The sequence below is a fragment of the Tenrec ecaudatus genome, chromosome 10 (genome assembly GCF_050624435.1).
Source record: "Tenrec ecaudatus isolate mTenEca1 chromosome 10, mTenEca1.hap1, whole genome shotgun sequence".
In the NCBI taxonomy this organism is placed as follows: domain Eukaryota; kingdom Metazoa; phylum Chordata; class Mammalia; order Afrosoricida; family Tenrecidae; genus Tenrec; species Tenrec ecaudatus.
In genome coordinates, this window is record NC_134539.1 from 56,591,240 (window position 1) to 56,879,597 (window position 288,358).

The 288,358-nt window shown below is 42.8% G+C and overlaps 1 protein-coding gene across 1 annotated transcript; it reads right to left on the minus strand.

Moving 5' to 3' along the window:
* Positions 1-17,337: 17,337 nt before the first annotated feature.
* Positions 17,338-234,077, minus strand: BRINP1 (BMP/retinoic acid inducible neural specific 1). The gene is made up of 8 exons (XM_075559034.1): positions 233,707-234,077; positions 178,683-178,950; positions 103,431-103,621; positions 96,894-97,063; positions 92,940-93,045; positions 53,396-53,632; positions 47,273-47,495; positions 17,338-18,849 (listed from the first exon to the last, which is right to left on the minus strand). The coding sequence occupies exons 2-8, from the start codon at positions 178,898-178,900 to the stop codon at positions 17,709-17,711; spliced, it is 2,286 nt and encodes a 761-aa protein (XP_075415149.1). The 5' UTR covers positions 178,901-178,950; positions 233,707-234,077; the 3' UTR covers positions 17,338-17,708.
* Between the last annotated feature and the right edge of the window lie 54,281 nt (positions 234,078-288,358).

Consider the following 288,358-nt stretch of genomic DNA (forward strand, 5'->3'; position numbering starts at 1 on the left):
TTCTACCAAGATCCGAGATACATTTGTTTGTTATTTTTAGCCGTCCATGGTAGTTTCAATGTTCTTCATCAGAACCATTGTTAAAATGCACCTTTTTCTTTATCTTCCTCATTCAATCTCCTGCGTTCACATGCACATTAGGCAATGGGAAATGCCACAGCTTGGGTCAGGTGCCCATCAGTCCTCAAAGTAACCTTCATGCTTTTCGACACTCTGAATAGGTCTTCCGCAACAGGGTCACCCAACAACGTGACTCATTGCTGATCTCTTCCACTTGGGTGGCTGACTTCAGGTGGGACCCACTAGTTGTAGATCAAGCAAGATGAAATCCTTGACAACTTCAATTTCGATCTCCCTTTATCACGATGTTGCCTATGGGTTCAGTTATGAGGAGGTTGGTCTTTACATTGAGTTGTAATTCATCCTGAAGGCCCTGATTCATACAAGCCATGATTTTCATCAACTTCAAGTGCTCTTCACTTTCAGTGAGCAAAACACTGTCATCTGCATATTGAGGATTGTTAATAAGACTTCCTCCAATTCTGATGCTATGGTCTTCTTCATATAATCCAGATTGTCTATTATGTGCTCACCATATTGAATATGTATGGTAGGAGGATAGTACCCTGCTGTATGTTTCCTGAGTTTAAACCCTGCATTATTCTCTGGTTCTATTCCTAAAACTGCACATTGATCCAAATCCAAGTTCCACTGAGAACAACGAAGGGTTCCCACAATGAAAAGCCCCACTCTTTTCAATGTTATCCATAAGTTTGCTATGGTCCACACAGTCCTGAGGAGCTGCCTCAATTGTCAAAATTCTTTTCTGTTCCTCTTTTGCTTAGTCAAGAATGACAGAGCTGGTTCTAAGTCCTTCATAAAAGGAGATGTAGTTGTATGAGTCCCTAATAAAATGTAAAAAAGAGAAGAGGAGAAAAAAAAAGAAAATGATTAGGGCAAAGAATGTACAGATGTGCTTTATACAATTGATGTATGTATATGTATGGACTGTGATTAGAGTTGTATGAGCCCCTAATAAATTGTTAAAAAAAGAGGGGGGGGACGTAGTTGTTTGTAAGTTAGATATTTGTAACCTGGGAACTACCTTACTATCCCCTTCTTAACATATTTCACATTTAAATATCAGTGTCTAGCTTCCCCTCTAAACTACAAAATTTGAAAAAATACCCATGGATTAAATGAATCATGACTTAAACTTCAATACTTTCAATCTCTACTGACTAAGCATTCTATTTTCTCTGGATGTTTCTTGGAGATTGAATTGGCAGGAGGTGATCAAATGGCTGCAGCAGTTGGGAAAGACAGCCCCCATGAGAGGAGAACTCGACGGGTCCTGCTGGCTTCAACGGCTACAGCAATAATCAATAAAGCAGACTCACCAAGTCCCTGGCTTGGCCAATCTTTCTTGGCACATCAAGTTTCTCCAGTGTTTGGAATAAAAATGTGTGTGTGTGTGTGTGTGTGTGTGTGTGTGTACAGACATACACATATACATATCTTTTTTTCCCAATAATTTAGACCAAGATTTTTCCCTTTGCCTGCCTTCTGCTCAACCTACCCCCTCAAGGGGCTCTCCAAGACACAAAGGTCCCTTGTGCTGGAGGTGAGGTTTTGAGCGAAAGTTTGGTCCATTCCAGGACTGCAGTAGCAGTTGTTAATGCACCAGCATGGAGCTCAGGCTGCTGTTCCTGGCTGGGTTGCTAAGCAACATCCTGCTTGCCTGGAAATGGGGTGAAGCTGTGCTAGGTTTTGTCAGAGGAGAGAGAAATGGAACAGTCACTCGGAGCTCCTTCTTGTTATCGCTTCCCTCACAATGTCTGTCTTTCATTCTCATTTTGTTCTGTTTCCGGTTCATCACTGACAGTCCAGCGCTCCTCCAATTGTACCCTACCCTTTGTTTCTGATTTTACACAAATGTGCTGCCTTTAGTTACTTGTGAAGCTTCAGGCTGGAGATAATTCCAAGAGCCCCACATATCACTGCAGAAGCCAAGGCACAGTATGGGACCCCACTCTAAGCTCTGGCCTGGTGTCATGCCTGGATAAGGGGAATAATGAAAGGGCACTTTTTAAATTGAGGTCTTAAATATGTACTAGAGATTGTTCTAAGTATGTTCCTACTAGGTATGTTCTTACTATGTACTAGAGATTGTTCTAAGTATGTTCCTACTAGGTATGTACTTACTATGTACTAGAGATTGTTCTAAGTATTTTCTTACATCAATTTATATGATTCAGACTTGAGACATTAAGGGACCCTGGGTGTGAAGCGGGTAATAACGTAGACTGCTAACCCCAAAGTCAACCATTCAAATACACTATCTCTCTGTGGGAGAAAAATGAGACTTTCTGTTGCCTTGAAAAATTCATGCCGTCAACCTCCCAATAGGGCAGGTCGACACTGTTCAAGAGGGTCTTTGTGATTTGGAAGCGGCCCCATGGCAGTAGGTTTGAGTTTTTCTGTCAAAAATGTTCTGTGGCAACTGGAAAATGAGGGAGTTATTATTCTCCCCAGTTGGCAGGTGAAGAAACTGGAATCCGGTGGCTCCTGTGATCCTTGTGGATCCAAGTAAAACGAATCCTCGACAATGTCCAAATCCCCTCCGTTTTATCATGATGTTGCTCATTGCTGCGCTTGTTAGCATGTTTGCTTTATTGATATTAGAATGTAATCCCTACTGAAGGCTTTATCTTATCTTCACCAGTCAGGGTTTTATGCCCTGTTCCCTTAAGTCCAGCAAGGTAGCGATGCTGCCTCCTTCTCCTTATAGTCCAGCTGCTTGGGTTCTTTGCTCAGCATACAGGTTGAATCAGCGTGGTGAAGGAATACAACACTGCTCCACTTCTTTTCTGATGCTCAGCCCCTGGTGGCCCCTAGTCATGTTTTTGAATGGTGCAAGGAAATGTTCTGGAATTCCTGTTTTTCATATACATTATTTCGCTCCCACTTTTCATGTTCATGTCTTCATCTCCCACACACATATGTACACTCAGATACTAACCAAAAGGTTAGAAGTCTGAACCCACCAGCTGCTCCATGGGAGACAGATGTGTTTGTTTTCTTCTATAAATATTTATAGCCTTGGAAACCCATGGGGAAAGTTCTACTCTGTCCTGTGGGGCCACCATGAATTAGACGCAACTGGATGGCAATGAGTAAATCTCAGTACGTAACAAGGGCAAACGATGGATTAGACATGTGTACTCCACTTTCAGAGCTGTTCCTTCAGAAAGTGGACTTGGGAGTCATGCTGAATTATAAACATTCAATCCCATGATAACATTGAAGCTTCCTGGATGGCACACAGTTTGAACTTGACTACTGACTAACCTAAAGATGATGGATTTAAATTCATCCAACAGCACCACAGAGGAAAAATCTGGTGATCAACTCCCACTAGATTACAGCCAAGAAATCCTATGGAGATTTCTCTACTCTCTAGCATGTGGGGGGCCTACATCGCGTGCGTATAGCATGAGAGCAGGTTCAATCATGACAGAGTGTCTTCATCTTCCTTTCTAACCATTAAATATTAATAACACAGTGAAAGAAAAATAAAATTGGTTTGGATAGTATAACCAATTCTGAGATTTCTGAAAGTGGGAAAATTTCTGAACAAGTAGGGTGGCAGTAGAAAGCAGAACAAGATATTGGAAGGGCATCATAGAGGGTATTCTATTGTCTGTGAAGGTCACTGTTATCTCTTCTAAAAATCCAACCCCTAGTTAGGTGTGTCTACACCTGATGGGTGTGGAATAGGTCTTCAAAAACCTTGGATCCAAATGGATCTAGCTCTACAATCAATGTTGAGATGTGGGAATCAGTCCAGCTGCAGATCAAAAGCCTCTGGTGTGTGTGTGTGTGTGTGTGTGTGTGTGTGTGTGTGTGTGATAGCTGTGGGCTACTCACATGTTTTTTATCCCATGACCCCAATTACTCATGCCGCTGCTCACTGTCTGCCACTTCATCCCTGGGCTCTGCTCTCTCCCAGAGAAAGCAATGTTCAAGCTAATAGTCTGATGCCAGAAGAGGTGGTGGCCCTGCCCGGGGCCAGAAGGTTCCCCAAAGGAGTAGAGAAGCAGTAAAAGATAGATCTGGGCTCTGAGCCAGCATCCCACTCATCCTGATGGAAAATCCATTCTAGGCAGCTCATTCCTCTGGGATCCTTTCTGAGGCTCTGTTTTTCCAGGAGTCCGTCCTTTTGATACAAACCAGATGCCCTGGATTGTGGCTTGTATAGGAATTTAGTGGTTCTGCATCAGAAAAGGAGGTTAATTCAGTTCCACCCAGCAGTGGCAAAGAACACGGACTTAGCCATCTATTTCTGCACCATCACAGCCATTGAAAAGCCTCTGGGTGCAGTTCTGCACGGCCACACATGGGTTCCCTCTTAGTTGGAACTGCAATAACAATGGACTCTGGTACCCCAGGCGGCACCAAATGTCTTTTAAAACAAAACAAAAAAATCTCACTACCATCAAGCTGATGCCGACCCAGTGACCCTACAGACCAGATAGAACTGCCCCTGTGAGGTTTTGAGCATGCAACTCTTTGTGGCAGTGGGAAGTCCATCTTTCTCTCCAAGACTGGTTGGTGGGTTCAAACTGTGGACCTTGAGGATCGCAGACCTAAAGCAATATACCATCAGAACTCCTCTGGTTTAGGATGCGGTCATGGATGACTTTTAGAGCACTTATTTCCATTTATTGGGGAAAAACAGGTGGCATCGTAGTTGGAAGACCTCTTTGGGGAGACAGGTAAGTGATAATTTCATCAGTATCTGCGTGGCCACAGACAAATTAGTTCACCTTACTAATACTCCATTCCTCTTATGTACGCTGAAGCAATAGGTAATTAGGCCCATATCATGGTACTCAAAACATACTAGAGTGCTTGGCTTGTAGAATGAGCTCAACTGACTTTAGCTCACATTATTAAAGGTATTAAAATATTTATTATATATAATGTCCTCACTGTCCTCAAGTTGATTATGACTCATAGAGACCCTATAGAGAGTTCCTTGGACTATAAATCACTTTTGTTTGTTTGTTTGTTGGGAATGTCACAAAAGAATCCAAATCACTTTTACTTTTCTTCCTACTATTATAATCAATTCAATGACATTATCCCATTAAGACCCTATGTAGGCATCTCTTTATTTCCTCCCCACCCTCTCTCCAACCTTGCCTCCCTAGCCCTTCCCTGTCTCCAGAGACTGTAAATCTTTATGGAAGCAGACAGCCTTATCTTTCTCCGATGGAGTGGTTCGTGGTTTTGAACAGGCAACTTTGAGATTGCAAGCCCAATGCTAACCCACAGAACCCTACAACATTTGCATGTGATTTATAGGCACAATAAATAAATATGCTTCCTACTAGGCACTACTCTATGGCAAAGTCCATCTTCCCTCTAAGCTCTTTAAAAATAAGTTGCTGTTGACTATTGGCAACTAAGAGCAATGCCATGGGCATCAGAGTAGAACTTGGCACAGGGATTTTTAAAGACTGATTTTTTTACAAGTACATCACCAGGCCCTTCTTCTGCGGTACCTCTGGGTGGACTCAAACCTCCAATGTTTTGGTGAGCGGCTGAGTGGATTAACTTTTTGCATCACTCACTGTATTTGGGAAGGCTGATTAAGAGTTCCTTCTTCCTCTCTGAATCCAGAGAGGACACGCATGCAGTCAAGCCACGCAGCAGAGTGTGCAGAGTTCTAAATCCTGTCTCTAAGTTTGTACTCTCAACAAGATCGCCATTCTGACTGCCAGCAACGATGTTGAATGCAATCATAAATCTTTGGCCAAGGAATTGAGAGATTTGAGTGCTACTCTTGGTTCTGTAGGGGCCTGATCATTCATGAAACCCAAATGCCTAGATCTAGGGTTTAAACTCAGAATCCTTTTATATATGAATAAACTGTTAGGCGGCATTCTGATTAATTTATAATTATGTGTTATACAATTAACACTATATAATTAATGATCCCTTGGCTGTGTTTATAAACATCCCTTAATTTATAAGAACATTACAATTTCCTCACTCATTCAGGTCTATGGCAAACCAGACCAATCTCGGGGACCTGGTTAAAGCTCGTGAGGATCATTTGATAGGAATTTCACTGTCCTGAGGGGCATCAACTTTTCAAATGCAACCTGCAGCTTGGATTTGAAAAGTTCTTTCTCCTTCTCATCACCTAGGAAACATTTGTTTAACATGTTTACCAAAGCCATTTCCTTTTAGGGAGGCGGTTGTTAGGTGTGGTGATGTCCATTCAGCCTCAGGGTGGTCCCATGTGGCAGCCCACCACCCCTTAGGCTGTCGTAAGCTGCAGTTATCGCAGGAGCAGACCACCTCCAAATCTTTCCCCAGGGAGCTTCTGGGTTGACTGAAAACCCCAAGAGAACCACAGGCCTCTTCATTGCTGGCCCATGAAGGTAAACAGCTGTATTTAGAAGGCCCATCAGGCTGTGAAACCCACGCTATGGCACAGGCTCCTTGCCTGCCTCTTAGGGGCAAACTAGGTTCTTGACTGGAGCCAGTCCGGCTTTGGAGAACATCTACGAACAAGGGATTTAGGAGGTGGAGGCCAGGTACTCAACTGTGATTACTGAAGTTAATTTGTTCAGTTCAGTGGAGGTTTGACTTTGATTGAGGTTTGACTTTTGCTTACATTCTCTCCAAGTTTCATGTGCACCGCTGTCACATTCAAAGTGTAGTGGAATGCCAGCCGGGCCACTCAGTTCCAACCCAGCAGTTGCTGCATGGCAGAAAGATGGTGCTGTCTGCCCTGAAAGATATACCTCCTACGAAATCCAAAGGGGCGGCTCTACCCTGTGCCAGAGGGTCATTAGGAGGATCCCCAATATGGTGGTGAATTTGGTTTTAGTTCATTGCCAGGTCTGGGGAACTGATCTATCTATTAGTGGCTCTTTAGCATATTACCGGTATTTACCAATTTACAGACTACTTTGTAGTCATCTGTATAAAGAGCCTATCCACCTAATACATTTGGATTTTAGTATGCCTCAGATTTTATTAAAGTGACCACAATTTCTATTTCCAAGAGACTTGTGTCTTTATGGTAAATGCCACCTTGCCTCAGGGCAGAATTCTGCTAAATGTACGACATTAACTTGATATGTGATCCTAGGCCAAAATGTGCTTGATAGAGCAAAAGAGAACTAAACTCATGGTCAGCATTCAAAACTTATAGTTTGTGGGTGTAACTCTCCAATTCTGTTGGCTGAAGATTTACAATTTATAAAGCAAAGAGCTTAGATTGGAGGTACTTAACCAAGGTCTGTACATTCCTGAATGTTCATGAAGGGTCATTAAAAGATCTGTGAAATATTATTAAAAGTATGTGTGAAGGTACATTTTTATTGGGGAAAACGCCTGGGGCTTTCACATTTCTCAAGGAGATTTGTAATTCCTCTGATATGAACTATGTGAGTTTTGACATGATTTCCTACTAGCTAATTCGAAACTATTCCATATCGTTTTCTTGATTTATCTACTTGTTGATAAATGAAAAGATCTGAGGCAAAATTAATCAGAGTGTACCACATGCCTTCAGTGTTGACAATTAAGCCCAATACTGAAATGTGGGGAATGCAACTGCAGAGAGAAGAAATGTTGAGACAAGCAACCACTCCCTTCTAGGTTCTGAGCGTTGGTTGGGCTCTGCTCACTGGCATTGCTCGGTTAAAAGTTTGTGGTAAGATCCTATTTATATTTTCATTCCACTTAATTGCACAAGAGTGTATCTATAAACACCAAACTAAAACCGCTGTCATGGAGTCAATTTCTACTTCACAGCAAGCCATGGAACAGACTCGAACAGGCCCTAAAGGGTTGAGAGACTGTAAACCTCTCCTGGAGCAGACGGCTTCGTCTTTCTTCCTCTGCTAACCTTGAGGTTAGCAGACCAATGTTTAACCCATAGAGCCACCAGGGAGCGCATTCTCTTGATAAAGATATAAGTACACACATATATGCCTACATGTATACGTATATGTAAAACTAAATAAAAATATTACTACGAGATCATGGAAAATTTTATTCAACAAAAATATCAAACTATAAAGTTACTTGACAAATCTTCCACCTAGATCTACACAGTTTTGAAGGTAGGATTTCCATGTCCCTAATTCTTCCCTGAAATGTCTGTACCCCTTGACATGCACTGTGTGAAAATGGAAACATTGACATCCTACAGGGGTCCGGTCATGTCCTTTTACGATATTCTTTGCACTTGAGGAGCAAATGCAAGTTTGAAGGGTCACGATCAGGGCCAAGGGATGAGGTAAGGTTTCTCAATGAAATTATAGGACATCTTTTGCTTCCCTTAAAGAATAAATGGGTGCACTGTTGTGATGGGGAAAAAAACCATCTGTAGAGCAACTTTGCTGGCCTTTATATCAATAATGGAATTTTCATTTTCATAAAAAATTCTTTAAAAATAATCCCCTCTGATCCTCTTATGTCCATGGAGAAAATCTATCAAGATTAACGCTTTGGGAGCCCAAGGGTCAGATGCCATGGTCTTTGAGCTAATGGTGGCTGCGATCCTTTCGGAAGCCACCCTTTTCCAGGACCTCTTTGTGAAGGCACCTTTAACAAGTGAATTCATTTTCAGCCATCCACTGATTGCATAGGCATGTTTCAGCCAATTTTTGTTTCAAATTTGCCCAAATGCCAGTGATGCCAAAGGGGATGATTGAATAATGTTCTCTAACATAAAATGACAATGTCTCTAAGGTGAGTCAGAGACATATGCAAACCACAGATGCAAGAATGGATTTTTAGGCTTGCACTTAATTTCACTCGCAATCCAAGAACCATTACCGTATTTACTTGGGTATAAGCCGACCCGAATATCAGCCAGGGCACCTAATTTTACCACAAAAACTGCATTAAAATGTGCTGAAAACCTCGACGTTTACACGAGTTTATACGGTACTTCTTATGACATGGCCCTGCTTGATGCTCTGGCCTCATGAATAGATCACCGAAGGTACAGGTGCTTTAACAAAATGTGGTGAAGAAACTAGATGGTGCCCCGCTATCAGAAAGAACAGTATCTTGGGTCTTCAGGGCTTATTTTTAGATAAGCAGCCATCTAACTGAGGCATAAACTAAGTCCACATCGAAGAAGCTCAGTAGCCTGTGTGATCCAAAGACTGTAAACAATATAACCCACATCTAAAGGGGAGAATGACATCAGAGTTCCAATGTTACACCTGGTTGACAGGAGGATATGGATGATAGTAGACGCGCCAAATCCATTTGCAGGGTCCTCACGTGGATTAAACCTCTGGTGAATCCCCTCTCAGGGTAGCTGAGGGAAGTGAGTGGTCCTGAGAGCATTGTAGTCGATTATGGCAGATATAGTTAGGTCAAAATGGAATATACCATTTAGCCTCCCCTTTGGCCCATTTTGTGGCTATTTCAGTTTTGTTTTGTTTTTATAAGTGAAGGGGAAATATATGTAGCTGAATCCCCTGGTGATCCCCTCTGACCATGGACTAGGGATATATGAATACCATTGCTAACATGCAGAAGTAAATGGAAAGTGGATTGTTGAATATACAGTTAGGTTAAAATTTAGTGCCTGATCATTTATTCCCTCTTATAATCCATTTAAATGTGTTCTACTTTTTAATATGCTGTCTTATTTTTTATTGGTTTTATCTGTTTTGCTTTGTTATTCTTTTTAGTTTTTTGGTTTGTTTGTGTGTTTACTTGATTTTTAGTGCTATTCTCTATATGAAATCTAGGATAGGTAAATCTATAGAGTTTATAACTGGACAAATGGTTTCTTGGGCCAGGGAGGTGGTGTGTGGGGTGGGGTGGGGGGTGTGGGGGACCTAATAATGATGAGTACAAGAATAAAGGGAATGCTCTAAAACAGATTTTAGTGATGCTTGTACAATTCTTTTAATCTTCTCTATTTTTTCTTTTCTTTTCTTTTTGAAAAGGATTATTTTATTGGGAGCTCATACAAATCTTATCACAATCCATACATACATCTTTGTGCCAAGCACATTTGTATATTTGTTGCTCTCATCGTTAGCAAAAAATTTGCTTTCTACTTGAGCCCTTGGTATCAGCTCATTTTCCCCACCCCCCCAACCCCTTCTCCCGCATGAACCCTTGAAAATTTATAAATTATTATTATTTTGTCATGTCTTACACTGGTGTATCCCTTCACTGACTTTTCCATTGACCATCCCCCAGGGAGGGAGTTATATGTAGTTCCTTGGAATCGGTTCACCCTACCTCCCCCACCTTCCCTTCATCTCTAGGTATCGCCACTCTCACCACTGCTCCTGAAGGGATCATCTGTCCTGGGTTCCCTGTGTTTTGTTTCCAGTTCCTATCTGATTGTACAGTTCTTAATGTGACTGAACTATTGGGTTGTATGCTATATGAATTAAATGCTACTAAAACTGTTTAAAAAATTGTTCAAGTCCTAGCTATTGGTTTTAATCTTTACAAAAACCAAATGACTCCCTTCTTTCTCCTGTGGATTCACTAAGTAGTTTGAACCACCAACTTTCCCATTCATACCCAAGGGCTTAACTGGATGTGCCACCAGTATGGGAAAATGGGCTCAAACTCCCTATCATGAGGAAGGTGCAGACCAAGTAAGGTTTCACTGTGTTACACAAAGTGTCACCATGAGTTGGTGATGATTTGATGGCACCTAAAAATTATATGCCATATATACTCGAGTATAAGGCGAGTTTTTCAGCACATTTTAATGCAGTTTTTGTGGTAAAATTAGGTGCCTTGGTGGGTATTTAGGTTAGCTTATACTCGGGTTTATATGATACACACACACATATATACATATACGTGTATATATACTATATATCTATAATATTCCTTTACACACATATTGAGAGAGGAAAAACAATGTGCATCTGAGTTCATGGGATCGATGACTGGTAGGTAGCTAATGATTGCCATCGACTCAATACTGACTCATAGCAACCCCAAAGAAGAGGGTAGAACTGCCCTTGCGAGTTTTCGAGACTCTTTACTGTTTATGGGAGTAGAAAGCCTAGTCTAAATAGAAAACAAAGTAAGCCATATGCATCATATGTAAATTTCTATAGACCATTTGTGAAAATATGGAGATAATTCTTGTTTGTTGGAGTGGATTAGATTGCCCTGAATGCCTCCTTTAGTCCTTACCTACAGCCATGAGTCAATTCCAACTCAAAGCAACCCTATACAGGGTTATGAGATTGTAAATCTTTATGGGAGCAGAGAACCTAATTTTTATTTTTCCAAGGAGAGGTTGGGGGATTTGAACTATCTTCCTTGTAGTTAGCAACCACAGCACCAGCACAAGATCTGTCTTTAAAACAAACAAACGCCCTTAGAATCTGTGGTAGTTACATAATCGGTTGTCAATTTGAGAGGATTAAGAGTGGAGGGGTGGAGCCTAGCCTGTCAGTCAGGTCATAGCTGGATGACCTCATTTGGAGGTGCTAAGGAGATAAATAGCTCGCTGTAGGTAGGACACAGGTTTTTCTCCCTGGGAGACATTTCTGATGAGAAGTCATGTGAAGCTACCCTGATGCAGCCAGAGCCCTGGGAGCTGGAGGAGCCACATGGAGACCCCTGCCAGTGCTGAGATGCTTCCGCTGCCACTGGATCCACAAGACTCTCTACCCATTGGCCTGTGATCTTCCATCATTCTGTATCATTGCATGTGTTTCATGAGTCTGAAGAGGACTTTATAGATTGGTATTGAACATATGGGCTAATATTGGATTTATGGACTTGCTCTGGACTCGGTTGGGATATTTTCTTAATGTACAATTACTCTTTCTTAGACACATATGAGTGTCTATGAATTCGTTTCTGTAGTCTACCCAGACTATCACAGAGTCTGCAATTTTATTTGTCCAATCTAGTTCACTCTCACTGATAAATTAATCCTCTGTAATTTAAATAATCCATTTTTCCTTAAAGTCTATTTTGACTGCTGTTAGAGTCTTACAAAGGAGTACTGATGTTGCTGTGGGCTAGACGTTGCCAGGTTGGCAGCTCAAACCCACCAGTCACTCTGGAAGGGAACGATAAATGTGCCTGCTCCTGTAAAGATTTACAGTCTCAGAAGCCTTATATTGGGTTGCTAAGAGTTGGAAGTGACTCAATAGCAGTATGTTTGGGACCAGTCTTACAAGGAATCCTGATGGCACAGTAGATTATCCCTGTGCTGCTAATTGAAAGGTCAGTAGTTGGAATCCATCAGCAACTTTATAGGAGAAAACAATCTGCTTCAAAGCTAGGACAGTCAGCTTCTGTAAAAGATTTATGACCTTGAACGTCTTGTGGAACACTTTCACTCTTCCCCTTTGGGATTGCTAGAAATCATGGTTATCTAATGGGTTATGTGCTAGGCTGCTAACTGTAAGGTCAACAGTTCAAAACCACCTGCTGTTCTGCAGAAGGAAGATAAAGCTTTCTGTCCCTGTAAAGATTTAGAGCCTCAGAAACCCAAAGGGGCAGTTTCCTAAAGTCACCATAAGTCAGAACTGTCGCGATGGCAGTGAACGTGGTTTTGGCATAGATAATATATACACTATAAGGCAAATCACGTTGGTGACAGTGAGTGGGTAAAAGTATCAGATTTATTTCCTTTCATGTATTGGTTATCCTTATATGTTCAAGCTTTCTCTGTTTTTATTTTTTAAACATATAATGTCACCAGGCAGCCTCTGTCTTTTTACCAACCAGTTTTGTTCCTTTATATTTACAGTGATTATCTGTGTAGTAAGTTTTGCCATTGCATCTATATGTTCTGCTACTTCAGTGTTTCTTTTGTTCCCTCCTTCCCTGTATTCATTTTAATTATAGATATTTTAAGACTCCTTTCTGAACTCCATTTCTTTCTCTCTTTTTCTGAACTCCCTTTCACTCCGTGGTCCCTTCCCCCATCTGAGCTCCATATTACTCCTCTCACCTGCGTTTTACAGACCAGAGAACAGAGAAACATGTCTGTGACTGAGGTAACTCTTTCAACATCGATAACTCAACCAGCTACTCCAGATTCCAAATGACATTCTTGGACTTGGAAAATCCTAAGCCTCTTTCCTTCAATGTTTCCCATTTATTTCCTACTCTTTGCTTCCATTTTATGATATGTAGTTTCTGCATGATTACGGTTTAAATCACCAAAGAGGGTCTTACTGTTAGTGTGATCTTCATCTTACGCTCCTTTTTGAAGGGTCAGATATGCCAAGGTCCAGAATGTTCCAGTGATTTTATTTGATAGTTAATTAATGGCCCTCTCTGGTTTCCATAGCAATGCCACGCTTTGCTGCCAGGCCTTATCCAAATGGGCATTCTGCTCACTCTTGTGCCTTAGCATCCGCATATTAATCAGACACCATAGGTCCTTGGTTACGACGTCAAACCAGTAAGACAGTAATTGAATTAAAATCTCACTCAGAGGCTTCAGGCTTCTCTCCCTCACAGCTGGAAGGGAACCTTGTTAGTTCAAAGGCCCCAAGGAGGAGGCATATGAAAATCTGAAGATCTGTATGTCCGTACTAGCCAACTGTTTTCCCCTCGCCTTAGAATAAACATTTTGATATCTGAATCTTTCTCTCCCCGTGAAAATTTCTCTATTCCTTGACCTTTCCAATCACTAAACATTGCTGTATGCTCTTTGCAGGATGAGTTAATATTTCCAAGGTGAGTGGAAGAAGCCTTTCCCTCACACCTACTGTTGGCAAAGTCTGGCAAAAAGCTCAGGTGGAAGCCTTAATTTAATTACGATAAGGATTAGAGGTAGTAAAGTGCATAGGAGATGGCCTTGCCATCCATAAAGTGCTGTTCAATTATGAGGTGTTTAAATTATACTATGGGTTTCTGAACGTGCTTAGAAGGTAGAGATCAAAGGCGAAAGGAAGAGAGGCAACCAGAAAATAATCAAACTTACAAACTATACTTCCTGTCCCAAAGATCATGCATGAGTATTTCCACTTCCTATAGAAAGCCAAAATCTTTACTCCTTTGGTGGAGTTACCATCTAAAATATTGTCTTTGGACAGCAGTGGGCTAGCTTGGTGATGGGTTGTTAACTTGGGGAAAGTGTAAACTACTAGTGTGTGTGTGGTACGGGAACTGGAGGGTGGGGCAGGCTGGTGGCTGATTAGTAGTTTAAACTATTGAATACTAAGTGGATAACCTGAAATATAATCCTCAATTTACTTTAAAATTAAAAATTGAAATAAAATATTATCTTTTTCATTGTGATCGGTGCCCCCTTTCTCCTCCCACCGTCCGCTTACCCTCCTTGTATTACTACTCTCATTGTTAGTCCCCAGGAATTTATCTGTCCTGGATTCCTTGTGTTTCCAGCTGTGCCAGTGTGCATGCTCTGTTCTAGTCGGATTTGTAAGGCAGACTTGGGATCATGATAGTGAGCGGGGAGGAAGCATCAAGGAACTAGAGGAAAGTTGAATGTTTCATAGGTGTTATATTGCACCCTGACTGGCTTTGTATATTTCTGGTGACCCATCTGTAAGGGGATGTCCAATTGTCTACACACAGGCTTTAGGGCTCCACTCTGCACTCCCCTTCATTCACATTGATATAATTTTTTTTTTGTTCTGGGTCTTTGATGCCTGATAGAACCCTCTCCCTGGGGGATGGACAGCAGAAAAATGGGTGAAAGGAGACATCGGTCAGTGTAAGATGTGAAAAAATGATAATGGTTTATAAATTATCAAGGGTCCATGACAGAGGGAGAGGAAAGTGAGGAGCTGATACGAAGGGCTCAGGTGGAGAGAAAATGTTTTGAAAATGATGATGGCAACGAATGTCCAAGTGTGCTTGACACATGGATGGATGTGTGTATTGTGATAGGGGCTGTGTGACCCCAATAAAATGATTTAAAATAATAAAATATTATCTTTTTCTTCTACTTATAACTGACCTTCGCACGCTTCATACAGATTCACCAAATTGTGATTTTGTAGACATTGTGTTTTGTGATCATCTGCTCCTTGCCTGATTCTATTTATTTTTTAAGGCTCGACACGAACCTTCCCCTTCCAGAAATTCTCTTCCAAATCCATGAACAGAATTAATATTTTCTTCAGGGCTTCTCTGTGCATTCCTGAGTTCATGACAGACCTCACTGTGCGTGGTGCACTGTATTTGGTTTTCTTGTCTGTTTAATTCATGTGTGAGTGGATCAAAAGCATAGATAATTTCCTTGCAAATGTTTGTATTTCTGACATATTTCCTTCGTGTGGTGGGTGTTTCAAAAATTTGATGATCTAACGGCTCTTTGCAAAATCTTAGCTTTGTAGTTAAGCTATTATGTGATCTGTGGTCTGAACAATTTCCAGTCCAGATGAACACGGAATCCTCTCCAAATCTGAGGCCTACAAACTTATGTACTGTTAAGTGCATAGCACATGTTAAAGCTAGTATCAAAATATGTGTTAATTCATACTAAAATTTCAAATTTGGTATTTAACATTCTGAGGTTGGGGTGGGGGTGGGGGGGTCACCATTACAGAAATTGGATCATTCTTCACCTCATAGATAGAGGAGACCTGTTGGTGTGGCAATGACACATTGCGTTGTTAGCCATAAGAATAGCAACCGGAAATGCCAATCACTCCAAAGAAGAAAGATGAGACTTTCTATTAGAGTGACAGTATCACAATCCATAGGGACCATTGTGCCGTGTCCTGTGTGGTTGCCATGAGTCAGAAGGGACTCGATGGCAGTGACGAAGGAGCCCTGATGGCATAAAGGGTTACACACTGGGCTGCTCTTCACAAGGTCAGCCTTTGGAAATCACCAGTCGCTCCTCAGGAGAAAGATGAGGTTGTCTATTTCTATTACAAGTGACAGTCTTGGAAAGCACAGGGGCAGTTCTATGTTGCCCTTTAGAGCTGCCACGACAGCAGGGACTGGACAGCAGTGAGTGTGGTTTCTCTAGGTTATGTTGTGACGGCCTCTCTTTCACCTTAAGATGATTGGCATCGATGACGATATCCTCTTTATGGCATACCATCAGGGATGCTGGTGACCTCTGAGATAAGTCTCCGTATTATACCGAAGATAGCATTACTGTGAAGGATGCACAAACGGAACCAGTGAGTTCGTGGCACACAAAAAGTGGTCAAGTTAGGCCAGCGCTTCCTACTAATGAGATTGATTTAACCACACCCAGTGGAAAGAGAGCAGTTGCTCTACTTTTGTGAAAGAAGAATCAAAGGAATGTGGGAGAGTGCTAATTAACCTCTTCTCCCCAGGCCTGGGCACTTAGGGAACAGCCTTGACTACCTTCTGTTGGTCAAAAGGAGACTTGCATTTGGCAGAAATTCACTAGATCATATTTTATATTCAAGAAGTACTTCTAGAAAATACTACCTTAGTGAAGCGATAAAGTTCTCAGAGACCAAGGGATAATATCTGCCCAAATCCTGTGCAGCTGGGCTTTTAATAACTTTCCTTTCTTGAGCGTCTCCTTCAAATTGAACCCGCAAGTTCCACACACCGACTTCCTGCCTTTCATAGATGCCAAGCAAGTGACCGTGTCCGTGTAGTCGTGCGGCTGTGCGTGCACACACATGTATTCTGTGTTAGTCAGGGAATCCTTTTTTAAATGTTGAGGGAGTCCATCTGATAGACCAAGACAATATTTGGGCCTATCCTATTTCTATTTTATTTTGGCCATTGATTTTATTCAAAGTAGAATTTTATATTTAATGTGAAATGCATTTCTTCAAAACCCTATACTATCTCTTTTGATGAAAAATTGAATGGAAGGGTTTCTTGCTTTACGGGAGCAAAAAGAAAGAAGGTGGGGGAGGGGGGACGCTATCAAAACAACCTGAGACTGAAAATTACTTCATATATTGACAGGCTGGTTGGAGGGCAAAGCACCAGCATGATTTGGAAAGAATCAGGAGTACAATGTCACATCTTCGCTCAAGCAGTAACTCTGAGTGCCACCATAGGCGTGGCCTTCCTCTCAGGGGCCTGTCCCGAATGAAATGGAGGAGTTTGCTGAGCTGACATCTAAGATTCCTTACCGTGTTAATGCTCTAGGATTGTGTGTTTGTCACCCTTCCGTCCAATTCTACCCACCGTCTGGTTTTACATTGCTCAAGCTTATTCACACGGGTGAGAGGGCACTGGATTCTGTGGGAAAGGCAATCGAAAAGAACGACCAGAAAGGAAGCATAGAAAGGGAAGAAATCTTAACCGAAGAAATATCTTCTTTATCTACGTCCATTTCCTCCCACAAGGAAAAATGGCAGTGTCAGTTGTACATTACATATCTCTCTCTTTCTTTTAGGTTTTAATCTTAGCACCTGCACAGCAGAGATCTTTACAATTCATTGCATATGCTCTCCCCCTTCTCCCCCCTCCAGACAGCACCTGAGGCCTAAGAAGCAATACCCTCCAAGCTCCACAAGAGGCTGAGACCCTTCTTCATGACAGAGTATAGAAATAACGAACATGCCCAACGGTTTTATACAGTTGCTAGAACGTTGTCGTTTCCAACACGTGAAGGTTTTCTTTCTTCTCTTTGAATATTAATTACACTTTAGAAATTTCTGTGGTTTTCGTTTGTTTGTTTCGCTTTGTTCTGGTCTGTTGTGTTTGCACACCCAAAGGGAAAGTCAATGGCAAGGTTAACAGAGTTTGGCTGTCATCTGGTCCGACTGCTTGAGGATCTCGGTGTTGTAGAGGTCCAACGCGTGGTTCACCCGGATGATCTCGCTGTTGGTCAGTTTCAGGCGGTGTTTCAGCATACAAGAGAACAAGTCCAGCTGGGGCTTCCCTGGGGCCACAGGGGGGGCCAGGCGATTGATTCGGTCCCGAATGTCCAACAAGAGGAGCATCACCGAAGAAGAAGAGTAGAACTGGCCGCCTTGTGTGTAGGACTGGTTGACCTGCTGCACCGCGCTGCGCAGGAGATCAGCGTTGAACCTCAGGCTGTACCCGAACACCTGCACGTCTGAGATCTTGATGTAGAACTGCCGCTTCGAGGGATCAGACAGGTCCACTGGGCCCTGGCCAGTCTCGTTACGCAGGAGGGTTGGTAGGCGAGTCCGACTACGCAGGTAGATATGGACCGTCTCGAAGAAGGTTTTCCACCGATTGCCCAGCAAGAGAGTCCAGTTGTAGCACTGGCTGTTCTGGAGACGAATCTTCTCCCAGCGCGGATAGCCAAATTCCCCAAAGGGCATGTTCCAGCCCTCGGAATGGCTCCCACTGAAGGGGTTGACATAGACAAAGAACATGGGGTCCAGGCTGCTGTTGCGCATCTGGCAGATGCGCATGGACATGCCGATCACCATGTGGATGAAGTCCATGCGGTTCTTGTTGCTCTTGAGAGTGAGAGACATGCGCTTGCGCCACCGCGGGTCAAAGAAGGTATCGAGGCGGATTTCGTTGCTGATGAACGTGGTGTGGACGTAAAGGCGCGAGTCCATCTTCTGCAACAGGTACTTGAGCTCCAAGTCCTGGAAGTCCAGGTCGGTCTCGAAGCTGATGAACTGCTCGCTCCGCTCCGAGTCCACATTCTGCGGTTCGCAGCGGCCGCGGTACAGCTTGTAGCCCTTGTTGCAGGAGCCACAGAGGGAGATGTTGGCCAGGCTGCACATGGCGCAGCTGTTGTTCCCTCCGATGATGCAGGGGATGGGACGCTGGCACAAGGTAGTGCTGCCGTGGCACACGCAGCTCCTCTGGCTCTCCAGGAAGGTTCCCCAAAACCCATTCTCATTGCAGTAGAGAAGGGACTGCACCCTTGCAAGCCACTGCTGGATTGTCCTGGAGGAGAGAGGGAAACAGAGAATGTTAGGCACCGGCGGCTGTGGGCAAGGGTTATCCAACTGACAATGCAAACCCGTCTTGGAAACAGAGGGGGAGCGTTATAAAGGGAAAGGCGCTGGATTTGAATTTGAAGAACTACTGGTTTCTAATGTCTGCAGCCAGATGTAACACATGGACTTGACCCTCCTCGTATTCTAGCATTTCTTCATTTATAAAGTTAGGAGGCAGGGATAAATGTTCTTTGAGGTCCTTCCAACTCTATTACACATTAGCCTCAAAGGAATTTGCACCAGGAAATCCCGGTGCTTGTACTCAAGTACCCCTGCCCGATCACCACAAAGTACAGAAAGTCCGCAATGGACATCTACCTGCTTCTGATGTTTCAACTTCCTGCACAGATCCTTCCAATGAGGTTAGGTAATATTGAAGCACTTCAATGGAAACAGGTTACATTGTACAATAAATACTATAGAGTTTAGATAATGCTTCCATACTGATTATCTTATAGGACCTTCATGATGGCTTGTCAAAATATGTCCGGCAGCTGGTATTTCTCCCATTTCCCAGATCTCCAGACTCTCCATTCAAAGGAATTCCGGTTACAACATGTGTTTTTAGGCCCCTCTCCCCTCCACTCTCAAGGCTATAAAAGATACCCACACCTGGGCCCAGATTCCAGTCATTGAAGCATGCCAATGAAGACAGATCCCCAGCCAGATGAGAAGCAACAGCAGATGACATACAACTATGTAAGACAGTCAGCACACAAGCCTCTCATCTTTCCTCGTGTCGGTACGAGTCACCTGTTGGCCATCTTCTGAGCTGCGAATAATATCTGACATGTGCCCAACACGCCTCTCCCTGCAGAGGGCACATGCATGTCCATTTCCTCACCCGAGCCTTACAACAACCCTGTGAAAGTAGCTCAGGGCTGAGGTCAGGCTGACATTGCCTGTGTCCTTCCTCCTTCACGGAAGGGCAAAGGGGATGCTGGCAGGTCCATCCACGATCCTAATCTTCTCTACCATGCAGGCCTGTTGTGAGGATGACATGTCATTTTATATGTAAGGGCTCAGCTGCAAACTTGGTAGGCATTACGGGTTTGATAAATGTTAGCCGTTCTCATTACTGTAAGAGGACTATCGGCTCCATTTTATAGATGTGGCAATTGAAGCGCAGAAGTAAGATGATGAACTCAACGCCAGACAGCTCGTCAGTAGAGAAGACTCCTGCTCATTGTCATGCATATGTCAGGCATGCTTCAAGAATATATGCCTGTGTGTGTGTATATTTATATTTAAGACTTCATTGCGCTAGGGTGCTGTTAATGGTAATGCTGATGATGATGACTCATGGAACATGATCCCAATTTTACTCAGTTGGTAATGGAAGTCCTTTTGCATTGTTCAGCCCGTGGTATGATGGATTAGCCACTCATCTAGTCCATCTTTTCCATTGCTGAGCCCCAGCTGCCGAGCCCGAGAGCTTAGGGGTAGGTGGTAGAGCCTAGTGTGAAATGCATAGACATTAGTGCAAGCTGAAACAGAATTCAAAGCTTAGTTCTGTTACCAGAAAGAAGACATTCCATCTCTCTCAGCCTTGGTATTCATATCTAAAGTGAGGATAATAAAGCCCATCCAATGCTGCTGGGGAGAGGATTCAATGAGATCATATATTTAAAGAGCTTAGCACAGAGCCTGGTGTTGAGCAATTATTAAGTATGTAATAATAAGTATTCTTTTCACAGAGAATAAGCCAGTCCTTTGAAGGTACAGAGACACTCTCAGGGATTTTGCAATCTCTCAGAGTTTAGGGGAAACCATTTTGCTATACGGGACATTTGAAAATGGATACTGTTGAAATGGGGGCCCAGAATGCTTTGCTGTAAATGAATTGCTTATAAGCTGAGAGAAAATGGAGGAATAATTAACGCACTTGCTCCCAGAAACTGCTCTGCTTTCAAAGTCCCCAGGCGATAGAAGCTCCCTCGTAACACGCAAAGAACTGTATTAAAGCCCAGAACTTCCAGCCCACTTTCCCTCCACCTGGCCCAGAGTGCTGACTTTTTAAATGTTTGCTAAATGAGTGAATGTTTGCTGAATGAATACACAAGTTCATATTTTAATATTTTTCTTCCTATTTTCCATTAAGGGAAAACACCACTCTCCCCTTTCCCCTAAGACTGCAGTAGGAGTTTTATAGATCATCCCCCCACACAAGTCCAGGTCTCCCGGTCTGCGTTGTGAGCCCAATCCTCTTACAGCCTGGAGAACAGCAGCAAGCCCAGCCTTCAGGAGATGGAGCTGGAATCATAATGAGCTCTGCGGCTCCCACCTCCCCGACCAGAACATTGACTGAATATTGGGTGTGAGTCATCTGATATTTTCGTGAGCAGCCGGGGCTCTGATAGCACAGCTCCATCTGATGAGAGCGTCATTTCAAAATGCCTCTTTTAAATGGCCCACACTTGCCCCTGTCACTCCCTCTCCAAGTGACAGGACAATACCCCATTTAGAGTTTCTCTGTTCCCATCTGCAAGGCACTCTCTAACCCCAGAGAGCACCCCCTTTCTCGTGTCTCATCATTGGGGCCCTTTGTGAGGCCTGCAGCCCCCTCTCCTCAGATCAATGGGTCATTGTGGCTGAACTCTCAGAATCGTCAGTGGGGGAAAGAAAACGATGACAGTGCCTGGTGGTGCAGCCACCAGCAACGGGGCTGGGGACGCATTAGGATTCCGGTCCTGTCGAGTAGGCGGGACTGGGGACAGAGGCCCTCTGAGCCACATTCTTGAGAGGCATGGCACCTGCATCTCCTGACCTCAGAATAATCATGAGGTTGTGGGCTGCATCAATGAAGGCATTAATGGGGCAGCAAGAGGACTCAGAAAGGGGGTGGTGTGCAGGCTTCGGGGAGCAGGGAGTGAGTGCAGGGCCAGGAAAAAGGATGGAGAAAAAAAGAGAGAAAGGGTGGGGCCCGGAGAAGAGTGATAAGAAAGGAGAAAAGGAGTTGGTGGAGGAGATGATGAGGGAGGAGATGGAGCCTGGCCCAGAGGAGCAATGTAAGAGGGGGCACCTGCGAGCTGGAATGCAGTAGGATGGAACTAGAGTGAGCACGATGCAAATGGAGCAATCCAGGCAAGCCTGCATGTGTCAACACTCACATACACAGGACGTAGGTGCTTGCCGCTCCACTTAGGGGCAAGATGCCCTAAAGGGGCAGAGGCTGAATCTGAGCAGGGGTGGGGTGGGGAGATGGGGATGTGACCAGGTGTCCTGATCACCAAGGTTAGTGAACTTTGCTTTGTTTTTCCAAAGTTCACCAGGAGGAGAGATGTGAAAGCCCAACAAACAAAATCAAGCACATTCGTATTTAAAAAAAAAAAGCAAACAAAACAAAACTATACCAAACCCACTCCCATAGTCAAACTCAACTGAGAGTCACCTTATAGGATGGGGTAGAACTGCTTCTTAAGGTTTCCAGGCCTGGAAATCTTCAAGGTAGCAGACTGCCTCATCTTCTTGCTGTGGTGAAGCAGCTGGTGGGTCTGAACTGCAGACCTCAAAGGTCCTGCAGCCCAACCACTAACCCACTCTGCCACTACGGCTCCATCACTGATCATAATGAGCATCAGCCTCCAGCAGATCCATCTCTTCCACCTTCTCCATCTCCAGCCCTGACTAGTCCTCACAGACAATCAGGCTGAGCTGCAGGCAGCGCAGTGCTTCCAACTGGTTCTTCCTGTTCACTTACAGCCAAGTAACAACACCAAAATGGCCCAGAATCAGTAAAATGTTGGTAAATGGAAATGAAAAGCAGAACGGGAAAACTTAGGAGCCAACACCCTGCTAGATATTTAATCTTTTAGACAACAAGGGCAGCCTGGGGACTGTGGAGCAATGAAATCCCTTGAGCAGCAGCGTTCGAAACAGCAGAGCCTCTTCAAAGATGGCAGCCGACCATCCATGCCAGGTTGAATGTGTGCTGCGCTCCCTAGTCCTGGCACTGATCCAATCTCTCATGGCAGAATGAATGCCATTGCATTATGGTGCTGGAGAAGAATTTTGAAAGTACCAGGAACTGCCAAAAGAATGAATATATCTGTCTTGGAAGATTCACAACCCCAATGATCCTTCAAGGCAAGGAGGGGAAGAATTCACCTCATGGGCTTTGGACATGTTATCAGGAGAGACTGTTGTGAGGAGAGGACATTACTCTTCAGAAATCAGAGGGGCATCGAAGAAAGAGGAAGACCCTCCACAAGTTGGGAGGACAGCATGGCCGTAACAATCGACTCCGTTTTAAAAGCAGGTGTGAGGATAGTGCAAAATGGGGCGGCATTTCTTTCTGCTACACATCACTATGAGTCAGGACCAGCATGATGGTGTCTGACAGCAATGACACTCCTGACTTAACTAGTCCAGGCCTGCAACCCATCTTTTTTATTCCCCCCCCATGCCTGTTATTATTCCACTGCACCTAAATTTTGAAGATTTGGGTCAGTTCCAATTTCACTTCATTAGCCATGACAGAACCCATTCAAAAGCCCTGCCCTAAACCAGCCAAGGGAATCGTCAGCTTACAACGATTGACCACCCACTGTACAGATGGCCGGCATCCATTGTGAGCACGGAGGCTCCCCACGCCGCCTCCTGGAGCAGGCTGTACAAGCAGCCCAGCGCTAAGATGACGGCGAGGAGGCCTTGGGAAGGGAGTTCTCTTGTCAGAGATCCACACTCCGCTACCAGCCTCCCCGGCCCTGGCTTCGGTGCACTCTTCTGCTGTGTACCATAATGGAGAATTAGAACGTTAAGGCAAGCAAAAAGAAGGATGCACGCCCCAAGAGCAGAAAAACATGGGAAAACTGGAAAAATACGGAAAGCTTGAGTGTGTGAAGGGCCTATTATCACATTCTGTGCTTCCTCCGGACCTGCCAGGTTCCTTTTTCCTCCATTCACAGATAATTGGGGCTCGCGGACAAGTGCACCAGGAGAGGCTGGGGACCAGGGGCAGGAGGGACTGCAATCTATAAATACCACTTCCAGGCTAGCTGGTGACAGCCTGCCTCAACCCTGGCAACAGAAGAGCTGGCTTAATAGGCTGGCTCTCGAGGGGAGGGGCTCACAAAGGGCTGACACAGCCCCACTGCCAGGCAGTGAGGCCCGTGTTCTAAAAGGCCCTTCTTGGTCCCCAAGGACTGATGCATCTACTGTTTGCAGCCAAAGCTGAACTCCATTACACCCAAGTCAGCATCTTTCTGTTGTATGGGATTTCCAACTCCTTCTGATGGGGGCTGGGGGTGGGGAGGGGTGATAGGGGAGAAAAGAATGAGGAAAGAGGAGAGGAGGCAGGGGACAGCACTTGTAATTCCAGCTGGAAAAGCCAGAAGTGGGGTTAGCAGACCCACATGGAGGCTCCAGATGAAACCGTTGGAGTGGCAGAAGCAGGACGCTTCAAGCAGAAGCCTTGGAAACGTTAAGCGTTCTTCCTCAGATCTGGACCTGGGATCTTGAACTGATGTTAGGGATCAATGCTTTTTGACTGCTAACCATATCACTGCCAACCCAACCCAACAACTCCTTCCATTAGGCCATTTCAAGTCATAGGGACCCTATATTGAATCACCAAGGCTGTAAAACTGTATGGGTTGCTTTCAACCACTGATCATGGGGTTACCAGTCTAGTGCTTCCCTTACAGCCCCACAGGGCCCCTCCATACCATAGCAATTTTCCTGGACCAATCCATGAGCTAGGACTATCCTGTGACTTCCATTCTTTCAAGAAAGCCTTTGAAGGTCAGAGAGGGACTGTGACTCTTCCAAGGTCACACAGCATGGAACTAGTAGATCAGGGTCAAGCTTTCTAGATGGCGAACCAGTGCTTCTTCGATTACTGTGCCATACCTTGCCTAGCGTCTAAAACCCCGGCTGCCAGAGAAGCCAGGCTTGGGGCCATAGAGACAACGTCATGGTTCCCTGCTGGCTCTGATTTTGCTCAGCCAGGATGTTCTGGAGACCTGACAGCTCTCCCAGTGACACAGCATGGAGTCGCTAGTCATTTGGAGGACACAGGCTCCACCACCCAGAGCTACCTATCAATGCTTTCAAAGGCACACATCTCCCTTTCACAGCTACCCAGGGTGGGGAGCCCAGGCTGGGATTCCTAATTCAAGGGAACTCCCTGCTGATTTTAATTGGAGGCTTTGCCTAAGACAGGCAGGCAGTGCCAGGCCAGTGGCATTTTAGGGAAGATCATACAAACGGAGTGCCAAGGAGGAGTGGGCTGGGGGGGCAGATGTAGGCTAAAATAGAAAACTATCATCTATAACTCCCATTTGCCTACCAGGAGTGTTTATTTAAACGTGGAGAGGAAATGAAAATAAAAAAGTGAAATTGGAGTTCTGAATTACACTTTTATTTATGGCACTTGCTTCTTCCTTGTCGTTTCTTTGACATTGTAATGGGTGCCTGAGTAATTCAGTGAGACTCCACAAAATGTATATGCCACAGACCATAGGCTAGACTGGGATGACAAACAGTTGTTTTGAGGTTTCCCATGATGCACTGTTGTTTCTTCTCTTTTGGGATATGGTGTGTGTGTGTGTGTGTGTGTGTGTGTGTGTGTGTTTTCCAGGAATGGTGATAAAAGACGACAACATGCTGATAAAACATGAAAATGTCCATGTTGCCTGAATGCTTGGGACCCCACTGAAAGGCACCTCAGTTGTTGGATGTGCTAGTCCAAATTACATGCGGCTATCAGACCCATTCATTCTCTGTTCACCATGTTGGCCAGATAACTGGTCAGCTGTTAATCAACCTCCTCTTTGGAATCCCATTATTTAAACATAACAAGCTGTCCCTTCTCCTCTGACGTCTTCATGTGATTGCAGGGCCTGGTTGGGTGGCTCATAGCCACGAAGAAGGAATGGTTCAAATAAGAATTTGTGATCCCTTGCCATGCTGAAGAGCCCTGTCCACATAGGAAGTTGTTGAGTGAAAGCCAAAGGTCTTATTACTAGGGGCCAGCACTGAGGGGGTAGAAGACAGAAGGAGGAGAGCAGCAATGCAGAACTCTAATGGGGTCTGTAAAATTCGGTTGTCAAGAGCTTCATTGGGGAGGATTATGAAACAATTTTGGCAATTACACAGTCCATGTGCAGAAGAAGGTGACAGGCAGCATCAGCTGCATATTCAAACTCAGCATTTTGCTGTAGGGGCTGGATACGCGGGAGGTAAGTGAAGGAAGAAGCCAGCAGGCTCTGAGGAGCTGGCCCAGAATCAAAAGCAGCAAAGCCCTCCAAGGTGGTGGGCTGAAAGAGTGGCTCCTTCTTCCTGGGAGGTCACCAGGCTGTAGAATGGGGACTCACAGTACAAAAGGCTATGAAGCCACGGGGGGTCACCATCTGTAAGTGGAGGCGAGCCTGCTGCTATGTTGCAGAACAGATAAGAGTGGAGGTTCCTAACAAGATGGGGTAATGAGTTACTCAGTGAGCTGCTAACTGTGAGGTCACCAGTTCAAAAGCACTAGCTGCTCCTGTCTGCTTCCTCAAAGAGTTACAGTCTCAGAAAACCCACAGGGGCATCTGACTTAGAACGTCACCATGAGTTAGCATTGACTTGATCGCGATGAGTTTTGGTTTGGTGCAAACAAGATGAACTACGAAGAAAGGCTGGTGATCTGTTGCCAAAATCAACCAAGAAAGTCCTTGGGACCACAAGGGTTCAATCAGCAACCGATGACGGGGATAGTGCAAGACCTGGCGATATTTTGTTCCTTTGGGCTTGGGGTCTCCATGACTCATGGGACTAATTCAAAGGCAGCCAATAACGGCCATCAAATCTAATATGCCTTAACCTAATAGAATCAGTATTTCCCAAAGTGGGTCACAGCGTCCCCTGGTGGTGATGAAATGATCCAGAGGGTGTGACCAAAAGATACCTACACCACGTGTGGCTTATGAGCTGAAGTATATTTTTCATTGCCATGGAAATACTGAATAACTTCTCTTTTTCAGATAAGGGGTTATTAAGTCAAATAAGTTTGGGTAACAACTATCTGGATCCATGATCTGTACAGTGAGTTGGGGATGACCATAGGCTTGGTGGCCAGCTAACACTGTTCTTGTTCTACCACCTGCTTGTTAATTTAACATTGGATAAATCACTTGACTTTTCTGACCCTCAGTTTTCTTATCTGTCAAATGGGGAGATAATGCTGACTTTGCACTTTCTCCTCAGAAGCAGAAATGAATATGCAAGGTTCTGAGAGGTTTTCAGTGAAAGGGGTTATGTCTGACCACTAAGCATTATTGTTATCGAGAGAGAAATAGAGAGAGAGAGAGCAAGATAACCATGTTTTACAAATGTTGCAGTAAAAATAACCCTCTTGCTTACTAGAACAGCCCGTTGATTATAGCCTAAGATCCTACTCTCCCTTGTTACTCACCCTCCTCAATTATGAGTGCTGTCATCACCATGATGCTTGCTGAAGAACGAGCCAGGTGTGGGCTTTGCAGTTAGAAAAGATAGGGCATTGAATCACAGATCTGCTATTCACAGTCTAACCTTGAGCTAATAATTGTATGTCCTTTCTAAGCTTCTGTTTGCTCATCCACAGACGAGGAGACTATCACAGCCCTTGTGCAGTTGTTTCCAGGTTCAGATATGATCATGTATGTGAAGCATCTCACATGTAGTAGGTGCATTCTGGCTGTCATGCAAACACACTATTGTGTTCCTCTCAGACGCACGCAGCAAAGGGTGCCTTTGAAATCTGTAATTATAGACTTTAACACCCAAAGAAAGAATGAAGTACATGCTGCCAAGTCAGTTGAATATTGGTTTCTGTTGTTGTTGGCTTTTTAAGAATCTTGACACTTCACTTCTTCTGGAAACCCCACCCTCCTCCAATCAGGTAACAGTTGGGTTGATAATCTAAATATGGAGAGTTGTCATTGAACTTGCGTGCTATTAACTCGTGCTCATCTCTAGGGTGGGAACTCACACATGTATGTGCTGGTTGGCCCTGTTGGGAGGGTGGGATGAGAAGGAGAGTTGAGAGGTAGCTCTGAAAGAGGATAAAAAAGAACTACCACAGATATTGGAAGAAGTGAGTTCTATTTCTGAATCAATCCCCTGAGCTTCCAGAATCTATTCTGAACAGGAAACTACTTACTAGCCCTAGGGGGGAGAAAAGAAGAAAAACAAACCTAAAAACTGAGAACAACACAAAGGGACTGGAGATGCTTATTTTTTGCCTTACGTCAGCTAAAGTGAGTCAACTGCCCTACTTGCTACAAATGCGGAAAGACAAACCTGGATGGGGACGGAGCTGTGTCGAACAGCGATGGCTCAGCAAACTGACATGTCCTTGTTCACGGAGGAGCTTGGCTGCCCATGAACATCTCCCTGCCTCTCGCCCAGGCTGGGCACCCTTGGGCAGCCTTAGCACAGTGTTCGGCCTCATTTCTTTCTTTCTTTTCCCATAAATAAAAAAAGAGTTGCTCGGGGGTGGGTTGTAGGTCATTAAAAAACAAACCAACCCAGAGTGGTTCAGCAACTTGATTGAGATCACTCAGTAGAGTCTGGAAGCGCAGAACCAGAAACGGGTGCTCTTCTCTGTGTAAGAGTGTACAACTGACCCTTCCTTCTCATTCTGATTACACACATGAACCAAACCCATCTCACTCCAACTGCCCGTGACCCTCTAGGACAGAGAAGAATGGCAGTTTCTAAGGCTGTAAATCATTATGAAAGCCGACTGCCATATCTTTCTCCTGGCGAAGAGCTGATGGGTCTAAACTGCTGACTTACAGGTTAGTAGCAGTGCGCTTTAACTGCTGCATCACCAGGACCCCCCCCCCCACTGCATACATACCTGCTAAGTAATAGCATAAGAGTAGTCTATGGGTCATCCCCCTCCTCCCACCCCTAACCAATTCCTCTGACTCTACTGCTCCAAAAAATACATACACCAAGCAAGAAGCTAGCAGTAAAGGAGCTAAATATTCAGATAATCCGCTGACAAAGATCCTGATTTACAAGGTTCTAAAAGTTACTTCCGCATTATAAAATATTTTCCTCACAAGGACTCCCAAGAATCTACTGTTGCGCAAAAATGGGATACGATGGGAAAACAAAAAAACCAAACCCAACCAGGTATGCCCGGTGGCCACAGCTTTTTTGAGCTAAGAACTCAATGTGCCCTCCTCTTAAAGATAGTTGGGGTCTATGGCTGCTTTGACCAAGGTAACAAGAACTCACTTACTGCCATGGAGTCGACGCTGGCTCATAGTGACTCCCTGTGGGTTTCCAAGACTGTTCATCTTTACCGGAGTGGAAAGTTTAAACTTTCTTCCATGGAAATGCTGGTGCTTTTGAACAGCTGACCACTCAAATCACAGCCCAACACATAACCACTATGCCACTGGGCTCTATCCAATATAACAAGGTAGGAGGGATTTATGTCATTTATGGACCTACCTGCTTATCCTTTCTGTGTTGTTGGAAAATTGCCCCTTGGGGATCTGAGACCCCATTATAAGAAATCTGATCGATGATAAGAGAGGACATGGAGAATCCAGTCATCTGGCCACCTCCATGCAGCTACCTTGAAGCCTTCTTGGACTCTACAGCCCAGCTGGGTCCAGCCTGCCTCCTGCTCCCTCCACATGGAGCAGAAGAATTGCCCCACCAGAGCCTGTGCAAATTCCTTATCAAGAACATAACACTTAGTGTTTGTGGCCAAAAGCGTGATTCAGTTTGGTACATACCCTTAGATTCGGAACAAGATAGTTTATGGACCCCCAAAGATAATTTAGGATATTTCCTCCTCATTTTTTTCACCACCAAGTTATGTAACCAAACTATGTTTCTGCACTAGTCAGAATTCCCCAAATATTCCCCTACAAAGTATGGTCTTCACCTCTACGGCCTGAAACTATGGCTTCATGACTATTCTTTGATATGGCACCACAAAAAATATGGCACACTGCCATGAAGTCGATTTCAATTCACAATGGCGCCATGGGGCAGGCCAGAAGAGCTCGCAAGGGTTTCAACAACTGTGAATCTTTAAGAGAGTAGATAGTGTCATCTTTTTTCCTGAGGAGCAGCTGGTGAGTTTGAACTACCAACCTTTGGTTAGCAGTCCAATGACTAACCCACATTACCATCAGGGCTTCTTTTACATGGCACAGGTGACTGAAAAATAAAGATACTATCTGCACGGAGTCAGTCAAACCACAGGGGCCCTTCTACAAGCAGACAGCCCTTTCTGTTGGCAGAATTAGTCATCGAGATCCCAGGTGTGAGAAGATAGATGGGGTGCCGGGAACCAGGGCCTGGGAAGGGCCTCTCTGAGCTAAGACTGACTCCCTTCCAGCATTTAGCAAGGAAATTGGAACCTCAATCCTTCAACCAGAGGAAGTGAGTTTTCCAACAACCCCAGTGAGCTTGGGAGTAGATTCTTCTCCAGAGTTCCCACCTGAGAGTCCAATCTGGCCAATACCTTATTTTAGCCTGGGAGATGGGAGCAGAAGCTCTCTCTATGCCGTGCCATGCCAAGACAGATCGCTGGTGACTGTGAACTAAGAAATGTGTGTTGTTTTATGCCTCGACTTTTGTGGCTGCGTGTTACATACTCCACAACAGAAACCTCATTCAGGTACTTTGGCCAAGACACTTCCCTACCCTACCTCATTGCAGTCTTTAATAACATGAGAGAGAGTCCGTAGATGGCTTCTCAGTTCCCTTCCAGCAACAGATAGCTCCATAGTTTTATTTTTGGGCATTTAACTTCTTTGAACCTCAAATGCCCCAGGCCCGAAAGCACTGGGCAAGATTAGCCTCTTCCCACTTCCCTTTTATGGGCTCCATTCCATGCTCTCTGTGTACAGGGCCTCTCTGTGTACAGGGCCACTCCTTGTTTGGGTCACTGGTCAAACCCATTGTCATTGCTAGCTGCCATGAAGTCAGTTCCATCCAAGGCTTGATGACCTCTTGTGTTGCCGAGCAGAGCAGAACTGCTCCTTAAGGGTTTCCTGGCTGGAATCTTAAAGGAAGCACATCACTGAGCCTTTTCTTCAGCAGTACTTCTGGGAGTGTCTGCACTGCCCACCTTTACATTGGCTGTTGCATGCAAATCACTTGAACCATGCAGGGCCCTCACTGCCCCTTCACATACACACACACACACACACACACACACACACACACACACACACACACACACCCCACCATCCTACATAATGCCTGTTACACCTGTGGTGCTCAATATCTGTTGGATGCATTAATGGATAAAGGGCTGAAGATTCAATATAAATGTCAATGTAAAGGCTGCTTTTCAAAAAGGCTGATTGTGAATGGACAGCTTAGGGAGACGATTTCATAAGCTTAGGCAATTCAGTTGCCTTTTCTGAGCCTTAGTCTTCTCATCTGTATAGGGGAGTTTAATCACAAACTGCCCCATAGGTTATTCCAATGATCAGATAAGATCATCCCTGGGAAAGCCCTTTCAAATAATTTTTTTTAAAAAAAACCCTGTCTATAAGGTGCTTCCCTTGGTAACAGGGTATCAGAGCTTAAATTCTGAACACTAGAGTTTCAGGAGGTTGGGGTTTATGGGGAAAGCTCTAAATCCATTTTCAACTCTCCTTGGTTGAGCCGTCATTGATTTCTTTCAGACCATAAATCTTGCAATGTGAAGAAACTTTGCCTTCAGGCAGTGTGTGTTCAAAAGTAGATTGCTACCACCCCTCCCCTAGCTAGCGTGGGGAGGTGCAGTCTCGCCCCTAGGATCTGGTCAACATGTAATTTGACGGATTTTGGCTTACTAGAATCCAAAGAAAGAGTCTTAGTGCTGTAGTGAGTTTGGCTGCTAACCTCAGGCTCAACAGTTCAAAACCACCAGCCACGCTTCGGGAGAAAGATGAAGTTTTCCAGTCTTGTATGTGCTTGACACCACGGATAGGTAGATGTATGGATTGTGATAAGAGTTGTATGAGCCCCCAATAAAATTACTTTTTAAAAAAGTCGCAGAAACTCATAGGCGCATCCTGGCCTATCGGGTTGCTCTGAGTCAGGATCCACCTACTAGAAATGAGGGCCTCAGAGTCCAGAGCCATACTCTGACTGCCTTGACTGGAGGGCTCTGAACCTGTCCCAATCATGGTCTCTGTTACCCCACCTGCCACTGTGATGTACTACTGGTTTGCAACCAATCAGGATTTTGTGACTGTGTCCTTTGTTCTCTAGAGCCTACGTAAGTGGCCATGTTTCTGTGACTCTTTGGACACCGTGAAGGCTTTGTGCCAATCCAGATGATTTGTCCTCATCTTTGAGGGCAAAGGCTTAATGAATGTGTCTCTACCAATCATCTTTGAACTTGAGGGTCTCTTTTCTCCCTTCAAATAACTGTTTATATTTTAAGGTTAGGATTGTCCCTAAGCCAAATGGGGTAAATTTATCCCTTAATTATACCAAAAGCCTAGCACCTTCCTGCTGTTACTTTGGCAGCTGCTGGTTAGCAGGCAAGACACCTCTCAGTGGGGGCGGTACCTGCAGGAATACAAAACCATTCCCATGTGCTTAAGCAGCAAGAGTCAAAACTCAACTCAAGGACTGGTGGGAGGAGGAGCATGTCTAGTTAAGAGAAGCAAAATCACAATGAGTCTTTGACTAAATCATCTGGGTCAATTCTATTTGGGGGGGGGCGTTTAAATCACTTTATTTAGGGGTAAATCATTTTATTGGGGCCTTTTACAGCTCTTATCACAATCCATACATCCACCCATTGTGTCAAGCACGTTTGTATATATGTTGCCATCCTCATTTTCAAAACATTTTCCCCCTCTCCTACCCTCCCTCAGGAAACCTTGATAATTTATAAATTGTTTTTTTTAAAAATGTTTTACACCTACTGCTGTCTCCCTTCACCCACTTTTCTATTGTTCATCTCCCTGGGAGAGGGCTATATGTTGATCATTGTGATCAGTTCCTGCTTTCTCTCCCCCCCCCCCCACCTTCCCCCTTCCTTCCTGGTATTGCTACTCTCATTATTGGTCTTGAGGGATTTATCTGTCCTAGATTCCCTGTGTTTTGAGCTCTTATTTGTACCAGTGTACATGCTCTGGTCTAGCTGTATTTGTAAGGTAGAATTGGGGTCATGATGGGGGGAGGGGAGAGAGAGGAAGCAGTAAAGAACTAGAGGAAAGTTGTATGTTTTTTCACTGCTGTACTACACCCTGACTGACTCATCTTTTCCTTCTGACCCTTTTGTGAGGCAATGTCCAATTGTCTACAGATATGCTTTGGGTCCTCCACTCCACCCTCTCCCTCATTCACATCAATATGATTTTTTGTTCTGGGTCTTTGATACCTGATCCCATCAATACCTCATGATCACACAGGCTGGTGTACTTCTTCCATGTGTGCTTTGTTGCTTCTCAGCTAGATGGCTGCTTGCTTAGCTTCAAGCTTCTTAAGACCCCAGACACTGTATCTTTTGATAGCCGGGCACCATTGGCTTTCTTCACCACATTTGCTTATACACCTATATTGTCTTCAGTGATCCAGCCAGTAAGGTGAGCATAACATAATGCCAGGTTATTAGAACAAAGTGTTCCTGCATTAGGGGAGTACTTGAATAGAGGCTCAATGTCTGCTTACACAGGGATACATTCCTCTTCCAAGGTCATATTCAGAGTAAGCCAATCCCTTTATTTCATTCAATTGTGTATGCTTGTTTGTTAAATACACTTCCTCATTCTTTTCAATCACAGATCTGCTTACCTTTTTCTCCTCTACGATATTCTGAAGGATTCATTTGATGGTACTCATTTTATCTCAGTTCCTACCCCAAATATACAAAAGGAAGATGATATTTCTCAATGAGAAAGGGTTCCTCAATCCCAGGGTTCATGAGTTCCCCTGACCAGCAACACCAGTGCCACCTAGGAACTAAAAGCCAAACACATTCTATCTGAATCAGAAACTCTGGGGTTGGGGATGGCGTAGCTAGCAATCTGGGCAATTGTGATGCCTGCTCCTGTTTGAGAACCAGCGCTGTAATCCATGGATCTGTGGTAATGCTTGTGTCAACACCAGAAAGTAACACTGAATCCTCTGACACCCAGGAGCGGGAATCCATCGATTCTCTAGGTCATTGTACAAATGGTTTCCAGAGAATGTTTACTGAAGCATGGTTTCCCATCACCTCCATGAGACAATATGTACTCTACCACAATCTCACCCAACACACTGATCTAACCTTATTTAATGGCAAAAGGACAGTGATTATTAGGTAAAATGAGAATTAATACTCATTTACCATTTACTAAATGCTAATAGACCTCTGGAGTCCCTGGGTAGAGCAGATAGTCAGTGGGCGTGGCTGATAACTGAAAGGTTTGAAGTTTGAATGTGCCTAATAGTGTTCTAGGAGTCCTGGTGGGGTTGTGGAGTATGCATTGGACTGGTCACCACTTGCTTGGCAGTTCAAGCCCTTCTGCCACACAGAGGGAGAAAGATGAGACTTCTGCTCCCAGAAAGATGTACAGGCTCAGAAACCTGAAAGGGCACATCTATTCTGTCCTATGGAGTTACCATGAATTGGCATAGACTGTAGGCCAAGTGAGTTTTACCAAACCAACTGAACTTGGCTTGGTTTAGTTTAACACTGGTGGTCTAGAAAAAAAGGTTTGGAGATCTATTTCTAAAAACCAGCCACTGAAAATCCTATGGAGTATATACTCAGATGTTATACTTTGATGTACATGTGTCATTATGAGTCTGATTTGATGGCAGCTAATTTTTACTGGTTAATAACCCAACATACACCTTTTAGTAATTCTCACAGTAACCCTGTCAGGGAGTGATTGCTATTATCTCCATATTAAACATGAAGGCCCTTGGACCCAGTATATTAAGTACAGAGTTTACCAGGATCTCAACCATGGTGCCTGCTTCCAAAATCTATGGTTTTAATTCTGGTTTATATGATCTCTGATTTTTTTATTTCACATGAATTTATATTTCTAGCTCAAATTAGACTCAGGATCAGTTCTTACTACCTACACACTACCACTCAGTTGAAGGACTTATTATTTTCCTGACTGGAAGACCATCATCTATAGCCCAAGTTCAAAGCTTCAACATTCCTCAAACACTTTCTGACTTTAGTTCAATGAGACTATGTCACTGTGTACTAGGCACTTTCCCTGCCACTGGGGGGAAACCAGCCAACAAACAGGGTCCCTCCTTTCATGGCTTAAACGCAAAATCTCAAAAGTGCCCCATGCTATGTGAAATGCTACACTGGATGAAGCAGCCTGAATGAAGCACTGGATGAAGTAAAGAGTCAAAGCAGCAGCTCGAGAAAGTGGGATTTCACCTGGAATTTAAAAGAAAATTGGGGTATTTTTCTTACTTCTCTGTCCTTACAGCATTTACCTTTACAACTCTCAATTCCTTGTCTAGGAAGTGGGAAATAATAGAAACTACATTGTAGGGTTAGACGAGTTAAGATCTGTAAAGCACTTAAAATTGTATCTGGTACATAAAAGTCAGTCAGTCTATATTAAATATTATTGTATTCTATTATAATTTTTATTTTCAGATTTCACGACCTTGACCTAGTAGCTTCACTAACAATGGCAAGTTAGTAGGATGAAGAGCTGTGTCTCAGAACAAGTTTTCGCAATTAAGGTCCACTGGCTGGCCCCCAAACCCGATACCTTTCCTTCCCTCGGATAATTACTGTGTGTGCTGCGGACAACAACACAGAGAGCAAGCAACAACACAGAGAGCAAGCAACAACACAGAGAGCAAGCAACAACACAGAGAGCAAGCACTCAGGCTGGTTGGCTGTGCTGCTAGAAAACATGCAAGGCACTATCCCCGCCGCTTCATCAGCACACTCCCCAAGAGTCAGCTCTCTGCAAACCAAACCTGTTTTTGTCAGTTCTATTCACTATTATTTGGAAGGAACCCTGGTGGCACAGTGGTTAAGCACTGATATGCTAACCCGAACATCAGTGGTTCAAAACCCTCTGCTACTCCTTGATAGAAAGATGTGGCAGTGTCCTGTCATGAGTATTTCAGCCTTGAAAATCCTAAGAGCAAGTTTACTCTGTCCCTTAAGGTTATGATGAATTTGAATTGCCTTCATGGCAAGAGCTTTGCTTGATAGTTATTGGCTGATATTATATCATGGAATTAAATGTAAACTTAATCAATAAAATAAAAGTGTGAAAAAAAAGTGAGCCGCCTTTCTCCGTGTAAGCTAATTTGAATACTTTGGGAGTATTCCATAATGATAAGGTGAAAAATATTGCCACCAATTAAATAAAGCTAGGTTAACAGAAAAATATTTAAGAGAGATTATAAAAACCGAGACACACTTTGATTGTGTAAGATATTCTTTACTAAAGGCAGAAATATTATATGACTATAATTCTTCTTTCATTCAAGAAAGTCATTGAATCTCAAAAACACAGAATATAACAACACCCCTACACTGCAATGCATTACTTAGTCTGGCTGTTCTAGCCTCGCTCTATAATTCCCACCACCACGCTTGATGGGAGCATGCAGACTACGTATATTTCCTTTTTGTCTGATGGCTCTAGGTAAGAGAAGGTGGGGGAAAATACTGATAGTACGGGTAGATTGTATGATTCAGTTGTGATTATTAACAGGGTTAATTATGATTGTAAAAACTTGGAAGGCTAACCTAGAGCTTGTCCAATTTGACCATCTTGCTGGGTTTCAAACGAACCATCGTGTAAACGGGACGAGGGAACCCTCACTACCATCAAGGAAGCAGAGTCAAATGGAGTCCAAACTTTGGGGACTACAGTCCTGCATGTGAAGCTTCCTCGATCCAGGGCGCAGAAAGCTGAAACACCAGAGGAGAGCAGAGGAACGGCAGCAGCAGAGCCGGAGCACAGAGAGAGGTGAAGCGACTCTGGGCTCAGGGAGCTTCCTAGCAGGAAGCTTGCTTGGAGAAGGGGGCACCTCTGGGCACTTAATTATGGAACCAAAGTTTGCTGACCCACAGGGTTAGAGATGCATATGTTCAGGATGTACCCTTTGGTCGTTTATTGGAAGAATTAAAATGATTTGGGAACATTGTCTGAGCAGGGTCAAGCCAAGGGATTGAGGGCCAGAGAGAGGGTCGCCTGTGAGTACAGCAGAGAAGCGGTTGTTCTGACCAAAGAACTGTATCTTAAACATTTCTGATTCTGACTCGTAAGCTGTTCTCTTCCCTAATGAAGTCCTCCATGTGAGGATTGTCTATGCAGGAAAAGCATAGAAAGTGCTGTGGGAGGGTGGCTGGTGTCAGAACTGGTAAGAAAATTGGCGGGTTGCGCCATGTCTGACCCCCGCCATTTGGGACTTTTCTTTCTCCTGTGCAGTCAGAGGAGGTAGACTGTGGCAACCATGTCATTTTTCAGCTCCACAAAAGATTTTGGCCTTACTGCAATAGGTTGGCCAACGCATGCCTTTATTTATATGTTTCAGCTAAAATGAAATGTGTTTATAAATCGGCAGCATGTACACACTTTAGGGTCCTCTGCATCGGCTACAGTGTCTAACTTGTCGCTTGGAGGACATCTTGGTACACCTGAGGCCGGCATGAACCAGATGCCTTTCAGTCATCTCATATGCACACAAACACTGAGTATGGACGAGGAAGACTGGAGAAAAATGGTGTCGGTGAGGAATACTGAAGCCACTGGAGGGGCAGCACAGGATGCTGGTTTGGCCTATTGCGCATAGAGTCACCGAGGACTGGACCTGACTCCAGAGTGCCTAAGTACAAGAGGGACAGCCAAAAAGAGAGGAAGGATCTAGACAAACTGGGCTGACACAGTGGCCACAACACTGGGTTCAAGCTTAAGAGCGGCAGTTGTGAGGCTGGCACAGGTCTAGGCAGGTTTCTTTCCATTGTCCATAGGGATACTTTGAGTCAGAATGACTCAATGGTGCCTGACAACAACAACAACAACCAAAGGGGCTGGAAGAAAGACAAACAAGTCTGTCTTGGAAGAAGTACAGGCAGAATGTTCCTTAAGCTGGGGGAACTGTGTCTCCTCTACTTTGGACCTATTGTCAGGAGGGGCCAGTTCTTGGAGAAGAACATCATGCTTGGTAAAATAGAGGGCAACGTGAACGAGGAAACCCTTTAATGAGATGACGGTTTGACACAATGGCTGTAGCAAAAGAATCAAACATCGGGATGATTGGGAGGATGGCAAAGGCTTGGATGGCATTAGGTTCTGCTATTTGCTGGGTATCTCCGAATCTAAACTCAGTCAAGAGCACCTAGAACAAACAACTTTAACTTAATTTAAATCAGGGGTCCTCATCCTGTGAGTTGCAAGCCCCTTGGGGGTGGAACGACCCTTTCACGGGGATCGTGCGATTCATAGCAGTAGCAAAATTACAGTGATGATGTAGCAATGAAAATAATTTTATGGTTGGGGGCTCACCACCACATGAGGAATTGTATTAGGAAGGTTGAGAACCACTGATTTACATGATCTGACAAACTCATCTCTTAACCAGTTGCCCTCAAGTGGATTAGCATGCCAGAGCAGAACTCCGCTCCATAGGGTTTTAATGGCTGGTTTGGGGGGGAAGTAGATCACCGGGCCTTTCTTTTAAGGTACCTCTGGTTACACCGACCTCCAGTCTCTCAGTACGCCACTGAATTGTGTTAACTGTTTGCTTCAGTCAGGGACTCAAATGGTCTCCAGTTCTGCCTTGTAAAGAGTCTTGTATTTCGACTCGTTACTGCATGCTAACACTGTTCTTCTATTGACTTTTTCTGTCGTAGGTACTATTTTTATCTCCATCAGACCAATTAGGGAACTGAGACTTAGCTGAACACCTTTTCAAAGGCGCATCGTTAGTAAATGGTCACACCTGTGCCTGTCAGATTTCTGAGCCTGAGGTCTGAAGTAGCTTAAATTCCATTGTCTCTCATTTGCCTTATTACAATTTGCCAAGTTCATGCTTTACCTCCTGCAACCCTTGGAAAGAGAAATGGCATCTTCATCATACAAAGGGATTTCCAAAAAAAAAGAAATGAAAAGATAATGGGATTTTTCCATGAACCTTCGGAAGCTCCTTCATCTCTTTGACGTCTACTACCTCTGGGTTCTTGAAAATCTTAAAATAAGAGTGGTGCGTCTCTTTACAGGTTATTAGGAGCTGTCACATAGATCTTACAAATGTCCTGGGACAGCCACTCTGTGGGGGAGTTATTCTGATCATTTGGATCACACGGATGAGGGGACAGAGCGCTCAAGTTGGGTGAGAGACTTCTGGAGGTGACACATCTAATCAGTGGCATCACAGGGCTGTCCATCTACTAAACTGAAACTGACTTCAGTACAACAAAATCCTAGAAATCAGAGGCCTCTTCCCCACGACAGCAGTCGATGGAGATTAAACCCAGGGCAGAGGGAGCAGAGGGCTCAGAGAAAAGACTCAAAATCAGTGAGGAGACTGAGGGTCATCCGAACAGAGATGGTGACTGTCTTGGCGGCCAGCATCTTTCCGCAGACACTAATTAAACACTGTATGGAGCAGGGCCTTTCTTTAAAACTGACACAGGTTCAGAAGCAATGGGCCTGGGGTGGGAGCCCGAGGCTGAGTCCCCCAAGGGATTTTCAGCTCAGCAATGCATAATTATATCTCCCTTGCCCAACCTGGGCTTCTGGGTCAAGGCCATGTGAATTTGAGAAGTAAAAATAAACCACAGTCAAAAAGTCACTTGACAATGCAAATAATTATACAATCTTCCCACAAGATAAACTCCCATGGATCTGCTTTGCTTTGCAATACTATAACCTTTTAAAAAATAATCAGGATATAGAAGGAAATCGGGCAGGAAACATCAAATCAAACTGGCATTAAGCACCTACTCTGTGCTAGAAATGTCTCTTCATCTCCTTGAATTTCACGAATCCCGAGAAGGATCTCATCTTGCCCCCTTTGTCAGGAGCCTTGGTGGCATGCACCGGTAAAAGTGTTCACCTGCTACATGCAAGGACAGCAGTTCTAACCCAGCGTCTGCTCGGTGGGAGAGCGATGAAGCGGTCTGCTTCCGTAAAGATTCACAGTCTTGGAAACCTGCAGGGACTCTTTTACCCGACGCTACAGGGGATCTGCTTGATGACAACAGATTTTAACTGTCATCAGGTAACAGTTTCCAAACTAACAGATTCAGCAAGAGATCGTACCAGGATTTGGATCTAGAACAGTTGAACACAAATTCTATTGAAGCAACTATTTTGGTTTTCATTTCACAAAATTGCCTGGGTCTGAATTTTCACCATAGACTTTCATACAGCACCTGGGTGGCCTTGAACAAGTCCCATGCAGGCCTGACTGTCATCATCTTTGAAGGAGGAGGGCGATCTACCTGCAGAAAACTCATCGATTCTTTATACGACCAGGGGGGCTGCACTTCTAGAGCTTTTGTCCGCATGCCCATTCTATGTCAAAAATCACCAGTATGTCCCCTCACTGCGCTCGGTTTTTTTGTGTGTGAGTAGCTATTGTGTGCTAGTACTTGGTCAGGAAGTTGTGCATGTAAAGTGGTGAAGAACCTGGGAACCAGTACTTTTGCAGAGTTTTTGATGCCATTGATCAAATCGACAAGGAATGGGGTGTTGGTAGACATTGATTTGACCTTCAATTGAGAAGTCAGAGAGCAAGGGAAGATGAGAAAAGGGGTTCTCATGCAACTTTTGGACACAGGAGACATGTTCCCATGAAGGAACATTTGTCCGAGACTGAACGATGAGAAGATGCTGCCACAGTGAATGGAGCCCTTAAGGAACACAAGTCGTTAAATGCTACCAACTGAAAGATGAAAGGTTTGCGTCCACATCCGCCACACTCAAGCTGTGGCTCACTGTTGTGCTCTGACTCGCACAGGGCGATCGTGAGGCAGAACTGATTCTGGTAAACTACAGTGACTGGGGAAAAGGGCAGCATATTCCAGACAGAGGAACCGCCAGTGCAGATCATGTGCAGTGCAAGGGAACAATGCATGTTTACTGAACTGAGAACAGGTTAGTGGGGCTTTAACTGAGAGCATCAATGGCCTAATAGGTAGACAGGGGTGAGATTATGGCTGAGTCAGTTTATTGTGCCAACCTGGCCTATAAACACATGTGGGGTTAAATGAAGGTGGGAGGGATAAATGACTTAGTGAACATCACCTTTTTAGTTCTTGGGTCTCTTGCTTTGTGATGGTCACACCAGGGTGCAGCTGCCTTAGCAGTTCCCTGCTTCAGCTGGCAAGGCTGACTTCCTACAAGACATCCCCAAGGAGAAGCCACATGGACCTACCTCGATGCAGCCCTGGGTGCTGGAGCAGCCATGTGGAGACCCCTGCCAGTGCTGAGACACTTACAGGTTCACTGATTCGGCTTTCCTCCTGCAGTCGGCCTCATTGTGTGTGTTTTGTGAGATGGAGGAGGACTTTGTGGATTGGTGTTGGACATATGGATTAATGTTGGACTTGTGGTCTTGGGCAGCACTGGGTTGGGATGTTTTCTTGGTGTGCACTTATCCTTTATATAAAACTCTCTTATACAGGAGTTTCTGTGGATTTGTTTCCCTGAAGTACCCAGACTAATACAATGGCAGACAGAATAGCTTTAGGATTTTGCTTTCTTTCCGAAGAGCAGTGAGTAATAACCAAAATGTATTAAACAGAGATGTGACATGATCAAATTTGCTTCTGAAGTCATAATTCTGTCTGCCTGAAGGAGCACAGATTGGAGAGTGATTACAGTAGATTTGGAGAGACTTCGTTAATAGGCCACTGTAATTTCAGGAAAAAGAAGATCAGAGTTTGAACTACAGGCTACACATTAAAATTGAGTAATTAGCATCATCTGAAAGTGATGCGGCTCAAAGATTCAATTACTGACCTTCTACCAATATTTTGAGTTGAACTGTTTCTCTCTGTGAGTACCATTTCTCCAAGAATCGGGAGAGACCTCAAGGATAATTGAGCTCAGTTCTTTTCAAATTGTTCTTTTCAAATGCTCCCAAAACGTTCATGGAGTTGCACAAAAGCCCAGTGAAGTCAGCAGAACTCAAACCTATTTCTTTTCCTTTTCTTCTTCCTTCCCTTTTTCTTATTGTCTTCCATGCCCTTTCGCATTTATCTCTTGCCTTTTGTTGTTGTTTTGTTTGATTAATCATTTTATTGGTGGGCTCTTCTAGTATCTCTTGCCCTTTTTCCCTTCCTCTCCTCCCTTCACTCCTCCTCCCTCTCGCTTTGCACTGAAGGTGATTTCTAACACAATGACGTTGTTTAGCCTCTCTTGTTGCTACTGTGAGTTACTGTTACTGTTACAATTGGTACAGACTCATCACAGACTCATCATGACTCTATGCACTGCAGAAAGAAATGCGAAACTCGGCCCGTCCAGTGCCATCCTCATCTTTGCTTTTGATTGGTCTAGGTAGGTCAGCGAAATAGTTTAGGTAATCTTGCCTCAGGGATAGGTAGAGTAGCACCGCAGTATAAGAATAGCCTGCTCATATTTCAATCCTGCTTCCTGCTGGTTGTATAATCCTCAGCGAGTCATTTAACATTTCTGCGCCTAAATTTCCCAAATGTGAAACAGGAGTGAATTAGTGCTACCAGATTGGCTGTGGTTCATTGAGGTAAACATGCACAGGAGAGTACCTGGTCCCTGGTAAGTGTTTTATGTTGCTACAGTTCAGCGGTTCTCAACCCCTTTGAGGGCTGAACACCCTTTCACAGGGGTCGCAGAAGAGCATATTTCTGATGGTCTTAGGAACCGAGACACTGCTCCTCTATCTGTCTCCAGGCGGGTCCGCCCACATGCAGATAGGCCCACCTATGGGGGGTGGGTACCACCACAATATAAGGAACTGTATTAAAGTGTTATGGCATTAGGAAGGTTGAGAACCACTGCGATAGTTGTTCGGGGCTATCGAGTCAGTTCTAATTCACAGTGACCCTGGGTGCAACACTACTCAATGGGTCCTGGCCCAACCTGGCAATCATTGCAGCTGCCCTGTATCCCAGCTCATTGAGAGTCTCCCTCTTTCATTGACCTTCTACTTTACCAGGCTTGATTTCCTTTCTAGGGACAGGGCCCTCCTGTGCAAAGTAGGTGGGACCAAGTCAGTTATTCCGTGTAGCCTTGGACCTCCACCTGTTGCCATGGTCTTCCCCAGCCACGTGGCTTCTGGTTTACTCTGCATCCACAGGCCTCTTTTGTAGAATGCTTAGAGATTACAACTTGCTTCCAGGCAAGCCATCTCAGGCAAATCCCACAGCAGACGTCTGGGGTAGGCTGGCCAAAAATGTTATACTCATTGCACCGATGACGAAACCAAGTGTCGGAGACTCTCGGTGGTTAGAGAAAGCTGTGATCAAGCTTGGAGGCCCCAGCCCCAGTCTTTCTCAGTCAGCACAGCGCGAGACTGGAGTGGGGCGGGATGGGGGGGTGAAATAGGAGGACTATGCCTGCATGCTCTCACTTCGCCTTTATCAGCCCAACTCCAGTCTCAGGGTGGACATGGGGCCCAGAGTTTACACAGGATCCGAGAGGTTTGTCATTGGTCCCTCAAACAGAATGTGATACATGGTGGGTACCTACTAAGTATCCGGAGGGCTATTGAATGCCCCCAGCAGCAGCTATGGCTGGAAATCTGCCTTTCGATCCTTATTCCAATAAATACTTGACATTGGGGCAGGGATTGGTGCCTCCAGCACCCAGAGCATAGCTCTCAGGAAACGCCTCCTGAGTTGACCTGTACTGAAATGTGCCTCTTCTCTTTGACCACAGGGATGAGCTCAAAGTGTCTGTGTCTCCATTTGGACTGCAGCCTTGTGTCAGGGATCTACCACTGGACATGAGCCTATACACAAACCGGGGTCTGTCTCCATCTTCTGCCACCTTGAGGAACTAACCCTGCCCCCGATCCCCTGGAAGCCAGGTGCTCTGAACCAGCACAGCAGTACCCCCTTACAGTGCAGCACCACCGTGGAGCACAAACCCCCGACAGCTCTGCAGCCCCCGCTGGAGCCTCCAGCTACCCAGGTCCCTGGTTCATTGTGCTTCTGTCCAGGGAGTCAGGAAGACAACTCCAATCCTGCCACTCACCTGCTGTGTGACCTCTGGCCTGTTCATTGCATGTCTGCTCCACTAGTTCCTCCATCTATAAACCGGATGCACTAGCACCCACTTCACGGCAGTAATGGGCAGATTAGAGGGGAAATGTGTTTTCATCACGTACACTCACATTCACTGGATGGCTACTGTGCGCAGCCATCTCTATGACAAAATACCCGTGTCTGGTGAAAATAACGACGAGAAGAAAAGAGCTGACATGTATGACTGCTTTCCATGTGTCAGCACTTACCTAAGCACTCTCTGCGGTGCACGTGTTCATCCTTCCCGCGCCCCTCAAAATTCTACGGAGTAGACGCTGTTGTTCCCCTCAAAGATGTCAGTAACTTCCCCAGAGTTACAAGGCTAATGGATGGCAGGGCTGGGACTTCAGCAGAGGCAGTATGACTCCAGAATCCTTCCTCTTAATCAGCGCCCTCTCCTCTGATAACAATAGCTACTCAGCAGGAGACGGTGGCCATGAATCTCCCTGACTTCTGAGGCTGAGTCAGAAGAAGCAGAGCAGCTTCGGTGAGGACAGTCTCCCTCAGAACCCAGTGGCCATGCTGCCAGAGAGCTGAGCCACACACAGACAGAGAGCCCCATGGGAGCTCCCAGCTGGCAGCCAGCACCGATGGCCGATTTGGGCATGAACCACCTTGGATTTCCAGGCCAGTGCCACCTTCCACCAACTTGAGAGACTCCAGGAGAAAACAGCCCCACTGTGCGCATCAACCCACAGAATTGTGAGAGCAGACAACAAAGTGCTGCTTTGAGCCTCTCCATTTCAGGGTGCATTGTTTCGTCTCAGTAGCTAAGCAGAATGAACCCCCTCGGTCCTCTAGCTCAATCATCAGTGGGCCTTCAAGCCAAGCTCCAGTCGTCTATATTGGATCCCTCACAGGATCTCACCAGAAAACACCTCTCTGAAGGCACCCTAAATCAATTCTCGTGTACTGATCTGCAGACGCGATTGCACCCCGTGAGCCTCAGTTGCTTTCTCTGTAAAATATGGAGCACCTCATTTATAAGATAGTGGTGATGCGGAGGAAATATGTTGATTCAGAGAAGATGCTAAGACCAGGGAATAACTTCTGAAGCGCATACCCTAGATCTCTCTCCATGGGTTCTCTCGAAGTCAGCACGGCCCTGGGCACTTTCAATAGTGCCAGGCTACGTGTTATCACTCTCCCCTTGGCAAATGAGATTTGGGGACTTACATGCAGCCCTGGGACTGCACGTGGTAGAGCCTGGATTGGGACCCAGTCTGGGTGAGACTCAAGCCCAGGTTGCCTACTCTGTCCCTACTGCGCCACCCTTTTAAAGGCAGAGGAACCTCCATGTGACCCGTGGGTGGGAATAACTGCCCCTGTTAGTGGACTGATGTCCCACAGTGTCCAGCGTGCAGGGCGACTGAAGCCGAGAAAGCAGTTCATTTGCAAATTCTAGCTCGCTGAGCTGGAGGTGGCCCCAGTTCCCAGTGTTAGCACCTCTGGCTGACACTGCTCCGTGGCAGAGAGGTGCCCTACCGTGAGAGAAATGCTCATTAAAGCCTCCTACTCAGATGTCAGAGAGCAGCCCACAGCCAGGCCAGGAAGTTCAGCTCTCCTGAGAGAGCTCCAGAAGAACATGCGACAGAGTCTGTGGTCCCCCTTCACCCCCGCAGCCAGGAGTTAATACTCATTAAGCATACAGTTGAGTGACTCGCTAATGCTGGAATTGCAGGCAAACTCTCAGGGTAAGTGGAGAAAAACGGTCAGATCGGGGCCAGTTTTCTCATCTCAGGAGAAGAGGCAGCATGGTGAGTTTTCTTTCAAGGGCCCAGGGGCAGCAGGGTATTTCTAGATGTCTACACCTAACAGCTGGGGTGGGGAGGGTAGAGGTTGATCCCAAATGGCCACACCTGTATTCAAAATAGGGAAATGACTCGTCCCGGGCCACACAGCTCGTTCTGAGAGAGCATGAATCAAACGCAGGCCTCCTGAATCTCAAGTCCGCGTTTTCCCATGCCCAGTCTTTCCCGCAAATGCTTTTCTAACGGCTTTTGTTCCTGCCCTGTTACCCCACAAACCCTACCCAAGACTCCCCTAGATCTGGTGTACCTGGACAGTGTCTGTGCTCTGGACAGTCTGCTCACCTGAAAAATGTGGCTGCTCACTGTCCCACTCCTTTACATGTCCCCCCCGTTCTCAGAGCTGACAGCCTGCAAAGTTGGAGAACATCTGCCTGCACTTTGGCAAGGATTGAATAGGGCCCTTCTCAAGCAGGGGAATTCTGGGATACCAGATGCCTTTACCTGTGGCCCCCTTTTGTGGGGAGTGTTTTCAGATCTTGTCAACAGACTCCTCCCCATTCTCACACTGGATGTTGTCTTTTACAGAATGGGACTATTTACGGGATGGATCCCCACCACCACAGGAGCTTGCAGAGGGCAGGGCCCATGTGATGCTTAGTTGTGACTTTTCTTGGTACAAAGTGCAAGTCATGTGGAAGGAAGGTACTGGATGGATATACATGGAGTGTCCCGAAAACACGAGCTCGAGGGGAGAGTTTCTGATAACGAAGTCTGGAAAACCTAGGTTTGAGCCCTGACCCCTTCCCTGTGGGTCCTTGAGCGGGTGCATACACCACACATCATGTGAAGACACGGGCTCTGTCTGGCTTATCCGTCTCTGGGTGTTTTACCACCTCCCATGAAACCTGGTACAGCAACGGCAGGGCTGCAAGGCGCCAAGGTAGCAAAACTCAGGAGGCGCTCACCCTCACGTCAGGACCCTGCACTCGTTGACCTGAAGGAAGAGTGGTCCTCCTTCTCTCTTGCACCCTGGCTGGCTTGTTTGCCTCTCTCTACTCCTGGCCACGATCAAAATACTCAACGGATAAGTTGATGGTTTCCATAGTCAATCCAACTACTTTATCTTTAAGATGAGGATGTGAAAATGTGCCCTGCTGAGATGTTTTAACATTAAACAGATACCACATTTTAAGCAACCAGGGGAACGCCACCTTGCAGTTAGGGCTAATAATACTTTCTTTCCTTGGTTAACTAGAGCCAACAGGACACACAAACTGAACTTCTGCAGATTCCATAAACAAGAAGACATTCTATGTAGCCAAAATCAGTAGGAATGAAGCCAGAGCCATGCCAGGCATTGTGTTTATCTGTGCAACCACCAAGCCTAAGCTGGCGCCAGGTCAGTGCCTGCAAAGTGGCAGGTGGTGGTTGGGATTGAGAGTACTCACCTCTCTCTAGGCAGCTGGTGGTTGGGATTGTGGCGGCAGCGGACGCTGAGGCCAAAGAGCTTCCGGGCAGTGCGCTGGATCTTCTGCCTCTGGGCCTCCATGGCACTCTGCAGGAGCTTGTAGCGGTTCTGCAGGTCCCAGTCGTTGCCCCAGTGCTGATGAATACTCCCGATGGTCAGGAAGTGGTTGCTGGGGAGGCGCTTCATAAAGGACTTAAACTCATCTAGCAAGAGATGGAAGGCCAAGAGAGAAGGCTGAGCTTGACCACCAACATCTGGGGACACTGCAAATGTTCAGCTGCACCTAACAACCTGACGGACACAAACTGACTTGTTTGAGGCTCATAGAATTACTACATTGAGGCCCATGGAACCCTGCATTGGGCTCTGCTCTGACATGGCATTGAAAAGGCCATTTCACTTTTCATATATTTTAAGCTACGTACAAGAATTTTTGCTACCGCTGGAGTGAAGGGCATCCTATGTCAGTGCTTGTGTCTTGGAATGATAGATGGAATTGTGTCTCCCCAAAATAAGGCCCGAAATCCCAAACTCTGACCCTATAAACATGACCCACTTTGGAAATCGGAGTTGGTGATTTTTCCTATTACATTAATGGAGTCATATTGAATACGATGGGGTCCTAAACCCAATGGTTTCTCATTTTTAATGAGAGCAAAATTGATATGAATGCATGAATGGCAGGGGAAAGAGTAGAAAGATGTAAAGTATCAGAAATCAGGAGAAAGGCTCGCACAGGCATCCAAATTGACATACTTCGAGCCTGATTTGAACTTTTAGTCTCAAGAACTGTGAGAAAATAAGTTTTCACTCTTTACAGCCATAGTGGTATGTGTGTGACAGTAGCACTAGATAAGAAGCTTTGGGAGCAGTGTGCGTTACATATAGGCTGCCACAAGGATATCAGTTCAAACCTACCAGCCACTTGTGAGGACCAAGATGAGGCTGTCTGTGCCTGTCATGATTTACAGACTCAAAAACCCTAGATACAGGTGTTGGAATCAACCCAGTGGAGAAAGACTTGGGTTTTAGAGCACTAGGCAATTAAAATGCAGGGCTTCCAAATTTCTGTAATTTGAATATCATAATTAAAATGATATTTATGTATCATTCACATTTATATTTGCTTAATATTTTCTTGGAATTGATTCACAATGGTATTTTTTGTTGTTTAATTCAATGCCGTGTGGAAAACCCCAGTTGCATGCCATTTGTAGAATGGTAGCTACAAAAATAAAGCTGAAAAAAATAAATCGGAAAGCCCACTGCTGTGCAGCCAAGTTTGATTCACAGGAATCCAATAGGGCAGAGGAGAACTGCCTCATGGGGTTTCCGAGGCTGTAAACCTTTGCAGAAACAGACGTCACACCTTCATCCCACTGAGGAACTAGTGGGCTTGAACTGCCCATCTCTGGGTGAGTAGCTGAGTGCTTTAACTCCTGTGCCTTTGGGCATTTGTGATCGAAAGCAATGTAAATACACTGATCAGTTATTGTTGTGCCTGATCAATGGTCAAACTTCAAAGCCTGCTTTCACTTTGGAGTATAGAAAATAAGCAAGCAGACAATAAACCAAAACTCTCTACCATAGAGTTGATTATAGGGACTCACAGGATGGGTAGAACTGCCCCTGTGGGTTTTCAAGAGTGTGACTCTTTGTGAGAGCAGAAAGCCCCATCTTTCTCCCAAAGAGTAGTTTGGGGTTTTGAAATGCTGACCTTGTGGTTAGCAGCCCAACACATAACCGCTACATTATCAGGGCCCCTTAGCACCAACATGCAACTTTCTCTTTGATGCAGGTTTGACAGAGATCAGAAAATGGACCAACCTCTCCGTGCAATTCAGTCTTTTCTGAAGTCAATCATGAATATCATGAAACACCATTTCATATTTTGGGAAACTCCACCTTAAGGTTGGGGAGAAGCTCCAGGTCCCCCTGGGCAGGATGTTCTGCCTTAGTTTGTGATGTTGAGAGTTAGAGAGTCGGCGTGTGCTAAAATCTTGATACAGCCTCAGACATGATCGAGTTTAACTTTTGTGTTGAAACTGAGGGACAGCGTGAGAACCTGACTTTCTGAAGGTGGAAGAGCCACTGAAGGAGAGGCAAGACTGGAACCTCACCACTGTTTCCCACCCAAGCTGAGGTAGTAAGTTTATTGTGCCAACCTGGCCAATACACACATGTGGGGTTAAATGAAGGGCAGAGGGATAAATGGCTTGGTGAGCCTCGCCTTTCTAGTGTTCAGTTATCTTGCTTTGTGATGGTTGGCCCAGGGTGCAGCTGCCTTGGCCAATTCCCTGCTTTAACTTGCAAGGCTCACTTCCTGCAAGACATCCCTGAGGAGAAGCCACAAGGACCTACCCCGATGCAGCCCTGAGTGCTGGAGCAGCCGTGTGGAGACCCCTGCCAGCGCTGAGATGCTTACACGCTCAGTGATTTGACTTTCCTCCTGCAGTTGGAATCATAGTGTGTGTTTTGTGAGGTGGAGGAGGACTTGTTGGCTTGGGCAGCACTGGGTTGGGGTTTTTTCTTGATGTGCACTTACCCTTTATATAAAATTCTTTCTTATGCATGAATTTCTGTGGCTTTGTTTCTCTAAAGGAACCAGACTGATTAATGTACCAGCCCTTGAACCACCTTCTCTGCCACCAATGGGGGAAGCAAAGAATTGGTAGTTGACGTATGTTGCAGGGGGAAAATGGCAAAGTAATTGGGAAAAAAAAAACAACCAAATTAAACCAAACCATGTGAGGCCTAATACTTCCCCTTTATTCCATGGGACCTCCAGTTCAGGAGCTATAGAAGGCCTTTGCTGTACTTAAGCAGTACTTAAACAAGACTCAGTACACACTAGGGGCTAACCACTTTAGGCACATTACAAATTTTGAGATCTGGCCTGTGGAGTAAGTGCCTTCATTGTCCATTCTATAGAAAGTAGGGCACATAGCATTAAGCAATTTGGCCATGATCATAGAGGCAGTAAGTGGTAGAGTAAGACCTCAGGCCTAGAGCCAAAGCGTGGCTCTTCCTGGCACCTTAGACAGTGAAGTCTGTGAGCGCTGGAACTCAATGGGATGGCCTTCTTTCCAGGGCTCACAAGTTTTCTGCTTTTGACATGGGATAGTCTGAGTGCCTTTCTCGATATATGTTGTGTTTTCTTCTCTGACAGGTATTCCACTTACACAGGTTCTAGCTGTCTCTGATTTTCCTGAATTTCCTATGAACACATACAGGGAAGCACACTGAAGATCAACATGTTGGAAGGACATGAATAAGTGAGTGGTTCTCAAAACACAAGACCTGCACTCCCAGAGGCTCTCTGGTACCTACCTCATGCTTGGTGATCAGATTTGCCTACGTTCACATCACGTCTTGACCAATGAAAAGCTCAGTGACCCAGGGAAAAGGGCTTATCCTCCAAACACCCCCTTTCCTGAGGTGACAAGGGACACAAGCCACACTCAGAGAATCAGAGTATCAGATTGAAAGGAGAACACAGATGCTGCACTGACTGTTTTACTCCGTGACCTAGTTGGTGACAGGGGACTGGTCCCATGAGGTTGTGCTGCCCAACTCCCCTCCAGGGGAAGCTCATAGTATACTGGACTCTGTTGAACCTTAAAAGGGTTCTTTCTAGTCTTTTCAGTGAGCCTACCTAGGGTCAAATGAGAAACTATAACTTAACATTTGAATGATGTAACCTTCTTTATGTGTCTAGAAGTAGAAGGATTCCTCCTGAGGAAGGAAGGATATATCGAATATATATGTGCAAACCAAGTTCTATTTGGCCACCAACACCCTGGAGTTGTTACCAAGTCCATGGGCTGTACCTTTGGACTGGTCATTAATCCTTCCAAATACCTGGTACTGAGTCGTCCATGTTAGGAGGCTGAAAACACATGTAAACATAAGGCACAGATGCATGTATGTCCACATGGTTTGCTTAAAGTGAAGCCATTCCAATTGGAGAGGTACAGGAACATCTAGGACAAACGTGTACCCTTGTGGACAGAAAGTGCAACACACAGATGATTGATTCGGCAGCCTCTGAGCTTTTTGTGTTTCTGAACCCACCCATTCAGTGTGGCTCCCCTTCCTTCCTAAGGACTGAATACTAAGGATCCCAACTGTCTATGCACAGAGCCGACACGACCTCTCTGCTTTTTGGCAATTAGGAGAATCTCTTTGCAAAAGTATTTTATCATAAAGTTCCTTTTTTGTTTGAGGCCAAATAATGGTCAGAATGCATTTCCTGCATAAAGCACTCTCTTTTAGCAATTTCCCTAGGACTTCACATGGACTAATGGGTGCAGGCTAGTAAGCATCCATCGCTCCATTAGGGACGTGTGGCCAGAGTGGATTGAGGGGTTACAGCCTAGCGAAGCCAGTCATTTTCAAATATTGCTCAACGGGGCTCTGCTTTTATCTCTGCTACACAGTGGCTTCAAGGTAAGAATGTGTTTGATCAAAGAGTTTCCTGGATAAAAATGTAGATAAATTCAAGTATTAAAAACACAAACAAGTCCCTTCATTTATCAGACGAGGGAAACTGGGCCTGGGGGATGAAGTGAAATTTGAAAGTTCAAAACGCTGCTGTGATCCCTTGATTTGGAATCAGGCTCTACTGGATTCCATCCGGATGCCGCCATTCACCAACTGCGAAGCTTCAGCGAGACAATAACCCTTGACACAGTTTTCTATCATACGTGAGCACAGCTACTGATCCTAATGAAGCAGTAGTAATAGATTGGAGGGATACAAGTTGCTTTAAAAACAGAGATTCTGTATGTATATATCCACTCACTGGACAAATACTCATTGAGCCTATACAATATTCTAACTGCTAATGTACCATTTCCTTTTGGTAATCTCAAGGACTATCAAATTTGTCATTTCTAAAACTGAGTACATGATCTTCTTCCCAAACCTTTCAATGTGTTCTTGCTCAAAGGATATTACTAACATTGATCCAGGTAGACAAACAGGGAAGTTGGATGCCAGTTCAACTTTTAGAATCAATATAATATCAAATTGTGTCAATTCTTCCATCAACATCTCTTCATATTTCCTGTCTTCCCATCTGTGCCATCACCTCAATCCAATCCATAGTCATCTCTCTCCTCGGCCCCTTGTGATGGCCTTCCATTGGTGTGACCACCTTCATGTTTTGAACTCTGCACTACAATTAGTTACTTTTTAAATTTCTACTCAGTGAACTCAGGCTCATGGGGTCCTTTCTGACCACGTGAACTCCCAATTCCAAACCAGCGGTTCTCAAGGCATCTCATCCTTCTTGAAATGCATACTGATCAGCATAGGCACTTGTATAAGCCCTTGTATGGCTATGTGATTAATGCCTGGCTTTCCCATAGAACTTAAAGTCCCAAGCAGCAAGAGCTCCACCTTTACTCCTTAGCGACTGTGTGGTTTGGGGGGACTGATTTTTCTCTCCGGAACTGCGTTTTGCTTCGCCACAAGAGGAAGGAAAGGACTGAGTCCCCTGAAAATAAATTCCCATCGTTGGGAGGTTGTGAATTCTTTTCAGCAGTGGTTCTCAACCTTCCTAATGCCACACACAATCCTTTAATACAGTTCCTCATGTTATGGAGGCCCTCCCAATCATAAAATTATTTTCGTTGCTACTTCATAATTTCTATTTTTGCTATTGTTATGAATCAGGTGACCCCTGTGAAAGGGTCGTTTGACCCCCAAAGGGGTTGCGACCCACATGTTGAGCACCACTGCTTTAAAGAGATGAATAATAGGTAGATAGCTAGATAGAAAGATACCCATGGACATAGAGACTTGGGAATCAATACAACTATCTTTAACTTCCTGCAGTTAACATGTAGAAATGTTAACTGTAGAAAGTGACATGATCGGTAGTTTACCTTTTCTATCTCCTGGATACAACAGATACAATGCATCATACAATCCAATTATTTTCATTATTTGAGTCCCTCTTCCATGGCAGGAAAGGTTCTGGACTTGCCAAAGGACAGAGTGGAAACGTTTTCCCGTGAGCAGTCCTAGTTCCAATTATACATGAGCTCTATTCTCTAGACTGGACATTCATGCAGTGTCACTAAACTGAGCTCTCTACCTGAATTCTCCAGGTCTTTATATGCTTCAGCCCAGGACTTGGCCATGTTGGCCAGCGTGTACTCCATGATCTGGATGTCAGTGATGGGGCAGTTGCATTGGGGGAACTCCTCCGCACACTGGCACCTGCACTGGCTGTTCTGGCACACGTACTCCCCCTCGCCGTTGCACATGATGTAGCTCAAGGCTGACTGGACAAACTTCTCTTGCAGATACTGAGGGAAGATTATCTGAAGACCTGTTCAAGAACATGGAAAAAAAGGGGGGAGGTAGGGGATAGAGAAAGGTTAAAAAAGGTGTTTCATTAACAGTTTGAAAAGGTGGTGCGTAAGAATTCGAAGCTGCTACATTTCTTTGGTGTAACAAAACCAAAATCTATCTGGGCCTGCCAAGACCAGGCAGAAAAAAAAAAATCCTGTGACGCCTCCACTTGCGTGGTTGAGAGTTATTTCAACTTCTCTGATCGGAACTTTGGCCAGCTCTGAAACGTCTATTCTGCTCCATTCCATTAGCCCAGTACAAGAGGACTGTCCTTATACAAGGGCCTCGGGGTCTCAGCTGCCCCTTTGAAACTGCAAAGCATGTTAGAATCACATAATCCAACGAGTCAAATATGAAAACTAAAAAGGATAAATTACAAAATATAATTATTGAAGCCTTCTTTATCAGATAAGGTTTTTCATAAAATCCAGGGATAGGTTTTATATCAGAATGGAATCTACCACACCCACACAAGCATGTAAGGTCATTTATTTATTAGTTTTTCCTGAGAACATCCTACTTTGATTACAACTGCTATTACTACAAATGTTCAGAAATGAATACTATGTTGAGTCTGTATATCCACAGTCTAAAATTCTGGAATATAAGTCCTAATAGATTTTTCAGTTTTCAAAAATATCAGCAATATACTTGCTGGAACTTTATGACCAAGTTAGGTGCTTTCTAAACAAACACAAAATCAGAGTCTAAATGTAAAATGTTCTTATTTTGATTTTTATCATGTTCTTGATACTATAATAGCTACGTAAACAGAATAAATGATGAGGTAAAAATAATCAGAAGAAGATTTCAAAAGGTAGATCAATAAACAAAGTGAAGTATCATAATGGGATGTGCAAATAACCAGAAACAGGAAACAAAACAACAAACAATTTAAAGACCAACACCCCGCACTTCTCAGGGTGAAATAACTGCAGGGGGAAAAAAGCAAGCATTGTGTTATAATACTGAAGCAGTATTTAGGCAAAATATTAAATGCTGTAGGGAACATCTAAAAATAAAAGGAATATTTAAAATACATAATCTGTCAAAGGGGTGGAGTATAGCCTGCCAATCAGGTCACAGCTTAATGACCTCATTTGGAGGCATGATGGAGATAAATAGCGGCCTGGAGGCCAGATACACACAGACGAGCTGCTTGGTATTCCTGATGACAAGACACACGGAGCCACAGGAGAGCCCTGGAGCTGGAGAAGCCACATGGCGACCTGCACTAGTGCTGAGAGGCTTCTACCTCCACTGGATCCACAAGACCTTCTACCCACTAGTCTATGATCTTCCTGCATTCGGCGTCATTGCAAATGTTTCATGAGTCTGAAGAGGAATTTATAGATTGTTATCAGACACATAGGCTAATATCAGACTTATGGACCCGATCTGGACTGGGATGGGGTGTTTTCTCAAAATTCAGTGCTCTTGTATAGAAAACACTTTCTTATACACATAAGTGTCTATGGATTTGTTTCTCCAGTCCACCTGGACAAGCACAGTCACTCTACCAAAAAGAACTGGAGATGTTAATCATTTTGGGAGGTGTCATATGATCAAAAACTAATGTGTGTTTTTTTTGGAAAAATCAACAGGATCATATCCAGATTTGGCCAATCAACAGGGTAATATAAATATTTGGGCCCAGCCCAAAGAAAGACTATTCAATAGAATGTAACATTTCAAGCACTATCATTAATATTACATACAAATAAAGTGTTCATATTTCAAAAATTCTTTCAGCAATATATCAACAGGGATCTTCTATAAATTCAAGTAGGATTCAGAAGGCAACAAGGGATACAACATTGCTGATGGCAGACGGAAGCTGACTCAAAGGAGAGATTTCCCAAAAGATGTTTACTTGTGTTTAATTGATGATGTGAAGGCATTGGATAGCCTAGTTAAGAATGGGATTCCCAGTGGAGAGGTCTGGTAGGCTGACCCCAGCACCATAAATTAAGTGGATTCCTGCCCCTCCCCCGAAAAGAATTTGTTCCAAAGAACGACATTGACTCTGCAGCTCCGGGAGATGAACATATCTGATCAGAGCACACGGGAGCAGATGAAGGGGCAGGAGGAGAAAGTGGAGCACAGTCTGGCCCACCAGGCCGTGATGATGATGTTCCTGAGTAGAGCAGCCAGTCCACAGAGAGAACAACATGGCTGGCCCCACTATGAGAAATGATGCCAATCAGTGACTAAGGGGGATACAGGGGACTGCACCGGAGACACAGTGTGTGAATTGCACCTGACCTGATCCCACCACACCGAGGCAAATCACTGGGGGAGTGCAGCGGAAGAGCAAGGGAATGGAGTGGCAAGGTCCCCAGGGAATGCTGAAAGTGGACTTTGGGGCCAGGGTGTGGTGCCCCAACAGACTGGACTAGAAAATGCTCCTAAGGGCCAGCAAACGATCCCTGAACTAACTACAAGCTTTTCTCTTGTGAACTGTTTTGTTCTGTTCTTTGTCGGTGGTTTGTTTTTGTTGTTTAGTTGTCTGGTTGTATACTGTTGCTTTGTTTTCCTCTGTCTTGTTTTCGAGCATGTTAGTGTCTCCACAGGTCTGTCTGAATAGGACAGGCTGGATGAACTATCTGGAGGAAAAACAACGGGACTGACAGTTCCGGGGGGATTTGGGGTGGGTGGGTAGGGGGGGTAAGGAAGTGGTGTTAACAAACACAGGGACAAGGGAAAAACATGGGACCCCAAATGGTAGAGAGGGGGGAGTGGCAGGCCTGGTGGGAAATGATCAAGGGTAAGGTTGCTTAGAGAAGAGGTATACTCTAGCCCAGGTGGCGACGAAGCATGGTAGTAGGGAAGGAGGAAAGTCAAGGGAGATGGAGGAAAGAGCTAGGAGTCAAAGGGCATTTACGGAGGTCTAGACAAAGACATGTACATGCAAATATATATAGGAGGATGGGGAAATAGATCTATGTGTCTATATTTATAGGTTAAGTATTAAGGTGGCGGAAGGACCTTGGGCCTCTACTCAAACACTCCCTCAATGCATGAATACCTTCTTTTATTAAATTGGAACTCTATGATGCTCACTCTCCCCACACAAGTGCTGGAGCCAAAGTGGGTGAACAAGTAAATGTGGTGAAGAAAGCTGATGGTGCCCGGCTATCAAAAGAGATAGTGACTGGGGTCTTAAAGGCTTGAAGATAAACAAGCGGCCATCTAGCTCAGAAGCAACAAAGTCCACATGGAAGAACACACCAGCCTGTGTGATCGAGTGGTCCCGAAGGGATCAGTTACCAGGCATCAAAGAACAAAAAATCATATCATTGGCTGCACACCTCCATGATAGGATAGCTGAAGACAAATGAGTGCATAAGCAAATGTGGTGAAGAACGCTGATGGTGCCCGGCTATCAAAAGAGATAGTGGCTGGGGTCTTAAAGGCTTGAAGGTGAACAAGCGGCCATCTAGCTCAGAAGCAAAAAAGCCCACATGGAAGAAGCACACCGGCCAGTGCGATCACGAGGTGCCAAGGGACCAGGTATAAGGCATCATGCAAAAAATAAAAAGATATAAGTGTGTGTATGTATGTGTATATGTGTGTATATGTATATATGTATACATATATATATACCATATTAAATGAAGGGGGAAGTGCAGAGAGGAGACCCAAGGCCCAAGTGTCGGCCAATTGAGATCCCCTCATAGAGGGGTTTAGGAGAGGAGATGGGTTAATTAGGGTGCGAGGTAGTACCGATGAAGAACACAGCTTTCCCCCAGATCCTGGATGCTTTCTCACCCCAACTACCATGATCTGAATTCTACCTTGCAGGGCTGGATAGGGCAGAGGCTGTACACTGGTACATATGAGGGCTGGAGGTACAGGGAATCCAGGGTGGATGATACCTTCAGGACCAAGGGTGTGAGGGACGATGCTGGGAGAGTGGAGGGTGAGTGGGTTGGAAAGGGGGAACTGATTATAAGGATCCACATGTGACCTCTTCCCTGGGAGAGGGACAGCAGAGAAGGGGGGAAGGGAGACTCCGGATAGGGCAAGATATGACAAAATAACGATGTATAAATTACCAAGGACACATGAGGGAGGGGGGAAAGGGGAGGGAGGGGGAAAAAATAGAGGACCTGATGCAAGGGGCTTAAGTGGAGAGCAAATGCTTTGAGAATGATTGGGGCCGGGAATGTATGGATGTGCTTTATACAATTGATGTATGTATATGTATGGATTGTGATAAGAGCTGTATGAGTCCCTAATAAAATGTAAAAAAAGAAAGAGGAGAAAAAATGATTAGGGCAAAGACTGTACAGATGTGCTTTATACAATTGATGTATGTATATGTATGAACTGTGATAAGAATTGTATGAGCCCCAATAAATTGTTAAAAAAAAAAAGAATGGGATTCCCAAAACACTTCGCTGTGCTCATGTGTCACCCATACATGTACTAAGAGATAGCTATTTAAACACAACAAAGGGATATCATGTGGCTTCATAACAGCAGACACATCACGGCTGTATCTTTTCACCATAATTATCCAATCTGTATGCTGAGAAAATAATCCAACAAGTGGAACTATATAGCATCCTTCACAATTGTGATGCCACAGCCCTGCTTGCTGAACATGAAGAGGACTGAAAGCAGGTGGAGATCCAAGACTGCAGCCTCCAGTGGAGATTGCACTGCAAACTAAAGAAGACAGAATCCTCACCCCAGGGCCAGCAAGCAATATTTTGATAAATGGAGGGGGCAAAAATGAGGTTGGCAACGATTTCACTCTACTTGAACCCAAAGCCCATGCATACGGAAGCAGCAATCAGCAACCCAAAAGGCTTCTGTAAGGGAACAAAGATGCCACAAAAGACTTCTGCGTCAGAAAGCAAAGACGTCGCTTAGAGGACCAAGAGATGTCTCTCCCAACTCATGGCATTTCCAATGGACTCCTAGGCATGTGAAAGCTGGACGATGAATAAAGAAGACAGATGCCAAATGTCTGCCTTTGAATTGCGGTGCTGGCTATGAATATTGACTACCTCACCAGGGACTGCAAGAAGAATGAGCACACCTGCCTTGAGAGATGTACAGCCAGCATGCTCCTCAGAAGCAAGGATGATGGGACTTTTCACCTCACATAACTTGAGGATGGTACCCGGAGAAACCAGTGTGCCCAGAGGAGAACTCCACGAGAGGAAGCCCCTCAAGGAAATGATGAACAAAATCACTACAACTACGGTTGGAACAAAGCAACTATTAGGAAGAGCGTGCGCGATCGGGCAGTACGTCTTTAGATTGGAAATAAAGTCTCTATGGTTCAGAGCTGCCTCAGGAACTTGTACCAATAACTACAATATCAGAGGGTGGTAGAGAGAATTGCATGAATAATATATGCAAAATGTTTAGAAGAGTTCCTAGTACCAACAATATATACCAATCTTAATTTTTAAGACAATGATGCCACTCCTGTTATGAAATTTGATAAACATTCAACATCTTCAGGAGTATTCCAAAGAAAAGGCTACTCATGAAAGCCATCTTCAAATAGGCATGGAGCCTTCGTTAATCATTTTAAAAAGAGGGCCTATATTTTTCCTGTTAAATGGGCACTGGAGGAAGAGCAGGGGAACAGGTAGGTGGCTGTAACAGAGCTGCCGAGGGGGAAATACCGCACCAAGAATGATCCCGCGCCCATCCCAATCCAAGCCATTGTTTCGCTAGGCTACAGGACAGGGGATTCAGATGGTAAAGCAGTAGGTGAAACAAGGTAAGGGTAAATGTCCTTTCTAAACCGAGTCTACGATTCTTTCAGCACATGTATTATTGAATCATTTTATCTATACCACCATTTTCGCCTCCAAAGCAAAATTTATTTTTGGCTGATCCCAATCCCCTATAGGCATCTGGGTCTCTGGATTGCGGTTATGTTTCTGTTGCTGGAAGGAGCTCTCTGGACCACATTCTCGGTCCCATGTTTCTAGCTTGCTCATCATTTTCTTCCTCCCTTTTGTAGGGGATAAAATATTCTATTCTTGGTCCCAACCCAAAAGGAATTCGGGGAGAGCATTTTTAGAAAATTGCGTCAAATCATTTCTCCACTTGGCCATGATACAAAAGGCAGTATTACCTAGCCTATTTCATGCAACTGAAAACAGATCAAGTTTGAGGTTGGGGGTTTCTAACAGCAGCTGAAACAGAAAACTAGCTGCTATCTAAAAATGGAAACGCAGAACATGCCGAGCCGTCTCTGAGGCAAGTTTGAAAGAGAATAATGAAGACACAGCAATTAAAAAGCACTTTCCTGCAAAATGCCATTACTATTTAAAGTTACATAACCATTTCCACGGCAGCGGAGGTTCACACAGCAGTCACGGCCAGAGCCCTCTCCCGATGACCGGTGTCCAACAAAGACGCCCAGTGCTGACCGCAGCGATCGGCGCCTGGATCCCGCCGGCTTCAATGGGAGTCATAAATAACTTGGATTGGGATTTGGCCTGTGGAACCCCAGTTTGAAAGATATACAGCTGCCGGCTGGGGTAGCAGATTCTGTCCTCACAGTTCCCAAAGAGACACGCACACACGCACACACGCAAAGGAAAACTGAGAAAACGCGAGAGTGAAAAAGGCCGCCAAGATTGTAGAGCATCGACATTTTATCTCACAACACCTAGGAAGACAAGAGTTGAGTTTCACCCACACTGAACATATGGAATATTCCTCCCTCCCTCTGTCTTGTTATGCTTTCAAACACACACACACACACACACACACACACACACACACACACACACACACACACACACACACACCAGAACTTGTTAGACTTTTAAATGGAACGTTTCGCTGTGCGGCCGAGTTGAGTGGGCAGGAGGGAAAATGCAGCACCTGTGCCGCCCGGCTTCTCTCTGCCCGATGCTTGCCCACCCTGCCCAGTCCTGCCTCCCACGCGCCACCAACACACATAGCTTTGGGTTCTTTTAAAGCAGCTTTTGCGGGCTGGGACCTGGCTTCTGCTTCTCTCTGTCACGCCATGGGATGCCTCTGTTTCTCCCCCTCCTCTCAGATAATATCCTCTTGTTTACTGGAACATGCCAGACATCTCACCCTTTTTTCGGCCCTTTCAATGTGCCAGCCTGTTCTTCCTATAGTCCTGGTCCTTGCTCTGTCCTGTGACTGAGTTCTTTTCCCCTCAGATCGCTATGTGGCTCCCTGGGAACTCAGACCTTCCCAAACCCTCTGAGTTTGAGTTGAAATGTACCGTGATAAACACTCTCTTTCAGGATCTTTTGCTTTTTCCGTAACATTCATTACTGAGTGAAAGGGTGTCGTTTAGAGAGCAGGATTTCAGAGGACGCGAGTCCTGCCTGTCCACTAGAGTGGGCAATAAGGCCAAGTGTAGAATTGTCTCTCACCGCATGCGCGGCTGCTATGAACTAGACTTGATATGCGGCTGCAGTAACAGCAGGAACTCACTAAATGAAGGAAGTACCAAGGGGAAAAAAACAACTACCCATTTTCATGCTAGCTGAATGCAAAACTGCCCCATGAGAAAATTCTGACTCATGCTAACCTGCCAGGACAGAGGAGAGCTGCCTCTGTAGGTTTCTGAGATGGCAATTGTTTCAGGAGTAGAAAGTCCCATCTTTCTTCCTTGGAGCAGATGATGGGTTTGAACCATTGACCTTACTGATTGCAGCCCAAAGTAGAACAACGAAATCACCAGGGCTCAATATGAGCTCACTGGAGGAACATAATTTCTTACACCAGTGGATATCTTTGTGTATTACTAGCAGTAAGTCTACTTGAGATTTGGGAAAAGATCTGTGGACTCACATTCAATTTCAACCATCAGGGACACTGAAATAGCAAAAAGAACGTTTGGGGTCTCCCCTTCCACCCTTATACATTTTATCCCTAGAGAACTACATTGATGACCTTGTCAATCATGCCGTGTAAAGGAAACAGTTGATTTAAGTGGCTTTTCTCAGTGAGTTTAGGGACCACTGAATGTCTATTAAAGAAGACTCAATCAATCGATATTGAAGGCTCACATGGACCCAGAACCAATCTTTTACTCTGTCCTTTATCCTGATCTTTGAAGACAAGAGTTCTAAGTGTTCTCCTCTTTCCGTTAGCAAGTAGTATATGGATAATTTTTGGAGAATATGAAGAAAAAAGCTTAGCACAGTTTTCCTACTTTCTAAGGACATCAGGGAACTACAAGGAGAGTCAACATGAAAGCTCACAAGCTGCAGTGAATTACTTCACATGGCCCATCTAGCCATAGGTATTGTCAAGTCCCAACAAAAGCCTGGGGAGAACCATGCAAATGCGAAGCACTTGGGGCCCACCCAGGGGATTATGTAGCTTGATACCTGCCAACAAGGGACATGGCACCCTTGTGGAAGTGGAGCCTTGAAAATAAGCTATGTGAACCATAATGTGGGGGGTGGCCAGTTTCACAAGGGAAGAAGGGGGCTCTCACAATGACCAAGAAGGAAGAATCAGAGTGGAGTGCATCCTTTGGACCCAGGATCCCTGCACAGAGAGCCTCCTTGGTCTAGGAGGCAGGGATTTGTGATGCGGAAGACAGCAAGAAATGGTAAAATGTTGAGGCGGCAGAATCAAAACACCACAGATAGAGTGGAGGGCTTCCGGGCCCACAGAGTAACAGAGCAGAGTGCCTTCCAGCAGGATGCTTGCTTATAGAACAGAATAGGATGCCTTTGGACACTCAAGCAGAAGAGCTTAAGGACCTTTGTGATGCTGCCTCATCCATCAGACAGAGCCCACGCCCAGAGCTCCAGGGCAAGAGGAAAGTGTGCCTGGAGCACCATTGGGAAGCGGATTTCCTGATAGAAGACCTGTATCCTGAATGTTCCTAAATCTGAATTGTAACCGGTTAAAAACCCACCTAATTAAAACCAATAACATTTAAAAACCCTGAGCACAGGCATTGCATCTGAGCCGTGCAGACGTTACTGTGGATTATTGAATTCGATAGGGAAGGTGTTGCCAGGGAAGACCTTGGACGGTGGATTTCCACGGATAGAAACAGGCTTTCGTCTGTGGATTTGGAGTCTCCTTGCCCCTTGAGAAGTCAGAGGAGATCAGAGGTAGCTGTCACGCTATTTTTGCAGCTCATAATATAACCAGAAAGAAAGTCCACAATTGATTAAAACATAGAAAAGTAGAATCGTGAGAGAAATGGAGTGGGGGCTCAATAAATGCTTTTCAGGTATTGATGAAACCATTGGACTGCTATGAAAACAAAGAAAACTAGATCTGGAGCTAATAATTGTGATGTCTTTGTGGTGGGTATGGGAGACAGGTTGCACCTTGAAGCATGAGCAAGGTCTGAATAGATGAAGAACAGCCATGGCATTCCATGATCAGGGAAGACCTTGTGTAGCCAAGGTCAGTGTGCAAACACCTTGGCTCTATCTAAGTCAAGTTCAAGGCAAGAGTCTGGCATCTTAATGGGCTGGTTTTGCCCAACTGTTTTATTCTAGTCTATATTATAATTGACTAATATGTAGGGTTTTTTTCCCTATGGAGTTGCTCTTTTCCAACCTAATTCATTAAGTATTAAACGCACGAACTCTTACAGTATCAAGAGGAAGCGAGAAAAATAGATTCTATTTTGGTGGCGTATAAATATTTTCCCCACTGTTCTTGCATCGAAATGTGGCCCCCTGTAGACATCTCTGAGCCCTATAGGAGTCCCAGCTGTTGTCTTGTACTTGCTAAGTTCTGCTTGTCAAAATCTGTCCATTTCTGAAATGCATGAGGTGGCCGGAACAGCAACTAGGATTGCACCTTTTGCAGAAAGTCGGCCTGATCCCCTTCCTCGTGAAAGCCCAGGGATTTCAGACTGGCAGATAGAGGACTTTATGGCTCCAGCAGCCGAGCTGAACTCCAGTGTAATGAAGGCATGCAGGTCAATTACCCATCTGTTTGTGTTTCTATTGCTGTGAATTACAGTATCCATCGCTGACAGCTCATTGGAGTGGAATGAAAATAAGACGATAATTCACTGGGTGAAACTGTGCAGAAAGGGCGAAAAGGCTATGATATCATTCAGCAGTTCGGCTCTCCATGAGGGGTCATTTCCACCCTAGGACACGAAGAAAGGCATCCACCTGGGGGTAGAGAGGCTAGGTTTGGGCTCCCCGAAAGTGAACAATGAGGAAATACTCCCTCCTACATTGAGGAGCATTTGTAGCCACAAGACTCACTGTCTACTCTGTGGGATCTTGAGGAGTAGACCTGGAACCCTTAGATGAAAGACACAGCCAGATGGAATGCAACACAATATAACGAAAAGTTTTTAAATGTCAGAGAAGTTTTGAGGAAACCAAATCATTTGCCTTGGTCCTTAAAGAACCCTCTTCATAGGAAGGGTACAAGTGGCATTCAAAGTTGACATGGCAGTGATGCTCTTGAGAACCCACTATTGATATAGCATGTGCTTGAGTAGGATGGTCATTCACTCATGTCCAGTGCCCCCACTTACAGTGTTTTCTCTTCAAGATAATTATACACTCCACTCTCGGCACAGAAATGGGTTGGCACAATTCTCTGGCCAGGGAAGTAGGAGTCTCAACGTTGGGTGCCACATCTAAGACAAAGCTGTAGGAACCAACACATGGCTTCATCCGTTTCTCTCCTCCTGCTTTTGTAAAATTAACAATGTTTCGGCTAGAGACCACTGAAGGAGGCGAATCACAGGTGGTTTGTGACTGTCATGTAACCTAAGGGGGTTGCAGATCACCTTTATTCTACAAACTGAAATTTCAAGGATTGCCAGCACAATGTAACCTACCCAATAGAGAGATACAGGAATTGGAAAATAATGCAGCATAGGCCGAAGATGACCTGTAGCCTATGTTTGTAAACACATTTTATTAGAACATTGCCACACCCATTCATTTAAGCATTGTCTACCGTGGCTTTTAAGGGGTCTAGGGGACACAAAGCTTACGCATTAGCATTCAAATACACACAGATGCTCCGCAGGTAAAACCATGAAGTGATCTGCTTTGGTAAAGATTATAGCCTAGAATATCCTTTGGGGCAGTTCTCTTCTGCTTCCCTGGGACACTGAGTTGCAAATCTAATGCACCGTGCCTCCCAATGAAGACAAGGCAGCTTGTAGGCTCTAGTCGGAGGGTTGAACAGTTGTATTTGGAAATATATGGCAAACAAAGCCTAAGCTAGTTAAAACCTAGTCTTTGACAAAGGAGTCCTAGTGGCGTACAACTTACATTGCTAGCTGGAAGGTTGGCAGTTTGAACCCACCAGCTGCTCAGTGGGTAAAAGAGGTCATACAATTAGTTTTTGTGAAAAAGGAAATTCGTGGAAACCCTATAGGGCAGTTGTACTTTGTCCTATAGGGTTGCTATGAGTTGGAATGAACTTGAGAGCAGAGTGTTTTGTTTGATCATGACTCTTCCAAAGGGAACCATTGTGGCCCTGATTAAGCATCTCTGTGCTATTGAAAGGCTGGTGGGCTCAACCACCAGCTACATATTCCTCTGAGGAGAAAGATGAGACAGTCTGCTTCGATATGGAACACAACGCTGGAATTCCTTTGGGTCCGTTCTACTCTGTCCTGCGTAGTTGCTGCTGCAGAGCCACTCTGAATTGGAAGAGACTCAAGGACCGTGGGCAGCCCTTCACCGAGAAAGTTCGCCACACCCTGTGCTAGATGAACATTAAGACCGTCCCCAATCTTGATTCTCTCTGATCCTACTGTTGTTCATTAGTTTACTAAGCAAAGATGTACCAAACATCCGTGCGTGCCAGACACTGTCCTAGGCGATGGGGAAAGAGCAGTGAACTAAAACAAATGCCTTAGTTTCCTGGAACATAACTTTTAGAGAGGGAAACAGATCACACATTAATAAGTAAAAAGAGATTTACACTTATAAAAGGAGTTGAAGGCAGGAGGATTTCTAAATAACACTTCTGAGTTTCAAAAGTTGAAATATAAACTATGAAATTACCAAGAAGAAGATGGTTTTATTTATTGAAATCAACCTCATAAATTATAAACATGAAGATTCTCTAGATTAGCATTTCCTAGAGTAAGTGACATCACATCCTGGGGGACACTGAAATGATTGAGGAAAAGGAACTATCAAAGCAGATACTTTTCCTTTATCCTGGATAACGAACTATAGTACAGAATTTTTAATTGCCAGGGGGGCACTGAGTAAGTTTTTTTTCTGAAAAGGAACAGTTTGGAAACCTATGCTCATTTTTCTTCTTTAATCATTTTATTGGGGAATTATATAACTCTGAGCACCATCCATTCATCCATCCACTGTGTCAAGCACATTTGTACATTTGTTGCCATTATCATTCACAAAAAATTTGCTTTCTACTTGAGCCCTTGGTATCAGCTCCTCATTTCCCCCCTCCCTCCATGCTCCCCCCTTCCTTATGAACCCTTGATAATTTATAAGTTATTATTTTGTCAGATCTTACACTATCCAATGTCTCCTTTCACTCACTTTTCTGTGTCCATCCTCCAGGAAGGAGGTTATATGTAGATCCTTGTAATTAACTCCCTGTTTCCATCCCACCCTACCTTGACCCTCCTGGTATCACCACTATCAGCACTGGTCCTGAAGGGTTCATCTGTCGTGGATTCCCAATGTTTCCAGTTCCTATCTGTACCAGTGTACATCCTCTGGTCTAATCAGATTTGTAAGGTAGAATTAGAATCATGATAGTGGGAGAGGAGGAAGCATTTAGGAACTATTGGAAAGTTGTATGTTTCATCTTTGCTACACTGCACCCTGACTTGCTCGTCTCCTCCCCGCGATCCTTCTGTAAGTGGATGTCCAGTTGCCTACACATGGGTCTTGGGCCCCAATCTGCACTACCCCTGATTCACAATGATTTCATTTTTTGTTGTTTGATATCTGCTGCCTGATCCCTTCGACATCTCATGATCACATAGGCTGGTGTGCTTCTTCCATGTGGGCTTTGTTGCTTCTGAGCTCAATGGCTGCTTATTTACCTTCAAGTCTTTAAGACCCTAGACACTATTTCTTTGGATAGCCAGGCTCCATCAGCTTTCTTCACCACATTTGCTTATGCCCCTCTTTGTCTTCAGTGATCATGTTGGGAAGGTGAACATCAAGGAATGCCAGTTTAATAGAACAAAGTGTTCTTGCATTGAGGGAGTACTTGAGTGGAGGCCCAATGTCCCTCTGCTATCTTAATACTAAACCTATAAATATATTCACATAGATCTATTTCCCCATCCTCATATATAAATATATTTACATATGTACATGCCTTTATTTAGACCTTGATAAATGCCCTTTGCCTCCTAGCTCTTTCCTCTAATTCCTTTTACTTTCCTCTTGTCCCACTATCATGCTCAGCCATCATTTGGGTTTCAGTAATTCCTCTTGGTTACATTACCCTTGATCAAGCCCTAATAGGCCTCCTACACCCTCCTCACCACCAATTTGGATCACTTGTTGTTCCTTTGTCCCTGAATTAACACCACTTCCTTTTCCCAATACTCCCCCTCTCTCATGTCCCCCTGCAACCATCGCTCCCGTGGTTTTCTCCTCCAGATTGTTCATCCAGGCTATCTTATTTAGACAGACCTGCAGAGATAATAACATGCACAAAAACAAGACAGAGCAAAACCAAGCACCAAAAGAAAACAAAGCAACAACAGAAAAAAATGGGGAAAAAAGGAAAGCCTGTAGTTAGTTCATGGATTGTTTGTTGGCCTTTAGGAGTGTTTTCTGGTGGAGTCTGATGGGGTGCCATGCCCTGGTCCCAAAATCTATTTTTGATATTCCCTGTGGACTTCATTGCTCTATTACCCTTGCTGTTCTATCGCACACCCTTAGTGTTTTGCCTCGGTGTGGTGGGTCAGATTAGACACAATTCCCACACTGTGTATCCAGTGTTGTCTCCTGTAGGGCTATGCATCAGTGAGGGATGTCATGTCACATAGTGGGGCTGGCCACATGGTCTTTTCTGTGAATTGGCTGCTCTAAGTGGGGATATCAACCTCAAGGGTTGGTGGGCCAGGATGTGCTTCACTCCCTCTTCCTCCCCCTTCATTTGCTCCTGTGTGCTCTGATCAGACATGGCCCTTTCCCTGAGCTGCAGCTTCAGTGCTGTCCTCTGAAATAAATTCTTCTTGGGGGAGGGGCAGGTGTCCACTTAGTTGGGATTGGGGCCAGCCCCTGAAACCTCTCCCCTGGATACCTATGCTCTTGATGCTTTAAGAAGAGGTTGTTTCTTTGTGAATGTTTTCTCTAAGCATTCTCAATAAAAATGAAACTTGATAGTCTGGTCTTTGCTGTATCCTGCATACCACTGACACTGTTGTCTGAACTTGGCCAGTTCCCTCCTGTCTTCACACTATTTTTTCCAGTAACTGGAAAACACTTTCCAACAATTATTTACCAAACTGACTCCTTTTCACCCTCATGCAATTTAACCATAGGATGGGGGGTAGGAGGCAGAAATGCTCTACAACTGATGTGGTAATGAATGTAAAATTCTCCTGGATATGATTGAACAATGAAGAAGAAGAAGAAGAAGAAGAAGAAGAAGAAGAAGAAGAAGAAGAAGAAGAAGAAGAAGAAGAAGAAGAAGAAGAAGAAGAAGAAGGCGGCTTAAATATATATTTTTAGTTTAAAGTTTGTATACTGAGCGGTCTTCCTGACAATTCTTGTTGAAGGAACACTTTCCTCGAGTTCTATGTTCATACTTGTTATTGTTGGGGTCTGTTCAATTGCTTCTAACACATAGTGAATTTATGTACGGTGTAATGAAACACTACACGGGTCCTATACCATCCTCACCATTGTCGCTATGTTTGCGTCAATTGCTGGAGCATATATTATGTCAATCCATCTCATGATGGCCTTTCACTTATTCAGCAGCTATCTACTTTACCATGCGTGATGTCCATCCACAGAGACTGGTCCCTCCGTATGTCCCTACAAGTCAAAAGTAAGTGAGCTGAAATCTCTCCAGACTGGTTACTGAGGAACTTCTAACCGGACCGCTTTCAACACAGAATTATTTGTCCTTCTGCCAGTTCAGCAATACCATAACACAATTCTTCTTTCGTCTTCTTTATTTATTGTCCAGCTTTTATGTGAATATAAGACAGTTAAAATATCATGACATCTTTGTTTTTTATAGTTTAAATAGCTTTTCATTCCTGTTTTTTTGAGAATAAACACCTCTAACACATGTGCTAGGATGGGAAGATGTATTTGCCTTTTCGAGCTTTGGTTTTCCACAGATAAAACCCCAGCTCCTTCCCCTCCAGCACATGGCCCTCTGCTTGGCCACACAGGCCTGGCCTTGAAGTGATTCAGGCATGAAGCTTGCCCCGCTAGAACGGCTCCTCCAGAAGATTACTGATGTGGGCATCCATTTTCCTTTCAGCATACTTTTCTTGAATTGTCCTTGATCACTTTTTATTTGATAACTCTTGCACTTCAGGAGTCAGTTTAGCCCCCTTCTTCCAGCCAAGAGCAGTGTACAGTGGGACTCATACCACTGGCTGGCAGTGCCATGCGCTGTTAATGACCACGAGCACAATGCAGTTCCTCGCCAGGTCTTGGTTCCGATCAGCTCATTGTTGGGTGGATTCTAGACAACATCAATGCTCCCTGGTTTTTGAGAACAACCCTCTGGGGGCCCAGAAGTTCCCCACATTCAGCCTTAGGGCCCTGCACTTCTTGTTACCTCCTCTCAAGTGAACTGTGTGGAAGAGGCAGGTGCCAATCTTAGTGCTGGCAGCTGAGTGTCCCAGGTCATGCTTCCCTTTCTTGTGGGAGGGCTTTCACTTGCCCCTGGTCTTGTGGCCTGATGCCCATCGCTTGGTGCTGACTGGAAAGAGCTAAAGAGGTCTTTTGCAGCAGATTTTCCCAATTCAATATGTAAGAAAGCAGCATCAGGATTAGCGGAAGACTAACATCAACTACGAAGACAACACAACATTGCTGGCTGCAGCCTTCTGTATAGATGATACTGAAAACAAGAATCCTCAAAGTGAATCAGTATGTAATGTCCTGATGCACAATGAACGTACTGAAGTATTTAAATTTTTCAATTTACTTGAATCCACAAATCACTCATGGAAGCAGCAGGCAGTAAATCAAGTGTTACATTGTATTTCAGGGCAAATCTATGGCATTGGGCTGCTCTCAGAATACCCCAAATTACATTGACAGAGTGGATCACAATCGGAAAGTACTGTTTGATTAGTACTAATATATTCTTAGTACCATTTTCTTATGAGAATGGAATGTTCATAAGAGCTGTGGACCTACCCGTATTCTCACTGGTGAATTCATACTACTCAGCACAGTCCATTGTAAAGCTCAATACCTGTTTTTGGACCTGTGGTAACCCCGTAGCACAGCATGAAAGATTACTTGAAGCAACTCACAGTTATCTAAAAATTAATTAAGATAATTGGGAGGTTCACCTATATGAAAAGAAAATATGCTCCTTGGTGTTTTTATTGAGATGTCAATTTATTTATTTTTTTAAAAATTGGTGTCCCTGTTAATTCCTTCGTGTTCCCTATTCAGTCTTAGTCATTACCATCTTAAAAAAACACACATTGCTGCTTAGAATTTACACAGCAACACAAAGCAATTCAACAATTCCTATACGCATGAGAGGTTTTTAAGAATTCATGGAAAATACTTATCATAAAAAAACTATGCATGGATTTCAAAAAATTGTTTTATAGCAAAATAAAGTTGTACTAACTTGGCATAAGATTCTGAGTAGAATATCGATGGGGACACTAGGATGAAAAATCAATTTGAAAAGAGCCCTGATCAGAGTAATATGAATTCGGCTGAAATTGAATCAAAACAAATATCAAATTTATGGTGACGCTGGGATGGAAGAATGGAGAATTTATTGGTGCTTTACAAAAAGTTTATGGGAACGATATATATCCCCAGAGAAATCAGAGGTTTATAAGAGGATGACTCATTTTAAGTGGAGACAATATAACATTGAAGATGAAGCCCACAGCTGCAGACCATAATTTCAATTTGTGACGAAAGAATTACTCTTGTTCATGCCCTAATTGAAGAGAATCAGCAATTAACAGAAGAAACAATAGCCAACATCATAGACACCTCAACTGATTCCACGTACATAATTCTGAATGAAAAACTAAAGGTGAGCAAAGGTTTTGATTGTTAGGAGTCAACACTGTTTCACCCAGGTCAGCTGCAGATAAAAACAGAGTTTCCAGGGAAATTTAAAAATAGATGATAAAGATCATTAGCGATTCATTGGAAGAATTGAAAATGGAGATAAAAAATGTCTTTACCCTATGATCCTGAAGACAGAGCACAAAGCACCTTGAGGTGAAAGTGGTCCAAAGTAAAAGAAAACTAATGGAAAGTAAAGCTCACTTCATGGAAGTGTTCATTTGGCCTCATAAACTCCTAGTTGACCAACAAATGACATGAAGGCAAGATGCAGTTCTATTTTGATCATGATACCACAGTGTCAAAGAGCCTACCACAGTGTCAAAGGTATCCAGATAGCTCAAAGGTGAAGTGCTCCATGAATAAGCAAACATTCAGCAATTTGAACCTATCCATGGCTCCATAGGAAAGATACACTGGAAATATCCTCCTGTAAGGACTACAACGGGACAGTTCTATTCTGTCATATAGGATCATGGGGAGTTAGAATCAACTCGACAGCACACAGCAGTAAGCAGATGTCCAAAAGTTAGCAGGCATTATTCATGAGTGACGAGATGAATCAATAGGTGGAGGGGCTTATCTCTGTCTGCATGATTTTGAAAAAGCACAGAGGCTTCACTTCACGGATCGTCCATTTCCTTTTAATAAATCATTTCACTGGGGGCTCATACAGCTCTCATCACAATCCATCCATCCATCCATTGTGTGAAGCACATTTGTACATTTGCTGCCATCATCACTCTCAAAACATTTTCTTTCTACTTGAACCCTTGGTATCTCATTTTTCTCCTCCCTCCTCCACCCTCTTTCCTTCATGAACCCTTGATAATTTATGATTATTTTTTTATGTGTTGCACTGACTGATGTCTCCCTTTACCCATTTTTCTGTTGTTCCTCCGTGGGAGAAGATTATAGGTATATCATTGTGATCGGTTCCCCCCTCCTCCCCCGACCTTCTCCCTTCTCTCCTGGTATGGCTATACTCAATATCGGTCCCTAGGGGTTTATCTGTCCTGGATATCCTGTGTTTCCAGCTCTTATCTGTACCCATGTACATGCTCCAGTCTAGCCATAGTTGAAGGATAGAATTAGGGTCATGATAGTTGGTGGGGAGGAAGCATTAAAGCACTAGTAGAAAGCTGTATGTGTCATCAGCGCTATACTGAACTCTGACTAGCCCATCTCCTCCCTGGAACCCTTCTTCAAGGGGATGTCCAGTTGCCTACAGATGAGATTTGGGTCCCAACTTTGCACTTCCCCTCATTCACAATGATAAGATTTTTTTTTGTTCTTTGATGTCTGATACCTGATCCTATCGACACCTAGTGATCGCATAGGTTGGTGTGCTTCTTGCACGTGGGCTTTGTTGCTTCCCCCCTAGATGGCCACTTGTTTATCTTCAAGTCTTTAAGACCCCATATGCTATATCTTTTGATAGCCGGTCACCATCAGCTTTCTTCACCACATTTGCTTATGCACCCATTTTGCCTTTAGTAATTGTATTAGAAGGTGAGCTTCTCAGAATGCCAGATTATTAGAATGTAGTGTTCTTGTGTTGAGGGAGTACTTGAGTAGAGGCTCAATGTCCATCTGCTTCCTTAATATTAAACTATGAATATATGTACATAGATCCATTTCCCCATTGTCATTATAAATATATTTACATATGTACAGGCCTGAAGTTTACTTTGAAAGACTGAGCTAACAATAAAGTGGTGGTGATGTTGATTGTGGTGGTAATTACATGATCAAGTATGTTTGTCAGGTTCACAGAACTGCACAATGTCAAGTTCATAGAACTGTTTGCTGTGTATAAACTGTATCCCAATGAATCTGAAAACAAAATCAATGAGCTAACATATGTAATGCTCTTAGCATGCAAGAGTCGTTCAAGTGAAGCCATCTTCTATTATCACCTGTGTGCATTTGCTTTCTGTGCTCAGGCAGTCCTTATGCTAGCAACCCAAAGTGTCTTACACGGCCCTAAAATTGTAATAAAATGCTTTCCACATTGTATTAGGTGTGTTTGTGTACATGCCCTTACTAGTCCCTGAGCTGTTAGATGGCTAAAGGCAATGCTTATTCATTCTCATGGCTCCCAAGCATCTAAGAAGAAGCAGAGTAATATGCTTGAATGAAAGTGGATTTGAGGTAGAATATGTTTCAGAGAGAACTTTGGGTCTGTGTTCCATGCTCAGTGTGCTCTGTATCTCTTCTAAGCAGGCCCTAATTCCCCCCCCACCCACTATCAAGGGTGAGGCTTGAAAGCTATTCTGACTTAATTTCAACAGTTACAGAGAGAGCTGTTGAAAAAGAAAGAACCAAGAGAACAATAGTGCTAAAAACTTGACCACTCATTTTAGCAAAAACAAAAGTACCTTTGCTTTGGATCTATGGCTATCCCTTGTGTGTCCTGAGGATGTCCTACGTCAGAGACCCACATGCTATAGACGTAAATTTAAGACACTTATTAAAAGTACAGAGGGCCTATATTGGGGAAAATGCCCACATATATAGAGATGGCTGCTCCACCAGACAAGCTACCTGTCAGCATTTTTATACAGATGAAGCAAGAACGAACATTCCAAAATCACGATTTCCTGAGAGACCATCAGAGAAGTTGAAGGCAGATTATCTAAGAACAGGGAATTAATAGGAACTTGTGGGTAACATATAGATTGTATTGCATCACTTAGGAGTTCCAAGTGCAGGGGCAGTGAATTATTTAATATGGTTCTTCTAGCCACAGTCTCTAACTCCTACCGAACAACCTTTTCCTGCATGGATATGGTATGAAGGTAGGGGAAGATACTGATAGAATTCACCTGGGAGTAATTTCAAATAGGATTCCCTGGAGTCTCATCCTGCTATGTATAAAATGAGCCCTCTGAGAAGCAGGAGGGATCTCATTACCAATAAGAGTCAGGAGTGAAGCATATTCTCTGGATCTCAGATCGCCATGCAGTGAACCTCCTGGATCCATAAGACAGCTATTCCATCAGAGGAGGAACAGCAGAACCTGGAGTCAGTATGGACTTCCCAACCCATCGAGCAAATTAAGATAGGTGCTTTGGTGTAGGAGACTGGCTTGTGGAGTGGAGTGCCCCAGGGCACTTAACTGGGAAGTTGGACTTGCTGACTCACATAGAGCTGAGTGCCTTTGGGCTAAGGCTCAGTGGAGTGAGATGCCTCTGGGCAATTATTCTGGGAACCGGATTGCTGATCCAGGGAGTTTAAACTGAATGCCTTCTGGTTAAGGCTTAGAGTAAAATGGTATATCCTTGGGCATCTATTAGCAGGCTGGACAAAACTTTGTAATGTCTTGATAAACAACTCAACCCTGAGCACACGCCACTGACATTACTACTTGTGAGCTTCCTTAAAAACCCTTTAAGGATTAGTTTTTCCAAGTTCTGTGTAGTCATTTCCATGGATATTAGAACCCGGAGTGAAGAGTGGAGAAATAAAACACAGAAAGTAAATTGAGGCACTACAGCAAATATAACTCCTCTTCAAGCAATTTCAGAATGGTCAGAGGACAATGGTAGAAAAGGTGTTTGGGGGCGAACAGGAGCTGTCATTGCTATTGCTTTCTCAAGCATTGTAGTCCCTGGAGTCCGTTGTCTAGTTTTATTAATAATGTTGTGTGTTGAGACCTTTGGGGCACAGGGCATAGCAGCCTGCATGTTGACTATGAAGGAAAGATCTCCTGGGAAAGATCTCCTGTGACATCCTGTGTCTGCCAGACCGGAGAGAAAAGAAGGGTGGGGACACTTCATTTAGGGTCTATGGTTAAGTTGGTCCAAAGGTTAGAGAACCTGCTATCTGAAAAAGGCGCTTCTAACATTCAATATGGATTCTAAAGTCTTGTCAAAACTTAAGATGCTGTTAGGGTTCACTTTCAAGCTGCCCTATTTGCACACACCAAGTGCCTTTGATCTTAGACTTGCTTCCAAAGACAATAACTGTGCCTTTATTATCCCTGTGCCTTCTCCACTAGATACCAGACAGTGTTACATTACAGTAGACGCTCCAATCCAAATTTGTTCCATTCTGCAGCTCTTATGAAGAAAAACAATTAACGTTTTATTGAGCGAGGCTCTGTTGTAGATATTAAAGATATGGAATAGAAATGACACAATTTCTGACATGGAGGGTCTCCAATAATATGAGAGAACACAAAATTATATATGCACAGTGACAATAAAGACACATAGAAATATTCGCAAGCTTCTGAGGCGGAAAAGAAGACCGCCTAGTTTGTCGGAGCAGAGGAGTTCAGAAAAGGGATTTTCGAGTCAGATGAAGGCCACACTATGTGCGTAGCTCAGCACTCACAACCGTGCAAGCTACAGAATCATACATCAGTAAAGACCTTCAGGAGCAAATAGATTCAGGTCACTCTGTGTGTTAGATCCCTCTCCAGAGGCCCCTAATACACATACAGAAAGGTAGGGTGTTGAGAAGTCCTGCAGGATAGAAATAGTTTGTGTTGTTTTTCAGTGTCAAGAATTATTGAGCTTTCCCTCACTTACACTGTGTTAACAAATAACCTCAAGTTGACAAAGGCTTACAGTCACAAAACTGTCTTCCTTGCTGGCGATACAGGCTTGCTGTGCTTTGGGCCAGCTCTGGATGTTTTCTTCATTTAGGATGCAAACTGAAGGAAGAGTCCTTATGGAGAATTTGATACTCTTGTGGCGGAGAGCCAAGAGCACAGGCCAAAACAGGCAATGTCTTCCCCAAAGCCCCTGGTTTAATCCGCCATACATAATGCTCTTTGGCGTTCCATTGGCTAAAGCAAATCACCTGGTCAAGTCAATTAATGCCAAATGCAAGGATGGATACACCTCACACAAGACAGCACTGCCACTCTTGTGGCAATGTCCTGGGGTATTTACTCTTCTTCATGGAATAGAGTAATAAATCCATCTTGTAAACCAACACAAAATAAAAACGTATTTGAGCACCAAATCATTCTTTTAGTTCAATACCTATTGATATTCTTCAGCTCTCATATATTATGAGTGTGGAGGCAAAATTATGCAAATACTGTTGAAAATACCATCATCATATGAGCCGCCAATTCTGCTCTTCAGAATATACCACAAAGATTATAATACGTATATTCACATAAAAATGTATGTGCATGTGGATAGCAATACCAATCAAGAGGTAGAAACAGCCCAAATGCACCAAACAAGGATAAACGAGAAGAGAATTATCTATATCGTGGAACGTTATTTAGTTATAAAAAGCAATGCATATCGATACATACTATAACATGAAGAATTTTGAAGCCATTCTGCTAAGTGAAAGAAACGGCTCCATACTGTCTAATGCTCAACTCAAATCACTGCCATCAAGTCCATGCTGACTCAGAGTGATCCAGAGAACAGAGGGGAACTGCCCCTCTCCCTTTCCCAGGAGTTTCCAAGGCTGTGACTGTTTATGGGAGTAGAAAACCTCCTCCTTCTTCCACCGGGTGGCTGGTGGTTGCAAACTGCTGACCTTGTGGATTTCAGCCCAACGCATAACCACTACACCACGGGGGCTTATATGAAATACCCAAATTAGGTAATTTCCTTGAAGCAGAATGTAGATTAGCGGTTGCTAGTGTCTGGGAGAAATGTAACTGGGGATTGACTCTTTAATGGTCATGAGGTGGGGTGATGGAACAGATCGAGAATTAGCTAGTGGTGATTGTTGCGCAACACAAGAAATAGACTTAATGCCGCTGAGTTGTATAAGGTAAGATAGCTACATGGTCAATTTTGTATTCAGTATTTACAAGAACAATAAAATAAAATAGAATCAAAACAACATAAAATAACCTTCAGAACTAGCATACACTTTGGTCAATGCCACCCCAGCCTAAGATCATGTTGTGTTATTTAATAGATGCTTACTGGTCCTGGGGAACCCAAGTGGTTCAGTGGGTCACACACTCAGCTGCTAGCCACAAGGTCAGCCATTTGAATGCAGGGGCGGAAGATGCAGCTGTCAGGGTAAGATTTACAGCCTTGGAAACTCAATGGAGGCAGCTCTACTCAGTCCTAGAGATTTGTTCTGAGTTGGGATCAACTCAATGGCAGGATCTCGTGGGGTTTTTGAGTATTACACTCTACTTCATTCTGGGATGCAAACACTAAGGCCTGGTGCCCAGTCACAAGAAGGCATAAACTGGAACGTTTTGACCATCCATATCCATTTAGATTAAAGCACAATCATAGTCATTAAGTCAATTTTGAATCAGAGTGACCCTATAGAGTTTGCAAGAATGTAATTCTTTGTGGAAGGAAACGGTCTCATCTTTCTTCCCAGAAGTGGCCAATGTGTTTCAATTACTTATTTAATGGTTGGCAACACAATGCCTACTCCACAGAGCCAGCAGGAGGAAACGCAGTTTTGGGGTATTTTTTAAAGATATTATTTCCCTTTGGGAAGGAGTCTTAATTAAAATTTAGTTGTATAGATGTACACTTGTGGATGTCAGACAAGGTCAAATCCATCTGGACTATAGTAAGGGCACATCATATGTGCAATGTTTGCAGTGTAAAAGGGGAGCCTAATTCTGAAAAAAAAAGTAAATTATGAGGGAAACCAAGGCTTAACTCACTAATCTTAAAACGAGACAACTACCCTATATATGTGGAGTCCATGAAGTAATTATTGGAGGTTACTTGTTTGTGTTCTGTTCTTCCTGATACTTTAGTTCTGCACAATACATGAGATTGATAAGAAATCTAAGGGCACATCGTCGTTTCGAATGCTCACACTGCCACATCCACCATTTAGCCACCATGATTTCCAACCTGCAAACTTAGTCACAAGTTTATTTAGAAAGCATCTGCCCATACGACCCTATGCTAAGAGCTAACTCCCCTGATATCTTCCGCCGCGTCCCCACCAGACACCTCTCAGTTCATACTCCTTCTGCATTTCTAACCCCTTCCTGTACAAGCTGACTCTCCATCTCCATTCTAGGGTTGCCCAGGTAACGGACACCGCTTTTTATAACCAGCTACTCTTCGAATATTACACGCCCTTTGTGACCTTCTCCTCTGATGGTGTTGTTTGTTTGTTTGTTTTCTTCCGGCTGTGGGTTCTTTCAAGAAAATGAGAATGACTATGGATCTTCTCCCCTGAAAAAAATTTACACAAACACATACACAATTTTTCAAGTAAGTTTCGGGAAAATACAAACTCTCTAAAGAAAATGGCAGTGGCTCTCAAATATATGGTTCCAATATACAGTTCTCATACATAGAAAGGTCTCGATAAATATATACATTAATAAAAAAAATGCCCATTTATTTATGGGCGCCGGGTTGATAAGCAGTGTAATATAAAAATTTAGAACAGGGGCATTGGGTCGTCCGAGGTTCAAATTTTTACACTGCCACCTAGAAGGAAAATTACTTAACCAGTGAGTCTCATTGAAGAAACCTGGACAGCAGGCTGTGTTGATATTTACAAGAGATACTGAAATACAGAAATGAGTTCTCATTGATTAGGGGATTGGGAGCACTGCCTATGGGTGATGGGAAATTTTCAAAATGGACAATATTGCTGGTTGAAGGACACGGTACACAAAATTAGTGTCATTGAATTGTACATGTGAACAATGTCGAAATGGCAAATGTTGTGTTACATATCTGTTTTTAGGGGCTATCGAGTTGATTTGCAATTCCTATCAGCCCAACGTGACGTAGTGGGAGCACGCAGAGTGTTTTTCAAGACTGTGCTTTCCATGGGAACAGATTGCCAACTCTTTTCTGCGCTGGGGTCAAAGGTTAACAGCCAAGGGATCCACTGTTGCATCAGCAGAATCCCTTAGATATGCACTTAGACAATTAAAAAAGAAAGGAATGAGCTCCAGCTCTGCACGTGGGAAGTATTCAGCAAATCGATTTTTTGGTAAGGTGATTTCTTGATGTCTTCCAAATAAATGGAGAATCATAGCTAAGTCAGAAGTACTGCTTTCCCTGTTTTGCAGGTCAGAAGACAAGTAATGTCTTGCCACAATCAAGTCTTCTCTCTTGACTCCCCACCCCACCCTCCATTCCATTTCCTTTGTGAATGAATCTTTGGTTGATATCCTTAATCCATTTCTTTTTTAGAAGAACTCCATTTCTTCTTCTGACAAAGCAGACAACAGGGGGCTCCTGGCTCATAAAGAAAAAACAATATTTGGATGCAGCCAGATGGGTGAGAGTCAGCAGTCCCATTTGTCAGGAAGCACTGCTCTTTTATGGCACAGGCCGCACAAACAGACCACAGGAGGGCAGACACATGGCTTCCTGTCAAGTGCCTCCTAGGCCCCTGTGAAGCAAACAAGGAGGGACCACAGTAGCAAGCATTCCCTGTGAGCAGGGGCTAAGATATAGGAGGACTCCCCCCAAAGTTGCTGATTAGAGCTGATACTAGATCTTGTCTCTCAGTGAAGCACACTGGAATCACAAGGACACATGGGGAGAGAGGGATATATGATAGGAGGGTATTTGTTGAAATGGAGGCCTGTTTATGTCTTGCCTCCTCTTGCTCTACTATGATTTAGGCAGGGATTTATTTCAGTTCTACCAGCATGAAGGTGCGCTGTGCTGACTCTGAGCTACGAGAGAGGTGTAAAATGGCTTAGGCTCAAGATGACTAGGAATCAAAAGCTAAGAATCTTTAGTAAGAAACTTAAACTTTTCAAGTACCAGTTTCCTGACCTGTGAAATAGAAAACATGATCCAGCATTTTTAGTTATTGGGAGAAATTAATGGACTAATGGATAAAAACACTTGGTGCAATGCCAAACATTAGATTAGAATATATATATATATATATATATATTCTAAAAGATTAGAATATATAGTAGATTAGAATAATATAGAGATTAGAATATATATTCTATATTAGAATATATTATATAAATTATTTTAACATTTTATTTTGAATGTGTAAAGGCATATGGAAGATACCTTAAAATGGAGGGAGCAATAGAATTGATCATGATTGCACATTTCATTTTAAAGGTAATTTAACCATGGTAGCAGGTGGGGGGTTGGGGGATAGGGGGTGTGCTCTAAGATAGAGGTGGTGCTGATTGTACAACTCCTCTTTATATGATTTAATTATTCAATTTTATGATATGTAAATTGTTTGCCAATAAAAACGTTGGGAAAAAAATCCTTGAAGACTGAATGGACCACCCGCAGGTTGAGTTGAAGATGTTAGGCAGCCCCAGTAGAATACAGAGTGAGGAAGAGCATGTGAGAAAGAGCAGGATGACAGAGGAAAATAGATCTTCCTGATTAAGTATATGAGTCATTACCATGACCTTTAATATTTGTTGGACAATTAAGTGTTTATAGAAAATTACCACCGAAACTGCTCTAAAGGGAATTGGGGAGAGCTAAAGCAGAAAGTGGCTTTGAGAATCTATCATGGTGGGTCTTGAGAGCCATGCTGGGAATTTGGTTTTTAAACTTCAAGGACCCAGGGGAGTCATTGATGGGGTTCGGGCAGGAGTTGATCCTAATTGACTCATGGTTTAGAAAGATTAATCCAGAAGGATGAGTTCATGTACAATGGTTACAAATGTATTAAAGAAAGTACCAAAAAAAAAAAGAAAGTACCAATCATGGCATTGATCAATTAAGAATAAAATAATCAAACTGAGATGTATCTCTTAAATAGCCCATTAGGCTTCTTATGGTCATCAACTGGCTTAACGCAATAGACTGTGAACTCTAGGAATGGTCCCATGTATTTATCATCGTGAATTCCTCAGTATGGCCACCACAGTAGCTCTCTAGTGCATCGTAATTGTTTCTTGAGGCTATATCTATTGAGTTCTTACTTTGTAAGTGACACTGTGTTTAACATATACAGGGGCAAAAGAGAGTGAAAATTATTCATTCATTTATTCTATGGATGGAAATGCTGTGGAAGATGTACAGATAGAGTAAAATTTTCACAAATAGCATACAAACAGAAGAGATCAAACAAATAGCTACAATTTGAATCTGAATTATGATGTTGGTGAAAAATATCAAAAGTACCAGGCACTGCAAGAAGAACAAACAAATCTGTTCCTTAAAAGTGAGTATGGCGAGACTTCATACTTTGGACATGTTATTAGGATGGACCGGTCCCTGGAAAAAGACATTATATTTAGTAAACTGGAGGGGCGCATCGGCACAGTGGCTGCAACAATGGCTCAAAGACAGCAACTGTAAGGCGCACACATAAGGAAGTAGTATTTCATTCCGTGTACACGAGGTCGTTATGGTTCCCAATTGATTGGAGGAACAGCAGCAATCTAGGCCAGTGGTTCTCAACCTTCCCAATGCTGCGACCCTTTCATACAGGTCCTCAGGTTGTGGTGACCCCCCAACATAACATTATTTTAGTTGCTACTTCATCACTGTCCTTTTGCTACTGTGATGAATCATCATGTAAATATCTGATCTGCAGGATGTGTTTTCATTGTTACATATTGAACATCATTATAGTGATTAATCACAAAGACAATGTGTAATTATATATTGTGAAATATTTATTTCTAATTACAAATCAGTGAAATTTTGTCTTGCAGCATGGTGTAGCATGGGCAATAGTCCTCATGCCGGTACTCGTACGTGGGCGTATCTGCACGTGGGTGGACCCACATGGAGACGGATAGAGGAGCGGTGTCTCAGTTGCTAAGATAATCGGAAATATGTGTTTTCTGATGGTCTTGGGCAACCCCTGTGAAAGGGTCATTCGACCTCCTCGACCCACAGGTTGAGAGTCGCTGATCTGGCCAAGCACAATGGACAGCCTTCATGCCTGGGCTATCCTAACACACACAACAACCAACAGAAATTCGTAAAGAATAGAGGCTGTGGGACTGCAACGTTTTCTCTGAGACTTCTCAGCTCCAAATGACAGAAGTAGTACTTGAACTAAGGCCTTTTGGAGCCGAAGCATTTTAAACAACTAGAAGGAAGAAAGGAACAAAGATCTTGGGAGAGGAGGAGCCCACAAAGGGAAAGGGAGAAATCCACAAAATAGGTCAGAGAAGCCAAACAACAGTTTGGTGTATTCCCACATGGATTTTCAGAGGAGGCCAAGTATTTTGATTACCAGTTTAGATGACATAATCCACTGGATTAAGCAAAACTATGACAACACCAAACTTGCCAACATTGAGGCAATTCTGACTCACGGTGACCCTGTAGGACAGGGTGGAACTGTCCCTGTGGGTTTCCAAGGCTAAATCTTTGCAGGAGCAGAAGCTCTGTCTTTCTCCATGTAGAATGCACTGGTTTCAAACTACTGACCTTGTGGCTAGCAGCCCAATTCATAGCCCACTGAGCCACCAGGGCTCACATTAAGCAAAAGCACATGGATTTTTTTTTTAAAGAATGTCATCCTTGTAAGGCAACATAATAGCTACATATTGTAGCCCCTCAAAAAATGCTTCTTGAACTAAAGGCAGTACAATGAGAACTGAGATGTATAACAGATCAGAGATGTTAGAGCTCACTATGGCTGGATTGCTTTTGTTTTCATTCAGTCACTCATCAATCCCTTTAACAAATATTTTCTGAGCACTGTTTATGCCTCAAGCTTATATTGTGCTGGAGCTAGAGATGTCCCCTTACAGCTAGGAATACACCTTCCGGGAGAGATAACAGTAATATGATGGCTATGCTATCGTGAGGCACGTTCTGGAAAAGACAGTGGGCACGACACCTAAAACCACTGGAGAAGAGATACTTCCCGGAAGAAGAGGCATCCCAGGAACTAGAGGGAGTATATGCAAAAGTTCAGAGTATTACAAAATAAAAAATGATTCCTGTAGTAGATTGCAAGAAATTCCATGATTGGTCAGGAATAGGGTCTGGGGATATGTTGCACGGCTAAATAATGCAAAGCCAGGAAGCCAAGATGCATGTTGTTGTTATTCATAGATTAGAGTTCTAAATTTCATCTTGAACCCTCTAAATAGGTCTGGAAAGGTTTTAAGGCGAGAAGTGACAGCATTTGATTAGTGTTTAAGAAAACAAGACAGACTACTGTGCAGATCCGCAGGAGTGAGAACCGAATCAAGAAGAGCGGCAGTGATCATTATAATCACACAGGGAGGGAAGGGGCCATGCGAGGCTGAACCAAAGCAGGGTTTGGGGAAAAGAGGATTCCTGATGAAGGGATGTTCCTATCAGGCACTGGAAAAAATGGGAAAAGCTCAGTAAAGGTGAGAAGCCTACTTAGGGCACAAAGAAAACATGAGTGGTAGGATAGGATGCTCCTGCAAGCATCTGATATTTCTAAGAGAAACATGAGAAGAGAGTGGGGACTCGCAGGAGGCAAGAAGTAGGTAAAAAGAAGAAAAAAAGAGGATAGGAAATCACTTGAAAGCGGAATCTGAAGTGAATCATTTGAAGGCGAAGAGTAAGAAGAGTTTGTCAAGATGAAGTCTCAGATGATCCTTTGTGAAGGTGTTGGCAGTGGTTAGATACTAAACCAAGTTAACAGTCTTTGTGTTAACTCTCCTCACGCCAGAGCTCTTCCCCTTTTAGAGGTTTTTAACCCCCTCCTGACCATCTTGCCCCTTTGGAAACTGGCTAATGAATCCGCTCCTTTGTTGATGGGAAAGGGCCATCTGTCACTGACTCTATGATTCCACATTGTTGTTGTTAGGGGCCAGCACGTTCCTTCCAACTCAAAGCGACTCCATGCACAACAGTAAAAAGCACTACTCAGTCCCTTGTCATCTTCATAATTGTTGTTGGGTTTGGGCCCATGGTTGCAGCCGCTGTGTCAATCGATCTTTCTCCATCCGCTGCACTTCCACGTCCCCACGCAGGATAACCTTCTCCAGTGTCTGCTCTCTACTGGTAATATGCCCAAAGCATGTGAGATGAAGTCTTACCATCCTCACTTCCCAGATGCCGTGGGCTGTAAAATATTCTTGTTTTGTAATTCCGTGTGCTCAAATACAAGAATTGTGATGATGGTGCAGGACCGGGCAGTGTTTTGTTTTACATACACTGTTTTGTTGTACATACGAGTTGAAACCAACTTAACAACACCAAACAACAATGGGGAGTCTGTACAGTTAACAATGGTTGAGTCAACCCTGTTCCCTCAGGGGAAAAGCCTGGGAATCTACTTGCAACATTTTTAAAAAATTGAAAACCCTATCGGAATTATCGATTAATCTTGCCATGTGTAAATGACCAATACTTTGAGATGGACTCAGCGGTAACTAGTTACCTGGTTAAGGGGGAAAGTACCTTGACAGTGAAGCTATGAAATACATCAATTAAAAGAAACATTCTGACTTCAGAGAGATTGAAATGTGAAGAAGAAAAAATGCCACTTAAAATCTATGAAAACAAATCAAAAGTGGAATTTAATAAAATGCTTCTTTCATCCCACTTATGAATTGCCCTGGCATCTGGATCTATATATTTTCCCTTTTCTTGCTTTACGATGGATAACCTGTCAGATGCTACTAAAACAAATCATTTCAGTCAAACTATAAAACCCATTCACGTTTGTCTGCTCAACTTTGATTCTAAAATCATTCCCTTTAAGAGGAAAACAAACCCACACTCACTTTATTCTACATCATTGTTTGCTATTCTACAATGAACACGGTGCCTTTGGGTAGAGTTTTCTGTGCGTTGCCTTCACCTCTCATCTCTCACCACACGCTCTCCTGAACTCATCATCCTTGAGCTTCAGCTTTCCGTCACCCCACTGAAATGTTTCTCTTCAGGTCACCAATGAAGTCTAGGGTGCTAAAATAAACGCTCTGTTCTCAGTCTTCATTTTCAACATCCTATCAGCAGCGCTTCCACCCTTTATCATGATCTCTGGGTTTCCCCCTTTCCTGGCACTCTTCCCAGCTCTCTACCAACTGCCCCCTCGGCTTCCGCTTCCTATTCTCCCTCCCCACCTCTTATCTCCACCCCTCTACACAAAATACTCTGTTGCTCAGTAATTGGGTTCCTTTTACGTTACCAGTGTTAACTTGTCCAATTCCATGCCATTGAATGTCATCTCTCTGCTAATTCATTTCTCCAGTTCTCTTTCCTAACTTTGCTAATGCCCACTCCATGTCTCCATTTGGATAGCTAATAGACTTCTCAAGCATGGCAGTTTCAAACCCAATTCCTTACATCGTATCCCAGTCAATTCCTCCCATAATCCTCCCCATCTGTAAATAATAATCCCACTATTGCAAAGTGTCAGGAAAAACTTTGGAGCCAACTTTGACATCTATCACTCACAACATTTTTCCAGTCTCTCTTGCCCCGCCCATCAAAATTCTCCATGTCATTCGAACCTTAAAATATATTCATAATAATGCACTGTAAATATAAATATATATTTCATTCATAATTTGCTGCTTCATCCAAACATTAAATAAAAACTCAGAATTGTTTGCTAACTTTTTCTAATCACTAATAAATATTCATCTCTTAAAATAATACAGGCCTCTAGATGATACTCCATAAATATTGAGAAATGAATGAGTGGCTATATAAATAAGTGCATTTCTGCCCCTAGACTTAGTAGATAAAAGCTTTGGTGGCATACTGGGTCATGCATTGGGCTGCTAACTCTAAGGTCAACAGTTTAAATCCACTAGCTGCTCCACAAGAAAAAGAATTACAGTCTTGGAAGTCCACAGGGCAGTTCTACTATGTCTTATAGGGTTCTTGTGAGTCAGAATTGACTCAATAACAGTGAAAATAAGTAATGTAGCCTCTCTGCATACGTTTCCACATCTCGAGTTACTCAGACAAAGCTCTGTTCTCTGCATCCCACACCAGATGGATGCTGGGTTAAATTACATGACAATGTCGGTAAAAGACTCAATAGAGTTCTTGGAGAGAGAAGTGTAAAATTAAGAAGTTATCATTATGCCATTAGTGTTATTACTACTAGTTCGACTGTCGCTGTTATGACTACTAATAGCCTCATCATTTCTATGATTCTTTTTTCTCATTTCTAATCCCTTTCTCAAACCCTTTCTTTTTTCTACTCTCCTCTTCATTTCCCCTGCCTCAATGGGCAGTTTATAAAACAACATATGGCAAAGGTTATTAGAATATCATTAATATTGCTTCAGTCTACCAACATAAAGTTTTGCAAATCTCCCCTCTCAACCTTCAGAGGAAGTAAAGAATAACACCATTCAGAGAAATCAGACTCGCTAGATTAGAATCCAATGATATCATTTACAGTTTAAGTTTCCGTTCCTGCACCTGAAAAATGATGATATGTCTTCCTCATAGGAGCTGTGTGAGGATTAAGAACATAACAAATGCAAATTCCATAGCATAGCGCCTGGCATATAAGGAAGAATAGCAAACAGTACCTGTGAATGTCTATCTACCTACTTGCCTATCAGTTTGTCCTCCTGGGTGACTTGCATGATGCTGTAATTTGTGCCACTAGCAATATAAATACCATCAGGGTTACCCATGATGGACAGGTTTGGGCAAAGTTTCCTGACTGAGACAGATCAGGTAATATACTTTTTTTTTAGTAGCCATATTGTTTATTGCAAATAAATGTATTCACATTTGTCAGTAAAAATAATGGCTCTGTTGACAATCAATGCCCATGCTCCATTTCCAAAGATTCATATTCAATGTAGTTATGATTTTTATTTCAGATGGTATTTTTAAATCATTTATTGGGGGCTCATACAATTCTTAACACAGTCCATACATACATCCATTGTGTCAAGCACATATGTACATTTGTTGCCATCATCATTCTCAAGACATTTGCCTTCTACATGACCTCTAAATATTTGCTGCTCATTTTCCCCCTCCCTCTCCACTACCCCAACTCATGAACCCTTCATAATCCATAAATTATTATTATTTTGTCATATGTTACACTGTCCAACATCTCCCCCCGCTCTCTTCTCTGTTGTCCATCAACCAGGGAGGAGGCTATACGTAGATTCTTGTAATCAGTTACCCCTTTCTACCCCACATTCTCTCCACCCTCCAGGCATCGCCACTCTCACCAGTGGTCCTAAAGGAGTCATATGTCCTGGATTTCCTGTGTTTCCAGTTCCTATCTGTACCAATGTACACTCTCTGGTCTAGCCAGATTTGTCCGGTAGAATTGGTATCATGATAGTGGGGGGTGGGGGGGAGAAGGAAGCATTTAAGAACTAGAGGAACGTTATATGCTTCATCATTGCTACCCTGCACCCTGACTGGCTCATCTCTTCCCCACAACCTTTCAGTAAGGAGGTATCCGGTTGGCTACTGATGGGCTTTGAGTCTCCACTCTGCACTCACCCACATTAACAATGACATGATTTTTTTTCCCTTGATGCTTGATACCTGATCCCTTTGACAGCTCGTGGTCACACAGTCTGGTGTGCTTCTTCCATGTGGGCTTTGTTGCTTCTGAACTAGATGCTACTTGTTTATCTCGAGCCTTTAAGACCCCAGACACTATATCTTTTGATAGTTGGGCATCATCAGCTTTCTTCACTACATTTGCTTATGCACACGTTTGTCTTCTTTGAACATATGAGGAAGGTGGGCACCCACTGATATGATTTTTAGTTCTTTTATGTCTGATAACTGGTTCCTTCTACACCTCGTGGTTAGACATACTGGTGTGCTTCTTCCATGTGGGCTTTGATGCTTCTCAGCTAGATGCCTGCTTGTTTATCTTCAAGTCTTTAAGACCCCAGATGCTATCTCTTTTGATAGCTGGGCACTGTCAGCATTCTTCACATTTTCTTATGCACACATTTTTCTTCAGCAATCGTGTCGGGAAGGTGTGTGTCCTGGAATGCCTATTTAATAGAACAACGTGTTCTTGCATTGAGTAAGTGCTTGAGTGGAGGTCCAATGTCCATCTTAAAAATTAGTAAATAACACTGTTGGATAATAACAGACTATATTGTCAGCTATAATTCTGGAAGATGAGCCATCCCAACCCTTTAGATTGGAAGGCACATTAAAAGAGCTGCTACAATGAATTTAAATATATCAATGCTTACGAAGATGGCACAGAACCAGCAATGCTTTGTTCTGTTATATACATGATCACCATGAGTTGCCACTGACTTGATCTTAGTTAATAACATTATATCTGGTTTCTCTATCCCTAGTCTGTACAACTTGTCTACCATTCATGTTCTTTTGTGCCTCTCGATTCTATTCATCTTTTCTTTCTACAGAGGGTATAAGGATGTAGACCATAACAAAATTGATTTTATGTAAACACATATTTTTATGTACAGAAAGCACACATGTACTACAAAAGTATTAGTTCCACAAAGTCAACAAACATACCCTGTTTTTTCCTGCCACCCAGATCAAGAAATAGGACATTGCCAATACTCCAGCATCTTCTCTTGTATACCTGAAATTACTGCCCAACTTCTCTTATCCAAACACTAACACTCTCTGGGCTTCTCAAACAATGGAGTTCCTTTTACTAGTTTCAAATATTATAAGAATGTAGCTATGAGATTCTTCCACAATGCTGCTTGAAATAGGAGATTTTTTTCTCTTTCTTTTTATTGCTATATGCATTGTCTGAATGCATTACCATGTACTTATTTGTTCTCTGTTGTTGGACATTTCTGTTGATGGGCATTTGGGTTGTGTAGTTTCGTTTTGAGGTATGTCGAATCGAGCTGCTATCAACATTCCTGCATTTTGGTATTCTAGGGCACATTTCTGGTGAGTACCTCCCTAGAAGCTGGAATTACTGGGTCATAGGGCAATGCCATGTGCCAACGTGAGTGTACCAATGTACACTTCCACAAACAGCGAATGGGAATCTCAATTGCTCTGCGTGTCATGACTGCTTGGTATTACCAGGCTTTCCCATTTTTAACTGCATTGATTGCTGTGTAATAACATTGCATTTTCATATTAACTTATATTTTCTTCTTTCTGATTTAAAGAATCTGAGCATGTTTTGACGGTGTATTTAATATTTTGAATTTTTTTTGGTAAGGTGTCTGTTCATGTTTGTTGCTCTTTTCTTATTTGATTGCTTTTTTCTGTGTTTTTATGAGTGTCTTGCCACATAAAAATGCAAATATTCTTCCCATTCTACGACTTGCATTTACATATCAACAGTTTCTGGTGATGAACAGAAATTTTTATGGTTTTTCAATTTTGTCCTTTATATTACGTTTTTAAAATCTGAATGAATAAATATTTACCTAATCAAAAGTCATGAGATATTCTTCTGTCTTATATTTAAGATATATTTTTAAGTCTTCTACCAGAAAGTATTTTTTTATAGCTGTACTATTCCCCTCCACCCCAGAACTTTTCTACTTGACTAGATAAAATGAATTACTGCCTTTCTGAATCTCGATATACTATGCATTAAGTTTTATTACCCATTATAGTATGTATTACTATATTTTTGCACAATTAACACACCTTCTACATTTGTTTGTCAACTGTTTCCTCCCCCAGAAGGTATTTTCATAAATATGGCTATGCCAATTTTTTTCTTATTTCTGTAAAAAAATAACAACAGAGCATATTTACAAAAATAACTACTGGGGAGAGGGAGCAGTTGGTAAACAAATGCAGAAGGCACGTTTTATTTGTATAAAAATATAGTATATTGAATCATATGTATCTGCCTAGTTCATCTCTTTCTCATTCCCACACTCAGCTTATCCAATTATCTTAATTCCTTATGCTATTTTCATAAAATTCTGGCCATGGTGTCACCTGAATAATTCTATAACTGGTTTTTCCCTCCACCCCCACTGCCACCTTCATGGTCTAAATCTGTGACATCTGTTTATATATCTTTCTCACAGGCAAACTCCCTTGATGCCCTGTAGGTTAATTTGTCTTACTACCTAACATTATAGACTAGCCATAATGTCTTTTATCGCTAAAATGCCTTCATGTCTTATAGCCTGTTTTAATTCCATGTATAGTGACAGAGAGGGTCTTGGTTAGACCACGACTAAAACACTTGCGTGCTAACCAAAAGTCTGCAATTGGAATCTACCAGTTGTTCCACGGGGGAAAGATGTCACAGTTTACTTCTGTAAAACCGACAACCTTTAACAATGAAGCAGTCCTACTCTGTTCCATAGGCTCACTATTGGAAGCAAATTGACGGCAATGGGTTATATGGTTCCTCGGTGCAGACTCATGCCTGTCTTATCACCATTGCATGCTTGAATTTAACTTTAACTGAACTGCACTCATATACCTATTACCTAGCATTGTGTTTGATCCACAACATGTCAAAATGAAAGTTCGTCTTCATAAAATCCTAGAATCCATATTATCAAGGACATGAATATTGTCATCAATAGATGAATCCAGGAAAATGCTACAAAAAATTTTATTGCTTTTCTAACACTGTAACCAATGATAGAGCTTGGTTTCGGGTAAGTGAAGTTTATAAAAATAGTCATTCTTTGGTTAAAAAAATTAAAAGGTATTTATGAAAGTGACTCTTATTTTGATTAAGAAAAAACAGAGAATGAGAAGGTGAGGTAGTCCTGGAAATTAAACTTCATTATCTTTATGGCAAATCTGCTTCTAAATGTTCCTACAAACTTCTTTGGGGATAACATTTACTGAAATGATAATTTGCAGTCTCTGCATTCTCAACATGCACAGCAAGAAGTAGCAGAGCCACAAACACAGACAGGAGCCCACTACCAGGGTTGGAACCTTCGTTCTCATTTCACCACATTGTTTCAGTGTCACGCAGACTTGTAGATTTTAAGATCTTGGGTTTTTTTTTTCCTTATCTCTTTTGCTCTATTGTACGCCTCAACTCATCTGTTTGGGTGGAGTGCTTCTTCATGTATTAGAGGCTTGGTTTTGTTACGTTTGGAGGCTGAATTTCACTCCTTCCTCTCAAGTGACCCTCAGTCTTGTCAACATCGTTTCCCCCACTATCTTCTATAAAGGCTTATGAATCAGAGAACTGCCAGGGAGCTGGAATATAAAAGTCATATTAGGCTGCGCTTAGCACTGCCTGCCAATCTCAGCCAAACTCTCCTCCTACTGACATTCAGAATCACCTTTATGTATACCTTTTGAGAAGGTCACAGTTTTAGTCTGCTTAAAGTTAAAGCGTATCATTTCCCCCCCAGACTATAAAGTTAACACATGATGGTAAAAAAGTTAGGAAGGAAACTAGACACCTACAACAAATCATCTATAACCTAGTCACTCAGAGGCAGCCTCGTTGAACATGTTAGCCTGTCTCCTCGGAATACTGTGGCAGCCATGGAGGCGCACCTCACTGCATTGTACTTCCCCTTACGGTGTCTTTACAAAAATGGAAAATCTGTGGCAACCCTACATCAAGCCAGTCTGTTGGGGCCATTTTTCCAAGGATGTCCTCACTTGGGATCTCTGCTCACACGTCGGTAATTCTCACATTTCCAACCTTGTACTAATGCTGTTGCACACTTCCTGGACCACATACAGTGCGAACATAGCGTTTACGCGCCCTGGGAGACGAAGAGGAACGTCACCCGCCCTGCTTTGTCCCGATACTTTATTGCCACGGTCTGGGGCTGAGCCTGCACTAGCTCCCAGGCAGGTCTCTATCTTCGCTTTGTCAGGATCGTGCCATACAGACCATCAGAACGCTCCCATTTTAAAAATGAACATTAATCATTTTCACATACTGTTGGACATTCTTCATAAACAACATTTCAGTACCTGCTAAGATTACATTGTAAGGATGCAACATAACTCATTTAGTCTCTTCAAGTGGAAAATTGAAATTTTACATTGTTTTTTGTTGTTATAAATAATATTCTGAAAAACAGCTCTACTTATACTTAAAGACAGCTCTATTTCTTTCCCACTGGAAGCCTCTTCTCCTCTCTATAATAAATTACTAAGAGTGAAATTAGTCTTTTAAAGGGTATATTTCCTTAAGATCATGAACACATCTGGAATACCTAATAGGGTCCTGACATGTAATAATTCAACCGATTAATACTGATAATGGTGGAGTCTTCCTAGTAGTGTCTCGGAGTGCCGATCTCTCTACACAAAAACAACACTGACCACTTTCACTGGCGGTTGTTGCTAGTTGCCCTCAAGTCGACTCTGGCTCTTGGCCACTCCATATATGCAGCATAGAACTGCTCCGTATTTGGTTCAAGGTTGTGACCCTTCAGAAGCACATCACCAGGCCTGCTTTCCAAGGCACCATCACATGAGTCTGGAATGTCAGCCTCTCGGTTCATGGTCAAGCATTGACACCCTTCTCAGAAGCTCACTGCTGTTGAGTCAGTTCTGCCTCCCAGGGACTCTACAGACAGAGTAGAGCAGCCCCTGGGGGTTGCTGAGGCTCTAAATCTTCACAAGAGTGGAAAAGCCTCATCTTTCCGCTTGGAGTGTGTAGTGGCTGGTGGGTTAGAAGAGCTGATTGTGTGGAGCCAGCCCAACAAGGAATACCGCCAGGGCTCCTTCGCACCATTCTGGGACTGTTAAACATGTGCACACGCATGGACACACACACACACACACAAACACACACACACAAGACCATAAATGACTAGCAAATAAGGGACAAAGGAATTACTTAGAGGCAAAATTCCCACAAGATGCCCTGCATTTATGAAAATCCAAATAGCACCTGCCAAAACACACTGAAAATCGCACCCAATCATGAAAAGAATTCAGATGATGTATGAAATTTATATATATATATATATATATATATATATATATATATAAATAATTAGGTCTGGAACATCTATAAATAACCATGTTTAGATATTTTCATCAAAGTAATCAGATAAAGCTCCTCGCATTTCCATACTTTCTGTGAAAAAATAATTAATAACCATGAATTCAACATACTGTATATGTTAACAAATTAAAAATATACCATATCTTGACTGTCTTAATTTCCATATTCATAGTTTTCTTTGGATTCTCTCTCTTTCATCTTCTCCATTGTCCCTCATCTCATCCCCCCATCCTCCCCTGCATCCCTCCAGGTCTCACCTGTGCTCCTCCTCCACCTCCCCGGCCTAGTCACGCTATTCCAACTGCTGCTTACCTTGAAGGTGCAGTTTGCTCTCCGTGCTTTGCAGAAGGACGGAACTCACAGAGTCCAGATTGTCATAGCTGTTACAGCCCAGGGGCCCAGTGCGTGTCTCTGTGACCTGCAGTGAACATCAAGTGAGAGGGGGTGAAGGAGGTGCCCTTGTGTAGGACAGGCCCCGGGGAGTTGTTCCTGGCAGAGACAAAGCTGGCAGGATGAGTCTGGTGAAGAACAGTGATAAGTGGTGGACTGCTAGCTACAAGGCCATTAGGTCAAATCTACCAGTTGCTCCTTGGGACAAAAGTGAGGCTGTCAGCTCCCTTAAAGATTTATAGTCTTAGAAACCCTAAGGAATGTGAATGTGCTGTAAGGTAAGAGCAATAGAAGGGTCCTGATGACACAGAATGAGCTCAATGGCAGTGCGTTTCCTGCTGTGATTTTCCAGATCACGCTTGCTTGTCACTGGCACCTTGTTGATGGAATAACAGGGTGGGCAAGCACACGGATCGGTTAAGGAGCCGGAGTGCCCGAGTTGGACTTCCAGTTCTTACTTCACAAGGTCATTTTAAGATTTTCAGCAGTTAATAAGCTGAAACAGTATGGTGTCTCTCAAAAGCATGGACTATGGAATCTGGATAATCACAATTTAAATAGCTGGGCCATTCATTTGCTGTGTGGCCTGTGGAAGTCACCTAACATCACTAAGCTCCGGTAAACTGAAGAGTGCAAATCCCTTTCAGGGGTGTTACGAGGACTAGACAGAATGACACTAAGTGCCCGGCACTGGCAGACAGATGCTCAATGAAGAGAATCTAGTGCTAACACATCTCTATAGGTGCAGTGAGTAGTGAGGCAAGGACCATAAAAGACCCCCATTTCGCAAACTGAATTTTGGCAATGAGACCCAACAATGCTGTCACAGGACAAAATATTTACACCATAGGGCAGTGTCTTTCCAACCCATTGCCCTAGAAGACTTGATTGAAGATTTGACTGAAGACTTGTCACAAGAGAATACCTATTACAGAGGAAACCTTGAATGGAGTCAACTGTCATGTGAAGCAAGGTCTCTTCACCCCAACAGTCTTTGACATTGTTTGACATCACCACTGTTTGGTCCTTCTGAGGTTTGCAGCCACCGACAAAGCCACATCAGCCATTGCTGTAGGGAATGAGGTTTGGGAAAACAGCCACCCCAACTTTCAGGCAGCCGCTCTGCCCTTCCGAGCTGTGAAGGCTCGGAGCAGTTCTGTGGCCCCAGTAATGTTCTTATCCACCTCAGAGGGAAGGAGATCACGAATCCAAAGTGCTTAGCACTTAGGAAACAGTTAACAAATGGAGGATAGTAAGATTCCTTTTGCTTTTTGTTTAACAAACAACTTGCTGTTTTCTTTCTCTTTTTTTTTTTGTTTTGATTTTGCTACAGAAAAATAGTGTGGCTACCATTGAGGTAGAGTCAAAACTACTAACTCACTTCATTACACACACCCAGGCAAAGAAGGCCATAGCTCAAGAGCCTCGCTTTAGCTGGATGCTGCCTAAGACACAGCTGGGAGAGACTCATAGTCCAGCCAGATGCAAAAAAAAAAAAAAAAAAAGATAGAAAGGGGGAAAAAAAAGGCAAGAAAAACCCACATCACCAATTGGGTGTGGAAGGAAGGCAGTGCTACTGAGAGAGGGATTGCTTGAGCGGCCTCTGTGCCATTTCTCTAAGATTTTCCTGTTAAGGGAAGCCGGCTATACTTGCAGGCTGCACAAAAGAGGATTATCGCTGTCAGAGCTTCAGTATCTCAATTCCGAATCCCATCCAGTGGGGAGAGACCATTTGGTGATAATGAAAACCAGGCTTTGCAGCAGCCCGACTCTGATGGCTTCATAAAGATCTGTCTCTCCGCTCAGAGCTCCCTAACAACATAATCCCCCCAATATAGGCGATTCTTCTCAGATAAGCTGACCCTCTGTTTGTCTAACTGATTTATTTCTCTCCTTACTCCCTCCCTCCTCGGTCATGCTCTCCCTCCCACACTGTTCTCGTCCCTTAGACAATTTCTGCTTCATCTGCTTGACTCCCCTTCAATCTTTTCTCTCCTTTTCCCTGGAGATAGCTTTGAGAGTCTTAAAGTAAGTCCAGGCTCGCATTTTATTCAGAAGAAATTGGAATGACGGCTCAGAAGTAAAATGTACGCATAATGTGGTTGAAGGGAATGTGAGCAGCAAAAAATACACTGAAACCCCCAGAAGCACTAATCTTTTCTACATAAAAAAGTCCTCTCATATTTTTTTATTTTTGTATAGGGGGACTCTAAATGCATTGCACTTAAAATCAAATTTTTTAAAAATTTAAGTGTGTGTGATCCAATCAATGAATAGAAAGTGTAGCATTGCTGTGTCCAATGGAAACGCTTGCTATGGGTGGCTAATTTAATTAAGTTTGATTAACTAAATTTAAATACAATCACAAATCTAGTAGCCAAATTTCAATGACCACATGTGATTAGTGACTACTGTCTTGGCCAGCACAGACATGACTTTCTGTCCATGACACTGACAGAATCACTGGTCCAGAAGACAGACTGAGACCGGCTACAGACAATCCACTTTGTAACGAGTTCTGCGGACCCCCAGACATGCCCAGGCACTTACATATCGTTCTGGGCTCCTCACAGTTACAAGAGCAGCAGCAAGTCAGGGCAGCAGAGACTGACTGCTATAGTCAAGGATGTTGACAATTTGACTCAGTTATGATTCTCTGTGACCCAGTGGTTTGGTAGTTATAGAATTATGTAGGCATCCCACATGACTAAAGCAGATTGATGAGATTACTCCATGATGGATCTGATAGGAACATCAAATTCACTGAAAGTAAGGTCCCTCAGGGATATGCCAGCATCCACGTTTATGGACATTCTGGGGGAAAAAGTCTTGGGTTTTCTGGTTTCGCGTGATCTCACCTCTTCTCCTTGCGACTTATCCCAGCAGAAGTCAGTCTTAGGATTCCTAAGCCTCCAAAGCTTGTGAGCCAGCAGCTTGCTGTATAACTTGGGTTTATCAGTCACTGCAGCTATGTCAGCAGGAGAACCTTCCTGCTTGACACCTCACCCACAGAGTTAGAACTTGTCAGTGTCTATAAATGCATAAGCCATTAATTTTTTAGATATATCTGTTTATATGAGAGGGCTTCAAAGAGTTTGCAGAACAAAGACATTCTCTCTGAAATCCATATTTCCACAATCTTTCAGAGGTCTTCATGTACATGTGTATGTGTGTGCGGTATACGTATGCCTATGTGTGTATACATACACAAATTTTATTGATTTTGCTTCTCCAGTGAACCCAATATAGAACACCAACAAATCCTTCATGGTTTAAAATATTTATGATCTGGCCCTTTATAGGAAATATATATATGTATATATATGAAGTGTGTGTGTATGTGATGTGTGTGTGTACACCCATACATATACTGATCTCCAGTCTAAGTAAGAGGCTTTAACTTTTTTAACTTCTGGCTCTCAGTTTCTCAATCTATTAAATGGGGCAGCAGAATAAAGATAAAGCTGTTTGAAAACACAGTCCTAAGAGGCAGAGGCCATGCTTAGGCTGGTAATCTGACTCTTGCTAGCTCTAGGATCTTGGGAACATAATTTGCCTATTTATAGTATAAATTTATTCACCTAGAAGGGGATCCTGATAATTGTGCATAGAGGAGAACTTTACGCATGCAGGAGAAGATTGTCTATAAGTATGCCAGAAACAGCCAGAACGGTTTCAATAAGTAACTACACATGGTCATCCTGGAGATCTGGGTTTTGTTATCCCGGGCACCTAGCAACATCAGTCCAAGTGGGTGGTCCGTGTGGGTGGATCACATAGTATGAAGCTAGGGACGGTGTCTGTCTATCCGCTCTCAGAACGCATACCCAGTCTGTCTAGAGGGCCCTGCCTCCCAAGTCCACCCTCACATCATACCTTGATGGCCCCACTTGATATCTGGACCTCATGGAGCCTCCGCATGGTGCCGTCACGGTCAACAAAGTAGGATGAAGCAAGCTGGTGCAGAGCTTCAACGCTCTGGGTGGCATTCCCTGACTTCCTGTCGAGGCGACTCTTATCCATGTACATGGTCAAGGCTTCCTCCCCTGCACGAGAAAGGAAAGAAGTTCACGAAGCCTGTCAGACATTAGGGCAGGAGGAGAGGGCTCCAAGAGTAACTGGAGAGGACACTGTCAAACCTCCTCCTGAATGTGCCTGCCTACCTCTTACTCAAACCTCTTGTCCACTTACCTTCTGCCTCTGAAGATCAAGGGCACAACGAAGAGGAAACAGCCCCTCTGTTTATACTTTACCATATTAAATACTACTATTTTGGCCAGTTGTCATTAAGTTCATAAAAATTTTTATTGTTGGGTGTCAGCAAGTGACCCCATGTGACAGAGTAGAACTGACTCACGGGTATTTCTAGAGAATTGAAAAGAACAGCTGTGACTTATACTTGTGACAGGTGTTACATTGGACAATGATGGTACAAGCTTGCTCTGAGTTCAAGCTGACTTGATGGCAGTGGATTTCGAGTGAATTCGTGTAGGGAGAAAGAGAGAGAAGGAGATCATTTCAAATACCAGGTGACTAGCCTACATAGAGGGATCCACCGAGTGAAACTGTACCCTGGAAGAAGGGAGGCTGGGTTTCTGTCAGCAAGGTGACCACAAGACCATGATGACTGCCTCTCTGGGGACCTGCAACCCTCATCCCTCGCGCTGCACATCTGCGAACTAACCCGTCTCCTGTCTAACTTGTCTTCTGACTAATCCCTGATCTTCAGCCTTCCTCCAGGCTAACTGCATCTGGCTAACTGATTTTTATTTAATTTTTTAAAAAAGGATTCTATTGAGCGTGCTTACAGATATTATAACCAACCATGATTCAATTAAATCAAGCATTATTGTACAATTGCTGCCTCTATCAGTTTCACACATTTTCTTGCATCTTGAACTCTGTGATATGAGATCCCCTTTATCCCTTCCCTCCCCATACCTCATGATCAAACAGGCCGGTGTGCTGCTTCCATGTGGGCTTTGCTGCTTCCCTGAGAGATGGCAACTTGTTTCCCTCAGCCCTCACCTTGCACATCATCTTCTCTGTGAAGTTTCTGGAATCCCCTATTTTTAACTTAAACTCGGTTAAAGTCTTACTGTGCACATTCTCACTTTTCTGAATAGGGTTACTATGAGTCCGAATCCACTGATAGTAGGGAGTTTGGGTTCTGAGTTTGTATACATCCCTGTTCCATCACTTACCACATCATTTGTCGATGGCTTTCCATGAGAAGAGCAGAAACACTACATAGTCAGGGAGTACAGTAATATTTTGTCATTTTATGGCCATTGCCCGGCACAATATGGTCATACATTAGATGCTTAACAAATGATTGGCAGACTTAGAGAAAAATGAGTACTCTTAGAGTTGATGCAAATCTACTGCTTATTGATTTCTCTGCCATATTCCACTAAAACCTCCCAGGAGGAAGGATCCCAATTCACTTTTGAGTGCCCCATGATAGGCTTGGGTTGAGTTCTCAGTAATCATTTGTGAATTCCTTTCTCATGAAGCTTTCACTTGATATGGAAGAGGATATCATCTTCCTCTCGTCAAACTCCATTTCAACATGAATGAATTTGTTGTCAAAATACCCGTCTATTCCATTAGGCTTTGAGTTGCTGTGGTAGTGTGGAGTTGGCTAAGGGGCATATTGATGTATCTTTGCAATGTCCCCAATGCTTTTTCTATGGTCCGATGAAGAATTGATGTTCGGTTATCATTCTATGGATATATTTATGGATAGATGCATGGGAGGAGAGGTAGATGATTAAGAAAGTGGATATGCTTGAAGCTAAAGCCATGGAGACAGGGAAATAAATATTCCAAGTGTCACCTCAGGCTCTCCAAGGGTCTTGCAAAAGAATAGGTGAATCAAGTCCACTTCCCTCTGGACTGAAAACTGGCAGAAGCAAACCTTAGATTAAGAGGGGTTAATGGGTTTCTTGCAGCATTATTAAGACTTAATTTCTTGTTTATTATGAGAATACTCTGTTTAGAGTTGCTTTCCCATTTGGGCATTCCTGCAAATTGCTTCTTCACCCTACACGGGCCTTTCTTCGACTTGTCTGGTCTCTAGGGGATCCTGCCCCACTCTCTCAGCACCTTCCAGTAGCGCGGGGCAAGCAGGACTCCACGAGACAGAAGATGGGGGATGGGATGGGAGATGGTTGCTTCAGCTTTTGAACCAAGAGATGCTGCTCCTGGACTAGGCTGGCGATGCCTGGACTATAAGACCCCTGGGGTGTTGCTTGGCCTATTATGCCCCTTTGATTTTGTTCTCAGCTTTCTTCTTAGCCCAGAAAACGTCTCCCCAAGTGCAGAATGGGGTATTTTGAATACATACAAATACATACACGCATGCGTGCACACACATACACGCACAACCATAACAACTCATGTACACAAAGATATTTAGGCAATATGCACACACATTCACAAACATGTGGAAGCTCACGTATACACATATAAGAGGGCTCCCAAAAGTCTTTCAAAAAGTTCAGTAAACATTTTAAGATAAATAGATGTCACTTATGGAGAAACTAGAAAAGGCCATCATGCTTTCCAAGCTTCAAAAAGAGTCGCTTTAGAGCGTGATGCCGTGGTGTGCGGTGCAGCCTGCAGGCCTGTCCATGGGCTTCCCCTTCCAGTGACGATGTGACCGGCGATGGGGGATCTCTGCCCGATCGTCGGGATGACGTTGTACCTTGGGAATTAGAACCGTGAAGGGACAATGGAGTTCTGTCTTTTACATTTTTGTTTAAATGACGGTTTCCAGTCAACATGAAAATAAACTGCTGGGGGTAGGCGGGTCATTGCGGTCTCAGGCAGCCTGTTGGTCCACACTTACACACGAAGGCTCTTGAGGTCAATGAAAGGAAAGTTCATCCACATTGCCTATGGACTGTGTGAGTGTGCTTTCTGTAATTTAATAAAATGTCTCTGATGTTTGAATCTCATTACCTGTTCCACTGGTTAAATGTGAATCGAAATCTGGTAAAATAAATGGTATGAATCTCTCTCGAACAACAACAAAAATAGATGGCAACACAAATCATGAAAAGTGTAACTAAAAGATAATGCAATTTTCCCACGAACTTTTGGAAGCGCCCTTGTAAATGTACACATTGCATCCATATATTGAGTGTTCAGAAGTGTGCATGTTTGTATGCCAATGAATTAACTTCCCACCTTATGCAGATGCATGTGCACACCTGTCTAGGCACTCAGCATGCAGACCCGCGTGCACACCCATATGAGCTTGATCACACCCAACACACCTAAACATGAGCACCAAGACGTTTGCTTTGGTCTCAAGCATAGTCTTCATAGGGAATAAAGGGTGTCGCTATCTCTGCTTCCATCGTCATTTCCCGCCCAGAATCGCCCCCCTCACACATTCTATAAGACAAGTGTTCATAGCGAGGATTTTGTGAGGTTAGCGATTTCGCTACGACTTGGGGGTCTCATAGAAATACCTTAGTCGTCGGCCCTGCTGCTTTGAGAGCCGAGCAAATTCCTTTCCCTGACCATACATGGTAGATTAAGGAGCAGTTTTTGTTGTTTGAGAAGCCTTGTGGCACAGTGTCCACACCTTGGGCAGTTCGAAATCATCAGCTGCTCCGACAGAGGAAGGAGGCCTTTCAACTCCCGTAAACGTGAGTCTGCAACTCACAGCGTCCCTTCGGTGCTGCCCCCGAGGGCTGATAGGAGTCAACATTGACTCCACGGCAGTGAGTGTGGTTCGAGTTTTTGTGGGTTCAGGATGCCCCTGGGGCTCACCTGACATCTCAAGCGCCTTACCAAAGGATTTCTTCTACACGCATACAGTGATCTTCTTAGAAAACATTGAAATCTGTGCTTCCTTGTATGTAGATGAGGAAACTGATAAGGTGACCAAATCCCAAAACAAATTAATTGCCCTGGAATTGATCTGACTCATACGGGCTTTCTGCTCCTGTAAAGAGTTACAGTCTCAGAAACTCACAGGGGCGGTTCTTCCCCGCCCTATGGGGTCACTGTGATATAAAGACAGGGAAGTGAATTTCTCAATGCCTCCCGCAAAATTGGGCCTTCGTTTTAAATCCCTTAAATTCCTTAACCCCATAAAATAATAACACTAATCAAAAAAGAATATCAGCAACACCGTTTTGTTACATTCTAGACTACGTGCAAAGGAGACGCTTTGAATTCATCATCTTATGCAATCCTCACACAAGCTGTAAAGGAAGTATTATTATGATTAGGACTATTTTTGAAAGTGACAACTGAGGCTTAAGAGGTGTTGAGTAGCTTGCTAAGGTAACAGGACTGCTCAGTAATAGCAGTTGGCAGGATGCGGCCTCCAACCCTCCCCCGCCTTTATTCACTCTAACATACCACCTCCCTTTTCTCAGACTGCATGAACAAATGAATGGGATGATGAAGTGCAATGACCTCATGCAGTCTCTGCTGGTACTTCAGTGTTTCCTCCACAGGAAACCTCTTCCCTTTCCTTCCGTCCACCCCACCCTGGGAACAGGCTGAGGGAACAGTTTGGGCTTGCTGTCCAACACCGGATCTCAATCCAAAGGTTTGCATATTTTAAAATGTTGTGCTGTAAAAACAGGAGAGGAACAAGGTTCTGTGAATAATTCACCACTTCGCCTTGGAGAAATTAAAAATATATTTCACTGCAAGAGGGAGGCCTTTCTTATTTGGAATTTCTAGGGACTTAGAACACAGTTTTTAATGGAGGAACTGAATTGGCCCCAATGCTTTTTTATTTGTTTCCTTGTTTCCTGTTGTGGTGGTTGTTAATTTCTCCCGCCTGTGAAATGTGAAATGAGAGGTAGGAGAGGTTCAAAGGAAAGGGTACAAGTCAATGTGGCACCCAGAGAAGTGAATTAATTCTCTCTCTTAGATACAATAGAGCGCACACCACGCAAGGTAGCATTTAAAGAGCTTCTTCACATTCAAAGTCCTTCTTAATTCAATATCTGACTAGCTACAGAGAACAAACCCAGCCTGCTTGCCTGACACTTGAAGTGGGTGGATTTGTGGAGGGTGGGACAGTTAAACAGATAACTAATGTAAAAGCAAAATATGCATGTTTTGTAGACAAAAAATCCTAGGAGCAAAACAGCTTGACTGAGTTAATTTGCCTCTTCTGAGTCTCAGTGTTATTGTAAAAGTATGCCTACTATGTGACATCTATTCAGTAATGATTGGTTCATATTATTATAATAAAGGAATTTGCTCAACCAATTTCTCCATATACTTTTCCCACAAAAGCCTACATTATCAAATCGCTAGTCTATTATATCTCTAAAGGTATGTAAGAAGACCTCAGAAAGTTCATGGGGAAAATCGATTATCCTTTCCTTCCATTTTTTTTCACTAACCTTTGAAGTCCCTTTATACTATAGGTTCAATCTAGAAAGGCCTACCACTTTCTTTGTACCTAGCCTGTTTCTGTTCATTTAAACTGTTTCTTCCATGAAGTCTGTCCAACTCTCCAGCCTTTCCTCTGAAGAGCTATACTTCATGTAATCCTGATTTTATGATGACATGGATTATTATGATTACAGGCCACACCTACCATACCTAACTGAAAGTGAGCCGCTCTCTAGACAGGGAGCATAGCAGCCCACCACCCAAAAGGCCTTCTTAAATGCATGGACCCAGTCAGTGTGACAAAAACCAAAACAACAACCGATGCCCAAGAAATAATGGCTCATAATAGCGAATAAGGCAATCGGCAAGTGTATTTAAATGTACTAATATCTATTGTTTTCCACTTATTTTGCATTTTCTTCCCGTCATCCGTCCTTCTTACTCTCAATAGTTCCAAGGCATTGTGGACATAGTGGGGAGGAGTGGGTATGGTTGATCAGAGTGGAGTGATCATTCTGTTTTCCTACTAACCTACGTGGCATCAAATGAGACACAAATGATCTCCCACTTGTAATAAAAACTTAAGATTATCAAAAGCAAAGTTGGCTTAAATAACTGGAGCCAATTCCCCGCATCACATCTAAAACTAAAATCACATGTAAGTCTTTTTCTCAGGTTAGGCCATATTCCAAAGGAATGAAAACAGCTAGCAGATTAAGCATTTCCAATGACGAGACCACAGTTCAATGGAACTAAGGCACCAGATTACAATATACCAATGAACTGAGCTAATGACATTAAACCATTTGTCCACAAAAATGGGAGACTCTCAAGTGAGATTACCCTACAGAATTGAATCCATTTCTTAGCTACAACATCGAAAAATCCTTTTAGTTTGCCTGTCAATATATACTTTGGGAGGATACAAAAATGGTAGAGAGATTCAGAAGGCTTTGATCGCAGTGCGTCCCACCCACCCTCCCATCCCAGACCCAAAGTCACGACAGGGCTACCACCCCATAGCAGCTGACTCACCTCCCAAGGTGGCAGAGATGAGGAGGTGGGTGCCGTACTTTTTGATGATGGTATCGATGAACTGCTGAGTGGTGGGTCTCCTGCCAAGCAGGCGGATGCTCCTCTGAAACTCCGGCATGAGGGGCACTGGATGGCGGACCAGGTCTCTCCTCTCGATGGCTGTGTTCCTCACCTTCCAACGGGCAAACTCCCTGGACAGGAGAAAAGAGTGAGACTCCTCAACTGACCACCTCTGCCTCTGAAGCAAACTCCTTGCAGTCATCCAACCAAGTCGCCCCCCTTAGGAAGGAGAGACGGAAATTGTCTTCAGTGTTTATCAGGTGAGACTCTGATCTGCCACTCTCAGTCCTCTTCGGACAAAAATATTGACTGACTACTGTTCTCGTCAATGGAGGCCCATGGGGAGCCAGAGATACACAGCTCCTGCCCTCACGGTGGCAACAAACATCAAGGGTAAAAACACCAGGGCTGACATTTACTACTATGTAAGTGAAGAGAAAATAAATAAAAAGAAAGAGCAATAAAATTAATAAAGCGATTTAATAATAACAGTAATGCAAATAGTGATGATCATAGTAACGAAAATGCAAGACATTGTAGATCCCACTAAAATATCACACCCATTTCTCAACTCATATATGCCCCTAACCCTGTGACAAAGGATGCTTACAATAATCACAGGACCTATGTCTCTGTTATCATTGTCATCTACTAGCTTGTGCTTTTCTTTAGTTGGAGTGTGAATGACACCAGAGAGATGGGGTCCTTTAGTTGTTTAAAAAACAACGCAGTGTCTGTTACATGGTAAAAGTCAGAAGAATGGAAGCTGGATACATAAGTAAACAAATGAATGGAAAAAAGACAGCAAGGGAGCTAAGCCAGGAGTAAAGTTACCTCACAACAATGAAGCAAGACAAAAAGTAACTTAACACGTAATCTAAAATAACTCCAAAATCGGAAATTTAGCCCAGAATTCAGGTTAACTCAAAATTTTGACATGTGTTTATTGAGTATTTAGAAGAAAGTAAGTTATACACAAAAGACTGTGTGGAAAGTTTTCCATTTCCACTATTATTAATGGGAGAACAGATCAAGACCAAAGTTTTCGCTTGGAATCCAACTCAAAATCTCCATCTGCCTCATGCCACCTGTGGGGTGTGATCTTGGGCCAAGCATACCAGCCCTCTAAATCTTTATTAACTCATAGGTGAGATCCAACTAATATAACCTCCTGCCGGTATGTCTTATAGTGATTCCATGAACAATAAAGTATGAAAATAACTTTGGAAACTGTAAAGTGTAAATTCAATGAGAAGAATGGTTTGGAAATTTACAAAACACATAACAGTCCTCTAGTTCTTGAATGGTTCCTTTCCCCCACTACCATGACCTCAGTTCTACCTTACAAATCCTGCTATATCAGAGTACATACATTGGTACAAATAAACTATCAACACAAGGAATCCAGGACAGATATAACCCTTAGGAACAGTAGTGGGAGTAGCACATGGGTATATAATTCCCTTTGAGGGGGACGAATAACAGTAGTATGGGTGAAGAGAGACAGCACATGGTGTAAGAAATGAAAATAACAATAATCTATAATAGACCAATGATTCATGAAAGTGGGAGGGTGAAAGAAGGGGGCGGGGAGAGGAGGAGAAGTTGATTCCAAGGGCTCAAGTAGAAAGAATATGCATTGAAAATGATGATGGCAATATATGTACAAATTTGCTTGATGCAATTGATGTATGGTATTGTTACAGGATCTGTAAAAGCTATAAATACAATTATTATAAAAATAAGTAAATAAATAAAAAGAAAAAATGTCATAACAAAACCCCCTAAAATTATATCCCTTGCAAGTTTTCAGATCTGTAGATTAGCGTATAAGAAGAAGGACCTTGGATCGAGTTATATTTTCTTAAATAACAGTCTAATTTCCTATCAAAGTTGCATCTCTCTTTGGAATAACCAGCTTTCTCCCTTGCTTGAGTTACTTGGTCTTAGTATTTTAGGGGGAAAAAAAAAGAACACAAACCATCAGATTAGCAAGAGGGTTGTAAGGTCAGTCTAGATAAATGATGAGAATCAGAGTTTAATTAAAGGTCTCTCTCCCTTGCCGTGGGATGGGCTAGATGAATGAAGGAAGGGGCATGGGGCAAGATGAAACAGAATAGGGTGGGAATCAGGCCAAAATATGCCCCTGAAATTCAGTGGTGGTGTCTGACCCCTCATGTAGAGAGAAGTGAATCTAGGAGGGGTCGGGGCAGGGATCCTTAAAATTAGAATACATTCCAAGCTTGGGTTGTGGTCTGTGTCTGTTTAAGGCATTTCTGTTCACAACTCACACCATAACTCAAATTCTAAATAAATTGTTCTCCGTGCCTTGACATATGAGACACTTATTAAGTCAATCAATTACACTCAACACACCTACTAAGTGCATTTCTCCCGAAGGGAGAAACCCTCAGTTTAGCAGGAAAGACAAAACATTTTTATTTAAAAAAAAACAAACAACTTTCATTTTATAGCAAAAATAATACAAAAATGGAATGGAGTACACAGAGAGAGAACTAGGGCCTTCACAAAGAGTTTACCAGAGGGGGCATATCTGAACCAGAGCTATTAAGTTTTCAGGCACTCTACATAAAAGGATATATAGTAAAATAATGTATATACATATATTGTGTATATATATATATACTGTGTGTGTGCATGCCATGTGACCCTGTCACCATGAGTCAGTTTCTCTTGGATGGCAGTGCGTTTGAGTTTGATTGTACGGACACGCGTGTGTGTGTTTATGTGTGTGTGCAGTGTGCGCATCGTTGAAGAATTCAAAATTTCTTTTCAATGTTCTTTGAGTCTAGAGAACCAAAGGCAAAGTCTGAAGGAGCAAGATCAGGACTGTAAGGTGGACGAGATGAGATGTATAAATGAAATTCTCCTGGGACTTCCCTAGCTACCTGGGAAAAATAAGCAGTTACATCGCTTGGGGTGGCGGTGGGGGCAATCCTTGGTGAAACTTTAATCTTTTTTTTTCTCACCAATACAGTTTCCTATTTTCTTAAATTTTCTCAGAATAATCTCCCATAATACCCTGTTTCTTTGGAGAAAATATATCTATTATCCCTTTGGAATCTTCAAAAACCAGTCACCAATACCTTCTGAACTGACATCTCTAAGTTTAACTGGGTCAGCACAACCCCACAGAAACCAGTTCTGTTTGGACCTTGATTGCTGGATCATATGGGTAAATCCAAGACTCATCCCAGTTATGATTCATTCCATAAAATTGTCTTTGCAGGCTTGGATCTTGCTTAAAAGACCTTGAGCTTGCTCGTCTTCCCCCAACATTTTTGGCACCCATTAAGCGGAAAGCCTTAAGAAACCAAGATGACCACTTACAACTGCAAATGCGTTAAGCCGGGGAGAGAGCTCCAGCAGTTCTCAAAGCAGCGTTGATTCCATGGCTTTCTCCCCCCACAGCCTGGACTCGCGCCACTGTTTCCATGTGCGTCAGTTGGCAGCCTTCCCTCTCTTGAAGGTCGTCCTGACCTTTGGTAAAACCCTCGATTCATTTAAAAATCATTGTTTTGGGCAGGCATCTTTCCGGTAAGCTTGACTAAAAGCTCCAACAATTGCGGGGAGATGTCCACTTGAGTTTTGTTAAAAGTTGGATATTCGTCCTGAACTCAAAATATTTTTTCCTCATCATGGCACAAAGAGTATCCTTCTCCGGAAGGCTCCCCAAAGAGATGACAATCAAGGGTGGTCCTGTCGGCAGCTGATTGCTGAGATGGAATCCTGGTGTGTACAAACTAAACATGGAGTTGAAATACTTTCTGGCCTTATCCATTAATACCTTGCTCTTACTGATCAAGAATCCATAATGTATATGTATATGTATGTGTATGTGTATGTACATGTATAGAGTTTTGAGAATGAGTCGACATGACTTTGAAGCCACTCTAGGCATGTTGAAGCAAAGGTTCTAGTCCTCCCAGTAGTCTCTGTTTGGGCACTGAAATGAATTTTAGCTAAAGGTCTCTATAGCACCGTGTCGATTCAGAAGTAGATGTAAACAACTTCCAAGCTTAAAATAAGGCTTAATACATGTAAACCTTGAACACCTATTTTTCAGCTCTGAGAACACAGCAATAACTAGCAAAATATCTTGTTTTCCAGGAACCTACCCTCTGATGGCACTGGATAGACAAAAAAATAAACATCGGCATACTGTGTCAGATGGAGATCAATTCCATGAGGATGAGTAAAGTAGTGGAAGGGATCGTCTTGGCTCAAGGCTGAGGGGAGGCTTTGAGGGGAGGCTTTGTATATGGGTGGGCTGGGAATGCCTTCCTGGTGTCATAGCATTTGAGCAGAGGCTAGAAGGACAAGAACGGGAGAGCCTTTGGCATTACGTAGTGGAAGTGCCCCCGAGAGAAGGAATGGCAAACACCAAGGGCCCGAGGGAGGACTGTGCTAGCCAGGCTTGGGAAAGGAATATCAAAAAGGCCCAAAGAAGATATTAAGTAGAGTGGATGGAAGAGAGTGATATATTTGGCTTTGCAGACAATAAAAGACCCCTGGTAGTATACTGGTGATAGCATGAAGCTGCTAAGCACAAAGCCAGAGGTTCAAACCCACCAGCTGCTCTGAGGGAGAAAGATGAGGCTGTTAGCTTTTGTAAAGAATTACAGTCTTGGAAACCCCAGGGAGGAATTCTACTCTGCCCTGCAGGGTTGCCATGAGCAGAAATACGTTCAAGAGCAGAGGGTTTGCTGATGATAATGTCTCTGTTAGAGACACAACTCTATTGCTCCAGTGTGAAGCAACCACGTGCAGTATGTGTAGCCGTGAGTGTGATTCCCAATAAAGCATTATTTACAAAAGCCAACCAATGGCTGGAATTTCCTCAAGTACTGGTTTACATGTTGGGGTTCTAACAGGGCCCCAGAATCAACCCTGCAGCAGAATCAACCCTGATGGCAGTGGGATTCATTTGATTGTAAAAGTACCTTTCTGACACCATTTAAAGCAAGCATCAATTCCAGTTCATTCCATTCACAGGGGCAGAAACTGAATGCCAAAGAGATTAAGTCATTTGCTTTGAATTACACAGTCAGTGAATGGCAGGGTTTAACTCAATGCAGGGCTACTAGATCCAGGTACAGTGCTATTTCAGCTGCAAAGTGCTACCTAATTAAAAAAAAGAGAGAGAGAGAAAGGACATAGAGTAAAAGAAAGTCTTGCTTGTCATGTTGTTTCTCTGCTCTGCTGGCCTAGGAACAATTTCATGTAACTTCTCAGTGAATTGAGCAAAACATAAAATCTATCATTTCTCCTGAACCCACAGAGCAAGCAAATTCCCCTTAGAGGAGAAGGCAGATCTCACAATGCCATAGGATCTGCAGAATATGCTTATGCCCAATTAAGCATCGCAGCAGGGTGGGCAAACCAATTAGACTGAGATTAAAAAAGGATCCTAGATGAGAGGCATGGGGTGGCTGCAGCAAGGCCCATCCTACTGGGGGAGCAGAAGGCAGGAGGCGGGTGATGACAAGGGTGGAGGATGGAGGAAGACAGGAGCCAGGGTCGCAGGGTTTAAGACGAGGAAAATATAAGCTTTTTTTTCTAGAATGAAGTAATGCTTTCATAGGAATCCTTCCTAATCCTTTTTACTATCCTTCCCGTTTTCCTGGATGTTTGAGTGCACACACACACACACACACACACACACACGAGATGCACTAAGTATATGATTGCACTGGGTGGGGGAAGGGAGTAGATTATGAGGCAGGCAGGAGAACTGGCCCTGTGCCCTTGGAAAGGTGTTTCCGCCCTGGGTGTCAATGTCCCCACCTATGAACTAAGCAGACTACACTAGATGAACTTCTCTCCTGTGCCTTTCAGCCAGTGTTCTGCAAGCAGGAAACTTCCACTTTCTCCAAAATCCAAACTCACTCCCAGCAAGAGGATTCTGACTCATAGGGACCCTCAGAGTGACCCCAGAGAAGGGGGACAATTTTTAATGATGCAGGAGGTTGTCAAAGAGCGTCTTGAATAGCCCTGGGCACATCGTAAAGTCATACCAAACAGGGTCCCTGGGCCTTTGTAAGTCTTTAGAGGAGCAGACAGCCTCATCTCTCTCCTACGGAATAGCTTTGGGGCTTGAACTGCTGACCTTGCAGCTACATTTCCACAGACTTGGAGGTTTTGAAATTACTCCTACTTGGTCAAATTTAAATACAAGCCTTTTGAGAATTAAGCACTATCCTTCTCTTGTGCACCTGTGATGAGCTGCTCAGTGCTTAATCCACAGAAGCAGTAGGGCCCCCGGGTGGGTGGCGTAGAACTGTATGACATCGCTCAGCACAGTGCTGAGAACATGGTGAGTGCTTACTAAAATGTTAGTGGTAAAGTTGCTATCAATAGTATCATTGTCAATGATTTTCTGAGCGGCATTACATGGGCTGGACTCCAGGGGAGCACGAGGAAAGAAGAGACGGAGTGGGCTTTCAGAAAAGGCGCTGTTTTTGCTGTGCTGAGGTGCCGTCAGGTTGGTTCTGACTCCCAGCAAACCTCTCCGGCCCTAGGGAACAAAATGCTGCCCGGGCCTGCGCCATCCTCACAATGGTCCTTGTGCGTGAACTCATTGTTGCAGCCATGGAAACCTGAGCATTCGTTCAAAACAATGTCGGATACTGACGAAGTGGGGCTGCAGTATGTAATAAATCACACGTCTCTCCGAATAGTGCCACGAGGGCCGGATAAATACACTGTAACTGGGCCTGGGCAAGGAGGAGTGGTTGTCCTTATTAGCGTTATTTTCTACTACCAAACCCATGGCCATCAAGTGTAGCCTGACTCATAGCAAGTCTCCATCGAGCTTTCGACGCGCTCAATCTGTACTGGATCAGAGAGCCTCATTTTTTGCTCCCAAGTGGTGGCTGGAGGGTTTTGAACTGGGGGAGCAATACTTTCTGCTTCTGAGGGTTGTGAAAAGAGCACCTTCAGCAACGCTGAACAAATCAAAACCAAACTCGCTACCACCTGGCCCATGCTGACTCATAGGGACCCTATAAGACAGGGTAGAACTGCCCCTGTGGATTTCTAAGACTATCTCTTTAGGGACTAGAAAGCCCCTGTACAGTTCTGAGCACTTTATGGATGTGGATCACCACTGAGCTTCCTTGCAGTCCAAACAAAATGGAAACCACAGCCTAAGCACCCATGCAATCCAAAGACAAGAGAACCGTTTTTGAAAACACAGAGGTTCCCTGGGACCTAATAAGACTATCAATGCCATCCATAGGCTTTCAGTGGCTACTCACTCACAAGTAGGCAGCTATGACTTCCATGTAGTCTGCTCATAGTCTGGAAGCTCTGTTGAAACCTATTCAGCTTGGGTGTCTGTGCTGCTATTTGAAATACCAGTGACATCGTTCCCAGCATCAACAGCAACACACAAGCCACCAGAGTATGACAGACTGACAAGCAAGGAACGATGTGAAGTTTTCAAAGATTTCTTCTTACTTGGATCTGCAAACTATCCTCATGGAAACAGCAGCCAGGAGATCACAGGGTGCATTGCAATAGGGACATCTCTGCACAGGACCTCTTTAAAGGAGGTTATTTTATGGAACGAGGTGTGCCTAGCCCAAGCCATGGTGACTTCAGTCACATCATATGCATGCGAAAGCTGGCCATTGTACATGGAAGACCAAATAATAAATGCACTTGAATTATGGTGCTGGCGAAGAATACGGAAGTACCATGGACTGCCAACAGAACAACCAGATGTGTCTTGGAAGAAGTCTAGTCAGAGGCAAGGATGGAAAAACTTGGTCTCATGTCCTTTGGGCATGTTGACAGAGACCAGTCTGTGGAGAAGGACGTCACGCTTGGTAAAGTAGAGGGCAGTGAAAAAGAAGACAGCCCCCAACAAGATGGAGTGACCCAGTGGTGGCGCCAATGGGCTCAAATACGAGAACAATTGGGAGGAGGGAGCAGGGTCAAGCCGAGTTTCATTCTGTTGTGTCAGGTGGCTATGAGGCGGATCTGACTTGAGAGCATCTAACAACAATGACATGAGACACACACATATCTCCCATGATTTCTCATGGAAAGATGGTAGGTACAGAGGACGCTGACAAGTGATGAGTTTGATGAGTTTGATTGGCTCAGTGGAGCCAAATGCATGCATGCCAAAACACTACTGAATAAAGACAATTCCACGAGGCTCAAATAGATTGCAATTCAGATATGTGACTCTCCGGTAGCCCGACTTAATGCAACCATCCATTTCAGGGTATTTTATAGGCACTATACTCGCAGTAAAGGTTTGTTGAAAGCATGACTAATTACAATCATGCCAGGTTTGGGTGTGCTTATTCTTAGGCTTGTTATCCAATTGGCTGCACTAACCAATCATGTGTTAGTGAGATTAAAGGAAGCCTCGGATGGAGTGGGGGTGGGGACTCTGGGACTGCTTCGGTTATTGTTAGCAGCAAGCTTTCTCCAGGCATGAGCCAAGGGAACTGAAAAGAAGGAGTGAGAAGAGATAAAATCAGTGAGCCAAGAGAGAGGGCATTGCTCTTGCCTGCTGTTCCCAATCCCTCCCCACATGGTCCCTAGCCAGCTCAGGGAAAGGTGAACCCAAGGGCATGTGTGAAGTGGAAATGATGCATCTTAACAAGTGAGGGTGTGGGCGCCAAATCCCCTGCCTGCCTCCATGCCCTGAGCATACGTGGGAGGGCAGCTGAGGAATCGCTCATCCGAGCATCTCTCTCAGGGCATTTCTGCCGGAGAGGAGGGAGGGAGGGGAACAAACCAAAGTGCCGCCGCTGAAATCGTGAGTCCAAATAGCACTATTTTAATTTCTTAAGTCAATACATTGACTTATAAGTAAGATAGTATTTACTTATAAGTCAAGATATTGACTTAAACTCTTACTGACAATTGGTGTGGAAACCTTTCTAGTGTTTCCAAAGTGTGTTGACTTCAGTAATGGCATTGTATGCGTACAAAGACCTTGATCGTTATTCGGAAGTATCTTCTGGGAGTAAAGCTCAGAGAAATAGGGTCAACTAATTAAGGAAAAAATGTATTGGAATGGAGTTCAAAGGAAAACACAGCAAGCACCCTTGGAAGGGCCCAACTTTGGTAGAAGTGGACTGTTTCCAGAAAAGCCATTGATGGAGCATTGCTCCTGGAGGTAGGTGACCGTTATGGGGGTTATGGCTATTAACTGTGACAAAGGTGGCGTAGAGCATCCCTGAAAAAGCTCTGTGCATCTGAGCAGCCCGACTGTCCTCGCCATGTAGTTGAAAAGCAACCAAATGGAAGGGCCTTAGGAGATGTCACCTAAGGCTACGCTGTGATTTCACAAATAAGGAAACTGAGGCCTGGAAAGAGAAAGAGACCTGCCCAGGGACACATAAATAGAGGTGACCGAGGGGACTAGCATCTGGGTTTGTGATCTCCGATTCAGGCATCCTTCGCCTACTATGTACTGCCCTGTTTCCAATATCCCCATTGTGTGGGATTTATTGTGTGCTGGCTCCTTTACAGAGCCATGCCACACACATCATATTCCTGCCAACTGGGAGACGGAGAGTATTCCCAACCCATTCTCAAATGAGGGAAGCTGAGGTCAAGGGCAGTGAAGGTCAGAAAACAAATCCATGCTTAGCTGGAATGGAAACGCAGATTTCATGGTTCTCTGTCTGGGTCTTTCTGCATCCCTCCTCTCCAGTTGGCATGGCTTCTCCCAAATCAGCTTGTGTTCTGGAGAACAAAGCATAGGAAACCAAGGAGGAGCACCTACTCATTCCCCAAGTTGGACCATGCATCCCTGAGAACACGCGCACAGTGGATGTCCTTTCCCTGAGATGAAGTGGCGCCTTGGAATGACTTTGCGGTCAGAAAGGCCGGGTTTTGGATCCCAGCACAAAGCCACTCACTCGCTGAGTGGCAGTTACAGATTCCTTCGCATGTTTGGCCATCTTTATCAGTGAAATGGGAATCACAATACTTACCTTGCAGGGTTGCTGGAAGGATAACCATAATGAATGCAATTAATCTGGCAGTAGTAGCTACTCAATAAATGTTAGCTATTTATCCTTTGGCAAGACTTTCTAAAAGGGGAGTTTGTCATATAACACATAACTTTTAATGGATATTTTAAATGATCTTAATATTTTAATATGCCCATGGGCTCCAGGGATTACACAAACTGCATATAAATAAAATATTTAAAATTCTGTTTACTCAATTTGTCTCTCTGCTTATTTCTAAAGCATCTATTGTGAAAGCATGACTCATAACTAAATATAGATTAATAAAAGTTTGGAGCAGCAATTATTTTCCAATTATCATAAATCCCATTAAGCATTGCAATTATATGAATTTTCTTTTTCAGATCACAAAATGTGAGCGCTCCAAGGGACCACATAGCATGTCATTGTCATTTCCTTCTTGCTTCAGAAGGAGACACAGACACTCTTGGAGGGGAGATACTTCTCCTAGGGACACACAGCTGCCAGCAGCAGGACAGGTTTAAAAATCCAAATCTGATGTGTGATCGGCCTCCTTTCAATTCCCTCTACTACAGCGCTTCTTTCTAAGAGAAAAATGAATAGAGACTATCCCAGCAAGTCATGTTGTACTTAACTGCCGGCTTCCTTCTTATTCAAAACCATGCTGACATGCCTGAGCCGACACAATCTCCACCTTCTCTGCTAGACCTTCCTGTGTCCCTTTCACCATCTAGAGAGTTTCCTGGATATGTTTGAAAAGATTTTAAAACTGTCCTTATATCAGGAATTAGTCTGAGGTGTCTAATATGCAGACTTAAATGTACTGCAATCCTTAAAAATGATTTAATCCTGGACTTGACAAACTATGCCCTAGAGACCAAATATACCTGCCTGACAGTTTGGTAAATAAAGTTTTCCTTCAATACATCCATGTACATTTGTTTACATATTATCTGTGACTGTTTTCGCCCCATTATGGCAGAGTTGAATAGTCACAGCAGAGACCATAGGGCCCACAACGCCTAAAATTCTCTAGCTGTACACACACGCAAACAAGAGTCTGCTGACTCCTAATTTAACTCATTGACCTCCCATCTAAATAGTTTATTGTAAGGAAATAATCAAGGAGGTCTTCAAAGAATGACATCTTGAGCTTCACAGAGTGGCGAGTTGGTCTAGTACATTCTGGGTACGCTTGCTTTGACAAAGGGTTCCTTAGCTCTAAAAATGTTTGAAAACTACTGAGCCCAAAGCAAGTGAGGAAACAGGGATCTTCTCCCACACTGTCTGGAGCACTTTAAAGACAACGTAACAAAGTCATTATTGAAATCTGAATCCGAGGAAAGCAGTACATAATGCCTGCGTCGCACCTGAGTTAAGAAAACGTGTATGCTTCAAGTGGAATTTATGCTTTGATGATTCAACAAGGTAATTGGCTTAATATAAGCAAGGATGAAAAAATAGCACCTGGGAAATAAGGGTCTAATGCATTCTCAGAAGGATGTGCCCAAATACTAAAATGAGAGGCAGATGCAATGATTCCCAGTTGCTAAGCTCTGATGAATTGTGACGCCGTGACAATATGTTTCCAAATGAACATGAAGAACATGAAGAAAACTGGCAGTCATGTGAATCTCACCTTAGAATTTTTGTGACTCTCAGAACTAACCATAAAATATGAGGCTGCTCTGGCAGAAGGAAGACCTGTGTCTATAAAAGTCCTGAACTCATGTCAGGGCAACTCAGCCACAGAGATACCGTAGGATGGATTCAGAAGGCAAAGGGCAGTTGCATTGGTTGCTTTTGTTGCCCTGGCCGCTGAGCGATGATGGATTTCCGTAAAGAGAGCGTGCACGGAAATAAGGAACTGTTCTCTGAGTCCCCAGAACAACTGAACATGTTACAGTTGGTAAAAGATAATGGCCACAGATATTCTATTCTCAAATAGGTAAGCGGATGATGAATGATGGCTACGCATGAGAGAAAACACTTAGCTTTATATTTTTAGCTCTGAGTTAACTTGATAATATTCCAAATACCTTAGAAGATACAAGTCGCCTACCGTATCCTAGAGCTAATCTCAAGCTATGGATTCTAACTATTTGTTCCTTGATGGCAAGACTTCCTCTCACGTACTTTGGACATGTTGTCAGGATAGACCTGCCCCTGGAGAGGGACGTCATGTTTAGTAAAGTAGAGGGACAGCATAGGGCGCTGTGGTCAGAATGGCACCTAACAACAACTTGAAATAAGGTTGCTCTCCATCAGCAGACCTTTCACTTACTCTTTCTGCATGCCTTCACATGGAACCACCAACTATTATTTTCCTTGGGCCAAAGACTTTTCCTTGACCACACTCTATGGAAGGCACAGTCTGGCGAGCCGTCTTCTTCAGGCTTACTTGGAACTTTCCAAAGCCACTCACTGTCCACACCCCTTGCTCTCTACAACCTATGTAAACGCTCATCCACCTGAAGCCATAAACTCAACCACAGGTCCTACTTCTTTTCCAGTATTGGACAAGCTTACTGTTCAGTTCCATATGCCCCAGTATAAGCATATACTGGCCACCCAACACGAGACAGGTGCACTGAATTTAATGCTCACAGCATCCCGGAAGTACTTATGTTCCAGTTCTTTTACAAATGAATAAATTCAGACGCATAGATCCAACATATCTCTCTCAGTATAATTGGCATGGGTAGGATTTCAACTCACTTTTAACTCCATCACACTCTCTGTTCACTCGATCTGATTCATGATTGTATCAAGGAAGAATATATACAGTCAGCTAACTGTCCATTATGAACCAGGGTCTATGAATTATTCATCTATACTATTTTTGAACGAGGGGCTCAGGCAGCATTGTGAGTTAAGCATTGAGCTGCGAGCCACAAGGTCAAACTCACCAGTCACTCCAAGGGGAAAAGATGAGGCTTTATGCTTCTATAAATATGTATAAGCTCAGCGACTGAAAGCAGTAGTTCCACCCTGCCTTAGGGCTCACTATGAGTTTGAATCAAATCTTTAGCAGTGGTATGATTTGGTTGGGCTTTTTAAACGACCTCATATTTCTCATTTATGTCTTGCAGTTTTAGCTAGGTGATAGCAATATTTTTAAGATATTGGGAACAACATCAAGAAAACAACAACAAGAGGGGTTGAATGCAACCACCACTGTCTTCATTGTCAGTGAAGGCCTTAAGGCAGGTGCTCGAAGGGTGGGGGGATCAGCACTAAACTGTAGTCTACTGTACCGTGTGGAGCTGGCATGGCTGGTACAAGTCACAATTCCTCTCTGAATTCCCCTTTATTCAATGGGAAGATGAACAAATTGATCTGGATTAATGGCCTTTAAATTTTATGTGACCTGAAACATTTGATTCATTAATTGATCCTTTCAAATGAGCTTTTAATTTATTTTTCTTTAGCATCAACTATGATTCAGTCTTTATTTTAGGTGCAAGGATTACAGCCCAGAATAAAAAAAGACAAATAGCTGGTTTTCTCAGGAAACAAAAGAGCCTAAAAAAATACAAATCTTTTGCAGAGAAGTTGAAATTAGGAAAAAGGATATGTTCTTTGAAGATGGAAGTGATACCAAATCCCTGTCTTTCCCTCAACACTCTACTCTTCAGGCCAAGAAGCACACAATTAAAATGATCAGATTGAGATTCCTAACATCCTTTATGAAGTAAGTTCTTTGGGCTGCCTAGGTCATTTGTGGTGGAACTGTATGTTGAAGTACAGAAATCACAATTCACCCCAAACAGAAAATCAGAATTTTTGTGTGCCTTTTTCAGAACGTCCTTGGTGATTTTTCTCCAGTCTAAAATTGAAAACTTCAGGACTAAATGGTCTTTGAGGTCATGTCCACCTTAGATCATCTTCTTCAGGCTCACCTAGCATACTCTCAATGTCTGCACTTCCACAGGAAGGTCAGTCCACGTGGCAGCCCTCCCCAGTTCATGCAGCCAGCTGTGTTGCCCCACCACTGCCCACAGCCAGTAATTATTTATTTGAGGTCATTGTTTTGTGATTCTCAGCCACCAGGAAGTCACCAGGCTGGATCTATTTTTTCCAGTTCTTCCTACATTGCTGAGAACCTACAAAGTGTTCAGTAAATGATTCTAAATTAAATTCAGGCGGTACAAATGGGTGTGTGAATCATCCCCTTCCTTTCCAGCATTAAGGAGCTGGTGTTCTTAGGCATCTCCCATGGTCAGATTGCTTCCCTGCCAAGGCCAACCCCCTGGGGTCTGGCAAGCTATTGTAGGGTTGGTTTCCCAAGGGCTTAAGTCCTCAGCGACTTCTTGCTTCTATTTATTACTGTATTTACTGTACCCTCCTCAATGTGTAGGCAGAGGTGGCAATCTCAAATGTGAGGAACTCATCCCTAATACTCGAAGGACTATGAAGAATAAAATCCAAATCCAAAGGAGGAAATGATATCAGAGATTAAATTCTGAACACCTGTTTTTCTAAAGGCTTTGGAAGCCCAAACCCCATTTGCAGTGTTCTCATGAGAATTAAACCTTCGGTGAATCCCCTCTGGCCATAGTCCCAGGATGTGAATGAACTTGCTATCAGACAGAGAGCATTGTAAAATCAATTCTGTAGATGTAGTTAAAATGTAACACCCTATAATTTGATCTCCATATGGACCCATTTTAAGTTTGTTCCACTGTTTAATATTCTCTACTTCCTTTTAAATTTCAGTTTTTCATTATTTTATTTTGTCATTGTTGTTGGGTCAGATTTTCTTGGTTAATTGGTTGTTTCCGATTTGAATATTCTTCTGTATGTGAAATGCAGGAAGTAATGTAGATCATGACTCAAAAAACTTCCATTGAGTTAATTTCAGCTTCTAGACGTTTATACTCCTGTGGGTTCAAAGTGGGTGACTTTTTGTGGGAGTAGAAAACCTCATCTTTCTCCCAAGGAACTGCTGGTGGTTTCTTTCTGCTGACCTTGTGGTGAGATGCTCAACATGTAATCACATGTAACCAGAGCTTCTGACTGGTAAGTAGGAGCAAAAAGATAATGAAATGTGTTCCTTAGAACTTCTGCAAAGAGGCCTGCTCTGCCACACCTTAGCAATAAGCCAATAAGGCTAATTTCAGACTCTAACCTCCAGAAATCAATGCTCATGGAAGCAGAGTCAAAAAATCAAATGAAGCATTGCATTGGGCAAATTTGCTGCTCAAGATTTCTCTGAAGTGTTGAAGAGCAAGGATGTCACTTTGAGATTTAAGGTGCACTTGATCCAAGCTATGGTATTTTGAATTGCCTCGTATGCATGTGAAAATTGAACAATGAGTAAGAAAGAAGAATAATTGATGCATTGGACTATAATGTTAGTAATGAATACTGAAAGTACCATAAATGTCCAGAAGAACAAACAAATCCATCTTGGAAGAAGTATAGCCAGAATGTTGTTAGAAGCAAGGACAGCAAGGCTGTCTCACTTATGTTAGACAAGTTATCAGGAAAGACCAGCCCAAGGAAAACGGCATCATGATTGGTAAAGTAGAGGGTTATTGAAATAGAGGAAGCCTTTCAAGGGGGATAGATTGATGCAGTGGCTGGAACATTGGACTCAAATGGAACAAAGATTGTGTGGACCAGGCAGCGTTTCATTTTGTTGTGCATACAGTTGCCAGTAGTCAGAACCAACTTGATGACACCTAACAACAACAGCAACAGCAACAACAACAGGGCTCCAGAATGGTAGATCGTACATTTGTATTGTTTTAGACCACTAAGTTTGTGGTCACTTATGACAACAGGGATAGGAAACCAATGTGGTCTTGGTGGGCCATGGAAATGATTTTGGACCTTATTTCAAGCATGATGCAAAGCCATTGGGGAGTTCTGAGGGCACCGGTGAGAGAATCGGAATCATGTTTAACGTAAACAAAGCTGGATCATTTGTGTAGGAATGCTGAAAGTGGGAGAAAAGACAAAATTTGAGGCAAGGAGAGTCAATAAGATGCTACTGTGCTGATCAGAGGAAAGGTGAAGGCAGAGGCCTGAGCTGGGACATGAGTGGTCAGGATGGCTACTGGAGATGCGCTTTGTAAGTAGGGGGTAGATTCGCTGGTTTAGGGCATGAAAAGGAAGGGAGGACTCATGGATGCTCCATAGTGTAAGGAAATATGACGAGGTAAACAGTCATGCCATCTCATGAAAACAAACATCAGCAGAGGAAAACCGAATGCATGATTTGACACGGTACATTTAAGAAGCTGGTTATTTAGCTGAACATATGAGTCTGGAGTTCAGTGGAGAACTATATCCTGGGGATATCAATATAGGCCTTGCAGGTAGATTATATGAGAGTATGAAGGAAGTAGCTGGGATCATCAAAGTATGGGCATGGCAGAGTTCCAAGGTCTGAGACCCCAGGTTCTCTATGAGGGCGTGCAAAAAGGCGAGCCCAAGGAAGGAACAAGAGAAGGGGAATAAAGCAAGTGCTTAATTAGCATAAACCCCAAAGTTCCTACCACATATTTTATCTCCAACTCTTATTTTCTACCATTTAACGGCGCTATAACCATAAAGGCTTCCCGTGGGCTGAGTTCCCTTGCCTCCAAGTTCTAGCCCACAGGGGGCACTCTTCCCTCAGCTCCTGGAGGTGCTGCCCCCATTCAGACCACAACACACACACATCATCTGCCCAGAAAGGCTCTTTCTGCCCACTGCTCTACCTAATGTAACCTATGCCATTGATGGATTTTTTATTGTTATTGGTATTCAATAATTGTAATTTTTGTATTCAGTTGTTTATAGTTTATGATCATTCTCCATATACTACCCAGTTCCCAATGCCATATCCCAGTGGAATGTATGCTCTGGAAGGACAAGGACCTTATCTCGTTCATTACATGGTTCCCTAAAGCTAGAATGGTATTCTAGCCATACTATAAACCCCTCAAATGTATTGAACAAATAAAATAACCCATGGGTAGAAATCCCTTCCTTCAAGACCAAGATAAAATTCTACACTATCTATAGAAATTTCCCTAACATCTACAACTCACATCAAACCTCAGGGGACACTCAACTGTCGTAGGAAGAGTACAGGCCCAGAAATCAAGCAAGTGTGGGGCTCAACTCCCAGCTGTGTTAATGGTTAACATGTTCAATTGCTAACGCAAAGGGAAGTGATGTAAGTCCACCTAGAGGCATCTCAGAGGAGTCTGGTGAACCACTTTCCACCAATCAGCCACTGAAACCATAAGGGACACTGTTCTATCCTGACACATAGCAAATCACCACAAGGCAAGGTCAACCTGACGGCAGCCCATGGTGCTTGATGGTTTTGCAGAGACTTGTCCCCTTGTCTGCTCAGTGGGGATTATAAAGATAGTTCTTCCACCAGGCCTGCTTATTATAATGACTCTGAGGAGCTGGCCACAGAGAGGTGCTGAAGAATAATGAATATTGCCTTATAACCCTCTCCGCACCCTCAAAGCAGGCAGGTGAACCGACTGCAACCATGGATTATAGTTATTTTACATGTGTGCTTTGTCCTTCCAAAATGCTGATCAACTACCGGTGGTGACTTGCAAGGTCTAGATCCCTTGTAAATGCTGTAGAATGAATCACCTCCCCTCCTCCAGTGCATGAGGCATTTTGAGCCTCAATTCCTTCTACTTCGTTTTCAGTTGTTTCTCTTCATCCCCAGCAGTGCTTGCCCGGGATCAGGAGAGTTTGTTCACATAATCCCCTGCTGGTCATTTTTACTTAATTGTAGCTCTCTTTTCTTTGCCCCCCCCCCCCCCACTCTTTAATGCTAACATTTATACAGTGACTTCCAGTGTATAAAACAGATCTCAATCGATCTTGCTTAATCCTTGGGGCTACCATATATAGCAGAGATTTTGATTTATACTATTTTTGAAATGGAAAAGCAGAAGTGCCATAGGATTTGTACAAAGTCACAAAGCCAGGGAAAAGTTTGGATGGGAGGAGCTCTCTCCACTGTGCCACACTGCTCATCCATGCATTCATTAATTCTATCAAAGATTATTCATATACTCATATATTCCTTGATGCTTCTGAAGCACCAGACATGATTCTAAGTGCTGGAGATAGATAAATTAATATATATCCAAAGATCTATATTTCTTTTCAAGCAGGATTATCGAATCAATGTGCATGATTTTGGCCACTCCTGGGTGAAGAGAAGGGAGGGTGAGAAGTTACTAAGCATGCCCAGCTACTGGCCAACATGGCTTATCCAGCACCTCCCTGGGGAAGTTTCACGAATGTTGCAATCAAGAAGATCCCTTCTGCTACTCGAGGCAGTCTATCTCATAAAAGGGAGAAGGTGAGACAAACTAAATTCTATGTTTGGCATCCCCAGAGCCTTGCCCAAGGCAGACCCTCAAATATTTGTGGGAAATGAGGCATGCCAAAATTAAGGGGGATGATCAATGCTCTACAGAAGCATTGAGTTGTACAGGAATGCAGCTGTCAGGTCAATCATGTGCTGCTGCCACATGTGGTGCTTGGGGTTTCCCTGTCGATTACAGAGTATGTGCAGCGCTGGTGGGGGAAGGAAGAGGGAAGGGCCACCGAGATGGCTAAGAGCTTCGAAAATCTGAGCACTTATCCTGTTCTTGGGAGAAAACATCCCATTCATTCTTGGGGAATCACCGAAAGGACACCTAGTTGCCTAGAGCAGTGGTTCTCAACCTGTGGGTCGCGACCCCTTTGGGGGTCGAACGACCCTTTCACAGGAGTCACCCGATTCATAACAGTAGAAAATTATAGTTATGAAGTAGCAATGAAAATAATTTTATGATTGGGGCGTCGCCCCAACATGAGGAACTATATGAAAGGATTGTGGCATTAGGAAGGTTGAGAACCACTAGCTTAAAGCATTTATGCTCCACGGCCCAGCTGATGAGGTGCCCTGAGAGGAACTGGAATAATTCTGACCATGTAGACCGGCTCCCTCACAACATACATTTCTGTGGCCAAACAGAAAGGGGGGAGGTGGTATCCTGAATCTTACCAACAGTCTAAATCTAACTTTCACTTGACATAAAATTCAGAGGACAGAGGATCGCATTAAAAAATATTAAAATGTCATGTTGAAAAAAAATCCTGAATTTGGTAAAAATAAAACAAAACACCAATGATTGGAAAATCTAGGTAAGTGTATATAATTGCTCAATGTCATCTTATTTCATTTTTAAAATTTTCCCAAAATTTAAGGACTATTTTAGGGCTGCTTTTCAAAATGAAATGCTGGAGGAAATGATTTTGTCACAGTTTTAATGTTACATAATTCATATATCCTCCGAGAAGGGCTTGCTCCTATTGAACTTAAAAGGGAAATCTTGAGCTAGCTGACCTGGGAGGTCATGTTGAAATGAGTGTGAGTGACCTGCACTGAATTCCTAAGCGCAGACAAAACGCGCATCTCCTAGAACACGGCCGAGAAGGCCCCAAGCGTACAACCTGCAAGTCAAGACAAGAGCGTTCCAAGAGGGAATTCAAGCCAGCTCGCTATCCAGGCAGGACCAGGGGAATCTGGCTGCTGACACAGGCCACAGGCCCTGTGTGTGCTAAGCTTGCTACTTCTGCACGTTTTCTTTCCACGCCATTTCCTGCTCTAGCAACAAACATAAAATACCAGACTCCCTTGTGGCCAAACCGGCCTTGCGGCTACACTGCCGAAGCAAGCACTTGGTGCAAGCTGTTCACTGTTGACTCTCCTCATTCCGTAACTCAGAGCAGTGCGTGTTTGTGCTACATCTATGCAGCTACATCAGTAAAAGTGACAGCATTTTTACTAAGAGGTCATCCTTAGATCGGAAAATGGGGGGCCCAGAGAAAAAGACACAGCAGGTCTTGTAGAGCTTAAAACACACTCAGGTGCACCCACCTCCATCCCCCACTCCCCCCACCCAAGATGGCACTAAAACCATGCTGGCAACGAGGGGTCCTGAACCCTGGAGTGTCCTGAGCACTGTGCTGGGTGCTCTGAGCAGCCAGGGCATCGGGAGTAGAGCTCAGTGGCTTTGCACTCCCAGCGGGTATCCTCTACATCAGGAGATAAAACTAAGAAAAATCTCAGAACCCTTTGTGAACCTTACTTCCAGGACCTGTCCCTGAACACTCGGAGCCTGGGCAAGCTGCTTCTCCTCTCCAGGGCTCAGGTCCCCTATCCAGAACATCAAGGATCAGAATAACATTGTTTTCCAAACGAGTCTACTATGGTTCTTTGTGACACAGGTTAGAGGCCGGACACGAGTTAACCTGGGTGAAGACGGCAATGCACAGTAAGAGAGAGCCTGTTGGAAATGAGGGAGGCATACATTGGGAATTTGCAAGAGGTAAAGGCAATACGGCTACATGCACAACCCTGAAATGACTGTGATCCGTGAGTGGAGGCACAAATAGGCAGGCTTACCAGGTGGGGCAGCGAGAGTGGGAGTATATGCCCGACTATATACGTTAACAGACAGAATTTGTATATGTGTCCTTTTGCTGAAAACAGATCCACGAATGCAGTGAAGTGTACAGAAGACGCAAGTCATGGACTTCTTAGGTGCCACCAAGCCCATTCTAAAATATGGTGCAAGGCCTGAGAGCGCAGGATCAAAGCCTCCAGGGGCACAGTGTTTGCACTGGCATAGCATAGTCCACACAGACAATGTGCTCCCTCTGCCTTCCTTTCTCCAACCGGTCTCATTATGGTCGCGTGTGATGATCTTATCAGTATTCATTAACAGAAATCTATTACTGTGCACCTACCATGGACAGTGCCTTTGAAATGGTATCTCACTTAACTGTCATCACAATGGAAAGGCATAAGTAAAGGCCCAGGTAAGTGGCAAGGATTCAAGCACAAAGGTGTTCCATATTTTCCAAAGCCAATCATTTTCCAATGACTGCATTCTGCCTGCCCTTGATTTAACTCCCACTGGAAGATGAGCGGTCTTTCTCAAGAGCATCTCTATTGCTGCATTCTGAGAGAACCCAGACACGGCTTGGCACACAGTTGAACTTGGTGACCAAAAACAAGCCCAAATGAAATTATATGGGACGCATAAGCGATAGCAGAGATTGTGGGAGGAAGGAAGCGAAGGAAAGAGAGTGAATGAAATTCCCACTTTACCCATCCGAAGTCATTCCACAGGTCATCCGCCAAGGACAACCCACCCAGGCTGTGCTCTCTAATAGACAGGTGTTTCCCAGCACAAAGAGACAGGTGTTTCCCACTCTGGGAAGCAGGCCACCGCAATGCAATGGATACACCAGGGGGAAGCAAACTCTAGTGGGAAAATACAAAATGAAGGGTGGACATTGCTCAATGGTTCCGCCAGGGGGACTATGAGGTAGATTTGGTTGAAATGACACAGAACCTTTGAGGGTTTGTGTATTTTGACCAGTGAATACAGCTAGCTGGGACAGGATCCGTTTTACTGGACTGAAAGCAGTGACTTAGAAGAAGCCATGGGCAGAACTGGAGTTAACACACAACGTTGGGGGCAAATCCAGAAAGGGCCTCCCACGTGCTGTCCTGAACTACAAAACAGAAGAGGTGCAAGGTTAGGAACGAGGCCAAATAAAAAGTACGTGCACGTTCTTCTTTTTTCTCTTTAACTTTTTAATCATTTCATTGGGAGCTTTTACAGACACCATAACACTCATAATTCAATCACATCAAACAGTATTGTGTAATTGCTACCACAGTCAGTTTCAAAACATTTTCTTTCTTCTTGAACGCCTTGATATCAGTTCCCCTTCATCCCCTCCCTCCCCTCCCTCCTCTGGAGCTCTTATTTTTATTTTTTTGCCACATCTTACACTATCCAACATATCCACTCAACGTGCCATTCTGTTGTTCACTGGCCTCAAGTGGGGTTACACAGTCATCAGTGTTTTCAGCTGCTCCCCTTCCTCCCCGCTGACCCCCAACCCCTGACTTCCTACTACCTCAGGGAACCATTACTCCTGTTACTGTTTCTGAAGGGTTATCTATCTTGACTTTCATTTATCAAAATATCTTAATTATACAAATGAACATAATACAAAACTAACATGATTAATGAGGTAAAAAAAATAAAAGCCATAATAGTGGGGGGAGGAAATATTAAAGAACTAGAGGAGAGTGGGCTTTATCAGTGCTATACCACAACCCAAATTTATCATCCCTTCTGTGTGGCTCTTCTGAGAGGGACTGTACAATTAATTTGCATGTGGGTTTTGGGTCTCCACTATAACTACTCCCCTTCACATCGAAGGACAGCCACTGATGAAGCACATCCAAGACCCCTCTACAGAAAAGCAGCAGCAGCAGCAGAGGCAACAAGGTCTATGGGAGAGAGTGGCAGGCTAAAAGTCCAAGCAGAGCAGAGGTTGAGAGGCAGATTGCTCCAGAGACTGAAGATGAGGGGGAGAAAGCCTGCTAGCATGGCTGAGAAGGGATGCTGCAGACAAAAGAACTATTTCCTTAACATATCTGATCATGACTTGTAACCTGTTAGCTTTCCTAATAAGGACACATTGTGGGGGGAGGGGAGAAGACAGTGTGTGTAGAGTTAATCATATAGCCATCTACTAAAGAAGAACCGAGGCTCACAGAGCAAGGGATTTCATTAGGATCCCAGAGTCAAACACTTAAATTTTTCTAAGGTGTTACTGCAAGCCAGCCACATCAGCTCTTACTGTGCAGAGTTTTCCGATTTAAAAAATAAGTGTGTATGTGTGTGCATTTGTGTGCCTCTGTACACACACACATACACACACACATACATTCTTAGGAAGTTTCTTACACACATGTATGTACTATAAATTCAGTATATACATACAAACACAATGTGTGCAATATGGATGTAATACACACGACTATGCAATTACATTATTTTATCTTCATAATAACCCTATGGGTTAAATTCTATCTTCACTTAAATATCAAGAAAATGAGGTTCTAAAAGGAAAACGGTTTTCCCAAAGTCACTTATAAGTAAAAGCAAAGCTAAGGTTTGAACCCAGGTCTACCTGTTTAAGATTCCTGTGCATCCATCAAACTACTGCATAACTTTTTCTCTGATTAGTGACACTTGAAGCTCATAACATACACTTAACAATTTTATTATTTTTCTTTTAGCAAATATGACATGCTTCTAAAAGTCCAATTTCAAATGAACAGAATCCCTTCTAATCAATGAGGGAAACTCTATCTTGTTAGCACTAGCCTTAAATCCCATTACTTTGTTTTTTCTGGGGCTCATGCATCTCCTAGGTCCAAACAGAATGTGAGCTTGTTACTTCAGAGCAGTGGCTTCATTCTCCTTCTTTCTTTCCGCTCCGTGCCTTCAGCTCAGCTGAGCGCAGTAGCCGCTCATGAAATGTGGGTTGAATTTAATAGGTCCGACATCGGTGCTGCATGCTGGTTGAGTGTTATGAAAGTGATCCTAAGGTAATAAGAAGTGCAGTATGGAGGCTTCACGCAGGCTTCAATATGATGGACCCTCGAAAACTAAAACGATGCACACTGCTGGACACACGCATTATGTCACTCTGAGGGTCTTGCGCCCACATTCACTCCCACGCCGCCTCATAGTCTCCAGTCACTGCTGTCTCCACTCCCTTTTGCAGGGGACATCATCCCAAGACATGAGCTGTGACGCCTTGGCACAGATGGCACATGCACACAGTATCATTGGCTCACACCCCCCAAGCTCCAGGCACTGACTTGTTTCGCAACAAAGCCTATGACCTGGCAAAGGGCGCCATGTGTCTCTGGGTTCCCGAGGAAAGAGTCCTCAACCAGAAGCTAAAGTTTGTATTCTCTCTTTTCCTTTGGCTTCTTTTCTGCCTCATCCCTTCTGTTTTTCGATCCAACACGTCACCACTACACCACCAGGCTCCACAACGACTCATGAGAGCTGGTCACTCACATCTCTTCCCGACTCCGCCTGCAGTGGCAGCAAGTTGGTAGCTTCACAGCGGGAGTATTGACACCATGGAAGTCTGCAAACATTATTAACAACTTTTATTTTGCATTTTTTACTATTTGTTATTTTTGCATTTTTAATGTTGAGAGAGAGGGAGGCAGAATTAAATATACCACTGATTCCATGAGATAAGCTTATTAGAGCAGAGAAAATCCCAAACTCTTTTAACTGTTCCCAACTGAGTGGGTACATGTGAGGATTAAGGGAATGAATGCCTGTATGATCCAAATTGGATTCCTGACATTTTGAGCTAGAACAAAAATATCATACCTTTTCAGAAAGAATAGGTAGAAATTCAGGCAAATCTAGAACTATACAGAGGCATTCAAGTGTGGGGATCATAATAAACTATGGAGAGCATTATGAAGAATGGGAATACCAGGACACTCCACCATGCTCCTGAAGAATCTGTACATGGACCACGAAGCAGTCGTTTGAGCAGAAAATGAGAATGCCACATAGCTAAAACTCAGGGAATGTGTGTAACAGGAGTGTATCCTTTCCCATACTTGCTCAAACCAGCCTGCTGAGCATACAACTCCAGAAGCTAGACTATATAAAGAAGAACATGACGGCAGGACTGGAGGAAGGTTTATTAACAACCTTTGTTACAAAGTTGTCACAACCTTGTCTGCTGAGAGTGAGACATGGTTGAAACACTTGCTGTTGAAGATCAATGACTACAGTTTTCAATTTAATATAAAGAAAACTAAAATCATCACAATTGGATCAACAGATAACATCAAGATAAATGAAGAAAAGATTGATGTTGTCAAGAATTTCATCTTGCTTGGCTGACAGGTGCAGAAATCAAGAAAGCAAATGACATATTACATCGGGCTAATCATAGGCACGAGACTTTTTTTTTAAAGTGTTGAAGAACAAAGATGCTATTTGAGGACTAAAGTGAGCCTGTCCCAAACCATGGTGTTTTTAACGGTCTCATATGCAAATGGCACCATGAATAAGGTAGACCAAAGAAGAATGATTTCACTTGAATTAGATGTTGGCAAAGAGTACTGCAAGTATCGTGAATTGCCATAAGAACAAAGAAACCTGTCTCAGAAAAAGTACAGCCTGAATGCTCTTTAAAAGGGAGGATGGCAAAATTTCCTCTCATGTGTTTTGGACAAGATTTCAGGAGAGATCAGGCTCTGGAAAAAGACATGATGCTTGGAAAATAGAAGGGCAATGAAAATGAGGAAGACCCGTGATAAGATGGACTGACACTGTGGTTGCAAGAATGAGCTCAAACCTAAGGACAAGTTCAAGGTTAGCACAGGACCAGGCAACGTTCTCTTCTGGGTGCGTGGGGTCACTAGGACTCAAGGGCACCTCATAACAACCGAACTCTTTCAAAGCAGGGAGTGTGGTGTGTAGACAAATGCTCTGCTGACAGTGGACAACCAACCATCCGCCCCAGTTCACGATCCTCATTTCCTTCCTGAATCCCTTGCTGGATGCCTTTGGTTAAAACTTTATCTGATCTATATTTGGGGGATGTTTGGGGGTGGATATCAGGACTAGTAGCTCACGACCTCCTCAGAATTGTCTTTATCTAGTGAATCGACTTACTCCCCTCCGTCTACTTCATCCATTATTCTTCCCTGTGCTTCGAATAAAGTAAGCAAGTCTTGTTCGATGCTTCTACCCTTCTCTGGGACCCCTTTGTCATGCTTACAATTCAACAATTGTACAATACGATGATCTATCAGTTCCTCTTTAGAACACTGACATGCCCTGAATCCCCATCCTAGGCCAAATCCTCCCTAAAGCCCATCTGGCCTCTCTGACACCCACCCTCAGTGCTACTGCACCAGGGCCTGTATTCAGAACCTAATCTTCTCGAGCAGTCAACCGTTCCGCACCCAGTCAGAGGCAGCCAGCCTCCCTGAAGGATTGGTTGCTGATTTTGTTTGGCACTCTTTTCTGGCCTCATCTAGAGCTTATTAGGGAGTCATTTTCACATTCCATACATTATATTGGAGATTCTGCTCCAATGGGGAGCTTCGAAGGGAGTGCAGGATGAAAGGAACCAGGGAGCTAAGGGAGACCCAGTCAGGAACAAATAAACAAAATGCCCTATTCATTTACTTCACATCTTTTCTAATTAAAATGAATTTTCCATGAATTAACTTTTGTAATACACCAACTCAGGAGGCAGATTGAATAGTTCATTTCCATTTATAAGATGAGAAAATCAAGATTCAAAGACTTGTACTGATTTGTCAGAGCAGAGGATCAATCAGTAAGCTTAGAACTCTGGTCTCCTCAGGCACTTTCCAATGTTCTTTGCAGAAGAGAGAAACAACGCAGCATGAACTCAGGCTATTTGGGGCAAGTTCAGTCAGAAATAATGAAAACGTGAGTAATTTAAGTCTTCAAAACAAATATCATCTAACATAGGCAGTAACTGGAACATGTATCCTCATCTAAATTGTTTGGCTGGCCAATCCCCAGACCTTTGTATTTCAACTCTGGTATATGACTTCGTGATAGAAATCTACCCTGCCCTGGATAAAAGTGAAGTGCCTCTTCCCCTTTGTGTCTACCGCAGTGTTCAGGTAGCTAAGATTTACTAATATGATGGGGAGGAGACTGAATAGTTTCTTGTTGCTATGATACTGGACAGGTTTTAGTGATGCTTCAAAATTAAGATGGTCCAGGAAGAAAGGCCTGGTGATTTATTCCTGAGTGTCAGCTGAGGAAAATGCTATGGATCACAACAGCCCCATCCCCAAGTGCTCATCAGGAAAGGTCAGGACTGGGCAGTATTTCGTTACATGTGGATGGGTCACCAACTCAAAAGCAGCTAACAGCAACAAGTAATAGGTGCAGAGTCTCCCTCTTTTTCACTGCCGCTCTACTTTCCCAACGTGTTGCTCATGGCTGCCCTTATTCAGTCTGTGTGCTGAGCAAATAATCAGAGAAGCTGGATTACATGAAGAAGAATACACTATCACAGTTGGAGGGAGGCTTATTAACAACCAGCGCTACGCAGATGACACAGCCTTGCTTGCTGAAAATGAGGAGGATTTGAAGCATTTGCTGATGGAGATCAAGAATTATAGTGTTTAGTACAGATTGTGACTCAATGCCAAGAAAACAAAATCCTCACAACTGGATCAGTTGGTAACATCATGATAAAAGGAGAAAAGGTTGAAGTTGTCAAAGATTTCATTTTGCTTGGATCCTCCATCAGCCCCCAAACACCCATGGTCCCTGAGTAGGCTCCAACACAGCAAACCTATAGATGGAGTGGAATGGCCCCAGGGAGCTTCTCTGGTTTTACAACTTTTCAGAAGCAAACTGCTATATGTGTCTCCCAAGAACTGGTCCATGGGCTCAAACTGTCAACTTTTGGGTTAGTAGCCAAGTGCTTGAAACGACTGTACCCTGGGAGCTCTTCTTACAGTCCAGGCCCTGGACATTTTGTTGAGATATAGTTCCTGGAAGATGTATGCATGCCAATTTATTCTTTAGCCAGTGTCCTCCTTAAGAGAGTGCAAAAGCAAGCGCACTGCCTGCCCAAATCAGCACAAGTCCTGAATTAGTGGGGACCAGATTAATGAGACTTATGTGAATGCTCATAGGCTTTAACCTAATCATCCTTCTTTTGAGAATCTATCCTAAGGAAATAATTCAAAAGAAGAAAAATGCAATGTGCACAAAGAGGATCATAGCAGTCTTAGTTACAACTTTGAAAAGATGGCAATGAACTGAAATGTCCAACATAAAGAAAATAATAAATGATGCTGAGAGATGGACTTCTGGATTGTACAGGTAAGTAAATATTTATAAAACTATTTTTCTTAATATAAGACTTTCAGGTTAGAGTGTGAATTCAAGGCAGGGAATAAAGAAAGAAAAGCGATGCCATTGTTTTAGAGCGTGGTCTCAGGAGTGAGATATCTAGGACTTTCAAATGCTGGCGAAATAAGCTCATAGGACATTTAATAGTAATTCTCGCAGTTGGGCTAACTAAAGCTCCCTGAGATATGCAAATGATTAAGCACTGAACTACTAGCCGAATGGCGGAAGGTTCAAATGCAGCACACTCGGTGGAGGTCCCTAAGAAGACAGGTTTGTTGATTTGCTTCAGGAAGTTCCCAGCTTTGAAAACCCTAAGAAGAACTCTACTCTGCACACAGGGGCTCATTAAGAAGCCGAACAGCAACCCCCAAACAAGAACCAGCCTAGGTGAACCAGGAATCTTGCTTTTTACTCTATCACCAAATCTGCTTTCCCTTCGTTCGTCCTTCCTTGCATTCCTTGAACATCTACTCTGTAGAATGCACTTTGGATATAATTAAAAAGAAATCCGCTCTGTCTTTGAGATGCTGTTTGGTTTGGAGAACTGGCCCCAGCTAAAGAATGGGCAGTGGAACATTAAATACTTGCAATAATAAGAGATCAAGTCAGAATAGAAAGGAAGAAAAATTCTTCAGAGGAGGAAACATTCAGTCAGGCCTGAAGACTGCACAGAAGTTTAACAGGAGGAGGAAAGCCACAGAGGTGTGTTCTTGCTGGTGTATGACAGAGGGAAACGCTGAGGGGCGCCAGCACAGAGGATGCACGACAGAGCACTGATGGAGATCAATGTGGTTTGGGAATGAATGATGAAGGAACTCCGAATGCAAAACCAAAGAGCCCAGCCAACACCGCTAACACTGGTCCTGTGAGTACAGAAATGAGACAGGCTACCAATGGGTCAAGAATTACACACACATCTTAGTGCTTACTGCCTTTCATGCCTGGCCGCCTGGCAGAGATACTTCTCCTCGTGCGGGATATTTTATTCTGTTTTTAAGAGCTCTTCATTTGTCATTTGGGACAGAAAGTTGGAGCGGGTTGCAATCTGCAATCAATCAGCCTGCCTTTGTGGAAGAACTACCAGGAAACTGGTGCTCTGCCTCTGTGGGTCTTTCAGCATTGCTGTAAGCATTCAAACATCACGTAGGCACTGTGTATACGGAAGTACGGAGGAAGGGAAGAAGAGAAAAAAAGAGAGAGACAGAGGTGGGGAGAGACAGTGTGGACTTCTCTACCAATGACAAGAGTGAGCATAAATCAGCATTGCCCAAGAACATAAATACTTGAGAGGGTTTCCTTCTCTGAAAAATACTGAAAACTACTCATCATTCTACTAGCTTATTATATACATCCTTCACACTGAACATCTATGAAGTGAGCATCTATGCAGAGACACACTTTTTTAAAAGCAAACATGGGATTGAACTGTGCAACTTCCTTTACATTTTATTTTTCACTCCATAATTTTCTAAGATCAGTATGATCTGCTTCTCAGCATAGATGATCTCCATTCTTTTTAGTAGCTTTGTGCTACTTTATAATGATGTACCATAATTTATTTGAACCATCCCCTCTCGGTAGCTACTTAGGCTCTTTACATTTTTGTTTTGTTCTGTTTGTTTATGTGTTGTTTTGTAAAATACAAAAAATGCTGCAGTAAACATCCCTGTGAAGTACAAACACATCCCTTTGAACCCATCTTGAGCTATGTTAGGAGACAAGTCCCAAATGTGGGATTATGAACTTATAGACATCTTAAATTTTCAAGAATGCAGATTTGCGTTTCTATCAGCCAAGTCTAAAAATGTCTGACACATCGAAAGTTTGACTAACTTGAGAAAGTCTTTCCTCTTCCCTTAACTGAGAATCACTAGGTGGGGAAAAGATGCTACTGCTTGGCTGGGTGTGAGAATGGTGTTGAGGTGGGAGATGGTTCAGATCCACAGTGGAAAGGCGCTAAGAAACTTGGTTTCCACCCTGACCCCGTATCCAGGTGACACTGAGATCCTACCTGTGTCCCTCTGCATGTCCCAGCATTAGAGGGAAGAGATTTTCTGAACCTTAGTTTCCCTTGGGGGAGACAAAGAGGTTGACCTTGATCAACTAATGTCACTTTGGGTTTACCTGGACAGCCAGTCATTCCACAAAAGGAGCATTAAAAGGGAGGGAACACAGAGAAGAAGGAAAAAGCATGGTAGGGAGAAAGCATGAAGTGGAAGAATAATTAGGAAGAAAAAAATGGCTATAAAAAGAAAAGACAAGCAAAGAAAGAAAACAATAAAGAATAAACGCATATCCTCTGCTGCCTTTAGAACAAGAACGTTTTAAAAACAATTCAATCTGCAGCAATGCCAGTAGCTATAACCTTTGGAAGAATGAGAACTGAATGGGGAACAACAATGTTGTTCTTTGATTTTCCAAAACTCCAAAATTTAATTTTGCCCAGAAATAATGGTTTTCATATTGAGTGAAACCACAGGCAGAGTAATAGCAGATCGCAAGGACGAGAGCGTGGTGACAGATTACCTTTCCCGGTGGCGCGTATCTGGTGTGCATCTCAAACACAAAGCTCTTTGCCCCTGGGGGAGGTGGTTCTATCGTCTTCAATGTGGTATTAATCGCATCGGCCAAACACAGAATCCTCATTGACCACCACCCCTCTGGCATTTTTTTAAAACCTTTTCAGAACAGAAATTAATGGCAGAACCTGCCCAAGGGCACTGGGCCGAGGAGATGTAGAAAGAAGAGCAGGCCGGGGCTCTGATGCCGGCACTGGCCCTCATTACTCCTGAAGCTCAGGTCACTAGTTGCTATCAAGTCATTCCAACCCATGGTGACCTCTTGCCCAACAATATGAGTACTTACCCAATTGTATTGTTGAGATGTTCAGATGTCAATGGACACTGTGTATTTTCTGAACTTCAACCTAACGACTTGCCTTCCAGTCCTGTATCAGACAATACTCTTAGAATCTATGTTGTTTTCAGGGGCACATTTTGCAAGTTTATTTCCAGGCCTTTCCTCCTAGTCTGTTAATTCTACTGTAATTTACCTACTCTAGGTAATCCTGCTGGTCTCTGAAATATGCTTGTCACAGCTGTGAGCATCTAAGTACCATGCAAGACCTCCCAATATGGCAAACTGACAGATGGATACTAGTTGGAACTATAAATAAATTAACAAGCATATCTTTAACATGAAGAGGTTGTAGCAATACCACTGGCATCAATACCACCAAGGAACTTGCTAGGAACATAAAACCCCAGACCCACCCCAAGACTGACATGTCACTAACAGCCTGCCTTTCACATTAGGCAAGAAAAACCCTGGGGAAAGGAGCCCTGACTGTGCTGTGAAATGAGATGCTAATTGAGCTGCTAACCACAAGGTTAGAGGTTCAAGCTCACCAGCCACTCCTCAGGAGAATGATGAGACTGTGTGCTCCTAAATATTGACTAAGGATCAGCTCTACATTGACTTATCAGGCCTTTGCCTTATAGGGTCATTGTGAATCAGAATCAAACAGATAACAGTGGGAGAAAGAGCCCTAAAACCAAACCCAAACTCACTGCCCTCGAGACCATGAAAGAAGTCTAGTATTTATTTAAAAGGGGAAGAGGAGAGCAAGCACTGAAATTGTCAAGCTCCTTGGGAGTCCCAGCTCCCCAAGTGCAAGCACCATTTTGCCACTTGATGGCACCCCTTCTCCTGTCTGTGGCGAGGCGTCATTGAGTAGGTTTGCACTCAATCCAAGTTCCATTCCGAGCCTTGTCACATTGGTGTTTCTAATAAAAGTATTCAACCTTCAGGAGCCTCCTTTCTAACATGAAGATACGTAGCCTTTTTTTCTCCCCTACGGGGGGCAGGTATGACCCCCACATGACAGAGAACTGCCCCTGTCCCCCAAGGAGCCACTAAAGGGCTCAAATCACCAAGCTCTTGGTTAGCAGTCGACATTTAGCCACAGCAGCAGCAGACTGCATCCACTTCTCCTGCAGCTCCCTCAAGCCCGATCCCTAAGGCATTGCTGCTGAGATGGTTGTCCTTAGACCCGCAGGACTCATGAGCTCTGAGAGCATGCTGAAAAATCAGCATCCCAACTCCCAACCAAGGCAGCTCCGTCAGCAGCTGGGTTTGTAACAAGGTCTGAGATGACCTGGATGTACATTAATATTTGAAAGGGATGCCAACAGAATAATTTCTTTCTCCTTGTTGGGACCCATTTTTATTCCTTTCTTGCTCATTTTTTAAGAATCACAGTTTCTTTTTTTTCTTTAAATTTCCCATGAAATGAGCAGGGCTTCTAAAGACATGGCATAGACATAGGCTACCCCTTCAGGTTTGTTAAACCTTGAATATCTAATGTCATACCCAAAGTCAGTATTAGACGAGGCTGTAGTTTCCTCATCTCCCTTCAGGAGGCAACATAGGGAAGGCAAGAGTCCTGAATTCAGCCACAAGCTGATCCAAGTTCTGGTCCTGCCTCTGCCCCATCTGAGTTTCTGACACAGACATTTAACTTTTAGGAGCCTCAATTCTACAATGAAGATACACGGCTTCCTCCACACCTGCCCTCCCCACCCCACCGGCACACACTTGGGTCCGGAGTGACAATGAAGTGAGCCAAAAGGAAAGGAAGGTTATTGGTAAAAAAACAAACCAAACAACAACAACAAAACACCCAGAAGCCTACGTAAGGGATCATGTTGACTGTTTTATTAAAGCTACTCTTTCTATGACCCATTCCTTGGGGAATTGTCCAGAGCAGATTTCAGATCTCTACTCCTGTTCCCTTCGCCTGCAGAAAAGGATTTGGACTTCAACATTTCCAAGTCCGTCGCTGGGTTTTGATTAGAAAATCAAATACTAGATTACTCCCCTCCCTCCCTCCCTCTCTCCCTCTCAATAAAAGTGTTTATCAACCTGGAAATTCCAACCTATCAGTAGCTTGTTCCAGAGAGAAAAGGTCACCGCCAAGAAGGATGTGTCACTCGACAGGAAATTTGGGTTTAATATATACAAGGGAGCCAGCGCATGGAAATCTCTTTGGAAATGATACAGTCCTATCATGAAAAATACCAGGCTCATTTCAGCAGATAAATATTTAATATAGATCAGCCAAGATTAATTGCCTACTGAAATGTGTCCGTCCTCTGGCTGGTGAGGAAAAAAGAGCAGCTTTACGTTAATTTATGATGGAGTTTTGGAAATAAGCAGGGCTCAGCTTGTCCCAGGTTCATTGTCCCTGCCCCTGAGAAAGACCTCGCACCGTTCCCGAGGCTCCCTGCACCACTCTGGGCTCTTGCTGCAGTGGGGTGTGGACGGGCCACTCCTGCGCATGCTAATTGAGCTTCTGCAGTCATGAAAGATAGTGCTAGAGATGCACTGAAATGAGGGCAGGCAGCAAACCAGTAGAAAGACCATTTCGGCTCTGCTCAGGCTGCTGCTCCAGAGTCGAACTGCACATTCAAAACAGAACAGGTTTGGCAGGAGGGAAATGAGGGAGGGGGACATGGGGGGCATGGCATATGCATAGTCCAGGTACAGGGAAAGCTGGTTTTAAGCATGTCACATATTTAATCCCACCAGTAAGGAAAATTGCAGATTAATGTCCCTGTTTTACAGATCAGGCACCGCCGAGGCTCAGAGGAGCTAGCCAAGGCCTGTGTATCTAATAAGTGGTGGAGGCATGATTTCAGGCGAGGCTATTTCTGACTCCAGAACCCATACTCGTAGCCCCTAATCTAATTACTCGTGTAATTGTCAAAGTTTTACATTTTGAGATTAATAATACCCAGGGAACCGCAAGCCCAGCCTTGTTGGCTCTAAGACTTTTCACACCTCTCTCCTCTTTTGATTTTCTTCAATGCATTATTCTCTGTTTTCCATCTACTCTGGCTATCCATCCTATTTCCTGTGTCCGAAGCCTTAAGATTGATGTCCATCAATGGAATCATTCAGGAAAAACATGGCTCTACCAGAGTCTCCAACAGGACCCATTTCCGATATTTCCTTTGTGGCAAACTACTACCCCCTTTTTAGGCGAACTGGGGATCCAGCTTGCAGGAGGAAAGAGAATGAAATTTCTTCAAGTGGATACAAGCATACACGGGAAGGAACTTTCACTGGCTTCGAAACAGAATCACACTTTGCATCTTCTCTCAATGAGTTTCACAGTTAAAATCATCACTGTTGTCAAGATGAACATCAGCACTGGGATCAATTGAAGATGTCATTAGAGTTATTGCCACCACAGTTCTTATCGCTGATCCCAACATGTCTGTCATGGTCAAAATCACCTCTGAAACGCCATGGAGGACATTAATTGTGTCATCATCCTAATCACTTTTTAATAAACAAAGGAGGCCTGCTGGCTTCATGGTTAAGTGTTGGGCTGCTAACCTCAAGGTCAACAGTTCAAAACTACCAGCTACTCCATGGGAGAACAGTGAAGCGTTCTACTCCTTAAAAAGTGTCCATCTCAGAAACCCACAGGGGCTGTTTCACCTTGTCCTATAGGGACATTATGAACCAGAATTGACTGGGTGGCAGTGATTTTGAGTTTGGTTTGGTAGCACATTTCTTGCAAATTTACTTAGTACTGGTAGAAAAAGGACATGGTCTTTTCTCACATGGAATGATGATGCAGTGGATGGATAAAAGGAGTCCTGCAAGCCCAGTAGGGGAAGTGCTGAACCCCTAAGCACATAAAGGAGACCAGCGGTCCAACCCCCATCTGCTGCTCGGCTCCCAGATTTACTGTCTCAGAAACCCTAGGAAGCAGTTCCACCCTGACCTGTGGGTCACTGTGAGTCAAGAGCTACTCGATAGCAGTAGGTTTGGTTAGTTTGGGACAGCTAAGATAACTGACAATAAAAAAATTACGATTTTAAATACTCCCCCCAAAAAATGACCTTTGGAATTTTGCAAGTATGAGTGGTCACACACAAGAAGTGGAGGAGACTCTCAGAACAGAAAGTTACAGACTGTTCTCTGCCATCCTTTTCCATATGGCAATGAAGTCACCTCACCACGGTGGCTTCGGTTTACTTCATAAGAAACTAGGACAAAGAACTAAGCAAACTCAATCCATTTTCCAAGCCTAAAATTTGTATGAAAACTTGAACTACATTTACACGTCATTGGCAGCATTATTCCCTCTCCAAATCACCAAGTTCATTTTAAGTTGATTTTACTTTAAGAAAATCAAAAATAAGAGAAAACTGTGCTAGAAGAGAACAAAAACCCAAAAATCCACCTTGAAAAACTCATCTGATTTAACCACTCTCTCTAGGGACCCAATCTTGGCCCATTCCACATGCAGAGCACTTTTAAATAATTCACAGGGTGCTTTAAGGACGGCCCTGTGAGAGTACTCCATCATAAAGGAGATCCGATTTCAAAGAAGTGTCTTAAAAACACTGTAAATATGTCATCTGTTCTTGGTCCTGTTAGGTACCACCAAGTCAGTTCCAACTCATAGCCCCTGAAGGGCAACAAAATGAAACGTTGCCAAATCCTACACGATCCTCACAATTGCTCCTACCTGTGAGCCATCGTGACAGATACAGTGAGAATCCATCTCATTGAAGGTCTTTTCACGGGCTTTCCACTGTGCCCAACATGATCCCATGCTCCAATGACCAGTCCCTCCCGAGATGATAGCCAACATTCATGAGATTAACGCTCACAATTCTTCTTCTAAATAGTATTCAAACTGTATTTCTTCCAAGACGAATTTGTTCATTGTTCTGACAGTTCATGATATATTCCACATTATTCACTAACACCATAATTCAAAGTCATCAATTATTCTTTGGTCTTCTTTATTGATTGTCCGGTTTTCTCACACACATGAGGTAATTGAAAAGACCATGGCTTGGATCAAGAAAACGTTTGTCCTCAGAGGGTCCTCTTTCAGGAGGTATTTTGCAGCAGAGGTACTTGGCATAATATGTCATCTGATTTCTTTTCTCTGTTTCCTTGGGTGTTGACTCTGAATCCAAATTAACTGGCATCTTTGATGACTTCAATATTGCCCTTACTTATATGATGTTACTTATTGTTCCATTTGTGAGTTTTGCTTTCTTTATGATGATGTAATCCATTCTGAAGTCTTTGATCTTCAGGTCCTCTTTGATGTCACCAAATAAGAATGTGTCCATTGCATGTCACAGGTTGTTAATATGTCTTACTCTGACTCTGATACTTCATCCTTCATATAAGCTAACTTCTCAGAATATTTGCTTAGCACCCAGTTTGAGTAACTCTGGTGGAAGAATACAACTCTGATCCACATGCTTCCTGACCATAAACCACACAGTATCCTCTTGCTCCATCAAAACAGCTGTTTCTTATTCAAAGTACAGGTCCTGGTTCCATATGAGGATTTTTAGGTGTTCTGAAATCTCTGTTCTCCCCATGGTATCCATAATTTGTTATGATCTACACAGTCAAATGCCTTTGCTAAGTAAATGAAACATAGGTAAGCAAACTGCTGGTATTTCCTTCTTTTAATCAAGATCTATCAGACATCAGCAATGATATCTCTCTTGCCAAGCCCCCTTCTGAATCTAGCTGTAATTTCTGGCAGTTTCCTGTCGATGTGCTACTGCAACAACTTTTAAAGTATTGTCAGTAAAATTGTCTGAGGCTTCATGGCAAGATGAAATTTCCTCATTATCCCGACTCTGAGATGGCTCCTATGTTTTACTTTTATTCCAAATACACCTCAGGAAGCAGACAGCTCTAGGTTTGAATGCTAGATTATTGTTTCTGTGACCTGGGACACATTCATTAACTTCTCTGAGCCACTGTTGCCTCTCTATGGTGAAGTAGTTAGGATAATTTGATTAGTGAGATATGTCAGAACACTAAGCCTATTACGCTGGACTTGTTCCCTGATGAATAGAGAAATAAACATATAAATCAGGTCATATAAAGGACTTGGAGTTCCCAATGTCTGTACAAGAAATGAAGCCCTCAAATATTCCATAGTCATGAAGTCAAATGCAAGTGCATAGGCATCTAACTAGATCTTGGGATTTGAGTGGTGGGCACTATCGCCATAGGAAGGAAACAGCGGTGACTCAACTCCTTCCTACCCACTAGTGTAGAGATGATGGCCCACGTTTACCAGACCAGGCATCTTTCCAAAGAAACCCAATATCTAGCTTTTTCTATGAAGCACTCCTTTTAAAAATCAGAGAAACATTATTTTAAAAAACAATTCACTCATAGTGGGTCAAGGAAATCTTAGCTTTGGGACCCCTTTAGTAAGGTGCCAGTCGATTTGCTGGCTATGTAGGCCTGCTACGGTACGTGGGAGGCTGCTAACTGCCTGGTCCATTGCATGCAAGGACTCCTTCTCACCACCTTTCTTTCTTCTCACGTCACCCAAAGAGATTCACTTAAAGAGGACATATCACTTTACCCTCATAGCAGCTTTCTGTCAATAACTCACTATGAATGACGGTGTCAGCATATGACTCTTGGAAGCCAAATGTATGAGGCAACATTCAGCACTCGGAACTTTTTTTTCTTCTTTAGAAAACATTTTCCATGCATGCCTCAGATGTCAATTGATGATCTAATCGGTGCAAAGTAGAATGCTGACTGCTATGGATGAAGAAAGCATAACAGGAACAGGGACCTTGACTTCAACAACCTGCAGACTCTTTGTGGAAAATAGTAGCTTTGAAACAACATAAAAGTAAAACGCGCCCTGAGAGGTCAAACCCGTCCAAGGAGGACCAAGCTTAGGCCGCCATCTTGAATCGTAAAACGCGCCCTGAGAGGTCAAACCTGTCCAAGGAGGACCAAGCTTAGGCCGCCATCTTGAATCGTAAAACGCGCCCTGAGAGGTCAAACCTGTCCAAGGAGGACCAAGCTTAGGCCGCCATCTTGAATCTAGGGTCCGCCCATCTTGTCACATGTATACCCCCAATCCCTCTTACTATTGCGGGTATGTCCCTAGACCACCCCTTCTGATTACGGTATTACCTATAGCACAGCCCCTTCCTGTGACGTATGTCCTCTCCTGTAATTAGGGGGCTTGCATGTCCCCAGAGAATATAAAAGGGGCCGGGACTACCATTAAATTCTCTCTCCCTCCACTTGGACCATCATGTGGGGCAGAGGGGAGTATCCTACCATGGAAAAAAAAAAAAAGTAAAACGAGGTCTTCCAGCTGCCATTTAAGGACTAAGTAATGACTAAGAGCCTACTACGTGCAACACCTCAATGGTTAAAGCAAAAAGGCTGGCAGGAAGGCTGTAGAGGAGGCAAGTGATGTGTCCCAAACAGGAAAATACAATTTGTTGATGGCATACTTGGAAAACATTGGGAAAGGTTTATGACTCAACCTTATAGCAGAAGACCTGGAACAGATTAGATGCTCAAGAAAAAGGAGAGTGAGGACGAGCACAGAAGTAGGGTAGTGCGCATGGAATTCTGGAGGGGGGGGCGCGGAAAGAGAGATGGGCCGTGACTTTGCCTATGTAAAGAAATAAAATAGTAAGAAAATGAGTAAAATCCGATTGGAGAATTTGGATATCATTCACACCTGTGAACACTAAGAATAACAAAGATGATAGAGAGCCGGCAAAGTAGGGTTTGATGTTTATTTGGGGGAAATGTATTGACTCCAAAAATACTGTGTTAAGGGGGAAACTCATTAGGATAATGTGGGTATCATGGGGCTGAGAAAATGGTAGCCTGTGTTAAAGTCAGGAAATGAAAAGGAGAGTCTGTCAGAAACAGTAATATTCAATGCCTGATTTGATAAGCGTAAAGTAAGGAGAGACTTATAGTGTTATTTAGCTGATAAACCTCCTTAATGCCATAACCCCATGGAATCTCAACTTCCATAAAGTCTAAGACTACAGAGCGTCCCACTCATTCCAAGTTTTCAACAGTACAGACACCTAGAAGTTTCCGTGCACTGGCCAGTAACTCCGAAACCTGTGGTGTTTTCCATTTCTGACTGATCCCATGACTTAAAACAATCTTCTCAATTTAAATCTCTAGATATTTATCATCCTCCCGACAAACTCCATCACAGCCACTTCCTTATTGCTGGGCACATCCTACTGCCTTTCTATTGGTCCCAGTTAACACTCTAGTTCCCCCTACTGGTCAGTTCATCCCCAGTGCACCTTTCACAAATCGCACACTTCAGGTAAATGCACCAAAGTAGTCAAGAACAACAACACACCTCCTACAACAGCAAAAATGAAAATTAGATGAGGGTTAAAAGGGAAAAAAAGGTAATAGATAGAAGCCACAAGAGAGTTTTCTGACCCAAGGGTGCTCCCAACCCCAAGGCTACAGCAGCAAAAACAATGCTGAAAATCAGTAGCTTCACATCCTCCAGGAGGCAGAGGGACACCAGAGGTCAGAGATGGAAGCGCAGCAGCAAATTCTAAGAGGGAGTTCTGGTAACAGAGAATTGCCCGAGTTAAAAAAAAAAAAAAAAATCGCCCAATTTACTTGCTGACACTGAAACTGAGCATGTGCAAGGCAGACCCCGCGAGAGCTGTGGAAGGGAAGGCAGAGCACAGAAGAGGATCTACTCATCAGAGATAAAACGTCAGGGGCCTCAGTCTGTGTGTTTGCTACTATTTAAAAACTGAGTAGTTTGGGGAGGGAAAACATGCCCAGTTGGGGTAGCAGAAGGCTTAATCTTCGCAGGCTTGAAGTTTCAGAGGACAAAGCCTAAGGCAGGCAAAACAACTGAAAATTAAAGGTTTAGTGGAAGATACTTAAAAATAAGGAAATCAAAGAGAGGAAAAATTCTCCAAATTGGAATACAATTTGCCCCTAAGTGTTTAACAGATCACAAAATTCACAGGCAAAGGGAAGGACACCCCCACCTCCCCAGGGAACCAAGCTGAAAAGGCAGCGATGGAAGCCATGAAAATAAAAGCAGAGATACAAGAGCATGTATTTGACAGACAGGACAAATGGTGTCATGTAGGTCCTGGTAAGTTAACTACATACTAAACACAACAGCAATAGCAGTGACATCAATAACCAAAACAAAAGAACCCAGGAGCCCTACAGCACATGATCTACATGACCAGGTTTCAATTACTATAATTAAAAAGAAAATATAATCCAAAAGAAGCGGGGAGGAGTGAGGAATGGATAAAAAGACTGACTTTGGGTAAATAAAGATATTGAATTTATCAGACAAAATCTCCAAAGCAGCTACTATAAATATTTTCAACATGTCAAAAAAATGTTCATTTCACAGAGTACTTAAAAGAGTGAATTAAAATATGAAAATTATTAATAAGACAACATAGAAATAGAAATTATTTCTTTAAAAATAGAAATTATATAGCTGTACAGTGTAACAACTGAAATTTGGAATTCAAAATGTAGATTTAGTAGCATATTTGAAATAACAGAAAAAAGGATGTATTTAAAGATAGATGATAAGATATTATACAAACTTATGAGCGGAGAAAAAAGATTAAAGAAACAAAATAACACTTCAGAGACCTGTAGGATAGCAGTTAAGTGATCCAAGACACGTGTAATTAGAGCCTCAGAAGAAGAGAGAAAAAAACCATAGGAGAAAAAAATGAAAAAACAATAACACAAAATCTTCGCACATTAACTTACAAGAATCACAATAAAACCCAAACACTATAACAACATAGGTATTGGTGACAAATCTATGATTAACATCAGACTTTCCACCTAAATTAGCAAATGGAAAAGAATTTACACTTAGTACCAGAGGTCCTACTCAATGACTTAAAGCAAGACAAAAGTTTAAAAAGATAGACATGGACGCCCACATGGTAGCAAACCAAAAGGAAAAAAAGAGAGTGAGGTTCTAGATCTCACACCAGCACGCCAAGCCCTAAGGACGACGTTCCTGCACAGAGCTGCTAAAGCACAGTGAGGACTGTATGATAGACAACGGCTCGAGACATGTTGACCCCTCACTGGAAGATACTACAACAGAGGACAATACTGGGGACAAGGTGGGGAGTGCGTCCAGTCTGAGCCCCCCACAACAGCGCGGCAAAAGAAGGGAACATAACAGATTAGCAATGGGAGCAAAGCCAAGTGGAAAAGCCCCTGAGAAGTCCCCCCAAATAGACTTCAGGCTAGGAGGGGCAGTTCCCGGAACACCCCAGGATCAATAGAGAGATAGTCAGAGAGGACAGCGGACAGATCTGGAATGATCTATGCTTTTGGATTTCTTTTCTTTTTTTTTTGCTAGTTACTATTATTTTTCTTTGTAAACACATTTTAAAATTTATCTTTTCTGTTTTTATTCATTATTTGGGTTTTCTTTTTGTATTGTCTACGTTATTGTTGGTTTGCCTACTTATATAAGATAGCCGTTGGAAGCAAGTCTGAGGGAAAAGCAATGACTGAAGGTTCCAGAGGGACTTAGGGGGCAAAGGAGGCCGAGAAGGGAGTGGTTAGCAAACAACACCATAGACAGGGGAACAACTCGGGAATTAAAATCAACCAAGAAGAGGACATAGATATCCTGGAAGTGTTGGAGCAACAGCAAAATAGCTGAGAGGAATTACTAAGAGGCGGAAGAAGGCAGAGTGTGATGGTGTGAAAGGAGGGAGATAAAAGGAAACAGAGGAAAGATCTAGGAGCAAAGCTGTGGATAGAGGTATAAACATAGGTGTGTTAATGTGCAAATATATTAATTCACAATAGAGGTATTGGCATAGGTATATATATGTAATGGCAATACATTGAGGAAGTGAACAGACTGTGGGCCTCTGCTCAAACTCTCCCTCAATGCAAGAACACTTTGTTCTAGCAACCTGGCATTCTGTGATGCTCACTGTCCTGGCATTATTGCTGAAGACAAAAAGGGGGTACAAGCAAATGTGGTGAAGAAAGCTGATGGTACCTGGCTATCAAAATATATAGCATCTGAAGTCTTAAAAGCTTGAAGTTAAACAAACAGCCATCTAGCAGAGAAACAACAAGCCCACATGGAAGAAATATATCAGCCTGTATGATCATGTAGCAGACATGATCAGAGGACCCAAAATACACAAACAAAAGAACATATTGTTGAGAATGAGTGGGGTTGGAGCAGAGACCCCAAAGCCATCTGTAAACAATGGGATGAGTTAACTAGGATGAAGTATAGCACCGATAAAATGACAAACAAGATTCCTCTGGTTCCTTGAGGCTTCCTCCCCCCTCACCCCCTCGCCATCATGACACCAATCCTGCCTTTCACTTCTGGCTAGGCTGGAGTATGTACACAGGTACAGATAAGAGCTCAGTACACATGGAATCCAGGTCAGGTACACCCCTCAGGAACAGAAATGGAAGTAGCTATAACAGGAGGGTAGGGGGAAAGTAGGGAGGGGGGAAGGGAAGAAACCGGGAGGAAGAGAGACACAGTCCGTGTAAGATATGAAAATAATGATAATTTATGAAAGGGTCATGAGGGTGGGAGGTGGTGAGGGAGGGTAAAAAGAGGAGCTGCTACCAAAGACTCAAATAGAATGTAAATGTTTAGAATATAATGATGGCAACGTATGTACAAATATACTTGATACAATTGATGTATGGATTGTTATAAGAGCTTTAAGAGCTACCAATAAAATGATCTTTAAATAATAAAATAAAATAAAAGGCATATGGGTTGAAGATAAATAAGTGAAACACTCTCTCAAATCATTTTACTGGGGGCTCTTATAGCTCTTATCATAATCTATACATCCATCCAGCATGTCAAGCACATTTGAACGTATGTTGCCATCCTCATTCTCAAAACATTTTCTTTCTACTTGAATCCTTGGAAAGCTCTCTTTTTTAACCACTCATCAGCAAGGAGTCTTCAAAACCTTTGTGAGAAAATGAAATTAAAAGGTATTTGAATTTCTCCGCAGACTTTTGAATCTCTCTTATATATAAAAAGTACTAATGATATGAAAATAATAATCTATATCTTATAAAGGTTTTATCAGGGAGGGAGGGTGGAGGAGGGAGAGGGAAAAATGAGGAACTGATATTAAGGGCTCAAGTAGAAAGAAATGCTTTGAAAATGATAATGGCCGCATATGTACAAATGTGCTTGACACCATGGATGAATGTATGGGTTGTGATGGGAGACGTAAGAATTCCCAATAAAAGTATTTAATAAAAATTAAAATATCCTGAAGAATCTAAAGAAACAAAAAAAATGTTAGGATGCAATATATAAAATTCTATAGCATTTGCATTATTATCCAAATATATAAACAAAATGAAACGTGACTTCATTTATAATATCATTTAAAAACAATAATACAATTAATAACATTGGTACAAGATTTATATACTGGCTTTTGAAGAATATTACTAAATGAAATTATATATCTAAATTAATGGCGCAATAAATCATGTTTATGAATCAGAAGACTCGATGTTGTTAAGATGTCAGTTCTCCCTAAATTAATATATTGATACAATCAATGTAATGATACAACAGATAGAATACCAATGCAATTTCCAGCCAGTCATTAAGAAAGTTTCACATTCGTGTAAGCAAGAGAAGACAGAGTTCACACATAAATGGCCAACTGATTACAAAATCCAATTCTCAAAAGAAAGAACACAAAGCAAAATAAGGAGAAAAGGAATGTTTTTCACACAAAGCTGGAAATTCCTATTGGAAAAAGACAAATAAATATCGACTCTTACTTTACCCTCTACACACAACATAACTTGAGATGAATCACCCCTAGGTATGCATATTTATTTTTTTTAATAAGCTAACTTGACTACTTACTAAAATCCCGATAAAGAAATTACCAACTAAAGATAAGACCCGTAACCAGCAAAAGGAAATTGCAGAAGTGACTCTGTTCACGCAGCAAGCCCTTCTTTAGCCATCACGACACAGTACAAATGATGACAACCTATCTTTCAACCGACCCTTCTGCCCCACGTGGATGGACTCAAAATAACTATTTGACATTTGGGCTTACACATTTATCCCATTGTTCAAAGCACACTGTTGAGTAATGAACTGAAAATAAAATGCTAACGGATTTTCCCTATACATGTTTATTATCTTGTAACATGCTTGTGCTTATACATTACATACAGGAGGAGCGCACCCAGCACCCTCGTTGAGGGTTAACCTGCTAATGGAAAAGGCCGTCACTGGAGCCACCAGCTGCCTCAAGAGAAAGAGACAGTGAGGGCGACAGATGTCCAAATGGTCTGACACAATGCATCGATGGATGAATTGTGGTAAGAGTTGTGCGAGTCCCCAATAAATAAAATTTTTAAAAAGAGAGAATGAGAGACTGTAGTGATTAATTGAATATCGCCAGTTATTATGGTGGCTAATCAGTGTATCAAAGAGGCTAAGGACACAAATTTCAGGATCTTGAATCGTAGCCCTTCCACCTACTAAATGTGTAATCTAGGGCAAGCTGTTGAACTATGCCTCATTGCCTCTGTCTAAGATATAAGGCAGCATTCAAAGGTTATGGGAAGGATTAAGTGATATAATCTATCTAATGTGGTTAACATAGAGTCTGAGGCATGGTAAGCACTCAATAGATATTAAGGATTGCTATAAATTATACCACTGTTATTAGCTAAGGAAAAGAAATGACTCAGCCAATCTGTTGACTTTAAATCTTCCCCAGTGACGGGGTCATGATTGGAGACTGAGAACATGGGAAGATAAGCACATTGGTGCGGAAAGGCACCCTGAGGATGCTGACAAGTCATGTGAAAGATCAGTACAAATATCCAGTGTGCAGTTGGGCACAAGAAATTTGAAGTTTGGAAGAGAGAGAAAAAGCTACAGATCGATGTTTTTAAGTCATTGAAATGTAAGTGATAATGGAAGGCATGGGAGTCAATATTATTTTCCAGGGAAAATACTACTATTGTCCAGGAGTATTTGATTGCTATCTGGCAAAGAAGCGGCCCACAGTACAAATTTAGATAAAGCACGTCTAACACAGTGGTAGGATAACAGATACCATATGACATAAACAAACAAAAGGATGCTTTCTCTAGGCAACCAGAATACAAGATGAAAACAAACAAACAAAACCATAAACTCATAGGGACTCTATAGGGAAAGGTAGAACTGCCCCTCTGTTTCCGAGACGATAGCTCTTTAAAGGAGTAGAAAGCCCTGCTTTCTCCCTGAGATCCTGTGTCAGGGTAAACGGTCCCTGTGGGTTTTCAAGACTGTAAATCTTTATGGGAGTAGAAAGCTTCATCTTTCTCTTGCAGAGGCAATTGATTTCAAAGAGAAATTAATGCCCCTTTAAGCTGGAATTAAGTAGCCCCTTGGCCTGTGGTGCTAGGAGCCCTGGTGACGTAGTGGTTACATGTTGAACTGATGTCGGAATGGTCAATGGTTCAAAACTACCAGGGGCTTTTCAGGAGAAAGATGAGGCTGTCTATTCTCAAGGATAGTTACAGTGTCAGAACCCCACAGCAGCAGTTCTACCCTGTCATATAAAGTGGATTTAAGTCAGCAACAATTCAATAGCAGTGACTCTTTTGCTATGGCACGATGTAGCTTTCACTTGCCTTCCTCATCAAAGAGCAAAGATTACCTGTACTGTGGATATCCAGCGCAACTATACAGACGGGGTTATCCAGAAAACCTACCGTGATTGTCAAGGGTATCCACAATTTCCCACTTATGTTTACATTGGCTCTTGGTTCTGTTAGATAGCATTCAGTTGGTTGGTTACAATTCATAACAGGCCCAAAGTACAAATGGTTGATTACAATTCATAACAGGCCCAAAGTACAACAGAATGCTGCCTGGTCTTGTTCCAGCCTCACAGCTGTGTTCTGCTTGAGCCCATTGTTGCAGGCGGGTTGTCGGGCTCATCGCATTGAGGGGTCTTTGTCTATTTCACTGACCCTATACTTTGCGAAGAATGATGTCTGTAGCAGTTACATAATCTACTGTCAACTTGTTCGAAGGGGTGGAGTCTAGCCTATCAATGAGGTCATAGTCAATGAGGCTTCTGTGTGGGCATGGCCTTCTCCTGAGGATTCAGGGAACTCCTGTCTTCCTCCTGGCAGGTGGACACACACTCTCTCTGTGACACATTCCTGTTGACCAGTCACATGGATCCACCCTGATGGCGTCAGAGCCCTGGAGCTGGAGGAGCCATGTGGAGACCCACACCAGTGCTGAGATACTTCCACTGCCACTGGATCCACAAGCTTTCTAGCCACTGGCCTGTCCTGTGATCTTCCTGCATTTAACACCATTACATGTGTTGAGTGAGTCTGAAGAAGAATTGAATTTATAGACGGGTATCGGCCCTATGGGCTAATATCAAGCTTATGGACTTGATCTCAACTGGGCTGGGATGTTTTCTTAATATACAATTACTCTTTGAAATAAAGCTTTTTCTTATACGCATGAGTGTTTATGAATTTGTTCCTCTAGTCAACCAAAACTAACACAATATCCTTCTCTACTAATAAAAATTCCAAACACGTGAGACCACGTATACATCTCCTAAAACAGACATGTTTGTTCCTCGGGCAGTCCATGGTCTTTTCCATGTACTTCGCTAGCACCCTAATTCAAACGTATCCATTCTTCTTCTGTCTTCCCTGTAAATTGCCTAGCTCTGGGTTCAACTATGCTAATTAAAATCATCTCAGTGATGGGAGAGTGACCGCCTCCTAAAATACATCAAGGTGTTCCCTCCTGTTTGCTAACAAAACTGACCACTAAAACCTCCTCACTTGGAAGTTTGCCTTCCGATAGCCACCACCAGTTCTCTCTCTATAAGCTAGCCTATGACCAACCCATTTCTCCCCAGTGTAGAAAACCAATTCACAAGCTTCCTGCACAGAGCAGCTGGGGGACCAGTGCCGGTGGCCACATTCTCTGAGTCCCTTTAAGTTACTGCTGACAATCAAGCACCCAGCGACACATGGAATAGGAAACAGCTAAGATATGTGCAGATAGCTTTCACCTGATCTGGTTTTCCAGAAGTACGTAGGTGGTACTCAGTAAAAGGACAGAATCAGAAAGAGAGAGAGAATGTTAGACCACAGGCTGAAATAAAATAGCTTCAGTGTATCGCCAAGCACCTCCTTCTACCATCTTTCATCATCAGGAGACAAAACGTCCCTTCCCTGAACCATGAGGAGTTGACGGTCTCACAAGATTACACGAGTCTTGGTGTTACAAAAATACCTTATCAACACCATCAAAACCTTTTCTCCAGAGTCAGGGAATGACGCTCAGTGAAAATTAATTTTCGGAAATCTTTGAGAAGGCAAGGAACTCACAACAGCTGGACAAAACCTCAGAAAACATTTCATTCTAACACTTCCTTTTACGGATAAACAAACAAAGGTCTAAACAGACCGTGGACTGAACGTAGGTCATTTAGCAAATACAAAGTTTAGCAAAAAGAGATCATAAGAGCCATTCCAATGATTTTTCTACCACACCACTTCTGCTTAAACAGACTGCTTAAAAACACTAGAATCGTAGAAGAATGAAAAAGAAAAAGGGCCACCGTAGAAATGGGAAAAATACATACATAGTTGTATGTGCCTTTCTTATAGATTTATACGATAATTTTATAACTATTTACTTATCTATCATTACTACTCTACTATTAATGCCCTTACATAGGACGCTGTGTTGTTCCTATTCACAGCCATAGTAAATGGAAGAGTGTGTGGCACAGAAATGAGGTTAAATACCTACATAATGGATGGATGGATGGATGGATGGATGGATGGATGGATGGATGGATGAGGAAGAAAGAGAAAGAAAGAGGAAAGGGATAAACATAATCCGTCCTTAGTCTAATGGATTATTAAATAAAATTCAGTCTTTCATAGACTCCATCACAGCATAAAAACTCAGAAAATTATGTGAAGTTGAATCATTCAAACATTAAGTACTTCTCCAGGTTTATCCCATGTCGGAGTAAAATGGGCAAAAGCTATACACCAAAAGGTCTGTAAAATGGGGCAGTGCTTGATATTTTTGTTTGTTTTATGATGGGAACTAGATCAAAGATCAAACATTTAGTTGAGATGAAAGAGCCGAGAAGGTGCAGTTTAAAAGCCACTTTACTATCAAGAGAAAGTTTGTCTGGAGATGATTACTTATGTGTGTATGGATTCAGTTATTGATTCCAACAAGACTTTTTGATCAGTTCCTATAGGTCAGACATGTCAGACATTGGTCTTAATTCTTAGGAAACAAACACAATAAAAACCAAAGGAGCTGCTGTAACTCAGTTGCAGCCCCTGGTGACTCCCTAGATCTTAGAGCAGAGCTGTGCTCCATAGAGCTTTCCAGGGCCATGACCTTCCAGAAACAAGTCACTGGGCCTTTCTGCCAAAGTGTCTCTGGGTGGGGTAAACTGCCAGCCTTACAGTTAGCATCCAAGCACTTGATCATTTTTTTTTCTTTTTTTTTCTTTTAACAATTTATTGGGGTTCATACAATTCTTTTCACAGTTCATACATATACATACATCAATTGTATAAAGCACATCTGTACAGTCTTTGCCCTAATCATTTTTTTCTCTTTTCTTCTTTTACATTTTATTAGGGACTCATACAACTCTTACCACAATCCATACATATACATACATCAATTGTATAAAGCACATCGCACTTGATCATTTGTATCGCAGCCCCTGCACCCACCCTTGCTGTCTCCCCAAGAGACAGCTTACTAAACACATAAAAACGCATGCCCCATTTGGAGTTAAATGCTGAAACCAAGGTTTCAGAAACATGATGTGGTTTCTTAGGACAGTCCCCATTGCACAGAATGAAGGCTCACTAACTTCCTCTTTGGAACGTGGCATGCTATAAGAATGTTCAGAGGGAGAGACAGTGCTAAAACATGAATTTTCAGATTATTAAGAAAAACATTTGGAGGCATCTCCCAAGGCTGCATCTACTGCAGCCGTACTCTCTCCAAATGCAATCTCTAGAACCCTATGCAAGAACTGAGTAAGATACTGCATACTTGCAAAAACCTTCTATATTTTCCCTTGAAACATTTGCAATCAACACCAATGAGAAAGAATCCATTGAAAAGACATTTTTAAAAGAGTTGGGGGTCAGTTATAATGCATCTTCAAAGTCAGAAGGGTTAGTTTCAAGTCAATGTTCCATCATGTATCAGATAGATCACATGGGACAAAATACTGATCTGCTCAGAATGTTGGCAACCTCTGCATTTATATCTATAATATGGGAGACTATTACATGTCTCAGATGGAAAAGTGCCATATGTATTTTAAAGCTTTATGTTTCAAAAGGAGGAAGATGAGTGGGAAAGAAAAAAGGGGGAAGATGAAAAGGGAAAAAAAATAAAGGTGAAGAAATAGAACTTTCCAAGTATTAGGAATGAAAAAAAAATCTTAGGAATCATTTTGTTCAAAGCTCTAGCATTGTACATGAGAGAACTGAGACCCCAAACCAAACTCATTGCTATCAAGTTTATTCCAACGCATACCAACCCTATAGGACACAGTAAAATTTCCTCTTAGGGTTCCTGAAGCTATACGTCTTGATGGGGTCCAAAAGTCTGCAGCTGGTAGATTCAAACCACATGGCTCAGGGTAGTAACTTGCTCAAGTCTCACGGATTTCGACAGTGATGTGGTGCTCCAGGTGGAGTAAGGCGCAGGCTCAGTGACTCTCGAGGCTGCTTTGCCTACACCTTCCAGCTCTCTGTGGAGGTTCAGGAGCCGGATTGTTGGAGTCACAGTGGTGTCATTTCCCAGCTTGGTAGCTTACTTCTCTGAGTGTCCCCTTTCCTCTTCAATAAAATACATATCGACTATCTGTGTGGAAAGGTCACACCCATGAAACCACCCTGGAACAGTTCTGCTTGGAAACCCTTGGGATTGCCAGGAGTCTGAATTGACTCAACAGCAAATGGTATTTCCGTGGTTACCTCCAGAAATTGTTATTTTCCCAAAGCCAATGCTGAGCGATCATGTTAAAGCTTTCCACGCTACAGATGGTGCATCACTGTACCTATTTTCCTGCTCCATCAAAGCAAATAACTGTCATTTCAATTGGTGGTCACTAACCTTATAAGAACTTGAAATGCTCTCTGGCCATCCATTCATAGTTTCTTAATCAGATTGACAACTCAAAGTTTCTCCATGCACTATGGATATTTTCGGCACTCACCAACATTCCCTTCCTGTGCACATGGGTTCACATCCTACTGCACAAAGATAAACGAAGCATCCAAAAATCCTTCAAATACCCGTGAGTTATAAAACGACAGTTATCGCCACAGACGGACTCCCTGAATGGTGCAAATGGTTAAGCACTCATCTATTAGCTGAAAGGTGGGTGGTTCAAACCTAATCAGAAGTACCTTGGAAAAGAGGCCAAATAATCTGCTTCTGAAGTCACTGCCTTGAGAACTCGATACAGCTGTTCTGCTCGGTAACACAGGGAGTCCCCATGAGTCAGAATCACCAAGAGGGCAGGCAGCAGTGCCAACCATCTCCACCCATGTCTCTCCTTCCTTGTGTCTTCCTATGGAAAGTGCCCCTCCTTAAGTATTTCCCATCCTCCCTCTTAGTGATTGACTCCATCAACCCCCCCCCCACCCCCCCCCACCTCCACCCCAGTCTGGCAGCATCAGCCGCTCCATTCTGTAGTGATCTGTTCCCTCTGAAAAACTAATGAACAAAAACTTTCTCTGTATTTCACATCTCTGTTCCCATGCATGGCCAAGCATCATTTAAAAAATACAGCATACTTCCTGGTCCCTCGCTTACTTCTCAACCTACTGCAAAGTGCCTTCTATGCTCCTAACCAACCCAGGCCACGGGCATGGCTTTACGTTTAAAAGAATCTTTCATTCTTACTATATGGAGTAGCCCAGAATCTAAGGACATAGATTACCAACATCGGCCCTCTCATTTAGCCTCCATATTTAAGCTCCATGGTGCCAAGCAAATAGGATTTTTCTCCTGCACCACTCGACGCTCTTCACGCTCTCGGTGCTTTTCTCTGCAGATATGAAACTGGCTCCTCTGTGAGCGAGCAGGTCTCAAGGTATGCCTGCATTGCCACTGCTAACCCGATGACTCAGGGTCCCATAGAGTTAATCCAAGTTTGTTTTTTTTTCTTCTGAGGAGCAGAAGAACCATGCATATCATTAACTACTGTATGTTTACTTAAATATCCTAGGTATTTCCAAAGCAGGCTCATCATCCTCAAATAAACAACATACATCACTTCCCCGAAAGGGAAAAGAAGCTTTACCTTCCAGAGCCTGCAGCTTCAATGAAGAGCACCACCATGCACGCACTTGGCCAAAATAAAATCTTGTCTGATCCCTTTGCCCAATTTAGCCTAGATCCCGGGATTCACGATTAAGGTGTGGTCTTACCAGTTTTCTTGCTTTGTAAGTCTTCACTCTCTCTCAATCTTCGTATTCAATCACTTATCAAGTACTGAGTATTCTGTCTTCTTAAAGTAATTCAGAACCACTCGGGTATAACTTCAGCGCAAGATACTATCAGCTCTCACCTGCATTACTGCCACAATATTTTGTTTCCTGCCATTCATTTTGTACCCCTAATACCCTCTCCCAATTTTTTTCCATCAATCAACCCTATATACTTAGAAGAATGGCAACCTAGACATGTTCCACCTCCTTCCCAATTTGTGGGTCAAAGAGCTGTAATAATCACAAAAACACATGGGAGCATAGCAGGATATATTGATTTTTCAAAGGAAATGAGTAGTATTTTACATTGTTAGTCATTAAACCAAACCCAGGTCCACTGCTATGAAGTCACTGTCAACTCAGCCACTCTCTATGAGAGCAGATAGTCTTATTTTTCTTCCAAAGAGCAGCTGATGGTTTTGAGTTGCGAGCCCAGAGCACCAGCAGTATGATATCTGACATGGTTGCTTACTACAAGAAGTACTGACTCTGGAAAACTCACAGTGTCCATATCAAGATGAACTACATTCCTTTCAATGATGGCATATCTTTGACTTCAGAGAATGCTTGCTATTATAAAGTGAGTATTGCACAAAAATTAATGAGCAAAAGGAATTGAGGGCAGTGGCATTCATCTGATTTCATGGTTTGAGAAATACTAACTTGTTAAGAATCAGATAAAATATTATTTGTTCATTGAATTTACATGTACGATTTTGCCAATAGCTACTAAGCTGTTAAGATATGAATACTTTATCAAGCAGTTTGGCCTTATTACTTAATAACTAGAATTATTAGTATTTACGTGAGCTATGGGCACCATAAAATTACTGACATATGAAGATCTATTGAGAAAGAGCTGAGTCTTTTATAAAACAAAGGGCTTCACAAAACCAAACCAAACACATTGCTGTCAAGTCAATTCCTATACACAGCAACCCAATAGGACAGAAAAGAACTGCCCCAGGGCTTTGTAAGGCTGTAAATCTTTACAGGAATGGACTACCATATGGTTCTCTTGCTGAATGGTTAGTAGTTTTAGATTGTAGATCTCCTGGTTGGCAGGCAAGCACATAACCACTGCTTTATGCCCTAATCTTTATTAGTGTCTCTGGCCAGCTTCTGGCCATTTCTTCTACTAATCACTGATACTGAACTTGAGATCCCAGAACAATCCTGTCCCTTTGTGGACATTCCCTCAAAATGCAAACACACACACACACACACACACACACAATTGTCTTTTGCCTAAGTGCTATTGTCCATAACTCAATGTAAAACAAAAACCTCCTTGTGAAAAATATCTTTAATCTTGCAAGACCTATGGCATTTTCTATATTTTCCAGTGCTAATTGCCAACCCCACACCAGCCATCCTATTGTGATCCTTGAGAGCATAGCCCAGCATTGCCTTATTGTCATAAGTAATGCAGTACCTGCACAAACTAGGGATTCAACACTTTTGTTGAATTCATGTCCACATAAGCTATTCCTTCCATAAAGTCAATCAATCTCAAACCAGTCAACAGCTTCCTTTGTCACTGGTATTTACTTTTTTTCTCTCACCCAGGCTACTCCTTGCAAATGTGATGTAAAACTGTGTATCATGCTAGCATCACATGGAGGCTGTCAGCAGTGTTCAGGGTTGAAAGTTACACCGTGCTGGCCTCCTCTGAACAACAAACCTGCAATCTGAGGGGGAAAAAACAGAGTAGTCTGCTCCACTACCCAACACCCCAAAAGGATGCTGATTGCTATGGAGGTGCTTAGGTGAGAAGCCATCCCTGAGGAGCCAATGTCTCCTTTTTTATTACAGATCAGAGACAACCTGCAATGCAGTGGGAATTAGAAGATGAGATGCCGTAGACTGCTCCCATCACTTGGGTTGATTAATAAATTAGATGCTTGCAAATCATGGAACGTGTACCATGTACATAAATCAAAGCACGCTGAAAACTTAAAGACGCCTTGCAAGTGTGCTGACCTCGGAATGCCTGCCATGTGCCTCAGGGGATCAGAACTCATTCTCTGGTTATCTTTATCTTCTTTCTAAAATATGTCCTCTTGGTCTAAGAACAAGAAAATGCTGCCTTCATAGGGTACCTAATCTCAGAAAACAAAGTATAAAAGTCAACCACTAACTCCCTCCACCCCATTAGCGAAGCCTCATGCAAGCCTTCTCAGAGTCCTTGTTACTGGATTTCCATGAGTTGGTCCTTTACTTGTTTAAGCTGCCAATTCTCAAGGACTTGCTTGGTTCTGATTTAAAATCAAACCAGTGGGTGCCCAGTAAGATGTTGAAAAAGGCAGACATACTACATAGGTCTTCTGCAACAGAAACATGAGACATCAAATAGCACAGAAACTGATGACAATTCTGGATTTCTGGAGAAAAGACAAGGAAGTGGATTAAATTCCAACTAGGAGACTAAAGTAAACAAAATGGTGGAATGGAGTCATGAACAAAAGTGGTGAAGTGAATTGTTGGCTAATCTGATGTCAGAAAATCATCCTGAATGTTTTGCAAGCAGCGTTCTGTCCAGATCACAGTGTGGCAATCCAGTAACTGGTAATGAGAAACACGGGGTCTTTCCATGTCCCCCTCAACGTCTTGGTAACCAGACGCTTAACCAACTCCCACTCTCACCTACCCAAACAACAGTGACCTCTCCCATACCCTCCAATCCCACTCCCACTAAGCTCCTGCTCTGCTCAAAGTTGGAGTTCCCCATCATGTATCTGCCCCAGGTGCACCATCCACATATCCGGAGGCACTTGAACTTGCCCTCGTCAGATCAGCTGACTGCACAGTACAGGATCCTGACCTCCCCTGGATGAGTAAGAACCCCTTCCATAACCAACTGCCCTTCCCCAGCTGCATTCTGTGCCCAAAATAATCCCTTCTACAAAAAAACAACAACAACCGGAGGGAACCCATCTGAATCAACACAAACTGTTTCAAGTTCAGGTGCCTTTAATCCAGTAAGATATAAACCTGTAGAAATGCCAAATCCATCTAGGACTGGAGCCTCACTCTTTTCCTACCCTAGTTCATGAGTTCCTTCGCTGGCAGAAGATGTCAATCCAGCCCAGCCACCTCCACAGTTTTCTTCTTTCTTTCTTTTTTTGGTGTATGTATTTTTCATCTTATTTACCCTTTACTTTGCTTTTTATTCTTTCTTTGCTGCTTTCAGTTTTCTTTCTTCTGTGTCTCCTTTATTTTATAATTTCCATTTTTTTTCTCAAGGATTCTGTTTTCTTTTTCACTCCCTACTGGTTTCCAGTTTGGATAATTATATTTTTGTGTTTGTGTTCTTTTCTATTTCTCTGTTTTTTTCGTTTTATTGCCTTTCATTGTTTTTCTTGGTTATTATTATTTTTTCTTGTTGTTAGCTTGCTTTCTCTGAGATATATATATGTGTGTATGTATATGTATATAGATATATATATAGATATATAGATATAGCTCCTATTCAGTTTGATTATTTTCTTTGTTTGTTGTCACCGTGTTTCTTATTCTTGTCCTGCACAATAGGATATAAAACCATGCCAAACAGTCTAGACACCACTTCCTTCAACCAGATCTTCAACCAGATTGACACCACTTCCTTCAACCAGATCAACAGATCTACAGATCTTCAACCAGATCTACCACTTCCTTCAACCACTTCCTTCAACCAGATCTACCATTTCCCATACCCAGACCACTTGATCATCAATAGACATCTGAAAATATCTCCGGTAGCTACATAATTTCATGTCAATGTGAGGCTATATAAAAGTGTAGGGGCAGGGCTTAACCTGTCAATAAGGTCACAGCCTGATGATGCCTCCTTGTGGGTGTGACTTTCTCATAAAGAGAAACCTGGTAACCTCCCCCCTCTCTCTCTGCCTTCACCTTTCTGCTGGTGAGCCATTCTGAGACCTGCGACAGCCCTGGAGATGTACCCACTGCTATTGGATCACAAGAGTTTGCACCCAACGGCCTGTGATTTTTCTGCATTCTGCATCATTACATGTGGCTTCATGAGTCTGAAGAGAGACTTATGGATTAGTATCGGACTTATGGATTTGAGTTGGATTGGGCTGGGACATTTTCCTGATATACAATTACTTCTTGATGTAAAGCTCTTTCTTATACAACCCTGATTGTCACTAGGTTTATTTCTCTAGTCAACCCAGCTTAACACAACACCAGCCAACCTGCCTTCAACTTGCTAAATGAAACCAACTTATCTATGAGACCCACCAGAAGAGAGATGGTGAGTGATTAAGATTTCACCAACAGAAATTATCAACTAAATGCAAATGAAACACAACAAAATGTCTGAAAGGCAATGGTTTCGACTCACATAAGGAAACAAGAAAGATATCTAATATACAGTCTAAAGAAGTTTCTCAGAAAGTCAGGACATTTGAATTACCTGATAATTTTTTAAAAGTAATATTTTGACTCCTTCAACAAACAGAGAAAGAGCTACAGACCTACAAAAAAATCAAAGAAACCACACAAAAAACTTTAGAAGATTCAGGAAAATACTACAAGGTCAAATTGAGAAAAAAGAAAAAAATTTAATTATACAAAACACAACATAGCATTTCAGAAGATTAATAATAAGATTTTCAAAACAGACCAAATTAGTTAGCTTGAAAACAAATTTCTCAGTACTAACCTTCTCAGCACTAGAGGGACAATAAAAAAGAATATCAACAACAATAACACAAGAATTATGAGGAGCATCAGAATTACTGAAAGAAAACATCTCTAACATCATGAAAGATAAGAAGATATACACTCAGAAATCTGAACAATTCCCAAACAGAATAGACCCCACAAGAAAACCGTCATGTTATATCATAATCAAATTCTCTAATACCAAAGACATGGAAAGATTCATGAAAGCAGCTTGGAAAAAATGAAAAAAATATCTACAAAGGGGATCCAATAAGACTTAACTCTTATTTCTCAGCAGCAACCATGTAAACAAGAAGGTAGTAAAATGATATACATAAAACTCCGAAAGAACAAAAAATTCCAACCAAGAACCACATACCCAGTAAAATTATCCCTCAAAAAATGATAGTGAAATGAGAGCATTTCCAGAGAAAGAGAAATTTGAAGATATTTGTGAAAACTCGAGCAGTCTTATTAGATATACTAAGGGGAGTCCTTTGGACAGAGAATCAACAAAAGTAGACAACAGATATTGCATACGTGACAACATCATTTAGAAGTCAATCGAGATAACGAAATATCCAAAGTAAACAAAATTATAAGACTGAAAATAGGGAACTATAGATATCAATTTGAAATTAAAAAGAATTATAAAGTGAATGGAGGGAACAGTGTAGTTCCAGTCTTTCAAATAGAGAAGAAGTCAAGTTGATTTCAAGACAGAATAAACTGTTTTAACCTTAAGAAGAAATTAATAAAATAGATTGAATTAAAAGAAATAAACTAAACCCATCAAAATAAATAATGAAAGCATAAATATTTAGTGAACACTAAAGCAACTGCAATGAAGAAAAAACTAAAACAAAGCAAGAATGTCCATGCAATAAATGAACTCACCATAGAAAAATAAAATAGAGCACAACCTGCCCTCCCAATAAGAACCATGCATAAAATGACAAGGAGCGTAAAGTAATGACACTGAAGGAAGGTGGATTAAATACACCAGTCAAGACATAGAGAGTAACAGAATGGATAAGGAAACAATACCCATCAATATGCTATTTACAAGAGACATATGATTAACACAATCTTAAAATATAGAAAAATACAGCAAGATAATTGGAATAAAAATAGCAGATATGGAAATATTAATTTCTTATAAATGAAACATTTAAGTAAAATTCTGTATAAGAGACAAACAAGAGCATTGTAAAATGATTAAAGGTTAATTTACAATATCTATGTATTTAATGATAGAGTCTCAAAAATACATGAATTAAAGTCTTACAGAATTGAAGAGAGAAAGTAGCAACTCTACCATCATCCATAGGAAGCTTGAATACATTACTCAAGTAAGGAAAAAAACAACTAGAAAGAAATTCAGCAAATACACAGAGAACTAAATACAATGAACCAAATTGACCTTGACATACGTGGAGCATTACATTCAACAACACAGGATGCCTTCTTTTCCATCACACAGGAACATTTTCCAGGATAAACCATACATTAGACACAAAGTGCTTCAATACACTTAAAATATGGAGATATTACAAATCATCTTCTCAAATCACAGCACTATAAAATTAGTAATCAATGATAAGAAGATCAAAAGGGAAAAAAATCAAATATATGAAAACTGAATAACAGCAGGGTTAAAAACTGCTGGGTAATAGGGAAAAAATGTAATCCATGAATTAAAGAAGAATGAAAACAAAATCACAAAATTAATGTTCAGAGGCAAATTTATAGAAATAAACACATGCAAAAGAAGGAATCAAAATAAATACCACAAAACAAAACCACAAACAATAGAAAAACAGCAGCAAAGTAGCCCACAACCACTAGAAGAAAGGAAATAATAGAGACTGACAGACATAAATGATATTAATTTCAGGTATAAATGAAATATAAAACAAATTTAAAAATCTACAAGAATAGAATATGTTACTTTGAAAAGATTAACAAAATTGACAATCCGCTGGAAAATCTAATTAAGGTAAAGGAGAAGATACAAAAATCACAAATAAGAAATAAAATGGGTAACATCACAACCAAACCAACTAGAATAAAAAGGATAAAAGCAGAATACTATGCATAATGGTACTCAAACAAAATTTAAATCTTAGCAGAAATGGACAAATCTAGAAACACATCTTTTTACCTAAAGACTAACTAAAGAATAAAACTGTAGACCCACTCATGAAAAAGTAAATTAATGAATTAATTTAACAACAACAAAAATTAATTTAATGGTAAATTCTACCAAATTTTCATAGAAAACCTAATACTAATTCCACCTAAACTATTCCACAATAGAGAAAATGATGTAAGGTTACTGATTTCATTTTGTGGAGTATATCTCTAATACCCAAACCAGACATGAGTGTCACTGGAATAATAAACTATAGGGGAGTAGCCCCCATGAACATAGAAGTAAATATGCTCAACAAAATTCTGACTCATAAAATTCAATAATATATTAAAAACATAATATATCGTGACTAAGTGAAATTCATACCAGATATACAAGGATGGTTTAACACTAGGAGAACAATGTAATTCATCATGAAATTTAAATAAACAAAAAGAACTACGTGCTCATATCAACTGACACTTAAAAGGTAGTTGACAAAAGCTAGCACTCATTCATGATAAAAGCATTAAAAACATAGGAAGAGAAGGTAAAATCCACAACAAAATCAAGGGCATTTATATAAAGCCAATCGCCAACATTATTCTCAATTGAGGAAAAATGAAAGCATTTCCCTTGTGAGCTGAACCAGAAGGAATGCCCTTTCTCACCGCTCCAATTCAACATTGTACTGGAAGTCATGGTCTCAGCTATCGGGAAAGAAAAGGAAATTAATGGCATCCAAATCGGCAAAAACTAAAACCAAACTCATGGCAACACTACAGGACAATGTAGAACTGCCCCTGTGGATTTCAGAGACTCTAACTCTTTATGGGAGTAGAAAGGCCTACCCGTCAAAATAGTAAAACTCTCTACTTACAAGCGATATGCTTTTATATAGAGAAAATCCCGAATACTGACAAGAAAATTGTTGGAATTAACTGAAAGATTCAGCAGAGTGATAAGGTACAAGATCAGCATACAAAAACTAGTTGGATTACTTTATATTAACAATGACAGCTAACAAGGAAAAAGAAATATGAAAAGCAATACATTAACATTGCTAACCAAAAGATGAAAGCCTCAGGAATAAGTTTAACCAGAGGGGGGATAGAGATATGTACAAAGAAAATTACAAAACACTACGACATGAAACCCAAAGAGACTATATAAGTGGATGAATAAATAGATGAACATCGATAGGAAGACAACACTCTGAAAATGTCAGTACTGCCCAACACAATTTACAGATGCAATGAAATCCCAATGTAGAATCCAACACCATGATTTAAAGAGATGTATAAATTAGTAAACAGATTCATATGGAAAGGAGAGAGACACGAGTTAGGCAAAACATCACTAAAGAAAAATAAAAGAAGAGTCCTCTCACTTCCCAAGCTCAAAACCCAGTACACCGCCATGGCCTGGAACTAGTCCAACAATAAAAGCCCAAACCAAGGGACAGAACTGAGAACCCAGAAGTAACCCTTTCACCTCTGAACAACAATTCGTCTTTGACAAAGAACCAAATCACCTTAAATGCTGAAGAGATCGTCTTTGTAACAAATGGCGTTGGCAAAACGGAATATCCGTTTGCTGAAGAACACAAGGACCCCTATCTCATGCTGTATATAAAAATGACCGAGCTCCGAAAGATTCATGGAAATTTCTCATTGTACTTTAATTCTACACAGGCCAGGCAAGTGTGGGAGTATGGACACAAATATAAATAGGTTTGAAAAATGATATATGTCTATGTGTATTTACCGTTACTCCAATTACATCCATGAAGGTCAGGGAGCAGACAGGGGTAAAAGTTATGACAATTTCTCAGAGTCACTGGTCCTGGGAGTTCAGGACCATACTCTCGGTGGGACACCAAGGTCAATGGCATAAAATAGTTCAAAAAGACAATATTCAAAGATGTTTCAAAAATGCATTTGACTTTGTAAGTAATGATGGAGTCTTATGAAGCTCACAATTGGCCATTTAAAATTCAACTATTAATCTCTCCTCGTCCACAGGAAATAAAAGTGATGAAAATTGAAAGTACATGGAATCATTTAATCTAATGAACTAGTAGACAACATAAACATCAGGCTCCATGTCCCTGAGACTAGAAGAACCAGATGCCTGGCTACCACTATCAATTGCTTTCAAAGGGATCGCATTAGAAGGTCGTAAATAGAGGGAGAGAATAATGGAGAACAGAACTCAAAAGCATAAAAAAGGCTAGGCTGACTAACTGGAAAGAGATTGCTGACAACTCTAAGGTGATGACCTTCAATTACCCTTCAGGTCTGGAACGGAATTCATCCCCATGTTAGAATAAGGAACCAGTATTTCATCAACCACAGAAGGTTATGCCAGGAAGAGTAATGGAAAGAGGAAACAGGAAGGAAGTGGGGAAAGCCATGATGGTAAATTGAGGAGAGTGAAATGGAAGAACTGAAAGTATGTATATCTCTATTGGAAGCTGATAATGTTCTCTGTAAACTTTCACCTAAGGAAAAAGTTTCAAGAAGTTAAAAAAAAAAAGTTGCTGTCAATCAATTCCAACTCTTGGTGATCCCTGGTGTTTCAAAGTAGAGTTGAACTCCATAAGGTTTTCAATGGTTTTGACAGTTTAGCAATTGATTGATAGACCTTTCTTCTGAGGCACTTCTGAGTGGATCTGAACTTCCAACCTCACAGTTAACTGCCAACCCAACAGTTAATTTTTTGTGCTACCCAGAGACCTCAAAGTGCTATCATATGTTATCTTCTTAATTCCCCACGACCCTCTCGGGATGTATTCCCATTTTGAAGTTATACAATTTGAGGCTCTGAAAGTTTAAATAAAATACCCAAGAAACCATAGGCGAGAAGTGACAAAACCAGGATTCAAACCAAGATTTGCCTGAGTGTGAAGACTTGCCATTCATCACCAAGGATTCCTGATAGTTAAGCACTCAGCAGCTAAATGAAAAATCCAAAATTCAAATCCATCAACAGGAATGAGGGAGAAATACCTAGTAATTTATCCCTCTAAGATTTGAGTCTAATGGGCAGCTTTGCTATGCTTATAATTTGCTGTGCTATAGAATCAACTGACACACAATTAATCACTAACGTATACTGACTGTTTCAGATTTCCCATAAGCTTAAATACTAACTTGTGACTGGGCGTTTCCAGACAGGGTACAAAGTGGGGTGCAAAGCCTTCCTTGAAGCCACTCTGGGACCTTCTGCTAGCGGGAGCCAGTAATTCCCAGAAGGAAGGGCTTGAAAGAGAAAAACTTGTCTAGAAGTAGAAAGGTAAGCATTTTAGTTGTTTCTAGAAGAGATAAAAAGTTACCAGCAGCTATAGAACTCTGAATAAAAGAATGAACCATGCCACAGGGTGTCAGGAATGAAAACCCGGGTAGTTAACTGTATGCATCACCGAGAGGGGCTGCTTGTTGATGGGGCTACAGCTGCTGTGTTGGTGCAACGATTGGTCCTTGAGAATTAATGAAGCCCATCTCCATTGCCATTGTCTGGTGCTAGAACTCCCTTTGTCTCCCTTGAATTAACTGCAGTCGCTCTTACCCATCCCTCTGTCTCCAGCTCAGGCATCCCCCAGGCTGTACCCAGGAACATCGGTCTAGATATATTCCAGACGGTTTCTTATTTCCATCCCTTCACTGTTATTTTCTTGCCCACAGCAGGGACTGGACAGATTCTAAGCCGCCAACCTGAAGCTGTTGCAAACCAGGTTAATAAAACATTGCAGAGCTTCCCTCTGGGCCAACATTTGGGCACAAAATAGATTTAAAAACAATTGCTTTTCAAACTTCGAGCCTTGACTATTATGGAAAGCAGAATTCAATTGAGTAGGTCCACACCAATGTTTAACAAAACAAATGAATGAAAAAGGAATGGAATAAAATAGAAACATACCAACATGCATCATATATGGTGAGATTAGGTACTGGTACAAGCTTTTTGTTTCAATTACCTATAAGTGAGTAGCTTTGTGCTTATTTCGTGTCAATGTAAAATGCACTGCTTAGCCTGAGTTAAGGTCAGAAAGTGTAAAAAGCTAAATGGGTGTCTAATAATATCCTGCTAATTAAGTAGAGTTTACTGGTTAATTGAATTCTATTAGCATCCCCCAAATCCTTTCTTTAGGGGCTCCTCTTACATACCATTCAGCCTACCCAAAATATATGAACACCTCAAGACTAGAGTCCCAGACCCTCTCTGCCTCCCTGCCTTCACAGACGCTAGTTCATCTGCCTGGGTGACTTTTCTCCCCATCTCCTTGGCAGGAACTCCTTTAAAACTGAGTTCAATCCCACTTCTTGTAGGAGACCTCTTCTTCTTTTCCAATCTTCCCCTACTTTCACTACTGCAAAGCCAAGAGAACTCTTCTTTCCCGACAAATATAGTGTCTGTAGTACTGATCAATTGGGAGTTTAGAAATGAGAAAACATTTGCCACATGAATGAGCAAGCTGCATGTACGCCACCCCGCTTCCATCCCCTTTCTGCCCCCATTCAAGATGAAGGGCCTAAACTCCAAAGCCCCCGGGGGGCTTGTCTCCTTTCTTCTCCAACTACTCCCAGGCATAACAATGTCCATCATGTGGCCCACTGTGTGAGGTTTTCCAGATGAGGGGTGTGCAAGTTGGACCGTTTCAGACATCACTCCTGATTAAAGCTGGACAACTGCTCTACAGAGACTGCAGCCAACTACAATTTTCAGCTCCCAGAATTCAGCCCCCAAATGGCAAGGAGCAAAGAGGTGTAAAATGCTGCTCAGGTAACAATTTGGTGGCAATAAAGTTATCTTTCTCGGAAGTGGAAAATCAATTTTAAGCAACCAGCCCTGAAGATTATTTTTGAATTGACACCAAGTGGCCCAGGACATGTTCTGTTTTGAGAGACATTGGTCAAAAATTTGCAGAGAGGAGAAGTGGCGATAAGAGGCATCTCTACACAGGTGGAATAGACAATATGGCCAGGAGACATGCTCCCAGTCTCAGTCTCCTTTGATCCTACTGGGCATGCTCTAAAAGGAAAGAAATGTACCTGTTAACATACTTGTCTGTGTTGGCTTTTAGTGGCTCAGGGCCTGCATTCTTGTACCTAATAATAATAGAATCTAAATATCCATGTAACTGAGGAATCCTGTTGTTGAGAAGAACCTACTGGATCTCACAGATCTGCTGGAATTATAGAGATTTTTTTTAATAGAGAGGAAACTGTGTCATTATTCGGTGCCATCAAACCAGTTCTGATTCAGTGACACTGCAGACGACGGAAAGAAACACAGCTGGGTCCTGCGTCATGCTTACGTTTGTTCTTCTGTTTGAGCTCAAATGTTGCAGCCACTGTATCAAATGATCTTATCAAGGGCCTTGCTCTTTTTCACTGTTTCCCTCTACTCTGCCAATCATGATCGCCTTGACAACTTCAATCCTTTCTCCCTTTATCATGATGCTGCTTATTGGTCCATTTGTGAGGACTTTGGATGACTTTATATGGAGTTATAATCCACACTGAAGACTGCATTTCTTGATCTTCCTCAGCAGGGCTTCAAGTCCTCCTCACTTTCAGCAAGCAAGGTTGTCTCATCTGCGCACCAGAGGTTGTTAATAAGTCTTCCTACAATCCTGATGTCACAATCTTCTTCACATCCAGCTTCTCTAATTACTCGCTCAAGAATGGAGAACTAGTATCCCTTAAATGCTACGTCTTTGCAAAAGGAAAGGAAAACATTGATGCCCCCTTCCTTAATGTATCTGAGACCATGTCGAAAAGCCTCCCATGATCCGAATTCTCCCTTGCAAGTCTGGCTAGACCAGAGCATGTACACTGGTACAGATAGGAACTGGAAACACAGGGAATCCAGGGCAGATGATACCTTCAGGACCAGTGGTGAGAGTGGTGATACTGGGAGGGTAAAGGGAGAGTGGGTTGGAAAGAAGGAACCAATTACAAGGATTTACTTGTGACCTTCTCCCTGGGGGACGGACAACAGAAAGGTGGGTGAAGGGAGACATCAGATAGGGCAAGATATGACAAAATAATAATTTATAAATTATCAAAGACTCATGAGGGAGGGGGAAGCAGGGAGGGAGGGGAAAATGAGGACCTGATGCCAGGGGCTTAAGTGGAGAGCAAACATTTTGAGAATGATGAGGGCAATGACTGTACAGATGTGCTTTACACAACTGATACATGTATGGATTGTGATAAGAGTTGTATGAGCCCCTAATAAAATGATTTTTTTAAGTACAATAAAGAGAAGCACAATAAAATGAAAAATAAATAGATAGATAAAAGCATAGATTCCCATCTCCTCTGATCTTACAGCCAGACAATTTAAGAACTCACCCATTTCTGTGGTGTCTATATTCCAGCCATTTCAACTCAAATGCATCAAGACTCAAAAAAGATTATTTAGAACCTAATATCCATCCCACCACCATTTACTTACCCCAATAAATATTTGAAATATTTTCACTACATCAAAATTCCTCAGCCTTTATGTTCTCAAACTCACTGCCATTGACTTGATTTAGACTCATAGCAACCCTACAGGGCAAAGTAGACATGCCCCTGGGAGCTTCTGAGGCTACAATCCTTTTTTAAATCATTTTATTGAGGGCTCATACAACTCTTATCACAATCAGTGATAACAATAAAACATTCCTGAGGGAGTGGGGGAAGGGAAAGTTACTGCTACTTGATAGCTGTTCTGGGCCAATGGTTCCCATTTATTTCCCAGATCAATTGAATTTGAATATTTAGGGAAGGGCCCAGGGAATGATATGTACTAATACACATCAAGGTTCTGCAAGGCATTTGTGGTAGTTACATAATTTCAAGTCAACCTGAAGATATACAAAAAGGTAAGGATGGAGTTTAGCCCTTCAATCAGGTCACAGACTGATGGTGACTCCTTGTGGGTATGGCATTCTCATAAGGAGGGCGATGGGCCCTGTCTCTCTGACTTCACCTTCCTGCTGGCTGGCCCTGGTGGCTGCCAGAACCCTGAAGATGCATCCACTGCCATTGGATCCACAAGATTTTGTACCCACCAGCCTGTGATATTTTCACATTCTGCATCATTGCTTGTGACTGCATGAGTCTGAAGAGGGACTTATGGACTAGTATCAGACTTACAGACTTGGGTTGGGCTGGCCTGAGATGTTTTCCTGATACATATAGCTGTTTGATACAAAGCACTCTCTTACACATTTATGAGTTTCTCTGAATTTGTTTCTAGAGTCAATCTGGCCTAACACAGCACTGTAATGTACAACCATTATTGAGAGCACCTTCCCAGACTACTGAATAAAGGTCTTTCACTCTTCAACTGTGGCTCTGTCCTCTCTGGGGGTTCTCATGATATACAGGGAATGGCAAATTTAGGTATTAAAAGTTTAAACATGACCAAAAACTAAGCAAAAGGAAACCAGATGTCCCTGACTCCATTTCATCATATATATATATATATATATATATATATATATATATATATATATATATATATGAATTTAGAGCAAAGTACTACTCAAAACAAAGACTCATGAGAAGTGGCTTCTGTGGCCTGTTGCCAACTACGTAAAATGAAGATGTGTCCCTGTGAATTTACACAGGCTGGCCCCCAAAGACCCAACACTAAAGCTTCAAAGGGAGCCATCACCTACGTCTCCTCCTCACAGAATTCTAGTCCCTCCCAGGAAAAAAGTCTTTTTTAAAGTCAAAGAGGCATATAAAGTACTGTGAAGTAGCCCAGTAAAAAACAAAAGGACAGCCAACCAACAGCAACCTCACTGCCATTGAGTCAATTCTGACCCAGGGTGAACTTCAAGGACAGGGTAGAATTACCCCTGTGGGTTTCCAAGACGGCAACTCTTTATGGGAAGAGAAATGCTCATTTCCTCCCAAAGAACGGCTAGTGATTTTGAATTTCAGACTTTGAGGTCAGCAAACCAACTTCTAACCACTTTGTGACACCTTGAAACATTCTTTGGTAAAGAGGCTTATAGCACGTTGTTTGACTAGGCTTCTCACACACACATTTATTTGGGAGCATATCATAGGCAGGCATGCAAGTTCTGGAATCAGCTTGTCTGCAAAGAAATCCTAGTATTTCATGAATTAGCTCTCTTGCATTGGAAAAGTTATACAAATGGAAATAATAGCACTATATCCCACAATGAATCATTGTAAGGATCAGCGCACATAATCTATACATTTGCAGTGCAATGCTAGGCATTTCATTTCACTATTAAATTATCCTTGTTATTATTATTTTGACCATGAAGTTCAGTGGCCACCCTCTACCCCACTCTACCCCCACACAGAGAAGGCAACTTTGGCTATCATCTTTGCCCATGATTCTATGAAATACAGTGAAGGTAATGAAGCTGGAGACTAAGGTGAGTCATACTAATAATAACGCTCCAGAAGCCAGTGATATTCTTACAATTTCAACCAGAAATGTGAGTGGTGCAATGCTGGACTCCTGGCACCTCCCTTGAAAGCAGGGTCTTGGTTTATCAGTGAATCTCCAGTACACAGCACCTGTCAGATCTACCGAACGATTGATGGTAAAGGATCACATATCAGTTGTCTCAATAGCACCATCCACTTACCCCCAGCCCCATTTCTAAACCAAACTCGCTGCTCGCCAGTTGATGCCGATTCATAGTGACCCGCGGGGAGTTTCCAAGACTGTAACTATTTACAGGGATAGAAAGTCCAGTCTATCTCCCTTGGAGATACGGGTGGTTTTGAACAACTGACCATGTGCATCACAACCCAACACATAATCACTATATCACCAGGTCTATGCCAGCTCCCTTTACTCAGTTAAATATCTTAATCCACAGAGCATGTTACAGATATTTTTTGTGAAACACTTGAAGGAACCTTTGGGGTAGAAGAGGACAAGCTGTGTTTATACAATTCTGAACAAACTCTGCAAGGCAGCAAAGCAGTCAGACTTGGTTTACCAAGGTTTGATTTACAGGCAGCATCCAGGTACTCATTGAAGGCTCCAAGGAAGGTGCACCATAAACCACAGACCACTTACTCTGTGACCTGTAGGAAAACCACTCAGTAGGAAGCCACAGCTTGGGAGAGGAGGACCACTGTAGTCAGTATCTCTCATCTGCCGTGATTCCCCGGAACCACAGCCAACAATCGGTCTGAAGCATCTCCTATGAAATCCAGTTTTGAATGATTGCTAAATTTACAGCAACTATTGATGATTTCAAAGTCGGGAGGGGCCGGGGACACAACCAGAGAATCAGGTACAGAAACACAATAGGAGCAGAGGAAATGAATGTCTGAACCAAGCTGACTTTTAAATTACCAGGAGGGAAAAAGAATTAATTTCTTGTAATGCAAAAAGTCTAGGAAGTATGGGGGAGAACTTAAATTTACTGAACTTCTGCAAAATACCAAGCTCTGTACTCTTGACAGCTAAATTATTTTTTCCCACCACAGCCACTTCAGGTATTTAACATTATCTCCATTTTACAAATGAGGAATGGAATCTCAATGTCAAAGAAGTCTTGCAGCATTTGATAATAAACCAGAGAACTAAATTTAACGTTAAGGGCTCATATGTTGAGGCCTCAGTGACCAGTTTGGTTTCCAGTTTTACCACGTCCTAGCTAGGTAATATGGATTATTCATTTAAATGCTGATGTCATGGTTTCCTCATGGAATGGCCTGCTGGCATAGTGGGTCACCAGTTGAGCTGCTAACAGAAAAGCCAGCAGTTTGAAAACACTAGCTGTTCCTCGGGAGAAAGATGAGGCTTTCCACTCCCATGAAGAGCTACAGTCTAGGATAGCCACAGGGAAGTTTGACTCGGTCCTGTTGGATCACTGTGCATCAGAACTGACTCCGTGGGAGTGAGTTTGGTTTTGGAGTTCCCTCTTTCATATGGTAATATAACAGTATTCCCTAAATAGAAAGGCTATATTTAATAGTTATATGTTTACAGACTGAACAGAAAATGAAAACAGATGTTTCTATTAGAAAGATAGATGTAGAGCTTACTGCACAGTTCCCTCACCCAAATGTCGGATACTTTACATTTTACCGAACATTCACACACAAACTGTTTCTCATCTGACGTTGTACCTTGAGCAGGCATCACTGTCCCTATCTAAAAATCGAGAATCTGAGGGTTTCCTTATTCATTCCTACCCATGGAATAATCAGCTGCTCACTCATTTTTCATGTACGTACGCCGCTTTCCACTCGCAGCTTGTCGGAGTAAGGTTTGGACACGTGGGCTGTGAGTCTGAATTTGCATATGTGTTTGTGTTCTACTGTTTTCCTTCGGTTACGTCTACACCACAGGATCAGGACTCAGTCTGCGGCTTACAATTGGTGCTGGTGGTAGGCGGACATACACAGGAAAGAATGCATTGGCTTAGGATGAGAAAGCTAAAAAGTGGCTTCAAAATTAATAAATTCTGAACTCCAGACTCCAGATCCAGAGTTCTCCCCTTTTAACACATGGTATTTCTTCAGATGGTAATACGTTGTGGAATTTTGAAGATGGGCAGGACCTTGGTGATCACCTAAGTTAACACTTCCATTTTACAAGTGAGGAACCAAAGGTAGAAAGAATTATTGTAACTTGGTCAAATTCACCCAGCAAGCAGGTCGGCGAGCTGGGCTAGAACCCAGGTTCCCTGAGCCGAGGTCAGTGACGCTGCTCTGTACCCTGTCCGACTCAAGAGATAAAATCTCTTCAGCCACCCACCCACGTGTCAGCTCAGCCTTGTGCGTGATGGAATATGTACCTCATGCACCCAAACCACTGTTCTGCTCGTGATACACTATGAAAGGGGACTTCTGCTGGGATCCAATTTGAAAGGTCATCGTCACTATGATGACACCCCACCATGAATGGGTTGACAGAAGGCAGCCTCCTGTGCATAAGCATGAGCAGAACGATGTCTTATCCTGCTTACTGCCACTCCCTCGCAGTTTGAAAATAAAGCTTTCAGATCACGCTGGGCTCTAGCTGGGATACTGGGTTAAGAGAACTAGCTACGGGTTGAGGACTGGAACAGCTCAGCACGGCTGGCCCTCATGCATCGGAATGAGATGCAAATGCCAAGCTTTTAATGTGCCATGTCCATGTCACCCCAGAGGGAGACACAGGGAAATTGTCTGCTGGTGTCCTTTATTGTTTGAACAAAGCAGCAGCGTGTGCCGGGGGAGAGAGCCCCAGTGGACAACTGTCTCAGTGAGCATGCCCTGCTTCTCCCTGATTTTCACGTGGTGAGCCCCTGGGTACATATTTGCCCGTGTGTCCATGTGCATGGGTCAGTGTGAGTCTTACGGAGCTCTTGCATATAGTTGATATCCTCTCAGCGATGGATGCCTACCCTGGACTTTTTAGTTTGTGATACTTGTTGTTTAATATGTACTTTGTTTATTATAGATGAGAAATAAATAAATATGAACCGGTGAGTAGGCATGTATGCATGTAAAACCAAGTCAGTTGAATTGGTTCTGACCCGTGGTGATCTCCCGTTTGGCAGGGTCAGTAGAACTGTGATCCTTGGAGTTCCGGGGAGAGTGACCTTACAGGAGCAGATTGCCAGGCCATTCTGCACCTCCCAAGGACTCAAGCCTCCTACCTGTCAGTTAGCTGCCAAGTACTGAACCAATTTCACCTGAGAATCCTTTGCATATGCAACTGATGTGTGTGTGCGTGTGTTTAACTAATGTCAGTCCATCTCCTGTGCGCAGGAAACATGTTTGCATCATACATCATTGTACACTCAGCCCCAAACAGTGTTGGGTCTGTGGCTGGAGCTTAATAATTAGTTGAGGATTAAATAAAGGAAGGAAAAAATAACTCAATAGCCAGGGGCCTGACTTCTGGGTTGACCTCCATCACTTAATTAACCATGTGATCTTAGTTCAGCTTTATACTTAATTGTGGATGTAGAAAGGATCCTAGAAATCAGCTTGTTGGATGACTGCAAACTTTGCTTAAGCGATAGAATCCAAAGCAAAGCATCCATGAAATCTGAACCCCAAAGCCGAAGCAGAGCTGGAGAATCCACCTAATCACCTCTCTCCCGGCGCAAAAGAAACTTCTCTGACCGCCTGAATTGACCCAGGGTCTAACCAACTTTTGGTGAAGAACACTGATCTCTGTGTATGGTACCATTTGGCAGAGGAGGCAAAGAGCATCCAGGAAAGGAGGGAGCTGGCCTGGTGTCCTGTCCCCAGTTCCTGACAGAGCTGGAATGAAAAATCCGCAGACTGATACCCCACCATCAAGTTGATTACACACAGAGGAACCCTAGAGGACAGAGTCGAACTGCTCCTGTGGGCTCTCGTGACTGTACATCTTTACAGGAGTCGAAAGCCTTGTCTTTTCTCTCAGAGCGGCTGGTGGTTTCAAACTGCTGATGTAGGGTTGTCAGTTCAATGTGTGACCCAATGCACCACCAGGGCTCTTGGGCTGGAAGTAGTCTCTGTATAGTCTGAGCTTCTACTTCCTTAGCAATATTCTACCTCTCAGTGTCTTTAAAGTCCCCCTGGTAGGTTTATGCACGGGCTATGAAGAGGAAGGATGGATTTGATTGGGAGACCCCTTTCAGAGTTCTGAAACATTTCACATTTGCATACCATATTAAAAGGCACTGAGTGATTCAGAAGAATATCTCTAGAATTGGGTAGGCCAATGCTTGCACCCAAACCCCAGCCTTAACCCTGGGCTACCCAGTCATCCCCTGTGAGTGTGGCTTTCCTATCTGGAGAATGGCAAGGGGCTCCGCGCAGCACAGGGGTGTAAGGGTGGAGAGTTCTCCCTCCACAGCACGTCCTGGAAGTTCGGTGAGTGGGGCTCCTGTTGAGCACTGCACCTGGTACCCATTTAAGTATACAGGTATTTCGATAATCACCATGCCTGCCCTTACAAAGCTCGACTGTAACCACTGCCATACCCCATCATAATTAGATCACGGATATCCACAATCCTCAGTATCCAGCACAGGGGAAATGATAGACATTGAAAAAAATTTGTCATCAATTATGGGAAGCCTATAGTCCTAGCACATTTATGAGTAAGGCAGTAACCTTATAAGCAAACTTTGTTCTCAGTAGAAACTCCACACTTTCTATGCTATAACTTGATTCAAACTATTAAATTATTCATCTTTAAAATAGAACTATGAATGCCAGTCTCCTAAACCTTAAAATGGTCTTAAACTAAAACCCATTTCCATCAAATCAATTCTAACTCATAGTTATCCTATAAGACAGAGAAGAACAAACCACAGGGTTTCCAAAACTTAAAATATTTAAAGGAGCAGAATGTCACATCTTTCTCCTAAAGAACAGCAGCCATATACTTAACCACTGCACCACCAAGGCACTTTGACAGTGATCTCCGGGGAGCAGAGGGGATTCAGAGAAAGTGAAGGGGGAAAAAAGCTATACATAAGAATAAGGCGCTATCGTTGGACAAAAATTCAAACAGGCAAGATATCCTATTCTAAGCACCCAGTTTACAGAAGACTATAGATGACCGTGAAAGGCCAAAGTCTCCATGTGGATTAACTCTCCAATGAATCCCCTTGGACCATTGATCAGGGATGTGAACAGCCCTGCTCACAGACGGAGCACATCAGAAAGTGAGTTGTTATGATATAGTTAGGCTAAAATGTAACATCATTGGTTTTCCCTTTGAGTCCATTTTTAATTGGTTTCCATTTTTAGTGTGTTCTTTCTTTGAGATTGAGGTTTTACTGTGTTTATTTTTATAGTTTGTTGGTGGGGAGAGGTTGTTGTGTGATTTTCTTTATATAAAATCCAAAACAAAACAAAATCCCTGAACTCACCGCCATGGAGTTGTTTCTGGCTCATAGCTACCCTATAGGGTAGGTTGGAGCCGCCCCTGTGAGTTTCCAAGATTGTAACTCCTTTGAGGGGAGAGATGACAAGGCTTTCTACTCCTGCCGAGGGCTATACTCTCAGAAACCCACAGAGGCAGTTCTAACCTGTCCTGTAGGTTCACTATGACGTGAAATCTGAGAGAGAGAAATCTATAGAGACAGTAACTAGATCAATAGTTCCTGAGAGTTGTGGGACGGGAGGTTGGTGGTGATAGGGAGCTAATGATGATGGATACAAGAATTAAGAAAATGTCCTAAAATTGTAGTAATGACTGCACAAGTCTTTTAAATATATTTTAGACATTGCATTGAATGGCACATGAATTATATGTCAATAAAAGTTTAAATGAATAAACTTTCAAAAGAAATAAGATATTCTAAAATTCACACTGTGGTTCTTAGATGGTTTTTTCCAGGAATAATCCCTAGAATCATTGTGTTTGGGATATTCTGATATTCGCTTTTAACAAAAAAAATCCCATAGTTCTCATCTTTGTGTTTGAATCCCTCCCTGACCCACCTCATATTCATTTTCTTTGTGTCTCCAATTTTCCCTGTCACTAGAAGAATCTCTCTCCTATATCTCTTTTGTGCTCACTCTTCACTCCACCATCAGGTTGATTCTGACTATGTATGGGACAGGGTAGAAATTCCCCTGTGGGTTTCTGAGGCTGCACCTCTTTAAGGGAATAGAAAACCTCTTCTTTCTCCTGGTTTTGAACCGCTGACCTTGAAGTGTACAGCCCCTCACATAACCCAGTATGCCATCAGGGCTTTTTCTACTTTTCAAGGCCCATAGAAAGTTTATTCATTCACTTTTGGATAGAAAAAGTCATTGCCTATTGGACATCCCCCCACAGAGGGGTCACAGGGAAGAGATGAGCCAGTCAGGGTTCAGTGTAGCACCGATGAAACACACAACTTCCCTCTAGCTCTTTGGTGTCTCCTTCACCCCACTTTCATGACCTCAATTCTACCTTACAAGTCAAATTAGACCAGAGCATACACACTGCTACAGATAAGAGCCTGTAACACAGGGAATTGGGGACAGATAAACCCCTCAGGGCCAACAAGGAGAGTCAAGATACCAGGAGGATTAGGGGAGGATGGGGGGAGAAACAGGGAATCAATCGCAAGGAAAAATCTAGAAACCCCCCCCCCGGAGGGATGAATAATGGAAAAGTGGCTGAGGGGCAATGGAGGATGATGTAAGATATGGAAAAAGTAATCTATAATTTATTAAGGGTTCATGAGAGAGGAAAGAGGAAGAAATGGGGAGCTGATATCAGGGGCTCAAGTGGGAAGAGAATGCTTTGTAAATAATGATGGAGGCATATGTGCAGATATACTTGACACTTTGGAGGAATGTATGGATTGTGATGAGATGTAAGAGCCCCCAATAAAAGTATTTAAAAGAAAGAAAGAGTCATCGCAGAACCGCCATGAGTACAATCACAAGGACTTCTTTACAGTTAGTGGAGATGTCCTGCATTATCCAACTCAATCCCCACAAGCCACAAAATGTGCAAAGGAGACTTGCCCACAAGCCAGGATCCTGTTCTTCACCATGCTGCCTGGCGCAACTATTCTAATTGTTCCAGAAGTGACACAATTTGGTCCTTTTTTTCAAAAACTAAAGATAAAGATTAATTTCCAGGGGGTTCCTCTATTCATTTATTTTGAGTTTTGTGTTCTCCAAGTTATGTAGATCCAGAGTCATTCATTGTGTACTTATAATTACACAACAGGGCCAAATTCAATATGTGAATCCAAAAATGTACTCTCGATAAGCTCTTCCCTCAAAAAATTCACTTTATTGACAAATAGATTTAAATTAGAGGGATAAGTGTAAGGAATGCTTATTAACAACCTGCTTTATGCTCATGACACACCTTGTTTGATAAAAGTCAAGAGGACTTGAAGGGCTTCACACCATCAAAGACTACAATATAAATTACACTTGACCGTGAAGAATATAAAAGTCTCTCACTAGTGAACCAATAGAGAACATCATGATAAGGGAAGGAAAGCTTGAAAGCTTCAAAGATTTCATTTTATTTGGATCCACAATCAATACCCATGGAATGAACAGTCAAGAAATCAAACAATACTGCACTTTAAAAATCTGTTACAATAGACCTCATTAAAGTGTTATAGAAAAGATGTCATTTCGAGGAATAGGATGCACCTGACTGAGGCCATGGTATTTTCAATCACCTCATATGCATGCAAAACTAGACAATGAATTTTCAATCACCTCATATTCATGCAAAAATTTGACTACAGAAGAATTAATGTACTTAAATGTTGGTGTCAGCAAAGAATATTTAATAGACCACGGGCTGCTAAAACAACAAACAAATCTGTCTAGCAGAAATACAATCAGAAAGCTCCTTAGAGTTGAGTCTCCTGCACTTTCGACCCATTATCAAGAGGGATCCTGTAAAAGGACATCATGCTTGGTGAATCAGAAGGTCGGTGGTAATGAGAAGTGCCTCAATGAAATGAATTGACACAGTAGAAGATGCAAGATGGGCTTGCCCGTAGCAAGGACTGTGAGGATGGTGCAGAACCAGGGTCTCATTCTGTCATACACTTTGATTTACTCTTGTGCGCCAAGGGTTTCTGAGTCAGAACCTACTAATGTCACCTACCAATAAGTGCAGACAATGGTGGAAATATCATGGCACTGGGGGTTACATTAAGTGGGGGAAATGGAAGATAATGTTAGAGCAGAAAGGGTGTTGGGCTGAGCCTGAATGAATGATAAGATCTACTTAAGTTGCAGGTTCATTGAACATTCTTATTGGTTTTCAGGGTGTAAATATATTTGGGTAGGCTACTGGACACATTAGTAGAATTTGCCAAAGAATATTTATAGCTGATAGGATTGAGTAGAAATACTCCCACTATGGGTACAGGTAAATTGGATTTAGATTCTAGCTCTACTACAGATGGAATCTATGCTTTGGAGAAGCAATGTGAAGGTTTCAATGAGACAATGTGTAAACTGTAAGCAAAATGTGCAGCAGATAGGAAGTACTCAATGAGGGCTAGCTATTCCATCATCACTTTGTGATTGTTAGAACTCTTTGGTAATTAAAAGATGAGAAAAAAATGTGATACCAACATTCAGAAACCATCCTGTATAGCAAGGCCCAACCCAAGGTCTGATCCCACAAAGCACATGATGACTGCAAAGTACAAGTAGCTCAGCTCATGTCTTACCTGTATATTTTATATCTGGTTGTAAATCCTTGACGGTGTCTTTCCACAAAGGATAGGTAGCTCCTGGAGTGGTGGAAAGGCCCCCTGTCTGAAATAAGCCAATCAAATTCCTTGGAGACATGTTGGTCTGTCCCAGCTGGTTCCTGGTGGGAGGGCTGCGCCGAGAGAGGGCCCCATACAAACAGGAAGTAGAGGAGCTCAACAAACCTCCAGTTCATGCTTTTCTGCCGGCCTTTTTCCTCTCATTCTTGCTCCATTCTGTGGAGTCCTGCGCAGAAAAGAATAAGAAAAAGGAAAAAGGGAAAGGAAAGAAAGGGAAGGGAGGTGAAAGGAAGGGGGAGAGAGCAAGAGAGAGAGGAAATAAAAAAATGCAATTAACACAATCTCATAAAAATATCTTTTATCAGGACAATGCTTGCAGGTTTATAAAAGCAGAACAGATTCTGGCTGTGTGACATAAAACCCAAGGAGTTCTGGGATCACCTTCCTGCATTGCTGTTCACATGCTGTGTGAATGTGGATAAACTGCTAAAGAATTATAAACTAAAAAGAATTTCGTTTCCAAATCTGTATAAGAGAGGATGGACTTAATTGCCAATATCTCTACATTAGGCACTTTGTGGGTACTTATGGCAGCTACTGTGTTGAATGAATAGCAGAAACTTAAGGAATGTAGAAACCGTTTCAGATGGCCAGTAAGGGTGTGGAGATGGAACTCACGTGTCTGCTCTCTCCACCGTTCTCCAAAACAACCTGCCTCATATGACCACAACTCTCATTTATTGCGTCTCACATACACATATGTGTCCACTAAGCCAACTCTTATGCTTTGTTTCTTTGAATGGAATACACAATGCCTTATGATGAATTATTATCATGATAATAAAATTAAATATTGCTATATTTACTTTCTGGATTAAATACCCAATGGACAAAGAATTTGTGGAGCTCATTTGTATCTGTGGTATTTTTTTTTTCCAACATGGCACCAGTAAGAAAATATGGGTGGAGTTAGTGTATCAATCAGGTCACAGTTAGATGACCTCCCTTGGAGGAGTGACCAGGATCAATAGCTCTCTGAAGTCTAGCCTCTCTCTCTCGCTCTCTCTCTCTCTCTCGCTCTCGCTCTCTCTTTTCCCACCTCTCTGTCTTATCCTTCCTGCTTTCTGATCTTGGGATTTGCCAGAGCCCTGCAATGTCTTCCACCAACTTTGGATCTACATGACTTTGCAGCACCTACCAGCCTGTGATCTTCCAGTATTCTCTGCATCATTCCATGTGACTGTGCGAGTCTGAAGAGGGACTGATTGATTACTATCAGACTTATGAGCTCGAGTTGGCCTGCGCTGGAATGTGTTCTTGATATAAGTTCTGTCTTAGACATGTCTGAGTGTCAATGGAGTTGTTTCTTCAGTCAACCCGGCCTAACAGAGTCTGATGCTGCAATGCTCAGTGCTTCCCTTACACCAAGGAAGCATGGCCAGAGCATTCACCTGCTGGTCTCCTGAGCTTCTAGGTTCTCTTGTGTTCATACAAAAGCCAACGACAACGCAGAAAGGTAAACCACTCACTGGTGGGATTAGCATAAAGAAACCCTGGTGGAGCAACAGTTAAGCATTTAGCTAGTAAACAAAAAGCTGTCAGTTTGAAAAAGCCCAGGGCTGCATAGGAGAAAGAGCTAACCATCTGGTCTCATAAAGATTCCACTCCAGAAAGTCCTATGGGATAGTTCTACTGTAGCATCAAAAAGCCCAAAACCAAACTCACTGCCATCAGCCAATGCCATCACATAGCGAGCCTATAGGATGGAATGTAACTGCTCCTGTGAATTTCCTAGAATGTAGCTGCTTATAGGAATAGAAAGCCCTGTCTTTCACCTAGGGAGTTAAGGATGGCTTCAAACTGCTCACCTTGTGGACTTCAGTCCAATGCATAACCACTATGCCACCAGGGCTCCTACTCTGTCATATGAGCTATTTCTTTATAAAAATTGACTGAGGGCCACTATCAACAATAGTGGAGCTCTGCTGATGTTGTAGGGTAAACATTAGATTATTAATCATAATCAGTATTTACAAACCACCAGCTGTGTCTCCATAAGACAAAGATGAAGTAATCTGTTCCCATAAAGATTTACAGCCTCAAAAAGCCTACATAGGTTCGCTCTGAGTCAGACAGGACTTGATGGCAGTGGGCAACACCAATAACAGCAACAAACGTAACCCACTGAAACTGATGAGGAGAATGCAGAGATTCAAACGACAAACAAGCTCACCAACATTAAGTTGCTGCCAACTCACTAAGACCCTATAGGATGGGGTAGAACTGCCCTGTGAGTTTCTGATACTGTAACTATTAAAAGGAGTGGAAAGCCCCATCTCTCTCACTTCTGGTGGTTTCGAACTGCGTACCTTGCGTATTGCGGCCCAATGTGTCACCACTATGCTGAGACTAAGGGGCAACTATGAGTTCAAGTCCACTCGATGGCATTGGCTTGGGTGTTTTCAGGAAAGGACGGCTTATGTAGAAACTTCCTGGGGAGGAGAGAAGAGGAAGCACAATACCACCTCTAACTTTTGGAAAATGTGCAAGTCTTGTTTGTGTCATCTCACCTCCATTCCATGTCTAGCTTAATTTACTCTTCTGTTAATTTACTTTTAATTTCCACCTCTTCCCACTTACTTTAACGTGCTTATTTTATTCCATCGTCCAAGGCAACTTTGAACCTGGATTATAAATAGATTCCATAAGGCAAGTTACTTTAATTTTCTGATTCTCTATTCCCTGGTGTTTAAAGTGTGGTTAGCAGTAGCACTTACATTCAACACTACTGGGGATAATTAAATGATATAATTTATGTAAAGAGTTCCATTCGGTGTCTGGCTTACCATAAATACTCAACAAATGACATCAATGTTGACAATGATGGATGGTGACACTCCTGGTGTCAATTTTTCCATTGCTAGGAAGTATCTTAGATCATGTTGTCCCTACTACCTAACCGAGTTCTATGTGTCCTTCAGTAGCTATTTAAGGTCATGCCCTCAACCATCTCCTGAAGTGTTAGTTTTGACTTCCTCTTAGGTCTCATTTATTTAATGATCACTGTATGTGTTAACGCTTATTATATATTATTATGTTTTTTCATGTGCCTTTTACATGTGCTGCACCCTGCAGCTCTCACTAGGCAGAGCCTTCAGAAGGCAGGAAAGCCCTCTCTTTAGTCCTCACATCCCTCCATCAGACACTGAAACATAGGGGAGGGCACAATACTTCTAAAGCCGTATATAACCATAATTACATATCATACCTTATTTGTCTACACTCCATCTAAAAATAGGCGAAAAGAAAAACTAAGACATAGAACATTGTATTATAGGTAGATGTAAATTTCCTGCCCAATTGGGTCTGTCTCTCGGTTGCCCAATTGTACTATTTTATGATGAGTTTCTAAAAAAAATAAAACATACGCTTGGCACTGCAAGCCCCAGCTGTCAGGAGCAGAGCGGTGGGCTGGCAGAAGCTCATTGTGGCCCCAACTTTTGTTCTGAGCCTAAAACAAAGCCATACACGTTGAGTGCAGAACTGTTAACAGCTTCAGCTGCCAAAATTGTCTGCCAGAGCCCACCTGAATGTCAAGCAGGAGGTGGGGGTGATTGTTCAGTGCTCCCAGAGGAAAGCAACAACACTCTGGCATCGCAGTATGTCACCCATACAGCCCTGCTACATGACTTCTGCTGCGAGTGAGAGCAGAGGGGGAGGCTGCAGCGGCATTGCCCAGCTACCAGACTGTGCACAATGAACCAGAACACAGAACACCTCAGCCTTCAAAAGTGGAACCAGACTGTACGTGGAATAGCAGTGTGTGTGTGTGTGTGTGTGTGTGTGTGTGTGTGTGTGTGTGTGTGTGTGAGGGATGGAGACCTCCACCTACAAAATAAAATTACAGTGACCTAGACTTTGTAAGCTCTAACCCAGTGGGTCTCCCAAAGGGTTGATGTTGCCAGCAGAGGCCATTTCGCAATGTCTAGAGGCATCTTTGCTTGCCATGGTTGAGGGGTTGCTCCTGGTATCTGAAGGGTAGAGATCAGGGAGGCAGAGAGGCATCCTACATGGTACAGCATCCTACATGGTACAGCATCCTACGTGGTACAGCATCCTACATGGTACAGCATCCTACGTGGTACAGCATCCTACGTGGTACAGCATCCTATGTGGTACAGGAGAGGCCCTCAACAATGCAGAACATTAGCAAAGGTTGAGAAGCGCTCATGTAAATGGTCTGAGCCTGCTCTGATCGGGACGCCGAGGCCTGCCACGTCAAAGACTTGCTCTGCATCACCTCGAGTAGCAGGCTGGGCCACGGTCCTGTCCTCTCGCTTCAGAGTAAGTACTTCTTTATCCTGCCAGACTGTCTGCGCATGACAGCAAGTGTGTGTAGCTCTGCTTGAACCTCTAATATAATCCACACTTACATCAGTTAGTAAGGAGAAAGGTTTCCAGGACAACGTTTAAATACATCTCTGTTGACCTAGAAAATCATAATAATTCACAGAGCACTAAACCTATAAATGGAAGTCTTTAGAACATGCATTTTATTAGGAACATATACTTTGGGGGTCAAGAGCAAGAATTGTCCATGTTATCTAAATGTTGTAATACATATAATGACCAATGCTGACGTCCATTCTGGAAAACAAAATCAGTTTTCGTTGAGCATCTACTGTGGAGAATGTCTGTTCCCTTGGTAGCTGCCTACCCCCTAATGGAAGTGTTGTGATTGTGCTTCCTCCACACCTTCCACTTGCAGACCTGAGTTAATGACCTACAAAACTGGGTCACCTTGGATAGGGTAATTCATCCATCTGTTTTAGTTTCCCCATTTGTAAAAAGAGGACAAAACAGAATGAACACCTCTATAGCTGATAATGATTAAAGCGTGTTTTTCAATGAAGCTATTTTTAATAGAATTTAAATTGTATTTTAAAATAAGATAGGTACGATATTCTATAGAAAGGTCCATGCCATGGTTCTGAGCTTTCTCCCCTTCACCCAGCTACAATGGTGCATTTCATTTCCATGTTCTATATTAAGGGCAAACCATTGTAGGTGTTCCGGGGATTTAGTCATCCATCAACACAGTGAGCAGTTATTATGTGTTGGGCACTGTGTAGAAGCCGGAGCTTTCAGAGCAAGTAGGCAGCCAAAAGTCTCAGGGACCTTCATTTCCAGTGTGGGGGTGGGGACAGATAAACAAATGCGCAGTAACTACATATGTGGCAATCAAGGTAGCACTGAGAACAGAACATAGCTTTTTATACTGTGAGAACCTTTCCCTAAGCTAGACTCGTGTGGCCCCATTTGAGAAGTTTAAAATGCTTTTCAGGCATCTTTCATCCCTAAATCATATAACCTCTTTTTTCCCCTTGTCTGGCTTGACCTTGAGATGTGCTCTGTCCATCAGAGTGTCAACATTGCCCAACCCAATTGTCAACATCCTCCTGTTCTTGGAATGTGCCCTTGGTCCCTCCTTACTCCACTCTGCCCTGCTTCCCGAAGTTACGCAAAGATTAATGCTTATCTTGGCTTCTGTAAACTGCTTGCTCTAAGAAGTGTGGACAACTCAACCTCTCCCCACTTACCCACTGGAAGGAATGTAATAGCCTCACTTCAACCCCTCAAATCTCACCCACCCCCACCCACCCAGTCAACACACCACTTGCCAAACGGGCTGTGGTTTTGTCCTTATAAACCCCATCTGAATATCGCTGTGGCTTTCAGGGATTTGTAAGATTGACTTGAGACCTTCCGGTAGCCACCGATTAGAATAAAGACTCCCATTTTGGACATAAATGGAGTATAGTGGTTATTAATTTCTTGATAGCAGACAGGGTAACAAATGACAGCTTCTTTGCTACAGTAGTTCTGAGCAAAGACCAGAAAGAAGTAAGGAGACAGTTGTGCAGATGTCTCAGAGGGGAAATGATGTCTGTGGAAGGTGAGAAGGTCAGTGTACGTTGGATTGGTTAGGGCAGGAGGTTGGAGTCCCTAAGTGGCACACTTGGCGAACATGCTCAGCTGCTGACTAAAAGGTTGGCGAGTCAATCCACTCAGCGCTGACTCAGAAGAGAGACTTGGTGTTCTGCTTGCCAACAAGTAGCCACTGAAAAGCTGAGCAACACGCTTCTCCTCTGAAGCACGCGGGGTTACCAGGGGTCTGCGTGGATCTGGGAGTCACTGGTTAGGTGGAGGTGAGGTTGTATTTTAATCGTTCACTCGGGAAACTTCATTTAGGTGCTATAAAAGTCGGTTCAAGGAGAGAATCATGTATCAGCTGGACATTTACTCCGTGCCAAGGAGTCCTGCTGACATAGTGGTTATGAGTTGGGTGCTATCCAAAAGGTCAGCAGTCCCATCCCACCAGCACCCCGTGGGGAGAAGATGGGGCTCTCTGCTGCTGTAAAGACCGATAGAGTGAGAAACCCAAAGGGGTGGTTCTACTGTGGGATCCAGGGTCATTATGAGTCTGAATCAAAGGCTGTGGGTTTAGTTGGTTTGGGTTTACTGTGAGCAAGGAAGTGAGCTAGCTGCTTTACACACGTGACTTCATGGCGATGCTCTAATAGGGAAGGACTATTAAGGTCCTCATTTTATAGATGAGGGGAGACTGAGGTTCAGTGAAGTGAAGTGAAGCGGCTGGCCCAACCCAAATCTAGCAAATGGAAGTCCTGGAATTCAGAGGTGCTATCAATCAGGGAGTTATGTGGCTATCAACCATTTGACATGTAGCTAGTCTAAACCCAAATGTGCTGTGAATGTAAAACCAGATTTCAGAGTTGGTCCAAATAACAGAACATAATTTTATATTGATTAATTGTTGGAATATTACTATTTTGGAGATAATTGAGTGAAATAAGATATATGAGTAAAGTTCATTTCACCGGTTTCCTTTTAATTATTTGAATCTCAGCTAGAAAATCTGCAATTACATATGTGGCTTTCATTCTACTTCTATGGGCCACACTGGGCCAGAACGCCCTCTTCCCACTGTAGGACACACCCTGTTTTTATCTCCAATTAGGAAACTCAGCTCACTCTCCCTTCAAGTCCTTTGCTGAGCTACTTCCCAGTTATCTCTTCCCTTTGAAATTAATAAACAATAAAATAAACAAATAATATTTACACTGCAAATAAAATAATCCCTATGCTCCATTCCCTAAAGGCCAACCAAACAAACTGCCATCGAGTCGATTCCACCCCATGGTGACCCCCGAGGGTCAGAGTCAGACTGTGCCCCACCAGGGTGGGGGTCAGCATCAAGTCTTTCTTATGAGTTGCTTGGAGGTGGAATCCGACTTCCAACTTTTCTGTTAGCAGCTGAGCACAGGAATGAGTTACCCACCCAAGGATTCAATCACCACTTGCTTCAGAGATGGTGTTTTCCTCTGAGATTTTTGCCTGGACTTTCCTGTTATTGGAGTTCATAGTCTGTGAAAGAAACACTGGTTCCATGCTGTTCACTGACCTTGACCCTCAGTGACCTTGGGTGAATCACAGAGCTGAAGCCCTGGTGGAGTTGGAGTCACTGCTGACAGGAACTTAGCATATAGGGTTCACAAGGCCCCAGGTGAATTGTGCTATTTATAAGCCTGCAGTGTTATTAAGGGGATTGAGTTCATCCCACACAGAGTGCATTCTCTAATTGTTGCTATTATAAATTATTTACATCGGATGCAGAAAATGAGAGAAGATGGCCATCCAGCAGCAGGGTCCACTACCCAACCCCTCCTCTGGAGCTCTCTATGTGGACTGCCAGGTCACAGGCCACACCCTGGAAAAGGGGCGGAAGGTAATCCCTACCCCTAACAGGATCACGGAAGAACGGGAGTGAGTCGGTTGCTGCATCTGAGAAGGTGCCTATGCTGCCTAGTGAGTCCAACTCGACTAACTGATTTAACCAGCCTCAACATGCATCCAGGTGACCCACTTAGACATCATGCCTAAGCTCCAGACCTACAAAGTCAGGTGACCTTGACCATCACAGTGAACCTTCTCTTTTCAATTTCCGCATCTGTAAAGGGTGAAAGAGGAGGATGGGTACCTCTTAGGGTTCAGGTCATGATTAAATGGATTTTAAAAATAAAACTTTATTTTAAAAACAGGATTTACATAAGATTTTAAATAAAATAGACAACATATGCTAAAGGGCCATGATCACTCTTCAGAGCTTAGGAAAAGGTAGGAAAATTGCCTTTTTTTGTGAATCTGAACTTCTCAATGCCTTCAACAGCACAAAATACCAGCTGTTGGGATTGCCATCGGAGTTGGAGTGCAAACTAGAATATGCTTCCAGTCTCCCCACCCCACCACGCCCCGCCTCTGGGTGGACGGGAATTGGAGGCAGAAGTCCCTCACATTGAGCCCAGAGAAAAGAGCTTCATGGAGACCACTGAACAGGACAAATATCCCCTTGAGCTTGGAAAACACTGACTCAGTTTAGAGAAATGGGAAACAATGGATTCCAAAAAAGAGCAGTCTAAAGAAAGGCTGGTGGAAGTGCTGCAGCAGTGGGGCTGCCATTGGTTATTAGATAATTGGCATGTTAGAGAAGATCAGAGTTAGAGAAGAGTCAGGTAGGGGTTCCAGCGTCCTGAGTGGAGTAAAGAGTGGATCCCAGCCAAAGGAACCTGGAGTATATTGAAATTCGCCAAGGGCCCATAGGATGAGGAGCGGGCAAATGGATAAAGAGATGTACTTTCCAATGCCCACAGAGTAATGACTAAGCGATCTCATATATGAAGGGAAGCCCTGAGATAACCCCAGAAACGTAACCACCACAAAATGTTAGCACTAACTCTAAATGTATTCCAAACTCAGACAGAACTAATGTTAGACTGTTTAAAAATGCTGGCTGCGAAAGCATCTTTACCTCCCTGCCTTACCTCCCTCCCTTGACCACACCTCCCACCCTGATGATGTCAGGGATGAAGGTACCACAAGGGATGAGAGACAGTAAGAGCAGAGCAGTAAGTCCCGGAAAGATTAGATAAGCTGGAGCAAATGAGAAACTCCCACATGAAAGGAATGTTGCTTTGTTTGTTGTAATATGGGACAATGGGCATATTAGTTGCTGAACTAAGACAGTGCATGTGCTATAGACATGAGCAGAAACACGTCTTGAAACTATCAACAATAGCAACAGAAATGGTAGGCTTGGACTTTAACTGTCACCCAGATTCTGGGGAAGTCAGACCCAACAGTTGCTTTAAACAGGAAGAAGAAGATTCAAATTGGGTTCTAAACTTATCCCACAAATTTTGTTTAGCCAAAGTAATGCTTTCACATTTTTAAACGTTAAACTCAAAGCATGATTTAGTGTTGAGAATCTAATTAAGGCAGCAGTCTTCAAAGGAGAATTTACTAATCAGGACAACACATGAGGGTACATAAAACATTAGAACTTGTGCTGTACTTACTGATTATGCATTTACAACCCTTTTGCCTGCACAAGGCACTTATGGTACTTGAAGGAAATACAGGAGCCCTAGAGTAGAGAGGGGCTGGGTCCTCTTTTTCCTTCAATGCACTGGATTGTCATGGAGTAGTGGGACAGACTTTAGGAGTAGGTGATGTAGTTTTAACGAAACCACTTCTCACAAAATGGGCAAAGGGTTTACTACGATTCTTGCAAAGAAAATGCAGGTTAACAAGAGTGATGATGATACAGGACAATGTGAACAGGAAAATAAAGGGGGACTCACCACTTCACAATGTCGAATGGAAACAATGAGGGTCGAACAAAATTAATTTTCTCAATAATTAGACAAAACACTTCAAGTGTACCAAGAAGAACAAATGTTGTTTTACAAAGACTGTGAAGATTAGCCCACACTCTAATCCAGCGATTCTCAACCTGTGGGCCATGACCCCATTGGGGGTCGAACAATCCTTTTACAGGGATCACCTAATACATCCAGCATATAAGATATTTACATTACTACTCATCACAGTAGCAAAATTACAGTTATGAAGTAGCAACAAAAATAATTTTATGGTTGTGGGTCACCACAACATGTGGAGCCGATTTAAAGGGCCGTGGCATCAGGAAGGTTGAGCACCACTCTAAGCAAATAGTGAGCCAATTATTATTGTACCACTAACTTATAAAGGTTATAGATGTATTATATGTATACATAATATTTATATATAATTTAGATACTTGTATTCAGAATTGCACATAGTAAATCATTTCACTAACTGTTGTGTGATTACAAAAATATATATTTAGAAACCACTGGAATGAGTGTTCATTCTAGTATTCATTTTGTATATTATTTATTTTCAGCAGCATACTCAGCAGCCTTCCTAGAAAATCTATCAGCACCTCAAACTCTGAACACGACAAAGCCCATCATTACCTTTCCACATTCCTCTTTCTTCTAGAATTCCAGTAGACTCCCACAGTCTCCCATGTCTTGTTCATGAGAAGCCTCGACTCTTCCACTCACAACTAATTTCCAGATCCTCTCTATTATTTTGTATCCATAGGTACCCAAATCCTCTGCAAATCTTATCCTTCTCCCATGTTCCCTGTAAACGTTGGAACAAGTCCGTATTTTACTTTTGGAAACACCTCTTGATCTAAGTCCCTGTTCCTTTTGCCAGCAGCCACATTGAACATGGTTCACCATGAATGATCATCTTGTTTATCATCGTGATCCACGAGCATTCAACTCTTACCACCTAAGAATCACTCCAGCCCTCAGAGTGACCTTGCAACACAAAGACATGGCAATGACACTTCCCTAGTTAAAGACACCCAATCAGGGTCTGTTGCATATCTTATCTTTAGTCTTACTTTCAATAAATTCTGTGAGCAGAATCTTTTGTATAGTTATTCACCGGTCCTATGTCCATTCTCTCACATCTCACCCTCAATTCTCCCTGTTCTACAGATCCTCTATCTGATCTCACTGATACAGAATGAACTTTTATCCATCGGTGACTTCACTTAGGTGTTCTCTTTTCTTATAATGCCTGTATTCATGCTGTACTGGATCAAGTGTCAGTTATTTGAACGGAACAAGGGAGTGGGATGTTCTAAAATAAGGAAAGGTGTCTGTTGGGCTGTATCCTTTCATTACATTTACTCAAACTATATCCTGAACAAATACTTTGAGAAGCTGAACCATATGAAAATGAATGTGGTATCAGAAAGAGAGGAAGGCTTGTTAACAATCTGTGATATGCAAATGAGACAACTTTGCATATTGAAAATGAAGAGGACTTGAAACGTTTGCTGATGATCAAGGATAGCACCCTTCTATATGCATTGCAACTCAAAACCAAAAATCCTTACAACTGGACTAATAGGTAACATTATAATAAATGGAAGAAAGATTGAAGTTGTCAAGGACTTCACGTTGTTTGGATTCACAATCAATGTATATGGGAGCAGCAGTCAAGAAATCAAGCAATGCATTATATTGGTTAATGTACTTTGGAAATGTTATCCGAAGACACCAGGCCCCAGAAAAGGATGCTTCATAAAGCAGAGGAGCAGTGAAACAAAGGAAGGCCCTGGATAAGATAGATGCATTGACACAGTGGCGGCAGCCAGAGGGTCCAACATGTCAACAGTGGTGAGGATCAAGCGGGGTAAGGCAGTGTTGTACTCTGTTGCACACAGGGCCATGTGAGTCAGAACCAACCCAAGGACACCTAACAGCAACAGTCATGCTTCCTTCATATTCATTATACTTCAGGTTAATTAAAGGAGTGGCAGCTGACTGCTGAATCTCTCTCCAAATGGGAAGAAAAAAAAATAGAGTCCCTGCCATTGAATACATTCCAACTCATAGTGACCCAGTAGACAGAGGAGAATTGCCCCTGTGCCTTTTAAGGCTGTCAATTGAATAGATGAACCTCATCTTTCTCACTCGGAGTAGCTGGTAATTTTAACTTCCCCACCTTCCGAGCCAGCCGACGATCCACTACGCTACTATAGCTCTACTGTATGCTAAATTTTACGTAGCTAGTAATGTCCACTACTTTAATTCTACACAATAATCCTTTGACACAGAAGACTTTCTAATTTCAAGATGACAAAGTTGAAGTTTTCCTTAAAATATGAATATTTTCCCAATACCATTGCATTTTAAAATGACAGAATTCAACTTCAACCCAAGCCAATTTTAAGTAAGTTCTACGGTTCAATGCTTTGAAATAGTTTGCTAAGAAATCATCTGATTCCTACAATAGTTTCCTTCTTTTGACTGTCACCATATATTTATACATTAAGTATTAAGGTAGCAGATGGACATTGGGTGTCTACTCAAGAACTCCCTCAACACAAGAACACTTTGTTCTAATAATCTGGCATTCTGTGATGCTCACCTTCCCTGACACAATCACTGAAGACACAATAGGTGCGTTAGCAAATGTGGTCAAGAAAGCTGACAATGCCCTGCTATAAAAAAATATAGTGTCCGGGGTCTTAAAGGCTTGAAGTTAAACAAGTGGCCATCTAGTTCAGAAGCAACAAAGCCCACATGAAAGAAGCACACCAGCCTGTGCGATTACGAGGTACTGAAGGGATCAGGAATCAGGCATCAAGGAACAAAAAATATTATTGTGAATGAGGGGGAATGCAGATTGAGGACTCAAAGCCCATCTGTGGGCAACTGGACATGCCTTTCCTGAAGGGTCACCGGGAGGATATGAGCCAGTCAGGGTGCAATATAGCAACAAAAAAACATACAACTTTCCTCTAGTTCTTAAATGTTCCCTTCCCCACCCCCACCCCCAACTATCATGATTCCAATTCTACCTTTCAAATCTAGCTAGACCAGAGCATGTACACTGGTACAAACAGGAACTGAAAACACGGGGAAACCAGGAGAGATGAACCCTTCAGGACCAGTGGTGAAAGTGGCGATTCTGGGAGGGTGGAGTGAAGGTAGGGTAGAAAGGGGGAACCGATTACAAGGATCTACGTATAACCTCCTCTTTGGGGGATAGACAACAAAAAAGTGGGTGAAGAGAGATGTCAGACAGTGTAAGATATGACAAAATAATGATAATTTATAAATTATCAAGGATTCAGGAGGGAGGAGGGAGCAGAGAGGGAGGAGAAAATTGAAGAACTGAAACCAAGGGCTCAAGTAGAAAGCAAATATTTTGAGAATGATGATGGCAACAAGTGTACAAATGTGCTTGACACAATGGATGGATGGATGGATTGTGATGTGCATAGTATGGACCCCCAAGAAAAATTATTTAAAAAGAAGATATAGTATATGGGGTCTTAAAGGCTTGAACATAAACAAGTAGCCATCTAGCTGAGAAGCAACAAAGCTCACTTGGAAGAAGCACACCAGCCTGTGTGATCATGTGGTGTTGATGGAATCAGGTATCAGGCACAATGATCTACACGTAACCCTGTGTTAGTATGGGTAGACTAAAGAAACAAATTCATAAACACGCATATGTGTATAAGAGAGAGTTCTATATAAAGAGCAATTGTACATTAAAAAAGCATCCCAACCCAGTCCAGTCCAAGCCCATAAGTCTGATATACGGTCATATGTCCGATACCAATCTTTAAAGTCCTCTTCAGACTCACGAAACACATGTAATGATGCCGAATACAGGACCATCACGGGCCAGTGAGTAGAAAGTCTTTAGGGCCAGTGGTGTAGTAAGCATCTCAGCGCTAGCAGGGGTCTCCACGTGGCTGCCCCAGTTTTCAGGAGTCTGGTTGCATTAGAGTAGCCCATTTGGCTTCTCCAGCTCCCAGAGCTTAGGGCCACGTGTCTCAGAAGTACAGCATCTCCAAAGGAGTGAGCAGAGAGAGTCTCCTGCATCCAAGGATGAAATCCAGGAAGCCCCAGAATACTCAGGAGAAGGCCAGGCCCACATAGAGGGCTCATTGGCTATGGTGAGGCTAGACTCCATCCCTTCACTCTGAATCCTCACATCGACAAAGGACTAAACAAGTACCACAACCCCTTCCGAGAGGGATGGACAACAGGAAAGTGGGTGACAGGAGACAGTGCTTGGTATAAGACATGGGGGATAAAAATTAATAAATTATCAAGGGTTCGTGAGGGAGGAAGGGTGGGGAAGGGGGAAATGAGGAGCTGATACCAAGGGCTGAACTAGAAAGAAAATGTTTTGAAATGATGATGGCAACATATGTACAAATGTGCTTGTCACCATGGATGGATGGATTGTGATAAGAGCTGTTAGAGCCCCCAATAAAATGATCTATTAAAATAAAAAAACTCAAATCATCACTAAACATGTGCATATAGAGAATAGCGGATAAATCAAATCGAGGCATAAACTTCTGGAAATATAGAATATCTGGAAAACTACAAAAATAAAAAAAAATAAGATCAAGGGCAATTTTGTGTGGAATTTGATATCCTAAACACTATTTTTTTAAAGTAACAACATGGTTATAAAATTTACTTACGGCTATTTTCCTCATAAATAATTCATTTGCAGTCACATGTAGGAATGTGAATTTGTAAAAACTTCCTTTTGAGTGTTCCCCTAAAACGATCAGCAAACTCTACAGAAGAGTTCTCAAAAAGGAAAGTGAAATTAACATCTTAGAGTATCATTTTGGGCCGGTTTGGTAAAATTGAACAAGTATTTATTGAGTTCCTACTACTATTCTTATCCGGGGGACTGGATAAGACACAGTAATAGCATGTTCAATATAACGTCACAGGTTAAACACAGTGTTGGACCAAATTCTGTGGAGCACTCTCAGTTTCCAAAATGACCACGATTTAAGATGTACAATTGCCACCCAGTGCCCGCTGGGGACTCTGCGAATCGTTCCTGGAGGTGACATTCAGGAGAGGTTTTAGAGGACAAAGAGGCATTTGTAGAGGAGAGAAAGGTGAGCATGGTAGCCCAGGGCAGCAGAGCAGTGGATGAAAAAGGTGGAAGGGGTGCAGTGTGAGTCCAGGATCTCCCAACATTTTCAAATTTCTACAGTGGGAATTTTGAGGTAGGGATTGGCTGGAGATAAAACAGTCTCAACATATTTTACAATATATTTTAATCATATTTTTATACATGAATGAGAGTTTCTAGAAGGCAGAGTTTCTTCTACCCCTACTCACCGAGTGTTCCCAAGATCTAGAACCATTTGTGGTATAAACACACACACACACACAGAGTTGTCATTCAGATGACTCTGAATCATGCTGATCCAATATGTATCAGAGTCAAATTGGGAAACATTGAGTCTCCAAGGGCTGGTTTTTCAAAAGCAGGTATACACACCAAATGGTAAGTATTAAATCAGTTTGTTTAATGGATGAATTAAATAAATCAAGCTCTATGATTAGCAGAGTGGGATCCACAGGAGCCAATGGAGGATTTCAAACAGAGACACCCTATGCTTTCTTTGTAGATGGACACTGAAACTGCGGGGAGTAGTAGGCGGCTTTCAACAAGGACTAGGATCAAACAGAAGAGGCTATTACAGGAGTCAAAGCTAGATGTTGTCAGAATAAGGTATCTTAAAATTCATGGAGAAAAATGAAAAGAGGGCAAATAGAATACTTGGGAGGCAAAAGTAGTAAGACTGAATCTGGAGGAAGGGCGGAGGTAGGGTGCAGAAAGGAAGCTCTTGTGAAGACTCCTGGGTTTGACTTGGTGACGAGGTTCATAATGATGCCACTTATAATAATAAAGAACAATGAAAGAGATGGCTGATAATTATTTCATTCTTAGACCTCTTGAGTTGGAGGTGACTTTTGGATATCCAGGTCAGGATTTCCAAGAGGTAAACAGAATTTTTTCAGTCCCAAAATTAAGAGAGACCAGAACTAAAGGTAGATAATTTTGAGGTACCTAGTTCATTGTGCCAACCTGGCCAATAAACACATATGGGGTTCATTGAAAGGCAGAGGGATAAATGGCTTGGTGAGCCTTGCTTTCTAGTTTTCAGTTCTCTTGCTTTGTGATGGTCAGAGCAGGGTGCAGCTGCCTTAGCCAATTCCCTGCTTCAGCTGGCAAGGCTTACTTCCTGCAAGACATCCCCAAGGAGAAGCTGCATGGACCTACCCCCAATGCAGCCCTGGGTGCTGGAGCAGCTGTGTGGAGACTCCTGCCTGCGCTGAGATGCTTGCATAGTCACTGATTCAGCTTTCCTCCTGCAGTTGGCATCATATTGTATATTTTGTGAGATGCAAGAGGACTTTTTAGATTGGTGTCAGACATGTGGTTTAATGTTGAACTTGTGGGTTGGGGCAACACTGGGTTGGGATGTTTTTATGATGTGCACCTAACCTTTATAAAACTCTCCCTTATACATATGAATTTTGGTGGATTTGTTTCCCTAATGTACCCAGACTAACACATATTTGGAGATCACTAAGAAACTAGAGGTGAATTAGTAGAAGATTTTTTTTAAAGCAAAACTTTTGTTGTTGTTTTAAGGTAAATTCTGACTCCTAATATTTTGACTGATGTCAACTGCCACATCTCTCTCCTGGTCACCTTTAGAATGGGGGGCGGGGGTGGTTTCAAACTGGGCACCTTTGAGTTGAGATTAACCACTGCACCATAAGGGCTCCTTCCAGTGGTAGTGAGGCTCTTTAAATAGAAGAGAACATCCAGCAGACTTGTGAGAAGGAAAATAGAAATCAAATGCAGAAAAAATGCTCACAGTTAAACAGCATGAAGTGGAAGAGAAGTCCGTGAAGCAGACTGAGCAGGAGCTCTCAGGAGAGAAGAAGGAGAAATGTAAGAGAATCAGGTCAACAAAGCCAGAGAGACAGGGATGCGTTAGAAAAGGAAGGTCTCAAATTTCAAAATGCTGTGAGCAGGCCAACAGGATGAGAACTTAAAATGTCTATTGGGCTAAAGACTACAGGGCCATTGGCAGTTTTCAGCACCTTGATGGGAAATGAAGATTCATTGAGAGAGATTAAGGTATGAATGAGATATGAGTAAATGGAGACAGAGTATAGAGTACTTGGCTAAGACGGAAAGATCAAAAGAGCAGTACCCAACGCCTCTCCTTCCTCCCTACCAGAGAGCCACGTAAAGAGTCAAAGAAGGATTTGTTTCTTCACTGGCAGCCTTGAGTACAATTATAGACCCAGAGGACACACCCAGAGAAAGAGGAAGATGGAAATACGAGAGAGGAAGAAAATCAGTATTAGTTCAACGAGCACCATAAATATATCTATAAACCCCGTATTGTTGAACAACGGCTTGAGTTCCATCAGAGACTTGAACAATGTGCTGTTGGAGCAAATGAAGGAAAAGTCACTCAACCAGAGATGTTTCAAAAAAGCTTCTCGGGATGTGATACTTTACTTGGGCTCTAATGGGCTCTCCTAGCTGGAAGAAAGGCATTCCATTTAGTGAGGCCAGTGTGAGCAAACAAATGGAATCATGAGATATGCAAACTAGATGCTGTGTGGGATAAAGAGATGAGTAAGACAAGGTGGCATATCAAATAGCTTAGAGCTGAGAGAGATGCCAAATATGGGAACTGGCACGACACAGGTGATCAAAATATAATTGTTAAAAAAATGAATAAAATGTTCCGGTGAGCTAATGGCTTTGAATTCTTCCCTGTGGCTAATCTATTCTTAATGTTCCATGGAGCAAAATAAATAAAACACTTAAATTTCCATCTGAACCTAAATTCCAGCATTTACTCATCAAATTCTCTGACCTATGACTTGCTGTTTGCAGCAGGTCACTAATGAAATCAGCTGAAAGGTTTCTGGCAGCCGCCTTTGGATAGCTGCTCCTTGGGTTATGCGAGTCCTTGCTGCTTTATGGAGCGCTTTTTAAAGGATTACCTAACCCGACTGCGGGAGCCGCTGCTTGTTCCTGATGGCCATGGGACCCAAGGAACAAGGCAAGAGGCACAGCCAAGTGCTCCAGCAAGGGACGGTGCTGCCAGTCAAAGCTTCAAATATGTGGCTGGGAGGTGATGTGCCTATGTTGATCATCAAAGATTCAAACGCGTGGTCCTGTTGGAAACTGTGAGTGTTTCCTCAGAGCCATGCTGCTGCAAGGCACTCCTCGGGCCATCCTTGCATTCCAACCATTGTTGATGTTGCAGAAGGATTGTCTACCATTGGATCTCAGAGCCACTTTCAACACGCACAGTGATCTACACAGTGATCTATAAATCTCTTCTCAGCCAGTACAAATTAAGACTGAAAGCAGATGAAAATAAATACCTGCGAGAGAAAGGGTCTTGGGACGTATTGAAAGAGCAGCATGAATCTAACTATAAATCTCTTCTTGTAAATGCCAATGATTTTTTTTAACTCTAAACATACATATTTCACTAAATCCTCTGAGCAAACCTCTGAAGAAAGTGTATTTTCCCCCTTTAGTAGGTGAGGAAATGGAGGCCAGAAATGTTTAGTAAGTTGCCATGGTCTCAGCTACTGCAAGGCAGCCCCCAAATTCATAGAAATACCATCTGGCTCAGAATCTGCATGCTAAACTACTAACCACTAATACCGTGACCACATTGTAGTAAAACAAGGAGTGGAGTAAGATGGAAGCTCCTGCAGCTGGCTCCCAGGTGGTCATTCGGTCTTAAATATTTCTGATCATCCTGCATACTAAGAAAGAGCTATTGATTTCCAACAGAGAACCACAGTCAGGTTTTACCAAGGAGAGGAGCAAAAAAGGAAGAAGGTGCTATTTGTTCCTACCTTTTCTACTGGGGCTGCACTCTCTCTCTACCATGACCTGCCCCACTGTCATCTTATCCCCTATTCGCACCAGTTCATAGCTCCCCATCACCTTCAGGACGGCACACACATTCCATGGCCGCTCACACTACTTACTTATTTGTATCCTGTCTACTTTCTGGCCCTTCCTACCATATCTCACTGCTCCTACGCTCTTTCCTCCAGCACACTGAAACACGTCACACTTACTTTGATTGCATTTTGCAAACTCTCAGAAATGTCTCCACATGGCCAGTGAGAGAACAAATTTGCATTCTCCCTAGAAATTGCACTTCTAGCTTTCACCTCCTGGAGACCTTTCCTAATCTCCCTTGATACGAGTGAACACTCCCATCTTTGAGACCGTGAGAGAACTGGTTTGCCCCTCGGTTTGCTTTTCGATGTAATTCTTTGGTAGATGGTTCTATCACTGGATGACAGACATCCCAAGGACAACGCCCAAGTTCAAACTCATCCCGTATCACATTTAACAGAGATGTGACATAAAGTATACAGGAAATGTAATGGACCTCCTTTGTTTGTCTTTCAGAGGTAGCCTGTCTTCCAGCATCATAGCAAACACACAAGCCCTGGCAATAGGGGGAAAAAAGGGGAGGGGGGGAGGCATAAATGAGTAGTAGAACTAATTTAAAAAAACACTTGGTCATCTTATTATTCCATTTTATTGATAAAGAAAATGCAAGTCTTGTACTGGGTCACATCGTGGACAGAGAGTCAGAGCAGAGATTTGCTCCTGGGTCTGCTCACAGCATATGTTCCTAACCATCACACTATCCACACTAAGCTCTCAACTACCCAGGGAGTCCTGCTGTCCCCAGCTCTTGTCCACATAAAACTAGTGTGGCCAAGGGGTCCCAAGCTGACTCGGCTTTTAAAATATCATGTTCCCATCTTCATCAGAAATTTTGGAGGTAAATCTGTAGTTTAAAGAAACTTCTAAATTATTTTAATGCATTTGTGGGGGGGATTTCTCCATGTTAAGAGGAGGGAAGGAGGGACACTCTTGGAAGAAAGGGCTGCTGTGTATTCTCTGTGGGCCCATCCTTCTCTAAGGCCCTGAATGTGCAGGCTAACCTAATCCATCTATGCATAAGAAAAGAGGCTTGCTGGGGTTTTAAGCCAGAAAAGAACAAGGTGTTTCACTGGGAGTTTGAGGAAAAGGGGAAAAAAATGCATCTTTTGGATGAAAGGACCTTAATCTTCAAAACACAAACCTTCCCCCACCCCTCCTACTAAACTAAAGCCTTCAAGCCTAGGAAGTCTGCTGAGGCCTCCAGTCTGGGAAACAGCTTGTGTTTTGCAGATTAACAGGGCCTTTGACCCAAGGATCCATTTTTGTGAAAGTCCAAAGAAGAAGTCCGGTCTATTTCTAGCTGATACACTCCCTCACAGAGGCAGCTTTGAAGGTGGTGGGAGAAGATGGAGTCTTCCCCGCTGGCTAGTGGGCTAAGCACACAGTAGGCAGTTAGATGAATGGAAGAGTTCCTAAAAGACTCCTTTGCCCCCAAAATCGTATGTGCTTCCTGTTTTCTAAGTTGTGTTTATTCTCTAATGGACAGGAAGAGTGAATGCCCATTGGCTTAAAGCAGGCATGCGCATGCCCCAGGCCCTAAAGAATGGTGGGGGGGGGGCTTCATCAGAGTTCTACAACACTACTACCTCACTGGCAAGTCGGGGACACTGAGTCCTCACCCCACAGACAAGGACACGTAAGCAGCAGAGTTGGAATACGTATCTAAGAACAGCCAGGTTTCTTGTGCCCCTTCCTAGCTCTGACCCCAGCTTGAGAGGAACCAAGGAGTCCGAGAGAGAACTGGAGTCAGGGTCATTTGTGGACATTGGACTACAGGGGGCGTGAATAGGCTTCAAATTCGTATCACCAGAAAAATCGGAAGGGTTTTGGCTTAGGTGTGTTCTGGAGCTATGGCTTTATACTGGAAAGGAAGGGAGGGAGGGAGGGAGGGAGGGAAGAAAGAAAGAAAAAGAAAGAAAGAAAGAAAGAAAGAAAGAAAGAAAGAAAGAAAGAAAGAAAGAAAGAAAGAAAGAAAAAAGAAAGAAAGAAAGAAAGAAAGAAAGAAAGAAAGAAAAGCCTACACATTCTGAGAAAGTGAGAAAGAATAAAATATAGTCAATCTTGGCTTGCCTCAGATGAGAAGAAATCATGCCAGACAAGAGGAATCGAGTCTGCGGAAGTGAATGGATTTGATTTGTCTAAGCCTTAGGAAAGCAAATATTACTGAGATGTTGGCTGACCGCCATTGACTTCTAAACAGAAAATGGCTTCCAGATATACTGTGGGTTCTCAGCAGGGTCTGTTAGAGTGAGTGATGGGGCAGCCATGCACTGCCGGAGAGGAGGGAGAAAGATTATAATGTTCTCCTGACTGAGACTGACAGAGAGAGTCAGCTGGGAGGAAGAGAGAAGAAAGAAGAGAAGGCACTAGGTGGGCCTCTGGCAAGAGACTCCCATAATTTACACAAAACACAGAAAGGCCTCTGCAAATGGTTAATGTAAGATTGCTGTAGCCAAGTTACATTGTGAGATGTACAGAGAGCTGGTCAGCACACAAACACATTGGCCTGGGAGCCCGAAGGCCTAGACTCGAGTCCCAGGTCCGTATCGGATTCATCACATGTCCCTGAAGAGGGCTCGTCTTATGCATGGAACTCAGTGTGTCCATGGAGACAATAATTAGAGGGATCAGACCAACCCCCCCCCCCGCAATCCAAGCAATATACGGTAAGATATCTACGAACCATGGGGGGATCGTGGGTTAAGAGTTGGGTTGCTCACTTCAAGGTCTGCAGTTCAAAAGCAACAGCTGATCCTCGGGAGGAAGAAGCTTTCTGCTCTTGTGAGGACTTACAGTCTTGGAAACCTGCAAGGCCAGTGTGACCTTGTCCTCTGGGCTCGTTAGGATGCCTATGGCATCAACTCCATGGCAGTGCACTTTGTTAGATGACATCATCTGTTCAAATACGAGTGACTTTCACTCATTCAAGAGGGGTTTACTGGGCACCTCTTGTATGCCAAGCAATGTGTTAGAAAGTTAGGTAAGTGACTTCCACGAACCTAAAATCCAATGTCTCTAAGACTAGCAATAATCCCCTCAGAGGGGAACAGCCCAAAGAAACATTGGATCTAGCCTCTGCCATCAGGAAGTACCTTGTTGTCCTTACTGTTGTTAGCTGCAACCAAGCCAGACTTAATTCACAGCCACCCAAAGAACAACAGAAGGAAAGGCTTTCATGTGCCATGCCATGCCCATGATCAAATGGCTATGGCTCAATGTTTTCCTGGGCAGAGGTTTGGAAGTCGATTGCCAGGTCCTTCTTCCTAGTCTTTTGTTAGCTGGAAGCGCCACTGAATCATGGCCAGCATCATGCCAACAAGCCTCCACTGGAAGACATAAAGCACACTGGCTAGAATGCAACACCTGCCCTCCTGGAAGCATATAGTTGTAACATCCCCTGTTAGCCGGCTCTCTTATTCTGAATGATCCATAGGAAAGAGGCAGTTCTAAAGAGCCACTAAAGTTTCATGGAATCCGAACGTCCTTCTGGTGGCTCCCTCCTGGGCTTTCTTCACCGCCGAAGGTGGTTGTCCTTATGAAGGCTGAAGCATATGGGTAAGTCCCCTGGCCAGCAGGTGTGACACGCCTTGCTGGGGCCACTCTAAATGTGGCAGACTTAGGCTGCAAAGGAAACCCATCAGACATGTTATGGTGCTGCTTACTTCTAAGGCCACAAAATGTGTTTAAAGGAATGGCCCTTAAAAAGGAAAACAAACCGAACACAAAACAAGGCTTGCCCAAAGCCCTTAAGAGGGGTTAATGGAGAACATATATAGATAGATAGATAGATAGATAGATAGATAGATAGATAGATAGATAGATAGATAGATGATAGATAGATAGATAGAGAATCTTCTTGCTAGTCCTATATGCTTTTTTTTACTACCCCAAGCAGTCTCTCTTGCTGCCACAAACATTGATTTTTTTTTTTCTGGTAAGGTTTTTAATTTTTTCCTTGCTTTGTTTTTTTAGCGTAAGGACCAATCGCACAAAGTCAACTCTCCAAATTCAGCTCCTTGTTACTCGGCATGTAATCATACCACAAAGAGCTGAGGGATGGAGAGATGTGCAGCCTTTGGGGAAATGCACCCGAGAGGTTATACGGAGGGTGGGCTGAGGGCGTGGGAGTGAAATGAGGAGAGTGTGTGTGTGCTATGGAGCAGAGGGAACAGGAATACTGCAGTCAAATGCAGAGAGGGAAACAAAGCAATTTTATTGATTCGAAAAGAGCTTGCTGAGCCTGATGTTGCCAGCCTGTCTCTTCCTAGCCTGTTCTCTGCAGGTGTGCAAAGGCCAAAATACACACCCTTGCAGGTTCCAGATCACCCACTCTGCAGACATTGTGGAGAATAGGAAACAGATGGCATGTACTCACTTCATAGGACAAGACAGAAAAGAGACTGGGAATGTGAAAATGAAAGAAGATGGATTCTTCTTCCCAGACACATACAACATTAAAGAAACTGGGCAAAGAGTCTAACACGACAGGTAGCTGCTCCTGTGGAAATCAGAGGTACTTCAGCTTTCTTATCAAAAGAAGGAGGAAGATGGGCCCGACCTCTTTTCTGTCATGAGATGGCTGCATTGCTAAGCAGACTGCATCCCTTCTTACCTGGACCATGGGAGCAGCTCCCAACTGGCTTCCTGGACTCAGCCCTTCTTTTTCTAAAGCCTTGCAGGAAATAGACAATCGGCAATGTTTATTGAGCACCCTCACAGTCTCCATCATTGATTTCATCATTCAATGATGAATTTCTAGAGCATCATCACTTCTTCAGGGGATGTAAATTCAAAAGCCTAAGGAGGACAGGCAGTGAGCTTGAGGAGCTGAAGCAGCCAAGTGTAGAGCAAACGAAGGTAGGACAATGACAAAACATGGGCACATATCCCAGGCTAGGAGAAGCAACCGTAGACACATGTCCTTGCCCACAAAGTTTGCAGACTGCTTTGTGTAGGAACAGGAGTTCTAGGTCATGGGGTCACCTGATTTCTCTGGAAAAGCCAGAATGAAGTCCGCATCCACATTTTCTTATATGAACTCTTTCCATTTTCAACACTGGCAAATGATCCCTTCTCCTCATGCCTACACTCTGAGTAATACGCACCCCTATGCAAATAAGATCCATCTATTTATGACCCCAGGCTTATGAGGTCCAATCCAAACATCTTAGGACATGGAAATCCAGTGTCTCCATAGGAATTTTTACTTCTATTTTGCAGGCAAGGAAACAAACTCAGAGAGGTTAAGTGACTCATCTACCATCACCAGGTTCATCAGTGAAAAAGGGAAGATTCAAATCTAAAACTGTCCTCTCGCATCTCAACAATAAATGTGCCTCATTCTGCAGCAATAGGAACCTTGGTGGTATGGTGGTTGCTTGTTGGACTATGATCCACAGAGTTGGGAGTTCAAAACCACCAGCACCTCCACAGGAGAAAGAGTCCGTATCTGCTCGATAGCAGTAAGTCTGGTCTTTTGGTTCTGCAATATTCTCATTCAAGGTTAAATTTAACATGGCCCCAGAATTTTGGGAGGGTTCAGGCTACTTGATATGTTCTTACTAACAGTCTTAATCCATTTAAACTCTACTCATGAATCCAAGAACACAAGGTATCTGTGCTCAACTGCTTCCTCACTCATGACTTCTCCCCATGGCGCTCCATCAAGAACTCCCCTCCAAAGCCCTGGTCTGGGGCGCAGCCCCAGCTTCCATCCAGAAGTGGATGAGGAGCAGTTCTTCCTGTCCAAAATTGACACGTAAAGTGAATTCCCTTATTGATTTTGAATTCATGCCTCACTCCCCCCACCACCCCCAAGATACATTTAAAGAAATATTGCAAAGTTAAATAAGATATAAAACAGGACAATTAAAAATATAAATGGAACAAAGAATAGTTAAAATGAGTTAAGGAATAGATGTTACCAGGCACCTGGGATAAGCTAATTGATCTGGATTTAGTTCTGAGATTCCTGGCAGCTGAAGAAAAAGTGAAGTTAATTGGCCCCTAAGGGGCTAAAATCCATGAGTAGGGTCTCATTAGCATTATACTCCAACACTGTACCAAGACAGGCTGTTCTAAGAGCCATGACAGTGTACTCTGCCCTCCAGGGGACAGGGATGACTCCGTGAAATGCCCCCTAGTTGAGAACCTCCTCTTGCCTGTTGTTTGTTGTTAGGTGCTGCCCAGTTGATTCAGAACCCAAACCACCCCTTTAGACAGAGAGGAACTGACCCATTGACAGGGTTTCCTGTCTGTAATCTCTATAGAATTCAACCACTTCCACTTACATTCAATGAATGGTTTTGAACCATCAACCTTTCAGCTAGCAGTCAAGCACTTAATCATTTGAACCACCTGGATTCCTTTCCATATCCATTTCCATAACCCAGGACACTCTTCAGAAGGCAACCCTACCACCAAAAGAAGCCCAGGGCTTGGAGCGAGTCAGACACTGTCAGCCTGAGAAGCGGTGTGACTTAGACTGAGTTCCCAATACTCTCTACATCTCGTTTTCCGATGTGTAAAATGCAACCCTAACCCTTGCTCATTTCACTGAGTTGTGGGGAAAAGTGAAATAATAGATGTCAAGTGCCCAACCGAGGAGAAAGCCAGTGTGAACGCATAGTTCATATGAATTCTTCCTATGGGACTGTTCTCGTACAAATCCTCATTAGACATCATTTAATGACATCAGTCCTCTAAAGAACAAGGTAGAGACAAACAGGTAAGAATTATGGGAAGGACATAAAAGACAGGGCTGATGGGGAAGGGAGGCAAAATGAAGAAAGAATGATGAGCTCAGGATTGGAGGGTGTGGTTCTGGAAGCAAATGTCCAGCACTGGGTATTTTATAGGCGCCAACCTCTGCTTCCCTTCTCATGGTTCATGGGGCTGCCGACTGCAAGGTCAGCGGTGAGAACCCCAGTGTCTCCATGGGAGAAAAGGCCTGGAAATCCACTCCCATAAAAAATGACAGCCTTGGAAAACCTATGTGTCCGTTCTACTCTGTCCTACAGGGTCACTATAAATTGGAATCTGTTCAATGGCACACAACCATCACCACCACACCGCCACCATCACTGTTGCCACCACCATCATCACCACCATCACCGTCATTGCCGCCGCCGCCACCGCCACTGCCACCACCACCAATATCCACTGCCACCACCACCGCCATCACCACCACCTCCACCACCACCACCACCACCACCTCCACCACCACCTCCACCACCACCTCCACCACCACCTCCACCTCTACCTCCACCACCACCTCCACCTCCACCTCCACCACCACCTCCACCACCACCTCCACCACCACCTCCACCACCACCTCCACCACCACCTCCACCACCACCACCACCACCACCACAATAACACACTACTGAAGGAGACAGGGATTTAAGTCGAGACCCTTTTTTTTTTCAAGTAAGTTTAACTCATATAGCGTAAAACACATTCCCTTTTTAATTCTCTCTCAATTCTCATTATAGCAAGGGAAGAGACTCATTTTAGTGCTATTATGTCTACAGTTTCTTCCAGAGATTTGTAAATATTCCTGTTTACGGTACACAGACAAGGCCTCAAGGCCATAGATGTGGGAAGCCAGATCATGGTGCTGTGTTTGTTTCCGTGTATTTATTTGAACGTGTTATGCAGCCTTTAGTTGGTTCCCATGCAGAGACTCTCTGTAACAGAGTAGAATCACCCTATAGAGTCTCCTAGGCAATAAACTCTAAAGAACCAAATCACCAGATATTTTATACTGAAAAGCAGCTGGTGGATTTGAACCACCAAACTTTCAGTTAGCAGTCAAGCATGTAACCATGACATCATGAGGGCTCCTTTTGCATTCCTACAAAGCATACAATATCCTACTGCCTTTGACTAAGTCCAACCCATAAGGGTCCCAGAAGGCCAGACAGAACTATTCAGGGGATTCCCCAGGCTGTAAAATGCACAGAAGCCCGTTGCTCTGTCCTTCTCCTGGGGAGCTGCGGGTGGAGTCTAAGAGCAGATGCTACAGCACCTGTGCAGTTGGCATTCCAGTGCTTAACCCGCTATGCCACCAGGGCTGTAAATGTTTCCAGCTATTAAGTCAAAATAAAATGCTTCCCCCCTTAATTTGCGGTAACAATATGAGGTGTCCCTTACAGATAGATGCCTGATTGATGTAACATGTAAATTGATTTAAAGAAAAATATCACACCGTAGCCAAAAAAAGAGTGAAAACGACCAAACAACTACCAGGGAGTTGATTCTGGCTCACAGCAAGCCTGTCCAGAGTTGCTGTGCCATGGGCGCAGAACGCCTCAGAGCTTTGCCTCAGCTTACTGAAGAACGCCACCACGGGTCCTTTATTCTGGAGCCGAGATGGAGCCAAACCAACAGCACAGCAGAAACTGGTAAGGTCTTATTCGCCTTTCAGACACCTTGGTCCTTTCAGTCCCCCCACCCTTTTTCGTTTCATTAATAAACAAGGACACAGATGAAGGGAAGACGCCTGCCCAAAGCCTGATGGAATAAAAAGGACTTAGAACCAGATCAACCTCGGTTTGAACCCCAAATCCTCCAATGACCCTGATGCCCTTGGGGCCATCACATCCCTTATCAAAGCCATTCTCTACCTCTCTGTAAAATGGGACCTTTATGTCCGGCCGTGTCATGGTTTGGAGCTGGACCCCAAGTTAATACGTCCATAGCCTGGGCGCTCTCTGAAAATGATCCCAATAAGGTGCCGTCGGTGGCTGCCAGGTGGTTTGTGAGCAAAATTACCCCATTACCTTTGGGGCAGCCTGGTATTGCTTCATTCATGTTCCTAAAACAGAGTTCCTGCCACAGCGCTGCCTCCTTCCCTTATGCTGGGAAATACATGGAGATACATGCGAGCAATATTCTAAAGTAGTTAAACACACAAGTCTTGAATGGGGACAGCCCCCAACTCAAACCCCACGTTTGCCCTTGAAGAACAGTGCACATTTGCCAAGTTGCATGATTTCTCTTTGCTTCTGTGTACATATGTATAAAAAATAAAGATTAATATAAGACCAGCGGGCTCTTGCCCCGATCCAATCCATTAATGGCCGTACAGCAGTTACACTGAGCACTTGCAAGATGCATGCACTAAATGCTCCCTGTGTTTTGGGGGATCCAGTGTCCAGGCAAGCTTCCTCCAGGTCACGGGGGAACTCTTCACACTTGTGCTGAGGCTGCTGTGCTGTGTCCAAGACGGGACGCCCAGGTGTGACAGGAGAAGGACCCACAGGTGTAGAAAGTGCAGATGCAAACAGATTGCTCCTCTCCGCCTCGGGAAGGAGATATGGAGTCAGTGGACAGTGAGTTTGAGAAGAGCATCCGATTGAAAACACATCAGTAAGAGAAAGTTGGCTACATGGGTCACGTTCTTCAAGTCATCAAGCCTGAACCTAACAGCTCTGATCCCCACCTGGCTCCATGCAGCCGTCCCCCTCCCCCCCACCCCCTCCTTACGGAGAGTTGCCAAGCTCACTGAATGCATAAGGCACTGCACAGCTCTGGCTCCAGAGGGATCCCTGGGGTACGGTGGTGTGACAAGTGCCCGGGGTGCCGCTTGAAGGGAGACGTAGGGCTGTAAGCAGTTTGAGAGGGCTCATTCCAAATAAACTAATTGGCACGGGTCCAATTTTCTCTAGCTGTGCCTCTGTCTGATTGCTTCAAGATGTTCACTCCTCCTTGCCTGGCATCGTACTGGAAAGCCGTTCCTGTGCCCCAGAAAGCGTTCTGGAACCCAGAAGCCCATTGTCCTTCATTCCCTACCTGCTTCCTCTTTCTCTGTCTCTGTCTCTGCAGGGGGTTCCAAATCAGGTCAGTGAATGTGAATCTCCTAGTCAGTTCCTGAGAAGAAAGCCATCCTCGGCAGACTCTGACATCCGAGTGGATGTTAGGCCTTGGGAATAAAATTAACTTCTTTTGCCTCATCTCCAGCTGCCCTTCAGTTCCCCATCACCACCATCCACCCCTATCCTCTCCCAGCACCAATAATAATAACAATAACAATAATAATGAACAACAATGTCCAGTATACTCCCGCTCATGGCTACTCCTTTTGTATGAAAGTGAAACCGTGTCGCCCGCAGGGTTTTCATTTTTTTGATTTCTCAGATGTAGATAACCAAGCAAGGAGCTTTGGTACTGTGGTGGGCTTCACATTTGGGGCTTCTAACCATACAGTCAACAGTTCAGACACACCAGTAGCTCTGTGGGAGAAAGATGAGGCTTTATGCTCCGGTAAAGATTTATAATTGCTGACCCACAGGGATGTTTCCACTCTGTCCTGTAAGGCTGTGTGTTGGAATAGACTCAGGGCAGTGGGTTTGGTTAGATTACCAGGCCTTTCTGTTGTAGTGCCTCTGGGTGGATCAACACGCAACCTTTCAGTGGCACCTAAAGACTCCCCAACCCACCTACTTAGGGCTACTTATCCTTCCTCAAACATTGTTGCGTTTGCACACATTGTTGCCACCCCTTGACATGCTCTTCCCAGGCCTGTCTTTCTGATAAACTAATACTAGTCTCGTGGGGCCCAGCTGACATGTCTTTCCTGCCTACGCCAGACCCCAGATTTCACCCATGGTAATGCCTCTCCTCCAGAGACCCCCAGCTTGGAGAGATGGAGAGACGCTCAGAGGAGGAGTGTCAGAGCCCAAAGCCCTCCATTTGTTTCCCATCCTGCGGTTTTTTCCTTGTTTCCTTGAACAGGACATGTTTGATAGTCCTGAACTTGTTTTCTTAGTGGTTAGTTTTGGGCAGTAACTGCATTTGGCCTACTTCTGGGAGTTACAAAGAGAATTACTTGAGAATATGGATATATATATATACACAAACACACATATATAATCCCTTGTATATAAAATGTCTGGGCATAGGGCCTTGCTCAATAAATACTAAATACAAGTGACTAGAGTAGTAGGAGGTCTCTATGTGCTAACAAATGGTTTGAGCTCAACTACCCTGCAGGTGATTCGAAGCCCTCTACAAGTACCGCAAAAAGAAAAGGCCTGGCAATCTGCTTCCACAGAATCTGCTTCCAGACAAGACAACCCTATGGAAGAGTGCTACTTTGTAACACGTGGGGTCACTATGAATCTAAAATGACTCAATCTCAGCCAAGAACCAATGAACCAGAATTTGGCAGTTCAAGGCCACCCAGCAGCATCACATTAGAAAGGACTGACAATTGAGTTCCTTAAAACAGTCGGTCATTGTTGCCAGTGAGTAGATCCCCACTTATCATTGCCAAGTGGAGTGGCTCCATGGGTTCTCAAGGTTGGGATGCCTCTGGGTGGGTTTAAACTCCCAGCCACTTGGCTAATAGTTAAGTGAGTCACACCTCCCAATAACCCCTCCTTAAGATTATAGTTTCGCAAATTCTCTGGACCACCATGCTACTCAGAAACATGTGCGCTCACCTTGAGTCAGAGTCGACCTGATGCCAGTAGGTTTCGTTTGGTTAGCTATCTGGCACAGGTATCTCAGTACTCTGAAATTGCGCTCTATTTGTTCTTTCTCCTAAATTGAAAACTCCTTAAAAATAAGGGCAATATCTGTTTGTTAACATTTATAGCACCGCAACATTGCACACAGTGGGTGCACTACCTACATTTATTGTACACAGTGGGTGCACTACCTACATTTATCAACTGATGAAACATCTCCCTAGCAGGAACATATTGACCTTTTCTTTATGCACATCCTCTAGCACACAGGGAAGCCCTTCCACGCATGCTCGCTGAATACAGAGCTGGGTAGATCAGTGGATGGATAGAGTTCCAAGATACTCTAGCTAAATGCTTAGCTGCTATCCAATGGTACCTCCAACCCAGCTCCTCCTCCCTGTGTCCGAACTGCCATGGTCACTGTCCGGTGGCCAGCTAACACCTTTTCTTCCTTAGAGGGTCACTCAATCAGAATATCCATTTCTAGTGGTCTAAGAAAAAGACGTTATGTTTTCTACTCTATTTAATGCAGTCCTTGCTATAGATTTTTGCAGGTCTCCTCGGCTCTTAAAAAAATCATAGTCTCACAATGGATGGATGGATGGATGGATGGATGGATGGATGGATGGATGGTGTTAAGAGTTGTACAAGCCCCCAGTAAAATGATTGGAAAGAAACTGTAGTGTCACTCTCCTCCCCCAGCCACCCTCAGAACTTGTGTGGCCCAGTGTTTATGGTCTGCATAAAAGTGAAAGCATTGTTGACAAGCTTCTGAGAATCAGCAAGAATCCACGCAACATCTTGGACACAGGTATTATCCAGATGGCAACTAATCTCTGGCAACAAGCAAAATCCAGAGAGACGGAAGCACCCGCAACCCCTGTCTCATTGAATATTCACACACACATCTGATTTCACTCATACCGTGCAGAAACACTTTCCGAATTGATCCTGTCTTAAGTACACTTGATAACAATTCCAGACCTCCAACAACATCAGTCTAACAACTTGAGTTCCCTTAATCCCACTTTCAACATTCGTTTCATCTTCTCATCAGCTCCATTATGATAAGATGGGTCTTCATCATGGAAATGAATTCATGGGAAGAATTTTTTTTTAAGGGTGGGTGGCTGAGTGGGTGGGTAGTTCCTTGTTAAAAAGGCTGTACTGTCTGCTATAATGGGTTTTAACCACCCCCCACCTCACCCCAGGAGGAAAGGATGATCTTATTAATTTTTCAAATAAATTCCCATAAAAAGGAAACTAGATGACACTGAGTCTTTCCACAGGTGGCTCAATTCTTTGGTTCTCATTCCCCTGTCTTGTTCCTGGAATTACCCTGCTCACTTCTTCAAAACCCCTTTTCGTGGCCAGTCTCTGGATATTAGCTCTCTCTAGGCTCATACCACCAATCAATTCCAAATTTGATTCTATATAGGGAGATTAAGTAAGTCTTCCAAGTTTACTCACCAATTAAGGGGCCGAGCAGTAACTTGCACCTGTCTTCCCATCAAGTCAAGTGGACTCCCCTGCTCTATCAAACCAGACATGTATGATTTAAGATGAAAGTTAAAAGCTATTGAACATCTACTATATGTTAGGCACTGTTCTAAGAACTCTGCCTGGAAATTATCACAATAATTTCATCAGGCTTTGATTATCCCCATTTTATAGATAGGATAAGGGAGGCAGTGTAATGTTAAGTAATCTACCTGAAGTTATTAAAGTCAGTTAAAGAGAAAGGTTGGGTTCCAGAATCTACACTATGGGCTCTGTGCTGTACCTGAACTTGAAAGCCTTCACTGCAAGCTTCCTATCAGATTAAATGAATTCATGCCATATTGTATGCTTCACCAAAATATTGTTAAAAGCTGGCCTGAACCTAGAAAATATACTTAAGGTATTTTTTGATTGCCTGGTGCTTCACTTACTTATCAAACATGTAATGATCACCTACTATTGCGAGAAAGGTATTACCAAGGCATTACAGGGAATAATGGAATATACAGAGAGACGATAATGGGATTCTGAAGCTGAAAATGGAATTATGATATGGAATGAAAAACAGATTTAGTCTGTATGACCTCTGCCTGTCTTTAGAATTCCATGTCAGTTTCTATGGTCTATGTCAGTCTTGAGGACTCCATCTCAAATCTGTGAGACTAAATGGTTGAATCAAACATTTACCAACATTTTCTTGGGCCAGGAATGGGAGCTTAGTTAAACGGGGAGTGGAAGTACGATTGCTAGCATTTTATAAGAAAAAGTCCTATGTAATCGCAACAGAAAACAAAACATAGCTCCTCAAATGTTGACACCCAAATCTCAGACCAGCATTTGAGAGTCATCAGCTTGGCCCAAGACGGATGACACAGGAAGCACATGCCTGAGAGAATCGGCCCCGCAGGCAGATCCACTAACTGAGAAGCAGCTGGCAGTCCCGGTGATAGGCCATACTACAGTGTGTCCACAGAGTGTGTGATCCTATGGCTGATCCCACAAGGAACTTAAAATGCTGTAACAGTCTAATTATAGAAGGGTGGGGGAGGCTGAGTTGTTTTTGTGCTCTTTTCACTTTGAGGTTCACCCCTGGGTAGATTTCCTGGAAAGGCAGCCTCTGTGACATTATTCAGAAATGTTAAGTATCTCCCCAGCACCCACCTGGGTCAATGCAGAGGATGTTAATTAACAGGAGCCAAGGGGCCCAACTCCCTTCCAGATCCATCACCACCCACCTGCAGTGACTTCCTGAAAGCCTTGCTTCTGGACTGAGATTGTCTCCCTGAAATAGCTGGAAGTGATGGCTAGAGTTCCACTTCCTTGGTGACTTATTTGCTGTTAACTCCTAAGGGATTTCCTTAACCTCGGCAGCTACTCCACTCTGATCCCTGTCCAGCAGCTCTCTTTCCCAGCTTCTCCCTACCATTAAAGAGGCCCTGGGTGGTTCAACAGACAATAAGCTCAGCTATTTTCCAACAGGTTGATGCTTAAAGCCTATCCAGGGTTCTGAATCTCAGAAGAAAGGCCTGGAAATCTACTTGCAGGAGGTGAAAAAAAAATCAGCTCACGAACACCCCACAGGGCTCCGGGGGTCACTGCAAATTGCAACCAACAAGATGGCAAAGGTCGCTGTTCTACCTGTTCCTCCCCAAAGCTAACTTGGTCTTTCTAAAATGATGACCTGAGTGGTGAGGAGATTCGGAGCAGAGAGATTTCCACACCCACTAGCTCGGTAACCCTGAGCTAGTCACGGCAGCTCTCTTAACCTCCGTCCCCTGCATCTGTCAAACGGTACCTATTTCATAAGGTTTTATTTTCTGTGCGTGAAATGATGGATGCCAACCATTATCACAGCGTGTGGCACACAGCAAATGTCTGACAAAAGGCAATTATCACGATGATTACTATTAGATGATGCTCTGATTAACCCCACCAATGGCCCCCTCACACCTCTAGATATGACCCAATACCTGTTGTCACCTTAGCCAATCATCCCCCGTGTCACTATCCACTACCACTGCTGAGTCCTCCCTCTGCCTTTATTTGTGGATTCCCTGTCGAAATGTGCAAACATGCCTCAGTCTGTTTCACCCCTCTGTCGCCTTTCCCAGTCTGTGCCTCTCCGGGCTCGATTCTACTCTAATCCCAATACGTTTCCCCTTTGAAGATTCAGCTCATTTCCAGCTCCTCCTTACACGATTCCCAGACTTCATAGCAGTGGGAAATCATGGATCATACGTGATACCATGACATTTATTAAGATATGATGAGTGTGCCTTTGGAATCTATAGACCATCCCGTAATCAATTTAGTATCATATACCTCAAAACCAGACCCATAGCCTATCACTCAATCAGTCGCTGCTTCATTAATTAAACAAACACACAAACTGAAAAGAAATGACAAATACATGGCATGACTACATAGCAGGAGAAGGAACGATCACAATTTGCAGAGCACATGTGCTCCCAGCAACCCTTTGAATTTCGTTATATCCCAGGCTTTCCCAGGAAGTCAGGCTCAGAGAGTTGGAGTAATTTTCCAAGTTCCCACATGGCAAAGGAAGGGCTTGAAACTGAGTCTAATGCCCAGTACGACACCAAAACATAGTCCATGTTATTAAGAATGGATAGTTAAAGTTTATTACAAGACCCTTTCAGCTCAGGGACATAGGGCATATCACCCAGAGAGACCATTCCCTTGAAAAGGACATCATGTTTGGTAAAGCAGAGGGGCAGGGACAAAAGGCAGCCCCCTGATGAGCTGGATTGACATCAATGGGCTCACACACACAGAACAAGCAGTAAAAACTGTGAGGCTGGCAAAGGACTGGGTAGGATTTCATTCTGTTGTACACGGGGTCACTATGAGGTGAAACCAACTTGATGGCACCTGGCAACACAGAAACAATTAAAACCTAGGTAAGGACAGAGAGCAGGCAAACACCGCAAAGCAAACACCGGAGCAGAATCAATGGTTCTATTACAGGAGAGACTTTAAAAAAAACAAAAACTACATGCACAGTGCTCAGCAAATACTTAGATATACACAAGGAAACACCATAGCTTATGCACAAACTGTTACTTTAGGCAAAAGACAATCATGAAAAAAAATTAGGAATAGATAGCGGTGATGTTTGCACAGCATTGTGAATGGAGTTCATGTCACTGAATCGCACTTATAGAAATGGACGGAATGATAAATGTTTTGCTATGTATCCTTGACAAGAAGAAAATACATTTGTTTGTGTTTTATTTTGTTTTATTAATGCAGCAAATAGACCTTGCCAATTTCCTGATTTCACTGACGGCCAGCCTCATTTCCTGCATTGCATTCCTTCCGACAACCAAAGTTTCAGGCCTTGGAGGGAAGCCGAGAGATTTCTGCAAATGTTTTCTCTTCAACAGATGGAGCAGAAAGCGAGAAGCATTACAAGGGAGATGGATGGGTGCGTCACATTTGCAACAATAAAAATACAGCATCGGTTAAAAGCAGTTGCAGTTAAATAGAACTGGGAACCCAAGGTTGGCCTAAATCTTTTTTTAATTAAAAGTGAACGAGAATTTCCAAGTTCTATTTCAGCCCCTCTGAGCGTCAGCACGGCAAATTTGGAATGTTTATGTGGCTGTATTGGGCGGCAGACCATGTGAGATTTATGTGGGTTCAGGTTGTAGCTTGGGGGAAACTTCCAGCAAAAGAAAGCGTGAAGGGAAGAAGAATGCCCATGGGCAGTTCAAAACTCAGCTCTGTTTTTATGGGAATTTCCCCAAGGCACTTTACCCTGAGCCTCAATTACTCCATCTGTGAAATGGGAAAAACAGGCCCTGCTCCACAGGCTTCCTGCAGGTTGTAAGGGAGATCATGAGAGTGAACCCCTGCATGGGGAACTCACTGCTGCAGCCTCTATTCAGCCTGCAGGTTCCAAAGTGCCTCAAGGAGAGAGCGCATCTTGTTGCCACATTCCTCTCCTCTCAATGTTTTAGCCCTTTCCGTTCCCGAACCTTCTGTATAATGAATGTCCTCTAGTATTTACATCCTTTAGTTCCCTCTTCTTCCATCTTTAAAAGGATCCCTGGTGGTGCTGTGGAATAAGCATAGGACTGCCGAATCAAGCTCAATGATTCAAACCCACCAACTACCCCAAGGGAGAAAAAGCAGTCTGTCGGCGCTCAGAAAGATTTACAGTCTCAGAAACCCTAAGAAGCAATTTAACTCTGTCCGTAGGTGGTGGATACAATCAGTAATCAACAACCAGCCAAAGCCTTGGCAGTTTGAATCTACCCTGCAGCACCTGAGAAGGCAGGCCAGTCAATCTGCTTCTGAAGTCTCCCAGCCTTGAAAACGCTATGAAGCGCAGTTCGATTCTGCACACCTGCCGTGAGTAGAAATCAACTTGGCAGCAACTAACAACAGCCACCGTAAATTTAGCAAGGCTCCACGACCTTGCCGTCTGAGTCCTGCATGCCATGCCATGCCATGCCATGCCATGCCATGCCCCTAGAGAGGAGGCCCCATACCTGTGGGCATTTGAGGGTGACTGTTCTGGAGCCCAGGTGAAGAGGAAAGTCAGAGGGCTGCCATCAGGGCGTAGCTTCAGAACGCCAGAATTCCTCCGGGGAACAAGTCAGAGCCCTACTCCAGAACACCTGATTCAGAGAGCCGAGGCACGTCTAGAAAACCTCTCAAGAGTTAACAGCTTGCTGAAATCCCTGTCCTAGGAAACCACCAAGCACAGAGTCCTGTCAGCTGTATAGATGAATGGGTGCCAGCCCATCTGTCTTCTGGATGCTTTCCCTTAAGCCAGGCTCCCCTGGCCCCGAAACCAAGCACACAGAATCGCTTTGCCAGATGATTAGGTCTTCCGTTGGTACGTATCCATTTTCTACATGTATATTCACCTATACATTTAAACCTACTAAGAAACACATATGTATCCACAAGGACAAGGACCTGGCATATGTACAAAAGTTCTTAGAAAAATGTTCTATCTTTCTGAAGCTGAAACTTTGTGGCAAGCCTGCATCCAGCAAATCTATCAGCACCCTTTTTTCTACCAAGTGCTCACTTGGTGGGTGTCCCTCGGTCACATTTGGCAACGCTCACAATATTTCAAACATTTTCATCGCCGTGCTATTGCACACTTCAGCGACTACAGCGTCACACCAACATAACTTTTATAAGCACCGAAATTATGCTATATGAACAAAAATCCTTGCCGTGCTTTACTGCAATGTTCTCTTTGTTATGTAGATTTAGGAGTAAGTACACCTGCCATAGCTCCGAGGTTTGCCTGTGCATACACATATATGGATGGGCACACAGACCTCCATGCACCCTTCAGTATATTGAAACACTTAAAGCATTTTACTCTTTATAAAAATGCCAACCATATAATGACATGATTTCATAGGCCAACCCTGGTCACTTCAATTCTATGAACCTTCCTGGACACATCTTCCTAATAGAAATTGTAAGCCATACTTCATCGTTGAGAAATCAAAGATATTCACATTCATGAAAGTACTTAACTTTCTTAGGAGGAACAGAGTAGATGCTCAATAAGTATGTGTCAAGAACTCCATATGAAATTGTACATCTTACCCATTCATAAGCACTTGCATTTCTACGCAATTGTAGCCGGATCTGAATATACTCAGAAATCAGTTTAAAGAATTGAATCTACTTCCATATTTATGTGCAAACATATTCAGATTCACATTCCATGTAAGCAGCATATATACACGCACACATATTCACCTTCACAGAGCTTCAGAGGAAGCATAAGCAAGGCGCAGCGCAACATGCACCCACAGAAGCAAGCTCTGCGGAGACAGATCATGAGACTGGGTGCCTGAAGAGTCACCTATGCAAAATCACTCTCTAGACATCCAAACAAGTCATGAGGAACTACATGCAGCTCCTGTACTTCTGGATTTTACTTCAGAAATCACCACCAATACTTAATGGAGGGTTTTCTCAAATGACAGCATAACTAAGTTTAATAATCATGGAAAGAATGATCAATGAACAATATCATGAATTCCATTTTGCTTCAAGCTTTCTGTTACTACAGTGTGTGTCTTATGCATCAGGAAAGTCAATGATTAGCCCACCATGGGCTTTTAGAATGCTCAGCAGCAGCACCTGCATCCATCACCAATGCCCTTTAACCAATTTATTTACATTAGTGAATAATTAGTCATTACACATCATCTATCCCTCAGGCTACCTTTTTCCATACAAACATTTTTAAGAATAGCTGTATATTTTAAATGTTATATGAGTATGTTTCCTGAATTGGGAAGGAGGACAGAACACGTAACCATAAAGTGCCATTGTCTTCTGAGAGACTCTAATTCCCCAATTCTATGGGTGTTAAGATTTTTATATTGTGTGAACATTATGTTCTATGAGTCTGAGATTCTGATTCTGAGCTTTTATTATTCTACAATTCTTTGATTCCAAGGCTTGATAGATTCTAAAATTCTACAACCATGATTCTAAGATGACACTATTAAAAGAAGGGACACTTCAAGCTTACTCTTTGAAACCATCATAACCTCAGTGTAAATGAGATTATGAGACCATTTCCCATCACATAAAAGGAATCATGGTCATGACCAGATTGTCCGAACGGGGAAGGCAGAGTGATCATGAGAAAGAAGGAAATCCAATAGAGAAAAGAACACCCCCCGACGGCTTCCCAAAGACTCCCCACCCCTCCGCCCCCACATAGTCCAGTCCTTCTTGACTTCGTTCTATGACTACCCAACTACTCACTGTAGAGTCAATTCTGACTCATGGTGACCCTGTATATCAGAGCTCTATTGGGTTTTTAAGGGCTGATTTTTCAGAAGTATATTTCTAAGCCTTTCTCCTTATATCTGAGATGCTCCTGGGTTAACTGCCAAAGGAAACTCACTGCCATTGAGTCAATGTTGACTCATAGAAGTCCACTGTGGGTTTCTGAGACTAACTCTTAACAGGAGTAGAAAACCCAATCTTTCTCCGGTGGAGAAGCTTGTGGTTTCAAACTGCTGACCACACAGATTGCAGTCCAATGCACAGCCACTACGCCACCAGGGCTTCCTTAAAGTTTGGTTATATTAAAGGTTGGAATATAAACATCATAAGGTGATTCTCACCATTTTATCCTCAGCAACCAACATAGGGCCAGAATGGAGAAGGTCTGTAATAAATGTCCCATGCTTACATTAATTGCACCCTTTGTAGTACTTCTCCTCCTCCTTATCCTTCACCTCCTTCGAAAGGCCCTTCACCCTTTCCTCCATGTTTTCTTCAATACGCCCTCTCTTTCTCCATGACTTCTTACCAATATTTTGGAATGTCTTTATATATCAAGTATTCAATCCCCAAAGGAATCCAAAATTATAGTTATGAATTATTATCCCCACTTTACAGATGGTGAACCTGAGGCAAAGAAATGAAACAATGTGCTACAAATAGCACAAATAGACAATAGAAAAAGGGTCAAACACAAATGGTGTGTTTCTGAGTTCCTTCCTTTCTTCCACAAATACATAATACATTTAACAAATATTAAAGTCATATTAATACACCAGTGATTAAGATGCCTGGAAAAGCAGCATTTAGCTGGGAAATCATTTCTCAGTCAATACCAATTCCCATTTCAGGATCTCCAATAATTGAGAGCCTGCCACACCCAACTGCTCATTTCATTTTATAGCCCTTTCTCCTCCTCCTGAGAGTGCTGTACATGGCATGTGTTTATTTTTCAATTAAAGCAAATTAAACTTAATTTTGTTTTGAGAACTTTTTTAAAGAATTTCACAGCCCACGGTGAGATAATTGAGATCCTGCTGTTTCTGGAAGCACTATTTACAGAGAGCAGGCCTACACTTGGCACAACCTTGAAGGAAGTCATCCTTAACCCCTCCCTCTCCTCTGTGCCACCATTGCAGTGTTTCCTTTGTCCATGCACTCCCTCTGATAACCCTCATCAGGAAGAAGATCTTCCAACTGTCATCTGGACCACTGCTATAACTAACCCGCAGCCTCTCTCTTCCTTCAACCCACTTTCTGGTGTTTTTTCATCTCAGAGCCAATCAGGCCAATCCTTGCCTGAAAAGCAATGAAGATTTTTTTAAAAACAAAGATTACTTGAGCTCTGAAGCATTCTATAATCTACCTGAGACTATTCCTCTAGCCTTATCCTCTGGCGTGCTATGCAATCACAATGAACTATGGCCTCCCCTACTCTCCATGTGTACTATCCTTCCCCCACAAAGCCTCCGGCTTACTCATGGCTCCAAAATCAGACCTCTTCTCAGCTCCCGAGTATCCCGCACCTGATGCAACCACAAAACCAGGTATTCTGTAGTATATCTCCAGGTGCTTGATAAAGTAGACGGACTATCAAAAAAGAGGAAGACCCTCAGCAAGATGGATTGCTATAGGACTGAGAGAATGGGCTTAAACACAAGAGGCGTAAGGCTCGTGTAGAAGGAGGCAGTTTTTGTCCTATTGTACCTAGGGTTGCGACGAGTGGAAACCAATGCAAAGGCACCTAGCAACACCATCTGCAGTGCAGGACTTGCTAGGGCTTTGAATGTGATCATAGATGCTTTATGTGAGTTCCAAGGAGAGGGTAAATCAACAAGCTCTTCTCAGATTTATTGAGCCACACAATATATTTTTCTCAGAGTTTGAAAGATTAATAATGCGCCATGGAAAATTACACAAAAATGCTCAGCTAGTAAGTGGCTATCTGGGAATTGGAGCTCTTTAGTTTTAGGTTGATGGTTGAGTATTGGACTGCTAACCTCAAGGTTAGTGGTTGAAATCCACCAGCTGCTCCATGGAGAAAGTTTCCTATAAAGATTTATAAACTCCAAAACCATACTAGGGTCACTGTCGATCTGAATTCACTCAGTGGTAATGGGTTTTGTGAGTTTTTTCCCTAGGTTTTGTTGTTGTTGTTATTGATGATGATGGTGATGATCGTTTAGGTGTTGTCTCTATTAATGTCGACTCTGGTCTTTGCAAAATCACTCCCCTTTCTGATACTTACTTTCTTTACCTGTTTAAAAAAAAAGCGGGGAAAAGAATGATGGATACTAACGTCCTTTCTAAAAGTTCTAGTGTTCTATGCTTCTGTGAGCAATGACAGATGCAAACCGTAGCCTTGTCTTTGTTGTCTCTTCCTATAAGGTAAACCCTTTCTCCTTCCATTCCTCCCAAGCCTTCAAGGCCATCTGAAGACCACTGCCTGTCCCAATCCTCTCCTTGGTATTCTCTCTCTCGCTCTCTCTCTCTCTCGCTCTCTCTCCTTCTTATAGAACTGCTATTGCTGCTGTTAGCAGCTCAACCCATAACCCACTACACCAGTGGTTCTCCACCTTCCTCACGCGGTGACCCTTTCAAGCAGTTTCTCATGTTGTGGTGACCCCCCTCCCCCCACCAACCACAAAATTATTTTCGCTGCTACTTCATCACTGCCATTTTGCGACTGTTATGAATCAGGCGACCCTGTAAAAGAGTCATTTGACCCCCAAAGGGGTCGCAACCCATAGGTTGAGAACCGCTGCACTATACCACCAGCATTGTTGTGTCTATAAAAAGGTTCCTTAAATATAGCTCCTACCATACTTTATTAAATTCACTAAATCTATCGGGGCCTTTTCCATGCCAGGTATTGTGATTCCAAAGGTGGCATGATCCTACGTTTGCATTCTCTTTCCACTAAGGTTTCTGAGATGTGGTTTTTTTATATATGATTTCCCAAACAACTCAGCACAATGACTCAAAACATAAATAAAGTAGTTAATCTGTGACTGAAAATGTCAACTTTTTCAAACCCAATGCCACCAGGGTCCTCTATATGGCACGGAGGCTTGATAAATCTTTATAGGACCAAATATTTCTCCTTCAGAGTGACTGGTGGATTTGAACCTCCAACCTCACAGTTAGCAGTCCAATGCTTCCCTGATGGCGCTACCAGAGCTCCTCAAGTCAACTTTAGCAGTCACTTAAAATTGAAATCGATTTCTGAAGGCCACCTTTCAAAGTCTCGGTGTCTGTGCTGAGAATCCTATCCGAATGTGTACTCGGCTGCAGGGCAATGGCAGATCCAGCATTCTGATCATGGGAGGACCTGGATTGCTTCTCAGAAGCAGTTTGGGGCCTTGAGCCTTCAGTTTTACAAATGAGAAAGTTGAAGTCTAGAGAAGGACTTGGATTTCTCTCAACTCAAACATGATATCGAGTCAGAGCTGAAGTCTGCAGGTGGCCAGGTGATTTCAGTGATGCTACCGTGGTAGGGCTGGTCCTTTATGACTATTAGGGAGTACACGTCACTTATCAAGTTGTTGGCCTTTATGCGTGGTATTACTCAGGCCAAGGTCTCCCTACTATTACTTGAAGGTGCTCAGCACAGCCCCTGTTTAGTGACTCTATTCTCACCCCCTCCACCTGAAAAGTTCTTCCCTAGGGAGCCACATGACATCCTACCAGTCTGGGCCCACATGGCATAAGCTCAGGGAAGGCTCGCCCACCCATTTAAATGAGCAAACGCTTTCCGACTACATTGCCTATTCCACATTCTCTACCTCCCTAGTAGTGCTTTACTTTCCTCTACAACATTGCGTCACCATCTGACATATGATGTGCTTATTTATTATTTATTCTTCAATTAGAATGTCAACTCAGAACAGCAGGGACTTAGTCAGTTTTCTTCCTTGCTGCATTCATAGGTTTTATAACAGTGGGCCTGGTACAGAATACCTGCTCAAGGAAATGTATGTCTCTGTTTTGTAAATGAAAAATGGAAAGTTGCATTTCATAAAACTGTGCTCCTGTAGATCGCCACCAGCGCTACATGAGAGTGTCTGTTTCCCTGCATTCTTGCCAAGACTAGATGCGGACACTTTCTTTTAAGCCATTTTGACAAAGCTCTATAGCATTACATTGCTATTTTCATTTATTTATTAACTAGTGATGCTAAGAGATTTTTAAAATCATTTTATTAGGGGCTCATACAACTCTTATCACAATTCATACATATATCAATTGTGTAAAGCACATTTGTACATTCATTACCCTCATCAGTCTCCAAACATTTGCTCTACCCTGACCCAATGCAATAAACCTGGTATCAGGTCCTCATATTTTCTCCTCCCTTCCCACTCCCCCTCCTTCATAAACCCTTGATAAATTACAAATTATTATTTTGTCATATCTTGCCCTGTCTGATGTCTCCCTTCACCCATTTTTCTGTTGTCCATCCCCCCGAGAGGAGGTCACATGTAGATCCTTGTAATCGGTTCCCCATTTCCAACCCACCCTTCTTCCACCCTCCCAGTATCACCACTCACACCACTGGTCCTGAAGAGATCATCTGCCCTGGATTCCCTGTGTTTCCAGTTCCTATCTGTACCAGTGTACATCCTCTGTTCTAGCCATACTTTCAAGGTAGAATTGGGATCATGATAGTGGGGTGGGGGTAGTTGGAAGGAAGTATTTAGGAACTAGGGGAAAGTTGTATGTTTCATCATTGCTACACTGCACCCTGACTGGCTCATCTCCTCCGTGAGACCCTTCCATAAGGAGATGTTCAGTGGCCTACAAATGGGCTTTGGGTCTCCACTCCGCACTCCCACCCTCATTCACTGTGATAAGATTTTTTTGTTCTGATGATGCCTGATACCCGATCCCTTTGACACCTCATGATCGCACAGGCTGGTGTGCCTCTTCCATGTGGGCTTTGTTGCTTCTGAGCTAGATGGCCACTTGATTACCTTCAAGCCTTTAAGACCCCAGATGCTATATCTTTTGATAGCTGGGCACCATCAGCTTTCTTCACCACATTTTCTTTTGCACCCATTTGTTGTCAGCAACCGTATCATGGAGGTGAGCACACAATGATATGATATTTTGTTCTTTGAAACCTGATAACTGATCCCTTTGGCCCCTCGTGATCCCACAGGCTGGTGTGCTTCTTCCATGTGGGCTTTGTTGCTTCTGAGCTAGATGGTCGCTTGTTTATCTTCAAGCCTTTAAGAGTCCAGATGCTATATCTGCTAAAAGATTTTTTAAGTAGTTCTTTTAACTGCATGTTTCACCATTCCATTTTTAGCTGACAGTCCTGCCACCAAATCATCTTTTGTTAGTGAATTATCTTATGGTCATATCAGGGTTCACACACCATTAAAAAACCAGCGCCTGTCAAGTAGACCCCAACACATGGCAATTCTACATGGGTCAGAGGAGAACACAGGGTTCTCAGTGCTCTATTTCTTAGTCGTGGATCAACAGGCCTGTCTTCTCAGGCACCCCTAGGTTGGCTCATACCTCCCACCTTTGGGTTTACAGCCAAGTGCATTAATGGTTTGCACCACCCTGAGGCCCCTGTTCCTCTGCCATCGAGTCCATTCCCAATTATATCTACCCAAAAGAGACTTTCCAAGGCTGTAAATCTTTCTGGGATCAAGTAGCTCCCTCTTTCTTCCGCAGAGGAGCTAGTGGGTTAGAACCAATAATGTTGCACTTAGCAACTCAACTCTCACCCAATAACGCCACTGCCATCAGGGGTCCATTAATAGGGAAGGATAAATCTGTCTTAAGATATTTTCCTGTATATTCATTGTTCCCTTCCTTCCTAGCCTTTCTTGGCCATATTGCCATTTCTTTCTTCATACATACACATGTTTTGGTGTATGCAGAAAGAGATGCCAAACATGTAGATATGAATACAGACAGTGATATCTGTATGTGTACATATCTGTCTTGCTATCTCTATGTATATTGACTCCCTGCAACATCTAGCTGTCACAATATGCTACCTCCACCCTGCTGTGTCATGAGTTGCTCGTGTAATGGTTATGAGTTGGGCTTCAAGGCAAAAGGTCAGCAGTTTGATAACATCAGTAACCCTGTGGGAGAAAGATGGGGCTTTCTACTCCCATAGCCAGCTGTGGGTCAGCATCGACTCCACCGTGTGTTTGGTTTGGAGGTTTATTACTGGAAGTGGTTTTGGCGATTCTATTCCACAGAAAAGTAAAATTTTGTTACTTAGCCTTGGCCAAGAATTATAACATAGCTTATTCAATGTCTTCCGGTCCAGGTTTCAGCAGTACTTGAACTTCTACAACTTATGGTTACAAATAAATATGCTAAGCTAAGGTCCCCTGCCAAGTCATTTTGAAGTTAAGTTACTCTTTTAGGAGGCTATGAAGTTGGCAGCCAGAAAGCACTCGAAGAGTGGAAGATGCTCGTGATAATGCAAATAAAAGAGAAAAGCAAACTGCAGTTGTTACAGATATTAAAGAAGCCTCACTCCAGTGACACCATTAATGCCATTTCTGGGAATATGTATGGTGAATGCCTTTCTCATTTAGGCAAGTACAAGACTGCAATAGAAGACAGGGTTTACTGCTACCATCCAAAAGCACGACAGAATGGTTAAAGATTGACAACACCTGACCTGGCCCAATGCAATAGAGCAATCAGTCCTGACTTTGGGAGGTCATCCGGCTACCACAGGCAGGGCAATGTCTTAGAGGAATGGACGTAGAGAGGGACTTCAATAAGATAACAGTCTGAGAACTGATAGTGTCCGTTGTTGTACATGTTGGGGAAAAATCCCTAATAATTCCCACTTCATAATGTTATCATAAAGATGAAATGAGATCAAATACATTAAAACATACAAGCACTTGATAAAACAAAGGATCATGGTGAAGACAGGGGAATTATGAAGAAGGAAAGAAGTGCTCAAGTTCACATCCAAGCTTGAAGCTCACTGTCAAGCACTCTCCCCTATGCAATGGAAAACACCCTGGTCCTACAGATTAAAAACCAAATCAAATACAGTGAGCTGGGCTGTAGGTAGTTGAAATTCTAGTCCCAATGTGGATACTATTTGACTTTAAAGAGGAAAGAATTTAAATTTAAAACATAAAATGCAAGAAATCACTTTCTAGACAGTATCACTGCCGTCAAGTCGATGCTGACTCATAGCAAAGCGACCCTATAGACACTTGCTATTTTTGAGGATGGGACAGGTGATACCGAACGTTGGTAAAAATGTGCACCACAAGGTAAACGATGACACTAAGAAGGGCCCAAGGATAAAGGACGTTTTGGTACCTGTTAAACATACACAATTTTGCAACAGTAGCGGTTACAAAGCCAAAACATGGGTGTGTCTACGTCAGTAGATATGTATGCACATATATGCATAGGAAGGTATATAGGCCTATCTATAGGCACATGAGGATAAGTAAAAAATATTGCTACTACACCATAGGAATATTATTAAACAAAAATATCAAAATCTGAAGCTGTTGTCTTCATCATATACTTCATCTAGGTCTCTACATTTCTGAAAGCTGTATTTTCATTTTTCTAAGATTTCCACAACAGAATTGTGCACTCTTTGATTTACACGACGTCAAAGCAGTACTTTTGACATCGTCAAGGGACTCCAATCGTGTTCCGTTTCCATGTTCTTTGAGTTCTAGAAACAAAAAGAAGCCTGGAAGGACAAGACCAGAGTTGCAGAGTAGAAAAAGTAAGATTTCCCCTCGAAGAATAATCTGGTATATTGTTGGGATAGAAGAAAATTCCTTAGTATAACTCTCACCAATGTTCTTAAAATTTCTTCTTAATAAGCCCCCACGATCACACTGTGTCCTAAGGAGAATCTCTCAAAATGGTCAAAATGACGTCTTCAGAACCAAAAGAACATTCACTATATCGCAGCAGTTCTCAACCTGTGGGCGCAACCCCTTTGGGGGTTCAATTACTCTTCCACAGGGGTCACCCAATTCATAACGGTAGCAAACGTATAGTTATAAAGAAGCAGCCAAAATAATGTTATGGTTGGGGGATCATCACCACATGAGGAACTGTATGAAAGGGTCGCGGCATTAGGAAGGTTGAGAACCACTGCATCTCCTTCTGAGTGGACCTCGCTGACTTAAATCTAATTGGCCTAGTAGATAGATCTCCTCAGAAGCCACTATTAGATGGGTCCTTCCCAGGACCAAGTCGCCGGCACCTCCTTTCTTTCTTTTTTTAGAAAGCACTCTAACAAGAGTAAGGTAAGTGTGTTATTGAGAGAACTTAGACGAAGCCATCCACTGATCCCAGAATCACGCCTCAGGAACTCTAGGGGGCAGTCTGACTCTGGGCTACAGAGTCACCATGCATCAGAAACAACACAATGGGAGTGTTTGATCTGGGTGCTTTGCTCCGATGTTTGTACAAATCCAGTCAATGCTCTTGGTAGGTCTTCCCCCTCTGAAGTGCTTATGACCTCAGAACTCACCAAAGCCCATGAGAAATGTGCCTGTGAACTCCCATATAAACCGAAACATCCTTTACTTAAGGCAGATGTCTGTCTGTTCTCAGAACACTCTTCTGGGCTTTTGGGGGACTCTTAGAGAATCTAGAATCCCACTGCCCTCCAGATTTCCATCTCCTTCTGGCTATCACTAATTGTTAGGCGGGAGACTTGGGGCCTGGCCACACAACCAGAGCATTTGTAAGTGCAGGTCTTCTAAAACACAATCCCACTCTGGATGGCTGCCCTTCCTCTATCCGAATCAGCTTGTCGTCTATAACAAGGCTGCTCCACAGTACCCCCAGGATCCATTATTTCCCATAGAGATGCCCACTGGCTCATTTGCAGGACCTCTGAAAAGCTAGATAAATGATGTCTACAAGAACCCCCCGGGCCAGTGTTGGGTTAACCCTTACAAAGGGTCCCAGCTGTTCACATGGGCCATTTACCTGGAGTCCTGGTGCTCCGACCTTTACAGTGTACACAAAAACGACCGCATCTTGCTTTGGTTAATTGCCTCATGAATCTACCTTCCCACCCTTGGGGAGTCGTTGTCTCTTAGCTGTCCCCAAGATGGTCCTGACAGCCTTGTATCCAGCGCTGCACCCTGTGAGGAAACCTCCTGCCAACTGAGAACGGGATTTGTTCCGAGTGATAGATTCGGTGCCCTCACCAGCCTCTCTGCCTCTTTGTTCTCCGTGCATGTGTGTTTCCTCCATCGGAGAGCATGCAGCTTGGTAAGTTACCCTTCTTAACTTTCTCACACCCTGCCTTCGTCGGTCTATTCTCCTTAAGGCCACCTGCAGTCTCCAAAAGACAGTTCCCTTGGGAGATTAAAAAATCCCCTTCACCCTCTTGTGGAAAAAAAATTAATTTCCCTTTTTCCTCTGTCTCATTATCTTCTTAATTGTATGTGCTGCCCCCTCAGTAGCAAGGGCTGTCCATGGATTTCCAGGCAGTCATTCCAGGCGGGGGTGTCCCAGGAGGAGAGGAGAGTGGATTTCATTAACCACTTCTTCCACGTTAGGAGTTACAATGGCAACGCAGGATCACCATCTATCCCACTCAGCAACACTGTCGTCAGCCACAGGCTGTGCCCTGAATGCTCTTTTTGGAGAAGACATCGAACCCCTGCGATAAAGCCCTGCCACCTCTGTGTGGCTTCTTTCCTCTGCGCGTTGACAAGGACTTTGTTAGCAGAGTGGGGCAACGTCCTGTCAGGGAGGCCAAGCACAGTTTGATCTTCCTCAAATGACCGAAGGCAAATCCAGGAAGGTAAAAACGATGTTCTTAAAAGGGTCCAGCCATCAGTGGTGGAGCCAAGACTGGGCGCTTAGTGTAGTAAATTCTAAGATTAAGGGACCCGTGAAGTGAAAAAGACATCCTCTGTCCGCCTACAGCTCGTAGTCCCTCGCCCGCACCAGCGTCGACCAGCGTCGCTACCACCAACTCGAGCGCAGGGTGGTCCTGGATGCTTTCCCTTCCCGCAACGCTTTCAGAACCGGGAAAATGACCCGGACCCGCTCCGTGAATGATGACGTTTTAGGAGTTTGCAAGGCACCCTACTGGACTGCCAGCACCCAGGGAGCTTCCTCGCCAGACCCCTAAGTCACTTTGCTCGGGGTTTTTCAGGGACAAAATATGCAATCAATATTCGCTGACCCAGACTGACTCTCCCTCTCATCCATTTTCACCAGACTTCCATGGCCTTCTCCCCGCTTCTCCCCAGGTACTCATTTTCCGCCCCCTTTCTCTCCATTTCCCCTTCTCCTGTTTGCCTGCCCCTGTGCCAACTTTTTGGGTTTGCCCCCCTTCCCTTGGGAGCAGAGCTAGTAGGGAAGAATCGGAGAACTGTGTTGGGTGACTGATTAAAAATGGACATGGTGAAAGGCTGTCAAGTGCTCCTGATGAAAAACTTCTATCAATTTGCAAACTCGCCTCAGTCCTAGCTGCTTCTCAACTAGAGGGATGTTCAGGTAGGTGATGGCAAGGCTTCCCAGGCCCTCATGTTGTCTGAGACCTTGTAGGATCTGTCCCCTGCCAGCAGTGTTGATTTTCCCTCCTGACACCCTCCTCATTTCAGAACTGCAGCCAAGCTGGCTTTTTGCTTCTGCCCCTTACGTGGACTCAGCTTATCCCTGCTAAGTAGCTTCAACCTTGTTCTTCCCTCCGTCTGGAATTTCTTTCCGTATGCAACCATAAATCTGGCCTTTCCTATTTAAATCTCAGCTGCAATACTTTTATGCTGAGACATTGTAGCCTCCATATTCTTCTCCCGGGTATTATCCCAAATGCTTATTGCCCCACCCTGACAGCTATGTGAAATGATTTTGCTTCTCTGTTTACTCAATTATTATCTGTGTCTCCCTTCTAAACCATGGTCTTCATAAAAAAATGAACTGGCGCCATGTTCCAATCCTAATATAGATACCGGCACCATCTAATATCATAGCCACTAGCCACTTAAAGCTATCTAGTTTAAAATGAAATAAAAGCCGATGCTCACTTGTTCACTCACTAATCACAGTCCAAGTACTCGTTTAAGGTTACTGGCTACCATACGGAAGATACGCGCAGATGCTTCCATTGCCACAGGAAGTTCTGTTGGACAGCACTGGTCCGGAGCCATTCTTGACACATACTCAAAAACCTCACTCCCATCGCCTGGCTGGCCACTGGTGGCCACCCTATAGGAGGCCCTGAATGAATGTTTCTTTTTATTCTTATTGAATTTCATATCACCCCTATCCCCAATGCCAACCTCCCTCCCCACGTTGAGACTTTATGACCCGGATGAGTGGAATAAACTGGAGAACCTAGAACAATATCTAGCAATGATGAGAAGTCTCCAAATGGGAGGAGACTCCAACTGGGCAGAGATGGGGCTATGGAACTGGGAGCATCTACTTTGAAAGAGACTCTTTGCAGTGATATGGTTCTGTTTCCATAATGCCAGAAAAACGGATCATTGCAAAGGAATGGTATTCGTGTTGTGTGACCTCAAGGACTTCCAGGTAAAGAGGATCTCCAACCACTAACTGTGGAGGCTTGTTTTTATAGGAATGAGTTCACCATTACAAAAAGTGGTCAAACCAGGACTGATGAACCAGATTTTATGGATATTAGAACGTTAATTTTTCATTCTCTGAATAATGAAAAAATATTTGGTCACCGAAAGACCTTCAAACCCTGAGAAATGTTGTTCCTATGACCCTGGTTCCATCATATCAAAGAGATAATAATCCAAACCAGCCATTCCTAGCATCCCCCAACAGCCCGATCCTGTTGTACACTGACATTGGGGAGCACTTTGTGGAATGCACGAAGGTAGCGAAAAACAGGAAAAGTTCAAAGTCTAGTCCTATTGAGTGATGTGACCTTGGCAGGGGAGTTATTCAGTGTAAACTTGATTTTTTTTTTCTCTTCTTTAAAATGGACTGTGTCTGTCTCACTTGGTAGGAAGGAAGATTACATAAGAAAATCTGAAGACCTTGGAACACTGAAGGACAATGCTCATTTCTAGGAGGTTGTCATTTTACCTGACTGCATCATCACTGTTTTTTTACTTTTTTCGTGTAAACCTATTGTCATTGAGCAGATCCCAAATCACAGGGGCCCTATAGATGCTATCACTGTCTAGCTATGCTCCACTTGCTCTGAGGAACAATATGAAAATTGTATGAGGGAGGGAGAGAGAGAGCGAGAGAAGTGGAGAGAGATAAAATCTGTGTGACTGTACTTAGAATGCAATTCATTATGGAGCAACTACTATGTGTCAGTCCCTGAGGATGAAAAGACATTCCTGTGATGAAAGATGCACACTGTGAGTACAACAGTGGGCTCAGGACCAGGCAGTGCTTCCTTCTGTTGTACAAAGGCTCCCTCTAAATCAGAACTGACTCGCTAGAACTGGCTCAACAGCACCTAACAACAACAACAACAAAACACCAACAAGATCATATTGTAAAGGGCAAGATGACAAGTAACACAGGGAAAGCAGATACAGGGGCTGAAATAGTTGCAGATACAATTATATAAACCCAAAGCAAAGAAAGTAATTAATTCCAAAATGAGCTCTGAGGACGATTTCTAGGAAGGATCACTCGGCTGGATCTTGACTACCCATAAAGTTTTAAAAAGTAAAGACTAAAGGTTGGAATTGGTGGGCATGGAGAATCCGATGATTGATTTTGTGCATATGGACTAGAATGGAAAGCAATGGGGGACATTATTTGAAGAGTGATATTTAAAGACTTGCTCTCTTCACATGCGTCTAGATTGCTTTTAAGATTGGGAGCATGAGTCCAGTGGTCAATCTGTTAAAATTTGGATTTCAGTAAGGTGTAACCACGAGAGAAGGGCAAAATATGTCTAGTCTTAGAGGTCTGTTCAGGTGATAAGTAGTAGAGATATCGTCTAAGGAATTAGGAGGAGGAAAGAGAGAGAATACAATTCACAAAATGTCTTCTCACACAACTGAAGGGCCCAAAGGTTTTTTCAGGGAACTAGAGGACTTTGTGGCCAATAGCATGCACTTTTGTGAGTACTATGAAGAAGATGATGTTTTATTTATCATGAACAGGGCAGTGTTTTTACAATCCTGGATGATACTGTTTCAAATATATTCATAGTAGCCTAGGCTGGGCAGTCTAAGCTCAACAGGGGCCAAACAGCTGATTTGGAATCTCTGAGGTGTTTTTCCTCAGTTGAAATGGAGTCACAGCTCCCCCTTCTGGGAGCTAAAATACCATCCAGGCCTGGAAAATGTGTGGGAAAGGCTGGTTTGCAGATGGGTCTGAAAAAACCCAAACTCCTCAACGTTTGCCTGTGCCGGGGAAGGGGCATCTTGGAGTTCAACGCTGTTTTGCATCGGTCTGATTCTGATTTCTCAAGAATCTATCGTTCACAAGACTTTGTATTTTCCCTTCCCTTGAGTTATGAGACCCCCCATCCCCATGTGGGTGATGCTTTTATGTGGGGGAAACACAATTTTGTGTGTAAGTTGACATTTTCTCTGGAGACTAGAGCAAAGTGGAAAGGTTTTGACCTCTGTCCTTGCATATGTGGGTGCATGTGCGCATGTGCCCTTGTATATGTTCCTGTGCCCATCATCAGTATCCAGATGTAGGGCTGAGATTCTAATTGATATAAAGAAATTAATTTTCCTGAAGTATTTGCCTGGGTACACAGGTGCACACGTTGCTCACTGGGAAGCCGTCCTTATTAAAGAGCTCCGATAAAGCTTGGAAGGTTTGTTGGGTTCTGTCTACCAGTCGTAGTCAGTATCAAGTCTCTGTCTGTGCCAGATGCTTAGAAGTCAATGGAGAAAGAACTCATGTTCAATAGTGTGTGTGTGTGTGTGTGTGTGTGTGTGTGTGTGTGTGTGTGTTTTGAGGGGAAATTTGATGGCGGCATCCAATCCCTTTTCTTCAGGAGCGTATTCCCAGACCGAGCAGCTTTGAAATGGGAAGTATGAGGAAAAATGGCAAAGGATTTCCATGAGTGGAAGGATGAGGATGCTGGTGTCTAGTGAGAAGCAGGGTAGACACTGGGGAGAGTGGAGGAGTGGTAAGGACATGGATCCTGCTGTTGGGCAGCCTGAGTTTTAGCCCTAGCCAAGCCACCAACTCCCTAAAGCACACTGGGGAAATTCCATCCCCTCTCTGGACCCCAGAGTCTTGGCCGCATGCTCTTTCATATTCCTTCTAGCTTTGATTGTCTATGAATTGACAAGGAAACAAAACTAAAGCAGCTAAATGCCTGGGCCTCATCCACTGCCCCCACCCACAAGGAACGAGGGACTCTGCTCTGACATGAGTTTCCTGAAGCAGCAGGGTCCTGAAGCAGCAGGGCGTCAGCCTGAGGTCTCAGCTTGTAGTCAGAGACCAGTGTATCTGCAAGTGCATGCAGGTAGCACCTTCACCACCCGTCAGGGCAGATTCCTGCAAACACATGTTTGCTTTTATCTCTCCCCAGAAGATAGATACATATGTGTACATTTTTTAAAGCCAAGTATATTTCTACCTCCCCCACTCCATGGCCTTTTCAGTGGTCCTTTCAAACCAAGACAGGCAAGAGGCTGAGCCCCAGCCTCTCAGCCCTTGTCTTCCTAACACCTCACTGCCTGGAAGCAGAAAGCCTGTCTCTTACCTTGGGAAAGTAACAGCTGGAGTCTGGAAGCCATGCTAACAGCAGTAAAACTCAGCAGTTTTGCTGAGTAGGACAAGCCTTCAAGAGGCAGCAGGGAATCAGATCAATGTCTAAGCGCATGACAGGTGCTAGCCAGGCTGGCCGAGAGACTTGCCTACTGAGCATCCTAGGAGGTGGTGGAAAGGGAACCTTAGCCTTAACTGTCCTCAGGACTGGGAGATTCTTCCCACGGCCCCTGTGCCCTTGGCTGTTTGAAATTCAAGTAAGAGAGGAGAGGTCCATATTGACAGCAGTCAAAGTCAATTCCTGCCACATTTTTGCCATGGCTTCCCCACCCACAACCCTTTCCTAAATTGTAGCTCTCCTTCACTATTAAAACACACACACACACACACACATACGCACACACACATACGCACACAGGCACACGCGCGTGCGCTCCACATGCCGCCTTATTGCATGCCTTCTCCCAGTGTCTCCCTGAGTCCAGTGGAGCCATGGTGGAGGAGGGCTGGAAGGGTTGTCCTTTTAGGAAAGGATTTTCTGAGGAAGGTGGAATCTTTCCTAGGGACATGCCCCATCCACGTCCTTCCTTACTACCCAGAGCTACCCTCGAAATGAAATTCCCTAAGACTCAGGGTAACTCTAATGGATAAGCAAGTCCCCCAGGACTCTCTCTTTTTCCTCAAAGGGGGTCGTGCAAACTTGTCCAGAACCTCTCCCAAAGCCCCAGGAGTCCAGGGTGCTGTTGTGTTGTTATGATTGCAAACCAGAGGCAGGGCAGATCTCTAGCTCAGACTTGCCAAGCCCCAGATAAGGAGCTCATTGCTGACTTCTCCTTTGCTCTGTCGCCCACTACTCAGTGTCTCTAAATTCCCTTCAGAATCCCAGTCTGCCCAGTGTGGAATTTAAAGAGGCAGCATCTCCTTTGACGGGGAGGTTTGGCCATGGCTCTTCCATATTAAACCGGGGGCTCTAGTGTAGCAGGAATCCAACCTTTGAAAAAATGTCCCTGCACGGTGACCACACATCGGGCTAAATAAGGAGTCATGCTTACATCCCAAATGCTCCCCAAATCTCAAATCCAGAGCACCCTGAGGAAGTCCACAGTGGGTTTCCCGGTGGCTACGTGATCCTGTAGTAAGGCTCCCATGCGGTGTAAGCAGAAGAGACCTAATTAAAAAGGCACACAAGTGCACACATGCAAACACATACGTACAAACATGCACACACACATCGCGCTGTAAGTAGGTTATAGGACCTCTCTCCCCATATTCTCTCTCTCTCTCTCTCTCTCTCTCTCTCTCTCTCTCTCTCTCTCTCTCTCTCTCTCTCTCTCTCTCTCTCTCTCTCTCTGTCTCTCTCTCTCTCTCTCTCTCTCTCACACACACACACACACAGACACACACCAAACGCAAACTACGCCACACACGCCAAGACACACTTGCACCATATCAAGGACCCCAGTGGCACCCATGTCTTGAGAGCGCCTGGGCACACAGGCCACTTACCAAGACCCACTTTTAACCCTTCGCACCCTGGGGAATACAGACACCACTACCCCCTCCCTGGAACCAGGGAGGACTTGGAGGTGGCTGGGAAGCCAAATGGGAGGAGGGAGGGGACAGAGCAGAGGAGGGTGCCAGGAGAGGGAGGGGCGGGGGCAGGAGGGGGCGCCCCGAATGCGGCCCAGGGCCGGCTCCCAGGGCAGCGGTGCGGCCGGGCACTGCGCCTGGCGCCGCCTTACCTGGAGTCAATGTCCGTCTTTGGCGGAGAGCTGAGGGCGGACGCTTTTTATTCGGCTAGGTGGGAAGTTGAGAGAGCCCTGCGTCCAGCTCGCATACCGGGGACGGCGCGGGGACTGCAGGCGTGGGGGTACCTGGCTCCTAGCAGCCTGGCTCATACTCAGCCGTAAAGTCCCCTTCGCTGGTCCCGAGGACAGGCATGAATCCTGGCTCCGGAAGGCAGTCCTTACTCCGGGTGCCTCGGGGGCCTTTGCCTCCGGCTGGCTCGCTCTCCCCTGCTCCCTGCTCGCTCGCTCGCTCGTTCGCTGGCTCCTCTGCGCTTCCCTCCTCCCCCCGCGCGCGATCAGTTAGCAGCGGTGGGGACTCGGAGCGAGGCGGCTGGCGAATGGAGAGGGAAGTCCAAGTGCGCCGCGGTCTCTGGGCCGGGAGCAGCGGAGGCCGGGCTACGCGGAGGGAGGGACTTACCCGGCGACGGTCGAAAATGAATGGGGGAGCGGCGGCCGGGGGCGGGGAGGGAGGAGCCGAGCGCCGGGGTTTATTCTGAGCAGTGTTTTGTACATCTTTAGGCGGAGGAGGAGAAGGGAGAGGAGGGGAGAAGGGAGGCCGCCTCGGAGGGGGCGGGGGGACACCCTGGGTGGGCTGTGGCTGAGCCTTTGGTGAGTGTCCTCGGTCCGGGGATGGGCGGGCGCGTCTCTGGGGAGGTGCCCCCCAAGGGGCTGTGGATGTGCGCAAACCCAGAGTGGTGGTGTTGGCAAGCGTGTTTGGAGCTGTGTGCGTCGCCAGTGATCCCAGTGCCTCTGCTTCTGCGGGTGCTTGCGTGGCTGCGCGTACCCATCTGAGTGTGGATTTTGCCTTCGCAAGTGCCTGCGTGGGTCCGTTTGTATATGTGTGTCTGTCTCTGAATGTTTAGTTCCATTACCCGCGGTCTGTAGGCGTAAACCCACGTAACCTCCTCCAATGGAGCCTGCGCTTCTCTCAATGCGGGCAGGATGGAGGCGTGAGAAGCCCAGGGTACGCGAAGTTCTCTGGAGACCACCAGAGACAGGGAAAGGGGCATGGAAGGGTGGAGAAGACGGGTGTCAGAAGTCACAGAGTCCGGAAACAGCATAAAATGCTGTCCCGGTGTGCAGACATCCAGCCTCTTCCCAAATCGGGAAAGGCCCACACGGCATTTCACACAGTTCATGCCCTGTGCATATGCTTATTTTGCTTGCTTTTTAAAAATGTTAGAGCCATAGCAGCAAGGCAGATTCCCAATCCTTTGAAGTTTAAGCAAAAGTAGGAACTCTCAGTGAAACAGCCAGATGGAGAGGCAAAGAAAGATATGGGGAAATTATGTAAAGGAACCTAGATTGAGTAACAAACAGCTCCGAATCTAGAGGATTTGGGATCCTGCACCTATGTAATCTTGGCCAAATGACCTGCTCCCTAAACCTCAACCCTTCATCTGTGCAATTTGAAAGTAGAACGACTAGTCTAGTCTCATAGATTCAATGGAAGATTTAAATGCATTATTATACATAAAAAGCCTTCCAAATACACACTGGGATTTAGTAAACACTCAATGCGTGTTCTTTTATTATGACGTCTATTGTTGTCAATGTCATCATTACCCAAAGGATGATAGGGAAAGGGAAGATGTCATAGCCAGGAGGATCTAGGAATATCTAGGAGGCAGTTAACTAATTGGACATAGAGGGTTCTTGAGACAAAAGAGAAGAGAGATGCTTGAGTAAGGAAGGGGGAAAGTGAAGGCAATTCTTGAATTAGGAAGAAGAAAGGGAAGGAATGAGGTGTGTGAGAGAGAGTGAGAGAGAGAGAGAGAGAGAGAGAGAGAGAGAGAGAGAGAGAGAGAGAGAGAGACTGAGAGAAAAGAACCCTTGAGTCTCGAGTACTTGGCTGTAGAGGAGGGAGGAAGAGACACCAGGGACCAGCAAGTCTGTTAAATTCAGAATTCCACTCTGCTTTTCATCTGATCAAATCCAAGTGTAGACTTCAGCACCACGGACAGCTGTACAGCCACTGACCATAGCTTATTCTGTTTGATAGTACCTTCCTTTTCTTTGGGCCTGGGTATTTTTTCCCCCCTCTCAGTTCCTGACCTGGGTTCATAGACCGAGTAGTAATTCCTGGAACATTCCGACTTTGATTTAAGCCACTAATAAATACATTCTCTCAGTACATATATTATTTCTTCTATCAATTTCAATCAGAAGCTATCAGGCTATTTCCTATCCCTGTCTCTCTCCTGTTATCCTTTTCCTTGGTGTGTGTGTCTCTCTCTCTCTTCTCTCTTCCTCCCTCCCTCCCTTTCTCCTTATGTCTTCATTGTCTCTGAGCTCAGACCCCCGCCTTGGACAGTAGTAGGCAGCAGCAGCGCCAACAGGACCATAGTTCTGAAATTAATCTGAAACAACCTAGCTAGACAGCTTCATACAAGAAGCAAGGTATAAACTGCGTCATATGATCTGTTCTCTCTTAATCTCACAATATGGGTCCAGACCTACATACTTTAGAAGATAAGTAGAACAATCTCCTTACTCCCTCTCCCATACCCTACATAACCTCCAGGAAACATAGAACCCTTCCCACCACCAATTAATGGAGAGAGAGAGAGAGAGAGAGAGAGAGAGAGGTTGTTTAGTTGGGTTTTGTTTGTTTAACTTCTGCCATGTGTAAGATATTTCATTTTGAATGTCCACTATAGTATTTATTATTATTTGTTCCATTTTATGAGATATAGGGAGCTGTGGTGGCACTGTGGGTTAGATATTGGACTGCTAACCACAAGGTAAGTGGTTCAAACTTATCAGCCACTCAACAGGAAAACATACAAGGCTGTCTACTCCCACAGTCCCTGTTTTGGACCCCCTCCAGAGCAGTTTTACTCGGTTTTACTGGGTCCCTATGAGTTGGAATCACCTAGATGGCAGTGGATTGGGTTTATGAGAGATAAGATGGTTAATACCATACCATTTTTACATAATAAGAATTTGGATCTTGGAAAATGTATGTGGTATTCAGCTAGTAGGTGGTAGAGTCAAGAATTCCATATCCAATACTGATTCTTTACTGCGTCCTCTAGGCGAGAGGTGATTGCCAGATCATGGAAATTAATAGGACAGCAATTCTCAATCCTAAATATCAACTGGGGCCATTGCATTCCCTACACCAATGGAATATTTAGTGGCCCTTGTCCCTGAAGAAGGAGTGGAGGCTTTGCATGGACAGATTTAAGGCTCACCTGAGGTTTATGGATTCTGCGTTTTGAGTAAAACTCCAACCTTTCCAGGTCTTAGTTCATTTGCATTTGGCTCTATTTAGCTTTCCTGTTTCTATGAAGAAAGGATAAGAGGGACATTTTAAAAGTCTCCAAAGACTCCTTGGTCATCAGAAAAATTCTCAGCGTGAAGTATTTCTAATGACTTATGGAAAAAGCAATTGGTACCATATGGATAACATTTCGGCAGAAATACACACGGGTGGGAAAAGGTTTAGAAGCCAAAAATACATTTCTTTTTTTTTCTTTGCCAAAGAAAGAACATTTACGGCAGCTTGAGATATGTGAGAAATGTCTTGTTCTTTCTTTGGGGTGGGTGTTTGTGAGCAGCTGTTTGCTATTTCCACTGAATTTACCAAGGGCCCTCATGAGGAGGAGGGTGCTGGTGGTTTAAGGTAGTTGTAAGAAAGAACTTCCTGTGTACAGATGCTATGATAGGACCCTTCCCCAAGCACATTTCATGAGGAAACCGATTGTTTCATTTATAGTCTCCATAGCAGGCTGGGCTTGATAATCAGTGGATCGACATTTTAGGGTTGCAGTCTCTTTAGAAAACCTTATGATTACTGTTGATCTCAATCATGGGGGAAAAGTATTTACAAAATCGTCCGCATTTTTGGACATTTCAGAAGGGGAGAAAAGAAAAGAAAGATATGTGTGGTGGGGAAATATGGCACTATTTAATTTTTAAAAAATTTAATGGCCACAATATGCTGCGTGGAATTTTACTGACTCCATGCATGATGGTATTGTTCATGAATCTCTATCCTTGGACCCCAGACTTAAAACATCTCGAGCAAATAACCTTCTTGGTCTCCAGCCTTACCAAAAATGTTATAGGCTGTTTCATTTAGACTTGAGCTTAAGAAATTGTAAAGGGGAAACCAATAGGGAAATCAATAAGCAGGCAAATAGTCCAGTTCTAGGAATTCACAAGCACTATAGATAAAGAAGTGATGAGATGGAGGTGCCACTTCCCCCTCCTTAAATAAAGATAAGATCCAACCCTGTTTGTGCAGGACTCTGAGCCACCTGCTTCTGCCTCAAAAGCTTAAGTTTACTACTCCTGTCAAATCCCAAGGGATTCAAATCCCTTAATCTGAGGTGCCTTGGGTTCAGAACAAGCTGAACAGCTGTGGGAAAAACCCACATTCATTGAGTGCCTACTGAGTGTGAGCTAACATGAAAAATCTAGAGAGGAATGGTGTGCCTTGTTACTGACTTCTAGCAGCCCAGAATTCATTGCAGAGCCAGACTTGAGCCCCAGAAACCATACGGCGCCATGGGAGGAAAATGGCATGAGCAAGTTCTATAGAACATGCTGAAAAAGCTAAAAGGAGGAGATAACATTCAACACCTATCAGGATCTCTTTTTAAAAGAGAGTAGATAAATGGATAAGAACTCATATTTATAGTCTGTGGGTAAGGGCTTGAAAACTAGCTGGCAGGTTTGAACTCCTGTAGGGGTGCCTCCAGAGACAGGCTTCAGAATCAGCTTGCCAAAGACGGCAGTCCAGTCCGGGAGCCCTTATGGAGCAGTTCTTCTCTGCATGCATGGGGCAGCCATTGCTCAGGATTAGCGAGAGGGCGACTAACCACAATAACCATAGGAGGGGCCTGCAAAAGGATTGGGAAAATATCATTCTCTTTACATGATCTGTTTAAGCCCCCTCCTGTTTGCTTGGCACTTACTATGTGTGATTTCAATTTACTTGAAATCCCAATTAATAATATCCAAGGAAGCCACAGACACAAAGAATCAAAGAGCGCATTGCATTGGCTAAATCCACCACACAAGGCCTCGTTAAAGTTGTCAACAGCAAAGATGTCCCTCTGAGAAAGAGGTATGCCTGACCCAAGTGATGGTATTTTGAATGGTCTCTTCTGTATGCAAAACCTTGATGATCAATAAGGAGGATGGAAGAATTAATGTGTCAGCATTATTGTATTGGCAGGTAATTTTGGTTATAAAACAAACTGCTAGAAGCGTGAACATATTTGTCTTGAAGAAGTACAACTTGTATGCTCCTTAGAAGTAAGAATGGCCGTCCCCACCTGGGTTTCAACTATACCTCTTCATTACATTACCCTTGATAATGCCCTACCAGGCCTCCCACACACATCTCACCACCAATTTGGATCACTTGTTGTTCCCTTTTCCCTGGGTTTGTTAACACTACTTCCTTTTCCCCCACATCCCCCTATCCCATTTCCCCCCGGAACTGTCGGTCCATTGGTTTTCCTCCAGATTGTTTATCCAGCCTATCTTATTTAAACAGACCTGTGGAGATAATAGCATGCTCAAAAACAAGACAGAGCAACACCAAGCAACAATATACAACAAAACAACAACAACAAACCACTGACAAAGAACAAAACACATCAAGAAAGAAAAGCTTGTAGTTAGTGCAAGGATCATTTGTTGGCCTTTAGGAGTGTTTTCCAGTCCAGTCTGTTGGGGCACCATGCCCTGGACCCAAAGTTCACCTTCAGCATTCCCTGGTTGCCTCTCCATTCCCTTACTGTTCCGCTGCACTCCCCCAGTGCTTTGCCTCGGTGTGGTGGGATCAGGTCGGGCGCAATTCCCACACTGTGTCTCCGGTGCTGTCCCCCGCAGGGCCATGGGTCAGTGAGGGACATCATGTCTCATAGTGGGGCAGGCCATGTGGTCCTCTCTGTGGACTGTCTATTATAATTGGGGTCATAGGAATGGGAAACACAGGGAATCCAGGACAGATGATACCTTCAAGACCAGGTGTGTAAGTGGTGATACTGGGAGGGTGGAGGGAGAGTGGGTTGGAAAGAGGGAACCACTTACAAGGATCTACATGTGATCTCTTCCCTGGGGGATAGATAACCGAAAAGGGGGTGAAGGGAGATGTCAGACAGGGCAAGATATGACTAAATAATAATTTATAAATTATCAAGGGCTCACGAGGGAGAGGGGAGTGGGAAGGGAGGGGAAATAAAAAGAGGACCTGATGCCAAGGGCTTAGGTGGAGAGCAAATGTTTTGAGAATGATGAGTGCAAAGAATGTACAGATGTGCTTTACATAATTGGTGTATGTATGGATTGTGATAAGAGCTGTATAAGCCCCTAATAAAATGTTTTTGATAAAAATTTAATAAATATAAAGACAAAAAAGGAAGCAAGAATGGCAATACTTCATCTCGCATACTTTGGACATGTCAATGGGAAGATGAGAAGATCCTAACAGAACGATGCCTTACTTGGTAGAGAGTCTGTGAAGAAGAGGAGGCATTCCCAAACAGGTCGGCCCAGTGCCTTCAATGCTGCCCTCAAGCCGCAACAACATTGAGGCTGGCCGGGGAGTAGGCAGAGTTTGTTCTGTGGCACACGGGACTCTTCTGAGTTTTAACCAACCCAATGGCACCTAACAGCACTATCAAACTACGTGTGAGCAAGGAAATTCTTCAGTGTCTCTTACCTACCTTTGGAGCACCTCAGACGTGAATACAAATGCCCTTTAATTTTTTCCCCATCATTCCTTCACCTCCTCTTCTATCTTCTACTCCCATCTTCCTTTTTTTGCTCCATCCCAACCCCATCAGAGCACAATGCTTCGCAAGGAATATCCATCCCTTACTTTACTTATCAAGAATTTCAAAGGACTTTTCATTCTATAGCAGTGTGCAAACCCTTCTCCCTACCATGCAGTGTCCTCCATCACCTGGCCCCGGAGGCTTTTCCAATGGTGTTTATCCCTAGTTATCATCCTCGTAACTTTTCTGTCAGCAAAAATAAATAAACAACTGCTTACTGTTTACTATAGCGGTTCCAGCTTCCCTCTCCCTGTGTCCTTTCTTATTCTGTGCCTCTACTGCCATGTCTTTTTCTCTCCAGAAACATTTCATTGTTCTATGACAAAATATAACCTTTTAATGAATAACTAATTTGTATACCATCGCTGCTCCTTTTCAATTAGGATAGAAGGCATTTTAACATGAAGTGTACACGTTTGTACAACCCTATCTGGCCTTAACTACCTAATTTTCAATTTCTAGTGTCCCAAATTCTTGACTGCTGCTAAAACTTTGTGCTAGCTCTTCCCTTGCTCAGAAACTACTGTCCATCCCCGTCCTACTCCTGTCTACCTTCAAGTTTCAGTGTCAATGTCACTCTCCTGATTTCCAGGCCAAGACTGGTCTTCTGCTATCTGTCTTCTTCTCTTTTTTTCTCCTTTTTCCTTTTACTAATGCATTTATGGTCACATCATCCTCATATCATACAATTCAATAGTTCAGCCATAGCAAGAACAGTTGTACCACCTTAACCGCAATTAATTTTAGAACATTTTCTTCTTCCTTGTACTCATTGCTATTCATGTAATCCCCCCACCAACAATTTTGGCAAAAGTATACACAATGAAACATTCTCCAACTCAACAACTTCTACATGTATAATTCAGTGCCATTGATTATACTCTGTTTGTTGTGCAACCATTATTGATATCCCGCTCCAAATTGTTCTACCAACTATTAAATTAAACTCAATGTCCCCTAAGCAAAAAGTCTTCCTCTTTCTAGTGGTTTATTTTATTATTATTATTATTATTATTATTATTATTGTTATATTTAGTAGTTTCCTTGATATAATATTCACATATCATTCATTTCCATAGTTAAATCACATTTTTAAAGAGTTGTATACATATACGCACAATCAGTTTTAATGCTCCCTCCGCTCTCCATCATTATCCTGCTACCAGTCTTATCTTTATCCTCTAGACCTCCCTCATAATCTGTGTAATCATTGTAATTAAAGGGTTACTGCTGGCATTATTTGTTTACTATCTGTTTCCTCTGCTAGAACTGAAACCTCCAAACCTAAGGATCTCTCCACCACAAGAACTTAAAGTTTTAGGATGTAGTGAACATGTATGAACTGCATCATGTGTGTCAATCAAGAACTACTCTGTGTGCAGCCCTCTGAAGCCAGAATTAGTGTTATGATTATCCCCAGCACTTTAGAGATGAGGACAACTAGCTCAAACATCACAATTATGAGGATGGTACAAGACTGGGCAGTGCGTCATTCTGCTGTATAGTTGGTTGCTATGGGTCTGAACCGATGACCTGAAGGCAGTCAACAACAACAATGAGTAAGAGTAAATTGTCCAACATCACATATTAGAACTAAAAGTGAAATCCAGACTGCCCTGCTACAGAAATCAAGCACAGAGCCCATCTGCTGCCTAGTTCTTTACATGGCATAAGCCCAGCATATATCTAATAAACAGAGCTCTCTCTAACACCTTCAATGCTTAAGTATATTCTTTCTCACCTGACTAGGGGACATGCTTTTCACAGTGGTTATCTGCATATGTGGATCTGGCCCATAGCATCCCCAGCTATTGGTTGTGATCTTTCAGAAAACACACTGACATGCTGGAGCCATGCCACCACTTACTAATTCCCTGCGCACGAAAAAGGTGTACCGTTCCTAGCCTCCCATCCCATTTTACCCTCTGCTCCTGCCACCACAAGCCTCAGCCACAAAAAAACAGATGTGCTGGGACATGTGCACGTGCAGACTGGTTTCCCTAAGCATGCTCAATTTTCCTTCCCTCCCCTCCCCCTCCTTTCCATGTTGCTTAAACTCCAGCTTCCTCAGGTCTGAGCATGCCCAATCCATTACCCTGGTGGCATATAGATTCTAAAAGATTGTTCCTAAAAGATGCCTGGAGAAGTACTGTCATTTTGCCTGGGGCTCAAGGGACAAACTTCTTCAATCCCCCACGTCAGCCCTTTGGAAATCTCAGCTACTTTCTCCTTTTAAAAAATTATTTTTTATACCTTTTATTTTGCAATATCTGGATGCTGTGTACTTTAAACCTAAAGTAGGCATGGCAGGTAGCCCCACTTTACAAAAACAAAAGCAAAACAAGCTCAGACTCAAAGATATACATTGGCCTACAATAGGACAACACTTTGCAGTGATGGGTCCATGATTGAGCCCCCCTTATAAAACTCAGTCAGCCTGGTTCGCTGGTTCTCTAGTTCTCTGCCAAGCAGAGTTTGGGTGGTTTAGTGAGCAAAGGATTCCATTTTATTCTCTCTAGGTGCCTTTGTTTTGGTAGATCGGCACTACCCCAGCACTCACTCCATCACTTCCACTAGGGGGAGACCTACATAGACGATTTGAAGATTTTAAACCAGCTTTAGGTCCATTTTCCCCTTGGCTAACAACATCGCTGTTCTCCTTTAGGAAGCCCCCTCCAGCCCCTATCTCCATCCATTTGGTTCCAGAAGGGCTGATCCTGGCCCCGGTTACAGGGCACCTAAACGAGACTGACCAGATAGGCATTCTATCTTGCTGGATACTCTGATTGGTTTAGAGATGCACATGAACACAGGTGGAGCCAATGATAGCTGGACCAAGAATATTGCTGGAGCCATCATTAGAAAGTGCTCATAAATAAAAACACAACAATAATATATATTCTTAGACAGTAGAATCCAAGACTAAACTTTGGCCATCAGTTTCTCCTTCAAAGCAAAAGTCCTGATTGGGAATGAAGGCAGCATGGAACCACACCGAACCACAACAGAGATCCAGTGGTGCCTGAAATCTGAGACAAAAACTGGACGCTTTCAGAAATCAGAGCAAACCTTTTTCCTTTCTTTATACACCAGTTTGGTGTGGAGATTTTTTTTACTTGCTATCAAAGGTATTCTGAAAAGCGCAATATTATAAATCAGGACAGTTGAGTTTTAGATATATGCCTTTTAGGAGTTTTGCCATAGCAATACAAGAAGAAGGGTAAATAAATAAACTGAGAACCAAGCGATTAGACTTTAATCCAGTTCTGCCTCTAGTAAGTCCTGTGTCCCCAAATAATAGCATTTGTCTATCTGGATTCAAGTGGAGCTAGAATTCTAAAATAACAGTCAATGACTTTTTCCCGAGTCCTGGTGGCATAGTAGTTATGCATTGGGCTGCTAAAGCAATCTCAGCAGTTTGAAACCATCAACCACTCAGCAGGAGACACACAGGGGCTTTCTACTCCCAGAAAGATGTGCAGTCTCAGAGACTCACAATGGAACTTCTATCGGGTCCTATAGGGTCACTATGAGTCAGCATTGACCCCATGGCTGTGAATTTGATGAGACCATTCCCATTTAAAACTATTAATACAGATATAATATAATGTATATATATATATATATATATATATATATATATATATATATATATATATATATACAGAGAGTACCCTGATAGCAGAGCTGCTAACCTCAAGGTCAGCAGTTTGAACTAACAAGTAAGTGAAAGATGAGGCTTTCTGCCCCCATGAAGATTTACAGACTTGGAAACATAAAGGGGCAGTTCAACTCTGTCCTATGAGGTTGCTAATATTCTGAATTGACTTGATAGTAGTTTTTCAGTTGCACATATGTATGTGTGTATCCATATGCATATACAGTATAGAGTTTTACATAGATAGGGAAAGATTAGATAGATAGATAGCTAGATAAGAACATTGTAAAGACACTGTAAGATGAGCCCTTAAGGTCTGAAGGCACACAACATATGACTGGGGAGGAACAGTCATCTCAAAATAGAGGAGAGCATCATGACGTGGATGGAGCAAAGCCTGCAAGAGTAAAGTCTTCTGAACCTACATTTGCTGATGGAGCACGACTCAAATTGAGAAGAAACAGCTGCAAACGTCTATTAATAATTGGAAGATTGAATGTACAAAATATGAATCTAGGGAAATTAGATGTCATCAAAAATAAAATGGATCACATAAAGAGCGATAGCCTAGGCATGAGTAGAGCTGAAATAGACTGGCACTGGGCATTTTTAATCAGAAAATCCTATGGCTCACTGTGCTAGGCATGACAGAATCAAGAGGAATGGTGCTCCATTCATCATCCAAAAGGACAGTTTAAAGATCTATCTTGAAGTACAATGCTGCCTGTGATAGAATAATAGCTACCTGCACACAAGGAAATTAAGTCAATACAATTGTTATTTAAAAATAAGCACTAAACCAGTGATATAGAGATTGAAAAATTCTACCAGTCTTCAGTATGAAATTGATCAAACATGCAACCAAGAGTCATTGATGATTATTGGCAATTAGAATGCAAATTTGGAAACAAAAAGGAAGGAAAATAGTTGGAAAATATGGACTTGATGATAGAATGGAAACTGGAGATTACATGAAAGAATTTTACAAGGACTATGATTTCTTCATTATAAATACCTTTTTTTCAAAAATACAACAGACCACAATACACATCGACTTATTCAACTGGAATATACAGAAATCAAATTGACTACATGTGTGAGAAGAGATAATGGAGATGCTCAATATCAACAGTTAAAATCAGGCAAGGACTGACTGTGGAACAAACCATCAATTGCTCAAATGTAAATTCAAGCTGAAACTGAAGAAAATTCAAGCAAGTCCATGAGAGCCAAAACACAATCTTAAGTCTGTCCCACCTGAATTTCAAGAACATCTCAATAACAGATTTTACGTACTGAACATTCCTGACAGAGGACGTGATGAGCTGTTTGAGAAGGTCAAGAATATCATCCAGGAAGAAAGCAAAAGGTCATTAGAAAGTTATAAAAGAAAAGAAATATCAAAGTGGGTGTCCAAAGAGGCTCTGAAACTTGTACATAACCAAACAGAAGAAATGATGAAGTAAATAAGCTGAATAGAGAATTTCAGTGGGTAGTTTAAGAAGACAAAGTAAAATATGATCATGAGATGTGTATGAGCCTGGCATTAGGAAACCCAAAAGGAAGAGCACATGCAAGCAATCTTAATGAAAGAACCCGAGGAGCAATCCAAACCTCTGGTTGCAAAACCGAAAGACTCCATTGGCAAAATATTGAGCAATACAGAAAGCATCAAAAGAAAATGGCAACTGGACATCCCCTTATATAAGGGCCACAGGGAGGAGACAAGCCAGTCAGGGTGCAGTATAGCACCAATGAAACATACAACTTTCCTCTAGTTCAGTAATACTTCCTCCCCACAACTATCATGACCCCAATTCTACCTTACAAATCTGGCTATACCAGAGCATGTACATGGGTGCAGATATGAGCTGGAAACACAGGGAATCCAGGACAGATAAATCCCTCAGAACCAATATTGATAGTAGCCATACCAGGACAGTAAGGGTAAGGTGGGGGGAGGGCGGGAGAAAGGGAAAATCCATCACAATGATCTACCTATAACCCCCTCCCAGGGGAAGGGACAACAGAAAAATGGGTGAAGGGAGACATCAGTCAGTGTAAGACATGAAAAAAAAAATAAATTATTATTATTTTTATTTAAGGGTTCATGAGGGAGGAAGGGTGGGAGAAGAGGGGGGAAATGAGAAGCTGATACCAAGGGCTCAAGTAGAAAGACAATGTTTTGAAAATGATGATGGCAACAAATGAACCAATGTGCAAATGTGCTTGACACAATGGATGGATGGATGGATGGATGGATTGTGATAAGAGTTATACAAGCCCCCAATAAAATGAATTTTTAAGGGATGGAAAGAATACACAGAGGCACTGGACCAAGTGGTACATAAAACTATTTCTAGAGGTAGCATATAAGCGAGAACTAAGGTATTGAAAGAGAAGTCCAAGCAACACTAAAGGCATTAGCCAAAAACAAAGCTCGAGGAATTGACATAATATCAATTGGAATCTTTAAACCAGCTGACGAAGCACTGGAAGCACTCACTCATCCAGGCCAAGAAACTTGGAAGACAGCTACTTGGCCAACTACAGAAAGAGATCCATATCTGTATCTATTCCAAATCAAGGAAACCCAATAGAATATCCAAATTATAGAAAAGTATAGTAATGTTATTGACTCTCTCCCTCCCATGGAGTTGATACTGGCTCATAGCAACCCTATAGGACAAGATAGAAATGCCCTTGTGAGTTTCTGAGACTGTAATTATTTACAGACGAGCAGGTGGTTTCAAACTACGGACCTTGCGGTTAGCAGTCCAGTGTATAACCACTGTACCACCAGGGCTCACAGGCAAGCAAAATTTGATAATGCAGCAATGGTTGAACAGTTCATTGAAAGGAAGCTGCCAATAGTTCAGGCCAGATTCAGAAGCCGTGGAACGAGCAATATCACTGCGGATGTCAGATGGATTTGGGATGAAAGCAAAGAATACCATAAAACTGTTTACTTGTGTTTTATTGCCTATGCAAAATCATTTTAATGTGTGAACCATGGAACATCTTGGGAAGAATGGGAATTCCAGAATGAATCTCAGGCACAAGAAGAACAAGAGAACACTGTTTGGCATAAAATCAGGAAAGGTGTGTGTTAGGATTGGATTCTCTGGGTTGGATTCTCTCACCATGCTTATTTAATCTGTATGCTCCACAGGCAATCAGAGAAGCTGGGTTATATGAGGAAGGATGCAGCATCGAGATTGGAGGAAGGTTTATTAACAACCTGTGATATGCAGATGATACAACCTTACTAAAAGTGAGGAGTACTTGAAGCACTTACTGATGAAGATCAGTTATGACAGCATTCAGTATAGATTATAGCTCAATGTAAAGAAATCCAAAGTCCCTCTAACTGAACCAATAGGTAACATCACAATGAATACAGGAAAGATTGCTGAGGATTTGGTCTAGCTTGGAGTCACAGTGGAAGCAGCAGTCGAGAAATCAAACAAAGCATTGCATTGGATAAATCTGCTACACGAAACCTCTTTAAAGTATTGAAAAGCATGAATATTATTTGAGAACTAAGGTGTGCCTGACCAAACCCTAATATTTTCAAATGCTTCATATTCATGTGACAGTGGGGCCTTGAAGAACAAACCTGAAGAAGAATCAGCAGCACCTTTGAACTAGGGTGCTGGTGAATGAGAGTGGAAAGTGCCATGCAAAGCTGGAAGAAAACACAAATCTGTCTTGAAAGACATCCAGCTAGACTGCTCCCTACAGGCAAGGATGCCAAGACCTCGTCGCAAATATTTTCGACGTTATCAGGAGAGATCAGTCCCTGGAAAAACAGATAACATGCTTGGTAAAATAGAGGGGCAATGAAAAGAAGAAGGCCATCCGCAAGATGGACTGACACAGTGGCTGCAACAATGGGCTCAGAAGTAAAAACAATTGTGAGGAAGGCACTGGACAGGGACATGTTTTGTTCGGTTGCACATAGGGTCACCGTGAACTGGAACTGATGTGAAGGCAATATGTCCTTTCATTTAAAAAAATTGCACGTTGATGCTTTGTTTTAATTTTGCCAAGTGACATTAATTACTCTTGAATTTTATTACCACAATAAAACATTTGAACAGAATAGGCATTTTTATAATCAGAACATTCAATAAAGTTCTCATGAAATATTTTAAATAAAAATAACTCCACACAGTATGGAATGGTTATTTTGAATGTAGGTGGAGGCTAGAAATATAATAAATTAAGACATCAATGATTACGTCACGTTTTATATTAAAAAACAAACAAACTAATAGCCATCGATTCAATACTGACTCATAGTGACCCCTGTGGGTTTTTGAGACTCTAATTGTATATGAGAGTAGAAAGTCCAGTCTTTCTTCTGAGGAGCTGCTGGTGGTTTCGAACTGGCCACCAAGCAGATCACAGCCCGAAGCCTAACCACTAAAAGGAGATTGTATTGGATAAGCTTGACTTCAATCGTACCAATTATTCATAATAGGGAGTTTACTCTGACTGGTTTCAGAAAAAAAACAAGTCGTGGAAATACACTCCAGTTTCAATGTCCATGCTGCAAACTCAAAATCAATTCTTTTAGCAACTAGGGAACTCAGAAGAGGATCTCACGGCCCACGGTGGATCGAACGCCTTTATAGCTGACACCTGGACTTTCATCTAGTGAGACCCTGAATGTGGACTCGTTACTTCGTACCTGAACTTCTAACAGAAATGGTGAGACCATTCATTTATAGTGGTTGAAACCACCAAATTTGTGATAATGTGTTACACAGCCATAGGAAGCTAATGTAATCTATGAAAGAAAGAAAAACATCTAGCTAGGTTGAATCATCATGACAATTTTCCTTTCTGGTTCTGACATTATATGATCATATGACAATACCTGTTGATTCTAACCTCTCTGGGGGAATCCTGTAACCCATCCACAGTGCTGCTCATCCCATCCCATATTCATTCACAACTACCTGCCAGACTGGAGTTAATGCACCTCCAACTCAACTAGCAAATCTGACTCGAAGAATGACTTGCTCCTCTACAAAGCCTTGTCCTGTTGATGTTGCCTTTTGAAGTTAACTTTATTCCAGTAAACATGGTCATCAGGAATGGAGAAAGTAAAAATAGGGTTTCTTCACCCTACAACTTGCCTCATGAAAATGGACTTCTGACCCAGTGACCTCATTTGCTTTAAGGAATGAGCAAAAACTCAAGTCAGTGAGCCAATCAGAGTAGTTAGCAAATAGACTTTGGAGTCAGAAAGGTTTGGAATAAAGCTGGCATAATCACTCCCAGGAAGAGACACGGTCACTTTTATCAACCGATTTAGGCCACTTTCACTCGATGTCCCATTTGTCAAAAGATGATGGAATCCTATGTATTTAGTACTTTTTCTTTGCTGAGCACCTTCCCAGAGTCAGGCTTCAGGTATTTAGCAGTGATTAGACCACTCTCTTTCTAAGTACATTGTCTAACATTACGTGATACTTAATCTATTAAAGTTTTTGTAACAAATGAGATAATAGGTATTTAGCATGGAGTAAGCCTCAACTAATGGAAGCCTTTCTTAAGAGATTTGTTACGCCTCCTAGTTGGAGTTACATAATATTATTATTTATAAGAGCATTTACTGAACACTGATTTTGGGCAAAGCATTTCCTGTTTTCCATGCTTTAATTCATATAATCTTCACAAAAATCCCAGAAAGTCGGTGCTATGATTTCCATCCCCATTGAGTAAGTAATTGGTAACTGGCAAACTAAGACTTCAATTCGGGTAGTAGGGTTCCCAATTCTATACATTCCACCACTGTGTCCTGTTTTAAAGGAAAAGGCTCCCTGGGGTGCAATGAAGAGCCAGGGTGGCCCAGTGGGTGACCCTCACCTGCTAATTGAATGATCAGTGAGTACTCTGGGAACTCACTATATGCTCTGTGGGAGAAGGGTGTGGCCGTCTACTGCTGTCCAAATGCAGGCACCCTGGGGAATGCTAAAGGACAGTTCTCCTCTGTCCTATAGGGTTGCTATGGGTCAGAATGTACTCCTTGGTAATGGGTGAGGGAAAAGAGAAGAACTGTTGCAGTCGTTTTGTTGTGATTTTGAAATGTGAAACCCGCCCACACAGCCATCATGGATGCTGCCTGTACACCATGAGTATCCCACACATGACACATTCTGACTGCGTTGCCAGAACTTGTCAGGCTGTACAAAACAGCATCAATAGCACAATTGTGGTTTACTTAACCATTTATTTCAGGCCTATCCTCTGCCAGGAATCTGTTAAAGTACACTGAATTAAGTAAATTTAAATACCTCTCAAAAGGGTTGTGGGATCCAAAGGTAAAATAGTTTGCACAAATAGCAAACACTGAAGCCAGATTCCAAATCCAACCCTGTAAGTGCTATGTAAAGTGTTAGGATGGTCTATGCTCAGCCATACTATTTGTATTTTGCCAAACTATATTATGTACTATACATGATGCACTGGACTCTTCTACTCAAGTCAAAGAGATGTCAAATTGAAATAGAAATACATTTTGTGTACAGCTTGAAGGTGTTTAGGTATTTATTACATGCGTCAGTTTATGGTTCACTGTCTGAAGACATATTGTAAGCTTGCTAGCTATGACAAATATATAATAATGCCCATAATTGTCCTTGGTTGCAATTAGCTTGCATTCAGGTTATTCCTCTAGTCTGCTCCAACCCACCAGTAATTCTGTTATTTTCAACACCTCCTGGTGTTTCCTGCATGCTAACTTTTGTCCATCCTTTGCCTGGGGAGCCATTCCTAATCAATCATAGGCCTCTCCCCTGTAAATCCCTAGCACCCTTCTTAACACAGCCCCCAGGCAACAATTCCCAATCCATGAAGTTTGGTGCAGGACATGATCCTATGTGTCAGCCCAGCACTGCACCATGTCTTCTCCTCCCCACCCCCCCGAGAGAAAGGTGCTTTCCAGATTGTAGAGAGCTAAGTATGCCTGTCTATTGGCAAGATCCAATAGAAAAAATTAATTAAATTGTGAATTAAGGATGTAATTTCTAACTTTCTATCCTGAAGGTCAAGCGCTGCTTAGCTATCATCCCCTATGCTTTTATTACAGATGTCAACGCAGAAAATTGTTTACCGAGCCCAAGTCCCTGCTGCCTCTTGTATAAAATATAATATTTATGAAATACAGACACATTTGTAGATATCACACTGTCTTTCATTAATATGTGAGCACTAGAGACGTTAAGAGGGACAGGTATCCCAAGAAACAAATTAATGTCTGTTTGTTTGAATAATGAGAGGGTAAACAAAGCCATGGTTAATGAATTTAGTCATTGTTCTTCTCTGCTAGGACATTTGCCCACATTAGATCTTACTGACAATAACACTATTAAATAATCAGACCATGATATAACCAACCATATACTTTTCCATGCTAATCACTTTGCAGGAGTGCTTCACACTCCAGGGGGCAACGACAATTTCAGACAGACTTTGAAAGGGAGAGTTTAATCAAACTTGCTGTATCAATTAGCACTCTCTTGCTAGTACATGGTAGGAAACTTGCAAAAGCAAAAAAAATAAAATCAAACCCAGAATAAAGAAAAGGAAAAGAAATTCGTTTATAGGTTCATGTAACTGAAAAACCCATTGGTACAACTTGCTTCAGGTTTTGTTCCAGGTCACCAGGACCTATTCTCTCTCTTCCAGCACTTCACTTTCCACTCTGGATTGGGATGGCCTCAGGAAGTTTTTCTCCACACAAAGAGTGTTGGAAAGTCTGAATACCAGTGTTAACTGCTCTCTACAGTTCCCACCAAAGTCACAAGAATGCCCAGTTAGCTATGATGGGATGTGTACGCATTGCTAATCACCAATGTAACCTTTTGATGTTCTGAACCTATAGAATGACTCAATGTAGCCTGAGCCATGGCATTGAAGGGTATGGATGGCCCCTCAGAAGGAAATTAGGATGCTATTAGTAGTAAAGGAGACCTGGTGGTAGAGTTGGTTAAGCACTGGGATGCTCACAAACCACAAGGTCTGCAGTTCAAATACACCTGCCTCTCTAAGAGAGAAAGATGAGGCATTCTGCTCCCAGAAAGCTTTACAGCCTCAGAGACTCAGGAGCAGTTCCACCCTGAGCTATAGGGTGGCCATGAGTGGGAATGGCCTCAAAGGCGCAGGAACGTGGAGAGGAGGTGCAGGTGACGACAAACGTCCACATCACTCCCCCATTTGACCTTAGTCGCATCTGCTTGTTAATCTCTACTAGTGGAAAAGAGACAAATCATTTTCATTTCAAATCAATTTTTAAGACTTCCACCTAAAAAAACCTGGGTCAATTTTGAGATAGTTTCCTCCACCACTACACAGGGGATTCTCTGAAACCTCATAGGCCCTGTAGCAACTCTTTTGCATGAAAACCCTTTTTCTTTGTCTATATATTTCTTAGTGTTACTTCAGAGTTCCAGAATATTTAATCAGGAGAATTCTTCTACTGCTGAACTGTACACATTTTATAATTCGATGATCATAGTTAATTTTGAAATATTTTAATGATGTTATTAAACATGGCCAAAGATAGTTAAAATAAAAAATTTCTTCTCCCCCTCTCACTCCCTGTCCCCCTTACCATGGTGTACTCAACTTATAAACATCACAAGGAACAGAGTAAAATAAATATGATTGGAAAGTGGAAGCTAGAAACATATGTGTATATATATTTTAATTGCCTCTTTTTCCTGGCCCAAGTAGACTACATATCAGAATCTAGGTATCTATGCATTGAAAATAAGAATGAGATTTTGAGTAGTAATTAGCAAGAAGTTGCTAAGTAGCATTTTCCAATTCTTTGGTGTTTATCAGTATCTTTAATATGCTGATTTCTTTATAGTGCATTGGTGCATGCTTTTAATTAATATGTGGTGAGATTCATGAAATGATTATGGAAAAGGAAAGAACCTAATATCTGGATCAAGAAAGCTTACACTCCCCTCACTATTTTCACACATTCTACAGGGCTATCCCATGGAAATGATTTGACTTCTCTGAAGCTCCATTTGAAGATTGTATTAAACATCTCAAAATACCTTCTCTCTTTACTAGCTGTGAGACCATGTTTATCAACCTGTGTTCATGAGGTAATTGTGTCCTGGAAACCTGCCACTTTACATTCAGGACACAGAGACCCAGGATCAGGTGCAGTGCAAACTCCTGCCCAGGTCTCAGTGATAGCAATGGAAACCTGCCTGGAATATTGCTCTGATAAAGTCAGCTGAAGGAGGACAATGGCATCCCTAAGGAACATGAACATCAGCCTACAGGTTGTAGACTCCAGTACACCAAGAGACACATTGGAAGAAAAGTCTGGTAATTTGCTGTGAAAATAGATGCATGAAACCTCATATGGAGCACAGTTCTGCCCTGATATACAGGGGTCCTTGTGAGTTATAATCAACTCAATAGCAACAGTAGTGACCAGGATGTTTTGTCTTCCTACTTTTTAGCATGTGAAACCCAGGACTGATGAACCTATAAAGAAAAGGAGAATATGGATTCTTGTGGCATAGGATAGGGGTGGGTTAGGGGTGAGGATGGGGTGGAGGTAAAGGGAGCTGATACCAAGGAGTCCAAGAAGGAAGAAAATGTTTTGAAACTAATAGTGATAGCAATTGTACAAAACAGTTTGATGTGCTTGAACTATGGAATGATATGACATCTGTATTAGTTCCCAATAAAATGGTTTTGAAAACATATGTGTGTGGGTGTGTGTGTAAGAGATGAAAACAATCCACTTTCTAGACTATGAGACTGTCAAACTGACCTTCATAAAGTTGGTTGTTAAAAGCAATCATAAAAAACTCTCAAGACCCCAAAGAGATTTTGGGGGTTAATGTATAAACATAATATAAGCGGATAGAAGATTTGTTTCATGTGGTTATAAGCCACAGAGTGGTTAAGAGCATAATCTTTGTAGAAAAACACATTTGGGTTCAAGTCCTCTGCTATTTTCTTGCTCAATTTGGCCAGTTTGCATTAGCATTCTGAGCCTCAATTTTCTCATCTGAAAAATGGACCCAATAATATTTAGCTTGGAGAACTGAATAAGGACTAAACTATTACTCCCTACAATAATGCCTTTATGCTTACATTTAAATCCAGTATTTGAAGAATTTGGGTAGCATGTAATCCCTTTGTCAAGAAAATTTGGGTTTATAATGTATCCGAAATCTCATGAGTTGTCCGTGGCTGATTCAGGATTAGATTCCAGAACATAGAGCATCCCCTGGCACAGCATATACTGGGTAAACGTCTGTTAAGTGAATAAATGAAAACGCAGAAATCTGTAGGTACACCACCTGCAGTGAACAGCTGTAGCGTGGGCATATCGGACCTTCTCTGGTTTCCATATTGCCATGAGGCGGGGGACATGCCTCTATGCACCATCCGTTGTTACCTATTCTGACATCAATTGTTCCTCCCATGTCACTCCACATCTCTGCTAGGTCCCATGGTGGCCACATAGAAACCACAGGCAATATTCATGGTTAAGAGAACTTATACTGGAAGTTTATTAGGGAAGATTACCACAAGTCAAGTCCAGCAAACAGTAAGAATTATCGGTCTCCTCAGCCAATGGCCAAGTCTCTCACCTGGTTCTCAGCCTCTAAGCTATGGGAAAGCCAAGTCTCCCTCCAGTTCTCAGCCACGTAGACACTTGGTCTTTGCCTCCCAGGCTGTCCCACAGCTCCGTAATCTCTAGTCAGATAAGGAGAAGGGACCCCAAATTCTTGGCTCTTTTCCTCTGAGCATCCATGTCACAGTCTATGATATGTTTGGTCTCTGCGACCTTCCACTATTTTACACAGAGATCATGAATGCATTCATCCTAGTTCCTCAGAGTTTCTCTTGTCTCTGTCTCTGCTTCAGAAATGACTCATTTTTATATCCCTGGGGCAGGTGATAACAACAGCTGATCAGTCCTCTCTACTAGTATTACACATGTCCTGTTTGCATGGTCTCATCCAAGCGTTTGGTGGGAATTACAGAAATGTGGGTAGAAGAGCCACACTAAGACAGTTCATGCCACCACATCACCAGTCTTCTTTTTCCTATGTCTTTCTTCATGTAAAAATGTTAGAAGTTCTAACACTTGTGAGCAATCAGAATGTAGTTCTTGTCTGACCCATTAACCTGGGTTATAACAACCAACCAAATATTTTTCCTCTTATTCACAATTTGCCATCTATAATTAGAGAAGGCAAGGAGACAAGAAAGAGAAAGCACTTTCCTTTACATTTACCCTGATAAAAACCAATACAAAACAACAACAACAAAACCGATTAAGCTATAAGATATCTGGGAGCTAGAGAAAGACCCAGCTCTGCCTAGTTTTCCAAGTTCCTGACAGGCCACTCATAGTGGGCTGAATTAAGCAGGCAAAGGACTCTAAACTAGGGACTCTTCATTTCCTACTGATAATCTGTAGATGGTACTTATTTCAAAGCCCCTTGATAGATGGGCTAGAATTAGACCCCATCCCTTGTTCCTCTCACTGTCTGAATAAAAGGTAGCTGAAAGGAGGCTGGAAGGAATTTTTCCAACTTTCTAAGCTCCTGACGCATGCATTATATTCAAGCCAGAAAGTTCTGTCTGCTCTTCACAAGCTTCCACTAGGTTGAATATGCTGCTAGAAAGCTCTGTTGATATGCCACTGCTCTGAGGTCTCAAGGGTAATCCGAATTGCATTGCTCCTCAGCAAACATTAAACTTCTAAGTGGCGAGCCTATTTGACTGTATCCAGAATGCATTGCACAAACAGTCTCTAAGGAAACTGTCATCTCCTGAAAAAAAGATCAGTGGTCTTCAATTGTCTTCTAAATGATCATAGGTTTGGGTATCTCCCATGGTAGATGTGGAGACCCAGGGAAAATCCAGACCTTACACATGCTTTCTTTTATTTTAGAATTTCAAGTACATTTTTCCTACACATTATTAACTCTAGAGTAACAGATTCACTTGAGATAGTCCTGGGAGATTTTTGGTGTAGTCTACAGATAGGCCAAAGTGGTTTTGTTTTGTTTTATTAGACACATTTTGAATTTATTTTTTATTTTGTTGCTGTTGTTATTTTTTTTAAACAATCATCTCCATTCTCACCCAGTGTAAGTCATATAATTCTCCATGCTTTAGCGAGCTTGTCAAATTTAGGATTTGGTGGACTGAGCAAGAGTCTTTGATACATTTGGGCAGTTCTGAATTCATGCTACACAAGCTGAAGCCTTTGAAATCTAAATGTATCCAACTTTGAGCAGTGTTAGATGGAGAAAGGGGAATAGGGTTCTAATCTAGTCCTGCTCACTCTCTACTCAACATTATCCATCTGAACTACTGAGGTTGTCATTAAAATATCCCCCTGAGGATTAGCAGGGTTTCAAATCAAATCTACAAGGATCTTTGAAGTTCATGACCTGTGTTACACTTAATCTCCTTTACAATTTTATATTTCAGTATCATCTATCAGCAAATGTAGTTGAACTATTTTAACCCCCCAAATTGAGTGGTATTGTGCAGAGTCCCCCTCTCCCAAAACAGCTGACGACTTGTAAATAACCGTCACCTTAAAGTGTCCCGTGCAAAGAAATGAGCAAAGCTAGTGCCTTTTGGACTAGTGTTTGGGAGTGATATTTCCAATGTTTTTATACCTCCAGAGAAGAGACTATTTGAAAAAGAGAAATTTTGATGTTTTATTCTAATTTAATCTTCCTACTTTTTCCCTACATTTAAAGTTTGAGTGACCACAGAAATATCGACAATTTTGCTGAAGATTATCCAACAATAGTTGCAGGAGTACATTCGCATGGAGGGAGTTTCTAGGGATTCAAGCCAGATTCAGAAGATGATGTGGAAGATATGTTGATGTCTGGTGGATCTTGGTGGAAAGCAGACAATACTAGAAAGATGTTTACTTGTTTGTCATTGACAATGCAAAGGTGCTGAATGATGTGGACCATAACAATCTGTGGATATTCTTTCAAAGAATGGGAATGATAGCACACTTCATTGAGTTCATGCAGAACATCTATATTGATCAAGACACAGTTGTGTGCATAGACCAATGGAAGACTGCATAGTTTAAAATCCAGAAAGGGGTGCAACACACTTGTATCCTCTCATCATCATCATTCCCTCTTTATGCTGAGCAACTCATTAGAAGACCTAGATTATATACAGAGGATGCAGCATCAGGTTTGGAGGAAAGCATATTCACAACGGTGATAAACGGACAACACAACCTTACTTATTGAAAGTGAGGAGCACTTGCTGATGAAGATCAAGAATTGAATCCTTCCTTGTGGATGACAACTCAATGTAAAGAAAACTCAAATCCTCACAGCTGGACCAATCAGTTCAGATAATAATAAATGGAGATAAGATTGCAGTTACAGATAATTTCACCTTGTGTGGATCCACAATCAATGCTCAGGTATGTAGCAGTCAAGAGACCAAATGATGCATTATATTGGGTAAATATGCTGGACAAGAATCCCTCAAAGTGCTACTTTGAGAACTAACAAGGGCCTGGTCTAGATCATGGTATTTCCAATTGTCTCATAGGTATGTGAAAGTGGAATATCGAAGAATGAAGACTGAAGAACTGGCATATTTGAATTATGGTGCTAGTGAATAATATTGAAACTATCATAGAAAACGGAGAGAAATAGAAAATTTGTCTTAAAAGTAGTATAACCGGACTTCCGGGAAGATGGCGATGGAATGACACATACCAGAGGGACTCCACAGAATTCAAGCCAGGAGAGTTGCTTAGAGGGAAATTCAACACTGCTAGAATGCAGGAGGCGCATCAAAAAGATAAGTAAGCACAGACCCATGGGGTATTGAGGGGCTGGGAGGTTTTGGCTTACCTCAGTGGAGACTGACTGGGGCTTGACTTTGGCCCCGCCACTGTCTCTGCTGGAGCAGGGACCATTTGGAGCCTGTAGGAAGCCTTGGTCTCAACGCAGCCACAGTAGGTCGCTGTCTGCCTCGGGGCAGGGACTGGACACTTGCAGCTCCATGGGTAGGGGCCAGGGTTCAGCTACATTGTTGCTTTTGTTTCCATCTCTTCTCTCTCTGCCCACAGTCTTGGAGGGCTGCTCAGGGGCTTTTTCTCAACACAGTCAGAGCTTGCCACAGCCTTGTTGGGGCAGGAAATAAACCATTGCAGCTCCATGGGATCAGGACTCAGCTACTTTGTTGCTTTTGTTTCCCTCTCTTCACTATATCCCCCACACAGTCTCAGCAGGTTTAAATTTTAATTTTTTTCTCCTCTTTGTCTCTTTCCTGTTCTCTAACACCGCATTGCTGACCTCCAGACCACTTCCCCTTAGCCTAGGGCATTTACGCCTGTGCCACACCCAGATAGGTGAGCTCCACACTGTATAGCTAGCCTGAGGCTGGAGAGAGCCCTGCTGACCTTCACCAGGAGATACTCTGCCCCAACTTCTTACCTGGGAATTCTTGCCTGAGTGAAAGGGGGCCTAAGACAGTTCGACCAACACCTGTCAACATTCCAAGCTGTTGCAGGAACCTCTGCCCAACCTCCACAACACCAAAGCAGGCAACCAACCAGCCTTCTGGGGCACTACCCTGAGAGGGAAGCCACAGGAGGATAAAGTGGTAGGTTAATTCCATAGTTGAAATTAGCAATTGGAAGTTCAAAGAAGCATTCAAACAAGTCTCTGAGAGAGAGCCAGTGCTCTTTGATTCCATGGAAAATGGCACCTGGTTCCTCTAAAACAATGCAACACAAACAGCCATCAGTACCAACGACTTAAACACACAAAAAAAGAAACACAGGAGAAACAAAAGGCAGAAGATGTCCCAAACAGAGCGACATACATAGAAGAAACAAACTTGAACTGAACTGCCACTGAAAGAATTTTTCAGAATGCTGCTTGGAGTCATACAGGATATGAGGGAAACAATACAGAAAAAGGATGAAATGATAGAAGAGGTATAGGCCATACACCAAAGGGAAATGCTGGAGTGTAGGGAGGAGCTAACAAAAACCAGTAGCAAAAACACAGACCTCAAGTATCTGCTGGAGGAAGCAGAGAACCGCATCAGTGACTTGAGGACAGCCAAACAGACTTTAACAAACACGAACAAAAATCTAATTAGAGAAGCTGAAGAAAACCTAAGAACTATGTCTGACGCTATGAAGTGGAACAACATTAGAATTATTGAATTACTGGGGGAAGACACAACAAAGAAGTCATCTACAACAATAGTGAGAGAATTCTTGGAGGAAAACTTCTCCAGCTTAATAAATAAAAACCAGGCAACTATTCAGGAGGCTGAAAGAACACCAGCTAGATTTAATCGCAAGAAGGCACATAATAGCTAAACTATTGAACTTTGAGGAAAAGGAGAAAATCATGAGAGCAGCTAGGGAAAAACAATCACACATAAAGGTTCCCAAATAAGAATATGCTCAGACCTAGCATCAGAAACTATGAAGAAGAGGAGAGAGTGGAGTAACATATTCCAAAAATTGAAGGAAAAAAATGGAAACCCAAGAATACTCCACCCAGTCAAATTATTAATCAAGATAAAGGGAGAAGTAAGAGTCTTCCCAGACAAGGAAAAACTCAAAGAGTACGTTAGAAGAAACCCAGCCCTACAAAAGATCCTTGCCGACCCGATATGAGCAGAAGAACAACACACATCAAGCATAAATAAGAAACTGCCATATAGAACAACCTCACCCAGAGGGCAACAAAGAGAAAAGGGACCCCAAGATAGCATTGGCTTAAGGATGGAAAGAAGTCAAGAGTGATACACACACACACACACACACACACACACACACACACATGCACAACACATTAATTAGAAAGGAAAGTAGGAAAATACCCAACAAAAAAGGTATAAGATGACATTACAGAGTCTCCAGATGGAGATAATAACTCTGAATATCAATGGCCTGAACTCAGGCATTAAAATGCTGAGACGAGCAGACTGGCAGAGAAAACATAACCCATCAATCTGCTGCCTACAGGAGACACATCTCAAGGCTACAGACAAAAATAGGCTGAGAAACAAAGGCAGGAGAAAGGCATACCAAGCAAACAACAATTCATAAAACGAGGTGTTGCAATCCTAATCCCAGATAAAATTTACCTCTAAGTGCAAACCATAAAAAGAGAAAAGGAAGGACACTATATAATGCTCAAGGGAATGGTAGACAAAGAATGACTAAGCATTGTAAACATATATTCACTGATTGAGAGCTCCACTGAATACGTCAACCAAACACTTCAAAAGATGAAAGAAATCACAGCCTCAACAATTAGAGTCGGTGATTTCAACACACCGCTCTCTGAGAAAAATAGATCACAGGAAAAGAAACACAACAAGGAGGCTGGAGAGCTAAACAATACAATTAGACTATTTGACCTGATAGATATTTACAGAATTTTCTTTCAAATAGAAAAAAATTCACATTCTTCTCAAACAGAGATGGTACATATTCTAAGATAGACCACATGCTGGGGCATAAGGCAAATCTACATAAACTTAAGCAGATTGATATCATACAGACCTCTCTCTCTGACCACTGTGCCATAAGGCTGGAAATCAAAAAGAGAAGATGAAGAAAACAAGAGCAAACAATTGGAGGATGAATAACTCTCTACTTCAAAAGGAATGCATACTGACACAGATCAGAGAAGAAATTAGTAAACTTCTGGAAACCAAAGAGAGTGAGCACACGATGTTCCAAAACTTATGGGACACAGCAACGGCAGTTATCAGAGGACGTTTCAAAGCAATACATGCCCACCTGAGAAAGGAAGAGAGACTCATGATTGATATGCTGGCACAAAATTACAACAACTAGAGCAGAGTCAGCAGAACAAGCCTACTAATAGCAAACGAAAAGAAATTATAAAAATCAGGGCTGAGATTCAGGAGAGGGAAAATAAGAAGACTATGGAAAAAATTAATGCTGCTAAAAGTTGGTTCTTTGAAAAGATAAGCAGAATCTACAGACCGATAACAAACCTAAGCAAACAATGGAGGAAACAAATTTCAATAGCAAGAATAAGGGATGAATGAGGGGACATTACAATAGACCCCAATGAAATAAAAAGGATAATTACACAGTATTATGACAGATTGTACTCCAATGAATTCAACAATTTGGAAGACATGGACAAAATCTTAGAAAAAATAACCCCTCCCTAGACTATCCTCGATGGACGTCAAGAATCTCATCCAACCCATAGCAATCCAATAAATAGAAAATGTAATCAAGGAATTATCAACAAAAAAATCCCCTGGACCAGATGGCTTCATTAGAGAATTCTACCAAGCATTAGGGAAGAACTGACACCAATTCTACAAAAACTCTTCCAGAACATAGGAAAAGATGGCAAACTCCCGAACTCCTATGAAGCTAGTATAACTCTGATACCAAAACCAGGCAAGAGTTCCACAAGAATCAAGAACTATAGACCAATATCCCAAATGAACATCGATGCAAAAATCCTTAACAAAATACTAGCCAACAGAATACAAAAGTATATAAAACAAAAAATTCACTATGAACAAGTGGAATTCATACTAGGGATGCAGGGATGGTTCAACATAAAAAAAGACTATTAGTATGATTCATCACATTTACTTGAAAAACTATAAAAGCCACAGGATAATATTGATAGGTGGAGAAAAAGCATTCAACAACATCCAGCACCAATTCCGGTTTAAGACACTTGAGAAGATAGGAATGGAAGGAAAGTTTCTAAAGACAATACAAGCTATATACGAAAAACCAACAGCCAAGGTGCTAGTCAATGGAGAAAAGACTAACACAATCCCACTGAAAAAGGGGACCAGACCAGGATACCCCTTGTCCCCACTCTTATTTAATTTCATGCTGGGGGTTTTAGCTAACAGCATAAGGCAAAGAAAAGACATCAAAGGTATTCGTCTGGGTAAGGAAGAGTTGACACTATCTTTATTTGCAGATGATATGATTTTATATATGGAAAATCCTAAAACTTCTACAAGAGGAATACTGGAAGCAATAGAGGAGTTTGGCAGAGTGGCAGGATATAAGATCAACAAACAGAAGTCCATCGGACTGTTATACACATCGGATAAAATCACAGAGGAGGACAACAAAAAGGCGGTACCCTTCATAATAGTAAAACACAAATTGAAATATCTAGGGATATACCAGACTAAAAGAACAAAAGATTTATATGGGGGAAAATACAGAACACTATTACAAGAAACCAAGAGCGACCTCAACAAATGGAAGAAATATCCCATGCTCGTGCATTGAAAGACTAAATATAGACAAGATGTCAGTTATGCAAAAGACACTATAAATGTTCAATGCAATCCCAATACAATTACCCTCATCTTACTTCAAGGAAATGGAAAAACTGATTACCAACTTCATATGGAGTGGGAAGAAGCCCAGAATTAGCAGAGAACTCCTCAAGAAGAAGGACACAGTGGGAGGGTTTGCTTTAACAGACTTTAGCTCATACTACATAGCTACAGGTGTCAAAGCCACATGGTATTGGTACAATGACAGATACTCAGACCAATGGAAAAGAACTGAAAACCCAGAAATAAAATCATCAGCATACAGACAACTGATCTTTGATAAGGGCCCCCAAAATGTCCAATGGGAAGCAGATGCCCTCTTTAACAAATGGTACTGGAAAAAATGGCTATTTACCTGCAAAAAAATGAAGCAAGACCCTTATCTCACTCCATACACAAGAATAAATTCAACGTGGATCACAGACCTTAAAGTCAAACCCCAAACTATTAGGGCCATCAATGAGGGAATTGGGACTAACTTGAGTATTTGGGCACAGGGAATACATACACTATCAGAAAAAGAGAAGGACAGAACACAGAGGAGGCACAAATTGACAAATGGGATATACTGAAGATAAAACACCTGTGTACATCAAAAGAATTCGCCAAGAGAGTAATAAGAGAGTCCATGGACTGGGAAAACATCTTTAGCAATGACACATCAGACAAAGGCCTTATTACTAAAATCTACAGTACTCTGAAAGCTTCCAAAAAGAAAAAAACTAACTGTCCACTTGAAAGGTGGTCAAGGGACCTGAAGAGAAGTTTCACAGAGACAGAAATCCAAATGGCCAACAAGCATATGAGAAAAAGTTCCCAATCTGTAGCTATTAGAGAAATGCAAATCAAAACAACAATGAGGTATCACCTAAAACCCTCAAAGGTAGCCCAATTCAAAAAAGTCAGAAAGCAACAAGTGTTGGTGGGGCTGTGGGGAGACAGGAACTCTCATCCACTGCTGGTGGACTTATAAGTATGTACAACCACTACGGAAATCGATCTGGCAATATTTAAAACAGATGGAAATTGAGTTATCATATGAACCAGCAATCGCCCTACTGGGCATATACCCAGAAGAGGCAAGAAAGAAACCAAGGCCAGACATCTGTGCTCCTATGTTCATTGTGGCACAGTTCACAATTGCAAGGAGTTGGAAGCAACCCAAATTTCCATCAACTGATTATTCGTTTAAAAAGCTGTGGTATATACATATAATGGAGTATTACACATTGCTAAAAACAGTGATGAACACATGAAGCACATCACTGCATGGTAAGAACTGAAGGAAATCTTGCTAAGCAAAGTAAGTCACGCACAAAAGGACAAGTAAAACATGAGCCCACTGAGGTAAGCTTTTTAAAAAAAATGCAAAGTGGGCATAGGGAAAAAGCTACTGTATACAAACATTCCTGGGGTGAGAACCAGGTAATATGGCAGGGACCAGACCAAATATAGTGATACTCATGATAGACAACTAAAAAGGAGGTAGGGAAAGGAAAAAAAAATCAAAAAGAAATGGGTAGCGGGGACACAGGGTACTATACCTAGGGGGAGGGTATTGCTTATATCTCCCCAGGGAAAGAGGGACCAGACTTCAACCCAGTGCTCCAAGATGTGAATGCAACATGCTGGCATGGAGTAGGAAACCAGTAGAGAGGTCTGGGGGGCCAGTCCCCACCCCAACTACAAATTGGACACATGCACCTCCCCCCAGAAGAATTTATTTCTTTTTTTCCCATCAGTCCTGTCTTGAAACAAACAATTGCATCACATGCAAGAAGAAATTATTTCAAAGGACGGCATTGAATCTGCAGCTCTGAGAGGGACATATCTGATTGGAGCACAGGGGAGCAGATGAAGGGGGAGGAGAAGAGAGTGGAGCACATCCTGGCCCACCAGGCCTTGAGAATGATATTCCCAATTAGAGCAGCCAGTCCATAGAGAGGACCACATGGCCGGCCCCACTATGAGACATGAGGCCCTCACTGACCCATAACCCTACAGGGGACAACACCGGAGACACAGTGTGGGAATTGAACCCTATCTGATTCAGCCACACCAAGGCAAAACACTAAGGAGGTGCAACAGAACAGCAAGGGAATGGAGCGGCGAGGTCCCCAGGGAATGCAAAGGTGAACTTTGGGGACAGGCCGTGGTGCCTTAACAGACTGGACTGGAAAATACTCCTAAAGGCCAACAAACAATTCTTGAACTAACTACAAGCTTTTCTTTCTTGTTGTGTCATATTTTTTTGTTATTGATATGTTGTTGTTTTGTTGTATATTGTTGCTTGGTTTTGCTATGTTTTGTTTTTGTGCATGTCATTATCTCTGCAGGTCTCTCTATATAAGATAGGCTGGATGAAAAATCTGGAGGAGAAAAGAATGAGACCAACAGTCCCGGGGGAGCATGGGAGAGGGGAAGGTGGGGGGAAAGGTAGTGGTGTTAACAAACCCAGGGACAAGGGAACAACAAATGATCCAAGTCAGTGGTAGGGCATGATCAAGGGTAATGTAACCAAGAGGAATTGCTGAAACCCTGGTGGGGACTGAGCATGATAGTGGGACAGGAGGAAAGTAAAGGGAAATAGAGGAAAGAGCTGGGAGACAAAGGGCATTTATAGAGATTTAGATAAAGGCATGTACATATGCAAATATATTTATATATGAAGATGGGGAAATAAATCTGTGTGTATATATTTATAGGTTTAATATTAAGGTAGCAGAAGGACATTGGGCCTGCACTCAAGTACTCCCTCAGTGCACGAATATTTCTTCTATTAAATTAGCATTCTTTGATGCTAACCTTCTGACACAACTGCTGAAGACAAAGGGGGTGAATAAGCAAATGTGGTGAAGAAAGCTGATGGTGCCCAGCTATCAAAAGACATATCATCTGGGGTCTTAATGACTTGAAAGTAAAAAGCGGCCATTTAGCTCAGAAGCAACAAAGTCCATATAGAAGAAGCACAGCAGCTTGTGTGATCACAAGGTGCCAAAGGGGTCAGTTATCAGACATCAAAGAACAAAAAATCATATCATTGTGTGATCATCTCCATGATACAATCACTGAAGACAAATGGGTTCATAAGCAAATGTGGCGAAGAAAGCTGATGGTGCCCCGCTATCCAAAGACATAGCATCTGGGGTCTTAAAGGCTTGAAGGTACACAAGCAGCCATCTAGCTCAGAAGCAACAATGGAGGAAGTACACCAGCCTGTGCGATCACGAAGTGTCAAAGGGATCTGGTATCAGGCTTCATCAGAACAAATAATTGTACCATAGTGTGTGAGCGGGGGAGTGCAGAATGTAGGCCCAAAGCCCATTTGTAGGCCACTGAATATCCCCTTACACAAGGGTCTCAGGGAGGAGACAAGCCAGTCAGGGTGTGATGTAGCAACAATGAAACATACAACTTTCCCTCTAGTTCTTAAATGTTTCCACCCTACTATCATGATCCAAATTCTACCTTACAAATATGGCTAGACCAGAGGATGTATACTGGTACAGACAGGAACTGGAAACACAGGGAATCCAAGACAGATGATCCCTTCAGGACCAGTGGTGAGAGTGATGATACTGCGAAGGTGGGGTAGAAAGGGGGAACCGATTACAAGGATCTACATGTGACCCTGGGGGACGGACAACAGAAAAGTGGGTGAAGGGAGATGTCGGACAAGGAAAGATATGACAAAATATTAATTTATAAATTATCAAGTGTTCATGAGGGTGGGGTGAGCGGGAGGGAGGGGAAAATGAAGCCCTGGTGCCGGGAGCTTAAGTGGAGAGCAAATGTTTGGAGAATGATGAGGGCAATGAATGTACAAATGTGCTTTACACAATTGATGTATGTATGGGTTGTGATAAGAGTTGTATGAGCCCCTAATAAAATGATTAAAAAACACACACACACATATATATATATATATATATATATATATATATTACACTCAGAATGTTTCTTATAGCCAAGGATGGAAAGACTTCTCCTCATGTACTTTAGACATGTTTTCAGGACAGACCATTCCCTGGAGAAGGACATCATGCTTGGGAAGGGAGACAGGTAGAAATAGGGAGGCTTCCAACAAGATGGACTGACACAGTACCTGCAGCAGTGGGCTGAGATACAAGAAGAATTGTGAGGCCCTCCCGGGACCTGGCAGTGTTTCATTCCATTGTACATGGCGTCACTGTGAGTCACAACCAACTGGAGAGCTCCTGACAGCAACAGCAACGACTAAGGAATATATATATATACTATATATACATATTTAAACCTTAAATTCTGCTGCCCAATATGTAGCTACTAGCCACATGTATCTCGCAAATCTGAAAATGAACCTGATCTGAAATGTGCCAAGAATGTAAAATGATATCGAAGATCAAGTATGAAAAAAGAATGTGAATTATCTCTAGTAATTTTCATATTGGTTGCATTTTTTGATATATGGTGTTAAATAAATTTTTACAATTAGTTTCATATTTCATTTTACTCTTTGTAATGTGACTACTGGAAATGTTAAAATTACATTTGTCACTCATATTATATTCTTATTTGACAGTGCTTTCTGGAGGATTTGGGATGAGGTGAATGGCCACTCTGGCTGAAGGAAAGGGAGGCGTTCTGGAAGGAAAGAGTGGTTTGGTCATGCCCCTGGAGCATGAGTAAATAGTGAGTGAGTGCTGTCTGAACCTCTCCTGGCCAATTTTGCTTTAACATTTTACTATTCGCATCAATAATGAGATTCTCGTTTGAAATGAATTGAAACCAGTAAAGATTTAGTGCTGGATGAGAAATCTAGCCATAGGAAAGGATAGAACAGGGAGCGTGAACACAGATCCAACTCATGCTCTCACTCTGATACCAAAATGCACCTTTCTGAAATGTACTTATTTCTAATAGCCGGTGGGCTGCTGAGTCTCAGTTCTGAGTCTTCGTGTTCTCTTCTTATCTCCCTTTACACATCACTCACAGGACTGCGAACAGGATTTAATATTGTTATTTTATTTACTACAGCTATTTCTGGCCCTTGCACTCTGCTTGATGCAGTACAAAAATAGTCTGCCCTTTGGGAAGAGAGTGATGGGCCTGGGCACTTCCATGCCTACACCGTCGTTTATGAACCGGGCATGGGGGAGGGAGATAGCAAGTTGGCTAAGGATGGCTCCAGGGGGAGCGGATTTCTGGCTGAGTTGATAATGGAAAATGGAGGATTTCATCTCCGGGTCAGTGACTGAATCTGGTCCAGTATTTCACTGTCTGCTCAATATGATTAATTTTTGGTGGAAAGCAGCTCGGAGTTGGGACTCACCACAAAGCTCTCTCAGTTCTTGAACTGCTTTCCATGCCATTCTTTCAGGCCCATTTTCCCTCGAAAACCACTTCTTAATTAGTAACAAAGAAACTAATTCCCACTGATTTCACTTCCTCCTACACCTAAACTGAGAAAAAGAATGAAAGTAAATTAATTCAGACCTAGGATTAATATCATTTCCTGCACATTCTAATATACTTATCATTATCATCATTGAATTTTATTAATTTAATAAAATTTCATCTCTGACTTGTTTTGGAAATGAAGGTGTTAATCATATTACAGAGGATTCTGAGTCAGTCCTAATTATGTCTGTTGGATAATTTTGTTCACATACATCAGACACAAAGTAGCATTTATATGTAGATCCTTATAATCGGTTCCCCCCCTCTACCCCACCCTCCCTCCACCTCCCGGCATCGCCATTCTCACCACTGGTCCTGAAGAGATCATCCATCCTGGATTCCCTGTGTTTCAAGTTCCTATCTGTACCAGTGTACATCCTCTGGTCTAGCCAGGTTTGTAAGGTAGAATTTGGATCATGATAGTCGGTAGGGAGGAAGCATTTAGGAACTAGAGGAAAGTTCTATGTTTCATTGATACTACACTGAGTGGCTCGTCTCCTCCCCATGACCTTTCCATAATGGGATGTCCAGTTGCCTACAGATGGCCTTTGGGTCCCCATTCTGCATTCCCCCTCATTCACAATGATATGATTTTTTTGGTTCTTTGATGCCTAATAACTCATCCCTTCAATACCTCATGATCCACAGGCTGTTCTGCTTCTTCCGTGTGGGCTTTGTTGCTTCTGAGCTCAATGGCTGCTTGTTTACCTTCAAGTTTTTAAGACCCTAGATGCTATATCTTTTGATAGCAGGGCTCCATCAGCTTTCTTCACCACATTTGCTTATGCACCCCCTTTGTCTTCAGCAATCGTGTTGGGAAGGTGAACATCATGGAATGTCAGTTTAATAGAACAAAGTATTCTTGCATTGAAGGAGTACTTGAGTGGAGGCCCAATGTCCATCTCCTACCTTAATACTAAACCCATAAATATATGCACATAAACCTATTTCCCCATCCTCATATATAAACATATTTACATATGTACATGCCTTTATTTAGACCTCTATAAATGTCCTTTGCCTCTGTTTTTCCTCTTTTTCCTTTTACTTTCCTCTTGCCCCACTATCATGCTCAGCCTTCATTGTGGGTTACAGTAATTCTTCTTGGTTATATTACCCTTGATTACACCCTACCAGGCCTCCTACACCCTCCTCACCACCGATTTGGATCACTTGTTGTTCCCTTGTCCCTGGATTTGTTAACACCACTTCATTTTCTCCCACCTCCCCATCTCCCATGTCCCCTGGAAACTGTTGATCCCATTGTTTTCTCCTCCAGATCTTTCATCTAGCCTATCTTATTTAGAAAGACCCATGGAGATAGTAACATGCACAAAAATAAGACAGGGCAAAAACAAGCAATGAAATAAAACAAAATAACAACATAAAGCCAATGACAAACAAAACAAAACCACAGCATAAGAACAAAAAAGAAAATCTTATAGTTAGTTCAAGGACTATTTGTTGGCCTTTTGGAGTGTTTTCCGGTTGAGTATGTTGGGGTGCCAAGCCCTGGCCCCAAAGTCTATTTTTGGAATTCCCTGGGAACTTCATTGCTCTGTTCCTTTTGCTGTTCTGTTGCACGCCCTTACTGTTTTGCTTTGGTGTTGTGGGATCAGATTGGGCACAATTCCCACACTGTGTTTCCAATGTTGTCCTTTGTAGAGCTATGGGTCAGTGAGGGATGTCGTGTCTCATAATGGGGCCGGCCATACGGTCTTCTCTCTGGATTGGCTGCTCTGAGAGCGAATATCATTGTGAATGCTTGATGGGTCAGGAAGTGCTCCACTCTCTCTTCCTCCTGGATCTTCCTCTTTTTATCTGACTCTCTATCAAGCATAATGTTCTCCTCTTGGGACTAATCTCACCTGCTAACAAATTCAACTACACAAGACAAAGTCTTGTCATCCTCCTGTCTAAAGAGAATTCTGGATTTCCTTATTTCAAGAAAAATTTGTTCATTCTTCTGGAAACCCATGATATACTCAATATTCATCTCTAACACATTAATCCAAATGCACCCACCAATCTCCATCTTCTTTATTCATGGTCCAACTTTTGAAGGCATAAGAGATGGCTAAAAGTAACATGGCTTGGGGCAGGCACACCTTATCTTGTTAGCATTCGAAAGAGGTCTTTGCAACAGATTTTCCCAATGCACTATATTGTTTAATGTCTTGACTGCTGTTTCAATGGGCTTTGATTGTGGACCCAAGTGAAATGAAATCCTAGACAACTTGGAGCTTTAGTTGGCTTATTATAGGGCTGTCTATTGGTTCAGTTGTGAGAATGTTTCTTTTTTTCTCTTTTACATGTAACTGTAATCCACATGGAAGATTGCATCTTTGATCTTTATCAAGAAGTGTCTCAATTCCTCTGCACTTTCAGCAAGCAAGTCCATCTGCATATCGAAGGTTGTTAATTACACCTTATTACTTTTTAGTGTAGTTCAACTTCTCAGATTATTTGCTCAGCATACAGATTGAATAAGTATGATGTGAGGACAAAACCTTGATACTCACCTTTCCTTATTTTAACCCATGCGGGATCCCCTAGTTCTTCTCAAATGACTGCCTCTTGGTCTATGTACAGGTTTTGCTGGAACACAAGTTATTGTTCTGTAATTCTCATTTATTGAAATATTATCTTAACAAATATAAGTTGTTAGGATCCACATAGTCAAAGGCCTTGGCTTAGTCAATAAAACATAAATAAGCATTTATTTTTCTGATATTTCTCTGAAGCCAAGATCCACGTGATACTGGCACAATCAGTGAAAGAAACAACCGACGGAAACAGGAACAAACTACTGATGAGCAACAACCTGGATGAATCTCCAGTACTTTATGACAGGTGCAAGAAGTCAGATGCGAAACTCAAAATGCTGTTTGATTCCATTAACATGAACTTCAGAAACAGAAAACAATGCTGGGAACTAAAGCTAGCGGATGCAAAGGAACAGGGATTAAAAGAAGGGGTTGACTACAAAGGACCGTGAGGATTGTTTTTTGTTTTATTGATGAGATGAAAATATTCTATATCTTGGTTGTGATGGAGGATACATAATTATATATTTATCAAAACTCATTGAACTATATCTTTTACATTCATGACGATTATTATGTATCAATTATTCTTCAATAAAGCAGGTTTCTAAAAAGGAGCATGTACATATTTTCCTATGAGTAGCTGTAATGGAGGTATACTACAGTTAACGGTGATTATCTCAATGTTTCAGGATGAGATATCATTTTTCTTTCCTGTTTACATTCATTTCCTTATTCATATATTCAGAATCTATTTTATTAATGAATGCCAGACTTTACAACACTACAATGGTTAGCAAGGGACTCTGAATTTTTGCTACCATGGACTCTATCCACAGAAGCAGTCTGCATTCCTTTTGGAATTTCTTTATTTTTCTGTGATGATTATGCTTAATTGTTATCATCAAAAAAGAAAAAAAATAAGATTTATAAAAGGTCTGTCCACTGTCTTTTCTTATAAGCTTATTTCTCTGATTCTCTGTTAGCGTCATGCTCACCAGCATAGGTTCAGTATACAGAATGCATTGTGTAGGTCAACTGCTGTCACTATGAACAATAAGAGGAAGTGAGATTCTGACTGTTTCCCAATATGTGTTGTACCACGTGACAAACCTCAAGCTTTACACCAAGTGAGTCAATAGGAGAGTTGAACTATTTAAGTAAATAGGAATCCCTGGATGGTACAGTTAATTGTTCCACTATACGATGAAAATTTGGTGGTTCAAACACACCCTGACACATCTCCAAATGCCAGTGGGGTGATCTCATTCCCAAACAACTCCGCCTTGAAAAACCGTCAGAACAGTTCTACTCAGCACGAAGGAGGTCACTTGAGTCAGAATCAACTCAACAGAAACCAACTACCCCGTGCCCCACAACAATGTAAGCAAACTCCCCACGTAAGTCACTCTTATGAATTCAAAAGAGAAGAAGCAATATGCTGGAACATCAGGGTTGAATTTTCCATTAGATAAAAAGGTACTTATTCTAATAATGTGTTATGAATTCTCTTTAAAATCACAGACTCTTTTAGCTGCTGAAATCTTGTCAATCCTATAGTCCAATACCAGGATTTTATAGACTTATAATGCTCTTTGAGAAGGAAATGCCCATTTGAAACCCGTTCCTCATTATTGAAGGAGCCAGAAAAAGAATCCAGGTATCACAAAACCTCGAATCCAGATTATACATTTGGCTAGTACTTTGAAACCTGGAGTTTATCAAGGTTTTAAATATAGGCTATGGTGCATGGTGTGTTCTTCTGTCATCACTGCCATGCCATGACAGACATAACTAATCAATCACCACACTGTCTGGCTAAACTCAGGCAGTCTCACAATCTTCCTTCTGTTCTAACAGTAACTACCAATGAATCTGAATATGTGTGTGTGTGTATAATGCCATTTTTTAAACAAACATTATTTACTTATGTGGCAGGAGGTTGCAGTTTACCAAAACAAAACATAGAGCAGTATCACTTACATTAAAATATGGCAAACATCTGAGATAAAATAGACATGCACACACCCATCCTTTAAGGTGTCTATAGTAGTGCACCAGCCTACTTAAATAAGAGTGTTTACTTTCCTCTCTGTGTCTCACAACTTACATTTGGAAAACATCAATGATAACTCTTAGTCTAGCTTGATGTTAGGATTCTATAAGACAATATATGTGAAAGGACTTTGGAAATTCTGACATTAAACAATGATAAGTCATTCTCACTTCTCTGTGCTCACCTATCTCTCGCTATCAAAATGTGTGTGGCTGTATTGCAGTAGAAGTTCATTTCTCCTGCTGAAATCATCTAGCATCCTGAATTAGGAGTAGGGTAAACTGATCAAGATCCATCTGGATTCCTTTAATTTTAAGTTTTCCCTTCCATTGTATACTGTAAAAAGCTAATTGATATTAACATTCTAGCTAGATAAAATACTCATAGAGACAATATTAATAAAACATGTGTCATATCATTATGTAAAGAAGTTAAAGATTCAAAATCTTTCTGGATATGTTCCCTTATCAATTTAACTAGCTAAACAATCATTTCATCTAGATATGAGCTAAGCAAGATAAGGATACAGTTGCTTCCCCTTAACCAACTGAAAACTTCCATCAAAACTTCCATGCTTCCAAAACCAAACTTATTGCCATCGAATTGATTCTGATTAACAATGATATTCTTGACCAGGGTAGAACTTCCCCTAACGGTTTCACAGACTACTTTTTTTTTTTTGTTCGAACTCAGACTTTTCATTTATTTATCATTTGACTTGCCTGGATGTTCATTTATTTTTCAATTGGAATTATCACAGACTACTCTTTACAGGAGCAGAAAACCTCCTCTCTCTCCCAAGAACAGCTGGCGATTTTCAATGACTGACCTGTAGTTAGCAGCCCAGGGAGTAATCACTGTGCCACGAATGCTCTGAACACCATGCTGAGACCATGCGGTGGTTAGATAATGTTATGTCAAACTGAAATTTTATGACAGTGTCGGGGGGGAGCCCATCATGGCAATCAGGCCATAGCCTGATGATGCCTCCTTGGGTGTGGCCTTCTGATGACAAGAAATTGGGAACCTCCCTCCCTCTACCTCTTAGCCTCCATGCTTGCTTTGACCCTGAGAACTGTCAGGCTGCCATGTTCCCACCGACCGTGGATCCACTCAACTCTGTACCAACTGGCCTGTGATCATCCCATTCTGCATCATCTTTGCGGGTCATCAACCTGCAGCTACGTACGTCTGAAGAGGATCCTGGTCTGCAGAGGATTTATGGACTCCAGTTGACCTGGACTGAGATATCTTTTTGACATGAAATTATTTCTTGATATAAAGCTACTCTACATATATGAGTGTCACTGAATTTGGTTCTCTAGACAACTCAGCCTAATACAGACCCTAAAATCTGATAGGTAAAAAAACACCCCCAAAAAACACAGCATTAAATGTAGTCCCAAAATCTGTCATTTAAAAGATTTTCTATAGAGGGAGTAACTAAATTAATGATATCTTGGGGGGGATGGCAGGGGAGGTTAGGGGTGAAGTGAGGACTTAGTACCAATGAGAACAAGAAAGAAGACAATAATCTATAATTGACTGCAGTGATAATCACATAGCTCTTCTTCATAGGAATGAACTCTTGAACTGTGAGATGTGAATCCACAAAGAGACTGGACCATAAGCCGGCCCTAACCAGAATTAGCCCGACCCCCACCATGGAAGGGAGTACCATAGAAAATGAAAGTAGATCGTCTGGTGTGGGAAAGGAACTGACCTACCACACCACATCCAGAAGGAAGCTGAAGCAAAGGAAGGAGGAAGAACGGAGCGGAGCACACCTGGGCCCATCAAGCTCAGAGGACAATAGCCTGGCTCAGAGGGCCCGAGGTACAGACAGGACCATATAGCCGGTCCCACGACGAGATGCGACATCCTGCACTGACCCATGGCCCTACACAGGACAGCACCTGAGACACAGTGGGGATGTGCACCTGAGCTGACCCCCATCACACTGAGGCAAAACATGGGGTGTGTGCAATGGAGTGACGGGGCAAGCAGAGCAAGGAGGTCCTGAGGGAGTATAAAGGATGGACATTGGGGCCAGGATGTGGCACCCCATCAGACTCGTCTGGAAAACACTCCTGAAGGTCAACTACTAACAGGCTTTTTCCCCTGTCTTTTTGTTTTGATTTTTTTCTCTTCTTTTAAATTTTGTATGTCAGTAGATTTTTTGTTTGTTCGCTTGGTGGTGTTGCTGCTGTCGTCATTAGGGAGGGGGATGGGGAGGGGAGGAGAGGGGAAAAAGGAAAATGAGAAGCTGATTCCAGGAACCCAAGCGGAAAGCGAATTTTGAGAATGATGAGGGCAATGAATGTATAAGTGTGCTTTACACAATTGATGTATGTATGGATTCTGATAAGAGTTGTATGAGCCTCAATAAAATGATTTTTAAAAAAGAAATGTAAGATGTGTGAACTATCTGCCAATAAAACTGCTAAATTTACATTATGATTTTTTGCTCTGGGTCTTTGGTGCCTGACACCTGATCCAATCGACATCTCATGATCACACAGACTGGTGTACTTCTTCCATATGGGCTTTGTTGCTTCTCAGTTAGATGTCCGCTTGTTTACCTTCAAGCCTTTAAGACCCCAGATGCTATATCTTTTCACAGTCGGGCACCATCAACTTTCTTTACCACATTTGCTCATGCACTGCTTTGTCTCCAGTGATCATGTCAGGAAGGAGAGCATCTCAGAGTGCCAGATTATTAGAAAAAGGTTCTTGTGTTGAGGGATTACCTGAGAAGAGGCCCAATATCCATCTGCTTCCTTAATACTAAAACTATAAATGTATGTACATAGATCTATTTCTCCTTCGTCATATATAAATATGTTTATATATGTTCATGCCTGTATTTAGATCTCTATAAATGCCCTTTGCTTCCTAGTTCTTTCCTCTATTTCCTTTTACTTTCCTCTTGCCCTACTAACATGTTCAGCCTTCATTTGGGTTTTAGTAATTCCTCTTGGTTACATTGCCCCTGAACAAGCCCTTCCAGAATGAGGGGAGGAGTGCAGAGTGGAGGCCCAAAGTCAATCTGTAAGCAATTGGACATCCCCTTACAGAAGGGTCCTGCGTTGTAAATGGGCCAGTCAGGGAGCAGTATAGCACCAACTAAACATAAAGCTTTCCTCTGGTTATTTAATGCTCTCCCCCCCCCCCCGACTATCATGGCCCTAATTTTACCTTACAAATCTGGCTAGACAAGAGCATGTACATGGGTACTGATAAGAGCTGGAAACACAGGGAATACAGGACAGATAAACTCCTTAGGACCAATATTGAGAGTAGCCATACCAGGAGGATAACGGGAAGGTGGGGAAAGAATGGGGGAACCGATCACAATGACCTACTATAACCCCCTCCCAGGGGTATGGACAACAGACAATGGGCTAAAGGGAGACATTGTACTGTGGAAGGCATAAAAAAATAATAATTTATAAATTATCAAGGGCTCATGAGGGAGGGAGGGAGGGAGGGAGGGAGGGAGGGAGGGAGGAAAGGATGGATACAGAGAAGAATTTATTTAAGCTTATCAGGTAGCTCATAGAATGTGTAGGAAGACTGAGAGATCAGACACCAGACAGCACAGCTAGGGATGATAGCAAAGTGTCTTCCCCGAGGCATAACCCCATGGCCCCTGGGGCAGACCTTTGGTTCACACAACAAATTCAGAAAGAGAGATGGTAATGCAAGGGCCAGTGTCGCTGCAGACTTTGAAAGCTCATCACCTCTCTGACACACTTAGCCAATTAGAACATTCAAAGGACTTTTATTTATCCCTTCCTTTCGATGTTCCTCTCTTCTGAATCACCTAATTGGAGAGCAGTAGGCCACAGAAACCGAAAACCAAAAATTCACTAACATTGAGTTGCTTCTGATTCATAGTGACTCTATAGGACAGAGTAGATTGTGGGTTTCTGAGGCTGCGAACTTTTAAGGGAACAGAAAGTCTCATCTGTCTCCTGAGAAGTGAGTACTGAGTTTGAACTGTGGATCTTGAGGCTAGCGGCCCATAAAGTAACCCACTGTGCCACCAAGGGTCCTGAACCTTTAAGCCAGGCAAACTGGGAAAGTGAGTGAGTTTCCTTTCCAATGAATGATTCAAATTTCAAAAGATCAGTGAAAAGTGTGTGTGTATGCAGCAGCTGTGAGGGGACAAGATTTTAAGACAAATAGACGCACAAAATTTACAGAAGAACTTTTATGGTCTCTTTCAAAGATAACATCGTAGACGTCTCTGAATTGTGATAACATAGAAGGACCTGTGCAGTTATTTTTCAGCCAACCAATTGTCAATAACAGATGGAACTCCTTCTCACTCTCTGATGTTTTTGTTGCTCAATTTCTCTGCCAATTTTTCCCCAGCTTTTATTTAAACAATAACACTGATAAGAGTCCAATACCAAGATAGGCTATGTAGGGCTTTTAGAAACTCGGTATATTAGAAGGCTATCTTTATGTGAAACTAAAATCACTCTTTCTAAAATGTTATTCAAACTCGCTATGCATACGTGAAATCAAGACACAGTTTTGAGTGATGCCAGGCAGCCGTTTCAGTGCATAGGATATAATGCGGAATGTGGTTGTTGTTGTTGTTGTTGTTGTTGTTGTTAGGTACCATCCAGTCAGTTCGAAAGCACAGCAACTCTATGTACAACAGAACGCTCCATCACCAGGTCCTGGCCATCTGCACAATTGCTTTTATGTTTGAGCCCATTCCCATAGCTGCTGTGTCAATCCATCCCCCGAAGGGTCTTCCTCTTTTGCACCGCCCCTCCGCTTACCAAGCGTGATGCCCTTCTCTGGGAATCAGTCTCTCCTGCTAGCATATCCGAGGCAGATGAGAATAAGACAGAGAAAATTCCTACTTTCAAAATCTCATACGCCAAAGGCAAGAAATAAGCAATAAACAATTAAACAAACGAGTAAACATAAAAGTCACGGGGAGTGAACATTGCAAGGAAAACATTTGTAGAGGGGAAAATGTGATGGAAATTGACAGGTGGACAGAACAGGGCCACCTGTCAGATTTGATGAAACCAGGGAGACAGCAATGCCGAAAGAGGAACGAGAGAGGAGTGAGCGTGAAGTAGTTCACGGCCAGACGAATAGCAGCTGAGTGCAACAGGCTGGGGAGTAGAGATGAGAGATTGTTATGGTTTGCGACGAGGCAGGGCTGTTGACAAAGGGAACCCCATGATCACTTGGGATTTATTTTTCTAAATTGTGATGGTCAATTTTTGCAGTTTGTAAAAGAAACATGAATTCCTTGGTCCCAAATAGACGGGACAGGAGAAGCGAGATTTTTAAAAGATGCAAATGCTACGTTTGTCTGCAAAACTGCAGCCAGCAAACAAGCTCCCCTTCCAGCTTTGCTGGTTTGAACCCAACAGATCTGCATGGTTCCTCAATAATCACATGGAAATGTAGACACATAAATAAACATCATGCCCCTTCTCTTAACAAGGCCTGTGCTACCTGTAGCACAAGGCTTGGCTTAGCTCGAAGACAATTAATTGTGGCTGCTCAGAGGACGGGGCAGGTTGTGAGTGAATTAATGTGCTTCGAGGGCTCTGTGCGTCTGACGTTTCATATTGTCTGAATTTGTAACCTGTAAGACTGCATTTCCATAAGGTTTGAAATGCAATGTGTTCCGTGGCGCTTGGAACTCGATCAAGATGAAAAGAGCTTTAGAAAATAAGATGTTATTATTGTATTTACCTTCACAAGAGAAAATAGTCTAAAGGAAGACAAACAGAGCGGGGGAAAAAAGAAGGTAAAAAAAGATTCTATACAGATTAGTTTGGAGCCCTGGTGGCATAGTGGTTAAAAAAGCGCTCACCTGATAACTGAAAGTTCATGGTTCAAATCCACCAGCTGCTTAAAAGGATAAAGATGTAGCAGTTGGCTTCAGTAAAGATGTACAGACTTGGAATGCTTACAGAGGCTCTGTCTTACAGGTTCTACTGTCTTGCAGGTTTGCTATGAATGGTTATCAGTTGGGCTGTTAAAATCGAGGTCAGCTGTTTCAACCCATCCACTGGTCCACTGGACAAAGATGAGGCTTTCTACCCCAGCCATGGAAACCCACAAGGACAATTCAACACTGTCCTACAGGGTCTTTTTGAGTTAGAATTGATTCAATGGCAGAGAGTGTGTTTGCTTTTTCTCATGAATCAGACTTGACTGGACAGTTACACAGATTAGCATTTCTACACAGTCTGTATATGAGAGTGGAGGATGGGCTAGAGTACAGGAAGAGAACCAGCAAACCCCAAGCCTCGGGTAAGAATAAACCTTAGCAAAGACTAAAGACTGCAATCAGCGCTCTGTGCGAGGATGCTTCTACCTTTTGGACACCAGGGAAGAAAATCATACTCACTAGAGGGAGAAAGTTATTAACAAATCAATTATCTGATGCTTAAATAATACCTGCTAAAATGAGCCTTCTAGGTAGAGCTACAATGGAGATAATTAGTTCAACATTTCGCTAATAACCTCGTCTTCAGCTAAAAATAAATAAATATATAAATAGGTGGTCTCAACTTCCTAGCATATTATATTAGATATGTAATAAAATATTTTAAAGATATAACCTTGGTGAGTTGATCTTTAAGTCTGCTTATCTTCAAACTACATGCACAAAAGGGAAAGTGAACATGGGCTTTTTGTGAAGGATTTAGAGCATGCCACCGTTCAGTGAATTAGCAACCCTGGGTTTTAGAGCTGACTCTGTCACTTACCACAGTGTGACCCTATACTAGTAATTTTATCTCGCTGAGCACTCATTCCACCATCTCTAGAATGGAGATATGAATGCCTATTCTGATTATCTCTCGGGTCCTTGTGGAGATCAGATAAACAAAGGAAGGTGTTGTGAACCCATGTAATCAATTCCCATTTCACAAGGAAACAAATATTAAAAACATGGTTAGGAACTCAACCTATGTTGCCCAATACGGTTGTTGCTAAGTGCCATCATGTGGTCCTGACTCAGAGCAACCTGATGTGCAACAGTAAAAAAAGCTAGCCCAGACCTGCAGCATCCTCATGATTGTTAGGTTTGAGTCCATTGTTGCAACCATTGTATCAGTCCATTTTGTTGATGGTTTTCCTCTTTGTTCATGACATTCTACCACGCGTGATGTCCTTTTCCAGGGCCTGGCCTCCCTTGATATGTCCAAAGTTCATGAGGCAAAGTCTTACCATCTTTGCTTCTAAGGAGCATTCTGGTTGTACTTCTTCCAAGACAGATCTGTTGATGTGTCTGGTAATCCTTTATATATTCATTATTTTTCCTTAGTCCCATAATTCAAATGCATTGAATCTTCTTCAGTCTACTTTATTTATTGTCCCACTTTCTCATGCATATGCACCTATTGAAAATTCCAGAGCTCTGCTGGGCAAACCTTATACCCCAATGTGATATCTTTGCTCTTTAACACTTGAAAGAGGTTTTGTGCCATGGATTTTCCCAATGCAATGCACCTTTTGATTTCTTGCCTGTTGCATGAAGGTTGATTGTAGAGCCAAGTAAAATGAAATCCTTGGCAAAATCAATATATTCCCATTTATCCTGACGTTTTCTATGGGTCTAGCCTCTATCAATTCTCACCTCAAGTAATGGTCTGGGACTCCCAGCCCATGTGCCTCAAGTACAGTCACCCTCCATTCTTGCATGTTGCTCTGGTTTCCATGGTGCTTCCAGACTAAGATGAAAGTGTAAGAAAGGCCTGACCATCTACGACCAAAAACTCAGCTTATGGATCACAGTGGTCGGATCCTGTTGTGCATGGCATTATCCTGAGCCCAAAGTTAACCAAGAGCAATGCCAGGTGTGACTAGTGAGAGCTTTAACTGTAGCTCATAAGAATGGGAAAAAAGCCCAGGTGGCTCAGTGATGGAATTGTTGGGCTACTGACTGTTCAAGCACATCAGCACTTATGAAGAAGCATGTGGAAACTGATTACATACGACAATACAATGCCGGAGACCCAATGGGGCCGTTCAACTGGGTCTGATGGGGTTGTGATAAGTCAAAATTGACTTAATGGAACTGAGTATGAGTTTTTAAATATGGTCAGAGTCGTTATGGATTGAAATTTATTAGATAGTATACAATAGTAACAGTTTAGTTCCAGAGACATAAGTGTGGGGCTAGGAGTTGAACCCAGATCTTTATGACTTGGAAGACTGTGTGTTCTTGCCACATCGGATCAAAGCAGACCTTTGATTTTTGCAAGTGGAGAAGATAGTATTGAAAGAATTTTCCATTTAGAACCATCAAATGTATGAGATCTGTGGACAGAGCATGCCTCTTCCTGAGCCTCAGTTTCCTCTCCCGGGAGAGTGATGTCCTTGAAATTTTTACTGAGTCGTATATGTATTATGTCTTAAAAGACAAATAGCTTTAGAGGATGTGCAAAAGCTATTCCTATGTGTTTATAAATATGTGTGTGTGCATCTATGTGTGATTTTAACTATGTTATATTAAAATAGCTGTATACTTTATTTTGAGAAAATGTATAATGTGCATTCCTTGCTCATCATTTCATGGAAATTAAGTATTTTTTACTTCGGAAACAAATTTATTTAACTTTAGAAAGCAAACAGATTTAAAGAAAATAAATCATTGTTAGCAAAGGTGAGAGCTACAGAAAACATGATGAGGTGGTGTGAAAATGCATGATATTTGGGAAAATGCTTGAGAAGATTTTCGTGATTTGGTGACAAGCAGCACCTCCTTCGTGGCGTGCAGTCTTCTGTGAGGGCTGGTGAAAAACAAGCATGCAACAACAACAACCCAAAACAAACAAACAACAAACAACAGTTACCATTCGGCTAACCCTGACATTGGATCAGTTGCACTGCAGTCCATAGGATTTAGAATTGCTGTAATATCTCTGAAGTTTATTGCCAAGCCTTTCTTCAGAGACACCTCAGAGTCAACTCAAGCCACTAAACTTTCAGTTAGCGGTCAAGTGATTTAGCTATATGCATTACCTACGGACTATCTAAAACAGGCTTTCTGGGCTAACACTGCAAGACCAAAGGCTCAAATCTCCTAGTAGCTCCATGAGAGAAACATTAGACTATGTGTTTTTATAAAGATGTATAGCCCTGGGTTGCTATGAGTAATAATTAACATGCTCACAATGGGTTTGGTTTGGGTTTAGGGGCTCAATGAGACCTGCATCAGTGAGACCCCAAATGGGAACTCCACTGCTGGGTGAACTGGACTCTCCCCCCAGACACACCTATAACCTGAGGACTTAAGCTGAAAAACACACAGTGTCTGAGGTAGAAGAAGACAGCTGTATCAAGAGTGGTGGGCTGTTGGTTGGTGAACAAACAAGGTCTTGGTACATCAATGCCCTGTATGCTGTATTAAGATATGTATTACCCTGGCAATCCTGAAATGGCCCTTCTGTTATATTCTGCTCATGCTTGTTTGCATTAGGCTGTATCTCAAAGGTGCGTTGCCACTGGGGCTCACCCTCTTGTAGCTGTGTTATTTGTTCCTTCATTTTTCTGTAAATGAAACCCAGGGATGTTGAGCTTACAGGTAAAGAACATATAACAAGGGTTTGTGGGAAGGGGGATATAAGGAGTGGGGGAGATAAGAGGGAGATGCTCTCAAGAAGTCCAGGAAGGAAAACATGTATGATTATGGAAGAAATAGCACAATTATATTTGACATGATTGAACTATGGAATGATATGACATATGTATTGGCTCCCAAGTTACAGCAAATTAAGAAGGAAAAAAAAAAAGAAGAAGCATAGATCCAGGAATGGGTTTGGGCTCACACTAAGTCCTAGCTCCAAGAACAGTCATGGCCCTGCCTGGTACTCACCTTCATGAAATGATCACTGATGATATGGATGCTACAGCAAAGTGTGGTGAAAAAAATCAGATGGTGTCGAACTATCAATACGAATCGTGTCTGGGGTCTTAAAAGGCTTGTATTCAAACAAGCAGCCATCTAAGTGAGGAGTCAACTAAGTCAACATGGGAGAAGCACACCAGCTTGCATGATCCAAAGATGACAATTACAAAATTTGGATATAGTTAGGAGAAAAGCATCAGAGCAAAAAATATGAAAACCCAATTTTTGGAGGGCTATGGAGGACAGTGAGAGGCCATACCCATCTGCAGAGTTTCTGCTCAGACTGAGCCGCTGGCACATCCCCTCTAGCCACAGGCAAGAGTCTCCAATAGCCTTACTATCAGGCAGAGACCATTGTATTCATGATTATTCTGGATCGACCTTCATATTTGGTCAGTTGACCACCCTATAGATGTGTCCTGAATTTGCTCTGGGTACAAGTATCTCTTACTGCTTCCATGACCAAAATCTCTTGCCTGGCTTTTAGATTGTTGTTGGGAGTCTTTTTCCTTTGTATTTTTGTCTGTGTACTATTATGTTTTTATCCTTACCACCTTAGCCCGATTTTGTTTTTTATTGTTATCTCTTGGGTCTCCCAGCTGTGAAGCACAGGAGGAGTGGAGGCTAATGATAAGAACAGATGCAAGGGGATATAGGGAATAAAGAGGTGGGGGGTAGATGTTAGGGAGGAAAAGGGTATTTGGGAGTCAATAGTGATGAATGGAGGGGGAGGGAGCACCAGAATGGATTGTGATAGCAAAACTCATCTTAGAGGCGATTTAACCATAGGGGGTGGGGACTTCTAAAATTGATGAGGGTGATTGGACGATTCTATTTGTTCTGATTGAATGATTGAACTATTGAATTATATGATATGTAAATTACTTGCCAATAAAATTGTTGGAAAAAGAAAAGCTAGAGAGTGGGAAGTGTAGGTGGAGAGATGGGAACTCTGTCTTGTGGCATCCAGAGAAGGAAGAGTGTGTCTGGTAGAACGAGGCAGTCTGGGGAGGTGTCAGGGATACCACCCTTGAGTAAGCCCTGAGGAATGGGGAGACTTGGACATGGAATGAAAAAGGCAGAGTGAAATTCAGACTAACTCATCCCCAGCTTTGACACCGTGTGGCTTCAGAGTAAAGAGTTGACATCCAGTGAACCTTCAGTTCCATCCCCAAGGTGTCTGCTTAAAGGGAGCAGGGACAACAACGAGAGCCTGTCTTCTGTTGTGTAAATGACATCCAGCATCCAAACTGCCAACCAACTCTGATCCCCACACAATGAATCCCAACTGTGCCCACTGGCCACCTGTTCACATAGACATTTAAACAATAATCAATACCTCAGCATCAGCACCCCACCGCGTGCTCTTGATGCAATTGTTAGGCATTCTTCCAGGACCTGGACATAAATCCATTTTCATGACAGCAAGATCTAGTGTAAAGAGTCTTGAGCAGAAGGAAGGAGCCTCTGGTTCTTTCCACAGTTCTCTCACCAAGGATGAGGTGACCTTTTCCTCAGTACACGTTTACCGAACACATGGTACGTGTCAAAGATGGTGCTGAGCACTGGAGTAGCCACCGTCGAAGCAGGCTAGGCTGGGCCTGTGTGAGCTGCAAGCATCCTCTGCTTACTTCCAATAAATATTAAGGCAATTACACAAGCTAAAAACAAGACAAAAAGTTACTGTCATCACGTGGCTTCTAACTCACAGCCACCCTGTAGAGACTTTTCAATACTGTAAATCTTTAGCAAGCAGATAGCCTCAGCCTCACCTTTCTTCTTCTGAGCAGCTGGTGGCTTTGAACTGCCAACCTTGCAGATAGCAAGCAGTTCAATGCTCACCGCGCAATATCACCTGGCTCCTTGATTAAACAAGAGATTAGGTGCAAAACAGTTTGTGCTTGACTGGTAACGTAAGGGTTTGAGATTTGAACTACTCCAGAGGTCTCAGAAAAGAAGAGACCTGGTGGAAGCTAAGAACTACACTATACATCACTGCTATCCTCAGATATCAGTGCTCTGGGAACCCTGGTGGTGGAGGGCATTACATATTTGACCACTACCCTCAAATTCAGCCCTTTTAGCCCATCAGCCACTCCGTGGGGGGCAACTGAGGGTATCTGCTCCCATAGGGATGACAGCTTCAGGGTCGCTATGATCAGAATGAACGTAAAGGTTTTATGTTTCCATTGGTAATCGGAAGTAGGCTCTTTTGGCCCATTTATGCTTTCAATGAATACTTTTCAAGTTCCTACTATGGGCCAGTGGGAGTTTTCAGTCCAGAGGTACACCAGTCAGTACGGCAGCATTTTCCTGTGTGTGGATTTGGGCAACTGAACCGGGGCTACTCAATGTTGACTTGCTTTGGAAGGGGTAAAATACACACTGGAATTTAAACAACAACCAAGTTCATTAATAGTGTTTTCAAAATGATTGCATATTGAAACCACATTTTGGAAATATTACATCAAATACTATACTTCATTCAAATTGAGTTTGCCTGTTTCTTTTGATGTCTCCACGTGACAATGGGTTTTATTATTATTGACTGCAGTACGGCAGGGCCCTCGTCATGGTAAACTTATATAGAACAGAAGGAAATGCCACCCAGTCTAGCGCCACGATGTGCTGTGGATTGGTTGGACTGTGATCCGTTGACTGGCTTGTGGAAATGGATCACCTGGGTTTTCTTCTGGTCTGCCCTAATGGTAAAGCTCTGCTGAAGTCCCTGCGGCATTATAGCCCTATGCGGAGCCTGACCCACAACTGGGTGGTCACTACGAGTGAATTGCATCAGCTGGGAGTCATACCCAGGTCGCCTTAGTGAAAGGTGAGAATTCTGCCACCGCCTTGGTTCGAAGACCCTGGACCTACCTTGTAAATTCTTATGTCTAACATAATGTATGTGGCCCAATCACGGTTCTGTTCTCAGTAAAAGAGCCTCTTGTCACAGTGATTACACTGAGATGAGACTTACTGCCCCCGGGAAGAGTGACAGTCTTGGAAACCCACAGCAGCAGTTCTACCCTGTCTGATAGGGTCGCTATGAGTCAGCATCAACTCACTGACTTTGTTTTGAATGTCTCAGCCAACCCTTGGACACCGTTATGACCTCGTGCTAACAGCCTCCTTCATCTGGAAGTTGTCTCTGTGCCTTTATCTTTGTCTCATTTAAGATTTAAATGTTCCTCTTGGGTTTATGACGTATCTGGAGTTTAGATATGTGACATCTACAAGCTACACTGAATGTCATCGGATTGTGTGTGTATAAAGGGTTAATTTGATCAGTTATCAACATTTATTAAAACATGCCCCCATTTTGTTTTGGAGACTCTATTTGTATATGAAGCACTGGTCCTCACTTGCTCTCAGACACTGTTCCCAGAGAGCAAGGGTTTCCCATTTCTCCAGCTACCCACTCTACCTAATTTCCTTCTAGGTGTGATAAAAAAAAATCCTAAGGCAAAGAGAATTGAAAGAGGAACTTAATGGCGGACCAGTGTGCTGACACTCATTCTGGGCTACAAAGGAGAGATTGATTAGTGATAAGAATCAAGGAACCTGGGTTCTTAAAGGCAATATTCCCACATTAGCTGTGTAACCTTGACTAAATCTCGATCTCTGGGCTTTAGTTTCACCATTTGTAAAAAAAAGAGTTGGCTTAACTCTTAAATCCCCTTTATTATTTTTTTCATCGCTATCACTTTACTTTTACTGGGGGCTCTTACAGATATTATTACAATCTAGAAATCAATTATATCAAGCAAACTTGTACATCATGTTGCCATCATCATTTTCAAAACATTATCTTTCTACTTAAGGCCTTTGATATCAGCTCCTCCTTTTCCCCCTCACTGCCCACCTACCACCCTCGTGAACTCTTAATAACTATATATATATCTTATTCCAACAGCTGCAATTCCCTTTTAGAGCTAAGATTGCCATAGTGTATTCAAACTGAATGTACTTTAGAATCATCTTGGGTGAAGTACTTATATAGTATTAATTAGGGTGGAACCATTGAGTTCCCTAGTGATTCCAATGTTGGAAACTCCTACTTAATGTGAACCTAGTGTTTATGATAAACTGGTTTGCTAATAGGAGGCCTGGTGGGATAGTGGCTACAAGGTAGGCTGCTAACCATAAGATCAGCAGTTCAAAATCACCAAATGCAGTTCTACTATGTCCAAGAAGACCATAGGAGTCAACATCAACTCCATGGTAGTGAATTCGGTTTGGGGAGTCTGCTAATACTAACTGCTAGGAGTGCTTTCTAAGAAGGGAAATAGTGACATAGATTTCAAGCATGGACAGTGAGCAAATTAGCAACAGTAGAGACAGTGGAGGACAATGAATACACAATGTGTGCCACATATGCAAGTTAAATTTGTCAAAAAACACATTTAAAAAATGTACACACGAACAGATATATTTTATTCATATATCTTATTTAAATCAATATAGCCAAGATGGGCAAGCATGAAAACAATATGTAAAACTCTTAAGTTTTTTAATAGCTGTCTTTGCCCAAACCTTGTCCTACTTTATTAGCCAACTGAAATAGAGCAGACACTGAGCACAAGAGAAACAGGAAGGGATTGGAGTGCCTGTGCAGACAAGAAGCTGCGTGGAATCTCTTGAGCAGAATGCCAAGTTCTCCTTAAATTACATTTGAGTTATAATTTGGGTTACATGTTGGGCTATAAACGGCAAGGTTCGCAGTTCAAAACCACCACCAGCCACTCCATGGGAGGTATTTTGTTCCCTTAAAGAGTTACCGTCTCAGAAAGGTCACTAAGAGTCAGAGTCAACTCAATGGGAGCGAGTGGAGGAATTTTTTTTTTTTTTTTGCCTTTCCTACTACCAAGAAACTCCATATTGATAGGGGCAGCATCTCCTAAGCATTGAACACACTACTGGCCCATAGTGTGGAGGGGTGTCCATTACATTTTGAGGCTGGTGCGGGGGGGGGGGTGTTGTAGGTGTGGGTCAGATTGGAGGAAGGCATTGTGGGAAAGAAGGAAGGAATGTTTCCCCAAGTGTAAACTGAAATCATAGTCTCTACTGAGAAAAATGTCAACAATAAAGTGAATGTTTGAAGCAGAAGATGGAGAAGAAAGGGGGAAAATCGTGGCGCCGAGCCCGTAGTGTTATGTATCTTCCAGTATCTGCAACATCTGCCTATGAGTCAGGCTGTGTAAGCTTAGGGACCAACCATCTGGACCAGTCCTTTCCAAACCTTAGTTCCCTGGCATGGGAAGTATGAGTGATAATGCCCACCCCAGGGGTGGGTATGAAATACAGCAAAAAGCTGGGTCTGCAAGACTCTGTCAGCTGTGAAGTGCTGCTGGAGAACAAGGAAAAGTTGTGGTTTGGTTCCCCGACATTGCAACCCCTAACAGGTCCCCTCTGGACACTGAGTTTCATTTTCCACTCGAGTTTAGAAGTCAAATATTTAGCTGTGCTAATGGGATATTGGATCTTTCTATTATGGTCCCACCACTCAATGTGCGCAGCTTTGCCAAGATAATAAAAGACGTTAGACCTGGTCTCACAGCTTCTTAATGCAGAAATGCTGTGGGAACACACCTGGGGTGCGGCTTCGAATGGAATCAATGGTGAAGTCAGCCATGCCCCCGGCAGAGATAAAAGCATTAATATCCTATTTCACCCTCGGCTCACACTGGCATGACGTTGATTAAAATTATTTTCTGTACTTTGACTTTTTTTCCCTTAAGAAAATTTGTAAAGAGATGTGTGTGTAAGAGAGAGGGAGATTTTAATGGGAGTTAGGCTGGATACCTCTGCTTG

Excerpts from the sequence above, each read along its gene's own strand:
- BRINP1 (XM_075559034.1), bottom strand. The coding sequence starts at position 178,900 with ATGAACTGGAGGTTTGTTGAGCTCCTCTACTTCCTGTTTGTATGGGGC. Across the intron at positions 93,046-96,893 it reads TATCAAGTGGGGCCATCAAG|GTCACAGAGACACGCACTGG; the intron begins GTATGATGTGAG and ends TGTTCACTGCAG. Across the intron at positions 47,496-53,395 it reads TAAAGACCTGGAGAATTCAG|ATGAGTTTAAGTCCTTTATG; the intron begins GTAGAGAGCTCA and ends ATCTCTTGCTAG.